This window comes from Ovis aries, chromosome 1 (assembly GCF_016772045.2).
Source record: "Ovis aries strain OAR_USU_Benz2616 breed Rambouillet chromosome 1, ARS-UI_Ramb_v3.0, whole genome shotgun sequence".
Classification (NCBI taxonomy): Eukaryota; Metazoa; Chordata; class Mammalia; order Artiodactyla; family Bovidae; genus Ovis; species Ovis aries.
The window spans coordinates 100,861,926-101,095,778 of record NC_056054.1 but is presented as its reverse complement, the minus strand read 5'-3'; the positions used below and the strand labels follow the sequence as shown (position 1 = coordinate 101,095,778).

General features: G+C 45.6%; 17 protein-coding genes, 1 non-coding gene and 1 pseudogene across 64 annotated transcripts; 9 read left to right on the top strand and 10 right to left on the bottom strand.

Annotated features, from left to right (window-relative positions):
* Positions 1-6,343: 6,343 nt before the first annotated feature.
* Positions 6,344-6,836, top strand: LOC114113195 (ubiquitin-conjugating enzyme E2 D3-like; annotated as a pseudogene).
* Positions 6,837-10,664: 3,828 nt separating this feature from the next.
* Positions 10,665-22,344, top strand: VPS72 (vacuolar protein sorting 72 homolog). The gene is made up of 6 exons (XM_004002483.4): positions 10,665-10,853; positions 14,540-14,692; positions 14,868-14,982; positions 15,372-15,548; positions 21,308-21,452; positions 21,761-22,344. Exons 1-6 carry the CDS (start codon positions 10,737-10,739, stop codon positions 22,146-22,148), a joined length of 1,095 nt encoding a protein of 364 aa, XP_004002532.1. The 5' UTR covers positions 10,665-10,736; the 3' UTR covers positions 22,149-22,344.
* A 719-nt stretch (positions 22,345-23,063) lies between these two features.
* Positions 23,064-27,523, top strand: TMOD4 (tropomodulin 4). Of its 2 annotated transcripts, none has more exons than XM_027974703.2 (10): positions 23,064-23,094; positions 24,086-24,250; positions 24,453-24,609; positions 24,921-25,037; positions 25,493-25,582; positions 25,766-25,896; positions 25,994-26,101; positions 26,486-26,629; positions 26,880-27,024; positions 27,403-27,523. In XM_027974703.2, exons 2-10 carry the CDS (start codon positions 24,128-24,130, stop codon positions 27,423-27,425), a joined length of 1,038 nt encoding a protein of 345 aa, XP_027830504.1. In that variant the 5' UTR covers positions 23,064-23,094; positions 24,086-24,127; the 3' UTR covers positions 27,426-27,523. The 2 variants fall into 2 exon arrangements, with proteins under 2 accessions (XP_027830504.1, XP_027830496.1); XM_027974695.2 differs by having other exon boundaries at positions 23,064-23,122.
* A 531-nt stretch (positions 27,524-28,054) lies between these two features.
* On the bottom strand, positions 28,055-30,669 carry SCNM1 (sodium channel modifier 1). Of its 4 annotated transcripts, none has more exons than XM_012180979.5 (7): positions 30,448-30,669; positions 30,166-30,236; positions 29,838-29,926; positions 29,642-29,739; positions 29,439-29,527; positions 28,843-29,037; positions 28,055-28,209 (listed from the first exon to the last, which is right to left on the bottom strand). In XM_012180979.5, exons 1-7 carry the CDS (start codon positions 30,547-30,549, stop codon positions 28,110-28,112), a joined length of 744 nt encoding a protein of 247 aa, XP_012036369.1. In that variant the 5' UTR covers positions 30,550-30,669; the 3' UTR covers positions 28,055-28,109. The 4 variants fall into 4 exon arrangements, with proteins under 4 accessions (XP_012036369.1, XP_027830538.1, XP_004002529.1 ...); XM_027974737.3 differs by having other exon boundaries at positions 30,166-30,273; positions 30,499-30,669; XM_004002480.6 differs by having other exon boundaries at positions 30,499-30,669.
* A 131-nt stretch (positions 30,670-30,800) lies between these two features.
* On the top strand, positions 30,801-38,819 carry LYSMD1 (LysM domain containing 1). The gene is made up of 3 exons (XM_004002479.5): positions 30,801-31,630; positions 36,839-37,197; positions 37,586-38,819. The coding sequence occupies exons 1-3, from the start codon at positions 31,451-31,453 to the stop codon at positions 37,722-37,724; spliced, it is 678 nt and encodes a 225-aa protein (XP_004002528.1). The 5' UTR covers positions 30,801-31,450; the 3' UTR covers positions 37,725-38,819.
* On the bottom strand, positions 38,820-41,633 carry TNFAIP8L2 (TNF alpha induced protein 8 like 2). 2 transcript variants are annotated; one of them, XM_042253791.1, is made up of 2 exons: positions 41,578-41,633; positions 38,820-39,951 (listed from the first exon to the last, which is right to left on the bottom strand). In XM_042253791.1, the coding sequence occupies exon 2, from the start codon at positions 39,891-39,893 to the stop codon at positions 39,339-39,341; it is 555 nt and encodes a 184-aa protein (XP_042109725.1). In that variant the 5' UTR covers positions 39,894-39,951; positions 41,578-41,633; the 3' UTR covers positions 38,820-39,338. The 2 variants fall into 2 exon arrangements, with proteins under 2 accessions (XP_042109725.1, XP_027830490.1); XM_027974689.2 differs by having other exon boundaries at positions 38,820-39,898.
* A 10,327-nt stretch (positions 41,634-51,960) lies between these two features.
* Positions 51,961-71,943, top strand: SEMA6C (semaphorin 6C). Of its 5 annotated transcripts, none has more exons than XM_004002475.6 (20): positions 51,961-52,172; positions 54,159-54,208; positions 55,925-56,096; positions 57,722-57,836; positions 58,131-58,194; positions 58,345-58,401; positions 58,761-58,862; positions 59,097-59,187; positions 59,386-59,505; positions 59,685-59,773; positions 60,055-60,272; positions 60,543-60,674; positions 60,939-61,091; positions 61,322-61,495; positions 61,768-61,914; positions 62,188-62,265; positions 62,392-62,447; positions 62,614-62,658; positions 63,008-63,103; positions 63,537-71,943. In XM_004002475.6, the coding sequence occupies exons 3-20, from the start codon at positions 55,979-55,981 to the stop codon at positions 64,574-64,576; spliced, it is 2,895 nt and encodes a 964-aa protein (XP_004002524.3). In that variant the 5' UTR covers positions 51,961-52,172; positions 54,159-54,208; positions 55,925-55,978; the 3' UTR covers positions 64,577-71,943. The 5 variants fall into 5 exon arrangements, with proteins under 5 accessions (XP_004002524.3, XP_060270010.1, XP_060270007.1 ...); XM_042253231.2 differs by lacking the exon at positions 51,961-52,172 and adding an exon at positions 53,403-53,504; XM_060414027.1 differs by lacking the exon at positions 61,322-61,495.
* GABPB2 (GA binding protein transcription factor subunit beta 2) lies at positions 71,205-103,735 on the bottom strand. Of its 3 annotated transcripts, none has more exons than XM_027974647.2 (10): positions 103,594-103,735; positions 96,945-99,924; positions 93,155-93,294; positions 91,494-91,661; positions 90,755-90,949; positions 88,642-88,780; positions 82,863-82,979; positions 80,927-81,112; positions 77,260-77,390; positions 71,205-77,168 (listed from the first exon to the last, which is right to left on the bottom strand). In XM_027974647.2, the coding sequence occupies exons 3-10, from the start codon at positions 93,260-93,262 to the stop codon at positions 77,127-77,129; spliced, it is 1,086 nt and encodes a 361-aa protein (XP_027830448.1). In that variant the 5' UTR covers positions 93,263-93,294; positions 96,945-99,924; positions 103,594-103,735; the 3' UTR covers positions 71,205-77,126. The 3 variants fall into 3 exon arrangements, with proteins under 3 accessions (XP_027830448.1, XP_027830437.1, XP_027830447.1); XM_027974636.2 differs by having other exon boundaries at positions 71,205-77,137; XM_027974646.2 differs by lacking the exon at positions 91,494-91,661 and having other exon boundaries at positions 71,205-77,137.
* MLLT11 (MLLT11 transcription factor 7 cofactor) lies at positions 98,653-103,735 on the bottom strand. Its single transcript, XM_060414106.1, has 2 exons — positions 103,594-103,735; positions 98,653-99,924 (listed from the first exon to the last, which is right to left on the bottom strand). The coding sequence occupies exon 2, from the start codon at positions 99,916-99,918 to the stop codon at positions 99,646-99,648; it is 273 nt and encodes a 90-aa protein (XP_060270089.1). The 5' UTR covers positions 99,919-99,924; positions 103,594-103,735; the 3' UTR covers positions 98,653-99,645.
* Positions 98,653-115,015, bottom strand: C1H1orf56 (chromosome 1 C1orf56 homolog). Its single transcript, XM_027974658.3, has 3 exons — positions 104,140-115,015; positions 103,594-103,665; positions 98,653-99,924 (listed from the first exon to the last, which is right to left on the bottom strand). The coding sequence occupies exon 1, from the start codon at positions 114,808-114,810 to the stop codon at positions 113,767-113,769; it is 1,044 nt and encodes a 347-aa protein (XP_027830459.2). The 5' UTR covers positions 114,811-115,015; the 3' UTR covers positions 98,653-99,924; positions 103,594-103,665; positions 104,140-113,766.
* On the top strand, positions 104,215-112,115 carry CDC42SE1 (CDC42 small effector 1). 4 transcript variants are annotated; one of them, XM_027974620.2, is made up of 5 exons: positions 104,524-104,637; positions 107,722-108,028; positions 108,552-108,662; positions 109,509-109,597; positions 109,844-112,115. In XM_027974620.2, exons 2-4 carry the CDS (start codon positions 107,975-107,977, stop codon positions 109,581-109,583), a joined length of 240 nt encoding a protein of 79 aa, XP_027830421.1. In that variant the 5' UTR covers positions 104,524-104,637; positions 107,722-107,974; the 3' UTR covers positions 109,584-109,597; positions 109,844-112,115. The 4 variants fall into 4 exon arrangements, with proteins under 4 accessions (XP_042108958.1, XP_027830421.1, XP_004002520.1 ...); XM_004002471.6 differs by having other exon boundaries at positions 104,539-104,777; XM_012180892.5 differs by having other exon boundaries at positions 104,539-104,816.
* A 111-nt stretch (positions 115,016-115,126) lies between the features above and the next one.
* On the bottom strand, positions 115,127-123,456 carry BNIPL (BCL2 interacting protein like). The gene is made up of 10 exons (XM_004002470.5): positions 123,290-123,456; positions 122,187-122,282; positions 121,920-121,984; positions 121,479-121,703; positions 118,336-118,518; positions 118,047-118,149; positions 117,752-117,883; positions 116,483-116,569; positions 116,198-116,296; positions 115,127-115,739 (listed from the first exon to the last, which is right to left on the bottom strand). The coding sequence occupies exons 1-10, from the start codon at positions 123,331-123,333 to the stop codon at positions 115,703-115,705; spliced, it is 1,071 nt and encodes a 356-aa protein (XP_004002519.1). The 5' UTR covers positions 123,334-123,456; the 3' UTR covers positions 115,127-115,702.
* A 509-nt stretch (positions 123,457-123,965) lies between these two features.
* Positions 123,966-143,931, bottom strand: PRUNE1 (prune exopolyphosphatase 1). 5 transcript variants are annotated; one of them, XM_042252476.1, is made up of 9 exons: positions 143,598-143,931; positions 143,324-143,367; positions 135,197-135,289; positions 134,336-134,538; positions 132,387-132,571; positions 131,504-131,662; positions 129,812-129,906; positions 127,575-127,733; positions 123,966-125,833 (listed from the first exon to the last, which is right to left on the bottom strand). In XM_042252476.1, exons 2-9 carry the CDS (start codon positions 143,330-143,332, stop codon positions 125,405-125,407), a joined length of 1,332 nt encoding a protein of 443 aa, XP_042108410.1. In that variant the 5' UTR covers positions 143,333-143,367; positions 143,598-143,931; the 3' UTR covers positions 123,966-125,404. The 5 variants fall into 5 exon arrangements, with proteins under 5 accessions (XP_042108410.1, XP_027830400.1, XP_027830397.1 ...); XM_027974599.3 differs by lacking the exons at positions 143,324-143,367; positions 143,598-143,931 and adding an exon at positions 142,206-142,386 and having other exon boundaries at positions 123,966-126,220; XM_027974596.2 differs by lacking the exons at positions 143,324-143,367; positions 143,598-143,931 and adding an exon at positions 142,206-142,386.
* On the top strand, positions 142,455-157,336 carry MINDY1 (MINDY lysine 48 deubiquitinase 1). Of its 14 annotated transcripts, none has more exons than XM_042252300.1 (11): positions 142,455-142,574; positions 144,249-144,328; positions 146,258-147,067; positions 147,634-147,691; positions 148,085-148,149; positions 148,934-149,092; positions 149,430-149,532; positions 150,437-150,579; positions 151,578-151,769; positions 152,097-152,249; positions 152,524-153,071. In XM_042252300.1, exons 3-11 carry the CDS (start codon positions 146,615-146,617, stop codon positions 152,602-152,604), a joined length of 1,407 nt encoding a protein of 468 aa, XP_042108234.1. In that variant the 5' UTR covers positions 142,455-142,574; positions 144,249-144,328; positions 146,258-146,614; the 3' UTR covers positions 152,605-153,071. The 14 variants fall into 14 exon arrangements, with proteins under 14 accessions (XP_042108234.1, XP_060270024.1, XP_060270029.1 ...); XM_060414054.1 differs by lacking the exons at positions 142,455-142,574; positions 144,249-144,328; positions 152,524-153,071 and adding exons at positions 143,607-144,197; positions 155,294-155,456; positions 155,609-157,336 and having other exon boundaries at positions 151,620-151,769; XM_060414063.1 differs by lacking the exon at positions 142,455-142,574 and adding an exon at positions 143,607-143,713 and having other exon boundaries at positions 151,620-151,769.
* Positions 153,226-163,395, bottom strand: ANXA9 (annexin A9). Of its 3 annotated transcripts, none has more exons than XM_012180846.5 (14): positions 163,268-163,395; positions 163,023-163,149; positions 162,454-162,544; positions 162,182-162,278; positions 161,558-161,652; positions 161,195-161,308; positions 160,560-160,650; positions 159,334-159,413; positions 159,095-159,154; positions 158,575-158,659; positions 158,339-158,434; positions 158,194-158,252; positions 154,282-154,404; positions 153,226-154,056 (listed from the first exon to the last, which is right to left on the bottom strand). In XM_012180846.5, the coding sequence occupies exons 3-14, from the start codon at positions 162,526-162,528 to the stop codon at positions 153,994-153,996; spliced, it is 1,038 nt and encodes a 345-aa protein (XP_012036236.1). In that variant the 5' UTR covers positions 162,529-162,544; positions 163,023-163,149; positions 163,268-163,395; the 3' UTR covers positions 153,226-153,993. The 3 variants fall into 3 exon arrangements, with proteins under 3 accessions (XP_012036236.1, XP_012036248.1, XP_042108924.1); XM_012180858.5 differs by having other exon boundaries at positions 163,063-163,149; XM_042252990.2 differs by lacking the exon at positions 161,195-161,308.
* A 5,768-nt stretch (positions 163,396-169,163) lies between these two features.
* On the top strand, positions 169,164-178,964 carry CERS2 (ceramide synthase 2). 7 transcript variants are annotated; one of them, XM_060414017.1, is made up of 11 exons: positions 169,164-169,223; positions 175,090-175,263; positions 175,687-175,804; positions 175,985-176,103; positions 176,334-176,391; positions 176,493-176,543; positions 176,782-176,874; positions 177,055-177,183; positions 177,393-177,499; positions 177,627-177,780; positions 177,959-178,964. In XM_060414017.1, exons 2-11 carry the CDS (start codon positions 175,091-175,093, stop codon positions 178,097-178,099), a joined length of 1,143 nt encoding a protein of 380 aa, XP_060270000.1. In that variant the 5' UTR covers positions 169,164-169,223; position 175,090; the 3' UTR covers positions 178,100-178,964. The 7 variants fall into 7 exon arrangements, with proteins under 7 accessions (XP_060270000.1, XP_060270003.1, XP_027830326.1 ...); XM_060414020.1 differs by lacking the exon at positions 169,164-169,223 and adding an exon at positions 169,462-169,537; XM_027974525.3 differs by lacking the exon at positions 169,164-169,223 and adding an exon at positions 170,056-170,152.
* On the bottom strand, positions 178,902-208,505 carry SETDB1 (SET domain bifurcated histone lysine methyltransferase 1). Of its 8 annotated transcripts, none has more exons than XM_027974503.3 (22): positions 208,250-208,505; positions 207,079-207,349; positions 206,046-206,197; positions 196,811-196,845; positions 196,270-196,369; positions 195,182-195,307; positions 194,813-195,014; positions 194,066-194,139; positions 192,956-193,146; positions 192,078-192,207; positions 190,741-190,888; positions 190,499-190,657; positions 189,249-189,872; positions 188,560-188,676; positions 183,721-183,890; positions 182,574-183,202; positions 181,707-181,735; positions 181,459-181,591; positions 180,815-180,980; positions 180,242-180,453; positions 179,897-179,985; positions 178,902-179,721 (listed from the first exon to the last, which is right to left on the bottom strand). In XM_027974503.3, exons 2-22 carry the CDS (start codon positions 207,336-207,338, stop codon positions 179,604-179,606), a joined length of 3,864 nt encoding a protein of 1,287 aa, XP_027830304.1. In that variant the 5' UTR covers positions 207,339-207,349; positions 208,250-208,505; the 3' UTR covers positions 178,902-179,603. The 8 variants fall into 8 exon arrangements, with proteins under 8 accessions (XP_027830304.1, XP_060269971.1, XP_027830307.1 ...); XM_060413988.1 differs by having other exon boundaries at positions 190,499-190,654; XM_027974506.3 differs by having other exon boundaries at positions 208,310-208,505.
* On the top strand, positions 203,011-203,083 carry TRNAG-CCC (transfer RNA glycine (anticodon CCC)). The gene has a single exon. It is a non-coding gene; the product is annotated as a tRNA-Gly (tRNA).
* A 14,069-nt stretch (positions 208,506-222,574) lies between the features above and the next one.
* On the bottom strand, positions 222,575-223,493 carry CTXND2 (cortexin domain containing 2). Its single transcript, XM_042251805.2, has one exon. The coding sequence runs from the start codon at positions 223,454-223,456 to the stop codon at positions 223,289-223,291; it is 168 nt and encodes a 55-aa protein (XP_042107739.1). The 5' UTR covers positions 223,457-223,493; the 3' UTR covers positions 222,575-223,288.
* Between the last annotated feature and the right edge of the window lie 10,360 nt (positions 223,494-233,853).

The following is a 233,853-nucleotide window of genomic DNA, read 5'->3' as shown; positions in this document are numbered from 1 at the left end:
ATGTGTGTGCTTAGTCACTCAGTCATGTCTGACTCTTTGCGACCTCATGGACTGTAGCCTGCCAGACTCCTCTGCCCATGGGATTCTCCAGGCAAGAATACTGGAGTGGGTTGCCATTTCCTTCTCCAGGGATTCTTCCCAATCCAGGGATAGAACCCAGGTCTCCTGCATTGCAGGCAGATTCTTTACCATCTGAGCCACCAGGCATAAAGCCAACAGTGTTTTTCATATTTTCCCCCAAACCTTGTCTTTCCCTCCACTACAGCTTAATCCCTGGGCTGGCTTCTGAGTCACAGAGCCACTCTTCCCCATTAACATTCCTTGCATAGCAGTACTCTAGTGATGTGGCAGTGTGTGGAAACAGGAGCAAAGCAGGACACATTGGCCTGGTGCCCCCGAGAAAATGGAAAAGGGAGTTTACCAATATATACTTTGGAAAGAGGAGGGCAATCTGATGATCTCAAAATAGGGCCCCACATACAAACTTGAAGGACAAAGTGTATACACAGACACACACTAAGACACAAACAGCCTTACTAACATGACATTCATGCCTTAGAACAGTACCTCAGGTCAAAATGGAGTGGTTAGTTCAACACAGAGGCAAAATAAGATGATGATACCTTATTCACTCGATTAGTCATTAATTAATTCATTCATTGAATTAGCTATGTCCTCAACTATGGGAAATTCTGGCATACACAGATGATAAAGTCTCTGCCTGCAAAAAGATCAGACTAATGAGGGACAGACACAGAAATCATTAAAACAATGGGTGGGTTAGTGGGTTAGTCACCTAGTTGTGTCCGACTCTTTGCGACCCCACGAACTGTAGCCCGTCAGGCTCCTCTATCCGTGGGATTCTCCAGGCAAGAATACTGGAGTGGATTGCCAGTCCCTTCTCCAGAGGATCTTCCTGACCCAGGGATCGAACCCAGGTCTCCTGCATTGCAGGCAGATTCTTTACCATCTGAGCTACAGGGAAGATCTCTAAAACAACAGGTGCCATCATAAAGTATGCATAAATGCTGTGTTTTGAAAAACATATTTTCAGAATAAAAATGGGGAAGAGAAGTTGATGCATTCTTTTTTTTAAGTAATTTTTATTGGAGTATAGCTGCTTTACAATGGTGTGTTAGTCCTGCTGTACAGCAAAATGATATACATATATCAACTCTTTTTTAGATTTCTTTCTCATTTAGGCCATCAAAGCACTGAGTAGAGTTCCCTGTGCTACACAGTAAGTTCTCATTAGTTACCTATTTTATGTATGCATGCTAAGTCTCTTCAGTCATGTCCGACTCTTTGCGGCTCCATGGCCTGTAGTTTGCCAGGCTCCTCTGTCCATGGGATTCTTTTTTTTTTTTTTTTGGTGTTTTTTTTTTTTTTTAGTTTTTTTTTTTTTAAATTTTACAATCTTTAATTCTTACATGCATTCCCAAACACATGGGATTCTTTAAGCAACAATACTGCAGTAGGTCACCATGCCCTCCTCCAGGCAATCTTCCCAACCAAAGAATCAAACCCAAGTCTCACATTTCCTGCATCAAGCAGGCAGGCTCTTTACCACTTGCACCACCTGAGAAGCCCCATTTTGTGCGTAATATTATCTATGTCAGTCCCAATCTCCCAATTCATCACACATCCTCCTTATCCTTATGGTAACTGTAAGTTTGTTTTCTATATCTTTGACTCAATTTCTGCTTTGCAAATAAGTTCATCTGTATGATTTTTCTAGATTCCACATATAAACAATATACAATATTTGTCTTTCTCTTTCTGACATAGTTCACTCTGTATGACAATCTCGAGGGCCATCCATGTCAATGCAAATGGGATTATTTTGATACATTCTTGATGGCTCCACAAACTATTTGAGATTGGAACTACTCCCGAGGTTCTAGGAGGCATGATCTCAATGGTTCTAGAAAGTTTGGGAAGAGAGGAAGGGTATGTGAGAAGACGTCACTGTATTATAGAATTGGAATTTTGCCAGATAGACCAGAAAGAGATTTTTAAGGAGAAGAAAAGCATAGAGGTACTACAGAGAATTGGTGTCAGGGAACTGATGCTAGAATAGGATGATGTGGCAGGAGTTGAGGCCATGAAAAGCAGGGAGAGGCTGAATTACGAAGGATATGACTGTGATGCTAAAGCTGAAACTCCAGTACTTTGGCCACCTCATGCGAAGAGTTGACTCATTGGCAAAGACTCTGATGCTGGGAGGGATTGGGGGCAGGAGGAGAAGGGGACGACCCAGGATGAGATGGCTGGATGGCATCACGGACTCGGTGGACGTGAGTTTGAGTGCACTCTGGGAGATGATGATGGACAGGGAGGCCTGGCGTGCTGCAATTCATGGGGTCACAAAGAGTCGGACACGACTGAGAGACTGAACTGAACTGAACTGAAACATCTATGTGCTTACTAAATACTGTGCTAAGCAGTTTATAAGGATTACATTTCTTAATCTTCTCAACCACCTTAAAGGAAAGATTAATACTTAGGTTAATACCTATCGCTCACACTTTACAGAAAAGAAAACTAAAATTCTGTGAGGTAGAGTAACGTGTCCAAAGTCATGAAGTGAAGTGAAGTGAAGTCGCTCAGTCGTGTCTGACTCTTTGCAACCCCATGGACTGTAGCCCACCAGGCTCCTCTGTCCATGGGATTTTCCAGGCAAGAATACTGGAGTGGGTTGCCCTTTCCTTCTCCATAGGGCTAGAATTTAAGCTCAAATGCAAGCTTACATCTGGCTGGCTCTAAAGCTATGTTCCTAATCACACTACTATTCTGCCACAAGGATTTTGGACTTTATCCTGTAGTCAACAGGGAGTCATTAAACAATTTTGAGTAGAAGAGTGACAAAATCTGGGTTTTGAGAAATGTTTCTTAAAAAGGCCTCAAGGACAGTCGTCCTTGGGTGGGCTCAAACCACCAATCTTTTGGTTAACAGCCAAATGTGGTAACCAGTTGCACCAACACTGTACAGGAGGCAGTGACCAAAACCATCCCAAAGAAAAAGAAATGCAAGAAGGCAAAGTGGTTGTCTGAGAGGGCTTTACAAATAGCTGAAAAAAGGAGAGAAGCAAAAAGCAAGGGGAAAGAGTGAAGATAAACCCAACTAAATGCAGAATTCCAGAGAATAGCTAGGACAGATAAGAAAGCTTTCTTAAGTGATCAGTTCAAAGAAATAGAGGAAAACAATAGAATGGCAAAGACTAAAATTGGAGATATCTGGGGAACATTTCATGTAAGGTTGGGCACAATAAAGGATAGAAACGGTAGGACCTAACAAAGGCAGAAGAGATTAGGAAGAGGTGGCAAGAATACACGGAAGAACTATACAGAAACGGTCTTTGGAGAAGGAAATGGCACCCCACTCCAGTATTCTAGCCTGGAAAATCCCCAGCAGAGAAGCTGGCAGGCTTCAGTCTATAGGGTCGCAAAGAGTCAAACACAACTTAGCGACTGAGCACAGAAGGAGGTTTTATTTCTTCTTTGGGTAACCACTCGTTTGCACTCAAAAGAATCACAATTTATAATTATTTTAATGTGTATTTATATTATCTTAAAATATAATGTTTTTTATCAAATGAGTTGATTTAAGTAGTAAATGTCCACATTTTAAAACTAAAGAAAAAAAGAGGTCTTAATGGCCTGGATAACCACAATGGTGTGGTCATTCACCTAGAGTCAGACATCCTGGAGTGTGAAGTCAAGTGGGCCTTAGGAAGCACTGTTTTTTTCTTCAGTCACTAAGTTGTTTCCAACTCTGCAATCCATGGACTACAGCATGCCTGTCCTTTACTATCTCCCAGAGTTTGCTCAGACTCATGTCCATTGAGTGGTGATGCCATCCAACTATCCCATCCTCTGTCACCCCCTTCTCCTCCTGCCCTCAGTCTTTCCCAGCATCAGGGTCCTTTCCAGTGAATCAGCTCTTCAGGTGGTCAAAGTACTGGAGCTTCAGCTTCAGCATCAGTCCTTCCAAAGAATATTCAGGGTTGCTTCCCTTTTGGATTGACTGGTTTGATCTCCTTTCTGCCCAAGGGGGCTCTCAAGAGTCTTCTCCAGCACCACAATTCAAAAGTATTACTTAGGAAGTATTACTGTGAACAAAGCTAGTGGAATTGATGGAATGCCAACTGAGCTGTTTCAAATCCTAAAAGATGATGCTGTGAAAGTGCTGCACTCACCATGTCTGCAAACTTGAAAAACTCAGCAGTGGCCACAGGACTGGAAAAGGTCAGTTTTCATTCCAATCCCAAAGAAGGGCAATGCCAAAGAATTTTCAAAATTCCGTGCAATTGCATTCATTTCACATACTAGTAAAGCATGGTCAAAATCCTTAAAATTAGGCTTCAGCAGTATGAACCAAGAACTTCCAGATGTATAAGCAATAAGCTGGCTTTAGAAAAGGCAGAGGAACCAGAGATCAAATTGCCAATATTCATTGGATCATTGAGAAAGCAAGGGAATTCCAGAAAAACATCTTCTACTGCTTCACTGACTACACTAAAGCCTTTGTGTGGATCACAACAAACTGTGGAAAATTCTTAAAGAGATGAAAATACGAGACCACCTTACCTGTCTCCTGAGAAACCTGTATGCAGGTTAAGAAGCAACAGTTAGAACTGGACAAGGAACAACAGACTGGTTCAAAATTGGGAAAGGAGTATATCAAGGCTGTATATTGTCACCCTGACTATTTAACTTATATGCAGAGTACATCATGCAAAGTGCCAACCTGGATGAATCACAAGCTGGAATCAAGACTGCCAGGAGAAATATCAGCAACCTTAGATATGCAGATGATACTACTCTAAATGACAGAAACTGAAGAGATACTAAAGAGTCTCTTGGTGAGGATGAAAGAGAAGAGTAAAAAGCTGGCTTAAAACTCAACATCAAAAAAAAAAAAAAAATCATGGCATCCAGTCCCATCACTTCATGGCAAGTAGAAGAGGGAAAAGTGGAAGTGTTACCGAAATCGCAAATCCACGCGCCCGATGCACAGTGAGGCCCATAAATACTAAACATAAGAGTTTGGAAGAGAGAAAGGTTTATTACAGATTCATACAAGCAGATGGGTGGCTCATGTCCTAAGAACCCCAAAGTTACTGAAAGCTGTCAGCACGTCCCTTTAAAAGGAAAAGGTGAGGGATGGGCATGGTTAGCTGTTACAGACTTCTGGGTGTCAGATCCTTCGTTCTCGAGGTCAGGTCATGGTCAGGTAATGATGTTCCTGAAAATCTCTACCAGATGAATGTTATTCTCTGTCCTGACGAGAAAGGGCAAAGTCCCGAGGCACAACTTTTACCCACCAAGGTCCCAGTCCTGGCTAAGAGGAGGCAGATCTCAGTTGGCAGCTCCTTCAGGGCCAGGTTCCCATATCCTGCCCAGCTGTCATCCCTGAGGGAGCCAGGCATCCAAGCCAAGTGGCCCTCAGTCTCCTCAGGCCGTCCAAATGGGGAGACCAGGTCTCACAGACTGTGACTCATACAGACGGCCACTGCTGGTGGGTCACAGAGACAGGGAGAGGTTCACTGCTCCTCAAGTCCTGGGCCATGGCTAGTGGAGGGCCTTAGTGAGGGCTCTGGAGCTCTGCAGGACATAGTGCCTGGGCTCACTAGTCTGCTCCCTGGGCCCTCCAGCTCACCTGCTGGCCCAAGGCTAGGTAAGCTGGAGGGCCTCCAGGAGAAGGCCTGCATCTGCCCTTTACCTCACTCTCCATCTGATGACCACCACCCCATGGATTGTTGACTGAATCATTTCCCCAATAGTCCCCTGTTGACAGTTACCAGTGGGCAGGACCCACTGCCGTGCTAACCAAGAGCTGAGCAGGCCCTGTTGCCTAGTAACAGGGTGCAGAGTAATGAGGCACAGCAACGCTACGCGCTAAGGGCTGTGCTCATCCTGCTCTGTTAGAGAAGCAGTAACAGACTTTATTTTCTTGGGCTCCAAAATCACTGTGGCTGATGACTGCAGTCATGAAATTAAAAGATGCTTGCTCTTTGGAAGAAAAGCTATGCTAAACCTAGACAGTATTGAAAAGCAGAGACATCACTTTGCTGACAAAGGTCTGTCTACTCAAAGCTATGTTTTTTTTCAGTAGTCATGTATGGTCGTGAGAGTTGGAGCGTAAAGAAGGCTGAGCGCTGAAGAAACCAGCCTTGGGGTTCTCGCGAGATCTACCTCCTTAATACCAAGTGCCTGTGTCTGGCAGAGCTGATGTGAGATGAATAGACAATCCTTCCCAGTCGCTGGGATAATCATGAGCATTGGCTGGACCTTCCAGCACACACCGAGATAGTGAGGAGCCAGACAAAAAGCACAGACTATGGTGCCAAAACAGACTAATAAGGAACTTAGTGATTTGGCCTGTGACCCTCCAGCACAATGTTCTGCAAGTCCAGTTGGGGGATGATATGTTTCACTGGCAAGTCACAATTATGGGACCTCATGACAGCCCATATCAAGACAGTGTATTTGTTTTGGCAATTCATTTGCCTACAGACTACCCCTTCAAACCACCTAAGGTTGTATTTACAACAAGAATTTATGATCCAAATATTACCAGTAATGGCAGCATTTGTCTCGATATTCTAAGATCACAGTGGTCTCCTGCTTTAACTGTTTCTAAAGTTCTTTTATCCATTTGTTCACTGCTATGTGATCCAAACCCAGGTGACCCCTTAGTGCCAGAGACTGCATGGATCTATGAAACAGACAGAGATAAGTACAGCAGAATATCTCGGGAATGGACTCAGAAGTATGCCATGTGATGCTACCTTAAAGACAGAATAACCTGTATTATAGTTAGAATAAACTTTAAATTAGTGCTTCTTTTCTGATTTTCTTACCGGGCTGCTCTCGTATCAGACCTCATCTTTTTTAATTGTATTTTTTGTTTACCTCCCTCCAGTCACATGCCCATCTGAGAAGACTTAAGTTTTTCCAGCTTTGGACAATAACTGCTTTTAGAAACTGTAAAGTAGTTATAAGAGAATAGTTGCGCAAGATTCAGAATTTTTTAGAAAATGTAGCATGTGTAATATGTAGCCAATGTGTTCACTCTAACTTGGTTACGAGACTAAAACCATTCCTCACTGCTCTAACATGCTGAAGAATCATCTGAGAGGGAGGGAGATGGATGCTGAGTTGTCGCATCAAAGGAAGCAGGATTATTCTAGCAGCATCCATCCTTGTTTAAGCATTCCACTGTTAGAGATTTGAGGTTACATGATATACTTTATGCTCATAACTGATGTGGCTGGATAATTTATTGAATTTATAGCATCAGCAGAACAGAAAATGTGATGTATTTTATGCATCTCAATAAAGGAATGACCTGTTCTTGTTCTACAGAGAATGGAAATAGGAAGTCAAACACACTTTGTATTCGAAAATAGGGTCTCAAACATTTTAAAATTTTCATTTAAATTGTTAGGAGGCTTGGAGCTATTAGTTAATCTGTCTTCCAATACACTGTTTAATATAGCACTGAATAAATGGTGCAAGTTGTCAATGGATGAGTGATCAACTAATAGCTCTGCTAGTAATTAATTTATTCTTTTTCAATAAAGTTTCATAAACCAATGAGTTTAGTTCAGTTCAGCTGCTCAGTCACGTCTGACTCTGCGACCCCGTGAACTGCAGCACGCCAGGCTTCCCTGTCCATCACCAACTGCTAGAGTCTACCCAAACCCATGTCCATGGAGTCAGTGATGCCATCCAACCATCTCATTCTCTGTCGTCCCCTTCTCCTCCTGCCCTCAATCTTTCCCAGCATCAGGGTCTTTTCAAATGAGTCAGTCTTCGCATCAGGTGGCCAAAGTACTGGAGTTTCAGCTTCAACATCAGTCCTTCCAATGAACACCCAGGACTGATCTCCTTTAGGATGGACTGGTTGGATCTCCTTGCAGTCCAAGGGACTCTCGAGAGTCTTCTCCAACACCACATTTCAAAAGCATCAATTCTTTGGCACTCAGCTTTCTTTATAGTCCAACTCTCACAACCATACATGACTACTGGAAAAACCATAGCCTTGACTAGATGGACCTCTGTTGACAAAGTAATGTCTCTGCTTTTTAATATGCTGTCTAGGTTGGTCATAACTTTCCTTCCAAGGAGTAAGCGTCTTTTAATTTCATGGCTGCAGTCAACATCTGCAGTGATTTTGGAGCCCCCCAAAATAAAAAGTCAGCCACTGTTTCCCCATCTATTTTCCATAAAGTGATGGGACCGGATGCCATGATCTTCGTTTTCTGAATGTTGAGCTTTAAGCCAACTTTTTCACTCTCCTCTTTCACGAGGCTCTTTAGTTCCTCTTCACTTTCTGCCTTAAGAGTGGTGTCGTCTGCATATCTGAGATTATTGATATATCTCCTGGCAATCTTGATTCCAGCTTGTGCTTCCTCCAGCCCGGAGTTTCTCATGATGTACTCTGCATATAAGTTAAATAAGCAGGGTGACAATATACAGCCTTGACGTACTCCTTTTCCTATTTGGAACCAGTCTGTTTTTCCATGTCCAGTTCTAACTGTTGCTTCCTGACCTGCATATAGGTTTCTCAAGAGGCAGGTCAGGTGGTCTGTATTCCCATCTCTTTAAGAATTTTCCACAGTTTATTGTGATCCACACAGTCAAAGGCTTTGGCATAGTCAATAAAGCAGAAATAGAGGTTTTTCTGGGAACTCTCCTGCTTTTTTGATGATCCAGCTGATGTTGGCAATTTGATCTCTGGTTCTTCTGCCTTTTCTAAACCAGCTTGAATATCTGGAAGTTCATGGTTCACGTATTGCTGAAGCCTGGCTTGGAGAATTTTGAGCATTTAGCTGTCTGGATTAATCAGTATAGGAAACAATCTTTTGTAAATGCAAAGCTGTTTTTTGTATATATTGTTGGGATTTGGCTCATTGTTTGACACCAAATGATGATGTAAAGTTTAAGAGAGTGAATATTTTGCATGTTCAGTTAAAAGTGCGCAGTCTGTTACACATTGATTGACCTGATTTATGCAGAATTAATAAGTTATTCAGATAGGATAGCTTTACTATGCTGCACATGATACTGGCAGCCTGAGAGTTCATAGACGAACTTGGGACCCAGCAGTTTTGAAACGTGTATGTGGAGTTTAAGGAATTTGTTTTCCAGGTGCAACCCCCATCTAACTACAGTTTTTCTTCACCTTGTACTCTTGACAGCTGAAAAGACCATAACATGGGAGTAATAATGGGTCAAAATTTACCAAAAAAGTACTGTTTTGGTGTGGGAGTTGTCACAAGGCTATGTGGAAGTGACTTGAACTATGAGGGATATTGAGGGTTTTTTTTAATGAATTGAATATCCATTAAAATGGATTTGTTCAGCCATTTACATTAATGAACATTTAAATCCAACAGATGCCATTTCAGGTGACAACATGAATGAATAAAAGTCAATGCTGTTGAAAAAAAAAAAACCTATAGTTTTTCCAGTAGTCATGTGCGGTTATGAGAGTTGGACCATAAAGAAGGCTGAGCGCCGAAGAATTGATGCTTTTGAACTGTGGTGTTGGAGAAGACTCTTGAGAGTCCCTTTGACTGCATGGAGCTCAAACCAGTCAGTCCTAAAGGAAATTAACCCTGAATATTCATTGGAAAGACTGATCCTGAAGCTGAAGCTCCAACACTTTGGCCACCTGATGCAAAGAGGGAACTGATCGGAAAAGACCTTGATACTGGGAAAGACTGAGAGCAGAAAGAGAAGGGAGCGGCAGAGGGAGGATGAGATGGTTAGATAGCATCACCCACTCAGTGGACATGAATCTGAGGAAACTCAGAGAGACTGAAGGACAGGAAATCCTGGAGTGCTGCAGTCCATAGGGTCGAAGAGTCTGACAGGACTTAGCGACTGAACAATAACAGAAAGGTTTCTATTGACAACGGAATGAAAAACGTACGGGAACAGACGGAAACTGACCTCTTCTAAATTAAAATTTGATTCCCAAATTCTGTCCGTGGGGTAAAGGGCTCCTGGTGTCGTATCATTCCACAGCCCGGATAAACTTGCTTACTGGGGCGGGGAGCCTGGGGTGGCGTCAACGCAGAAATGGGCGGGGCTGAAGAGTTGAGAAGGCCGTGAAATTAAAAGACGCTTGCTCCTTGGAAGAAAAGTTATGACCAACCTAGACCGTTTTTCCAGTAGTCATGTATGGATGTGAGAGTTGAACTATAAAGAAAGCTGAGCGCCAAAGGACTGATGCTTTTGAACTGTGGTGTTGCAGAAGACTCTTGAGAGTCCCTTGGACTGCAAGGAGATCCAGTCCTGAATATTCATTGGAAGGACTGATGTTGAAGCTGAAACTCGAATACCTTGGCCATCTGATACGAAGAGCTGACTCTTTTGAAAGAGCCTGATGCTGGGAATGATTAAAGGCGGGAGGAGAAGGGGACGACAGAAGATGAGATGGTTGGATGGCATCAGTAATTCAATGGAACTGAGTTTGAGTAAGCTCCGGGAGTTGGTGATGGGCAGGGAAGCCTGGCGTGCTGCAGTCCATGGGGTCGCAAAGAGTCGGACGCGACTGATCTGAACTGAACGGTACTGGGAACTTCTCGACGCTCTGCTACTTCTGTCTGTAGACGACGGGCTTCCGCCGTCCGCCCGCAGGTAGTGGTATCGAGCGCCGAGCCTAGAGAACGGCGCTGGGTGAGGGGCTTGGTGGTGGCTGCGCTGTCTCCATAGGCGTTATGAGTTTGGCTGGGGGCCGCGCCCCCCGGAAGACCGCGGGGAACCGGCTCTCTGGGCTTCTGGAAGCAGAGGAAGAAGATGAGTTCTACCAGACGACTTATGGGGGTTTCACTGAGGCAAGAGCCGGGCCCAGGAAGAGGGAGGAAATAAAGCTAAATGGAGTACTGACGGAGAGAGAAACCTCGGACAAAGAAGGGGGCGGGGGAGAGGAGTCCTGGTAGCTGGTACTGGAGATGGCGGCGGGCGAGATGGGGGGATAAACTGGAGTCCTAGCAGGGGGAGCCCTGAATGGTGTTGGAGGGGTCAGGGATGGAGAAGTTGTCCGAAGGACCCCAGACTATGGCGGAAAACTACTGTGTATTTCCTTAACTGCAGCTCTCAGCGCTTCTGACGTCTAGCATACGCCAGGCACATCCTAGTCACGCGGTGTATATTCTTTGGCCTACTGCCTGGTTATTCACCTGAACTGTAGAAAAGAATCTCTCAGAAAAAAAGATAGAAGGACTTAGCCAACTCCTTTTTTCAGCTTTCAAATATCGTTATAAATGTTTTCTTAGATAACTGTTTCTTGACTGTCCTGAAAAGTGACCCCATGTATGTCCTTCATAGAACATATTTCAATTTGTAGTTAGATATATTTTGTTTGTTTATGCCTTCCAATAGACTGTAAGTTCTGTAAGGTTAGAGATTATCTGTTTTGTTTAACAGTGTACGTACATCTGAGGGCCTAGTCCGATGACTGGATTGAGTTGACACTTGTTAAATTTGTATTGATTGAATCTGTCCATTCTTTAAATGTGTTAAGTGCCTAAAGCAAGCCAAGCACTGTGATAGGCGCTGTGGAAACAGAGAGTATTAAAAACACCACCTTATCCTTACGTTTTCCAGACTCCAGTGGGGGACCTAGCTGAGGTAACAGTCAGTTAAAATATCGTGTGATAAGGCGAAAAGTGTTAAGCATAGGGTGCTATGGTAGCACTTGGGAGACAAAGTTGTTTGGGATGGGCATCCCTGGGAAAGGTGATGTTTACGCTGAGGACAGTTTGAAAAGTGAGCCTTGGCTGGATGGAGAGCAGTAGGACTGGAAGCAGGGAAAGACGGAAGGTTAGTCCTGGAGGAGGGTGGGGCAGAATATGTAAAGACACTGACATCCTGCTCTGGGACCTGCACAGCTACTCTCATACTCCAAACCAGGAAGGAGAATAGTAGCGGGAGTAGGCCTGGGCCCGTTCTTGTATGGTTTTGTGAGCCATGTTAAGTTTTATCCTTCATTCAGAGGACTGCGATGATTTCACGGTCAGATTTGTACTTTAGAAAGATCATTCTATAATGAGGAAAATGGTAGAAGGAGGCAGTGAGAGTAGAGAAACAAGAACAGGAGGAGTCAAGAGAAACTAAGGAATTAATTAGAATCCACAGGACTTGGTGACTGGTTAGGAATCATTACTTAACACAGCCATAACCAATTAGTTTAAAATAGAACCTTCTCATCTCTCTTCCAAAGGCCATTTTCCTATTCCTGTCATTTTACGAGTCGTTATTTAATATGTACCCTTCATGCTTCCAAAAAGGATTTAAGAAGGCTTATGATATAAACAAAAAGTAGGAACAGTAAAAATAGAGACAGATGAGAAGTAATTGTACCAGGAGCCTCTGCTAAAATGGTACAGTTGATATTAAATTTAGCTGTGAGTTTCCTGGCAGCCGAATCCTGAATTTTTTTTTTTTTTTTGTAAGAAAGAAGCATTTAAGTTCTTTAAGAGAGAGATACTTATTCAGCATTAAGTCCTAAGGAGAATTACATCCTTGTAAATAAAATAACAGGGGTTTGTAGATGATGTAAAAGCATTCTCTTAACTAGTCATGTCTCTTAATGACCCTCGATAAAAGCCAAAGGAATGATAGTAAATCCGTAACTTAGTGAAAGCATTTCAGTTGGGCACTAAGCTAATGTGTAGTTGAACTACTACCCTCTGGTGATATGATTTAATACCAGGTCAGGACTGAGGGGATTAATGTGTTCTCAGGCTGTCTTTCACAAACATTAGTTGGGAGGAAATGATGGTCACCAGTACAAGACTGAGTAATGGCTGCCTTGGGTTGTCAGCTGTGTTATTTGCTTGCTTTGCCACCATGTGTACAAGATTAACCCATCAGTCTTGTCAGTGATTGAAGAGAGAGGCACATGTTTGAGGTGCTGCCTGCTCAGTTAACTCCCCTCCTCCCGGGCATTTTTTCTCTCTCTCTTTTCCTGTGTGGCTGCTGTTTTAGCCCAAACTCAGGCTTAGGCTCTACTATGTGTTTTCTACTCCAGTCCATCCCACCACCTCCAGAACTTTCTGAAACACTCCTTGTATGTAGTTTTCCTCTCCTCCCCGAATATTCAGTGTCTTCCCATTATACATGGTATGCAGTGAAATTGCTCAGTTGTGTCTGACTCTTTGCAACTTCATACGTACGTTATACAGCCTGCCAGGCTGCTCTGTCTGTGGGATTCTGCAGGCCAGAATACTGGAGTGGGTAGCCATTCCCTTCTCCAAGGGATCTTCCCAACCCAGGGATCGAACACAGGTCTCCCGCATTGCAGGCGGATTCTTTACCATCTGAGCAGCTAGGGAAGCTCATACATGGTGGTAGGACCGAACTCTTTTTCTGTCCCAACTCACCTGAGGAATGAGACATATTTCTCAGTAACTTTAGCTTACTTCAGCGGTGATTATCGGTGCTGGACCAAGTAAGGGAGGGAGAGGATTGAGAATCACTGTCCTGCAAGTTAAGATCATAAGTTTAAAAGTTAAATGTCATTAAGTCATGACATTTACATTTCTCTGTAGATCGAATCCCTGGAGAAGGAAATGGCAACCCACTTCAGTATTCTTGCCTGGAAAATTCCATGGGCAGAGGAAACTGGCCAGCTTCAGTCCATGGGGTCACAAAGAGTTGGACACAACTGAGCACATAGATTGAATGCAACCTTCTTTTCAAATCTTGTAGCTCTTTAGGGCATTCAGTTAGTGTTGGAAGGAGGCTGTGATGAAGCCAAAAGCAGTCAGCTAGGAAGACTTCTACCAGAGACAGACCTGCTTTGCTTAGGTCTAAATCCTTATTCCATAAACATGCTGTGCACATTCTTGCTTCTGTACCTTTGTTCCTGTCATTTGCTCTGCCTGGGATTCCCTCTTCCCTCTTGGCTGTCTAAATACTAGCAGTGTTTTAAACCATGGCTCAAATCCTCTTCATTCTTTAAAGTCTGAAGCAGAGTTTAGTAAACTACAACCTGCTGGCTGAATCTAACCCACTATCTATTTTAATCTGGTCCTTTGCAGAAAAAGTTTGCCAACTATTGGTCTAAAGGAATAAAGTCTAACATTTAGACTTTTCCAGGCCATCAGTCCACAGCAGGTGTGCCTTCCTCTGATCACCCATAACATTTTATTGCCATTTGGTAGTTTATATGTTGCCCTGTATTAAAACTTCCATTTATAATGATGTCTTTTCCTATACTTGACTGTGAGACCCTGAAGGGGGAGACCAAACCGTATCCTTTTGTACCCCAGCACTTAACACAGTGTGCTGTGCTGGGAGCCAGCACGGGAGGGTGCTGCAGGTAAAGGGCAGTCAGTTAACGTTGGAAGGGGTGGTGCTGGAGCCAAAGACCATCAGCCCTTCTTGCCTGAGGAAAATGAAAGGCTAGGCTGGGAAGGAGAGTGGGGCAGCCCTTATCAACAGGCAAAGGGATTCTCTTCCTCCTAGAGGGGCGTTAATAACTGGTAGTGAGAACCTCATCTCCCTGTGTCCTCAGGAATCAGGAGATGATGAGTATCAAGGGGACCAGTCCGACACAGAGGATGAGGTGGACTCTGACTTTGATATCGACGAAGGGGATGAACCATCCAGTGATGGAGAAGCGGAAGAGCCAAGAAGGAAGCGCCGAGTAGTCACCAAAGCATATAAGGTGCAGGGGAGGCCTGGTTTTCTTGGACTTCCTTAATTTGTATTCTCCCTTTCATCAGGTCTCATTATGCCCCACACCAATCCCACTTCCTGCTCTGCTGGTTTTCTCTTCCTAACATCTTCATTGTCTCCCAATATCTTCTCTTCCCTGGTATCTGATTTCACTCTGTCCCCAGGAGCCTCTCAAGAGCCTGAGGCCTCGAAAGGTCAGCACCCCAGCTGGTAGCTCTCAGAAGACTCGAGAAGAGAAGGCACTGCTTCCATTAGAACTACAGGATGATGGCACTGACAGTGAGTGGGGATGTTTGAGTCAATAGACAAAGTTGAAGTGTTGTGATAAAGTACTGTATTCATGTTAAGTTTACTGAAGTTGATAACTTTACTATGAGCATGTAGGAATAATTCTAATTAGGAAATATACACCGAGTATTTAGGGAAGAGAGCCATGATGTTGATGTGCATAACTTAACTCTCAGATTATTCAGAAAATACGCACACACAGATTGCAAATAGGGCAAAATGTTAACAGAGGATTTGGCAAAGGATTCATGGATGTTCTTTGTACTATTCTTAACTTTTTTGTAAGTTTGAAATGATTTCCAAATAAAAAGCTTTAAAATTAAATTCAGAGAAGGTAGACATGAGTTCAAAGATTTCTTCCCCTATGATTTCCTTCCCAGGTCGGAAGTCCATGCGTCAGTCTACAGCTGAGCACACACGACAAACATTCCTTCGGGTACAGGAGAGGCAGGGCCAGTCACGGCGACGGAAGGGGCCCCACTGTGAGCGGCCACTGACCCAGGAGGAGCTGCTCAGGGAGGCCAAGATCACAGAGGAGCTCAACTTACGTTCACTGGGTCAGTCTTTGGTTTTGAGAACAGTGGGTAGAGGGGCTGAGAAGCACAAGGAAAAGTTAGATCTAGAGGCCCCAAAGAATTGGACAGATGGAGATTTGGGACAAGAGAAATCAGAAGAAAGATACGGGGAGAGAAAGTGATTAGGAGCAAGGAAGTAGGCAGTAATGAGGGCCCTGAAGAACAAGTTACATTAAAGTGCTTTGGTATTAAAATAGGAATTGTATGGAAAGGAGTTCAGATTCTAGCTCCACTGCTCACTTGCTATAAGACTGCAGGCAAATTACTTACAACCTGCTTGTGTCTTTCTTTCCTTGTTCACAAAATGCAATGAGATGATAATGCTGCTTTAATGATCATGAGAATTAGAAATTCAGTAGAATCAGTCCGTTCATGAGATACATTGCTTTAAGGTTAAAGTTCTATAAGATCTCTTCAGTTTATGGGCTACTGGGCACACAGTCCTGTATGGGAACATTCAGTACAAAAGCATACATTTCTTTAAGGGGCGGTGAGAGTTCTCAGATCATGAGAGATGAATGAGGGAGCAGCAGATTTCACTCCCCGCATCATGTGCTCACTCTGGAGCATATGTGCATTGAGTGAAATAACGGGGGAAATCTACAATATTTGGTTTGCTGTTTCTCTCTCTCTGAATCTTTTTTTCCTCAAGCACATATAATTGAATATGCATAACCCAAATACAGTTTTACTGTGGTGTGGAAGATTGTTTACCCAGAATATCTGGGAGCCAACTCAGTTTAGTTCAATGGTATCCTTGGTATCCTAAGGACTTCCTTGGTGGCTCAGACGGTTAAGCGTCTGCCTACAATGCGGGAGACCTGGGTTCAATCCCTGGGTCAGGAAGATCTCTTGGAGAAGGAAATGGCAACCCACTCCAGTATTCTTGCCTAGAAAATCCCCTGGACGGAGGAGCCTGGTAGGCTCCATGGGGGAAAAGAGTTGGACACGACTGAGTGACTTCACTTTCACTAACTCATTTTAGTTTAATGGTATCAGTAGTTTTGAAATGTAGCTACCTTCACTCCAGAAAGTTCCCTGGTGGTCTAGTGGTTAGGACTTGGTGGTCTCACTACCTCGCCTGGGTTCTATTCCCGGTCATTGAAGCACATCTTTGGGGCTTCCTTGATAGCTCAGTTGGTAACGAATCTGCCTGCAGTGCAGGAAACCTGGGTTCAATTCCTGTGTTGGGAATATCCACTGGAGAAGGGATAGGCTATGCACTCCAGTATTCTTGGGTATCCCTGGTAGCTCAGCTGGTAAAGAATCCACCTGCAATGTGGGAGACCTGGATTCGATCCCTGGGTTGGGAAGATCCCCTGGAGAAGGGAAAGGCTACCCACTCCGGAGAATTCCATGGACTGTATAGTCCATGGGGTCACAAAGAGTTGGACATGACTGAGTGACTTTCACTTTCACTCCAAAAGACCACAAAAGATTTAATTTTCAACATTTTCAGGGTGTATTGTCACGACTTTTAAAAAATATTTATATTTGGCTGTGCTGGGTCTTCGTTCTGCCCTCAGGCTCTCTCTCATTGCCGAGAGCAGAGGTTCTTCTTCATTGTCGTAGGGTGGCTTCTTGCGTGGAACACAGGCTTTGGGGCATGAGGGTTCAGTATCTTTGGTGCATGGGCTTAGCTGCTCCATGGCATGGGGAATCTTCCTGGACCAGGATCAAACTAGTGTCCTCGGCCTCGACAGAGCAGATTCTTTATTCATGTGTTTTTAATTGAAGGATAATTACAGTGTTGTATTGGTTTCTGTCAGACATCAACATGGATCAGCCGTAGGTATACATATGTCCCCTTCCTCTTCAGCCTCCCTCCCACCCCATCCCACCCTTCGAGGTTGTCACAGAGCCCAAGTTTGAGTTCCCTGAATCATAGAGCAAATTCCCACTGGTTATCTATTTTACATATGGTAGTGATAGTGTATATGTTTCCATGCTACTTTCTCCATTCATCCCACCCTCTCCTTCTTACCACCCCCGTGTCCATAAGTCTGTTCTCTATGTCTGCATCTTTATTGCTGCCCTGAAAATAGGTTCATCAGTACTACTTTCTAGATCCCATATGCATGTGTTAATATACGATATTTATTTTTCTCTTTCTGACTGACTTCACTCTGTGTAATAGGCTCTAGATTCATTCATCTCATTAGCACTGACTCAAACTAGTTTCTTTTTACGGCTGAGTAATATCTCATTGTATATATGTACCACAGCTTCTTTATCCATTCATCTGTTGTTGGACATCTAGGTTACTTCCATGTCCTAGTTATTGTAAATAGTGCTGGCAGGCAGATTCTTAACCAGTGGACCAACAGGGAAGTCCAGCTGTCGTGACTTTAAAAAAAAAATTATTATTATATTGGCTTTAAAACGGGAAATATACCCTTTATCGGTATAATGGCAATGACGTACTTTAAAAGTGGTTATCTCTTAAAACATAAATGACTGAGAAATACCACAAATAATGAGGTCATTTAATGTCACTATAATTATAATCTGCATCCTTTTACTACATTGATGGTTTCAGGCCACTGTAAAGAGAGTGATTCCCAGGCTTCCGACATAGGAGATCCTGGTAGGGCATGTTTGGCAGGAGAAAAAAAGTATAAGTTCATTTTTGAACATGCTGGATTTGAGATGTCTGTGAGCAGTTCATGCAGTGCTGAGAAATCAGATAAACACACAAATCTGGTGTTTGGACAAGATATCTGGGCTAGAAATACAAATTTGGAAGTTTCTGAATGTGGATGGCAATTGACACTGGAGTGGCTGAGATCACTCAGGGAGAAAACACAGAGGAAGAAGGGTAGGCAGAGGCTCAAGAAGGTCCTGCAGACACCGAAAAGTAATGGTCTCCTACAAGAGGAGGAGCTTAGAAAAGGGTCTGAGGGAAGGCCAGAGAGTGAGAAATGCCAGGAAAGTTTGTCTTAAGAACCCTAAAGAAAGAGAATGTTTGGGGCAGTAGCTGCCCAGTCTTGCTGAGATGCCAGTGAAGAGAACTGAGGAGTGTCCGTTGGTTTTGGTGACATGGGGTCAGAAATGACCTTAGGGAGCACTTTTGGGGGAGCAAGCCATTGGGAAGTTGTTGGGAAGCCAAACCTTTAAAATTTGGCCATGAAGGGTAGGAGAAAAACAGTGGGGGGCCTGGGGGGTCAAGAAAGGGTTTGTCCTTCTCTTTTATTCAAAGATTGGAGAGTATATATTTTTGATGAGATGCAACAGAAAGAATTTTAAGACAGAAAAGAAAGGATCATTAATAGTGTAGGGTTTTAGAGAAGTGGGAGTCAGGGTGGGAGCTAGGGCACGGGTAGAAGGGTTGGCCTAAGGTAAGAGGAAGGAAGTAAGGGTGGCTCTTAGCTATAGGGTTGTAAATCCAGAGCAGGCCAGTATAATGGTTCTCATCTGATGTTTTTTAGGGACTGTCATTTGTCAGGTGTTGGAGATAGAGTTGGAAGCTTGAGAGTGAAGACTGTTTGAAATTGTTGTGGAGATAGGATCATCTGCTGGTGTTGGCAGGTCTTTTGAAGTTTGGGAATATGAATTTCTGGCGGTTTTATTCTACCTGTTGTGTAACTTTTTTCCAGTACTGCTCATCGATCCAGGTCTGGGCGAAGGAGTTTAGATTGATAAGAGAATGACTGATAAGAGAAAAGGAAGGCTGGAAGGAGTGATAGAATGCAGAGATTTTCAGGTACTCGAAGTACTAGAAGAACAGAGGTATCTAGGGTAATGGAGCAACAAGAGCTGAAGCGTGGGGCTCCACAGGACACAGGCACATCCTGTCCGGGGTGTGGGAGAATAAGCGGCCTCCACCAGAGGGTTACAGGGGGTAGTGGCCTCTACGGATGACAGGTTTCCTGTAAGGCAAGTTTTGGAAGGCATGCTGAATGAGAAACCTGACGAAATAGATGAGCTGGCTGATTATAGAGCAGGGGTTACAGAGGGTACAGGAAAGTGTTGAGAGAAGAGTTGAAAGGTTGGCTCCAGGGAAAGCAGTATTATCATCCAGAATTCAAGTGTAAGAGAGATTAAATCACTGGATGGAGGTGGAGGGGTCAGGGGAGTAGGTGTCCAGCGGACTCTTCTGGTCATACTTTATCCAGAGCAGTGATCCCCAACCTTTTTGGCGTCAAAGACCAATTTTGTGGAAGATAATTTTTCCACAAACCCAGCAGTGGGGGGGATGGTTTCAGGATGATTCGAGCACATTACATTTATTGTGCACCTTATTTCTAATCTAATGTTGCTACTGATTTGACAGAAGGTACCAGTCCTCGGCCCAGAGGTTGGGGACCCCTGCACTAGAGAATTGTGTTCAGAGTACCCACATTTAAGAGGGGCAGAGGGACCAGGTATATTTTGATCTGTGTATACATTAACAAATCTTTATTGAATTCCTGTAATGTGTGGAATGCTGCGTGACCCTCATGATGTATAGGTAATATGAGTCACAGTCACTGCCCTTGAGAGACGTGTGTACCAACAATGAACTGCCACAGAGCAGTGTCACCTGGTCCAGACAGGGTGACTAGTGAGCTAGAGAGGAGGGCCTGAAAGAAGGAACCATTAGCTCAGCTCATTGTTGCCCTGTGAGAATGCAGATACAAAGTTGCCAGATTTTCTTAGTTTTTCAAAGGGGACCAGAAACCTCTGTCTTTGAATGTAATTTCCTGACTTTCAAATGTCAGCAGCTAATTCAGATTTTCCTTTAAAACACTATGCAAATCAAGCAGGACACATAAGGGGGCTGTTATCTTGCAGCCTCTGCCATAGATCATGGTAAGTACAGGAACAGAAGTGTGTTTTTGGCACAGGTGGCAAAGGAGGGAGTGACTCAGAACCATGTTTTATGAGGAATGGTTCAGTAGAAGGGGTACTGTGATCAGCCTGAAGAGAGATGAGCACTAATTTCAACTAGTTAAAGGACTGTCAAGTGGAAGACAGGTTAGATTTGTGTTTCTTTTGGCCTTAAAAGGTGAAACACTATCAACAGGAAGTATATTTCAGCTCACAGTGGGAAAGAAGGGGGCTTCCCTGGTGGCTCAGTGGTAAAGAATCCACCTGGCAATGCAGGAGATATGGGTTCAATCCCTGGTCCGGGAAGATCCTAACTGCTGCAGAGCAACTAAGCCTAAGTTGTGCACCACAACTGCTGAGCCTATGCTCCAGAGCCCAGGAAGCACGACTGCTGAGCCCGCGTGCCTAGAGTCGACGCTCCACAACGCCAGAAGCCACCACAGCGTGATGCCCACACCTGCTGCAGCTAGAGAAAAGCCCATGCATCAGCGGAGATCCAGCACAGCCGAAAAAGCAAATGACTCAGTGAATTATAAATTGCTTTTTAAAAGTAGGAAAGAACTCTAATCACTAGGGAGTCCTCAAGAGGCAGTGTGCTGCCTTGGATAGGTAGGAACAAGTTGACAGAACAGTAACGAGAGGTTAGAGGAAATGAGCAGGCTCCTTGCCAAAGGATCCCTTTCAGCTCTGAAGTCCTACTGTTCTGAGCCAGTGAGGAATCAAGTGACCCTAAGAAATGACGAGCAGGGTGTATATCAGAAGGGGCAAGAAGAAAGCTTATGAAATGGGAGATGCTTGAGGGCTTTAGAGGACTTTGCTAATTGGCTTGGGTGAGCAGTGACTAGACAGCCAAGAGGGTAATTAACAGACTATAGGACAGGACTGGGGTTTGGAAAGTGGGGAATTGACCATCTGTTCGTTCCTTCCTGAAGAGACATACGAGCGTCTCGAGGCTGACAAAAAGAAGCAGGTCCACAAGAAGCGGAAGTGCCCTGGGCCCATAATCACCTACCATTCAGTGACTGTGCCACTGGTTGGGGAGCCAGGCCCTAAGGAAGAGAATGTCGATGTAGAAGGGTGAGTGAGTGAATCTCGGGGAAGAGTGCAATGTCTCCCTTCTGTATTCAGCTTGTGTTTCCTCAGCCCCGTCTCACTTGCTCTCCTCACACAGCTCTCCTAACACTTGGGTATCTTTCAGATCCTTTTCCCATCAGCTCCGATTTTTCTTATAGTCGCTCTCTCCTCCTCTTTTTCCATCCAGCCCTGCTTTGTTTGTCCTGTCTGTCACTTAACAGATTCTCTCGGACTGCTGCCATCCACTGCGGCCACCTCTTTCTTGAGTTCTCTGATCTCTCAGCTCTGTGTGTTTCTGTCTTTTCCCTCAGACTTGATCCTGCTCCCATGGCTTCTGCACTGACTGCCCGTGCTGGGACTGGACCCGTCATCCCTCCTGCTCGCTGCTCACGTACCTTCATCACTTTTAGTGACGATGCCACATTTGAGGAATGGTTTCCTCAAGGGCGGCCCCCAAAGATCCCCGTCCGGGAGGTCTGCCCGGTGACCCATCGGCCAGCCCTATATCGGGACCCTGTTACAGACATACCCTATGCCACTGCTCGAGCCTTCAAGATCATCCGTGAGGCCTACAAGAAGTACATCACTGCCCATGGACTGCCGCCCACTGCCTCAGCCCTAGGCCCTGGCCCACCACCTCCTGAGCCCCTCCCTGGCTCTGGGCCCCGAGCCTTGCGCCAGAAAATTGTCATCAAATGAAGGGATGTCTGGTCCTTAGAAACCTCTTTCCTGTCCTAACTTAAGGTTCTTAAGTTGGGGCTCTTAAGAAGCCCTGCTTCTCCCCTTGGTCATCGCTGATCTTTGCCCAGCTCTTCTCTGTATTTCTTTCCCCATCTTTCCCCCTAGTTCCTACTGGTTTGTGTTTTTTAATCTAATAAAATAGAAGGATCCCTTTTGTCTGGTGTCCAATCTAGGGTTGGGAGCAAAAAGTATTTGTGAATGAGTTTTATATTTGTTTAATAGTTTTTATTATGAGTCATCCTTTTTATTCTTTATTTTTTAGGTTTTTTTTTCTTTCTTTTTCTTTTTTTGGCCACACCATATGGCTTGTAGGATCTTAGTTCCCCAACCGAGGATCAACCCTGGGCCCTCAGCAGTGAAAGCACCTAGTCCTAACCACTGGACCACCAGGGAACTTCCGGAGTTGCCCTTTTTAGATTGTAAAATATTAATTCCTCTAACAGTTTATAAACACCTTAAAATTAGACACCAAAACAAAATCCTTATACTCACCTCTATATCTCCTTACAGTCACTGCTTTGAATATAGCAGGCACTAAATATTGAGTTGGCCAAAAATTTTGTTCAGCTTTTCTGTACGATATCATGGAAAAACCCAAACAGACTTTTAGGCCAATCCAGTAAGCATTAATAGGAACTGTGATTCGTAGAAGTCCAGTTTCTGGGACTCGGGCTTGTGGGAAAGGGAGGAGGTGCCATGGCTGTTAGCGGCCACTAGAGGCTCTCAGGGCTGGGCAGGGTATGGGGGCTGTGTATATGTGATCTCCCACTACCCCCCACCTGGCCAGAGCTAAAATAATAAAATGCTGAGCTCACTGTTCCCCCACCCTCTCCCCCGGCACTGGCTCCTCTTGCTGCCCGGACGGTGTTCAGCAGAACAGACAGACCAACCAACAGCAGGGGAGGTGAGAAGGGAGGTGGCCACCAGGACTGGTAGGTGGGGAAGGCAGGGGGCTTGTGGATCAGAGCCTGGTGGGAGATGGGAGGAGAAGAGGGGCTCCTGCTGGGAATGATGTGGTGTCTGTGTCTCTGTCACTCAGTGTTTCTGTCACTGTCCTTTCCCTTGACTGTAGTTTATGTTGTCAATGTATGTATCTCACATATTTTCTCAATCTTTCATATTCAGCATGGAGTGTATGTGTGGCTTAAAAGATCATGCAAGTTTAGTCCTCTCACTGTTTCTAGAGAAACTTTATCCCATTTAGAAGGCATTTCCCACCCATTAGACTGGCTTCCTGTCCAAAGCCAGGGACAGTTGTGTGAACTCTGTACCTTCTCCTAAGGCTGTGCCACCCTCCCCCACCCTGGATGTCTCCCAGGCCCTCTGAGCTCTCACTTTCCCTCAGGATTTAGAATTTGAGCAAACATAATGAGATCTTGATCCCCCACAATAAAAGGAAATGAGGGTAGAGTAAGAGCACGGTCTTTCCCCCCAATCCTCCTGGGTTTCTTAAGCCAGTTTAGGAAAAACTGGATTAGGGGGAAGAGAGGCAGAATTTCCCTGAAGCTCTCTGCCTGCCCCCCTTCCTTGCAATAGGAATTGGGCTTGGGGCCAGCTGTGATGGCAGGGCTCCTGGCAGCTGTGCTAGGGCAAGAGGCACCGACAGGCGAGGTTAAGGGGAGGGGTACTGCCAGGGTTTCTGGTACAATGGGGAGACGGATTCACCCTGCATACCTGGGATCCCCATCCAGAGTGGCTGGAAGCTGTGGAAGCGAGAAGGAGGCTCCAGTTCTAACTAAACAACCCAACCTTCCCCCATTTTCCCATGCCCAGCTAGATCTCTGTCCTCCAAGGCAACCAGCTTATTTATTGCTCTGCCCCACTGGCTTGTCTGTTTCCCTGCTGTGTCCGTGGACATCTTGCCATTGTCTAACCACTTTCTCCCTATAATCCAGGCTCCGTGAGTGCCACACAGTGGGGAGGGGGTGGGGGCCATCATGTCATCGTATCTAAAGGAACTGGAAAAATACAGAGACATAGACGAAGATGAGATCCTAAAGACGTTGAGCCCTGAGGAGCTAGAACAGCTGGACTGCGAGCTTCAGGAGATGGACCCCGAGGTAGGGGCTCCAGCACAGGGGATCGGGCAATCCCTAGGCGGTAGGGAGGGCGCGGGGCCCGGGACTGAGACCAGGGTCATCTACAGGGCTTAGAGTCCCAAGAAGCTCAGGGGAACAGTGTCTGGAGATGCTCTAAGGAGAACTGGAGGTGCCCCAGGCCAGAGCGGGGGCCCTGACTTGCTCTCCAAAACTCATCCCTAAGAACATGCTCCTGCCAGCTGGACTAAGACAACGTGACCAGACAAAGAAGAGCCCAACGGGGCCGCTGGACCGAGAGGCCCTCTTGCAGTACCTGGAACAGCAGGCACTAGAGGTCAAAGAGCGTGATGACTTGGTGCCCTTCACAGGCGAGAAGAAGGGTATGGGATCTCTAACATCCATGTCTCCTAGAACCCAACGGTGGTCTCTCACATGTCCCCATTCCAGCTTTCTTCTCACTTGCCCGCTCCTAACTGCCAGGAAATCAGCTGCCCACACCTGCATGCCAACTTGCACTCCAGCTCTTAGAAGTGATCAAGGGGACCCAGGAGTCCTGAGCTTGTAGAGGACTCAGGTTTTACAGTGGCTCCTAGCGACCCAGCATTCTACCTCCTGGAGAAGGAAAGGAAGCTGGAGGCCAGGATCTTAGGAGAAATGACCTCAACCTGAACCATCCTCATCTCCCCATCAGGGAAACCCTACATCCAGCCCAAGAGAGAAATTCCAGTGGAGGAGCAGGTCACTCTGGAGCCTGAGCTGGAGGAGGCGCTGGCCCACGCTACAGATGCTGAGATGTGTGACATTGCAGGTGGGCAGCTGTGGGCAGTTGAGTTGGGAGGATCTGGGCCAGGGGTCGTGAACATGGCATGGGACTAGTGGGATGTGGATGTTTTGAGAAAGCCTTAGGTAGTGGTTTTTGTCTATATATGTATTCACTCATTTTTAAATTTAATAAGTTAACATCTCAAGGGCGATTTTACAGGGATTATAAAGCAAAACTATTCTGGCTGCAAACAGGAGGGTTTAACAGACCCCCTCACCCTGTAGTGGCTCCTTAGGGACTTTCCCTTAGCCCTGTCTCAGTGTTTTGAAAACCACTGCCTTACACAGCTTAATGGAAGGGACCCCTGGGACCAAAAGTGGAAACCTCTTTGGAAGAGGTCAGGCTTCAAGAATGCAATAGATTCAGACTGAGGTGGGTGGAGGGCCTGGAACAAGCCCGTTTTTCTCATTCCCTGTGCCCCCTCTGCCTACTCTCTCCAGCAATTCTGGGCATGTACACACTGATGAGCAACAAGCAGTACTATGATGCGATCTGCAGCGGAGAAATCTGCAACACCGAAGGCATCAGCAGTGAGTGTGTTTGGGAGCATGGCGCCCAGGGCTCCGGGCAGGTGTCCCGAAGTCTGAGCAAAGGTAGCGAAGGGTGAAACGAGGCAGGCAGGCAGAGGACATGATGCAGAAGTGATAAGAGAATGAATGGGGAGGAGGCTGCGGGGAGCATGCTGGGGTTTCCTTCCTGCCCTCACCCACCAGGTGTGGTGCAGCCTGACAAATACAAGCCAGTGCCAGACGAGCCCCCCAATCCCACCAACATCGAGGAGATACTGAAGAGTGTTCGAAGCAACGACAAGGAGGTAGAGGAGGTGAACCTCAACAATATCCAGGTGTGATATCTGACCCCATCCTCTAAGCAGTAACACCGGCCTAACCCGGCTGTCTTATGAGTCCCCTGGCCCTCCCTCTCCTATTTCCCTTTGACAGGACATCCCGATAGCCATGCTAACTGAGCTGTGTGAGGCCATGAAGACAAATACCCATGTCCGGAGCTTCAGCCTGGTGGCCACAAGGAGTGGTGACCCCATTGCCAATGTAAGGCTAGCTGGCATCCCTCACCCTCTCCCTGGACATGCATCCCTGGCAGGGCTGTCAGAAAGGGTTGTGCTGGGGGTGCTATTCCCATCAACTCTCTTAGGAGAGACCTGCTGGAGACTCCTCCCCTCAGTCCTTTGACTCACAGCTGTGAAATCCTGATTGTCTTCCTAAAGCACCAAACCCTCTCAACCACCCCCAACTCCACTGCACACATCACCCCACTGCTTTCCCTACTACCTACCCTCCCTCTGCCTCCCTGGAGCCCCACACCCAGCTCAAGGACTCTTCTCAAAGAGCTGTCTCCCTCTCGCTCCTGTTCTTTCTCTCCTCAGTCATCTGTGAAACTGTACCCTAACCCTAATCCAAGTCCCTACTACCCAGGCGGTGGCTGACATGTTGCGTGAGAATCGTAGCCTCCAGAGCCTGAACATCGAATCCAACTTCATTAGCAGCACAGGGCTTATGGCTGTGCTGAAGGCAGTTCGGGAGAACGCCACACTCACTGAGCTCCGAGTAGACAACCAGGTCAGCCTTCCCTCCCCTCGTCTTTGCAGTCAGCTAACATTCACTGATCCTCTTCCCTGGGGCAGCCACCGGCAGGATCTCATCTGATCTTGTTTGGACTCTCCCTCTTCTTATGAGGGGAGCCAAGGCAGCACCTCTCATTACTCATTCCAGAGAACGAGCCTCTTTAACCTCCCAAAGGGTTGGTGGTCTGAGATGGTGAACAATCCAGGCGAGGGGTGCTGACGGCTTCCATCTCGCCCTCCCCCAGCGCCAGTGGCCTGGTGACGCGGTGGAGATGGAGATGGCCACGGTGCTCGAACAGTGTCCCTCCATTGTCCGCTTTGGCTACCACTTTACACAGCAGGGGCCACGCGCTCGGGCCGCCCAGGCCATGACCCGGAACAATGAACTGCGTGAGTACCTGCAGACATGGTGCGTGGGGAGAAGGCAAGTAGCTGCAGAAGCTGGTGGATGCCCCTGAAAGCGCCTAGGGTGCTGCCAAAGTGCCATGCACAGAAGTTGAAATGCCATAGGTGACCAGAAGGTAGACAGGAAAACTCCTCTGCCCAAGTACACCAGTAGAGAGGCAAAACGGAATCAGTCATAGCCGTTGGGGCTGTGTGTTTTTACCTGCCGTTGTTTCTTATTTTAACATGGCGGGGAGGAGCATGCTTGGTGACCTCAGACATTGCCTCTATGAGTCTGGCCAAGGAACTAGAAAGGAGAAGGAACACCTTTGCAGGAGGCGAGAGATGGGATAATGACTTGCGTTTACTCTTCTTCCTTTACAGGTCGCCAGCAAAAGAAGAGATAACACTACCTTTCCCTTTACCAACTAGGGCTTGGAGCCCTGAAAGCTTAAATCCTCACCTGTCCCTCCTTTCCTGTAAATAAAGGCCCTACTGTCCACTCTGCCTGCCTGCTTCCTTGGGCTTTGGAGTGGAAATCTTGGCGCTAACCCCCAAGGGTTACTGCCAATTCATCAGGGGATTATTTATACTCTGGGGATCAGCAGGCAGGGAGGTTCAGGTTACCAGGAGGAGGTGGGGGGAGCTTGCTCCGTTGGTGTTCCCCATAACCCTGCGAATGCCTTTAGTCTCTTCTACTTTCACAGGGCGGCTAGCCCTAGCTCTGTTTCCAGACATGTCCAACCCCTCCCCGCCGACCAGTGCCTACCCACAACCCTCGTGTTACTGGAAGGAGGCAAGGACTTTGAGTGGAGGTGGAGAAGAAAGCTGAAAACATGAAGGGCAAAAACCTCCTTCTGACAGACTTATTAATAGGGCACCAGGCTGCATGCAGCTGACGCTTGGCATGACTGTGGGAGAAGGTGGGGGAGGGGTCAGAAGTGTGGGGAGCTGTGTACCTTGCAGAGAAGAATTGGCTGGGCTGAGAATGAACAGATCTGAAATCCTGAAACAAGGAACCAGACTCAGGAGAAGCTGGGCTCCCAGCGCCGGCTGTAGTTTATTTGTGAAATGAATGGGGAACGAGGATGTCAGTCCAAGGGGAGATCAGGGGGTTCCTCCTCATCAGAGTCAAACTCAACATTTTCATCTTTTACCCATCGACCTCGTCCATCTGGGATCCATCCAGAGCTGGAAACACCAGAAAATAGAACTGGTCAGGAAAGGAAGTTTATTAAATTAAGAAAAGCATGTGTGCGAGTGCTCTGTCATGTCCAACTCTGTGACCCCATGGACTGTAGCCTGCCAGGCTCCTCTGTCCATGGGATTTCCCAGGCAAGAATACTGGAATGGGTTGCCATTTCCTTCTCCAGTTGGGAATCTTCCCAACTCGGGTCGAACCTGCCTCTTGTGCACTATAGGATTCTTTACTGCTGAGCCTCCTGGGAAGCCCCAATAGTTCTTTCTATCTAACTGTAGTTAATTTCCTGAACTATTTGAAAAAAAAGTTACATATGTAAGGAGTCTTTGTGCATGCATGCACGTGTGCTAAGTTGCTTCAAGAGGAACTGACTCTGTGACCCTATGGAATGTAGCCCGCCAGGATTCTCCAGGTAAGAATACTGGAGTGGGTTGCCATGCCCTCCTCCAGGGGATCTTCCTGATCCAGAAATCGAACCTGCATCTCCTGCATTGGCAGATGTCTTCTTTACCACTGTGCCACCTGGGAAGCCCCGGGGGATAAGTAAAAACACTTGAGAAGCTCTGAAACAAGGAGGGTCAGAGATAAAAGGGAAAAACTGAGGAAAAATTCTGCATACTCACCTTCGAAGGGTGAGGTAATGATCCAGGGCCCGTCTTCTTGTGGGGCTCATAGGTGCGGGGGATGAGACAGTGGCTGACTCCTTGGTCTGTGAGCCAGCCTCAGGCTCAGGTTCTCTACTGATCTTCCCACCTTGGGGTTCAGCCTCTGCGGGTGGCAAAGGGGGACGAGAGACAGAGGGACGAGGGGCTTCCGGTCTGGACAGAGAAGAATCGAAGTCTGTAAAAGCAGTAAAGGAAAGGGCCTAATCTCCTGTGACTCCCAACTCCTTATAGGAGTGCTTCCCAATTTTGTGTTCCTCAAGATATTAGTAAGTGTTCTGCATAAAAAGAATTCTGGAATCCAGTAAATTTAGGAAAGTCTAAATCTTTTAAGGTTTTTTTTTTATCTTATGATTTTGTAGAACCCTTAAAATACACTAATTTTTAATCAAATAGGATTACAAAGCACTTTTTTAGTTACAAAAATCTTTTTCCTGAAATACAAGTTAACACCCCCAGAACACTTAGTATGTCTCAGATTACAATTAGGAAAATAATCACTTTAGAGCTATCTATCTCTTGTCCCTCCCTACCTCTGGCTTTCCCATCCCACTAACCTGTACTTCCGGCGGCAGCAACTGTTATAGTGAGGAGCTCTGTGCAGAGCACTCTGAGTGATAAGTCGAGTCTGGGTTAAGAGAGGAGCCTGGCATGGAGACAGCAGAGTCAGAGCCTTCAGAGCCAGAAATAAGCCAAAGTCCTTTAGCCTAAGGTGTGCAGCACAGTCCTGCCTGGAACACAACTTCCCCTCTCTGATTACCTCTGCTGTGGTCTCTTCTCTCCTGAGTTCATTATGCTGTCTTGGATTCTGCTCTGTGCCCTTTCCTGCTGGCTTCTTGCCATAGAAAAGCTGCAGGCCTGAGGAGAAAGGGGAAGAGGATTAAAAGCAGAGCACCAAGGGTGGTCTGAAGAGATTTTAAGGGTTTACTCTATTGTCTGTCTTTTCCCAAACTTACTGGACAGATGTTTTTTGCCTGCACGGTGGGCAGTCAGCATGGCCAGAGTGTCCAGGACGGGTCGGTGGGGACAGATGGCACAAGCAAAGCTGGGGAGTAAGAAAGATAATTGGTCCCTGGGGAGTGGAGTCTTGGTCATAGGTCCCACCCCGTCCAAGCATTCATTTCCAAAGCCCAACTCCCAAGTCTCCCAGTCTCCATCACCCACATCCCTGTTACTCACTCCCAGCCAAAGAATCCTAGATACTCCCGCTCTCCTCCTTAATAACAAAAGTTCTTGAGTCTCTAACTTCAAAACCCTTAAACTTGATCCACTCCTCGCTCTCACCGTCCATCCCGTAGCATCAGCGCCTCATCCTCTGGGATGTAGCTGGCAAGCAGGTCCCCGACCCTTCGTTTCTGCAGGAGACAGGGGAAGAAGTCCGCACGGGATCAGCTGGATATGAGGGAAGGATAAAAGGGAAATGATAGAGACGAGGACTGAAAGGGAATAAAGACCATGGGAGAACACACATCTGCGGTGAAAAAGGGGTCACCACCACCTCTAGTCTTTTGGTTCCCTCCACTCCGCCCCCCAGTTGTTGCCACAGCAACAAAACAGCTCCTTTACAGCTTTCAGAGGGCAGGTGAAGCTGCTTCGGAAGCACTCCTCTCCGCATACTTTGAGCACATTGAGCTGACTCCAATCGTCTCCTTCCCTCTTGAAAGACATCAAGACTGTGAGCCCCAGAAATCAAAAACTCTATCCAGCCGCCTTCGCCACGCCTTTCAGGCCACCGTAGCAGGAGTGGGTCGTCTCCGTTCCTTCCGGTCTCTTTCCTGCTGGCCCCCTGACTTCCGGGGGTGTGCTTCCACGAATGCACTGCGCGATCCCGGAAGCCAGCTTCTAGCCGGCCGAGGGGGACTGTATTTCTTATGGTGCCCTGCGACCTCACCGGCGCGGGGCCTTTTGGGAAATGAAGTCTTTTTTCAAAGAGCTTGCCGCCGGGCTGGATCCAGGCCCTTTCGTCTTGGCAGATTCGAGGCGTTTGGAATGACAAGAACCTAGATGAGGAGCCCGAATTTGAGGGTGTGACTGATTTGGTTTGGAGAATACCTTTGAGGATCTCTGACGGAGAAAGAGTGCTACAGACTCTGGCTATTGTCACGCCCTTCGCCTGCAACCACAGCCCATATAGGGTGGGCCTGATCTGTTCCTGACCCTAGAGGGCTAACCCCGGGACCGGGCGGAGTCGGGGTATTGGGGAGCCTGGAGGTCGGGCTGCCAGACGTAGGGGCAAATTGAGCTGCGTGTTAAGGAGGCTGCTAGAGTTCAAAGGTCAGGGGTCAACGTAGCGAGTTGTTGTGGGGAGTCGAAAGTCGGAGGGGTGCTAAGGAAAGACTCAGGTAGGGACTGAATAGTCGGAGTACAGATTTGTGGGAAGGGGACTTGCAGGGAGGAGAAGCTACGGCTGACAAGTCGCGTATCGCCGGGGGAGGCGGGGAGACTTAAGAGAGAAGACTGAAAGAGAGGAATCCTCTAAGATACCCATTCTCGGACCGCGAGCCCGTCATTATCGGTCACTTGGCCGGGCCTCCCGGGGTTGTAACCTCAGTGTCCGCAGGGTGAGGAGATGGCTTCTCCCTCTAGACAGGCCCCCCTCGGGGGGTCAGGACTGCTTCAAGGGAGCCGGGCTCGTTCTTATGGAAGCCTGGTGCAGTCTGCCTGCTCCCCGGTGAGGGAAAGACGCCTGGAGCATCAGTTGGCGCCCGGAGACACCCTGGCTGGACTAGCACTCAAATACGGGGTGACGGTGAGTCTTCCAGGATTGGGACGTAGACACCCAATTAGAAGAGGTTTATTCCTCATGAGAATGTATGGCCCTCTAGGCAACTTCCCCTGAAATTTTCTTAATTGTGTTTATATTAACTAATTGTGATAAATTGACTGTGATAAAGGTTTGGTCACCTTTATCTTTTTGTTTCCTCATCTCAGTGTTGCACTGTCTGGTGGGAACAAATCCTGTCCCATTATCCCAACGGAGGGGAGCAGCATTTATTTTTTAGGCCAGTCACTGTACTAAAGACTTTACATCCATTAGCTCATTTGATCCTCACATCCCTATCAAGCATATAATTATTGTGCCCTTTTTACAGATGAAGAAACTGAGACTTAGATTGGTTAACCAGTGTGACCAAGGTCAAATAACTAATAAGTGTTGACGTGAAAATTGAAACAGGTCTGTCTGATTCCAAAGCCTGTACTGTTAACTACACAGAAATATTTTAATTGAGAATGACTAAACATTCCAGAGAAGGTAATGGCAACCCACTCCAGTACTCTTGCTTGGAAAATCCCATGGACAGAGGAGCATGGTAGGCTACAGTCCATGGGGTCCCAAAGAGTTGGACAGGACTGAGCAACTTCACTTTCACTTTCAAACATTCACAGCAAACAATGCAGAGCTAGTTTTTAGTCTGAGGTTCCTTAAGTGCTGTCTCCTCTTGTTCTCTTCTCCTCCTCAAGACTCTGCCCTCTTCTTTTCAAGAAGGTGGTCTCTGTGGTACAAAACAGGTACTCTCTATGCCAAGCATTTCAGTTCATGCATAGAGTATATTTAGTAGGAGTAAAAATACATTGCTTTAAAGTTGATAAGGGTCTTTCCCTATATTTTGTTGAATCAAGCAACATTTTTCTGCTTGATGTGTTCAAAGCATTGTGGTAACTATCTTGGGAGATAGAAACATAAATAAATTGTGTGGCTGCTGCTCTCATGTAATTTACAGACTCACTCACTTCACTCACTCACTCACTCAAGATGTGAGCGAAGAGAAACTAAAAAGCCTCTTGATGAAAGTGAAAGAGGAGAGTGAAAAAGTTGGCTTAAAGCTCAACATTCAGAAAACTAAGATCATGGCATCTGGTCCCATCACTTCATGGGAAATAGATGGGGAAACAGTGGAAACAGTGTCAGACTTTATTTTGGGGGGGGCTCCAAAATCACTGCAGATGGTGATTGCAGCCATGAAATTAAAAGATGCTTACTCCTTGGAAGGAAAGGTATGACCAATCTAGATAGCATATTCAAAAGCAGAGACATTACTTTGCCAACAAAGGTCCATCTAGTCAAGGCTATGGTTTTTCCTGTGGTCATGTATGGATGTGAGAGTTGGACTGTGAAGAGAGCTGAGGGCCAAAGAATTGATGCTTTTGAAATGTGGTGTTGGAGAAGACTCTTGAGAGTCCCTTGGACTGCAAGAAGATCCAACCAGTCCATTCTAAAGGAGAAGTCCTGGGTGTTCATTGGAAGGACTGATGCTGAGGCTGAAATTCCAATACTTTGGCCACCTCATGCGAAGAGTTGACTTATTAGAAGAAACCTTGATGCTGGGAGGGATTGGGGGCAGGAGGAGAAGGGGACGACAGAGGATGAGATGGCTGGATGGCATCACTGACTCGATGGACATGAGTTTGGGTGAACTCCGGGAGTTGGTGATGGACAGGGAGGCCTGGCATGCTGCGATTCATGGGGTCGCAAAGAGTCGGGCACAACTGAGCAACTGAACTGAACTGAAGAAGTGAGCAGGGACACAAATAATGATTGTAGGTGACAGAACGTGGTGAGTTTATAGAGGTGTTAACAAAGAGTGGAAAGTCAGGAAAGAAGATTGGTTTTTATTTGGAAGGGGACATTAGTGCAGACTTTAAGGGGACCATCACAATGGGCCTTCAAAGACTTGGGCACCCCTTTCTCTATGCTCCTATCTATAGACCTGTGGAATCCAGTGGTCTACATCCTGTACGTGTTTGTCTTTCCAATAGCCTGCGCTCTAAGGGACAGAACTCTTTCTTTTCAATTTTATATCTCTAGAGCCTGACATAATCCCCAGCACATAGAAGCTTAATAAATGTTTTTTGAATGAATGAAAGTCTGGCTAAAATTTCCACACTGGAGATTGGGAGTATAGTAAAGTGGACATTTAAGTAGAGGGATGGCCTAAATAAAGGAAATGGATTTGAAAGTACTGAGCAGTCCTTTCATCCCAGCAGAGGCTCAGATGCTGTGCAATGAAGGAAACTGCTGTTAGTGATTCAACAATTATTGTTTGAAGTTTTCTTACTGCCCTGTATCTTCCTGAGTACAGAAAATCTCTGTAGTCTAGTAAAGAAAAGTTCTAGGTTCTGGTTTCATTCTGCTCCTTACTAGCTGAGTGACTGGATAGTCAATCACTTCACTCTCTAGGTCCTCAGTTTCCTCACCATTTGTACAATAAGAATAAAAAATAAAAAACTTAGGTAAATAAATTACCTAATTTATTACCTACCTGTCATTTAAGGAACACTTAGTATATGCCAAGCTCTATTATCTCATATTATCTCCATGAAACTATGAGGTAAATGTGACCGTTTCCATTTAAAGATAAGAAATATCACTATGTTATACATCTGAAACTGTAATACTGTAAGTCACTTATACTTCAATAAAAACAAATTTTGAACAATAAGGAGACTGAAGCTTTGAGAGAGAACTTGCTATAAAGTATATACAACTAGTCCAGTTGTTAGAGCTAGGATTCAGATCCAGTTGTCTTGTTCTAACATCCTCATTTCATGGGACTTCCCTGGTGGTCCAGTGGTTAAGACTGTATGCTTCCACTGAGGAGGTGTGGGTTCGATCCCTGGTCCGGAACTAAGAGCCCACATGCTGTGTTGCATGGCCAAAAAAATAAAATCCTCACTTTGAACTGCTCTATTAAACTAACTAGATTCTAATGACCTTGTAGCTCTTGGCTTGAAGACAGAGGAACAATGTCCCCATATGTGGTACTTCTGGGAAATAGTAAAAGCAACAGAAAATTCACAAATTAATTCATATCATCTTGGAACTAGAAGGGACATAGGATATTATCTAGGCAAAATAAAATGAATAGCATCAAAGTGCTTGGCAAAGTAAAAGTATAAAACTGCAAGCCGCTTTTAACTGTTTTTACTATTCAGATCAATCCGATTTTATTTTTAAACTCATTATAGCATAAGATTTTATTAGTCAAGTTTATTTTAGTAGTCTTGGCCTAGAGTGGAAACAGCTTTGATATTGGACAGTTATAAGAATTATGATTTCCCAAACTGGTGCCTTTATGGGATGAATTTTTAGTAAAACTGGCTGCCTGGCCTTGGGTAATAAAATACTGATATACAGTGTCTGTGGTTTCTATATTTTATTATCTAGTTTCTTTACTCATAAAGCATTAATGAGCCTCTGCTGTGTGCCAAGTTTGTGCGATGTTGAGGAGAATCTAAGGGATACAGAGGCAGCAAGTCACCAGTCCTGCCCTTAAATGACTCACAGTTTGCACAGGACAGATATGCCTACAGTATAATAAGATAGGTATTAATATGGCAATATTTACAGTATGCATTGGGAGCCCTGAAGAAGGTAACACAAAGGGAATGATAGTTGATGAGAAGTTTTCCAGGCCAGGAAGCGAGTAGTGGAGAAGCGTTCCAGGCAGATAAAGTCACAAAAGTGTGAAAGATCATGAAATGTTGGAATAAAAATAAAAAGTTCAGGATGGCAAAAGTTGTAAGTGGCAGAAGGGAGGTGTGGCTGGACTTCCTATGAAGGCGAGATTGAGAATGCCCTTGAATGGTAATTTGGATTTTATCTCTGACCCAGTGGGGAGCCATAGAAAGTTCATAAGCAAGGTAGTGGATTGATCAGGTTAAATTTTTTTTTTTAAGGTATATGTCAGCAGGGTAGAAGATAAGTTGAAATGGAGGGAGGAAGACCAGTTAAAAAACTTAACAATACCCAAATGAGACAAATTGAGTCTAAGTCAATGACAATGTGAAGCTGAGACCAGAGATGAGATTTTTGCAGCATTTTTGTTGACCTCTTGGGTATAGATGGTGAAAGAAAAGTATGAGTTAAGGATGACAGTGATATTTCTACCTTGGGAGGCAGGTAGATATAGATGGTGATGCCAGCCACTGTGTTTAATTATGAATAAATAGGCACTAAATACTTGATCAGTGAAATTATTAATATTATAATAAGAAAAGTATTCCTGGGGACTTCCCTGGAGGCCCAGTGGTTAAGGGGGCCTTAACCACTTACAGGGGGCATGGGTTCCAGCCTTGGTCAGGGAACTAAGAGCCCACATGTCTCGCAACATGGCCAAAATAAATAAAAAAGAAAAGCATTCCTAGGAGGAGTAAAAAGGCCCAGAATTCTAGCTCTATCAGTAGCTTGCTAGGCAAGTCACTTAACCTCTCTGAGCCTCAGTTCCTTCATCTCTATGGTAGTTTTCAAAGTATCATATATGAGGACATTGCTCCACTGCCTTTGAGCCAAGAGCTAGAAAGGTCATTAGAATCTAGTTAGTTTCAGAGTGAGTTCCTTCACCTTTACAGTAGTTTCAAAATCTAGGGGTCCCTAAGACTCTTTAGGGGTCCGCAAGGTCAAAACTATTGCCATAGTAATAACAGCAAGACTTTATGTGTCTTTTTTATTTTTGTGAGTGCACACTGTGCTTTTCAGAAGCCATGTGACCTGTGATACTGCAGCAGATGCTTGTAGAGGCAGACATGGGAAGCCTGTTGTCTTCAGTTAAGTCGGACATGAAAGTGATTTACAGAAATGTAAAACAGTGCCTCTGTTCTTGCTGTATGTTCTCTGTTTTTGTTTTAGAAAATATTTTTCATTAAAATATTTATGTTAACATTTAACAGTGTTTTAAATTTTTTAAGTTTTAATTTATAATACCTTAAATATGATAGATGTGATTAACATAAGTAAAAACTTTTTTTCTCAATATTTTTTTAAAATGTAAGGGGGCTGTAAAACCAAAAAGTGTGAAAAACTACTGATCAATAAAATAGGGATATCAGCCCTCTGTAATTTTGGTTGTTATAGGGCCAGATAAGGCTCTGAACATCAGTTTAAAAGGCATGAGATGCTGTACAAATATAAGGTGGATTATTATTACTGTCATTAATTGTGGTGACTTTTTTTTAAAAGATGGAACAGATTAAGCGTGCAAACCGCCTTTATACTAATGACTCCATCTTCCTGAAGAAAACCCTCTACATCCCCATCCTGACAGAGCCCAGAGATCTGTTCAATGGTTTGGATTCTGAGGAGGAGAAGGATGGAGAAGAAGCAGTACAGCCAAGTAAGGATGAAGTTCGACCACACTCAGCCGAGAGGAAGAAACGAGAAAGAGGTTTAGGACATCCCAATGGTGAAGTCCTTCCCACACCTGGCCAGGAGCCCCCGATGCATGACCTTTCTGCCTCCGATTTCCTTAAGAAGCTCGATTCACAGATTAGCCTGTCAAAGAAGGCTGCTGCCCAGAAGCTGAAAAAGGGGGAAAGTGGGTGAGTCTTGAATGGGTCCTTTTAAGTCCCTCTGTAAATTTCTCTGTTCCCTCACCCTTACCTGATCAGACACAAAGTAAGCCCAGTGTCAGCAGAAGCAAGGTGAAGCCTTTCCCTCAGGTGGCCCCAAGACAATTCACAGAGCCCATGGCTGTTGGAAAATGATTCTGTGTTCCCAGTGGAAGGAAATATTTGGCTGTTCTTACTGCTCTGATGATCCATGAAGCAACGTTAGGGTTAGGATTTATCCAGAGGGTGTCGGACTCCATCGTAAAGCAACCAGCTCACGTATATTAGAGGAAGACAGCTTGCCACTTATTTCTTCGCTCAGCCCATCTCAGTCTTTTCCCTTGACCTGTTGCTTTTTCCCCCTTTTCCTCGCCTGCAGGATACCTGGGGAGGATTCAAGTCTTCACCTGAGCTCTCCTCGGATGCAGCAACGAGCAGTCCTAGGTCCCGTGCCACTGACCCAGACCTCTCGGACCCGGACACTTCGGGACCAGGAAGATGAAATCTTCAAACTCTGAGGTCCCCAGAACTGATTGAGACAAGCCAGATGCTGAAGGAGCATCTTGAGGGAGAGAGGAGCCTGAGGTGAGGCTCAAGAACACGGCTTCCCAGCCTCCCTCCCTGTACTCCTGCCGTCTCCCCAGCCTCCTTGTCCATCAAGAGTTCCTTGGCTTGGAGCAGTTCTATTGGCAAGAGTAGGGGATGGGAAATAGACCCCTTCTCTGTTCTTGGGCTGAGTCTAGAGTTGGTCTTTAGACTCAAAAGGTCTTTTTACATCCCTGCTGCCCTTCCCGTCCCTTCCATGATTCCTTGGCCTTAGAGCCAAGGAAGGCAGGGACTCCCCTAGCCCCTAACTTCCTCCCCATCTCCAACTTTGTTACCTAATTTATTTGGTGCTATATTGAAGTAATATTTATTTGCTGTATCTTATTGTTTCCCACTCTTAGCTGAAAACTGGGATTTCTGTAGCCCTGTGATGTGGGGAGCCCAGGAGCAGTGAGCCAGTGATTTCCAGTCCACCTCCCCCACCTTCTTAGCCAGCTATGGTATTGAGAATGGGCCATCAGTGGTCTAGCCCTGCTGCGGGGAGTGGCAGACTGTGCCGGGCCTTGCCCCCAATCTCAAATGAAAGAATTTGGGCTTAGTCTTGGCTAATCAGGTCCCTGTAACTTTTTCACAACTCTTGCTCTGAGAAAAAAAAAAGCAATGTAGGGTCTGAAGCCCTCCATGCCACCAGTTCACCCCTCTGATCTGCTCCTTTCTTCAGCCTGTGTGAGACTAAGGGATGGAAGAAGAATTGAGTTTGAAGAGGAAGACAGTTGTGGGACTCTTTTTGCCATGGGAGCCTCTTTGTTATAGCCTCTCCCTACCAGAGCCTATTGATCTATGCCTTGCTCCTCACTATGTATTGCAACTTGTAGCACTGATGTGTGGTTCAGTTTTTTGAGTTTCTTAAACAGAAGTAGACAATGGAACCCCAGTGATATTGGAAATATGCCTCAGTCTCCTGTATGGAAATGGTGAGAGGTGAGTTGAGTGGTGTTTATATACCTCTTTCCTCTGTGATGGTATAAGATGTAAGAAGCTGGAGAGATTAAACATTGAGCCCTGTGCATGTTTTAATAATTTTATTTCCTCTGTGAGACTCTCCCCTGCCCTAGCCCCTTCTTCCTGCCCTCTGGAGCAGAGCCTCTGGGATCCCTCCAGACTCTGCTGAGATCTGAAGGTCTAGAATATCTCCCAGGGTTCCCTTCCCCCCAGCTGTCTTTAGTGTCCCCAGAAGAGTTAGCTGGTCTATGCCCTCTTACCCTGGTTCTGAGGTGAGGGGGCTTCCCTGTTTGAAAGGCCCTTTGTGGGGGAAAACAGAGGTCCAAGTTTCACTTCGTCTTTTTCAGGCAGCTTTGTTTCCGGTCTTGGGGCTGGAGTGGGAAGAGAGGCCTCAACCCTCAGCATTGCTGCTTCTCCACCAGTAGTTTGGGGGTGGGGTAGTCTCAGAGTCACACTCACTCTTGGGAGAGACTGAGCCTGAGATTGAAAAGCATTAGTGCAGAGGCGCAGGGTTAGAAGCCTGGTGTGTGTAGTTGTCTCAGTCAGCCGTTCTGCCAAGAAGGAGCTCGCTGGGGCTGGGACTCTCAGAGCTTGCCCTCGTCCAGCAGCTTCCTGAGCCCGCCGCAGATCTTGCCCAGGTGCTGGGTGTAATCAGGCCCGTAGAGGGCCGTGAGCAGGCCGGCGTCAGAGAAGTGATCGAACACGTGGCGGATGCGGCCGTGGGACTTGGGCGTGAGGTGGCGCTCCACCAGCTCCAGCAACACGTCCCGGCACTCGGTCAGCAGGCTGGCCAGCACGGCGGCCTCGAAGGTGAAGTCCACCTCCCCGAAGCTGAGTGCTGTCATGGCGCCCTGCCGCAGCTTCTGGCGAAAGCGGGTTGCCAGGGCCAGCTCGCTGGGGTTGAAGCAGCCACTGCGGTGCAGCACAGCCACCTTGACCGCCACCTTGATCAGGTCCTTGATAACCCGCTGGGCCTGGGGCCTGCTGCGTGTGTATTCTTTGGACACACGGTAGAGCTCATCTAGCACCTCGCTGCTCGTCTCATCCGCGAAGAGATGAGCCACAGACCGCCCTGCCATCTTACTCAGTAGCTTCTTCTCTGCCTGTAGCACCAGACTCTTGGAACTGAAGGACTCCATGGTTCCTAGGGAAGGGTCGGGGAGCGGGGGTCGGGGTGGGGGGTCATGTGATCAGTCGCTAGAAGAGAGGCCACAGGCTTCCTTAGCAGGAGAGAAGTAGCTTTTCCCCTTTCTGTCTCTGGTTTCCGTCCCATCATCATCTCTTTCATCTTGTCGTCTCTTTCCCCCTGCGCCCTCAGCCCTCTACACTTGGTTCCCATTTTTCCCTTTAGAACTGCAGGACATCATGATCTCTAAAACAGGCCAGCAGAGCAGTGGGAGCTTTAGCTGGAGGGATGAGGGCACACCCCAGGCTAGGGCACCACAGCTAAGACCTCAAGGGAAGTGGCCCGTTGCTCCTACAGTGGAGAAGATGAAGCTTACCTGGCAGATAGCTCTCACAGCTGCCCTTTTTGGACACTGACTGGGTACTGTACATCTGTACCCAGATATACACCTACACTGTGAAATGTAGGTATTATCATCTTTGTTTTACAGCTGAGCAAACTTAAGCTTACATTAAATAATTTACCCAAGGTCAAACACAACTGTTTTTCTGTCTGCAGAAGCCCACGTCAGCTAGTGTGCTGCACTGCCTTTAGAGACGTGGGAAATATAGGGGTCCCTGGAGTCCTGATTAAAAAAGATTATTATTATTCACATTTATTGAGAACCTACTATATGGCAAGTGCTTCATGTGAATTATCTCCGTCTTCCAACCCTTTGTAAGGTAGGTATCCGCAATTTGCAATGAGGAAAATGAAACTAAGAACAATTAAGCAATTTGGCTAAAGTCACTGGCAAATGATAAAAATGGGCCTTGAACCACACAATCTGAAGAAGCCTCCTCCCGTGGCATGCTCTCAATGAGGTTGGAGCGCACTGAGGAAGCATGAGGAACAAGTGCCTCAAGACAGCCCCAGAGGTCTCAGGTCCTCTGCCGAGGCTGCACTCAGGACCCGCTGGCGGCACATGAGTGCCTGGTCCCGGAACGCTCTCCCCATGGTCTTGCCTATGGTGGTTCTGCTTGTTTTGCTTCTTACTTCCCCCTCCCCTGTTCCTCTGCAGGATGTGGCTCTGACCGCAGTGAGGAGCAGCCTCACCCTGTCCCCCAACCAAAATGGGAGTCTGAAGAAGCAGGGCAGGTATCACTGGGGTAGGGGGTTCTCCTTCAGCCAAATCAGTCCAGTGGAAACCCAAAACCTTGCTCTGCCCCCAGCTTTGCTGGGGCTTTCTGGACCACACTCGACAGCCGGAAGAGGAGATTGCTCCATGTGAGCCTTCCTTCCTCCTTGGCCTTCCTGTTACCCAGCTCTCCACTGCCCCCGTTGCCATCTCGCATTTGGTCCACTGTCCTCTCCCTGCCTCCGTGTTTTGGTCTCCTGTTTTCACCTGACTGAGAGCTGCCCTGAGAGTCTGGCCAGACTCTCTCACCGGCCCTTACCTCTAGATCCATGTCTCCTAAGATCTTGCATCTCTCAGTGGTCTCACATGCCCTTATCCACTGCCATCCCTCAGCCCTGTGCCCACCCATCCAAAACCATGTCTTTCTGAGGCTGCTTTACTCCAGGAAAAACTGCGCTGGACCTCCCCGCTGAGACTCAAGAATTCTATCAAATGAGAGCCACAATATGGAAAGCTCAGGTTGACAGAGCTGGGACTCTTCTGCCACCATCTCCCCCTCTGGCATTGCCCAGTCCCTCACCTGCTGCGCCCTGGGTGCCAGTCTTGCCTTGGATGTTCCGGGAGAGCTGACAGAATGGAGAAGCTCCTAAGTGAGAGGCCCTTTGGCCTGGCCCCGCCCCCAAGCCCCGCCTACCTACTCAGTGCTCAACCTCCGGTTCATCACACTGTCACCAAGAAAGTCCATGGCCCCAACAGCCTCCTGTAAATAAGACAAAGGTCAAAAGGAATAGCATTCTGTAGGAAACAGTCTTGATTCCTTGAGGTGAGGAGGAGGAATTGCACATCCCCTGTTCCCAAATTATCTGCCTCTTTCTACTCTTGCTGCCCAGTTCCTTGAGATCTTGTTCTCCGTATATTTCTCTGGTACTGGGGGAAATGTGATGTATAAATTGCTGACGTGGGGGTCAGTGCAGAAAGTTCTGGAGAGTGTACTGGACTTAGACTGGAGACACCAGAAGCAAGTTGGAGATCAGCAGGTCTGAGTGTGCCCCTAGAGTCAAGGATGGCTGGTGCTGTGGGGCAGCATTACCAGGAGCACAGGCTTCCAGTACCTTGCAGGGTAAGGGAATGCATACATGCTCAATCTCTCAGTCATGTCCGACCATTCGTAGCTCATCAGGCTCCTCTGTCCGTAGGATTTCCCAGGCAAGAATCCTGGAGCGGGTTGCCATTTAATTTTCCAGGGGTAAGTGTGTCCCCACCCCTAATACTTACACTCCCCTGGTGGCTCAGTTGGTAAAGAATCTGCCTACAATGCAGGAGACCTGGTTTCCCATCCCTGGGTCGAGGAGATCCCCTGGAGAAGGGAATGGCAACCCACTCCAGTACTCTTGCCTGGAGAATCCCATGGGCAGAGGAGTCTGGCAGGCTACAGTCCATGGGGTAACAGAGAGTCGGACACGACTGAGCAACTAACACTTCTCTTCACCCCAAATACTTGAGAGGAAGAAGCTGGGTCAGGCTGCAGAACTAGATATAACCAGCAGGTGTCAGCACATCATTGTACCACTAGAGGCAACGAGTTTATCGACTATGCTTCATAGCTAACAGGATGCAAAAAATGAAGGTAAGTCACAGTCCGTAAATGAGGCAAATTTACTTACCATCAAGAACCTTACAGCCTGAAGGAAAAAAAAAAAAAAGGAATCTTAACACCCTAGTCAGGGAGATAAATGTAAGCACATATAACTGTAATACAAGCCAAATGATGTCATTAGCTTTCATAGAAATTTAAGGAATTAAGGAACTGTGAGAGCAAAGACTTTATTTTTGGGGGCTCCAAAATCACTGCAGATGGTGACTGCAGCCATGAAATTAAAAGACGCTTACTCCTTGGAAGAAAAGTTATGACCAACCTAGACAGCATATTCAAAAGCAGAGACATTACTTTGCTGACTAAGGTCCGTCTAGTCAAGGCTATGGTTTTTCCTGTGGTCATGTATGGATGTGAGAGTTGGACTGTGAAGAAGGCTGAGCGCCGAAGAATTGATGCTTTTGAACTGTGGTGTTGGAGAAGACTCTTGGGAGTCCCTTGGACTGCAAGGAGATCCAACCAGTCCATTCTGAAGGAGATCAACCCTGGGATTTCTTTGGAAGGAATGATGCTAAAGCTGAAACTCCAGTACTTTGGCCACCTCATGTGAAGAGTTGACTCATTGGAAAAGACTCTGATACTGGGAGGGATTGGGGGCAGGAGGAGAAGGGGACGACAGAGGATGAGATGGCTGGATGGCATCACGGACTCGATGGACGTGAGTCTGAGTGAACTCCGGGAGTTGGTGATGGACAGGGAGGCCTGGCGTGCTGCGATTCATGGGGTCTCAAAGAGTCAGACACGACTGAGTGACTGAACTGAACTGAGAGCAAAGAAAAAATTTAGATTTTTTTTTTTTTCTCATTGGAGTGCTGAAGAGGTAGACTTGGAAGGATGGATTTCACTACCTAGCAGGCAGAGTGTGGCAGAAGTGCTTCCCAGACGATGGAGTTACGCAGAAGCCACAGAGCAGAGATTCAAGGCATATTCAGGAAATGGTGATTTATTCTGATGACCAGAGCATAGGTTGTTTGAAAAAGAAGTGAAGAAGGAAAAAGACCAGATCACAGAAGGGTTTAAAGGAGCTGCTCAAGACTTCAGACTTTTGCTGTAGACAGTAGGGAGACATTAAAGGTTTTTGATCAGGGGAAGGAAATTTATCAGCCCAGTGGGACTGAGTTAGGGGCTTCAGCAAAGTTTTAGCTGAGGAAAGGAGACACTTAAAAGGATGTTATCACCGGTATAATTTTCTTAAGCACACGATGAGAACCTATGAGAAGAACCTGAGATCAGGATTTAGAAGATGTTGACTGTATTTGCATCTTCTTGTATTTTCACTCCTCTTATTTTCTGATTAGGTTTTATATATATATATATTTTTTAAGGACTTTTTAAGAAAAGTAAAAGTTCTGGCAGAAAAAGAAGAATGGGAAAGATGTCTGGTTGTGAAATGTTGAAGTTTAGAAGTGGAGGTGATCAGCATACCAGTGACTCCAAAACCACTGATTCTCTCCTTGGAGACAATGACTGGGCCGTGGCTCCTTTCTCACTCCTGCCTCTCTCAGCCCAGGTTTCAGAGCTGAGGGTCCTTGACTGAATTTGGATTGGAAATGTTAACAACGCCTTAAATGAATGTGGTGGTAAAGGGATGAAGAGAAATGGAAAGGGAGGTTAAAGGGATGGGAAGCTGGATTGAGAGAAGGACTATTTTTGGCTTGGAGTTTGAGGACGTTTGTAGGTTGAGAGGAAGGAGCAGTGGAGAGGGAGGCTTAGAAAATGCAAAGGAGAGGCAATGCTTATGGAGCAAGGCACAGGGGCAGGTGGGAAAGAATGGACTGGGAGTTCAGGGAAGGGAGAGGAGAGAACAGGAGCTGGCATTAGTTGGGTGCAGTCTGCTAGATGTTATATAAATACCTCACTTCATCCTCTGATACCTCTATGAACTAAATGTCACTATATTCCTTTTACCAATGAAAAAGACTGAGACTTGAAGAGGTTAGATAACCTGTTCCCAAATTAGAGAACTAATAAATGGCAGGCTGAGGGCTTGTGTGATTCCCAAGCCTATGCTTTTCTGACAGCTACCCCACCAGGTTAGGAGGTAATGACTTCAACCTCATAATGAATGTGGCAGCATTCTATTCCTGTGTGCTCTATTAATTCATTAATCACACACTTGGGGGCCAATAGTAGGTAGGTGGCACTGTCAAAATCACAGGAAAAAGTAGAAGTCCTTTTATAAAAGAAATATATAATTGGAAAATAAAAGGAGTGAAAATACAAGAAGATGCAAATGTAGTACCTTCTGAAGCCAGAATTTTACTGATTCCTTACCTGTTTACCTCTCCATATAGTCTGGTCTGTGTTGTAATCCTCCCAGCTCCTGCAAAACACATCACGGCTGGCTTCTCTCTCCTCTCCTTCTCCCTCTTCCTGCGCTCTCCAAATTTTTGTCTCTCTACCTGGAACTTTCCCCATGTATACCTCTTCCCTGCCTGGTTAATTCCTAGCCCTCCTTCAGGTCTCAGCTGGAAAGGCTTCTGAAGCCAAAGGTCTGTGAAGCCACCGTGACTCCCTAAACTACTTGCGACTCCTCTGTTCCTAGTCCTATAAAACTACATACCTTCCTTATCATGACAATCACTCTTCATTGTAGTCTGTGATTTTATTAACGGCCTCCCTAACTAGGTTGTAAACTCCATGAGGCGTAGGGGTTATTGCTTTAGTGTCTGGCACTATTTGCTGAAATAAGAAATTCAAAACACATCCAATAACCAGGAGATAAGGGGGAAATGGTAGCAACATAACAGTCACATGCAATAATGTTAATTTGTTTCATTACTGCAGAAGTCTTTTGTTTTCTCTTGGACTTCTCTTGTGGCTCAGCTGGTAAAGAATCTGCCTGCAATGCAAGAGACCTGGGTTTGATCCCTGGGTTGGGAAGATCCCTGGAGAAGGGAAAGGCTACCCACTCCAGTATTCTGGCCTGGAGAATTCCAGTCCATGGGAACACAAAGAGTGGGTCACAACTGAGTGACTTCCATTCACTTTTTGTTTTCTCTTGATCTATATCCATTTCTACTAATCTTCTCTGAACCCACAGCATATTGTTGTTCTGTCTCTCAGTCGTGTCTGACTCTTTGTGACCCCATGGACTGCAGCATGCCAGGCTTCCCTGTCTTTCACCATCTCCCAGAGCTTGCTCAAACTCAACCGAGTCAGTGATGCCATCCAACCATCTCATCCTGTCATCCTTTCTCCTCCTGCCTTCAATCTTTCCCAGCATCAGGGTCTTTTCTAATGAGTTGGCTCTTTGCATCAGGTGGCCAAAGTATTGGAGCTTCAGCTTCAGCATCAGTCCTTCCAATGAACATTCAGGATTAATTTCCTTTAGGACTGACTGGTTTGATCTCCTTGCAGTCCAAGGGACTGTCAAGAGTCTTCTCCAACACCACAGTTCAAAAGCATCAATTCTTTGGTGCTAAGCTTTCTTTATGGTCCAATTCTCACATTCATACATGACTACTGGAAAACCATAGCTTTGACTATACAGACCTTTGTTGGCAAAGTAATGTCTCTGCTTTTTAATGTGCTATCTAGGTTGGTCATAACTTTTCCTCCAAGGAGCAAGCATCTTTTAATTTCATGGCTGCAGTCACCATCTGCAGTGACTTTGGAGCCCAAGAAAATAAAGTCTGTCACTGTTTCCACTGTTTCCCCATCTATTTGCCACGAAGTGATGGAACCAGATGCCATGATCTTCATCTTTTGAACACTGAGTTTTAAGCCAGCTTTTTCACTCTCCTTTTTCATCTTCATCAAGAGGCTCTTTAGTTCTTCTCTTTCTGCCATAAAGGTAGTGTCATCTGCATATCTGAGATTATTGATATTTCTCCTGGCAATCTTGATTCCAGCTTGTGCTTCAGCCAGCCTGACATTTCGCATGATGTACTCTGGATGTAAGTTGAATAAGCAGGGTGACAATATACAGCCTTGAAGTACTCCTTTCCCAATTTTGAATCAGTCTATTGTTCTACATCTGGTTCTAACTATTGCTTCTTGATCTACATACAGATTTCTCAGGAAGCAGATAAGGTAGTCTGGTATTCCCATTAGGAATTTTCCACAGTTAGTGTGATGCACACACTCTAAGGCTTTAGCAGAGTCAATGAAGCAGAAGTAGATATTTTTTCTGGAATTCTCTTGCATTTTCTATGACCCATAAAACGTTGGCAATTTGATCTCTGGTTCCTCTGCCTTTTCTGAATATAGCTTGAACCCCAAGAAAAAGATCCCCATCCCCACCCCACAGCATATAATTAGTAGAAAATTAAAAGAAAGAGATTCCCTGGTAGCTCAGTGGTGAAGATTTTGCTTGCCAGTGGCAGAGACATGGGTTTGATCCCTGGTCCAAAAAGATCCCACTTGCTGTGTAGCAACTAAGCCCATGTGCTCTAGAGCCTAGAACCTGCAACTACTGGAGCCTACGTGCCCTAGAGCCTGTGCTCCACCGCAGCAGAAGCCACCACAATAGGCCCACGCACTGCAGCAAAGAGTAGCCCCTACTCACCGCAGCTAGAGAAAGCTGCTCGGCAACACAGATCCTGCACAGCCACAAATAAATAGAAGGGAAAAGAGGATCTTTCAGAAGCAAAACCACTGATAACAATGAGCATTGGCACAGATAGCAAGAGAAGAGAAGGAAAACAAAAAAGCTGGCCACTGAAAACTGCAGCATTTGGGGCTAGAAGGAAGAGGAGCCAGCAGTATTAACTACATGCATTCTAGACTTTGGGGTCCTCACTGCTTACCTAGACTGTTAAGTTCACAGAACTTCCTCCGAGTAAGCAAAAATCTGGTTAAATGATACCTTAAATGTGTGGAACATTTTGAGATTTATAAAACATTTCACCTTTACTTTATCTTACTTTATCCTGTGAACTAGGCAGGCAGGTCGTGTCCACTCATGGGTGACAGACTCTGCCTTAGAGATCAAACAGTTTATTTACAAGGTTAGTCTTAATGACCCTTGTGTGTGTGTGTGTGCTGAGTCACTTCAGTTGTGTCTCTTTGTGACGCCATGGACGGTAGCCTGCCAGGCTCCTCTGTCCATGGGCTTCTCCAGGCAAGAATACTGGAGTGGGCTGCCGTGCTCTCCTCCAGGGGTCTTCCCTACCCAGGGACCAAACCCATGTCTCCCGTGGCTCCTGTGCTGCAGGGAGATTCTTTATGCTGAGCCGCTGGGGGAAGCCCTAATGCCTCCTTGTTAAAGTCTTTTCGCTATATCATCCATAGGAAATTAATACTATCTTTTTGAATAATCTCTATTTGAAACAGAATGAAAATGTTTTGCACTTAATTTGGTAACTATCTGGAGAAATACTCAAAGTGGAACATTCCTATTTTTCTCCTCAGCTGAGGTTTTACCATACTTTTGTCATACTGGTTAGGATCAGTACTCACATAACAGTTTAGAAAGAGAAAGTTGAAGCAGGCAAGCAAGACTTCGGCCTGACATAGCTGGAGGTAGCTCACATCTTTGGTGCATTTATTTCTTTGTCTGCTTACTATATACTGTGTGCCAGGTATAATGACTTAAGTGCTGGGGATACAAAGATAAAAGACAAGCTTCCTTCTTTAGATTAAATGGTAAGTACCTTTGAAAAATCCAAATGGAAGTAGCCAGTAAGCAATTATAGAAGTGAGTTTAGAGCTCAGGAGAAAGACTGAGATTGAATAGCAATAGAGTTTATGGTGAGCCACACATAAATAGTTATCAGAATTGTTGGTGTGTATTATCTTGACCAATGATGGTGTGCAGAGCAAGGTGTGTAACTAAGGATATTACCCTTGGGAACACTAATATTTAAGGAGAGGTCAGAAAGGCTGAGAAAAAGAGACCATATCAATAGAAATAAAGCCATTCATTCACTTAAAAAATATATCTATTAAGTCCCTAGTCTTTGTTGAAAGAAAGAACTCAGGAGGCATAAGAGAGCATTTCAAGGAAGGACACATTGATTTGGCCAAATGCCATAAAGAGGCCAAAAAAGACTGAAAACTGTTCATCGAATGTGACAAGGAGGTCATCAGTGACCTGGATGAGAACAATTTCAATGGCATTATGGGGGCCAAAAGGAAAATAATTGACAAACGGGGAAATGGATACAGCAAGAATAGATGACTCTACAAATTTAGCTATGAAGGAAAGAGAGAAATTGAGTGATGGCTAAATACAGGCAAGGATCAAGGGAAAGTTTAGAGTCTGTTTTTTTTTTTTTTCTTTTCATCATGGGAGATATTTGAGCATGTATATATGCAGAGGGGAAGATGTCAGTAGAAAAGGAGAGATTAGAAATAAAGAAGAAAGTCTTTGAACATATGTGGCATAAAACCCCTGAGGAGGACATACAGAATCAGATTCATTCAACCAATGTAATAACAGTTAATAGCTGCAATGTGCAAAGCCTTGTTGGAAATGCAAAGGACACAAAGGTGAGAGAGACATAGGCGGGCCCTGTGTGTGTGGAGCTTACAGTAAAGCAGAATGGTGAACCTTAGGCAGGCAGTATTGATGCTCCACCTGCTGGGATGAGATGGATGTGAGGGGGCAGCTACGTGCGTGTCTAGAGGGCAAAAGGTTGGTGAGACTCCCACTTTACTGTCTCTGTTTTTCTCTGAAGAGGGATATGGATTCTGCTAAGATGAGCAAGAAAGCTCTGAGGAAAGGAACTTGAGGAAAGAAGTAAGCATTTAAGAGAGCTATTTGTAGGGGCTGGGAGAGGGTAATTTTCCAAGCTTGGAGATGCTGAATTTATAAAAGGCTCTAGTCTGTGGGACTGTGATTTTTTCCAGAAGACCCCGGGGAGTAGGAAGAAAGTCATCTGGGTTTGTCCTTTGAAATAGCTCTCAGATTCACCCATTTCTTTACATACCCAAAGCTACCATCCTTGTCTGACTGCCTCTCCCCTCGTCCTTGAACCTTCGTGTTTTCTTGCTAGAAGGTCTCCTTATCTTGCTAAAATAAAGTATTTTGTTGGTAATACCTTTATTCAAGAACTTGAAATAATGTCCTTTTCCTATCAAATTATTTTAACCTACTCACCTTGGAATTCCCGGCCTTCCATAGTTTCTCCCTCTCTTCCCCTCTGCCCTGCTAGTATATTCCTTATGTATCAAGTCACACGGGTCCTTTTGCTATCCAGGCTTCAGGTTCCTTGCTCACCAAGTAAAAGCTTTTGGTGAAGCTACAATCACGGAAACATTTTCTCCTTTCTTTTGCTCCAAGCCAACTCCCACCCAGGTTTTCCCTGGCCTCCATGATAAAATGTATCCAACATCTTTCCCTGCAGTTACCCTGAAGGGCACTTACTGTCTTTTCTTCCATTTAGGAATTATGTCCAATGTAACTTTGTGGTGCGGGGTGGGGGGGGGGACTTTTTTTGGGGGGGGATTTGGTATTGCTTTTTAATCATTCAGTACATACAAGTCTTGTTTTAGTTCAAATAGGTGGTGTTTTCTTAAATCCTCCGACCACATTCCACAGGAGATTATACTTGAAGTAAGTGCTCAATATTTACTGGATTGAATTGAGATTTTAGTTGGGCCCTAAAACTTCAAATGAGTTGTACTTTAATCCTCATTCACTATTCTATTCAATGAGAACATATTTTAATGTTTTGGGATCTTAGTTTTCCAACCTGGGATCAATCCCACGCTCCCTGAAGTGGAAGCACAGAGTCTTAACCACTGGGCCTCTAGGGGAGTTCCGGGGAGCACATTATACTGAAGCCCTGTACTAGGAACTGGGGACATTTCTTTCGACCTCCACGTGACTCTCTATTCTGAGGCGTCTCTCTCCCAAAACAGCCCTGACTGACCACTGAATTCCCTTGAACCCAAGAATCCCCTGGCAGTTAACCTTGTGTAAGGAGAGTCCCATTGTTTCTGATTCTGTTTATCTCATTGGTTCACCTTCCATCTCTGTCTCTGTGATTGTGTGTGTATATGTTTTTGTCTGACATGACTGAGTGATTTTCACTTTACTTCATATCACAAGTCACTGATGCTATCTACCCTGATCTCAGTCCATTAAAGACTGTCCAGGAGTAGCAAACCCCTGCCTCTCCTTTCCTAAAGTCCAGAGACCAGGATGTGTGTGTGTGTGTGTCCACTCAGATAAACTATCCAATAATATCAATGTCTCCCATGCCACCCACTATCCTGGGAATTTTGAGAACGTCTTTTGTCCCAGACCCCACGCAGGGAAGAATCTTAGCAGGCAATACCAAGGTGGGAGCTAAGCAGAGCTGTCTGAAGTAGCCTCATTCTTCCTCCCCACTGACATTCCTGGAATCAAAGGGTCTTTATAGAGGGTGGGAATCGAGAAAAGGCAGTTTTGCTGTGTGGAGGGATGTCCAGGGCCTCCTGAGGAAAAATGGGACATCACTAATCCTTGTCTGTGGGGCAGTAAGGATACGTGGGGTTGGGGCAGCTGATTACTTGTCCTTTCTTTCAGGTCCCATGTTGCTCCTCTTTCTGTGTGAGTCTGAATCAGTTTGTCCCAGTCTCCACATCTCTGTTTTGGCTTCAGCCCTCCTCACCTGTCCTCTTCCATCAACCAGCAGCCTAACTGCTGGCCACCCTGACTTCCTGACTCCTTCGTTTCTGGCCTACTGGCCTAAGTACGTCTTGCTTTGATAGTAGGGATAGGAGGGGAGATGATGAAGATAAGGCAAATTCCTGGCGACATCGTCCTTTCCTTTTCCAGGCCTCAAGCCCTCAAATGCATGCTAGGTCTCCCTCACCCGAGTCGGGATGAACCAGAGGAGGCACATGAGAAGAACAGACGATTTGATGTAAACAGAGTGGAGAGGAGGAACAGAGGTTTGGGGGCAGAGTAAGGGAGAGGTGTACCCAGGAGCAGGGTAGTCAAAGGCATTGGAGAGAGAAAAGAGAGGGAGGGTCACGCCGGCTCTGACAGCCCAGCCCAGCCGAGGTCCTCGGGTTTCCTGTCTGTCTCTCCTCCCAGCTGCTGTTCCTTCCTCTCTTGTGAGATTTCTTCCCAGGGCCTCTCCATGTTAAAGCGTGTGACCCCTCCTCTGACCGGGTCTCAGCGACTGTCCGCGGCTCTCGCGCCTGGCTATGGTCTCCTGCTCAGCCTCCCGGCCAGGCCCTCTCGGTGGGCGGTGCTCCCGACGCCCCTCCTCCTCCGAGAACTATTGGTGGAGAGGTGTCGAGAAGGCGGTGTCTAACCGGCCTCCGAGAGCCCGATTAGTAATGGGGACCCCGAGGCGGGCCGGAGGCGGGTCCGGTCGGGAGGCGGGCGGGGCGGCTGGGGCCCGGCCCAGAGCTCCGGGCGGTCGCATTGTTTTCCTCCGCGGAACCGCGGCGGGAGTGGGGTTTGCGACTGGGACCCAGGACTCGCGCGACCTGACAGCGCCTGGGAGCCCAGATCCAAGCTCCATCCAATTCGGACATTCACCACATCTCACTGGGGCCCCAACCGATTGAGAACTCGGCGCGGTGCGCGGCCGCTGCTCGACCGCTGCGATCTCTCTCCCGCTGACCCGGATCTCGGAGCAAGTATCCCGGAGTAGGGCTGGGGCTGCAGGGAGGCGGGGAGGATCGGGGCGCCGAAGGCTGGGGGTAAGCTTCGAAGTGCCAGAGGGACCCGGCAGGGCGCCAGCGCTCTGTCGTGCTTGGATGACGGAGAGGGTCAGCGGAGTTGGGGTGAACCGAAGGAAGAGGGCAGCCCCGCTACGGCACTGTGGGGCGCAAGGTCTGGGCGCCACTTGTGACCTGGCTTCTCCGAGTCGCATCCCTCGCATTGAGGAGCGCGAAAGGCATTATCTGAGGCGCGCATCATATAGAGGGTGGAAAACCTGATCTCTTGCCTTCCCAGCATAGAGATTAAGGCTTCAAGACCCGTGGGGAACCGGACCCTCGCGTCTCCCCTGCAGGGAAGGGAAGGAGAACGCGTCGCTCCAGACTTTGGTGCTCCGGCTGCACCTCTGTCATTGTGCAAGCGGGAGTCTGAGCACCTCCCAGCGGGGTTGACTTGATCATAGAGTCGGGAATGGGCCCCGAGGAACATTAGTCCTAGAGCCCATAACCTTCCTTCACACCACTTGCCCAGGGGCTTTGTTAGACCTTAGTCTCCCAAGGCGGAAAGCCCGGCTGACGATTGCATCTCCAGCCCGCGGACCCGGCTCTACGCTGGCCGCAGGCCCGACCTCCTCGGTTCCAAGCCTCTGGCCGTTTCCCTGGCCTCGGAGACCCGCCTCCGCTCCCAACCCCCGCTCCCATCCCTGTTCGATCTGCGCCTGCAGGCCCCTCCAGCCCCTCCTCCCGCTAACGTGGCTCTGGGACCCGGTCCCGGCCCAGACTCTGCTACCCGCCCCTCTCCGAGCCCCAGATCCAGTGAGGGGGAGACACGTCGAGGCCCTGGCCTCAGGCCCACCTCTGGCGAGGCTCTAGACACCTGGATTATCCTCGTTCGCGGTTGGGTGGGAGGGAGGGTAGGTAGCAAACCTGGGGCTGATAGCTAAGGGTGAGGGGAACTGTCTTGGAGAAGCAAAGGCGCCTGTTCCCCGAGGCTCCTTGGTGCGCCCCCCACCCCCACCCCATCCTTAGAGGAACGTGGACTGGGGCAGGCGACCAGCCCAAAGGCTTCCTGCTATTGTCCCCAGCCGGGTCTCCCCTTCTCCCTCCCTTCCCTAGCCCCCTGCTAGAATCTGGCTATGACCCTGGCCACTCCCCAGAGGTGGCTGCAGGGCCAGGAGGAGAGAGAAGGGCTGTTTCCTCTTCCCAGCAAGGGGAGAACCTAGGAGGGGGAGAAAGAGCTGGCCAGGCCTCCCCCATTTGCTCCAAATGGGGGGGGGTGTGAAGCAGCTGGGACTGGTCCTGGCAGGGTAAGCCTTTCCCCAAGCCAGGGGTTGCATGGGGGCAACTCAGATGCTGCTCACTAAAATCATCTATGGGAAGCCCTCTTACAGACAGCATAGTTAAGTCTGGGGGGCCAATGCAATGGCCAACCAAGTGTTTTCAGAGGCTGGACTAATCCAGTCTAAAGTAGGGGGTAGGGTGGAGAGAGATTGGGTGGGAGGGAGGCAGGGCCTGCTCTGAGGGAAGGAAGGGGCTTGGTTTTAGAGCATTTTGCTTAGGGATGAAGAACATGCAAATGATATGCAAATTAGCCTCCATTGTCCCTAGCTAGGGTGCTTTTGCTAAGACGGCTGCTGGGTTCTGAAGGTTTTCCTATGGGAGTGGTCAGCATGCCCTTCAAACTCTCCCAATTACCCCTTTTCCCAAGACTGGTGCTGAAGTTCCAGGATTTTCTGGGTAGGGTCTAGCCCCAGCACCTGCCCTTGCCCTCACAGCTCTAGGCATGAATGGCCAGCACTTTTGTAATCAAGCTCAATGTCAATGTGTCCCCCAGTTCCAGGGCAGCATCTCCCCTACCCTAGCCTCATTAGACTTCTCCTGATGTTCACATTTACTTTTAAGGGATGTGGTAAGGAGGTATAACTCCATCTCTTACCTCCTTCTGTCCCTTCTTCCATCAGGTCAGAGGTCTCCTATCCCCCTCAAACCCCCACAGGAGTCACCACCCCAGGTAAGGAAAGGGCAATAGCTCCTGAGGGCAGTGGATGGAAGTAGGCATGGCCTGGGAACAGAAGAGGGTCAGATCATTCTCCCCACTTGCCTGAGACTGAAGTTGTTTCCTGGGTGAAGATACTAGTTGCCCAGGGCAACTTGGTGGGGGGGGGGCAGAGGGGGAGGATAGGAGACAAGCTGTGTCCCTTTCTCTTCCCCTGGGGGGAACCATTGTGGGGGTGGGGAGTGGCAGAGGGAGGCTTGGCCTTTCAGCACCAGAGGGTCCTTAGCTAGCTGACTGCTCTGCCCCTGAGGAGGGGGCCATCATTAGGTGCTCCTACCCCTTCCCCTCCTCCAGCTCTCTTGGGATCCCATCTGACGTCAGCCTCCCCATCAGTGACGCTGGATTGGGGGTGGCGTACACTCGGGTTCTGGCTCCAAAAGTGGAGTTGTGGGGGAGACGGAATGGGGGAGGCCTGGAAGCTCAGGGTCTCTTCTTCGGGGGACACGGCGGGACAGGCAACTGAGGATTAGTGAAGGATAACTGTCTGTTCATGGAAAGGAGGGAGCCTCACCCTTGCTGACCTGATTTCCTGGGCTTACTCAGCCCCTCACTTCAATATCAGGGGAAGGCAGGAAGCTGGTGTCCATCTCCCACTGTGGGTTCCAGCCAGGGTCAGCTTGGCTGGGGAAGGCCGACGGAGGCTGATGGGTGGGAAGGAGGGCTGTCTTACAGTCCCTTCCACCATATCTATCTTTTCCTGGACTTTGGGCTACAATCGCCTGCCTGTCATTGAATTATTTACATTTTCATTCCAAGGCAGCCCAAAGAGGGAAGGAAGGGAGAGAGGGACATATTCAGTCATATCTCCTCACCAGTGTAGCCCCTTCTATGACTGGCTCCTCACAGAGGGTGGGTCCGCTCTTCTCCAGATTGAGCACATGCAAGGTTTCTTAGGAGTCGGGGAGGGAACAGGGGGCTAGGGAGGCTGGGAGGGGGCACAGTGGTCGGGCAGACAGCTGTAGCCAGAGCTAAATTTAGCCTCTGATCTGGCTTTGATGCAGATTCATTTTTGGCTAAGACAGCCCCCCTCCTCCATTCCCCTCCCTACCCAGCTTCTTTCTAGCGATGGAAAGGGCCCTAGAAGCAGGAGCTTAGACCAGGGCAAAGACCCCTGGGCTGCCTCCCCAACTCTGTTCTTCCTCAGCCCTAAACAGCATGATGGCTGCCTCACAGCTGCCTCTACCGAGGCACGGTGCCTAAGTTGCTCCCAGGGTGCCACGGGGGTCTGTGAGGGAAGGGAGGCAGACATGATATCCTCTTCCTTCCCCTGGTGCCAAGGAATCACTATTTATAATTTTAAGGCTTCAGTGTCTAATTATAGCTGAGACGAGGTTAGCAAGAGGGGGCCAGGAGGTGTCATCTACCGAATGTCCCAGGCCCAGTCAGGAGAGAGGAGGAAAGGCTGAGTGAGAAGGCTGGGGGGAGGGAGCGGGCGTATCCTGTCCTTACCTGGGGTCACACTGGTAGGCTTCACACCAGCCAGTTGGGGCCAGTTGGAGAGGGAAGGGACTTGAGTGACAGTGACAGCTGGCTGGCACTGAGGCAGTGCCAGAGATAGGATTTTTCACCCTTCTCCGCTGGGTCTTCTGGGGATAGACCTGGGAAGGAGCCCTCCTGCTTCAAAGGTGGAGGACGTTTGGCCCCTTCCCCCACTTCTGTCTTCTCTTTCAGGGCCAGCATATGGGTGAGGGGGCAGCCCCTGGGGCCTGAGCTGCCCCACACAGAATGCCCCGTGCCCCCCACTTCATGCCCTTGCTGCTGCTACTCTTGCTGCTCTCAATTCCCCACACCCAGGCTGCATTTCCCCAGGACCCTCTCCCTCTGCTGACCTCTGACCTGCACGGTGAGTGCTTGGCACCCTGACCCTCTAGGTGAGCTCAGCACTCAGTCTTGGCAATTAGACACTGAGACCTTTTGTGTGGGTGGCAAGCTGCAGGAGGGCTGTCAGTCTCAAGGAAGCTAAGAGTTGACAGGAAAGGGGAGCAGATAGGTGGAGGGGCACGGAGGCCAGTCACTTCTCATCTGCGGGCCACCTTTCTTCACTTCCAGGTGGCATTGTTCAGTGATAAAGAACACGGATTCTTGGTCAGACCAAACCTTGGCAGGTTCAAATTGCTGTTACAGCTGCTCACTTTATAAGCAGTTATTTAACCTTCTTTGCCTCAGTCTCCTCATCGGCAAAATGAAGATAATGATTGTATTCTACCAGGAATTCCCTGGTGATCTGGTGCTTTCACCACAGTGACCACAGGTTCAGTTCCTGGTTTGGGAACCAAGATCCCATGGGCCATGAGACATGGCCAAAAAATAGTATTTTACCTCATAGAGTTATTTAGGGATTAAATGAGGTAATACAGGTAAAGTGCTAAGAACACTGTCTGGCACAAAGTAAATGATGTATATGTGTTTGCTATTATTATTAGCTACAAAATGAAGGCTTAGGACTAATTCAGAGGTTCCCAACACCTCTTACCTCCCTCTCCACCACTTTATCACCACCATATCTAGGACCATCACGGTGGGACCTACCAAATGTCCCAGGCCCAGTCAGGAAAGAGGAGGAAAGGCTGAGTGAGAAGGCTGTGGGGAGGGAGCGGGCATGTCCAGTCCTTACCTGGGGTCACACTGGCAGGCTTCACACCAGCCATTTCGGCCAGTTGGAGAGGGAAAGGCCACCGTCCCACCGTGACAGACCTTGTAGATAGATCTATTTGCAGCTTCCTGTTATATATGAAGAATTTAGAATAATTTTAAGGTTGAAGGAATGGCAGTTAGGTTATTGAGAGTAACTGTTGGGGGATAGATAAGAGTAGCAAACACTTCCATGTGCCAGACACAGTTCTAATCACGGTACAAATGTTAAATCATCTCTCTCTGAACTCTGGGCTCCCTCTGAACACTGATGACTGTGGTTTCCATGATCAGGCCAGGTGGATGCTGGAGTTGGTCAGAGGAGACAGAAAGCTTGGAGGATTGAGGTGGTCTGTGAAGAGCCTTGAGGGGAGGGTGCAAAAAGAGGGCTGGGAGAGATGGGGTGAGGAAATGGTCTACATGGGACAGCGTACAATGTGGAATGAAAGGGAATCGCTAGCCCTAAGGCAGATCTAAGAATTGGGTTGGGCTCAGTTCTGAACTCAGACAGGCCTGGATCTGAATTGGGATGCCTGCCACTCCCAAGCTAAATGAGCTCTGCAAATTTTTTATTGGCTTTAAGCCTCAGGTTCCTCATCTGTAAGATGGCACCAACCGACTTCATAGGGTTGCTGTCTGAAATGAGAATGCCGCTCAAGTGCTAACACAGTGCTTGGCAGAGGTGAAGTGCTCAGAGTTAGCTGATACTGTATTTATTAGTAGCCTTCTTAATACCTTTATTAACATGCCCAGGGCTGGGTCTCCTCTGGTTGGGGAGGATGCTGAGGGAGTGTTGTGTCCTGAGGGCGTCAGCGCCGGCCTCTCTGCGCCTTCTAGGTATTTCTCCATTATCCTGGTTCCGGGGCCTGGAGGATGATGCTGTGGTTGCAGAACTTGGGCTGGACTTTCAGAGATTCCTGACCCTGAACCGGACCTTGCTAGTGGCTGCCAGGTAAACTGGCTGTGGCACCACTGTGGGGCTGCCAGGCCTGTTCCCAGGCAGGCATGGGACCTGCATGGCCACTGCCCCATCTTGCAGAGGGCACGTGCAGGTGTACAAGCCCTGGGGTTTGGACATGCTAGGACCCAGAACATAGCAGCCGAGGTGTGGAGTCAGGGGGAGAAGACAGGGCAGGAGGTCTACACTGTTTGTCCCCGAGCAGCTGAACACGGACTAGGTGGGGACATGGGAGTTCAAGTGGGGAGCCATGGCTTGGCTCTGATCCCTCCTTGCTTATCCCTTCAGGGATCACGTTTTCTCCTTTGATCTTCAAGCCCAAGAAGAAGGGGAGGGGCTCGTGCCCAACAAGGTGAGGGGCTGTGTGGGAGGAGGTTGAGGCATGGAGATGAAGCTGGAAAGGTCTAACGGGGACCCAGGGGGGTGGGAAGAAGACTCCAAAAGGGAACCGTAATGTGCGTAGGTTGTGCCATGATTTTCCCTCTTCTACTTTTCCCTCCAGTATCTAACATGGAGGAGCCAAGACATGGAGAACTGTGCCGTGCGGGGCAAGCTGACGGTGAGGAGTGGGATGAAAATCATGAGGATAGGAGATGACCCAGCCTGCAGGCTCTGTCCAACTGACCCTCCACCTCCCCAAATCTCCGCTACTTCTCTTATCTCAAGTCACAGAGGAAAATATACAGGAAAGGGAATTGATGATTTTTAGCTTCCTTTACACATCTCACGCAAAAGAAGAGCGAGGCTCTGAGAGGCCAAAGAACTTGCCCAAGACCCCAGGACTAGTAGTAAATAGCTTATTTTTGAAACTTTACCCCCTATTGCTCTAACTGGCTCAAGGAGGATAACCCTACTTCCATGACCCCCGTCCCAGTCCCAGGGAGCCCTGTGGCTGACATAGAATTCTGGATTCTCTAGGACGAGTGCTACAACTACATTCGCGTTCTCGTGCCCTGGGACTCCCAGACGCTCCTTGCCTGTGGAACGAACTCATTCAGCCCCGTGTGCCGCAGCTATGGGGTACAAAGGCGTGGGGTACAGAGGGTGGGGCATCAGGATGGGAGTAGGAGGAGAACTCAAGCTGGGCAATCAGTTTGGTGGGGACGGACAAGCAGGGGGTGGGGACTGGGAGTGCCCTGGGTGGAGGGTCCGGAAGAGGTGGGGCAAGGAGGCAAGGGGACGTGAGGCAGTGGGCTATGGAGCCAGACTTGCAACACCCCAAGGGTTCCAAGAACCTGTTCCTTCTGCTTCCAGGTAACTTCGCTGCAGCAGGAGGGTGAGGAGCTGAGTGGGCAGGCTCGATGCCCCTTTGATGCCACCCAGTCCAACGTGGCCGTGTTTGCAGGTGTGCACCTGGGCATGTGAGAAGCAGGCATGTGGCTGCCATGTTAGCCCCTTTCCCAGTTTGGTCTTTCCTGCATGTTCCTGAATCAGGGGTGAGGTAGGGGCCAGGGTCAGGCCAAGGTAGGGGTGTTGGAGGCTCAAGAAGAGCCAAGATACAGATCCCTGAGCCCCCCTGATGCCACCCTACCCACCCCTCCAGAGGGCAGCTTGTATTCAGCCACAGCTGCAGACTTCCAGGCCAGTGACGCTGTGGTTTACCGAAGCCTTGGGCCTCAGCCCCCGCTCCGCTCCGCCAAGTACGACTCCAAGTGGCTCCGAGGTCAGGGTGGGCCTGGGGGAGGGAGGCTGCTCTTGGGGAGGGGGTGCAGGGGGAGGGCTGTGGCAGGCAGGTGGTGGTAATTGTGTGCAGGTGTGCTAAGGGGAAAGGCAGCATGGGATCAGGAGATTCTAGACAGGTACAGATACTCTTCCATACCGTTCCTGTCACTCCCCACTCAGAGCCACACTTTGTCCACGCTTTGGAGCATGGAGAGCATGTCTACTTCTTCTTCCGAGAAGTCTCTGTGGAGGATGCCCGGCTGGGGAGGGTAAGGAGGTGGGCAGCGGGGGTGGTAGCTAGAGGCTTCTGCTGGACATTTGGGGAAGAGCTCCTGGCTGGGCTGTGAGCCTCACGCGGAGCTGCCCTCAGGCCTCTGTGCCCTCGTCCTGCTGTCCTTCACCTTGACCCGGACTGACCAACCACACCACATCCTTCCTTAGCTGTGCCCCTGACATTGGTCTCTTGGTACTCTAACCCCACCAAACCGCTCTCACCCTGCTGACGTAGGGGCTCGCTCACTGATCTTCCTCCCCGGTTCTCCCCCGGCAGGTGCAGTTCTCCCGTGTGGCCCGTGTGTGTAAGCGCGACATGGGTGGCTCACCTAGAGCCTTGGACCGCCACTGGACATCCTTCCTGAAGCTGCGGCTCAACTGCTCTGTCCCTGGAGACTCGACCTTCTATTTTGACGTCTTACAGGCCTTGACAGGGCCTGTGAACTTGTATGGTCGCTCTGCTCTCTTTGGGGTCTTCACCACCCAGACCAATAGGTTGGTACTAGACTAGTCAATGTAGCCCAGTCTGTCCCCTTCCCTCCATGCCCCTCAGCAACAAAGATCATTCCACAGAGCCTACTGATGAGGGCGGTGAGGGGAAGCTCCATTTTCCTTGTGCTTTCCTTGCATGGCCCCCAGGAGCTGCCCCGCTCTCTCAGGCTCTCCCCTAAGATGGTACATGAAGGAGGGCGGCCAAGTCTTACCTGGGAGGTGCTATGCTGTCCCTTCTGACACCTAGTCGACATTGTTCTCTGGCTCCCTCAGCATTCCTGGCTCTGCGGTCTGCGCCTTCTACCTGGATGATATCGAGCGTGGGTTTGAGGGCAAGTTCAAGGAGCAGAGAAGTCTGGATGGGGCCTGGACCCCTGTGTCTGAGGACAGGGTCCCCTCCCCCAGGTACCCAGGATGGGGGGCTTTGGTGGAGGTAGAAGCAAGCAGTGTCTGCTCCCCAAATAGGTTATGAGGAGAGGGCAAGGTGTCCAAGGCCTGGGGAGGAGGCTGTCATGGATTGGCAGCTGGGAATGGAAGCAGTAGTGTGAATGTCTGTGCACAGACAGAACAAGGGGACTCCCGGCCCTAGGGCAGGCTGCTGGGGCTTAGTTAGGCTCTGTGACCACCAGCTCCCTGTCCTAAGGCCGCCTCTTCCTATGTGTCCTCCAGGCCCGGATCCTGTGCAGGAGTAGGTGTAGCTGCACTGTTCCCCTCTTCTCGAGACCTCCCGGATGATGTCCTGACCTTCATCAAGGCTCACCCACTCCTGGACCCTGCTGTGCCACCTGCCACCCATCAGCCTCTGCTCACCCTCACCAGCAGGTATCAGGCTAAAAAATCCTGACCACTGCCATCCGCCCCTCACCCACTCTCTTTTTCTGACCCCACAAGGTAAATCATATTAGTAGGAGGAAGAACCCATGAAAGTGGGAGGGACAGAACTAAGAAGGAAACCCTGGGCTGGAGGAATGGCAGAGAAGGGGTATCTAGGTCCTTGAAACATTCAAGCTTCCACTGGTCAGGCTGTCCTGACCTGAGGCCTATTCCTCCAGGGCCCTACTGACCCAGGTGGCTGTGGATGGCATGGCTGGTCCCTACAGTAACACCACAGTCCTGTTCCTTGGCTCCAATGATGGGACAGTGCTGAAGGTGCTACCCCCAGGGGGGCAATCTGGGGGCTCTGAGCCCATTCTGTTGGAAGAGATCAATGCCTACAGCCCCTCCCGGTGAGCCCTTTGTCCAGCAGGCCCCCTGCAGAGCAGGGATGGAATGTGAGGTGGGAGATGGGGATATGGGGATGGGGTGGGGACTCCGATATTGGAAGTTGTGGGGAAGAGAGAGGGACTTGGAGAGAAGACGACATTGTGTGGCACTGCAGGGTAGCCCCATGAGTCGTATTCAGTTGCTTGTATGCCTCCCCACCTTCTTTCCTTTACCTCACCCAGGGAAAAAGGAGCCTCACCTGCTCCACCTCTGACTCCCTCTGGCCTCACCTTAGGTGCAGTGGGAAGCGGGCAGCTCAAACAGCACGGCGGGTCATAGGGCTGGAGCTGGACACCGAAGGTCACAGGCTTTTTGTGGCTTTTTCTGGCTGCATCATCTACCTCCCTCTTAGTCGGTGTGCCCGGCATGGGGCCTGTCGGAGGTGAGAGGGACTTGAGGCCAGGCTCCCTGGGCCTGCAGGCACAAAGGCATTGAGGGTGGCAGGGAAATGCGGGGGATGTTTGTGTGTGGTGGGATGTCCACAAGCATCCTGCAAGTGGGCAGTCACCAGGGATGGGACTAAGGATTGGTGTGGATAGGATGGGAATATTAGGCTAGGAGCCTCCTGCAGGCCAGGGTGAGAGTGAAAGAGGCAGGGGAATGGACTGTGATTAGAGTGGAGGGTCCCAGCCTCATATGACTCAGTTTTCCCTAGGAGCTGTCTGGCTTCTCAGGACCCATACTGTGGATGGGACAGCTCCAGAGGCTGCGTGGATATCAGGGCACCTGGTGGGTAAGTGAGGGGCTCCTGGATCTCCTGAGGAGAAAGCTCCCCACTACTAAGAGAGGAGGCTGAGGGCTAGGGTGGGGGAGGGGACGATAGTTGTACCTGCACTGAGCCACCTCCATTTCCTCCTAGGACTGATGTGGATCCAACTGGTAACCAGGAATCAATGGAGCATGATGACTGCCAAGGTAAAAAGGGCAAAGGCAGCTGTATCCATTGTTGAGCATGGCTCTGACGGCCATAGACACCCTCCCAGGTGTGGGCTTTTGTCCTTCTCTCCTGCGGCACGGTCATGCCCATCAGTTCCTCATGAAGCCTCCCCCCACCTTCACCCTTTCCCTCCCTGTTTCATAGATGGAGCTACTGGGAGTCAGTCTGGTACAGGGGATTCCACTTATGGTGAGTTTTGTTGTCCCAACTTCACCATGGTCAGCCCATACTCACCCAAGTCCATGCCCCATGGCAGCAGCAGACCAGCACCCTGCACACTCTGAGAGAATCTCAGAAAGGGTTAACATTCTAAGTATCTAGCATATAGCTCAGTGCTTGGCACATAACAGGATGCCTAATAGTTTTTGAACAAAGAAATGAAAAACTGCCTTGCATGGTAAGCACTTCCCCATTCCCAGAGGAAAATGAAGGCTGCAGTTCTGGGCTTCTGGGTTCCAAAGGGGGTGGCGGACCCGCTGTGGGTATCAGAGGTGGAGAACGGGAGTCTCACTAGCTCTGACCTGGTCTCTGTCATCAGTGCTTCTGAGTCCTGGCCCTTCCCCTGAGACCCCCAGCCCCCCCAGTGATGCCCATCCCCGGCCCCAGTCTTCCACTCTTGGAGCTCACACTCAGGGTAAGGGGGCTGGTTGGGAGGGACAGGAGTGAAGTGTGGAGCTGCCATTCTTGAAGAATTCTAAGCCGCTCACTGATCATTGTTTGGTGTTCACTAATAATGCCTGTTTGGAACCTCCCCACCCTTCTCCTCCCCAGAGCTGGCCCTCCCAGCCCCGCCTCCTTCAGCAGGGTAGTTTGGCAGTTGCTGTTGGCATGGCTACAGGGGCCGGAGCTGGGACGGGACTCCCCAGGCCCAGGCTCTAGCTTGTGTGTGAGCGGTGGTTGGGTGGGCTGTGTGTGTTGAGGGGTCAGGGGAGGAGACTCCTATAGAGGGTCAAGGCTGTGTCAGAGTGAAAGCAGAGCAGCAGTCGGAGAGAGGGACACTTTGGAACTTGTCTTCCCGCTGGGCTACCTTCGCTGAGCCTCCATCTCTCCTCTCTCTCCGTTGGCAGGAGTGCGCCGAGACCTCCCACCAGCCTCAGCCTCACGCTCAGTCCCCATCCCACTCCTCCTGGCCTGTGTGGCCGCGGCCTTCGCTCTGGGCGCCTCTGTCTCTGGCCTCCTGGTCTCCTGCGCCTGTCGCCGAGCGCACCGACGGCGGAGCAAGGATATCGAGTCTGCAGGGATCCCACGTCCTCTCTCCCTCCGCAGCTTGGCCCGGCTGCATGGGGCGGGCCCAGAGCCGCCGCCGCCGTCCAAGGACGGGGAGGGGGCCCAGACGCCGCAGCTCTACACCACCTTCCTGCCTCCTCCCGAGGGCGTACCCCCGCCAGAGCTGGCCTGCCTGCCTACCCCGGAGTCCACGCCAGAGCTGCCGGTCAAGCACCTCCGCCACGCCGGGGGTCCCTGGGAGTGGAACCAGAACGGGAACAACGCCAAGGAGGCCCGGAGCCGCGCCCGAGGCGGGAACGCGGCGGGTGGCCCCGCGCCGCGCGTGCTGGTGAAGCCGCCGCCGCCTGGCTGTCCCGGGCAGGCCGTGGAAGTCACCACCCTGGAGGAACTCCTGCGCTACCTGCACGGCCCGCAGGCGCCCAGGAAGGAGGCCGAGCCCCCGGCCGCCGCCCCTTTCACCTCGCGGCCGCTGCCGCCCGAGCCCGCCCCCACCCTCTTTGCCGGCCCCAGCCTGCTGCCCCGGGACTGTGCCCCGCCTCGGAGGCTGGACGTGCCCCCGGAGGGCAAGTGCCCGGCCCCCGCCGGCCGGCCTGCGCTCTCCGCCCCAGCTCCCCGGCTCGGGGTGGGTGGCAGCCGGAAGCTGCCCTTCTCCTCGCACCGTGCACCCCCTGCGCTGCTCACCCGAGTCCCCTCGGGAGGCCCATCCAGGTACTCGGGGGGTGCCGGGAGACACCTCCTGTACCTGGGTCGGCCTGAGGGGCACCGGGGCCGCGCCCTGAAGAGGGTGGACGTCGAGAAGCCCCAGGGGCCCCTGAAGCCTCCCTTCGTCGGGCCCTCCTCGCAGGCGGCCGTCCCTAACGGCAGCCATTTTAACTTTTGAAGGGAGTTGCTCCAAGGCCTCAAGTGGGACCCTCGAGGCCCATGCCCTCAGAGGCCGTGAGCGTGGACGCGTCTCCAAGGACAGATGACCTCCCTCCCTGTTCCACACCTCCAGCCTTCCTGGACTCTCAGAGTCTCCCGGGGTCCCTGCCCGCCTCGGGTTTATTTATTGACTGCCAACTGTCTTTTCCCCCTGTCCTCGAGAGAGGAGTGGGAGGCGAGAAGCTCGCCCCCTCAGTGAGCCAGCTTTTCAGGGGTAACTGGCACACTCCCACTCCCCCTCTCCCTCAGCCAAGCTGCCTTAACTCGCCCCTCCGGGCCTCCACAGACTGGGCCCCGGGCGGGCCGCACGGCGGACGGCCGGGGCTGAGCCACTCGCGTTGTGTACAGAGTCCTCGGGCCTCCTGGGACGTGCCTCCTCCTACTATGTAGGAGCCTCTCCGCTTCCCAATACAGCCGTGTCCCCGAGCCGCTGCCTGACTTTACTCGCGGAGCGGGCGGGCGGGACGGGAACCGGTCGGCTACTCTGAGCACCTTTGCTCCAGAATTTCTACCTTCAACTTGGCCTTGACTCTCTTCCGAGTAATTGGGATGGCTGCAGTCCCACCGGGGTTAATCAGGAAAGGTTTCCTGAAGGAGGGAAGCGAAGAAATGGTGCGTGATGAACCAGGGCCCAGGAGACCCCGGGTAGAATTTAGGTGGGGTTAGGGAGGGTACTCCAAGCCCGTTTCTGGATCGAGGTAAGATGCACTTTTTCGTAGAATGTTCGACAGGGCAGGAGGAGGGTATTTGGGGAGAAATAAAATGAAGCTGCAGTGTAAGTGATTGAAGTTTCGCATCAGGAAATCTTGTCAAAAGAGAATTTCGCTGGAAGAACGTTGGTCGCAAGAGAAGGCTACAAAAAGAAAAAAAAAAAAAAAAGCAAAGGCTTCAGTCCTGGAGGAGTCAGGGGTTTGCTCCAACAGTTCCCTAAGGAGCAGTTACCCTTCACAAAGCCAGAGGGGCGCCGAGAGGGGTGATTTTTTGCACGCATGCGTAGCCTCCCCTAGCGAATGCCCTTGCAGCACTCCAACCCCGCGCGCGGAAGATCAGCTAGCGTGTGTAGTGCGGTTCCTCCGGCCGGGGCTGGCTGTAGATACCTGTCCGTTACTCCCGGGGGCCAATGAGAGGGACGAACAAGATCTGCCCCTCCCACTACCTCTAGCTAAGGGCACTTAAGGCCCTGAGCTGGCGGTGGCTGCTTTTGCGGATTTACAAGTCTGGCTTTTTACCGGCGCGTGGCTGGAGTATCCCACAGGGCTGGAGCCCTAGGCTTCCCTATCGCCGGCGCCGCCTAGAGGCCAGTCCACGCCTTGCAGCTAAGGAAATCTCGCCGGGCTCTCTCCTGGTTCTTTGCCTAAAAGGCTTGGGCAGGAATCCGCTTGGAACAGTTTGTTGAAGAACAGTGAGATGGTTTCTAGCTCCGCCCTTTACTCCTTGGTATCCTGCAGAGTCAAAGATCCATCCCTTAGCCTTAGCCTGAAAACTGGGGTTGAGAGACTCAAGTACGATAATGTATGAGAAAACTCGAAAGGAGAAAACATTGGTATCTTGTGATGATTCGTGAAAAAGTGAAAGTGAAGTTGCTTAGTTGTGTCCGACTCTTTGCGATCCCATGAACTGTAAGCCTACCAGGCTCCTCCATCCATGGGATTTTCCAGGCAAGAACACTGGAGTGGATTGCCATTTCCTTCTCCAGGGGATCTTCCCGACCTAGGGATTGAACCCGGGTCTCCCGCACTGTAGCCAGACGCTTTACTGTCTGAGCCCTCAAAACTTAGTCCTATCTTTGCTTTGCGATCTGCTTCTACTCAGCAATCTGTTCCCCTTGGTATCCTTACAAACTTCACTTAAAGATTTTCCCCTCAAGGTTTTTAAATGCTCTCTGAATACTTCTCACACCTTGGTTAGCTAGTTCCACCAAATGTCCTCGAGAATTTACCTTCTTTCTCCTTGAAGCTTGTTTACACCAGCTTCAGTTCAGTTCAGTTCAGTTCAGTCGCTCAGTTGTGTCCGACTCTTTGCGACCCCATGAATCGCAGCCAGGCCTCCCTGTTCATCACCAACTCCCAGAGTTCACTCAGACTCGCGTCCATCGAGTCAGTGATGCCATCCAGCCATCTCATCCTGGGTCGTCACCTTCTCCTCCTGCCCCCAATCCCTCCCAGCATCAAAGTCTTTTCCAGTGAGTCAACTCTTCACATGAGGTGGCCAAAGTACTGGAGTTTCAGCTTTAGCATCATTCCTTCCAAAGAAATCCCAGGGCTGATCTTCAGAATGGACTGGTTGGATCTCCTTGCAGTCCAAGGGACTCTCAAGAGTCTTCTCCAACACCACATTTCAAAAGCATCAATTCTTCCACACTCAGCCTTCTTCACAGTCCAACTCTCACATCCATACATGACCACTGGAAAAACCATAGCCTTGACTAGATGGACCTTAGTCGGCAAAGTAATGTCTCCGCTTTTGAATATGCTATCTAGGTTGGTCATAACTTTTCTTCCAAGGAGTAAGCGTCTTTTAATTTCATGGCTGCAATCACCATCTGCAGTGATTTTGGAGCCCCCCAAAATAAAGTCTGACACTGTTTCCACTGTTTCCCCATCTATTTCCCATGGCGTGATGGGACCAGATGCCATGATATTCAGTTTCTGAATGTTGAACTTTAAGCCAGCTTTTTCACTCTCCTCTTTCACGAGGCTTTTTAGTTCCTCTTCACTTTCTGCCATAAGTGTGGTATCATCTGCGTATCTAAGGTTATTGATATTTCTCCTGGCAATCTTGATTCCAGCCTGTGTTTCTTCCAGCCCAGTGTTTCTCATGATGTACTCTTCATAGAAGTTAAATAAGCAGGGTGACAATATACAGCCTTGACACCAGCTTGGAGAGGTCCTTTAGATCTCTGGGTTTTGCTTTTTGTTTTCCTCACTGGATGCCTTACTTAAACCAAGATACTTTGAAATCATTGCTAGTTTCTAGATAGTAGAGGAGAGCAAGGAAGGAGTAAAGAACATTTTCAGTCACCTGACTTCATTATCCCTTTCAAACCAAGCCAGGACAAAGAAAAATTCTAAGACTGCAAACTTTCGTAGCCCTCTGAGGGCAAATTCCCACAAATTCTTCAGTTCAGCCCTGAAGGTGGTCACAAAGGAAGGGGTAAAATACCCTCAGGTTTCAATGTAGACCCCAAAGAAAAGTATAATAGAATTTTAACCTTGTGACTCTGCAGGCAGCTGCAATTTACAGGTTGAAGTCCCAGTTTCAGTTTAATTGTGAAGGGTGTTCATTTATCAGTATTTCTAAAGGATGGCAACTTGTCTAGTCAAGAGTACCCAGCTGGACTCTGAGAACTTTCTCTGGGCTTGGCAAAGCAACTATGTTGCAGTGAAAGCAAACAGTCCTTGGACTCTGCCACTAACAGTCTTGTGGGTGACCTTGGCAATTCAACTAACCTCTCTGTACCTCAACTTCTTTTGTAAAGTATGGAAAGAAATATGCCAACAGGGGCTTATAAAGCATTATATAAATATATAGGTTTAAATTAAGTGCCTTGTGGGAAATACTTATCCCAAATAGACTACTACCAAGAATGTAATTGATTAGCACATATGAAAAACCTCATCCTGACAGAATAGTGAATAATAAATTCAGGGATGAATTGAAAGAAATTATCACTGACAACACAGGGATAAACATGATCTTAAATCAGAAATCTGCTGAGAGTCTTTTTTTTTTTTTTAGGATATTAGCTCAAACTTTGTCTTCAGAAAAAACCAAAATGTGCTAACAGGAGGATAAAGTTATCATCCTGAGGGACTTCTAAGCTGATTTCTCAGAGGCATCCTGGGAGGTTATGGAGAAACCAGGGCCCCAGTAGGCAGAGTCCATCAGCTTGCATAAAGCTTTGGGGACCTGAAACACAGAAGGTTCCACAGTCACAAAGCTTGAAAAGCTGTTCAGCATCTTTTGTAGCTAAGTCACAGGGGCCTGAGCTATTATTATCTCTCAGATTTATGTCTCCTTGATACCACTACCCTACCCTTGGAACAGCACAGGTATGAGTCACTATTACTTAAGCCAGCAGTTGACCCTTTAGAACTGTTGACTCATAAGAATTTAAGGTTACATGTATGAGAGTAAGATTGAAGTATATGGATAAAATATGAAATTTATGAATCCAAAATATCACCTGTTTTTACCAGGTGTATTAAGGTCCCAACAGAAAATAATTGACATGTTCAAAATAATCAAGGGCTACTTTTTTTTTTTTTAAGAACTACTTTTAAAAATTGTTGGCAAGGGATAGGTTAGTAACTAGAGGCTAGTAACAGCCTTACACCTGAAAGGACAAAGGGAGGTAGTGGTTACTGAGCCTTCGCGAGATAGCACTGAGAGGAGCAGTGGCCTTTAATCAAAGGAGTGGGGCCCAGGCGAGCCCAAGGGAGGGAAACTGGGAAATCAATACACTGATTTCAGTCATTTTTCTTCATCCTGTCTTCTGCTCAGAACTTCCTATTGACTGATCCAACTGGAAGCCAAAGTACAGGGGACCCACTGATGAAATTCATGCAGGTTAGCCTCCGAGGGGGCATCCCAGGTGACGCTAGTGGTAAAGAACCTGCCTGCCAATGCAGGATTCATTCCCTGGGCTGGGAAGATCCCCTGGAGGAGGGCATGGCAATCCACTCCAGTATTCTTCACTGAAGAATCCCACGGACAGAACCCGGTAGGCTGCAGTCCATGGGGTTGCAAAGAGTCCAACATGACTGAAACGGCTTCACATCACAAAGTTGTGGTGCACAGGCTTAGTTGCTCTGAGGCAAGTGGGATCTTCCTGAACCAGGGATCAAGCCTGTGTCCCCTGCATTCGCAGGCAGATTCTTAACCACTGGACCATCAAGGTAGTCCCCCTCTATAGTCGTAAGTAACTTACTGTTAGCTATCAGACATCTTGTGTAAACCCTGAGTAGGCGTAATTATCACGAGGCTGCTCACACTTCAGCGTTCTCTTGTATTTTCTACCTACTGATCTTGGAGTAGAGGGCTCACTTTTACAGATTCAACACTACTTTCAGTTCTTTGCTTTTCAAAGCTTTTTAAATTTCTGTTTTTCTTTAGGCACCACAAAGACCATATATCCATTTATGAGGTACCTGCTAGATGTACCTTATAGTTAGTATGTACACAGTATTATTTACCAAAAAGCAATTATCCACATGCAGCCTAATACATGGTAAGTGTTCAGTTTCCTAAACATTGACTTTGAGAGCTTACATGGAGATTCTAATGTTGAATACTGATACTTAAATGCCCTTGATTTTGGTATTACCCTCCTTTATTTAGGGCTTCCCTGGTGGCGCAGAGGTTAAAGCGTCTGCCCCTAAAACGGGAAACCTGGGTTTGATCCCTAGGTCGGGAAGATCCCCTGGAGAAAGAAATGGCACCCCACTCCAGTATTCTTGCCTGGAGAATCCCATGGATGGAGGAGCCTGGTGGGCTACAGTCCATGGGGTTGCAAAGAGTCGGACACGACTGAGCGACTGAACTCCTTTATTTAAGAAAGGCATCTTTACTGCCTATGGAGCAGCTTTTGAGAACACCATACACTGGTAGCTCAGCTCATAAAGAATCCACCTGCAGTGTAGGAGACCCCGGTCCAATTTCTGGGTCGGGAAGATCCCCTGGAGAATGGATAGGTTCACCACTCCAGTACTCTTGGCTTTCCCTGGTGACTCAGCTGGTAAAGAATCTGCCTGCAATGTGAGAGACCTGAGTTCGATCGCTGGGTTGGGAAGACCCCCTGGAGAAGGTAAAGGCTACCCACTCCAGTATTCTGGCCTGGAGAATTCCATGGACTGTATAGTCCATAGGGTCACAAAGAACTGGACACAACTGAGTGACTTTCACATATACTTGATGGGGACATTTTAGTAGCCAGACAGATCCCTTCAAGCCTGGCTATCAATGGGGATTGTACCACAACCAGACTGCTACTCGTATTTACTTAGTAAATGTGTGCTGAATTGGACTGAGATAACACCAAGCACCTTATTAACCAAGAGTAGCTTAGAAGTTAGCAAAGCAAATCAACTGTCCCAGCCTCTCTGGGCCTTATGTCTACCCACCCCCTCCCTGAATATATCGGCATTGACTTTACTCCCACACAAGACACAGAATAATCTCCTTCAGCCACTCTCCTCTCTTGGTTGTTTGCTTTTAGGGGTGGGAGTGATCAAGAAGGGAAGAAGATATAAATTAATAACCCAGTCAAAATCTCTCTTCATTCTCACTTCTGGTCTTGCCTCAACTTGCTCTGCCTGTTAAGACTGTCAACTAGTAGCTAGATAAGGAAAAGGCAGAGAATGTAAACGGGTAGAAGAGACCTCAACAGGGGAAAGAAGACACCGCCCTCCTCCTAAACACACACACACACACACACACACACACACACAAAACACAACACGCTCCCACTGTTCCATTCTCATTAGTTCAGTTGGACAGGGAAAACTTGGTCTTAAGGTTTATCTGGGACCAGGGAATAGATATAATTTTTGCTCAGGAGATGGAAAAAATTTCAGTGACACTTGAAATGGTAAGACTTTGACATTTTATTAAGAAATATCTTTTTATTTTAAATGATAGTACAAAAATTGTATATATAATATAGATTTGTATAGGTGTACATACACATAAATGCTTACACACACACATGAACTTGCTCATCAGATTCAAACCCTATTTTATTAAAATCCTAAATAAAAGAGAAGTAGATTTGTTTTCCTAAAATATACTGTACATAAAGCTGTCAGACAACTTGTAAAACTGAAGCTGTTTTGAGAAGCTCAGCACCCCACCTACCCTTTCTCTGGCCTAACACAAGTGGCCTCGGCAGAAGGACAGTGCACAGGGCAGGGCCAGAGAAGGGAGCTGTTATCATCACTGCTGATAGAACCAGATGCCTGAAACCAGTGAGGAAGCACAGGATATAGAGCATGACCTCGATTAATTCTCAGAATTAAGAATAAACCACTTAATAAACAGAAAATATGTGGTGGGGAAGGCAGGGAATAGAAAGAGGAAAAACAAGGCCCACAGATTAGAAATGACCTACTAATTAAGTTCCAGTGTCTGGGAAAGACTCAATGAGATAAGAACAATGGGGTCACAGAAGCAGAAGTAGTTAGAGGGGAAGGGGAGGAGAGAGAGACAGGGAATCACAATTTCCTGCCATTAACAAGCCAAATTGGTCTGTAGTACAATCTTGGGATATCACCCCACCTCCTAATCTTAGAGAGGCTTAAAAAAAAAAGGCAGTACCAGAGGTTCAAAGCTACTTAAATTGAATTCACATCCTTCTTGCTCCTGTCTCTTGGTAAATATGTTGGCACAGGAAATAGAATACTAACTCAGAAGGGGAAAATATAAAATGGAAATAGATAAGAGCTTAGAGCAGCACATAGGTGTGCTTGGCTTGTATTCCATTCTAAAGCTCCTTTTCTGGCCATACAGAGATGTCTACACAAGGAGCAGAGAACAGGAGGCCATTCTCCAATAAATCTGGACAAAGACTAATTGCCATTCAGGATTAAACTTCTGGGAATAGTTGTCTATATGCCTCAGGTCTTCAGGTTCTGGGGATCCATGATGCTTGTTAGGAGAGAGCCACAGAAATTTCTCAAAATGATCTTTTCTTAAAAGGATGAGGTATCTAAACCAGAAAAGCAAATATATAGAATGTCTGCACCCTCTGCCACGGACGTTTACCTAGAGTTTCTTTCCTATTCAGAAGTATAAGAAATTATGCAAATGTCAGTCAAAACAGCTGCCACAGGGGTGGAAAGGAGGCTTGCTCTGTGGAAAGGCAGCTCCAGTTCTACCCCCGACTCTGCTCTGAAGCTTTCAGGCAGCTCCAGTTCTACCCCCGACTCTGCTCTGAAGCTTTCAGTTTACATGATGTCACCACACTATATGCTAAAGAAATCTCTGCAAAACTAGGTACTGGCTCTCCCTAGGGCCTTACTCCTCAGGTTTCTCATTACTCCCTGTTGAGTGTGCCTCTCAGAAAAGGGCCAAAGTAATGCTTTTTCTTCCTCAGTCCCTTTAATGAATTGAAAGAAACCCTCTCTAAAGTGTTTAATGAGATAAATATTTCCAGCGTTTACCAGGTACTTTTTAGAACTGGACCTCAAAACAAAGAGAAAAGTGGGAAAATTCATATGTATTTATAAATATACACAATAATATACATGCAGCAAAGGGGTGTTAAAAAAATGCACTGGTCACAAAATACCTAACTTCAACTGGAGAGCCTTCTGGTAAATTCATTTCTTTTACAGCAATATAAAGAAAGAAAGGAAAGCCATTTTGTATGCCACAGATTTCTAGTATTACTGAGCAGACACAAAAATCTTACTAAAGCAATGCGAAGGCTGAAAAAGAGGGCGAGGCAAAGCCAAAAATAATGAAACAGATATGACAGAGAAAAAAGAAACTCTTTTAAGGTGCTGAGTTCAAAATACAGAAAACCTAAAGCCAAGTTCTCTCATATTTCAAGTAAGAGACCTCAACTATGGCATTATAATTAAGAGATCCCACAGAGGTAGTGATAGGAAGGGAATGTCCATCTATACATTTGTAAATAATTTCCCTGAAGCTGGGAAGAAGAACAGAAATATTAAGATTTATTTCCTTCTCTTATTTAGGGGGAAGCTTAAAACCATAATGTAAATGTAGGGCCTAAAATTTCTATATTAATACTGATACTATTAAAGCAGCTTTATTTTAAAATAGGCAGTTATCCAGGTTTCAGATTTTCCTGTTCAAGTACCATCTCTGAACCACCTGTTATTTGAGTCTCTGTAATCCAACCCTGCCAACAGGGCAGTTGGATTTCCCAAACCCAGAAGACCTAGCAACATTTTCCCAACTTCCAAGGTTGATCCAGGAAAATATGCAAAATCATATAATGGTACTGCCAATAATGTCATTAATATTAACTACTACAAGGGATCCTGACCTACCATTCTCTCTATGGCAATACAACTAGAGATCAAATCCTATTTTCCTTCTCTGGAATGCTAAATGGTCTATTCCAGGTAAATAAAAACAAATGCCCTTTTAGTACCCACCCCTTTCCAAACATTGCCCTTCTCTCTCTCCCTAACCCAATCCCTCCTTAAACCCCCTATCTCAGAGACCCCATCATCAAAAATGACTTGGGCTATATTAGATATTTTTCTGAGTGGGAATGATAGGCTTTTACAGAAAAAGAATAAGAACCTCTAAACAGTAGGGGCTCTGTATACTCAGAAGGGTGTGCTGGATGGAATCAACCTCCATCAGAAGCTACCTTAGAGAGTAAGCTGGTTGGACCTAGATATTTTCTGTAAGGTTAACCTCCACCTCCTTAACAGGAAAGAAAAAATAAACAAACCAAAAAACAAGGAACTAAAGTCAATATATACACCAAGAACACACACAAAACACATCTAAAATAACATTTGGTCCCTCTATAGTTAAGCTAAAGCTCTGAAATGGAACACAATAGCAGCTTACTGTTAGCACCTGATTCACAAAGGGACTCAGAAAAAGCAAAAACACTGCAAAGAGACACAGGACGATTTGACAGCAGAAACCACCATTTTACACTCACCCTTACCTAGGCGGCTGCACTGCATCTCTCCACCATCCCCGATGGTGCAGACTCATCTCTGATCATCTGGAAAGTGCTCAGTACTTGGTCCATGGAGAAAACCTAGCTGAGGTGGCCCATAGCCAGCATTCATTTCAAAACTGATATTTTTGTCTATAAGCCTCTAATAGCCAATTCTTTCAGGGCTTCCTTGGTGGCTCAGCGGTTAAAGCGTCTGCCTGCAATGCAGGAGGCCCGAATTCAGTCCCTGGACCGGGAAGATCCCCTAGAGAAGGAAATGGCACCCAACCCACTCCAGTATTCTTGCCTGGAGAATCCCATGGATGGAGGAGCCTGGTATGCTACAGTCCAAGGGGTTGCAAAGAGTCGGACACGATGGAGTGACTTCACTTTCACTTTTCTTTTCACTTTTGTTAAATTTGGTTTGGGGAGTTATGTTTACAGTCTATTTTGAGCCCTAAATGATTCTGCTCTGGAAAACTGCAGCAAATTACTTCAGTAGTCAAGGTAAATAGAACCCTGTTAACTGTCACATTTTATTCCAAACTAAGAATACATGTTTTCCCCATGATCGCTAATGAAGAAAACCTTATTCTACACAGTCATTCAGCTGGCACATCTCCCTCTCGTTCTGTCTGCTCAGTTGTGTCCGACTCTTTGCAACCCTGTGGACTGCAGCACACCAGGCTTCCCTGTCCTTCACATCTCCCTCTGGTTGCTTCTAATTTATAACAAAGCAAGTCCAGGATGATGACCTCTTCACAACCTCTCTCCCTCTCCACCCATATTCCCATTCTTTAAAAAAAAAAAAAAAAAACTCCAAGAAATCCCAGCAATGAAACACTTTCTAAAGTGTCTAGGCAAAAGCAGCAGGCATGGTGGGAGAGAAAAGAATAAGGTGACAAAGATCTGGCCAGAATCTCTGGTTCCTTACGTTATGGCACTGGTTGTCCTTATCCCCTCTGCCAACACACTGAGCACCTATAAAGCACAAAAGCTCTACACAAGACCTGACCTTAAGAAAACAAACAGTGTACGCATCCCAAATCAGATGGATAAAAACTCTAGAACGTCCTCAGCCTTCATCTCTCCTCCTGTCTTTTCTTGCATATGAGTGGATACCATGTAAGTTCCACAGAAAGGCACACTTAGCAAACTCAACAAAATTTTATAAAGTTAAAAAGTTGAACATATACACAATAGAATATTACTCAGCCATTAAAAAGAATGCATTTGAATCAGTTCTAATGAGGTGGATGAAACTGGAGCCTATTATACAGACTGAAGCAAGCCAGAAAGAAAAACACCAATACAGCATACTAACGCATATATATGGAATTTAGAAAGATGGTAACGATAACCCTGTATGTGAGACAGCAAAAGAGACATAGATGTATAGAACAGTCTTTTTGATTCTGTGGGAGAGGGCAAGGGTGAGATGATTTGGGGGAATGACACTGAAACATGTACAATGTCATATGTGAAACGAATCGCCAGTCCAGGTTCGATGCATGATACAGGATGCTCGGGGCTGGTGCACTGGGATGACCCAGAGGGATGGTACGGGAGGGAGGAGGGAGGGGGGTTCAGGATGGAGAACACATGTACACCCGTGGTGGATTCATGTCAATGTATGGCAAAACCAATACAATATTGTTAAGTAATTAGCCTCCAATTAAAATAAATTAATATTTTTTTAAAAGTTGATATTAAAGCTTGACATTACATAAATAAATGCTTGGAAGCAAGTTGTTCTGACAACAGACTACCCTCCTCATTGCAATTTCATAAAATCTAGCCAAAGCAAAGTTGGTGTCTTGAGACCAGACTGTTTCCTAACCCCATGAGCCTCTTTTCTGGCCATGTTCCAGCATCGCAGAGGTGCAGCTGGAGGCTGTGGGATCTACATACACGTCTCCCACATCAGCAAGTTTTCTTTTCAGTTTTTAAAAATTCTATTTTAGCTTCTTAAACTGGCATCTGGGGTATGGACACACAGTGGATGCAGATTTACCTAGGTGATTTCTTCTCAGTGAAATTAACTCAGCATAGTGGGGAGTGCCTGCCTGTTCCTTTGGAAGCAGAATATATTTCTTTGTCTTCCCCAAAGCTTACATCTAATCCCTCCTCCCAACTAGGTTTCTTCCCTAATGGATACACATCATAAATCTAAGGCAAAGTTTCAGGTCACTTGATGGTTTGACTATTAAAGGCTCTGGGTATGTCCATATTAGAAATATTATTTCAAAATCTTCTGATAGAAAGTCAGTTATTTAAAAAACAATCGGTCCATAACATCCACCTTTCTTTTACCACTGTGCTTCAAGCAATGATGTGAGATGAGAAATCTGGTCCTTATTATTTTGGACCCTCAGAAGACGTGTTCCCTAAATTGGGCTTCGAATTTTCCAGTTGCATAGAGAGCTTTCCTGAGCCCAAGTTGTAGCCGATAGCATCGTACCCTGCTATAATTTTCTTCTTTAGGACATTCTTAATTTTTACACAGTTTGTCCTCTGTATTTTTTTTAAGAGGAAAAGGATGGACACAGTACAAGTTGTGGCCCTTGCACATTAAGTTGAAACAGCTTCCATGGAAACTCCAGTGTGAGGCTCTGTGGTCCCTGCTGCCCCAGTCTCTTCTGTTTCTCTCTCTCCCATCGCCCCCTCCATGACTACTACAGCATCTACCTCAGCCACCCCTTCAACCACGGCAAAATCAACTCCATTGGGCTGTTGTCGGGCCATGGCCTCCAGTCTGAGGCGGTACTGTTCTGCCTCCTGCTCTTTCTTTAGGAGCTGGTGTCGGTACTCCTGGGCTCTTCGATTAGCCTCCTGGAGGCGCTGCTGAAGTAGCTCTCTTTCAGTGCCTTCCTGTAAAAGTAAGCCACACAGGTGAGGATTCCTAAGAGCAGACAAAAAGAAAAGGGTTCAGGCCTTGAGAAGTCTGGCTTTCGTGTCTTTTGCCTTCTCTCCACCACTGCTAAAAATATTACCTTGCTTTCTTCCACACTGTCTGTCATCTCTTCTATCCTTGGTTTCTTAGTCAGTGGCAATTTCTCTGCTTCTTCTGCCTCTTCCTCAATGACAGTCTCCTCTGCAACCTGACCAGCAGGTACAGTTAGAACTATAAGCCAAAGGACACCAATTGGAGGTGATGAATACACAGTAAAACAAAGAGATTTTGCTTACTTTGAATAGGAAAACAAACTGAAACACATTCTCTAGTATCTTACTGTTCATGTTTCTTTGGATTTTAGAATCAACAGGTAAGGCATGGCTTTGTAGAGAGAAACCGAAAGGATTAGAGGCACTAAGAAGACTTCAGAGGGACATCCCTGGTGATGAAGAATTCTTCTTGCAATGCAGGGGATGCAGGTTTGAGCTCTCTTTAGGACACAAAGATCCCATATGACCTGGAACAACTAAGCCTACATGTGGCAACTACTGAAGCCCGTGTGCTGTGGAGCCGGAATGTCACAATTACTAAGCCTGCATGCCTCACTCAACTAGAGAGTTCGTGCACCACAACTAAATATCTCACAGGATGTAATGAAGACCCTATGTGCCACTAAGACCCAGAGCCAAATACACATTTTTTAAAAACAGAAAGACAAAGACGACTTCAGAAAGGAAGGGCAATGATATGCAGGTTTGGAAGCCATGCAGTTAAGACCCAAGCCTGAAGCTTTTATATAAAAGTGTCTGAAAAAAAATTAATTAATTAAGAAAAAAAAGTGTCTGACTACAGATCAGAAGCTGTGACCACTTAGCTTGTAATTCTGCAGGAATCTAAAGTAGGTATAATGTCTTAAATAAGAATTTTTAAAAACCTTTCCTGAAAGCAGTTTACCATCAGATATATCTAATTTAACTATTTCTCTTCTCAAGGATAAGTGAGAAAAGGGTCAACACATATGCATACAACATACAAGATGTACTGCACACCTATCAGAATGGCTAAAATTTTAAAAATAGTGATAACACCCAATTCTGGCAAGAATGTGGAGAAACTGGATTATTCATAAATTGCTGGTGAAAATATAAAATGGTATAGTCACTGTAGAAAAAAATTTTTTTTTACAAAACTGAACATGTATTTACCATATGACCCAGAAATTATACTTCTGGACATTTACTCCAGATAACTGAAAATTTATGTTCCTATAAAGCCTGTACATGATGAGTCATAACAGCTTTATTCATATATAGCTAAAAGCTGGAGACAACTTAAGTAATTAAGTGATTAAATAAACTATGGTACATCCATACCATGGACTACTACTCAGCAATAACAAGAAATGAACTACTGATACAAACATCAACTTGGATAGACCTTAAGGGAATTATGCTGAGAAAAAAAACCCTATTGCAAAAAGCTATATACTATATGATTCCATTTCTATAACAGTCTTGAAATGACGAAAGTATAATAATAGAGAACAGACGAATTAGTGGTCACCAATGGTTAGGAATGGGGTGGGAAGGGAAGTGCCTGCAGATACAGAGTAGCACAAGGAATCCCTGTGACAGAATTGCTTTCTGTCTCAACTGCGGTGGTGTTCATACAGTAAACTGCACAGAACACAAACTCACAAATGAAGGCAGAGAAAACTGCAAAAAAATTTCAGGAGCCTGGTGGGCTACAGTCCGTGGAGTCGCAAAGAGTTGAATTACGACTGAAGCGACTTAGCACACATGCACAAAACAGTACAAAATATTTGTACTATTATTCAAAATGTTATCACTTGGGGGAACTGAGTGATATATGGGATCCTTCTATATTATTTCTTACAACGGTACATGAATTATCATGCACAATTACATGTACAATTATCTCAAAATAAAAAGTTAAAAAATTATATTTGGGTTTTAGGATGCATTATGATTTTCGTTTAAAGCAAAAATTGATAGCTTCAATTGACAACAGTAGAAAGCAGCTTAGATATCTGCTAAGTGGAAATGGAAGTTTTGTCTGGAATTTAAAATTTCTTACAGTTAATTCACAAAATTTTGGCTTTCATTCTTTGAGCTTGGTTAAATGCATCTGTAAAAAGTAGTGCAGTTTATCCAGGCAAAACCTTGAAAATTTTTTTTCTCCCTAGGACCTTCCCAGTGGTCCAGTGATTAAAACTCTATGCTCCCAATGCAAGGGGCATGGGTTCAATCCCTGGTCAGGGAACTAAGATCCCACAAGCCAGAGGACCTTAAATTTTTATTTTTTTCCCTTAAAACAACTCTGATCTTAAAAAGGCAAAAAAAAAAAAAAAACAAAAAACAAAAAAAAAACAAAAATTCCGTTCTCATTTAATTAATTCCAAGTAGTCTCTCACCTACTCTGTGAGCTCCCCCAAACTTTAAATGCTAATGTCCATAAAAATATCAGTAGTATATTTCCAAATAAAATTCCAAGAATTTATGATACCAAAGCTTGGATTATAAAGGTTTAACTCCTACTGTTTCTTCCTATACTGCAAAGATCCATCAATTCAAATAATTTAAAAATTATAAAATCCTCATAATTATTTAGGCCAACTCAAATTGCTGATGACACAAAAGGCAATGATACCAACCCTTCTTTTTCAACCTCTAGTATTTCTGAGGAATGAAGCTGCAATGTTAGTTTCTCTTTTTTAAAAAAAATTTTTACTTAAGTATCTTTTAATAACTAATACATTCAGATTGTTCAAAGATTGAAAGCTATAAAAGCATATATACTGAAAAGCTTCTCGTCCATCTCTAGCTGCCCAGGTGCCCTGCCAGAAAGGAACCAATGTTAAATGTTATTTCTGAATGTTCTTCCAGAGATAGTCTAAGTCTACAAATATATTAGCAAATATACATATAAACTTATCCCTTTAAAAAATACAGTGTAGCATACTCTACACACTGCCTGTATCTTGCTCTTGTCACTTAAGGTATTTTGGAGATCAGACCATACTGGTATATAAGAATCCTCCCCATTGGTTTTAATAGCTGCATAGTATTCCATTGCATAAGTAGGGTATACCATATTTTATTTACCCAGTTCCATTAATGACTTCTACTTAGGTTCTTTTTAATCTGATAATTACAAATAATGACTTCTACTTAGGTTCTTTTTAATCTGATAATCACAAATAATGCTGTAACAAATAATTTAGTATATAGTTCATTTCTGTGTATGTGAATATAAATTCATAGAAAAATAACTTTTTAACCAGAAGGTATGTGCAGCTTCAATACTGATACGTGTTGACAATTTGCTCTTCAGAAGATGCATTCACACTCTAACCAGTGATTTATAAGAGTGCCTGTTTCCCCATACCCTTGACAGCATCGTGCTTTAATGGTATATTGGTGCAGTATTTATATTTCTCTTGCCATAAATGAAATAAATTTTCCTATTTTTAAGGAACCATCAGTATTTTCTGTGAACTACTAGTTTGCAATACTTGCTCTTTATTCTATCATGTTATTGGTTTTACTCACATATTTTATATATATTAGGAAAATTTGACTGGTTTCGGGTTTTTTTTTTTTCTTTTTCAGAGCTTCTTTGCCCCATCTAGGATATGGCATTCTCCCATTTCCCCCTAACTTGCCCTAATGCTTCATTTTTAGAGGTGTGTTGAGTGTCTAAAATATCTTTTAATAAACAATTGTCCACACGGGACAACTCACCTTGCTGTCCATCTTGCACAGTCACAATAAATGGCTGGCCAATGCCTCCAGTAGGGATTGCAGTTTGGATATTACCCAGAGGGACTCCATCGGTCACTATGGTGATGACCCTCTGGCCTCCACTCCCCACCACTTGCTGGATTGATGTATCAACAGAATTTCCCTCTATGATTTCTTCTGAATTAGCTAGAGAGGACAAAAGTAAATATAAAATTACAGCTTAAAAAAACAGGAGTAGAGTAATTTCAGCCTCCATGAAGTTGACAATATCAGGAAGAGAAAAACTTGAAATAATGCATTAGAACAGTATTTTCTAAAATGTTTTCACTGACATGTTAGCTTTCACCAGACGGGTTCTATGTACAAATACATTTTCAAAATGTTTGTTTAAATATGCTTAAGTTTTTGTTTTTATTTTGTAGTAAGTATCAGAGACCCTAATAGACAAATAAGCATTGTGACTCTCTAACAGAAAATAAGATATGCTGAGTTTCCCCAACATACTTGATCTTGGGACTCCTTTTTCAGGAAGTATCTTGAAAGTCTAAATAAATCTATAGAGCCTAGAACTATAACTATAAATTAGAGTAGACCTATTTCTATAAGAAATAAAGGCATTTAATAGAGAATTAACAAAATAACATGTCAAGAAGTCAAAACACTGAAGAAGTCTGATAGACAAAAACAGGTAGCTTCTCCCATGTGACTGATCAATAACATTAATAGCAATGAACACTATTTACTATGGGCCAGTACTTTTCTATTAATAAGAACTTTACATGTATCATGTTGAATAAAGATTTTCACTTTGGTTAGTCAATATCCCCAGTAACCATTAGGGGAGACAGCTCCTACTACTATGAAACTTCTGTATCTAAAGAGTCATAAGGAGAACTTTGCAACAGGGGTAGGGACTATCCACATGAGATGTGTTCAGGCAGTTCAATGGAAATAGAGCATTCACACCTCTTAGAAGCAAAAAACAGTTAAATGTTAGAGCTGAAAGGACCCTGATAGATAATCTAATCCAACTACCATGTTAGAGATGAGGAGACAGACCTGAAGAAGTCAAATGATTTATCCAACATCAAAGAGCAAATTAAAAGAATTAACAAGCACAAGTTTAATATGTTGCTTTTTCCTCTGCCATGCTGCTCATTCATACACATCTGAGTAGAGATCGTTATGATTGCTACCAGTTGGAAAAACAGAATTGGAGGAATGTTCTCAGCATCTAAATGTCTATGGCAGAAAGAAATCAACAATCTGCTTTTATTTATGATGGAGCAGATTGCCAGAGTGCTCCAGAAAGATTCCTAGATGACTATTTACCCCTATCTATTTGCCTCCTACCTATATGAAGTCTTAAACCTTTTCCCTGGAGGCCACTAGCTCTGGCTAAGGGACCTGAAACCTTTCTGTGTTAAAATCAGAAGGGCACTATACAGGATTTATCTCCACAAATCCACTGGGAATGCCAAAATAACATCTGCAGTGAAATGAAGCACGCCAACCTGGGGTACACAGGATATAACAATGAGCGAGGTAGCAGTCCCATGTATTTTGATGCTCTAATACAAGACATCTAGGCTGCTATTTTGAATCATTCTATGATAGTATCAGTCAAAACACAACACAGAGTATTTCCAAAACTCTGCTATATAAGACCAAACATTTCAATCTGATGTACCTTGAGTCAGTGCAAACAAACTTGAAGCTGCAAGAATACAAAGGAGTAACTTACACATTCTCTGACATTATTCAGCTGACTGATTATACCACTTAGTGATTTTTCATTGTGATGCTCAATGACTCTACATCCCTTTATCCTAGTTGTCTCTAACCATAATTCTTTAACATTTCATGGAAATTAAATCTGCTGGAGAGTTGAAAACAAAAGAAATGGTGATTCACCTAGCAGATATCCTTTACCTACCTGTGGCTCTGTGCGAGTTGGAGAGGGGGGCTGATGCCTCAGCAAGAGCTGCAAGGGTGGCCAGCACTGAGGTGGTAGAATTTGAGAAGTGTACTGTTGAGGAGGCATGGGGGTCACCTATTTTGATAAAAAAGGCAAATGAAGTCCAGTGGAGAGAATAGAGATGAACTAAAATGGCTTATTAAATCAAAATCTCAGCTTTTCCTTAATCTTGCTTTCTAATACAAACTTATATAAACCGATTATCATGGTGTTAAAATTCTTAAGGTTTACAGTTTTCCCTTTAAAGTGGATTAAGATAATATGCTTGGTATAGGGCCATTACATTCTCTTCATCTGATCATTCTCTTGGCACTGTCAAGGCTGAGCATCAGCAGCTAACACACCAAGAGTTCCAACCACTCCCAAGGCTGGCTGTACAGAGCTCTTCTTGGCAGCCGGCAGTAAGCATACAGAGCATGCCTCACCCCAAGCTAGGCAGTGGTGAGGGAACAGGCCCCTCCTGGGCTTTAGTCAGTCATGCCTCTTCTATTCACCAGCTCTTCTATTTACCAGAGAGGTGAGAAGACTAGGACTGACCTCAAGGGCAAGGACAGTTAAAAACATGAAGTTTCACATTTTGAATGTCAAAGGATAGTACAATTAATTGATGTTAAAAAATAACAATTACTTAGTTTAGTTATGTCATGATGTGCTATTTTAAAAAACTTCATTCATAACCTTTTCCTCTATCTATGTGATATACTTACAGCTAAGTTCCAAGAGGGAAGTACATTAGATCTGGCAACAGGCATGCCTAATTTTATGAACCGGAAGTATTACTCAACAGTTTTGCATAAATCCAACTTTTATAACATGAATTGCATTTCCCCAAGTCTTTCACTATAATTTCAGAGATAACTTATTGTACCAATTGCAAATTAATTGCCGCTTGGGGCCAAATCCACCCTTCTTTGCCGTGCCTTGTGATACTGAAGCTGAATCCTATAAATATTTCCTGTCATCTGGCAAGAGATTAAGTTTTATCACATAGAAGTGACTGCTCCCCATACTGGCTATTCCTATATTCTTTAGAGTTCTCCTCACCTCTTAATAGTTATCCATTGTTACTAATAAGTTTTTAGAAGTTAAGTTTATAAATTATATATTTATAATATATATTTATTATATGTAAGTATTTCTGACATATAATAATAAAATTATGTGTAATCAAGCTATACCACACATAATTTTGTCTCCTGAATGAAGTGGACTGGTGCACTCATCTTTTTAAACCTGTAATTAGCTTTATCTATTTTGGCTGTGCTGGGCGTTCACTGCTGCATAGGCTTCTTTCTGGTTTCGGGGAGCAGGGGCTACCCTCTAGCTGTGGGGCACGGGCTTCTCATTGCGGTGGCTTCTCCTGTTGCGGAGCGTGGGCTCCAGGGCACGAGGGCTTCCACAGCTGCAATTCCTGGGCTCGAGAGCACAGGCTCCATTAGTTGTGGGGCTCGGGCTTACTCTGCGCCATGTACGAACACGTATCTCCCACACTGGCAGGCAGACTCTTTACCCCCGAACCACCAGGGAAGCTCTAAATGTACTCTTACTTTTTGTTTTCTCAATTGCACACCTTAAAGAAAGTCAGTTATCTGTAAATACTTTCAAAGCTTTTGGATGACGACTGTGGGAGTGAAGATAAGGGTGGAGAAAATAATGATATCCTTATTTTAATTCTCTCATACTCAAGGAACCAAATAGTCTTAGTGAAACACAGTGCATGACCTCTAGACAGAGCTTGTGTCAATCTAATGACCTTGTAAGCGCAAGATTAGCTACAGCTTGTACTGTAATTTTCCTGCTTAGTTCATGTTTTTCTTATCACTCAGACTATCATACCAAGTGCTGACATAAGAACTCACAAATGAAACAAACGAGGAACAAGCAAGTTTTAGATACACTCCTCATGGAGGTTGTAATATATGTGACAGTAAGTCACTAACAATGAAAAATACACTGCCATTATATTATCACAGTTAGAACACACACAGACAAACACACAAACAAGGCTGTTATACTTAAAGTTCAAGTAAGACAAATCAGGTAGGCCATCAAGCTAAAGGAGACTACTTGTGTAGAACTGCTTCATGAAAAAGGCAGTATATACTTTTTAGCACATGATGATTCCAACCTAAGGGTATTTGTTCTCGCTCTAATTCAAACATAATGACTCACCCAAATTCTCTTCCATAACAAGATGAAGAAAGAACATTTGTGAAAAATTAGGTTTAGTATTCTGACCGAATACTACATTGGAAAGTTGAAACTGAAAAGAGATGATACAAATGATCTCTTTAGACTTATCCCAGAGAGTTCTGGGAAAATAAAGTACTTTATTGTTAAATAATGCTAATTGCTTCATTTTAATACAAGACCCCCAACAAATAAAGTGAAATGTGCATGGCTGCTGTTGTTCTGGAAGGAAAATGGCATTGTTAGTGACAATTTGTTACCTACTCAGAATATGGCTAATATAAATAAACTCTTCAGATCAGGATTTAGGGGCATGTGCTATGGTTGGCTAGGCAGTCTCACCAAGTCAGTGAAAACTGGTGGTCGCTAAGATTCAGAAAAATTAAGTAATTTGCTCAGGGTCATGCAGCTAGTGAATGTCAAGAGCCCAGATCAGAACCTAACTGTCAGATTCCAAAGCCTGCACTCTTTATGAACCAATACAAGGCAATTCGTACTTGACTTTGGAGTGCATCTTACGATTCTACAGAAAAAGGAAATTTATCTTCATAACTCTGTTTTGCCCTGATTAATTTTTTTTTTTTTGCCCTGATTAATATTTAAGTTAAGTCTGCCTTCTCCAGTCACTGCAGTTTGATGGTGGCACTGATAATAACTGATATCTTTAGTCACAAATGGAAAATTGAAAGCAATCTTTACAGTCTGGATTTTGGTATCAAAAATATCCACCAAAATGACAATCCTAAGATACTTACAGTTAATTTAAAAAAAAATTTATGTATTTCTTTTATTTTTGGCTGTGGTGGGTCTTTGTTGTGTTCGGGCTTTTCTCCAGTTGAGGCAAGCAGGGGCTACTCTTTACTGAAGTGCACAGGCTTCTTACTGTGGTGGTTTTTCTTGTTTCAAAGTATAGGTGCTAAAGCGTGTGGGCTTCAGTAGTTGCACTGTTTGGGCTCAGTAGTTGTGACTCCGGGGCTCTAAAGCACTGGCTTATAGCTGTGGTGCACAGGCTCAGTTGCTCCACAGCAAGTAGGATCTTCCTGAACCAGTGTTGCTTGCATTGCAAGGCAGATTCTTAACCACTAGACCACCAGGGAAGCACACTTTCAGTTAATTCCTAAAAATATTGCTGGATGATGGGAAACAAGAGGGCTTCTCCACCATTCAGGAAAAGAAAATCCTTAAACCCAGTTCAACAACACAACCCAAATTTGACTCAGAACTTTTCTCCTTTCTTTTATCTGCACTGATAGGCCAATCCCCTAAAGGGAAACAGCTAGGTAGAACTGCTTCATGAGTAGGATGACACCGGAGAGATCAGCTCTAATTATGTGACGGTTCAGCAGTTTCAATTTGCTGCTGTCAACATACAGAAGAGAAAAAAGGAGTAGGTTTGCCAGAAGCAACATGACAAGCATGATATAGGTCCACAGGAACCAAGGCTAAGAATCTTTATGCTGCATGCCTTCAACTTTGCTTATCATTTCAGATTACAGTCTGGAGAATTTCAGTAGTTAGACTAAAGACTTAATTCTAGCCCATGTTGTAAACATATTACTTTATTGGCTTCTAAAAACTTTTGAATTAAAAAACACTTGCGCTAATCAGTGTGGCCTGAACCACAACAAACCCAAATGGCTGTGAATATTCTGATTACATATATACATATATTTAAGCTAAACTTTTTGAATCATCCAGCTGAAAACTAAAGCATAGCAATTTTAAATGACAGTTGATAGCTTATAAAATGAAGGGCACTACTGCCCCCTTGTGGGCATGAGAGAGTCAACCTTCACTGAGAAGTTACATTTTCATTCAACATTAGCTATTACTGCTGCTGCTGCTGCTGCTGCTACTGCTAAGTCGCTTCAGTCGTGTCCGACTCTGTGCGACCCCATAGACAGCAGCCCACCAGGCTCCCCCGGCCCTGGGATTCTCCAGGCAAGAACACTGGAGTGGGTTGCCATTTCCTTCTCCAATGCATGAAAGTGAAAAGTGAAAGTCAAGTCGCTCAGTCATGTCTGACGCTTAGCGACCTCATGGACTGCAGCCTACCGGGCTCCTCCATCCATGGGATTTTTCAGGCAAGAGTACTGGAGTGGGTTGCCATTGCCTTCTCCGAGCTATTACTGAAGCCCTGCTATAAAATGGGTACTGAAATACAAAATCTCAGTCTCACCACAACCTCATGAAGTAGATTATTACATTCTAATTTAATATATAAGTACAGAAGGCTTAGGGAAGTAAGTAGTATTTCTAAGATCAAGTATCTTGCTGCTGCTAAGTATCTTAGTCAATTAATAAATCAGTATTTGAAAGCAGTTCTGGAATGCAAAAACCTTTGTATAATATGTATCTATTCTTTCTAGTTTATACTGCCTCTCAATAATAATACATTAGTCAAGATCTTCCTCTGATATTTTACAAACAACTATGAATACAGTTGTAATTTTTAAATGAAAATCGGAAACAGAAAATGAAACCCAGGATCAGTAGGAACATTTATTTAAACGAGGACATATTTTCTCTCATTGTAAAACAAATATCTGTAAGGAGATGTTGAAAATAAACTTGATTTGCTCCTTTTTATTTAAAAAATTTATTATAGTTGATTTACAATGTTGTACTAGTTTCTGCTGTACAGCAAAATTAGATTTGCTCCTTTCTAGATAGATATTTTATTTTATTTAAAACATAAATACTGCGTACTGTGTACTGGTGGTACAGTAGATAAGGCTCTGCCTGCCAATGCAGGGGACGAGGTTTGATCCTGGGTCCGGGAGGATCCTACCTGCTGCAAAGCAACCAAGCCTACTAAGCTAGTGCTCTAGAGCCCATGAGCTGCAACTACTGAGCCCACAAGCAGCAAGTACTGAAGCCCACACTCCTAGAGCCTGTGCTCCTCAGTAAGAGAAACCACCACAATGAGAAGCCTGTGCACCCAACTAAGAGTAGCCCCCACTTGCCACAACTAGAGAAAGCCTGAGTAGCAACACAGACCCAGAGAGAGCAGCCAAAAATGAATGAATTAAAACAAATACACACACGTGTCAAAAGAGCAGCACCAAGGGCTTTTCTTTGCTATATTGTTGTTTTATATGTTCTCAAGAACAAATCAGGACTCTTAAACTTTAGTGGAATAACCATACTTACCTCTTTTATATCAGCATCCAACAACCATTTATGTTTATTTTCGTATTTGTTACTGATTTAGACTATAAATATTTAACTATTTTCCTTAGCAGTACCATATTAAAGTACCTTATATTTTCATTTTGGGGTCAGACATAACCCTTCGACAGATTAATCTGTAGAATATTTTACTTTTAACACAGTCAAGCATTTATGTATAATCCTAAAGTATGATCTTTCCTTCCTCCAGAAAGAATAAAGCATTAGCTTTAAAATCTATTATAAATCTTCCATTTGGGGAATATTTTAATAAAGGAGGGGATATCAGACAGAGTATCTATTCATCTTATTTAAAAAACCTGTAATTCAGGTTCGTTTTAAGTCTAAAATAAATGTCATATTATCAGAACATCACCTGAGGTTGTCTTGGTGCTGGCTGAAGAAACAAGGCTTGCGAGGTTGACAACTTCTCCTGACGTGAAGATGAACGGGGTAGCCATAGTCACAGGGTTGGCTCTCTCAGGATTAGGATTCACCTGATTCTGCATTGCTTCCTATAAAACAACACAAGATATTTCAAAGTAAGAACACTTATTAACTAGCCTCAGTTATACAGTTACTGAACAGCCATGCCCCCTCCTCCCCAGTGCTCTGTCAGGCAGAATTAGTTCTGGCACACAATGTCCTGGGGACCTCCGAGTTCTCATTAACACCACTGTTTTTTTCTCAGACCAGGGCAACAGAGAGCTTAGGTTGTTTTTCCTATTATTTCTACCTTAAAAAAAAAAAAGGTGTATATTTGCAAAAACCTTTAGACAATTCACTTAACCTCTCTGGACATTGGTTTTTACTTTGAAAAATAAAAGGGGGAGCCTAAAAAGGAATTTCCAGCACTAACATTCTACGATCAATTATGTACAAGACATGGCGCTAGCTGAAGATCCCTGCAGAGAATCTACAGAGAACAATATTCTCCAGAGTTCTGTCCAACTACTTATTCCATTCTGCCACTGAAGAAATCCCTAAGAGAATATATAACAAACAAACAAACGAGCACCAGATTTTAAAGGCTTATTTCCATACGCTGCATTTTTGCTTTCAGGGATATCTGCACAATTTTGGCATAAAGATGCTTATCTCTATTTTATTTCTTTGGCTACTTTTTTTTTAAACACACAAATATCCCTTTGCTAAGAGTTTCGATTGAAGCAGGTTATCCATTTTATGGTTACCGTAAAATTCCTTCTTGAACCTGCCCCTTCTGCCCTCCAAATCACTTCCTTGATTCTAGCCCTCATTGACTCTTCCCTGGCCTAATGAAAGTCACTAGACGGTAAAGAATCTGCCTGCAATGCAGGAGACATGGATTTGATCCCTGGGTCAGGAGGATCCTCTGGAGAATGGAATGGCAACCCACTCCAGTGTTCTTGCCTGGAGAATCCTGGAGACAGAAGAGCCTGGTGGGCTACAGTCTGTGGGGTCACAAAGAGCTGGACACGACTGAATGACTGACACTACTACTATATGGTTCTTTAGCATTGTCTTCTCTCTCGAGCCTGTGTACCACCCTTCAAACCTTTTTAAAAAACCCTCTCATATCAATCCTATATTTAAAAGCTTCCATTGGAACACCACAAAGTAGTCCACAATCTTGCACACCCCTGTGTTCAGAACTCAGCCTTTCAAGTCTTAGCTCCTGCCACTCCCAAACTCTGCTTCTCTTGACCAATCTCTAGGCACAGAACTATTAATACTTACTCTTTCCTGATCATTCCATGCCCTTTCACACCTCTGTCTCTTTGATTTGCTTTTTCTAGCCTAGAACATCATTTTCTCACATCTCTGCCTAATGCTCCTTCAAAACTCAGTTCAGAGTCTACATATACTTTGATCTTTGCCTTAAGCATGATCAAAACTCCCTCCTGTAACACCTACTAGGTATCTGTTTATCATCATAGTGTTCAATCACTATAGTATTATACTGCTTTATATTTGGTCTTTACCTTCATTATGCTGTAAACACTCCAAGGACAGGGCTATGCCCTACTAATCTTTGTATCTCTCATCCTGTTATTTACAATATATACATACTGGCTTAAGAAATCAATGGATGATACCATCACAGCTGATTTTTAATTCTGAGATGGTTTCCTTATGACTCAATATGCTTTAGAGCTATGTTCTATCTCACATCAGTTGATGTATGTTCATAAAACATAAGGAGGCTTTTCATATTATCCCAAGTCAAGCTTAATTAAAAAGGGAAATTTTCATGGAGAAAAAAAAATTCTAAAGCCAAATAAATCTTATTTTTGTACTGGTCACAACTCTTCAATCACCACAAATAACTCAGGGCTTTATAGAATTTTTTATAGAATTTTTTTAAGATATTAATGACAATCACAAGATTGAGACATAATGAAAGCACTACTTTCATAAGATACAGAAAATTCAGTTTTGATTCAGCTCCTACAAAAAATCCGTAACTTCAGCTAAAGTATACTGTGGTGGTGTAAAAAGAACAGGACCTGAAGGATGACCAGAATCTCAGCATTGTTCTTCTCCAGGGCTATGTCAAAAGCAGACTTATCAAACTTGCTGAAAGCATGGACGTCAGCTCCGTATTTGATAAGCAGCTCTACAACATCCCGATGGTGGTGCTCTGTGGCCCAGTGCAAAGCTGTCATCTTTAGCATGTCCTTGGCATTCACATCTGCACCATTCTGTCATAAAAAAGTAATTTTTTTCAAAGAGATACTGGTTATAGTAGCACAGGTGCAATATCCCATCACCAGATACTGAGGATTTCTATAGCGATTACACATACTCAAATTTAGAAATGTTTAAGAAATATCAAAGGGAAAAGCATGTCTAAAATTCTCCTGCATGCTGACAGACACAATGCCTTAAATGAGAGGGTCTCTTAAGGACATCACTGGGAAATTATAACAGATGGGAGAGAAAGGGGAAAAGAACAGATTTTTGTTGCATTTATTAACAGTAAGCTGAGTGCCTGAGAAAACAGGCATAAGAGCAAAGAACACCTGCAGAAGAAGAATGAAGAAAAATCAATAGTCTGTTTAGCCTTCAAAAGATTAGAAAGTAAAATACTCATAGCTAGGATGACTCTTGAAAGAGCTACAACTCAGTGGTATAAACTGTCCTAAAGTTAATCTTTTCCAACCTAGTTTCCTAATGCCTGTTTAAGAAAATAGGAAGGTTATTCGTCTTTTTTACAATATAGACCCGCCACTATTCTTGCTTTACCCTAACAAGTAGTTCCACGATGTGTGCATGTCCATCAGCTGCAGCCATGTGCAAAGGGGTCCTGTCCACTTTGGTCCGTGCATCCCTGCTAACTCCTGCTCGAAGGAGCACTTCTGCTGTGGAATAATGACCATACTGGGCTGCAAGGTGGAGGGGTGATGTTCCAAGCTGTGGGGAAATAATACTCATTTAATATCAACTGTGTGCAAAGTCCTAAAACGTCACTAAGTCGCTTCAGTCGTGTCCGACTCTGTGTGACCCCATAGACGGCAGCCCGCCAGGCTCCCGTCCCTGGGATTCCCCTGGCAAGAACACTGGAGTGGGTTGCCATTTACTGGAGGGATACAAATGAAGAATAGGAGAAGCCTAGGTTCCTGTCCTTGGAGAGAGAATCTGGCTGGGCAGATAAACTGAAGAAATGATTTAATTAAAATTAATATACTAATGGACAAATACACATGGTATCAATTAAATAAGTGTGAAGTATAATGGCTTGAAGTCAGGTGGACTTAACAGGTAAAACTCCATAAAGGGTAAGAGTTTAAACAGGGCTTAGAAAAATAGAAGAGAGCATGTTGAGTCAGGAACAAAGTGGGGGGATAGGCAGGTTCAAAACAATTCTTGAGAAAAGGGCAAAAACTAGAAAGTGACATGTAAAATTTAGGATGCAAATCTAATTGGTTGAAATAGAAGTTTGTTACCACAGTAAAACAAAGCAGAAAGACTAATGAGATGAAGAGCCAAAAGAAAAAAGATTAGCAATAGTGTGTCAACAGCAACAAACAAGTCTGTATCATCTCAAAGTAAATCTTGTTACTATCAGAGTTATCCATCAGCATCCATTTGGTCAGAGATCTATCCCTTTCTTTGGGTTATGCTCTTGAATTTAAAACCTATTTCATTTATTCTTTGCTTTTCATATATTCAGTCTCTCTGCCTGACTGGATTTAACTCACACTGTGCTTTTCAAGTCTATTTACAGAAATGTTAATCTCCTGGGTTTCCTTTCTTCCTTTTTGTGATGTGTTGGCCTCTAAAGTTATGAATTAATCACCTCAGAATAGAGGACACTGCTTATTGAATTGTTAAAATTAAGCAATGCTAACAAAATCTATGAATACTAAGCAAGCCCATGTTATAACCTAGACCCTGGATCTTCTGACACTCTGCTCTCCAAGCTGATTGTTCGAACTCATGAAATTACACCCTCCTCTTTAGCATTTTTTAACAGTGAAAAAGGAAACAAAATGGCTAGGCTACTCCTTATTAATGAGGACATTTTAGAGAAAAGGAAACCAGGAGTTTATTAGTTTAGAAATGTACTCTTAGTATACTGATTTTGTTTAATTTCTAGCTAATTACAGAAGCCTATAACCCAAGTACACTCCAGAGAGAAGTAAACCTTTTAGAAAATACTCTAAAAAACATTATAGAAAATTACAAGTATATAATACCTTACAATTACCATCTATCTATCCACAGGAGATTCATTCAATCTGGAAAACTAAAAGAAAACCATACATTCAGATGAAACAAAGATAATGAAACTCTTGTAGGAAGACTGAGGCAGAAAGACAATAAAGAAAAATCAATTCAGACTATTTAGTCTTTAAGAAGAAGGCTACTAACAGCACATGCTGGGAATAATTAAGAAAGCTTACCCAGTCTGTGGTGAATGGGGCACCATTTGCCATCAATGTTCTCACTTCATCATCTTGGCCTTTTCTTGCTGCTTCTAGCAACCTCTTCCCTAAGTCCACCAAAGACATCTTTATACATAGGAACACAAATTTTCAGGAAGCTGTAACTCAAACACAAAGAAAGATGCCTGTAAAAATATTTTTAGAAGACCTCCTGTATTAGAATATATGTAAGATACTTCTCAAGTGGACTATCTGATAAGGCACTTCTTTTCTACTTCAATACAAACTGTCAGGTATTTGCAAAGTTTCAGGCCCTAAACCGTAGTTCCCTCACTTTCAATCTCCAGTAAAATACTTTGAAAATACATGAAACACATTGCTGCCTTTCTAGCTTAAGGACTCAATAAAACAGCACTGCATCCCTTTGAAACAACCATGGGCAGAAATAATGTGTTACATACACACACAAAAAATGAATAGGCAAACCAAGGATATTGAGACTCGGGTACGTGGAGGACACTTTTTCAAAAATGAACAGAGATGTCACTGCACCTGTCAGAGGTGTCTCAGCAACACCTAGAGTTTTTTAGTCATCAGTTTGGCCAGATTATATACTTTGTTTAAGAGTACAGTTATGTCTAAAATCAGAACAGTTTTTCACTTAATAATGCTGGCATTATTAAATTTTTGTGAAAGCTCACAGTAAAATAAAAGCATCTGAGTAGGACAGTTTTTTCCTTGTAAAAGGCATACAGTCAACTCTCCGTCATTTAAAGAAAAAAAGAGGACTTCCCTGGTGGTGCAGTGGATAAGAATCTGCCTGCCAATGCAGGGGACGTGGGTTTAATCCCTGCATTTGGGAAGATTTCACGTGCTGGGGAGCAACTAAGCCTGTCCACCTGTGGGCTGGAGCACCCTGGAGCCTGTGCCACCCAGGAGAGGGCATCACAAGAAGCCCGTGCACCACAACAAAGAGTAGCTCCCATGTGCACAACTGAAGAAAGCCCAAGCGTAGCAAAGAAGACCCAGCACAGCCAAAAAAAAAATGCTGCATTAAACACATGAAATCAAAGGCAATAAATGACGGAGATTGTCTTAAAAAGCAACCAAAATGGCCATTAAATTGACAGTTGTAAATTAGAAACGGGCCTGGGTATAAATTCAGAGTTGCAGAGGATAATAAGTTCCTGTATGCGACGGAGAATTGTCTGAATGGTATATAATCACCACACATTACAAATTTTCCAACCAGCGAGGAAATGGCTGTTCTTGATAAATCTAATTTTTATTATCTATTTGCTTTCATCTTGTACTTTTTTGTCTTAGTTGCTCTGTGGCATATGGAATCTTCCTGGACCAGGAATCAAACCCGGGTCTCTGTGTTGACAGGCAAATTCTCAACCACTGGACCACCAAGGAAGTCCCTATAAACTTTTCTGATAAAATGAGTGGTGATACTAATAACTGCAATTTTTAAATATTGTATAAAATACATCAACATTTGGATGATGGGCATTGTTTGGTGAACTAATATTTTTCAAATGACCCATATATGTCACAAAATTATGGTCAGGTAAAAAGGGTCATTCAAAGTGAAAGCAGATCAATGGGCTTTAAGGTAATCAAGTATAAAACATTCATTGACATGGTTTCAGATTCCTCACTGCAACTAACATTTAAGAAATTGCCTGCCACTTCTTGGGTTTTTGTGTAACACAGAAGAAGAATAATCACCATTACCTGAACAAGCTATTAAAACACTCCTCTGGACTTCCCTGGTAGTCCAGTGGTTAAGAATCTGCCTGCCTGAATGTGTTATATCTATATATAAAAAAAGTATCACCAAGCCCTAAACACTTCTATAGGAATTCCCTGGCAGTCCAGTGGTTAGGACTTGATACTATCATTGCTGGGGCTGGGTTCAATCCCTGGTCAGGCAACTAAGATCCTGCCTCAAGTCACACAGCACATTCCTTCACCTCCCCCTCAAAAAATGAAAAAAAAACAAAACCCAAAACACCTCTACGATAACTGATCACAAAGGGAAAGAACGTCCTACACAGGAATGTTGAGAAATGTTGACATGCAGCAGATTAAATTCTCCTAATATTGAAGTTTCAGCTCTATTCTCTACCACAAAAAAATATTCAGGCGTAGGCTGAGGTATCTGCTTAAGGAGATACCTAGCTTGGTTCACATTCCTGGGAAGCTGAAACTTCTGGAAGACAAGATCCTTTAATTAGGTTGATTTTAATCCCACTGCAACTGGTGTCCTCAGCTCCTGAACTCTAACAAAATATTTTTGAGCCATCAATTTTGACCCCTACACTCTGCCTTCATATATATGTCAATTTCATAACTTTTAAATCATATTTATGAGTCTGTGTATCAGTACCTCTAAATGACAAGTGACCCAAATGTTTCATCCCATTGTTTAAACAGGCCACCAAAAACCTTATTTCTTATTATAAATGGTAAGTTAAACTTTGGGGTCAGAATGTGAATAGGCTGTTGCATTAATCATTAGGAAAAAAAAAAGTTTCCTAGATATGTATTCAAGGGTCTTTTCTCTCCTTATTCTCACTCTTTGCTTTTAAAAGTAAAATGTATTTTTAAAATAATGGCATTTTGGGGGGACTATGTGTCATTCTCCCATATACCACCAGATGAGAGATGCAGTAAGGATAAGAGACAGTCTAGGCACTTCTGAGCTCCCTTGGTTACTAAAAACAAAAGGAAAACATTCTCCCTTAGTGAATGTACCTCCACTTTCTCTACTGATCTAACTTGCCTCCCAGGATTTTATAGATGAATAAAATAACAGAGCATCCACTTCCCCTCCCAAATGAACACACAATAATTTTCAATAAGTTTTTTTAAATAACTGATGAAGTGCCTGAGCTCTTCACAACGTACTCTATTACAAGAGAGTAATTTCGCTTGTTGATACAAAAATTTAGGTGGGGCACTTCTTTCACTGTTATCAAAGCATATATGAACAAAGATGCTTAAGAACATCTCTTGTGGACTGGGTGGATCAAATGGTACAATGAAAATACAGTCTCAGATGGCCAAAAATGTTAAGTTGCTGAAGGTAAATCATAGAATATCCTTTTCCATAGATGTTTTAAAAAGAGAGATGAGAGAGAAAGGTCCTTCTGGAAAGGGAGAGAAGAATGGGATGTCTGCGGGCTCAAGAAAATCTGTGAGAAAAGGAGAATGGTTAGGAAGGAGAAACGGAATTGAAGAGTCCATGATATGACGACCTTTTTCTATTGCACACGTCCCCACTGCTGCGCCAGCTGTACAAACAACTGTGTAAAAACTGGAGGCGGAGCCCTCACTGCTCTTGCTCAGATTGCTGAGCTCATTAATAATCTTTAGGCTATTCCTGGGATCAGAGAGTTAGGGAATCCTTTTTCTCCTCTATTAGAGCGATGTTCAGTCTTTCTGCAAGAAGGGTCAACTAGGGACAGGAGCCAGGGTCTCAGCCTGGAGGGCAGCCCCCAGCCCGCGCGCCGCGCTGCCCCCTAGCGGTCACCTCTGTGGCCTTGGCTTCCCTCGGTCCAGCTCCCCAGCCCCAGGTCTTACACCCACCCCCTTCTTCACCTCCCAGTCCCCTCCCCTTCCTCCCAGCAGCATCCCCTTCCTCTCCTTCCCTCAGCCGCCCCCGCTCTGGCGAGGGGGCGCCGCTCCGACTGCACCGAGAAGTTGGGGGCCGAGCTGGAAAGCGGTGCAACTTTTCGCGGCAGTCTCCCTTCCAGCCCTGACGCCCCCTCGAGCGCACGCATCTCTTTTTCCCCCTCACCTCCTCGTCCGGGACGCTGCCGGCTGTGCTTTCACCGAGCCTGCCAGTTTTGTCCTGTTTCCTTTTCTAGTTAAGACTCCCTGTCAATGACGGTTACTTTTTGGCCTTTTCACATATGCATATTTTGGGGGCCTTTAACCCCCCCTCGTGAAGAAATGGAGGCAGCAAAATGGCGGACCCGGAAGTGAAGACTCGGGGAATATAATTTCTGGCGGAGGAATCTATGAACAGAAAATGATAGGAAAACCGTGTTTGTATTCGAACAGAACGATGATGCGCCCCAGAGGTCACTGTCTATCCTCGGAAGGCCTTTTGAGGTAAAATAGTGTGTATTCGAGACGTTTTAGACAGGACTATTTAGCGAGGCGGAGGATTGTCGAATACGTGTCGTATAGGTCCGGCAGGGGACGGACCCGATGGTTTGTTTTGGCGCCAAGAACCTGGTGAAATCGGATTCTGCCCGTCTGTCCCGCTGTCTTTTGGTTGTTTTTAGGAAAGCAATGTTTCGCGGTCCCACCCTCGGGTGAAGATGTCTGGGACGTTGCAGGGTTTGCTCGTGAACTGAGCTCTTGTGCCGGACGGACATGTTTTCCGCTACAGCTTGAATGTAAGGATCCTAGAGCCAACCTGTCAACAGTTATTTCTTGGCGGGGGCTTAGAAGAGGATGGAGCAGGACTTTGCAAGTTCATTTAGGCACCTTACTTACCAGTTGATTCCCATCTCCATCTACCATTCGCCAGGAACTAAAGGACAGCGCGAAGTCGAGAAAGAAGACTTTGGGAAATAAATAGAAAAGGAGACACCACTGCTCCACTCTTTATTCGAGTTTGGCTTTTGTCGTTGATGGTGGAGACCATCAACGCTTTTCAAAGCCTATGGGGAAGATTTACGTGTTTTTTTTTAAAAATTATTGCCTATAGATGATAGTGTGTTAATATCTGCTGTACAGCAAAGTGATTCCGTTGTAACTATATATATATATATACTTATATTCTTTTCTGTTATGGATTACCACAATGTATTGAATATCGTTCCCTGCGCTATACAGTAGGACTTGTTTATTCATTGTGTATGTAGTAATTTGTCATCTGCTAATCCGAAACTTCCAATCCATCCCTATTATCAATTTCCGTAGATTCTGTTCACGTTCTTTAAAGGACTCCTTTGGCTTACTGCCCAAGTTGGTATTTACAGCTTGAGGGTCAAAATCAGTCTTGTTTACAACCTTTTCTGTTGCCTGACTGGGTGTCTCATACAGTAGGTACTCATAATCTACTTATAAATTTGCCCAAATAGCTTTTTTTTTTTTTAATTAAGTGACTTGTAAGTATAAGCATATAACATATTTGGGTTAAGTCGTTTGTTTTCTTAGGGACCGAGGCTGAGATAATGAAGTGCAGATTTAATGTCACAGGTGCCTTCTGCAGCATCTGGGATCACTACCTAATACATTGGTAGTCAGTGGGCAAGCACAAGAGTGGTTGGTTACAGCTTTCTCCAAAATAATTTTTTTAAGTTGTTTTCACCCTTTTTCTTGTAACTTATCTGTTCAACCTGAAGTTCATCACTATCATGTATAAAGGCTACTTAAATCCTTCTTCCACAAAGTTGAATATCAGATAAAATATATAAGCTGAACATGGAAGCAAAGCTAATTTTTTAGATCTATGCTGCTTCCTGTAAAGAGAGAAAACTAGAATCCAGTCCTGGGATTGAATATCTTTATTAAAGAAGTGATTAAATGGCAGCACAAATCAGCAGCAATAATATGGGGAGGGGTGGAGACATGGTGTAGGGTCAGAGTTGATTGTTCGTTTCATAGTGTAGCCGAAGAACTGTGCCCAAGGCCCATTTGATCAGTATCCTACACTGCAAATGCAGGGGGGCAAAACTAAAATACTAAGGCCCATGCCTATGCCTTTTAGAGACTCAATAAAATCTTACAAATTATCATAACAGCAAGATTGCATTTTAAGAATTGAAATCTGATTTTCCTCAGCTAGCATTTCCAGCCCACAGGAGCACAATTGTAAATTGAATAGGTTTAAAGGAGGAACAACTTTTGAGAGAGCGTAACTGTTTCTGAAATGATTCAGGGCTTTTTTCTTATTATCATCTCCCACACTGTGTTATTTCCTCTTATTTCATACCTTCATCGGCCCCTAATTTCTCTAAGAAAAAAGTATCACAAGAAGCAGCAGGATCACCTTAACCTTTTAGAAACCCTACAGTTTTATAGCAGATAATCTCAAAATGTACAGGGTTTTCATCAACCCCTGAAGAAACATGTTTCCTGGCTTGGAACAAGAAATTAAGAAGGTTTGAGCAATCTCTGAAAGCTGATTAAAATGAACTAAAAAAAAAAAAAAATCAGTCCTCCATTTTATACTGCTATACAACTCAGTGGTGGCCTCACCAGTCTTTTTTCAGGATTTAATGTCTGGGAAAGGAAAGGAGGAATCCCTGTGACCAATACTCCATTGCTTGAACCCTTTACTTTGGGACTTGAGGACTTTTGAGGAAAAACTGGTAAGATAAATAAATAAATAAATACATAAAACACAACTCAGGCAGATTCATCAGCACCACCTCAATACAGTAGAGGGGAAACAGCAAGATTGATAGGGGAAAGGGTGGAAGGAAGGGGGTTTGAAAGGTCAGGCAATGAGGGCAAAGTGGTGGAAGAGAGAGATCTTGGGCTTAAAGCAAGTCCAATTCGAAGGAGTGGATGCTGGCAATGGGAGCTCTCCAAAAGTTGAAGGTGCTGTACTCGAGGAGGGCATCGCCTTCTGGGTTTTTCTCCTGCTCTGCTCCAGGTGCCTGCCCCGTCATTTTGCCAACGCTGCTGTCCTGGATCTTGTAGGTAGATGTATCTGACAGACCCAGGCCTTCCAGCTCCGACAGATCCAATTCTGGAATGGGCATCCTCCAGAAAAGAAAGGAGCTGTACTGGCTACTCACAGGGTCCCTCATAACTTCCTGGAAAGAAACCAATTATCAGTGTTCATGCTACAGCCACCTCTTTGTGGCCCATGGCCTTTCCCCATTTGCCTCTGTACATATTATTTACTGCCTACTGCTTGGGTCTGCTTTTCAAGGCCTTCCAGAATCTGGCCCTGTTTTCCCTAGTACATTTTATGCTACAGCTATACTTACTCCTGTCTCTTAACTCTACACTCTCCATCTTAAAATACTATCCAAGTTTCAAGGCTCCATTCAAGTCCCTAGAGGAATCTCCATTGACCTCTTACTATATTTCATATCCTTGATTTCCTCGTTTAATAGGTCATGGTACCTCTGAAAAGGGTTTCCATGTCCATGATTTTTCTATTTTCCTTCCTGCTTTCTAAACCCTACCGTAAACTCACTTCTTCCAGGAGGCCATCCTTAAACTTAACTCCATCTAGCCTATTTCTTGCAATATTTCCCACAATGCCTGTAGAGTTTTACCTGACTACATCAGTTTGGGGTTACAGATCACCATTATGTGTCTTACATAAGGATAATCTTAACTCCTTCAAGGGACTAAGAGTTTCCCAAAGTAAAAACCAGTCTACTTTACACCTTCTTGACAAGTGCTGGGCTTTGCACACACAAAGAAACATCCAAAGTTGCTGACTAATTTTCCCTCAGTATGTAATACAATGAATACTTTCCCACTCCCATTTATAAGCCCACAGATAAATCTTACAGCCTGTTTCTCTCTAGCCTAACTCTCCCTTTCAGAACAAAACCTGGGCTCTTAATTTTCCTATGCTATAACAGGATTTCTTTTCTCTGATCTCAGTGCTAGAATACACTTGATGATATAGCAAATGGATTGGAAATTTCAAGAAAGTTTAGATTGGAAGGAGAAGATCCTTTAATAGATTACTTTTCCATGTTTTAATGAGTACTCCTTTCATCTTTCCTGTGTGTCCCATGCACACCCTCAAGTTAGACTATTATACCTCCTTGCGACCTCCCTGTTGCTTACTAACCAAGGGAAGGAGCAGAAAGAACATTCCACTGCCTCTAAAAATAGAATCCCCATCTCACAAGGCTTTCCTCCAACACACTCCATTAGCTTTCACCAAGCTTTGAGACTCCTAAATAGTGAGCTTAAGTAAGTTCCAAAATGCCCCCATAAATGTGGCAGAAAAAATAGACTTTAGTGTACAGTTATATGCGAATATAGGGGTTTTAGGAATGTTAAGTGTGTAGACTAGGGTATTTTCAATGTTAAAAGTGAATTCTGAGTTGCTCTTTGTCTTCTTAGAGTCAAGCTCCAAAATAAACCCTGAGAACTGAGCATTACTCAGCAGAGAAGCTGCTTAGAAGGAGAGTAATTTGGGGACTGGAAAAGGGTGGGGGAGCATGTTGGAAAGGTGAGGTCATCATCCTATGATATTCAGCTCTGATCATCTTGCAGAGACATGTGCACAGAAAGCTATTAAAAAAAAAAAAATGTTCCTATCAACCAACTAACCCTGGCTTAGTCTGGGACTGTAGAGACTGTAAGAAGTAAACCTTCCCACAAGGATTTTAATTAATAGTACTAGTTTGCCTATCTAGCTGGTCTCTTATATTTCCTCCAGAGTAAGCTTAATATAATGCTGGGCACATCATAGGCTCTTTTTTTTTTTTTTAAGAAATCCTATTTTATTTACTTATTTATTGGCTATAACATGCAGCATATGGGATCTGAGTTCCCCCACCAAGATCAAACCCTCATCCCCTGCACTGGAAGCACGGTGTCTCAACCACTGGATAGACAGGGAGGTCCTCCGCCCCCCCCCCCCCACCTTTTTTTTTAGAAATTCTATTTTAAATAGGCTCTTTAAAGAATAGAATCATGGAGAAGGAGAGGGAAGCATAGGCTTTTAAAACTAGAAAACACCTTAGAAATTATCCAGTCAGTTTGGATAGGGTCTCATAATTTCCAGTCTGACCCTTTTTTGATGTGTTATACATAGTTGCCTGCAGCTTGATATAATTCTATACCAGTATTCTCAGAACTGGCAAGAGTTCTTACTTCCTGAGGAACAGACATTCAGTGGGTTTGGTGTTGATTATTCCCATGATTAGAATCTGAACAGTGAAAATGCAAAAGGCAGAAGAGAGGAAGGTAGGATCTGAGAAAGGGAAAAAGCTCCTTGACACACTGACTCCTTTTGTTCAACCAGTGTATGTATAAAAACTGTCCAACCAATTCTGAGTGTCTGGCAGAGCTTCTCTTGAAATTAAAAAAGCAAAAGGAAATTTTACAAAATAATAACTTAAAAGGCCCAAAATCCCTAGCCATGCCATTCATTGACTAAGAGACATGTATGTGGTACCAAATGCATTTCAGAAAGGCACTCAATCAAGCATATCAGCTTTTAAAATCAAGTCAAGAATATTGACTGTACCAAAAATGAAGCTGACATTTGCATTAGCAATGAAATTTTTAATGTAGCATGGATTTAATTCCCAAGTACCTGAATTTTGCACAAGGTTCCTTTTCAGCTAGCTTTCTCTTCCCCAAATATTCTCTACCCATGCCTCATCTATCTTTATATCTCTTATTTATTTATCTCAAAGGGCTTGGATAGTGCCTTGTACCACAATATATGCTCAATAAATGCTTCCCACTATCCTTCATTTTGAATTCACTTGTTTTAGGCAACAATAATTTCTAAATATCACCGTCAATTCTTAGAGATACACAATTAGCAAATACACAGCATAAAGTGGCTCTCTCTGAGCCACACGGACACGCCCAAATACCCTTTGTCCAGACCCTCTGTGGGAATCCAGGGCCTATCCAACAGGGCCTTGCTGTGTCATGCTGCCACCATACAGGGGACAAGGGATGATGGTGGAGGGGAATGGAACCTCCCTGGCATCTCATTATAGGTGTCTCATTCTGAGCTTGGATTTTCCTACTAGCCATGTCCTTCCCCCACCTACTCTACTGAGCTACAATGAAGCATTCCCTTTCCAAAATCTGCCCCCATACCTAGCTCCTGTGGACTGTACTGACTGCAATACGAAATCAGGCAGTTGTCCAACACAGAGGTCCCTACCTTCCTACCTCAAACTGACTCTTCCGAGCAAAGGTTTGGGAATGGGAGAAGGAGATTTAAAAGAAAAGTCAGGATTAATCTCAGTATTATCACATCTCTCCCCCCAAACTCCTTTCTATGGAGACAAATAAGTTTGGGGTAAGGGTAGACACATCAAGGGAACATGACAGAAAAAAAATGAAAATACAGGGAAATAGAGGCCAGAGTGATACAGGAGGACCAGAGTCATCCAAAACAAAAAAAAAGGGAAAACAAATGGCAGCTTGAAAAAGAAGATACAGATAACTGAAGACAATAATTTTCTTATCTTCAGGGACAAATGTTAGGCAGATTGACAACTGAAATAGGGAGATAAATGCTGAAAAATGGCTACACGTAAATTGTTAGAAATAAATGTCTGTGTAAAGGATTATAAGGCATGGATGGAGATCTTCGGAAGGATGTAAAACGGTGAACAACTACCTACCTATTGTTCCCAGCGCCGCCCTCGCTCCTATAGAACTGTTCCCCTACCCCACCCTCATTAGGGGGTCTTCAACCTAACTAGCAGCACCTCTCATATCTTTTCAACCCATTGCCCCCCTCCCTCAGTCTCGTTTACCTGTTATCAATGAATTACTAGCGTGTTCCAAAGATGGAGGGAGTACCTCAGGGCTCCGGTGTGTGCTCTGGGCTGGAGAAAAAGAAAGCTACTGGGGCTTTGACGGCTTTGTCTTCTCACTCCCTCTCCCTGTTCAGTGACTGAGCCAGTCCGCTCAGTCTCCCCCTGCAATGCAGCCCCTCCTAAGAAGGGCGGAAGGACTCCCCGCCCCCTCCCGGCCTGACTTGGCTAATTCAAATGATAGGTTCCAGAACACTTGAGGGAGGGAGACAGGATTAAAGCATCTCCGCAGGTTTATTGGTCTGCACCACGGTTCCAGCACCCCCGTGCTGACTGAGGGAGTAATGAATGAGCACTTAATTGTCCTCTAATTTTAGGTCTATGGATTAAAAAATCTTGACTCTAGATAACGATGGAAAAAGAGGAGTGTCCCTTTATCCCCCGATTTAAGGATTTTGAGTTACTCGAAGTGTTTTCGAGAATCAGAAAAAGATTCTCCAGCCCTCCCTCCCGATTGCCTCCCCACCCTCACAATGGGTAAATAACCTAGCCCCCACCCCCATTTGGGGAAGGGTACAGGAAGATCGGGACGGGGGTGTGCTTCTGCGAATCTCTGAACTCGGTTGGGGCCGCAGGATGCCGGGGCTCCGCTTCCTTTTTGCCCCGCAACAGCCGGCGCGCAAAGGGAACGCGCGGTTCCGGACGGTCCAGGGTGGTTGCCAGGCCCTCCTCGAGGGCCCACCTTCCCGGGTTCGCCCGGCAGGGCGGCGGCCCGCGGGGGCTTCCGAGGCCCCGCCCACGTCCTTGCAAAGCGCAGCACAGCGCCTCCTCTGTCCCGAGCAGAGCTGTGCGCTGGGCTCTCAGCCGGACGGGTTTCGTAATCGCGTCGCGGCCGTTTCCGCCCTCGGCCAGCCCCACCTCTGCCGGTCCGCCCTCGGCTCCCCCACCGCGCCGAGGAGCGAGCCCGGGAACCCACACTGGCGTGCCCCGAGTGGGAGCCCCCCATCAGCTGCCGCCGGACGCCTCGATGCCGGAGCAGAGCAGGTGAGGCTTTGGGGTCTGTCCCTCCGCCGGTGCGCCCCGCCTACCCAGCCTGGCGGAGACGCACCGGATGCTGGGGGTGGGGGAGCAGGCAGTCCGCGGCTGTCGAGATGCTGGGTCGGTGGCAAACGCGGATGCGCTGGGTGAGTAACCGTCCCCGTCCACGCTCCGGCACTGCGCAGGTGAGGCCAGTGAAAGAGCAGAAGGGAAGACGGTCTGGAGTGCTGGGGGGAGAAGGGCGGTGGAAAGAGGGTCTCTTTTGAGACTCACCAACCTCGGTGCTGGGATGTGCCAACAAAGTGAAGCTGAGCTGGTCCAGGAAGGTCTGAACCTGAGACAAGCAGTCACGGAAGACAGCGACAAAGTCGGAAAGATTCACAGAGAGGCCCCAATCCTAGTTCAACCTTGGGAGAAACAGAATTTCTGCGTAGAGTTGCGGGGGTGGGGGCAGAAATGGAGTCTATGGGACTGATTATATTGGGGAGGGGGAGTTGAGGGCCTAGCTCTGCTCTTAAGCCTCCACAAGACCTTTCCGGGTGAAGGGCCCGGTTGGTGCTGGGGCGAATGCCTGTCACTTGACTGAAATGCGGAGTCCCCCTTACTTCTCTGGAGCCCCTCAGCAGCCCTCCTCCCTGGAGGTCTTCAGAAGGGCCAGCTGCAGCCCCGGGCTCATGGCCAGAACTGCCCGCTCCATTCTCTCCATTCTCTTTCTCTTTCCCCAGCTGCTTCTTGTGAAGGCTTGTCAAGCAGCGGGTTGGAGGCCTTGGGGCTGGAGGCAGCGGGACCGGGAAAACCGGTTTGGGGCTAGAACAGGACTAGGAAACTACCTCTGTACATCCTTTCTCCCTGAACCTTTCTCCCATCCATTCTTCTGCTCACTCCCTGGCAGTTTTAATGTTCTTAAGCTCCGTTGTGACCTTGGTGTCTTCTCCAGCTCTGTATTTCACCCTTCCTATTTGGGACTCAAGCCAGGTCAAGGCACTGCTTGACTCAGGATATGGCCTTATCTGATCAGATCCTGACCTCTCCTGCTGTTTACCAGCCCCTTCCCCTTCATTTGTGGGGTAGAAATAGTGGGTACTGGGTTCAGGTGCCTCTTCCTCCTGGGCTGACCAGTTCAGGACTTCGTTTGTTCGCAGCTCACTCTTTAGAGATTTAGCTGTTTTAAAGGAGAGTGGCAGCCAATCACTCTTACTTCCTTTTCTGACCTTGTTCCCCTCCCCCCTCCCGCCACCGCATTCACCCGGCCCCAGTCTTCTCAGGCTGACCCCACCGCCAGGTTTCAGAGACCCTTATGTCCTGTGTCCTAGGGAATGGAATTTCCTGGTCACTTCTCATCACCATTGGTCATTTCATGCCAAGTCCCACACACACACTTTCTCTCCACCCAGCCCTGGCCAGGTCCCTGGAAAAGGAACAGAAACGCCCTTGTTCCCTCCACTGCCCCTTTCCCTCTCTCCTCCCCCTCCTCTCTCCGTTTCCCTCCCACCATCCACTTCTGTCCACTCAGCTTTGAGCAAGGGGGGGTTTTGGAGGAGAGTCCAGTGTTAGCACAGTGGGTCTGGTAGTGTGGGGGGTTTCCTCTGATTCTTCATTGTTTTCTTCATCTCCTCCCACCCACCAACCCTTACCAACCAACACCACCACCATCACAACAAACCCTGTGACTGACTGTCCCACTGACCACAGCCCCCCTCTCTGGACAGCTGCATTCTGACTTCCTCCCTGTCTCATTACTTGTCCCACCAGTGGTGGAAAGGGAAGTTAGAGGAAGCCTGGACTCCTGGGTCCTTCCATCCCCCAGAAACTGAACCTCAGTGTTTGTGTGATCTCATCGCAAGACTGAGAAAAAAAGTCCCTCTCAGCTCTTAGATCAGCCTAGGGTGCCAGTCCTGGAGGGAGGGGAGATTCCTATCTAGGCTCCAGTATGGTGTCCGTGAAATTGCCCTGCCTGGAATCTTTGAAGTTGCTTGTATTATCTGACTAGGAGAGGCGCTGAAGATAGAGGAAACCCATGTGTGTCCTACCCTGGCAGGCAGTGGTGAAGTAGTGTCCTTGGACACTAATGCTACTGGAAAGTTCCTCATATCTGGTTGGCTGATGAAGATTGGGGGTGGAAGTGCTAAGAAGGGAAGAGAGAAAGAGAACAGGTCACAGCATGAGGGGAGGAGGCAGGCCGGCCCAGGCCCTGTGGGTTGTGAGGCAGACCGGAGTGGCACAACACGACACGTGAAGAGGGTGGGGAGCCTGGAAAGAGATTCCTCACGGAACAGAAGATGCCTGGCATGTGTTCCTACGACCTGAGCACAGGTGATGGCCACAAGACGCACATGGAGAAAGGGCCATGCCACATACGTGCATGCTGAGGCGCGCACACAGGAGCGCGCTGATGCAGAGCTCAGGTGAAACAGTGCAGGCAGTCCTCGGGAAGGCTCTCAAGGTCAAGTAATGAAGGAACTAGTAAATGGCTTTGGGGAGGGGTTGGATCTCACTTGAGGGAAATGAGGAGGAACAAGGGCAGGGAACAGAGAGTGAAGAATTCCTCGCTGAAGAAAATCTTTCTTAGGTTCCAACCTACTGCAGTTAGTCACCCAGGACCTAGGTAGTCAGGGCCTCTCTTGGTAAAGAAAATCTAGGTGTTCAGGGTAAGGTAAAGAAAAAGGGAGGGTCAGGGGTGGAGGCCTTGTTTGTGAGAACAAAAAAACCACCATTTCCTCTTTAAACTCACTTAAATGCCCCTCCCCTTCTGCCCTAAACCCAGGGAGAAGGGAGGTGGAGCTTGAGCACCCCAACTTTGTTCATTTCTACCAGTATCTTTTGGTCCCCTCCCATCCTGTCACCTTAGCTTCTAGCCCTCTTCCTCTCCCAGCAGCTGTAGCTTCTTAACCCCTTGGTGCCCTGTTTGTTCTTTGCCTTTCTCTGATCGTCATACTTTGAGGTTATGTTTACAGAGGTTAACACTGGTTACAGGACTGTGGCCTTAAACAGGAGCAAGAAGATACAGGCTCATCAGAAGGCTTCTCAAGAGAGTGGGGGATGGGGGATTTCTCCTTAACTTTTCTCTCTCTTTACTCTGTGTTCATCCAGGGTTCCAAGTCTGTGGAAGACATAACCTTGCACCTGCCTGCCCACCCCTGACCTTGCTAGTGTCTCGGGATCTGAGACGCTGACCTTCACCACTCAGCTCAGGGCTCCAAGGACTCCACTTTGTCTAGACCTGTCCAGCTGAAACTCAAGGTGTTGTTACACCTGAGGGGAGTGAGGCGAGGGCAGTCAGGCACAAGAACAAGAGCCCTCTGGGGCTTCAGGCAGAGGAGTGAAACTGGAACCGTCAGGGAACATGAGTGAATTTTGGCACAAACTGGGCTGCTGCGTGGTAGAGAAACCCCAGCCGGTGAGTCTTCCCAGCCCCACCCCCACACACACAGAAATCAGTTGCCATAGGCTGTGATGAAGACACATCATCTGGAATCTGCCATCTGAAGAGCCCACTTCTTGCCTACCTCTCTGTCAGAATAGCTTCTAAGGCCAGGCTGGTGTGGGCCTGGAATAAAGGGGCCGAGTGATGGAAGGGGTGAACAGTCCCAGCTGTCACTTCCTTTTCCTGTCCATTTTGAGTCTGACAGGAGGTTGTAGGTGGAGCTTAATACCTGTCAGTTTGCCCCATTGTTCCCTCATCAACCAGAGGTGACTTTGACATGCCCTTTCTCTGTCCACTGTGCAGGCCACTGCTCTTACCACCCTGCCTGTGTCCTCTACATCTGTGTTGTTCTAGCCCCGCCTTTCATACCTTAATGATTTCCCTGTTATAGTGCCATATCCCCTTTGCCCCCAGACCCTTAGCTCTTCCCTGAGTGGTTTTTAAGACTCTTTTCCCTTCCTCCACTGTGATGTAACTCCCTGTCTTCTCCAAGCAGAAGAAGAAGAGGAGACGGATTGATCGAACCATGATTGGGGAACCAATGAATTTTGTCCACCTGACTCACATTGGCTCTGGGGAGATGGGGGCCGGAGATGGACTTGCCATGGTAACGAAGGAATGGGGAGAGGTTGAGATGGGATTGTGGCCTGGAACCGTGCCCCTTTTTGAAAGTTGAAACCTGGAGGCATAACAGAATACTCGAAGGGAAGCAAGAGGCTAGGATTCTAGTCCTGTTTGCAGGCTGCATAAATCTGAGATCTGGCATTTCAGGTCTCTGGTGTAGTCGCCCTCATCTTTACAATTAATAAATTGTTCTCCATTGGGATGGGGGATATATGTCTTAATAGTTACTTAGAGGGCTTTTTTGCAAAATCATAACCCTTCTATTAACTGTCTAAAAAAAAGAAAAAACTGCTGTCTCAGCGCCATAGTAAGACATATTGAGTTGGGAGTGTTGGGTCAGGAAAAGGGCTGAGCACCTCTGTTCTAAATACTGTTTAATATGCATTTCTGCTCTCAGAATAACAGAGGACTTCCCTGGTGGTCCATTGGTTAAGACTCCACACTTTGAATGCAGGGAGCATGGGTTTAATCCCTGGTCAGGGAACTAAGATTCCACCTGCCATGCCCCACCGCCCCCCAAAAACAGAAGGAGTGGGCTTGGAGATATTGAAGGAATCTTTTCATCAGTTGTGAAATTGAGATAAATATGAGAGAGTCCTTTGTGAGAGAATCTTACTTGTAAAAGACCTAGTTTATCACATCCTCGTAAAGGTCAATGTGAAGTGAGGCATTGAAACTTCCCTTGGAGGAATGGACGCTAGTTTTGACCTTTTCATAATTATTTTCTTGTCAAGGAGATGGGGTCAACCTCTTCCCTGGAGGGCACAGGAGAGAACTCCTGCTTTTCTATATTAAGGTTTTGGAGGGTCTCACATGTGCTTTTTCACAGACAGGTGCAGTTCAGGAGCAGATGAGATCCAAGGGAAACCGAGACAGGCCATGGAGCAATTCTAGGGGCTTATAGCTCCGATAGGAATGGTGAGTGATTAGAGCAACTGATCCGGTGCCTCTAGCCCCCTGCCCTGGAACCATGATCCTTTGCAGGAATGGGAAATGAAAGGAAGAAGAAAGAATTAGGATCTAGAAAGGCAGAGAGAAATGGATGTGCAGAGAGAAAGAGAAAAAAAAGAGCACACTGTTGAAACAGTTAAGAGTGTGAGCCAGGTGATGCACTCTCTCAAAGGTTATCTTCGAGGCTAATCTTCCTTTTTTTTCTTTAATCAGGATCTGCCATGTGTCCAGCCTCCAGTCTGTCCAGCCCCAAAGAGATGCTGCCCCTATCAGTTGTCCTCCCAGAATCAGTGGCCGAGGGCCCCTCTTTTCCTGTCTGTCTCATAATGCCTCAGAAGGCTCGGGGGCTGGACTCCCTTTCCTCCCTCTGGTTGCAGCCCCTCCTGGAGATGGGGTCAAGGCAGCAGGACTGACCAAGTGACGACTAACTGGCCAGAGGAGCTCGGCTGAAGTCTCGGACACTCTCAGATCTGAGATAGGAGATTTCTGGGAACTTGGAATGAGTTCCTGTCTCCTGAATGATGGTCTAGGTGCCATATGTTTTTAAACTCCTAACCTGGAATTCCTTACATGTGGTGGGTAGGTGAGATGACCTAAGCTGAAGCCAGCTTTGCTGAGAAGCTCCCTACCTCCCTGTGTTTGTCTTTCCTCCTGGAGGGAACTGAAGTGGATGTCAGGTCGGGTCTTAAGGGGTGACAGCTGGCTGCTCTTTCTTTCTAGAGTGTGGACTTTAAGCTCACAGTCCCTCCTATCTCTTTGCCAGTACTGGGTTCTTTCTCTCAGAAGGCCTCTAGCCCTGTTTCTATAGCATTGCTGGCTCTCTCAGATCTTTTCCTCTTTTTTTTAATTAAAATTTTAATTTAAGATGAGATCTCTTAATTACCCCATCTTGCTACTACCTCTGCCCTTAACGCCAACCTTGTCATGAGCCTTACTATTTCCCATTGGATAAGAGTTAAGCGGTGGGTCTTAACCTGGAGACACTCGTTTTTAGTCTTGGGGATCTGCCTTCTGCCAACCTCCCTGCTGGCCTAGGTGAGAGGAGGAAGAGGGATCTTGGAGAAGAACCCAGAAGGCCACAAAACTAGGAGTTTATGTCTCAGGGTAGACTTATTGATCGCTGAGGATGGGAGGGGTGGTGAGATAAATAGGTTGAAAACAGTCATCCTAAAATGAGCTTAAGATCCTCACAGCATGGGAGTTGGAAGACCTCTAGAGCAAGTTTTCTCAAAACTAGGCACTTTGACATCTTGGGCTGGGTAATTCTTGGTAGGGAGGGACTGCCTTGTGCATTGTAGAACATTTAGCAGCATCCTTGCCCACCCTAGTTGTGACAACCAAAAATGTCCCCAGATGTGGCCAAATGTCTCCTAGAGGGCAACCTCCCTGCTGAGAACCACAGCTTGAGAGTCAAGATATTTTCCTCTTACCTGACTTCCACTTGTTCATCCTAAGCCTGAACCACAGATAAATGAGGGCCCTTTGTAAAATAGGTTCAATAGGGCTGGACCTAATCTCCAAACTCTGCTCATTGTGTTGCTTGTGCTTGTGTGGGTTCATGTCTCTGTATGGACTTGTGCTGCAACGCTCCATCCTTATTCTCTCCAGGGGAGGGGTTCCTACGGTGTGGGGGCCTGAACAGGGTGAAATGGAGTTGCGGAAGGAAGAAAGAGAAACAGCAGAGCTGCAGCCAGCCCAGCTTATCTCCCCCAAATTTAAACTATTTCTGTGCCCTAGTCCTAGAACCAGACACAAGTAAGACTCAGGGAGTTTTGTCTGAAGACCAGCGTCCCACTGCCCACCTGGCTGAAGAGTCTGCCTTAGGTGGGAAAATACTGTCGGAGCAGGGTCTTTAAGGCGCTTTCCGTTTTCTCAGGTGTTTTGTTCTAGCCCCTTCCTTGCAGGGTATTTAGAAGGGCGGAACAGATAAGCTCCTGCCTGCTCAGAGATGAGAAGGCAGCAGTCTTGTTAGCTCAGTAACAGGAACCATCCTGTTTGATGGGAGTGGGAGTCAGGAATGTGAGAACTAAGGTCCACTCTGCTGATTCCACCATCCATCTGGTTCGCCCCCACCTATAGTAACTGAGGTTCTAATTTTTTCAAATTTCAGTGTATTTCCTGCAGTTTTTCAGTGTCTAAGCTTGGTCATAGGGATACATTCCCAATGTACTCAATTCCAGTCTAGCTAATTGCTCAATAGCCTTCGGGTTATACTAGATCTAAAGGGTTAACAGGATAGGGCAGGAAGATGGGGACCTCCTGGACTCTCTGGTCACCCTGATCTTGAGCCTTACTCTACTGCCTGCTCTTTACACACAATCTTTTCTTTGGTGCTCTCTCACCTTTAGCTACCTTCTCTAATGTGTATGCTACCATTGTTTTAACAATATTGAGAGTGATGGGAATGGTTTTGAGAGTCATAATTTATATTAAAAATTGTTGGACTTTTAAATACATTTTCAAATAAAAAAAAGTTGAAGCAAAATAGTTGCAGAGTAATCACTACAGGTATGTGTGGGTTAGAGGGTAGACATTGTTAATGAAGGCAGCTCCAAGAAAGTGGCTGTCGTAGCGTTTTGTTCTGACCTTGCCTCTTCTGAGGAGAGAAGGCTAAGGGTTGTGAAGGCAAGAAGACCACTATCACCTGCCAAGGGCTCAGCTTGTTCTTCCTGTTCCTTTTTTTGGGGCATTTATCTGAGATTTTTCAAGTCTTTAAAGAAGTGCTTGTTTAAAAGCAACTTTAGAAATGAGGAAGATGAGGACTTCCCTGATGGTCTAATGGCTAAGACTCCGAGCTCCCAGCGCGGGGGCCCCAGGTTCCATCTCTAGTCAGGAACCAGAGGCCCCTTGCCACAGGTAAGAGTTCACACGCTGCAACTAAAGATCCTGAGTGCCTCAAGTAAACCCGGCGCAGTCAAATAAATAAAAACTTAAAAAATAGAGGACATGAATAGACATTAAAAAACAGAAGTGAGGAAGATGAGCAATGTCAACATTTTTATCCTGGAGGAGAGGGGAAGAGACCAAGTCAGATGCTGTTAGCTACACAGTTCAGTTTTAAGGTTCAAGAGATTTATGGTCTCCTTCAGGTACCTCTGTACAAAGATACATGACCAAACAGTTTTTTTCTAGTTTTGTTTTTCTGTGCTAAAAATAAATCCAGTGGGTACGGGGTTCAAGGGGGAGGAGAGGTTGAGATGCTGACACCTCTTCTTGTGGTTGAAGTGGCCATTACCTCTGATTTCTCTTTATCTGGGTGAGGAAACAAAATAGAAGGGAAAATATTATAACCACATCCATATTCTTTTCCCTTCCTTGCCTCATTTCCCTCTTTGCACAAACCCTCATCCCCTCAACACTATTGCACACTATGCTTTATTAAATTGAATAATGGTATTGGACATATAAGGAGAAAGACAAGGACAGAAACTGACAAAATAACCAAGTATATATTTTATTGTCTTTCCCCAAAGGACCTATTATCCTGAGACCTTGAGAATATTTTATCAGGTCAGTCAGGAACTTTGGTAGCTCTTTTGGTAAAAGTAAAGGACTATCCTTCCTTGAGAGTTCTTAAGTTTCTGGGAATCCCAGAAGGACAATTCTTTGGGTTAGTAGTGGTTAAGAGCATTGGCACTAGGGTCAAACAAACCTAGTTTAAATCCTGCTGTGATTCTGCTACTTACTAGCTTTGAAAGCCCTGTTTCTTCATCTGTAAGGTGTGAATAATAATATGATACGGTTGTGAGGATTGATCCAGGCAAAGTGCACAGAGGAAGACCTTAGATATTGGTGGCTGTTACTGTTAAGCTGCATTAATAAACTGAAAACCATGAATATCTTCCACATGCATTAATCATCTCCACATCAAGAATTCTTTATATAACTACCATCTTAACAGTTTGGTCAATAATCATCTAGTGACCAACAGTACATGTTGCCTAATAGCCAAACAGCAGTTGCTCAAGAAATGGTATATGGAATCAATGGCTAACAATAAATGTGAATAACCAATGCATATTATGAATCAATAACCGAACAAGGTAACAGTTCATGCAGACATGCTGGCTGGTTTAGCAACAGGTTTCTGTATATCAGGACTTTTCAGATTCATTAACAAAAATCCTGGCTCATCACTAAACACTTACTGGTTCCATCTCTGTGAACATTGTAGAGAGGTTGTTCCAAATATCCTCCAGCCCAATCCTGACCCGTTTCCAAAAAGCATAGGCTGGGTGGGGGCTGGGAATGGGACTGGGGATAAAAGGGGCGGGTCTGAGTCTGCTGGTTAGAGGGGGGAAGGGAGCGGTGGTGGTGGTGGTGATGGCCCTGGTGGTGGTCTGAGTGGTGGTCTGAGTGGTGCAGCGGGTGTCAGCACAGAGACCTGCGTCTAGGGGGCACTCCTCCCGCTCGCGGTTGCAGGGGCATAGGTGGTAGGTGCAAGGCCGGTGCTCGGTGCGGAGCTGACTCAGCGCCCCAACTCGCAGGCGGCCGGAAAGGCCATGCAGTCTGCCGGCCCGGGTCCGGCTCATAGTGCCCGACTTGCAGTGGCAGTGCCACGGGCCCCAGGGCAATAGTATCAGCCGCAGATCCTCTGGAGCTGGCATGGCCGAGGGCGAGGGAGGCGGCCACTGGTTCAGGGTGGACCCTGCTGAGGACCACGGGTTCGCGGTACTGTCAGAGGGCTGTGAGTCCACATTAGCCTTCCAGGTGGAGTGAGGCAGGCTTGAACTCATCTTGCCGAAATCCTGGTCATTCGCTGTAAGGTATGGGCTAGGCATCCCAGGCGTAAAGCGGGTCGTACTGTCAGTCTCCGACTCGGTGTCATTCTTTCTGGCGTAAATCACAACCCCTTCTTCCAAAGACCCATCCTCCTCCTGCGACAATCGTGACCTGCTGCCTGTGGCCACCGTAGAGGCTAAGAGCTCCGCAGCGGCCGGGCCTGCCAGGCTGTCGGCAGCGGCCACGATGTCGTCCTCATCCTCCATTGTCACCCTCATCCTTGGGGATACAACGCCTGGAGTGGTCCGGGCGGTGGTTCTGTAGCTGCGGGTCATAGGGCCCCCGAAGCGGAAACTGTCCCGCGGCATTGCGGTCGAAGTCAGGCCTTCGGCCCCCGCCGCCCGGGGCCCCAGACTCAGCAGCAGGGCCCAGAGCAGCGCGCCGGCGGCGGGGACCATGGGGCTGGACGGTGTGGGGTTGGGAGGGAGCCAGTGAGGAAGGCTGGGGCTCCCACCTTTCTCCCTCCCTTCAGCTCTCGACCCAGACCCACCGGGTCGTTAGAACCGAGGCCCGCGGGGGGAGGGGCGGGGGGCTCGCACGCGCGCGCCGCGCCCCTCCCCCAACTCCTCTCCCCAAGGGGCGCCCTGGCAGGCCCCCGGGACTCGGGTGAAAATCCCCAGGAACATCTGCAGCGAGAACTCCGTGCTGGAACCGACCGACCGACTGTGTGTGATGCAGCGGTTGGGGAAAGAGTAGTTCACTTCCCGGGCGCAGTGCTTAATAAATCTCTCATTTATTGAGATAAAATTTACTACAGATCAGAATTTACTAAAGAGGACGAAGTACAGGTTTTGAAAGTGCCCTTGCTCAGGCTCACAGGCAGCAGACGTGACTACGGACGGGGAGAGGGAACTAGGACGACTCTTCAGACTCTTCAACGTTGAGGCTACTGGTTCCTGGCCCCCTGGAGGAGGCCTGCCCTCCTCATCCGCCCGCCCCTCACCTCTACAGACTGCGGGAATACCCCATGCGAAAAGGATCGCGGACTCAAAAGGGATGAAGTGATTTGCCCAAGGTTCTACAGCTAAAGCAGCACAGCTTTGCACTTTCCTATAAAAAAAACGCCACGACATGCAGCCCTCCAGCTGAAACGAAAGTTACCCAGCACATCAGGACCCTGCTTTGACGTCAGGGTAATGGAAAGAAAGACATGCCACGGAGATGTGAAGATCCAGTGGTACTGGGGTTGAAGATGAGATGATTTACAAAACAGCTCAGATGTGTCTGGGTTTAGAGTGTAGGCAGATCCTATCTTTGATTGGTTCTTAAGCCCATTTTTCCAGTCCTGTGCTAGGTTCTTCCTGAGCCATGGAGATCATGGTCCAGCCTAGGAGGAAAAGAGGGGGGGAAATCAGTTACAAGAGCAGACCTGGTTTTTATTCAGGGGTTTGGGGAGAGAAGTCAGGTGAATTGGAAGATGGTTGGGTCAGCCATCATGTAGAATCCTTTGCTCCCTAACAACCCTCCCCCACTGGATATTCTCTCCTATTCACTGCCAACATTCTTTCTTAATTTCTAGAGCCGGTCTGAATCTCCTTATATTCTTTGCTGTGATTACTCCTTTATTCCTTGATGCACTTTTAGGGGTAATTTTTTCATTTGTTCTTTTTACAGTAGTGTCCTTAATATCTTTTCTGCATTTATGGCATTTTCCCAGATACACAGAAGCAGCTGAAAGTAGAGCCTGTCTTTCAGTTCCTTTGTATCTCCCTCAAGGCATTAAGAAAATGGGAACTGGCTTTTACATATCCCACCCCAAACTTTTATCTTTAAACCAGGACTCACTGTCTGACAACTTCTGGGATGTGGACCTGATCCATGGAGATGAGTTGGGCCAGCTCTCCAAGGCTGTTCAGAAAACGGATCTTTCGTGTGAACTTGGAACTGAAAAGAGAGAATCAACCAAGTGTGTTTTATACTAAGAAGAGGGCTCTTGGAGATCCTTACAAAGTGCAACATAACAAGTAGAGAGTGGTTGAGGCTAGAAAGAGCCACAGTGGGGCAAGAACTTCTTAATGTTGATTGTGAAAGTGGGAAGGGGGCAGGGGTCTTTGTCCCCAGAGCAAGTACCTGATGAAGGGCCGAAGCAATGCCAGGAATGCCTTCATGTACCATGTAGCGTGGACAACCACCAGAGCACGCAGGTTTTTCCGGAGCCTGAAGAAGAGCATGAGACCATCCTACTCTCCTTCCACCTTCATACCTGACGATCAGGTGGAGCGACCTTCTGTACTCTCATTTCCTTCACTTCTCTAATTTCAGGAGTTCCCTGACAGTTGGGTCGAATCCCCATTCCTTTAATTGCCATCTCAGCGCCACCCATCTTGCTTAACCTTCTCTTTTTTTAGGAAACCCTTCTCTCAGAATCCCTTAGCCTGGTCTTCTCAGCCCCACTTCCTTCCTATGCCCTATGCCCTATGCCTCCCATACTTCTTTTTGTAGAGTCCTTCATCCCTCCATGGCCAGGTGAAGACCAGTGAGGAGAGAGAACAAAGGAACCAGAAGAGAAAAGTGGCCAAATGGAAGATGGAAGGAAGAAAGGGAAAAAAAAGAAAAATCGGGGGGCGGGGGGGGAAGGCATATAAGACAGGGGTTGTGGGTTCGATCCCTGGTAGGGGAACTAAAATCCCACATGCCTTGGAGCAACTAAACTCATGCACTGCAACTACTGAACTTGTGTGCCTAGACCACAGAGTTTGTGCACCATAACGAAAGATCCTGTGTGACACAGGAAGATCCTGCATGTCACAACAAAGACCCAACACAGTTAAATTAAAAAAAAAAAAAAAAAGAAAAGGCATAAGGGTCAGGGATGAATGCAGACAAGAAAAGAGAGTGGAGATGTAAAAAATGAAATAATCAGCAACGCTATGAGAAAAGGAAGGGCTGCCAGCCATGTGCCAGGCAAGGCACCATGTTGATTTATTTGATTTTCACAAATGCTTAGTGACAAAGATGTTAATATTACTGGCATTTTACAGAGAAGGAAACTGAACCCCAGAAAGGTTAAATCACTTGTCCAAAGTCATACAGGTAGTAAATGATAAAGGCAAGATTTGAAACTAGATTTCCTTGACTCCAAGAGAGGACAGAAAATAGGAGAACCTTGGAAAGGGTTGTAGGCGGACAAAGGAAAGTGGAAGAGGGAGTTCCCTGGTGGCCCTAGTGGTTAGGATTCCAGGCTTTCACTGACAGTGCCTGGGGTTCAATCCTTGGTCAGAAAATGAGATCCCAGGGCCAAAAAACAAAAAAGTAGAAGAGACCGAATAGAAGAACAAAATAGAGAGATGAAAGAGAAAAGGATAAGAGAGTTACAGCCCTCTTATCCGAGAGGCTCACCGCCGATCCAGAGTGTGATAACACTGGCGTATCCAGCTCAGAGGTGGAACTTGTGCCCTACTTGTGCCTCCACTCAGGTGAACCAGCAGATAATTTTCAGCTACCAGCAGCTCCAGGGTTCCCACTATGTACCTGGACAGATGGAACTGTCAGGGAAGGTATGCGTTTGGGGTTGTGGGGAGTGAGAGGGACATTGCTGTAGACTTGACAGTCAGTTACTGATCAGAGAAGGGGTGCTTTTTAACATTTCCCTCTATCACATCCACTCTGGAGCCCTTTAAGCCTTCCACCTCACCTGAACAAGTGTTCCATGACATAGGTGTAGTTGGGGATGCTGCTTCTGGGTAGGTAACAGGAAGCAAAGAGGATAACAGCATTGAGGCCATCACCATGGTAGCCTGGGGAGGAGAAGGGGAAAACTCAATAAATAAGTGCTGATGGACAGTACATCTGTTTAGGTTGAGCATCTCTGTGGGTCTCTAGAAGTTGAAGGAAGGATTCTGAACCCAATAACTGAATTTCCAGCTTCAGCATTTTATTCAAGAAGTCACAGTTCTTAACCCTTCACTTATTATAGCCATTACCTCCATGAGATAGGACTTTCTTATAGGGCTCAATGACAGTCATGTCCACTCGCTGCTCCCGCTGTCCTATTCGAAACACCCTCCAGCGATGACCATCTTCTCCAGCCACATCCCACATACAACCGTGGCCCAGCCTTTCTGCTGCCTCACTGGCCCCTAGGCCCTCTGCCCGAGGCAGCTCATCTAAAGAGAGGGATGGGGAAGGATCAACAAGGCAGAATACGTAACTTCAGCATCTTGAAACTTCCTTAGATTCTTAGCGTTTATTACCCCAACAACTAATTCCTCATTTTCCCCCGATGACTAGCCCTGGTTTGTCCAATCAACCCAACCTTCTGCTGATTTCTCTTTCCTGTGACTTATCATCCTCACTTTGTCACTGGACAATGGCCTGGAGGCAACCTTGAACTATGGTAGCTTGATGGCCTCTGCCATTTTCCCAGATTCTTTCTTTCTTCTGATGCTTTTCCTTCCTTCCTTGGGTGAGCTCATTTGTTCCTGTGTCTTCAGTTACTGCCAGTATGGTGATGACTCCTCTCTAACCCAGACTTCTTTCCTGATACCAGACCCATATTCTTGAATGTCTGGAGTGGACACCTCTATTTTGTGTTTCTCTGTCATCTCCAAGTCACCAGACCCCAAGTGCAACTCACACTCTTTCTCTTCCTCCTCTTTCCTATATTCTTTCTTGATGAATGACCCCATCCATTTAACTGTCTGGGAGAGAAAATTCTATGCCATCCAAGACTCTTACTTCTTTACCATCCCTCAAGTCAGATCATCCTCCATCTACTTCCATTAGATTATAAATTATTCTTTCTGCTCTTACTGTCCTGGTATAACGTCTTAGCATTTCTTATCTGGCCTTAGTACTAGCCTTCTATCTCCCTATTCTTATCTGTTTTCCTCCATCCCACCCACCACTGCTAGAGCAAACATTTTTCCCTCCCCTCCCATTTTCACTCAAATAGCAATATTCTATATTCACTAAGTTTTTGCATGATTTTTCCATAGCCATAGAAAGAACTGCTTCATTTTTAAAAATAGTTGCATTCTATCCCATTGCATGGGTGTACAGTAATAGAATTAACATCCTCCTCACAGATCTTTAGGTTGCTTTCAATCTTTTAAAAGCCATTAAACCTGATCATGTTATTCCCTTGATTAAAACTCATTGCCTACAGGATAAAATCTAAGCGCCTTAGTATGGCAGCAGGGACCTCCATAATTTGACCCTTGCCTATTTAACACAGTCTTTTCTCACCCTCTTCACTGCCCAGTCCTTCAGATCTGTAATATAATAATATACATTTTGGTTTTGTTCCTGGCTTCTGACAATAAAGGTGAAAGTAGTATCTTTTCCTATTCATAACAGGTCTCTTTCAACCACACAAGTTTATGTTAATGAGGTGACTTTGGAAAGCTCCTATGGATGGGTGACTGGTTGCCAGGCGAAGTGACCATGATCAGGGGGATGAACTTTTGCCATCTGCCCTCTGAGAAGGGGAGAGAGATTGGAGGTCATGCTAAATCACGCATGGTCAGTGATTTAATCAGTCATGCCCACATATGATGCCTCCATAAAAAAACCCTAACTGAGACTTCCCTGGTGATACGACAGAAAAGAATCTGCCTACCAATGCAAGGAACATGAGTTCAATCCCTGGTCTGGGAAGATTCTACATTCCACAGAGCAACTAAGCCCAACAGCCACAACTCCTGAACCTGCACTCTAGAGCCTGCCCTGCTGCCACTGCTGAGCCCGTGTGCTGCAGCTGCTGAAGCCCGGGTGCCCATAGCCTGTGCGCACTGCAGCTGGAGAGCAGCCTCCACTTGTCCCAACTAGAGAAAGCCCACTCACAGCAATGCAGACCCAGCCCAGGCAAAGAACAATGCTATAAACAAACCCTAACTGAAGGGATTCTGAGAGGTTCCTATTTGGTGATACACAGAGGTACTGGGAGGGTGGTGCTCCCCTTTCACATAACTTGTCCTATGTATTGCTTCCTTCTGGCTGTTTCTGAGCTGTATCCTCTTATAATAAACCTGTAATCTAGTAAGTAAACTGTTTTCCCAAGTTCTGTGAGCTGTTCTAGCAAACTATCAAATCTCAGGAGGGTGTAGTGGGCACCTGTGATTTATCCCCTGTCAGTCAGAAGCACAGGTGATACCCTGGACGTGTGATTGAAGTCTGAAGTCTGAGGGCAGTCTTGTGGGTGAGCCCTCAACCTGTAGTATCTGTACGAACTCCAGGTAAGTGTTGTGACTGAATTGTAGGACATCCAATTTGTGTCTGGAGAATTGGTGGGGGGAAACTGATATATTTGGCATCAAAAGTGTTGTGAGTAGAGAAGAAATCAAAGTTTTCCTTAATACCCAAAGAGTCATGCTCAATACCTTGAATTCCCCATCATGCCATGCTATTGCCCAATTTGCTTTTTTCCGTCTAGAATGCCTCTCCAGCTACCCGATAAACTCAGAATTGTTTCCTCTGTGAAGTCTCTCTTAATAGCTCTCAGGCAGAACTGACCTTTGTCTTCTCCCTGCTTAACCTGTATCCTACATACATGTAGATCATAATCTTTACCGCACTTAATCTATACATACGTTTATTTTATACTAAACAGACAATTCCCTGAGGGTATGGATTATCTTATTCATCTTCATAACCTGGCTGTAGCTCATTGATGTCTTCCCTTGTGGCTCGGATGGTAAAGGATCTGCCTGCAATGTGGGAGACCCAGGTTCAACCTCGGGGTCGGGAAGATCCCCTGGAGAAGGGCATGGCAATCCACTCCAGTATTCTTGCCTAGAGAATTCCACAGACAGAGGAGCCTGGTGGGCTAGAGTCTATGGGCTCGCAATGAGTTGGACATGACTGAGCAACTACACTTTCACTGACAGCATATAACAGTTATTCAATAAAATTTCCCTCAATAAATGAAGTGGCCCTCCCCTCCCCCTCATACTGACTACTGTCACATTGGATCTGTAGGCTCCACCTTTCCATTCCAAGGAAATGTTGCACATCTTACCTCTTGATCCCCTTATTAGTTCTAACTTCAGTCCCATTAAATCCATCCCGAGCTGCTTTAACACTGGCCTCTACTTCTACCAGCTCAGTCCTCAGCTTTCTTTCCCACCTTCCCATTCAAATTCATGTCCACTGTCCAGCAGCTCCGAGTCTGAAGGTGTTTCCAACTCGTCTACCTCCAGGTCAGAACTGCCATCAGAAGAAGAAGGTCGAGAGTGGGTGGGAGAAGCTCCATTATCTCCAGGCCCCTTAGTCAGAGTCAGTCGCAACTCCGGGGCAGAAAGACGCTTGCGCATGGGGCGCCGGCCACACAGGGCTAAAGTGCTGGGGGTGCCTGGGGTTGGAGGAGGAGGGAAAAAAAGAAGAGAAAGATGGAGGTGTGTTGGTGTAGGACATTAGAATTCCTGTATATGTGATACTATGGGGTGAATTCTAAAGAAGGACTAATGCAGGACATTTGGGAAAAGGGAGGTGGAACCACAAGGGGACAGGCTGGCATAACCTTGATTCTAGAATCAAGGACTTGAGGCCTAGGTTCTCATTTACCTACCTGCCTGTGGGTCTCTTTCAGGATCATGAGGATCCTCAGAAGGGCCAGTCTCTTCAGGAAGCAATCTAGATGGGGAAAACCAAAAAGGGGGCAGAAACATAGGTTAAGGCATTAAGCCAGGTATCACTTTATCAACTCTGTTTCCCTACCATAATTTTATTTCTTCTTTCTTTTCCCATCTCTCTCTCTTTCAAGTCCAAATTTACCATCCCCACCCTCCATTTGTGACCAGCTCTTCTTTTTCCCAGCCTCACTCGTACATCTCACCTAGGGAATTCTTCATCTTGCCATTCTTCCTTCAGCTCCAGTTCCCCAAGTCTCAAGGATGCTCCTAGTATTGCTGCTTCTGCATTCTCCTCGATGCTAAGACAGTCCCCCAGAAAGAAAATATTATGAGACAAACTAGGTGTATCATATATATATATATAGATAGATAGATAGATAGATAATTTATTTATTATATATTTGGCTGTGCCAGATCTTAGTTGCAGCACCTGGGGTCTAGTTCCCTGACCAGGGATTGAGCCTGGGCCCGCTGCACTGGGAGTACAGTCTTCCACTGGACCATCAGGGAAGTCCCTAGGCAATGTCTTAAGGGAACTGGATAGTAGGTGAGAACACTGGCGTGAAGAATAGTAGTAAGGTACAGAACAGAGGGCAGGCCTTAAAAAGAACTCAGATCTGTTGTCTCCTAGATGTTTCTACCACCTTCAGTTGTTGAAAGGCAGTCATCCCTACTGCTGGGTATAGGAGCAGAGGGAGCATGGAGGGTCCCTCTAAGATCCCTCTAGCTCTAAGGTCAAAAGCTAAATTATTTTGACCTGTGTGGCAGTTGTTCCACTGGGACTGTAGGGGTGAGAGGTATTTCACATTACAATTGGCAGGAACCCGACAGTCCTGCCCAGCTATCACTGGGCAAAGCTGGGAAAGATGGCACCTTGTCAGGCTTGCTTTACCTCCATCACGCTGGGGAGTGGTTAGGGGAACCATGGCATGGGTGGAGGGGTGGGGGAAGAAGGTAAGGAGGAAGATTTGCTGGGAAGGAAGGCCTGGATCTTAGCACAGTTCTGGGGCAGTTTTCTCATGGCCATTCTGGAGGGTGGGAGTTAGAAAATGGAGAACAGGGGCAGATATCAAAGTATAGAAATTTCCTTAAAAGAAAAGCAATAGGGAATTACCCTGGAATCCCCTGTTCCCTAATTCCCGTAGGATACTGGTACTTCCTACCTAAGGCCACCCCCATCCCTTCCCTGCCAATTAGTTCTCTTAGTCTTGTCTCTGCTAGGACTTGGTAAGAGCTGGATGGTGGGAAAATCCCTGGGGACTATTCACTCCTTGTTTCCGATCACGTCAGCCAAGACCTTACTCACCCGAGATCCACCGTCTTTTCTCTGGCTTCTTGTATAGTTCCCATCTTCACAAGTCTTTCTGTCACCTTGAAACACTTGTAGTTGTCCAGGAGCCAGATGCCCCAGCTCCCCAGCACTTCTGTACCCCCTTTTTCCCTGTCTCAGCTGTCGTTGCTCTTGCCTCCAAGGAGGAAGGAGGGGTAGAAGGGAGGTAACCTCACCTTCAAACAGGTTTTGCCACCTCCCTTCCCAAGAAGCAGGTTTGCACAAAAGACAAACCCTGCCTATGTGGGGGCGGGTTGTGAGGAGGAGAGTACATTTTCTAAAGTGGCTAGTCTTGGGTGAGTCTAGGAAGACAATTTTCTAGACTCCTTAAAACCTTCTGGAAGCTGCTTAAAAAAAAAAGGCAATAGTAGAAACCATTTTGGTTTTAAGACTATCATGTGCCTACTTTTTCAAGCATGAGCAAAATCAAGGACACAGAAGTATGTGATAAGAGTTCTCGAAGAAGAAACATTGAAGGAAAGGCTGAGGATGAGGGGAGATAAAAAGACTGCTGCTCTTATTCCCAAAGAGAGTCAACAGAAGGAAGACAGTACATACAGCAGATAGAAGGGAAATGAATCTTGAGGAAGTTAAAGCAATTATCCAAGGGAAAGGGCTGATTACAGTTGTAAAAAGAGACAGTAAAACCTCAAACAGGAAAAAAGTATTTAATACTTTAACAAAATGCAAAATAAAAGTAATCAAGTTACAAAACGTAAATTCCTTTGGTTCAATAATCACAACACTATTTTACCTTCCAATGGCTACAAACATCATCCCTTCAAAGTGAAGTCAGACTATTTCCCTCATATGAAGACATCATGTCAAAACCATCACACACCCCACTGTTCAGCGAAACTGTTGACAACCCACAGGAGACAGAGCTGTTGGGGAGGAAAAGGGGGAACAGGTTGGTCTGAAGAGAAAAGGGGGACTCTACACATGCAAAACAAGTCAGGGGGTGGGGGGGCTCTGTGCTGCATCACTATGGTAGGAATCATACTCCTGTACATGCTACATGAGGCTGAGGACCTTGGTACAATTACATAGAAACAGACAATCGAGTGACCCTGAGCACTCCCAGGGAAACAGAAACAAGAACAAAAAACCAGAGGGGCTGAGGTGAGAAAGGATGGTGGCAATGGGACAGAAACCAGGGAACATCAGTTTTGCAGACAGGGAAATGAACTTAAAGGAGTGAGTGTCTGGACAAAAGACACAGTTTATGGCACTCAGTATGAAACTTCATTTCCTTCTACTCTGTGCAAGAGGAGAATGAGATGGGTAAGAAATCGGTCGAGCCGGGACTCCCATGCTATTTTTGCCATCTTTTGGGAAGAGTACCCCAGAGGTCTTAAGGTCTTCCCAGGTGTCTCCTGAACCAGAGGTCTTCTGGATCCCTGTGGCTCTGACTCAGAGGGATCCAGGGAAACTGAGAGCTAGGCCACCTGATCAGGACAGAAGACAAGGGCCTCTAATCTGCCCCTAAATAATCCTGAAACAGTCACAATAAGCTAATAGAAATTTAGCCATCTGGGATCAGACACCATCACCTAATTGAGGGGCAGAGAAAGGAGTCATGGAGGTGGAAATGAGCTAAAGGCTAAAACTAGAATAAGCTTAAGGTAGGTATTGTATTCAATAAATACTTGAATTAATAAGAGAATAAATGAATACTGGAGACAATGCATGTTTGGTTCCATGAGAAATACTGGTTCTGTTAAAGAGCCTGACTGAGGGCACTCTTGGGGTACACATTATTTCTGTGCCACTCTGCTGCACCTGTATGTTACTACATTATGTAATACATACAAATGTATGTTATTACATCATGACCCTGGCAAATGAAACAAATGATAGTCAGTGCGGATTTCAACAGTTAAATAATAAAATTTTTTTGATTGGTTGAGATTGTGGGGGAAAAAGGTAGAAAGCCAGCTCAGCTTTCCTTCTCTTCTTTCTCCTCCTAGCAATGACAACAGTACACCAGATCCTGGAACAATGAAGAAGACAGACCTGCTGAAACACCTCAAAACATGCATTCAGGACGGTTCAAGCAACCTCTCTCACTTTCCCCTTCCCTTTCAGCAGTCATTTCTTGGACAGGGAGGCAGTGGTAGATTCTGACAGCGAGATCTGACTACATTTCTCGAAGATGACCTCAGCTGAGAACTTCGGCAGCCCCTGATCCAGGGGGCACTCGTCCACCAGGCTGTTCATGGGCGTGGGGGGCAGTGGAGGCTCCTCCTCATCCTGACTCAGTCCAGAAAGCAGGGAGTTGCCTGCCCTGTCCAATTCTTTGTCCACCTGCTCCCTTGACACACCCTCTGTCTCAGGCTGTCCTAAAGGGATGTCCGTGGAGTCAAAATACACTGACAGGGCTTCCTGGAGCAGAGGCAGAACTTTCTTTCGAGAGATCTGGGTGTTGCCTTGAAGATAGGCTTGGAGGTTAGGGTGGCTGCTTGGGACAGGGGTCAGCTTCAGGGACGGAGACTGGGAACGTTCTAGAATTCCACAGATCTAAAGAGGAGACAAGATGGGGAGATGGTATATAAAGTGCTGAAGCAAAAGGCCGAGACTTCTAAGAGACTTCTTTAGCAGAGGAGAAAAAAAAATTTTTTTTAAAATTTAAATTAAGTCATCCAAAGTTGTTTTATTGCTTGCACATCAGCTAATACTGATTAGTAATACACAGTATTTTAGAAACAGAAGAAACATTTGAGACCATATATTTCATCTTATTAATAAGTAAACCAAAGTCCAGAGAGATCTGATGTCTTGAACACAGATGATGGTAGAGTCTGAACCAGAACCTGGGACTCCCCGCTCCTCGGATTTTGTTGTTTCCAAGGGTACTGCGCTGTTTAAAAACTTGAACTCTATTCTTAGCTGAGATGGGCCAAGCATCTGCATTGAAGTCAGGGGAACGACAGAGGCAGAAAGAATGAATATATCAAATGGGGCTGGGAAGTATGCCAGGCACTGTGCCATGTCTGGCCATTTTCAAATACTAATTTTCTCAATCCTCACAACTACCTTACTGGTTGGTATTACTATTACCCTCATTTACAGTTAGGGAAACTGAAGCTTAGATAGATTAGGTAACTTGCCAAAGGTCAACTCTGAATGAAGCAAAGCTGATAGCTGAACTCAGGTTTGTCACTAGAGCAGTGTTCTAAATTATTCTTACCAAAGGAGAAAGAGAGGAAATGGTGGGGCAGACGGTGAAAAGAGGACTACCATTTCCCAGTACAGAGGCAGCCAGGGCGATGGTGAAGTCATCAGAGGGACTGTGTCAGGCAGAAGAGGGGAGATTCAGGAGAGTGGGGTCAAAGCACCCTTTCCTTCATGACATGATTACTAAGAGTACCTTGTACCCAGCAATGAATTTCACATATGATACTATGTTTCACGATCACATCACACTAGGTAGTAATATGCTGTTTATGGACTCAGAAGTCAACTGACTTCCCTTTGGTCAAAGTGCCAGTAAGTGGCAAATCTGGGACAGGAAAGCCTACTTATCTACCTTTAAAAGGCATTTTCCACAATGCCAAACTTACTTTCCATTGAATGAAATTATGTTTGCTTCCTGGAGGAGAAGATAAAGACAGAGAGAGGTGGGAAAAGGCAGACATACCTTTTATGAACAAAAAGATTATCTGGCTGTATCCAGACTAGTCTAGCAGTCCTCACTGCTAAGAAATCCAAAGAATCTCTGGACTGCCTTAAGTCCACTTTTAAATTCTTCCCTGAGTTTAGGAGTAACCAACAGAGGAAAAGAAAGGTGGAGAAGTGAGAAAGGTAGCCAAATGGAAGATCAGAGTTAAAAACCAAACCTGCTCAACTACTCTGCACAGTTAGCACAGAGTAACTAATCCTTGCCCGGTTAAAGAGTAAAAAAGGTTTCTCCTCTGTTTTCAGTTTTCAAAGCAATAAGGTAAAAGAAATTGATTTCCAGGAGTTAGGAATTAGTGATTAAATCAAGTTTTAACTCCAGATTTATAACAGGTTCTTTTAGCACAATTTCAAGTCCTACTAAGTAGGAACTGTGTCTCTAATTTTCTTTGGAATCTCCGTTTCTCACCAATAGCATGATTAAGGATAGTCATGTATAGAGAAAATGGAAAAAAGGAAGGAGGGGAGATTCTGGAAACAGATCAAAGACCTCTGTATAAATACAAGAACCAAGGAGAGGTTTTTATAGAACAGAGCAGTGCACAAGGCTGAACTCCATAGGGCCCCTAGGATAGAGACTCACCGTCATTCGAAGCGCTGCATGGGGACAGAAAACAGCCAACTGCCGCACTGGCTCATTGTAAGTGCTGAAAAAGATAGTCATGGCAACCAGGGCATCGCAGCCGTGAGCTTGGCAGAAGGCATGGAGATCTGCAAGGAGGCCAGACCTCTGCAGAAAAGCCTAAAGCAGAAGAAATGGACAGGGCTGAGGGCTACAGCTGGACCCTCGTTATCATCCCCACAGAAGATGCTTATGAAAGGCTTCTTTGCATGATAACCTGGGACTTGTACTCCATAAAAAAGGTATCTAGTACTTACTGTGAGCTATGTATGTGCTGGAAGGCAACATATAGAATGAGGAGAATATAGGCTTTGGGTTCAGACAGAATTGGTTTGAAAATCAGCTCTATTGCTTCTCAGTTATATGATCAAGGATCCCTGATCGTTAAGTTTCCTCATGTAAAATGAGGACAAATTATTTATCAAACATGATTGTTTTAAGAACTAAGAAATGATAATGTAACTAACATGCTGGGCATGTCCAAGGCTATCTTGCTCTTGCAGTCAAACAAGCAAGGTCTTTGCCTTGTGGATATTTTTATTCTAAATAAAAATAGAATACAAATGGTGCATACAAATAAGTACAGACAACATGACAACTGCATCCTCGGCTCTTCTTTCTCTGTCTGTCTATATTCTCCAAAATCTCATGCAGTATTTCCTCCAATGAATAATACCACCAGCTGCTCCAGATTAGGGCTTTTCTTTATTCTTGGTATTTCTAATGAGTCCATTTATACTGTGATTATGGTACTTGGAAAGCCTTTTGTGTTCTTTTTTCTTCTCTAGTTTTTCTTTTTATTATAAAAAAAGTTTTTTTTAAAGAAAGTTTTTGGCTGTGCCATGTGGGATCTTAGTTCCCAGACCAGGCTCTGAACCCCTGCTCCCTGCAGTCAAAGTGCAGAGTTCTAACCACTGGACTGTCAGGGAATTCCAAGCCTTTTGTGCTCTTATGTTTGGTTCCCAGACTAGGTTTTGAGCAGCAAGAGAAGAGGCCAAACTATTATTTTTTTAGTTACTTAGTGTTTTTTACATGTTATTTAGGAGAAAGCTGCGCAGTCTATGAAAGTATGTGTTCAGATCAGGTTGTTGACTGATTTAACGTAATATAATACGGAACTAGATATTAAAATACCACTATCAGAGTTATATTCATTCACCCATTTGACAGATTCACTGAGCATCCATTATGTGTCAGGCACTGTCACAGTGCTGGAGATACACCCGAAACAAAACAAACAGGGTCCCTGCTTTGGGGGAGTTGATAAACTAGCAGAGGAATAGAGACAAAAAACAAGGAAACCATGAAACGTGATTATTTCAGGGTGCTGAGTGCTATGAAAAGGACAAACAGGAGCCTCTTGGCAGGTTAAGACTCTGTGCTTTCCACTGCAGGGGCCCAGGCTTGATCCCTGGTCAGGGAACTAGATCTTGCAAGCTGCATGGCCAAAAATTAAAAGTAATTCTTGGAGACTTTTGAGCACAAAGGGTATTACTTTAGTTAGGGTAATCAGCAAAGGAGGAAACACCTGAGCTAAGTCCTGAACGAAAATAAGGAGCCAGCTCTGCAAAAGGAGTGCAAAGGCTCTGGGTTGAGAGTGAGTTTAATGGTTCTGAAAAACAGAAAGCTAACTGAGATGGCTGCAGTGCTGTGAGTGCAGGAATGGGGCTGGAATGAGCAGACGTCAGAGAAAAGGATGAAGGCCTGATCAAAGATGGCCCTTTAAACCACAGTAAGGCCTTTAGATTTTATAGAAGTGTGATGAAAAGGCAGTAAAGGGAGGAGGGCCAATAGGATCTGACACGTCTTTTTTTTGTCCATGCTTGGTGGCTTGCAGGATCTCAGTTCCCCAGCCAAGGACTGAACCTGGGCCAGAGCAGCCAAAGCACCGAATCCTAACCACTAGACCACCAGGGCATGCCCCTCGATCTGACTTATGTCTTAGAAGAGATCACTCTGGCTGCTGTGGGGAGAACGGTTTGCAGGGGCTGGAAGTGGAGACAGGGACACCAGCGTGGGGTCACTACAGGTCACTGGGGGTCTCACAGTGCAGTGAGATGATGGACTGTGGAGTTACAGTAGAGATGGAGAAAAGTAGGTACGAGATATATTTTGGAGGCAAGCTAGGAATAAGGGACAAGGTTACCAACAAAACTGAAGGTTTTCTCTCTCCACCCACACCTACATCTTGCTCTTACCTCCATATCCATATATATTGCACTAATGGCCACCTTAGTGCCTTGTCTGGAGATGGTCTTCTGGTCCTTTCTCAGCATCTGCTCTGTGGTCAGTCCTAGAAATTGGATGTGAGACTAAGGGTCAAACAAGAGAACCAAGAGAACCCAGGGTCCTAGGATCAGGAAGGTGAGGACACCAAGACAGGTCAAGGAAGAGGAAAAACACAGTCGCTCTTTGAGGCAAAGAACAGGTGTAATTCTAGAATGGAAATTTACTTTAAATAAAATATTATTTTCAATTACTGGGTCACAACAGTTACCTTTAGCGCAAGGGACTTTGGGGAGCAGGGAAAATGGAAGAAGAGAGGCTTTTACTCCTCATTTTCCCCTTTCTGGGTTGTTTCACTTTTCTAAAAGTACATGTGGGACCTTTTTAAATATCCACAAGCAGTGAAAGAAAGTCGCTCAGTCATGTCCAACTCTTAGACTGTAGCTCGCCAGGCTCCTCTGTCTATGGAATTCTCCAGGCAAGAAAAATGGAGTGGGTTGCCATGCCCTTCTCCCGACCCAGGGATTGAACCCAGCTCTCCTGCACTGCAGCTGGATTCTTTACTGTCTGAGCCTCCAGGGAAGCCCTGGTGGTCCATTTCTTTCTCTTTTTTAAAATATCAACAAGAGCTAGCTGGGTAAAAAAAGTCATGGAAGTTTTTCTTCTTTTATTTTGTCCTTTCTATTACTGTTTTTGTTTAGTCGCTTAGTTGTGTCTGACTCTTTGCAACCCCACAGACTGCAGCACGCCAGGCTTCCCTGTCCTTCACTATCTCCTGAAGTTTGCTCAAATTCATGTCCATTGAGTCAGTGATGCTATCTCACCATCTCATCTTCTGTCTCCCCCCTTCTCCTCCTGCCTTCATTTTTCCCCCAGCATCAGGGTCTTTTCCAGTGAACTGACTCTTTGCATCAGGTGTCCAAAGTATTGGCACTTCAGCAGCAGTCCTTCCAATGAACATTTAGGTTGATTTCCTTTAGGATTGACTGGTTTGATCTCCTTGCAGTCCAAGAGACTCTCAAGAGTCTTCTCCAGGACCACAATTCAAAAGCATCAATGTCCTTTGTATATTCACCCTAAATGTTTCTTCTGCTTCCCTAACCAGTGACCTAGAGCTCCCTCTCATAATTCAGTACGGTTGACCCTCTGTTTGCAGGCTTCACATTCACAGACAAGGAGGGCTGGCTGTATTCATATATTTTGCTATCTTATATAAGGGACTTGAGTTCATCCAAGCATTCTGGGATCTGTGAGGGATCCTGGAACCACTTACCTGCAGATCCGAGGGACAACTATATTCCTTTGGCATACTTATATTTTCTTTCTTAAAAAAAAAAAAATTCATTTTTTTTGGCTGTGCTGGGGGTTGTTAGCTGCAGCGTGTGTGATCTAGTTCGCTGACCAGGGATCGAACCTGGTCTCCCTGTATTGGGAGTGCAGAGTCTTAGCTGCTGGATCACCAGGGGAGTCCTTAAATGTCTATATTTTCTAATTAGACTGAAAACCTCTGAGACTCTTAACATATTCCTTCTTATCCACACAGCATACTAGCCAGCTTCTTTCTGGTGTAAAGCTTAAACCATTCCGCATGCTCTGACATTGTTTCACTGGTTTTCAAGCATATAATGAACAAGGCTTTTGTCCACTAGTTTAATACTTCATACCTGATACATCAAACTTGGCCTTTTGCAGAGAATCAAAGATGTCATTTCTGCTGGGCAGATCTGGGAAGAGGGCCTCTAGTTTCTCTACATAGTGGCTGTCCTTGAGGGTTGCCTTTCCAATCTTAAGGTCCATGTTCACACAGTCCAGGAGGATTGTTCCTGCAGAGAAGGAGCATGGCAGAACTCAAATACTGTGGCACTCCATTCCTGGCAACTAGAGCACACATCACCCTCAAACCCAGTGGACACAATACCTAAGGAGACTGTCTGGCAACTCACGGAAAACAAAACAACTGGGACAATGTCCTGAGTGAGACATCCCAAATCCAAACTGAAATGGAGGCACAGAAATGGGGAAAAGGTAGAAAGGAAGTGTGAGTAGCTCAATTCCTGGAGATTTTGAAACCTAGTCAGAGAGAGATGACCTCTCTTCCATAGGCCAAATTCCAGTTGGAACAGATAGCTGAATCCAGTTTTCTCTCTCTTTTTTTTTAACAAATGGAGAAAATAAGAACAAAAAAGGTTAAGAGATTTGTGCAAGGTCATATAACTACTTCCTGGGCAGAAATGGTATTAGAATTCATTTCCTGCTTCTTTGGCTAGTCCTCCTTCCATTATACAATGCTACTAATAGGCAGCTTCTAGGTCTGTTGTTTTATGCTTCCTTTCTACTCGCTCCAACAAAATATTCCCCAGGCCTTCAAAGCACAAAGTACTCGAAAGCCTTTATAATGCCTAATTGCTCCTTGAAAAAGAACCTCCTTCATTATGGACTAGGTAGCTTTGAGAGAGTATGGTCAGGCTGGAGGACTCTAGACTTCTTCACTTTCCCTTCTCTGGGATGGGATAAAGGGTCAGGTCCCAAACCCCAAGCCACCCTCACCATGAAGAAGGGCTGCAGTTTGCCTGTCCAAGATCTCTGGTGCCCCCTGCAGGATTCTCTCGGCCACCAGGGTAGCGCAGGAGCCCACCAGCTCAACTGAAACAGGGCAGGGAGGGCAGTGTCTCTGATCGATGGGCCGATGGTCTAGCACCTCTGCCACTGCCTCCTCTAGGGCTGCGTCACTTCTGTGTGGGAAAGGGGGGTGTGGGGGAAAAGAGAAAGAAAGGCAGGTAGGGGCACTCCAGCCGCACCTCCTCCTGAGGAAAATACAGACATCCTAGGCGAACACGTAGATCTTTGATCACTTCCACCGCTGCCCCACTCCTCTCAATTCTTTTCTTAAATACTATAACTGAGGCCATCTTTAAATGCTGCATAAGTGAATTTGACAAAGTATCAGCTACCCATAACTCATCCACATGTTTGATGTGCCTTTCCAGTTGACACCTGGACACCCAACATCTAAATCTCTCCTGTTTCCTCAATTCACTTCATATCCAAATTTCATGCAGCTCACAGGATCCTATGGCTTTTGGCTCAATCCCCATCCATTCCCTTCTCTCCAACCCTCTGCTACTGCCTTACTCTAGGCCCTCAATCTCTCTCATCTGAGCTACTCCAATAGCTCCTTAACCAAACATTTGCTTTCAGGGTCCTCCTACACTGTCCTCCACAAGGCATGATCATTTGAAAACTGCAAATTTGGTTCTGCTAAGACCTGGAATAAAGAGAATTGACAATAGCTCCCCGCTGCTCTAAAATAAAGTCTAATCTCCTGGAAGGGCCTACAAGGTCTCCATGATCAGGCCCCTGCCTACCTTTCTAGTTATCTTTTTAATGTCCTGCTTCTCCCTCATGGTTCATGTTCCAGTCATGCAAAACAAATTCCAGTTCTCCCAAGTCACCGTACTATTTCATGCCTACCTGCATTTTGCTTATCTGAATGTTCATTACTCTGCCTGGATACTTTTCCTAATTACCTCACCTCCTCATACACCAAGCAAACACCAAGTCTTTCAAGACTGAGATCAAGGATCCATTCTGTTAGAAAAACTTTCCTGACATCCTCCACTCCTCACTTGTATATTTAACCACTCCATCTTCCACGTGCCTATTGTCCCCTAAATGACAGTTACCACTTACCTCTAACACCCATTACAATGACCCATTTGTCTAGTTCCCTCCTCTGACTGACAACTGCTTGAGAACAGAGACTTCACTTCATCTTCATCCTCTAAACAGAAGTTTATTAATGAGTGAGTGGATAGATGGACTAGCGCCCGAAGGCTGTCCTCTGTCAGTACCCCTGCTATAACCAGTGTGCTCAAGGAAAAAAATATACATATTAGTAGGAGCCAGAGACACTTGGAAAGATCTGTATTCATATTGCTTTGCTGGCCAGTTTTTTCCAATCCTGAATTAGGGATGGAATTATTATAGGTGTGTACATTTGTTAAATAGCACTAATGAGATACCGCTTTATGAAGGAAATGATCTTGCTAATTTTAAAAAAATACAGAAATGGCAACCCACTCCAGTGTTCTTGCCTGGAGAATCCCAGGGACGGGGGAGCCTAGTGGGCTGCCGTCTATGGGGTCGCACAGAGTCGGACACGACTGAAGCGACTTAGCAGCAGCAGCAACCATTATTCAAAGGTTTCTATTACAATAAATCTACCACGAAATCTTAAAACAATGATACCAAAGGTAGATCTAAATTATTTCTGAGTTATCCTTTAGTTTGAACTCATCATGTTTCTATTTCTTTTTATTACTTGTATAATTAAAGAAGTGACAATATTTTTTACTGCCTTTCTATATCTGGTATCACCCGTCAATTATGATGAGCCCATGAGATCCCTGAGAGCAAACATTCCTCTTCTCTTTGAAAATCTTACTCATCACAGCCCATGGCACACGGTAAGTATCAGCTTTATTTCTTCCACTTACTTGGGTAAGACATGATGGTCAACAAGGATGAGGGTAAGCTGGCCGGCCTGGTGCAGTGCATGGAGGTCAATCTCATCCCGGAAAATCAAGAGGGACTCTGGAATGTGAATCTTCTGAAGGAAGAAGACATTGTCACCTCGTAGAGGTAGCTCTGAACGTTTTATATTTAAAACTGGCACAAAGACTTCCTCGGCCTCAGTTGTCTGGAAAGGAAAGTGAAAAGGAGGTATGGCTGTGTTATGTGACAGGACAGGAAAAGTCACAAGACCACTGGGACTAAGGCAGACATGATCTTGGGGAAGTTACTGCCTTCCTCAAAGCCGCAGCTTTCCAGTCTGATCAAAATAAAAGAATGACCCTTACCCTCTTTCTTTCTTAGCAATAACATGAAGGTCAACAAGACAAGTCATGGAAAAGGCCTAGTTCCAGATGCTGCAGAGAAGAGCCTATCGGTCCTCCAGAGCTGACATGGGCATGAGGAACACACACAGACCACTGACACCCACTGCTGTTCAGTCGCTAAGCTGGGTCTGACTCTTTGCGAGCCCATGGACACAGGCTTCCCTTTCTCCACTATCTCCAGAGTTTGCTCAAATTCATGCCGATTGAGTCAGTGATAACTCAGTAAATGACTGTGTGAATATCACTTTATGGTTTACAAATTCTTCAAAATACATCTGCTCATTTGATCCTCACAGCAACACTGCGAAGTATTATCATTTCAGATTGTATAGTTACTGATATGAGACTCAGCAAAGTTAAGAGATCTGAGTTACCTAAGGCTAAATGCTATCAAATAGCAGAGCTGGGTTTTCAATCCAAATCTTTTCATTCTAAGGGACTCTGTTCTTAGGTACTCACCTTTGCCAGGTAAAAAGCCAGGGCAAGGGCTGACACCATGGAGTCCAAGTCACAGGCTTCATTTCCCAGCACAACATGTATGGGTCGGGACTCCTAGAGAGGTGGGATAATGGGATTAACAAAAGCATCCTCTAATCATTTCCATTTATCTAATACACATGTAGGGCTGCACACACATCCTCTCACTGATCTTCATAGAGGAGGTAGGTCAGATATTCTTATGGGTCCTCATTTCACGGATAAGGATATTAGCTAAAAGGGCATATGTGTTCTAGGCAAGCTTTAAGCATTCCACCCATGTCTACTTAGTGGAAACGTAGTCCTTCCTCTCACCACAGTTTCCTTGAATGTTAAACTTTCAGAAGAGCAGCAAATAATTCTCTGATTCTTATGCTCCTTGGGATACTCAAGGAGTAGTCAAAGGTACAGCATCTGGGGTAGCTGATGTATTCAAACCATATCAACTCTGGTTTGTACTTTTTTCCTATTTTCAAATAGGGAAAAGAATCTTTTCACTTCTAAATGAGAATAGGTGAATAGACTTTGAAAATAAAAGTAAAAATAAGATCAAGTCCCTTATCCAAATAGCTAGTCCATAAAATTCCCCGTACTCAGAGGAGTGTCAGTGATAGCCAGATTAACCAACACTCTCACACCCAAGAAACTGATACTTTCTCCAATGGGTTCGGACTAAAACAAAAACAATTGCCGCTGCTGGAACTTTTATTTTTAAAGCTTTGAAAATCCAGCTGCTGATAAGAACTCTGAAGAGGGAGGCACATCTGTTGTTATTATTAACCTTGTTATTTTGCATCTCCCTATCGGACTTTAAATAAAATGCACTAAAACCTACAGGTCCCCAAAATAGCAAAGATGCATTTGGCCAGGTGGAATGAGATCATACAGTCCATGGCTCGGCTTAGGCACAGGGATTCTCTCTTACCAGTTTACTTTTGAATTTCTATCTCAGCCTACTTCTAAAAGATAGGAAGGAATAAGAGAGATTCCTTAAGAGATGCATTAGCTTACTTTCAGCCCTACTGGCCTTTTGAACTGCACAATTCTTGGCTGCAGGGGCTGTCCACTTGTGCATTGTCATATGTCTGGCAGCACCCCCAAACTCCACCTCCAGTCATGACAATCAAAACGTCTCCAGATTTGCCAAATATTCCGCACGGGACAAAATCACCCCCAGTTGAGGACTGCTGGGTTACAGAAAAGTGAAAATCCACTCTGGCTTCTTCAGTCAGGGAAGATTTGCTAGACAGAAGATTTTAGAGAATTGGGGAAGCATTTAGAAGAGTAAAACATAACAAGTAATGGTTTATCAAGTAATATAACTTTAGGAAGAAAGAGAATCTAGAGGGACCTAGCATCAGCTTCCCTGTATTGACTGTTATCCACTCTCTTCACTTGTCCAGAAACCCAAAGCCAGAAAGGGACAATTTTAGAAGACTTCTGGTGGTAAAAACTGTCCTGTCTAGTAACTAGGTAAGCTTTTATTTTAAAACCACCCTCTTCTCCATCTTCTACTCCCAGCCCTAGTTGTTGTTCTTGTTTAGTCGCCAAGTTACGTCCAACTCTTGTGACTCCACGAACCGTAGCCCACCAGGCTCCTCAGGGATTTCTCTGGGAAACATGGGTTCCAATTCCTGGATTGGGAAGATCCCGTGGAGGAGGAAATGGCAACCTACTCCAGTATTCTTGCCTGGGAAAATCCCATGGACAGAGGAGCCTGGAAGGCTATAGTCCATGGGGTCCCAGAGACGGACACGACCGTGCAACTGAACACACACGCACCCTAAAGGTCACATTTTTAAATTTTTTACCTCTGGGGAAAGTCTGCCCTTAGGTTCTCCCTTGTGCCCATTTCTCTAAGCCTATTTCAAGAGTGTGGCAGCCAAGACCCATTCACACAGAACAGCATTCTTTGCCAACACAATATGAGAATTCTGTACCCAAGACCCGAGGCCCATAATGACTCCTCTGACTTGCAATTCGTCCTCCTGATACCAGAGAAGGCCCCTCTGTTTCCTGGATACCACGAACTGACCAGATGGCTGTGGACCAAAGTGACAACAAAGCACTTGAGATAAGTAGCCGCAGAGATAACTTGCTCACAGCAGCAGTAAGGGAGGGCACTATGTTCTCTAGAGAGGGAAATATACACACAGGAGAGGCCGCACGGTCCTGACTCTGGAGAATAAAGGTAAGAGGAACACAGGACAGGCAGGGCAGGAGAGGTCTATTGCTGGGCTTGAAGAGGCCCTCAGAGAAAAATGGAAAAATGGTCCTTCCAGAATTCACACTGGTGCTGCTTCCTTCCAAGTGGCAGCTGAATTAGGCTCAATCAGATCCCCAGCACCAAGAGAAGGCTAAGCAGAGAGTAGGGACCAAATACAATGTCATGGCTCTGAGGGGAGGAGAAATGACCACCAGAGGAAGGTGAATAACTAAGCCCTTGGGCTCAGCCAAGCTCAGACAGCAACCAAAAAGAATTAAAAGAAAAGGAATACTCTGGGACCGTCAGCAAATCTTGGGACAGGAGCAACCAAGGGAGGCGGTGGCGTTCCATCCCCCCCGCCGTCAGCACCCACCACTCCCCTGGCCTGACTGGCCCATTCACCGCCCACGAAACATGACGGGCACATTCCCAGCTCCGGCCTTTGCACTGCTGGCTTTTCTCTGAGAGCGGCCGAACTGTCACTGGAAAAGACCACAGGCTGGGGCTGAATCCCAGCTCTGCTTCTTGCTGTAGGACTTTGGCCTCTCTACGCTTCTTTTCCCTCATATAAAAATGGGGATACTACTGTAATCAATTTCATGAAGTTGCCATGAGGATTAAATGAGACAGCACATAAGAGCCAACTCTGTCATAGTTCAGAGGAGTTTCCTTCCATCTTCTTTCTCCAGCCCTTGCGGTCCTTACCGAAGCCCCCTCTCTCTGCAAATCGTCCCTGCACCCAGGCCACACCGGTCTCTTCTACTTCCAGCTTCCTGTACTTGGGGTATAGAACTTAACCACCACCTTAAGGAGCTCACTATCTTTTCATGGGCGTGTATCACAAATCTTTAACATAGCTTACAAGTTAGGTGACTATATACTTTGCTGTTCAAACCAGTACTCTTTTGAGAATGAAAAGGGCTGCAATTAATTATTATATTTCAATAAACTATCCTGGGCAAGCCAGGTATATGAATGCCTAACTTACAAGGTACCATTCTCCTCTTCATTTAGGAAAAACATGGGTAACTCTTAACCCCCATCCCATCCTCCCCCAGCTGAAAGCACAAGCCAAACAGCCTCAGTTTTCTGACCATCACACTGACTTCACACTGGTGCTGCTTCCTTCCAAGTGGCAGCTGAATTAGGCTCAATCAGATCCCCAGCACCAAGAGAAGGCTAAGCAGAGAGTAGGGACCAAATACAACGTCATGGCTCTAAGGGGAGGAGAAATGACCACCAGAGGAAGGTGAATAACTAAGCCCTTGGGCTCAGCCAAGCTCAGACAGCAACCAAAAAGAATTAAAAGAAAAGGAATACTCTGGGACCGTCAGCAAATCTTGGGACAGGAGCAACCAAGGGAGGTGGTGGCGAAGAGTTCAGGGCAAATATAGCTATACTTAGAGCATGAGGAAACCTGAGCTGCCAATAGAAGAAATACAATCTGAGAGCCACAAGTAGATATAAACTTTTTTTTTCCTCCCTTTAAAATACCCACTAGTTGAAATGACTGTATTCTGATGTTCTTTGTGGCCTCAATGGTGCGCGAGGGGATGGTTTTAGGGCTAGCAGAGCCAACCACTTCCCTTCTGAGGCTGAATACGGTCTGATGCTTACTCTACAAACCAGTTAATGAAGAAGGAAAAAAGGAGACAAGGAGTCAGAGATAGAGAAGCACTTCCGGCAGGGAAGATGGGACTAATTGACAGTGACGCAAGGACTGTAAATTTCTAAGGAGAATCAGCCAATCCTGATTTCTGCCTCATGCCTGAGAAGTGCAGACAACGCACATTATCCAAAGCTTCTGGATGTTTAGCCAGAAGCCAAAGCTTCTAGTTTAGCCACCTAAACTAGAATGTGGCCCCCTGCGAAGCAAAGATTTCCCCCCGCCCAACTAAAAGTGACAGATGACTTAACATGACTAGGACATAAGATTTCTTTTAAATAGAACAATCTACTATCATTGTGGTGGCAGACTGTAGAAAATTTCACTGGTATCAAATGCTGAAAATATGGTATCAATAGGAAAGCTGGCTGAGTTATCAGCTGTTTCTGTCTTATATAAAAGTCCAAGCATTCACGATTTCCTAAAAGTTATACTGTATTTTAATAGTGTCTCTGGGGATTTCCCTGGTGGTTCAGAGGCTAAGACTCCACGCTCCCAATGCAGGGGGGCCAGGTTCCATTCCTGGTCAGGAAACTAAATCCCACAATCTGCAACTAAAGATCTAGCATGCCACAATGAAGAAAGAAGATCCCGCATGCCACAACTAAGACCCGCCACAGCCAAACAAACAAAAAACAAACAAACAAACAAAAAAAACACAACAGTATCTCATGAAAGCAAGCTAAATGTCCATCGACAGAGGAACGGATAAAAAAGATGTGGTACCTTTATACAATGGAATATTACTCGGCCATTAAAAGGAATGAAATAATGCCATTTGCAGCAATATGGGTGGACCTAGAGATTGTCATACTGAGTGAAGTCAGTCAGCAGAGAAGGAGAAATATCGTATGACATCCCTTATTTGTGGAATCTTAAAAGTAATGATACAAATGAACTTACAAAATAAAAAGAGATTCACAGACTAAGAGAACAAACATGGTTGCCAAGGAGAATGGACAGTTAGGAAGTTTGGGATGGTCATGTACACAACACTGTATTTAAAATGGATAATCAGCAAGGACCTACGGTATAGTACGTGGAACTCTGCTCAATGATATGTGGCAGCCTGGATTGGCAGGGAGTTTGGGAAAGAATGGATACCTATATATGTATGGCTGAATCCCTTTGCTTGTTCACCTGAAACCATCATAACATTGTTAATCTGCTATACCCCAATACAAAATAAAAGGTTTAAAAAAATAGTTTCTATCTAAATCATGTCTTTCTTTAGCTAAGAAACAACACTGTGGCCTCTGGGAAACTGGAAATGGAGAAGAAAAAGACCGTTCTCACTTTCTAATTGTATATCTTTTTTGTATTAACTTTTTTTCACTATGTACATTTTCTACTTCCATAATTACAGACAATCTAAATCACTGGGTGTCCACCAGTATCTCCTACTACCAGGCCACCCACTAGCTTTGTTAGTCTAACTTTCTGATTTCTCTTGGCCCAGGCTAGGTTGTGTGATAAGAGCTCTAAGATATGATCTCTCCTTCACAAGTTTGGAAAAAGGAAGATCTAGATCTTGTTCCCTGGGAGAATGAATTCAGGCAGAGAAAAGTCAGGATATCAGCAATACTGAAAAAATCGTGTTTTTCGGCTTCATATTCCTGAGGAAGACATACTCTTAACCCGGGACACTTCTGGAGAGTAGACGCTGTAGAATAGAGGCATGCAACGAAATGCTATATGGTAAAGTTTCAGGTTCAAAAACTCTTTATCAAATGGTGAAAAAGACTGGTTATTTGGGTCATTAGGGAAAAATCCAACTTCTTGGCCCTTGGAATGGTGCCAAAAAGCCTCTATATTAGTCTTTAATGAGTTCCCTGTGGTGGAAATCAGAGGTAACCAAAATGAATTGGTCCCAGATTGTCTTATACATTAAAATGACCTTCCCAAATTTGCATTTCACAAGGAAAAATGTAGTGTAATTGGTTTTACACTAATTGAACTTCACTCCTACTCTTTTGTTTTCGGCCATGCCACACAACTCATGGGATCTTATTTCCCCCACTAGGGATCAAAACTGCACCCCCTGCATTGGAAGGGTAGAGTCTTAACCACCGGACTGCCAGGCAAGTCCAGAACTTCACTCCCATTCTTCAGGTGAGGACATTCCTTTATGACAGCAGCTGATTCTGCAGGAGGAATTAGGTGACTTTTAGGATTTGTTACAGACCAGAATCTTATTTCCCAGGTGAATTTGTCAAGTTTAAGATACTTTAAAAGGAAGCAGAGTCAACCATCTGTCAAGGTTTCTCCAAGAGTAGTATAACTTGAAGCAGGGGGGCCAGGTGACCTCCTGGAGCCTCTCTCTGGCCCGTTGTTTGCTGCTAATTGGAATAGCGACCTAACGTTGCACGACCAGTCAGCAAGGCTGGGAGACTCCAACTGGCTCAGAGAGTACCAAAAATAAGCCACAAAGCATTCAGGAGTCATGCATATAGTTTTGATTCCAAACATACTTTGTGCTTATCCCCATCCAGGTCGCGGATTTTTACGTAATTTGTGTGTGTTAAAGTCAAGGAGGTAAACTGGAGGCAAAGGAATGCAAGACTGTCGGTCAACAGACCTGCCTGATGTACTGTGTGTGTTTTCCTTAAAAACAGATTTAAAGTGTAACACCATGACCACCTTTAACTTAGAAGGAGTTAGGCCCGTCAGACAAAAACCGCCGTTCAGAGGCAACAAAGCCGTGGGCACAGGTTCCCTCGTACCCCCGGGGTTCACCTGGAGGCCAGGGCGCCAGCAAGGCCTCGTGAACGGAGAACTGAAAGAGGGGCAGGGAGGAGGGAACAAATACACCTCGCGGCCGGCACAGCCCGGGTCCCATTGACGGAACTAACCCAGCGACACCGAGCAGGGGCTCAGAGGCAGGACCCGGCCCCACGATTCCGCCTCCCCGCTCTCGAGCAGACCCCAAAGGCTGGAGCCCCTAAGTGAGCATGCATTCCCACTCTCAAAGGCTAGGTTCTCCTTCCTCCCTCCTCAGATTTCCAAGCCCCCAACCCACAATTTCGCACACAAACCCTCGGTGCTCCCCAGAGCCCACATCTTCGTCCTTCCTGGATCCCAGGATCCATTCCTTACGATAACAAACAGGGGTCCCTTACCTGCAGAGCAGCTCGACAACCCTGCAAGTAGTTCTCCATGGTGAAGCCCAACGTGTTGCCGCCGCCCCTCGCCGCTGAGAGGTTAACCGGCGAATGCGCCCCGCCCCGGACTCAGGGGCTTGCGGCGAGTCGGGAGGCGGGACTCGAACCCGCCACAAGGCGATTCACCCCGGGAGGAAGTGCGTAACAGGGCGCCCCGGGAGCCCGACGATGCCCCGCCCCCAGCGGCGGAGGCCAAGTTCTGCGCCCAGAGACTCACGGGAGGCGCGAAGTGGAGCGTGGTGCGGTGGCATCCTGGGAAATGTAGTCCCGCAGCTCCGCTATGGTTTCCCCAAGAATTGCGGGAAGGAGAATTATCTGAGTTTACAAGTATGTATGAGTCATATAATCTATCTTTGTGGCTTCTGAACTTTCCCTCTTGAGTCAGGCTAAGTCTTTCCATAAGTTATATCGACCACCTGGTTGACATCTAAAATTCCACTGGGCAAAAACAACTCTTCATCTTCCTTGAATTCTCTTCTTTACCAAATTGACCAATTATGTGGTCTTCCTTGTTATAAAAAAACTTTAATAATCTCTGACCCCTCTTCTTTACTTAACACCTAACAGTCTCTTGCCAACTCCTGATGCTTCTTTTACAACTCTGTAACCTTTTGGCAAATGTCTCATTCTTCCCCGGTCTGTTGTAACCTGGGATCTATACTCCCTGCCTCCCCAATTGTTCCAACTCCCCTTTCAGCCTGCAGAGTTGCTTGAAGTTTCATCCTGCCGTAGCCCTGTGAGTAGAGCTTAGAAGGCCTTTCAGAACGTAGAGTTGGGTTCCAACCTCCTTTAACTGCCACCTTCCAGCCCCAGAGTAGTGCAGAGTACTGCAAGTATATGTACCCTCATCATCAAAGGTTCCCTCAGTTATGAATCCGTCCCTTTTTTATTTTCTGCCGCCAGCATCACACCAGTTTTTCCTCCTCACCAAGCTAGGAATTGAGAGGAAGTGATGGATGAGAAGCTGAGGCCTGAGGGATAACAAGGACCAGAGCACAGAGATATGGGATCCCCTGCGTGCTCAGCTACTTTTCTGCTTGCTGCACTCTTCCCGGAGCCCGCTGCTTTTTCCGCACCTTCTGCATTACCAGGGTGCAGCCCAACCGGTTTCATTTCTTAACTAAAAAAAAAAAAGAAAGAAAGAAAGAAAAAATAACGCAGTAAGGACTTCGAAAAGATCAGGATTTTTTTCCCTTTAAATGAATAAATATGAAAATATCAGGCTCTTTGGCCCTGTTTTAGTGGAGGCACGGCAGAGGATTGCCGCACCCAGGGAGATCCAACAAGCTTCTGCTGTCCAGCCCTGCTCCTCCCAGCGCAGCCAGGGCCCTTGCTCTTCCCTATTCTCACCAGAGAGGCACAAGTGCTCCATCCCTTCCAGCGGCAGGCGGAGAGAAGAGAAAGGGTCTGTTGTTTTTCTCTCCTTGTTTCTCTCGCTCACTGCTGATCACCAAGCTGCTGACCAGGTCAGAAAGCCCGAATGGAAATCCGCCAGTGCCAGGCAGGCTCCTTCTCCTTCGGGGAGCTTGTCCTTGACTGATTTTTCTTTGTCCCGATGGGGAAAAAAGAGAGAGGGAGAAAGAAAAAAGAAAAACCACAAACTTCCTTTGAAAACCAGCGCTTGTAGACCGGGCCTGGAGCGCGCGCCCTAGACGCGGCGACTCAGAAATCCTGAAGACGCTCTGAGCGGTCTGGGCGCACCTGGGCTGCACCCCTGCCTGCCTGCACCCTTCTCCAGGGCCCCCCGGTCGTGGGCGTGAGCCCGGAAGTAGCCGCGAGCCAGCCGGGACCGCCGCTCGTAAACCTGGGGAAACCAGTGTAGACTCTGGCGTTGACAGCTGGGAGGCGGCCGGGACTGTGGCGGCGCCCCTCTCTGAGCCCACCTCCCTCACCGCAGTCCCGACGTTGAACCCTCCTTCTAAGTCCTGGAACAGCCCCCACTTCTTTAAGGTAAAAGCAGTCTTAACCATTTCCTTCACCTTTTTTCCTTTTCCTCTCTAGCTTTGGGGAGGTGACTCTGCCTATCCTCCCACCCCGGGTCTCTGTAAGTCTGGGTTTCTAGAGGCGCTCGGGCAGAATGAGTAAGTATAAGAAACGCTACCTTTCCCCCGTGTAATTACACCTGCCTCCTCTCCCTTGCTAGCAAGTAGACAGGGCACTGTGGTGGACATATTCTGAGGGGAAAATCTAAACCTTTAGTTGCCTGAACATTTGGGTCAGAGTGAGAACCCTGCGCTCTTGAAGGGAGAGTAAAGTTCCTGCGGGTGGGAGGGGAGGGACGTGTCTTCTTGAAGCTACAGACCTGATTCCTGTGATTCTTCCAGCCAGTTTATTGCCACTGGCTAGGGAGGAGCAGGGGCTGTTTTACCTCCCCTATCCGCCACCAGAGGATGATTCCAGAAAGCCTAGGACTTAGTTAAGAGGGGAAGAATGAATTCCTTGTTTGTTTAAGTACCTGTGAGTCTCAGTAAAGCTCTTGAGTACTCCATGCTCACTCCACCGGTGTGCACCATGTAGCCTGGAACCCTTCCGTTACACTTCCTCCCCTCTTCTGAAGGATTAGCCCACTTAGCTTTTAACCCAGTTTCTCTGAGACCCAGCTTCCTCTGGTAGTCCAGTTCTGGGTTCTTTTGGCTCACTGGACTGCCCAGCCCCCGCTTAATTATAGATCATTTCTGGCATTTGGATAGAAAAGATAAGAAGTAAGCCCTGTTTTTCTCTAAGCTTTTAAAAAATTGTCCCAGGCTCTGCTTTCTGCTTCTGAGGCTCATTCTAAATGTCATTTGGGAAGGAAGGAAAAGAGGAGAGAGATTTTTTTTTAAAAAGGTATAAGGCCTGAGTACCCAAATTTTGCTACTCAGATTCTAAATTAATCACATGGAAATGAGATACAGCTAGCATAGATTATATTTGAATCAGAAGGATGATCAATTTGGGTGACTAGTCTTATTTCCATGACTTTTACATTGCTCAACTTCACCTCCGAGGCTTTACCTTAGCCCTAAATCCTATCTGATTGCGAAAGGAAGCATAGTCTCAGGTTAGGAGGAAGCAAGAGAAAAGATTTCTAACAAGTTTATTTCTCCACCTTTCTCACCCTGACCAAGGTGGAGAGGGGAGCAAGGAGGTTGAAGGGAGATATTTTCCAGGAGGCAGAGTTTGTGGCTTTTTATCATCTATCCATGGTGTTAATTAAATGTCATGCTTAGTGCCGGGAGAGAGCAGGTTAAACAGGTCCAGAGTTGACATTTAAAATAACCTAGATGGGAATAGATTGAAAGAACATTTGCACAGATAGGTGAATGTAGAGGGAGTAATTTTTTTTAATGTAAATCAATAATCAGTATTTTCATATTCTATGTAGTGAGCAAGGGAGTACTGGGTTTGAGCAGTTTTCAGAGCATAGAGGAACTGATAAGTTGCTATCCCAACTCCAGCTGGCAAGAGAATGGGGCTGGGGGTGGGGTGGGACAGGTTGTACCTCTAATCTGAAATTACTTATCAGAACCCATCTCTGTTTCAAGTCACCTTGCTTGTATTTCCCCTCTCCAGCCTACAGGAAGCTCCTCCCAGGACCTTTTGTTGTGGTTTGTAATTGTAAAGCTGGAATTGTAAAGGTGGAGTCCTTCAAGGAGAAAGACTTCTTTCTTACCAGTGTTTCCCCTTTAGGAGTATGATACTGACTCTTTTTCTTCACCCCAAGCGCTGTTTAGCTCTTTGGCCTTGGGATGAAGCAGAGAAAACAGGGCCCTAAAGATATAAGCCCTGTGTACTCAGGATGTTCCCTGCAGAGTCAAGGGCAGAGGTGGGGGATGAGGCAGAGGATTTACCCTCATTCCAGCTATGGTGGGTTTTACTGACATAATGCTTACTTCAAGGTTAGCTAAAGATCACTGTATTAAGATCACTGTCGGTATTGTATGAACATTTCTTTCTCCATCTCTTTTCCTTCTTTCTCCTTTTGCTCTCCCTTTCTATCTTGTCTTCAGTCCTTGTCGTTTCTGTTTCAGGAAAGCTGATGCCACCCAATGTCTTCAATCCCACCAGAATTATCCCTTCCAAACCTTCGAGTCCTGTACCCTCTTTGGTCCCATCTGGTCACCGCAAGTTAGAGGTGACAGCTCGGCCTGGGACCCTTCTGTTTAACCTAAAACTGTACTGCCCGTAGCCTGGAGTGGCTGAACAGACGCTCAGCAAGCCTTCTGCACTACATTCCTTTTCCGAGATTTTTCTGGGTCTGTTTACTTTTCAGCCCAATGATTTCCTTCTTATTGGATCCGTCTCCCTTTTGCTTATCAAGCTTAGAGTAAGGTCAGTCTCTGAGGACAGTAAAGTCCTTTGGTGCCCTCAGTCAGCCCTTCCTGACCATGGAGCACCATCAGCCTGAGCATCCAGCCCCCAGTGAGGCCAGGACTGCAGAAACAGTCAGCCTGGAAAACCACAAGGCCTTGTCAGAACCCAAAGAGCACCCTCAGGACAAGGATGCCAAAGAGGCGGACGGGGCAGCTGGAGAGCAGGAGCCAGTAGACCAAGCTTCACTGCCAGCCCAAGGCCAGGATGATTTCAAGTCCCCTCCACCAGATGCTAGCTCAAGCCAGCCAGGGCCAGCCCAAGAGACTCCACCTGAGTCAGAGACAGCGGAGGCCTGCTTCAGGCTCCAGGAGCTTCCCCAGGCCCCTAGGGCCCGACAGCCTGAGCTAGACTTCTACTGTGTCAAGTGGATCCCCTGGAAAGGAGAACAGACACCTATCATCACCCAGAGCGCCAACGGCCCTTGCCCTCTCATCGCCATTGCGAACATCCTTTTTCTTCAGTGGAAGGTAAGAGGGAGTTTGGATGGAGTCTTAGAAAATGTTGATCATTCTGCTTTTCTCAAACCTGTCAAACTTTCCAGGTTTTTCTTCCTTTATCTCCAGGTTGAACAAATGAGATCAGATATTTGCAAAAAACAAGACAATTATCTGTCCTACTCCTGCATCTTCCACTGTCTAGCAAATGGGAATGGCTTGCAGTTCTTCCCATTCAGTCCCTTGCTCCAGTTGCAAGCCGTTTTTGCCCACCACACCTGACTGCTAGATAAGCCCTGCCCTCATCCCTCCTTTCTCTGGGTTCCTCCTTCAGTGCTCCATGAAGGAAAGCACACACCTGGCTCACTTTTTTTTTTTTTTAATTTAATTTATTAATTTTTGGCTGTGCTGCGTCTTCGTTGCTGCACACAGGCTTTCTCTAGCTGTGGCCGAGTGGGGGCTACTCCTTGTGGTGCACGGGCTTGTGCCACATGGCATGTGGAATATTCCCAGACCAGGGATCGAACTTTGTCCTCTGCATTGGCAAGCAGATTCTTTACCAATGACTGGCCAACTCTTTGATCTCTCCTTGCCTCCAGGTAAAGCTGCCACCTCAGAAGGAAGTGATCACGTCCGACGAGCTCATGGCCCATCTTGGTGAGTGACTGGGCCTTCAAGAGGAATTACCTGAAAGGTTCCAGTGCTATCTACTGAACCAGAAATCCAGAGTATTGAGGGACTCTTCATCTGGGGATCTTATGTGGCAGGGAGGGTAAAGGTCTATAGGGTTTCTCTGCAAGGCTGGGGAATGAAAAGCAAAAGTCAGGGTGTCAGGAGTCCTGGGTCGTCACCCTCGTTCTTCCCTTAGCTTTCACATGTGACCTTGAGTGGATCCTTCACCTTTTTTGGCCTTTCTTCCTCTGAGAAACGAAGGCCCTTTGCAACTCTGAAAATCTGTGGTTCTGTGATATTACCTCTGTTTTCTTGGAGAAGAGGAAGCAGCTTTTGGGACAGTGGTGGGGTAAGCTGATAAGGAATCCTGTCTTGTAGGAGACTGCCTTCTGTCCATCAAACCTCAGGAAAAGTCAGAGGGACTTCAGCTTAATTTTCAGCAGGTGAGGTGAAAGGTCTGTGAACTGGGGGGTTGCAGGTTCGTAAGGGGCACCCAGGCTATTAAGAGAAGCCTTTCTGATGCTTCTCAAGAGGGTTCTTTGAACCATCATTTCTTTCTGCAGGAGGGAGAGAGTGTGTCTGTCTTAGAAAATATGTTCATTTACATAAGATAAAGAAGGATTGAGAAAAGGGAGGACTTTCCACTGTAAGAGGAAACCAGGGGGGAAGAGCAACAAGATTAAATTTTTTTTTTTTCCTGGAGGTAGGAGTGGAACAAGAAGAGGGAAGGCTAGAATATCCATCATTTTCTTTTCCTACCAGTTTTATTGATATATAATTGACATATAATACTGTGTAAGGTTTATTTTTTCATTTCATTTTATTTTTTAAATTGAAGTATAGTTGATTTACAATACTGTGTCAGTTTCAGGTGTGTAGTGTGGTGATTCAGTATTTTTGCAGATTAAATTCTGTAATAAGTTATTATAAGATACTGGGTATCTTATAATTAGATTGGCTGGGTATATGGGACTTCCCTGGTGGTTCAGTGATTGAGACTCTGTGCTTCCAATGCAGGGGGCATGGGTTTGATCCCTGATTGGGGAACTAAGATCCTGCGTGCCTCTCAGCCAATAAACAAATAAATAAATAAATAATTTTTTAAAAAGATACTGGGGATAATTCCATGTGCTATGCAGTATATCCTTGTTGCTTATCTATAACACTAAGTTTAAAATGCGCAGTGTGCTGATTTGACCTAGCCATTGTTCTCTCTCCCATCCCCAGAATGTGGACGACGCGATGACGGTGCTGCCTAAACTGGCCACAGGTCTGGATGTCAACGTGCGCTTCACAGGTGTCTCTGATTTTGAGTATACACCTGAGTGCAGTGTCTTTGACCTCCTTGGCATACCTCTGTACCATGGCTGGCTTGTTGATCCACAGGTGAGGGCGGAAGGGCCCACATGAGACTCAGCCGGCTCAAGCTGAGAGAGAAGCAAAATTTTGTGGGGTTAGGGTTAGGGAGGTAGGGAGTAGATTGGCTAGGGAGGGGATTGGGGTTTCAAGGTTGGATTCAGTGTGGAATTCCTTTAGTTTTTAACTTTTGGGGGTAACATTCAAACACAAGCAAGCAATATGAAAATGGGTCAGTTCTTTAGACATCAAAAGTTTCAGGAAGCTTTTGTCATAGGGTTGCAATCCTTGTGGGCTTGGTTCATTTCCTTCCTAAAAAAAAGCTCTCCATTTTGGGGGGTACCACCCCACCCCACTGCCCATGCAGAGTCCTGAGGCTGTGAGTGCAGTCGGGAAGCTGAGCTACAACCAGCTGGTGGAGAAGATCATCACCTGCAAGCACTCCGGTGACACCAACCTCGTGACGGAAGGTGACATTCCTCCCTTCTCCTCGGCAATCTTTCGTGGAGGGAATGGTGGCTGCTGAGGTTTAGTGTTTATCGTCTGTCTTTCCACCGCCATGTCCCATGAGAATGTAGGCACCATGAGCAGGAGTTTGGGGAGCTGTGTTTCGTTCACTGATGTATCCCCCAGTACCTAGTGCAGTGCCTGGTTGCTCCGTTAGCATCTGTTTATTTATTTGGCTGAGTCTTAGTTGTGACATGTGGGATATTTTTTTAGTGGCAGCATGGGCTTCCCAGGTGGTTCAGTGGGTAAAGAATCTGCCTGCAGTGCAGGACATGCAAGAGACTCAGGTTTGATCCTTGGGTTGGGAAGATCCCCAGGAGGAAGGGCATGGCAATCCACTCCAGTATTTTTGCCTGGAGAATCCCCATGGACAGAGGAGCCTGGCGGGCTACAGTCCATAGGGTTGCGGAGAGTAGGACACGAGTGAAGCGACCTAGCATGCGTGTACTCCTGAGTCTTTCTCTCTCATTTTTAAAAAATAATTATTTATTTATCTGTGGAGGGTCTTAGTTGCGGCATGTGGGATCTAGTTCTCTGACCTGGGCCCCCTGCATTAGGAGCATAGAGTCTTAGCCACTGGCCCACCAGGGAAGTCCCCACCTGCGTCTCTTAGTTGTGGTGTTTGGAATCTAGTTCCCTGACCAAGAATCGAATCCAGGCTCCCTGAATTGGGAGCTCGGAGTCTTAGCCACTGGCCCACCAGGGAAGTTCAGCATCTGTTGAATGGATGAATATAACCAGGCTTCAAGGAAGGGATTGCCCAAGATGGGCCTGATCTCTAGAGCTTTGATAGGGGCTCTCTGGATGATCCTCCTGTGGACTTTGGACTTGAGTCTCCTGTCTCTCTTTTCTTGTCCTTGCCGCCAGGCCTGATTGCAGAGCAGTTCCTGGAGACCACTGCTGCCCAGCTGACCTACCATGGTCTATGTGAGCTAACAGCAGCTGCCAAGGAGGGCGAACTTAGCGTCTTTTTCCGAAACAACCACTTCAGCACTATGACTAAGCATAAGGTGATGCGGGTTTGGAGGTGGGAGGTTGGAGTGCTGTCAATTTCCTCATGCCTGTTTCTTCTGGGTCAGTATTTTGGTCAGGACAAGGCAGATTAAGCTGTGGTAACAAATGATTTCTAAAATCCCTGTGGTTCACCATGACGAAGGTTTGTTTCTCATTCATGTTGCATGTCCACTGTGGGTTGGCCACAGTTCTTTCCCACATCATCTTCAGTCTGGGGCCCTGGCTGACAAAACAGCCTTTCTCTGGAACACGGGAGAGCGAGAGGGACACACCATGCACAGTGTTGGCTCTGCTACCATCTCACTGGCCAGAGCGAGACGTAAGGAGTGAGCTTGCCATCAGTGGGCCAAGAAAGTGCACGTCCTCTCCCAGGAAGGGGCAGTGGGAGTTTGGAACAATACTATAGTTTTCCAAGGCTTCCCTCGTGGCTCAGACTGTAAAGAATCTGCCTGTAGTGCAAGAGACCCGGGCTTGATCCCTGGGTTGGGAAGATCCTCTGGAGAATAGAATGGCAACCCATTCCTGTATTCCTGCTTAGAGAATTCCATGGAAAGAGGAGCCTGGTGGGCTACAGTCTATGGGGTTGCAAAGAGTCGAACACGAGCGAGCGACTAACACACATAGTTTTCCAAAGCTAGAAGTTGTCTAAGCGTTCTAGGAATTGAGTAGAGGAGGGAAAGATCTTTGGCTCTTAAAGGATTTATCCTCATAGGCATCCCGTGAGCCTAGAGAACCTCGGGAAGGAGGGTAGGAAGACTGCCGTCCCGAGGACTCCATGCTTGACTGCAGTGACTGCCGCACTCACACGCCACTGAGCATGCACTCAGACAGCCCTTCTGCCCAGAGCCATGTGTACCTAGCGAAAGATGCACGCACTCACACTGACACGTCTCAACTAGCGTGCCGACCAGTCTCACGGCCTCTGCGCCGCTCAGCTCGCTTCCGCCGTGAGCCGCCGCCCATCCCACCCGCGTATGTGTTCTCTCCCGCACAGGGCCACTTGTACCTGCTGGTCACTGACCAGGGCTTTCTACAGGAGGAGCAAGTGGTGTGGGAGAGCCTGCACAATGTGGACGGAGACAGCTGTTTCTGTGACTCTGACTTTCACCTCAGTCACTCCCCGGGCAAGGGACCCGGGCCAGGAGGTGGGAGTGGCTCCCCAGAAAAGCAGCAGCAGGTGGACCAGGTGTGTGGGGCCTTGGGGGCCGGGGTGGGGTGCAGAGCGCATGTCTGCCTCGGAGAGCTTTGTGCCCAAGGCGGGCCGCCTGTATCTTATCATCTAGAGACTGTAACTTATGACACCCGGGCCCCTCTCTGGTCTCTGTGAACCATCTCTGCGCTTGGTGTGTGTTCTCTGGCATCACAGATAAAATACGCAGCTGTGTGTTTCTCTCTGGAGAAGGGGCATTGGGAGGATAAGGAAAGGCTGAGCTGGTTTGGAAGCCTAAGCCCAGCCTGACCAGTCCCCTGCCCCAGCCTCCCTCACCGCCCTTGTTCTTGCCCCTTTCTCTAGGACTACCTGATCGCCTTGTCCCTGCAGCAGCAGCAGCCCCCGCCCCAGGGCACGTCGGGTCTGAGCGACTTGGAACTGGCCCAGCAGCTTCAGCAAGAGGAGTACCAGCAGCACGGAGTGGCCCAGCCCCCTGCGCGGGCCCCATCACCGCAGGTGGGCCTGCTCCTCCTTGCTCTTAGTGCTGCCCCTCCAGCGTCCCTGCATCCCCAGCGTGCTGCTCCGGCTTCCCCTGATCCAGAATTTTGTTATTCCCACCGCATCTCTTCAAGGTTTCCCTCGGGGCCCTTCTGTCTGTCCCTCTGCCCTGGGTCCCCTGCTGTCTTTCTCTCCCCACAGCCCCTCCCAGTCCTGACCCCGCTTCCATCTAGAGTCCCTGTCCTGTGTTCCGCCATGGTCGATGGGTGACCAGCTGTTAAATCTGACGCAGGGGAGAGGAGCCGCATCTGGACGCCCAGCTGCTGAGCGTCGGCAAAGGCCGAAGCAAGAGTCCGACTGTGTCCTCCTGTAGTCCTGCCCGGGCCCGGCTGCCTTGCCTCCGCTTTCAGAGGCGAGGGCTTATTTGCTTACTCCCCCTCAACTTGAGATATGCAGGGTAACTTATTTATGGGATATTGGGGATCAGAGCAGGCAGTGAATGCTAAGGTCAGACTTGGTGACCTCTTTGCCCTCGTGTGCTGCCTCCTCTTCCTCCCAACCATCCAGGGCAACATTGGAGTTGATGGGGTGAGGATTTCTGATTCCTAACTCTTTTCCCCCAGAATAGTCACATTAATGTACAGACTCAGGCTCCAGGGTGAAGTCCCCGTCTGTCTAGAATCCATCTCCCCTACTTCTCACCCCTGACTGGCTGGGTCATCCTATATGCCCATCCGAATCCATCCATCCATCCGTTTGTTTCAGGTTTTGATTTGGGTTTCTATCTCTATTATTTGTAATGCCTTCCTGGGAATTTGGAAATAAAACTTCTTTCCTGAAGTCTGCTGTTTGCCTTACCCTGTAGCTATGCCGTTAAGTATTTGACCCAGTTGAGGAATGCAAACCGTGGCGGGGGGTGGGGGTGCAGGGATGGTAAAGAGGCTAGAGGGGGTGGCCTGTCATTTCTAACAGAGCCAGCAGGGGGAGGCAAAAGTCCGCTTTGTCCTTTTTTTTTTTTCATGTGGATGTTGCTGTTTACCAACTTCAGTGTTCTTGCTTGGAGAATTCCACGGACAGAGAGCCTGGCAGGCTACAGTCCATAGGGTCACAAAGTGTCAGACACGACTGAAGCGATTCAGCATGCACATGTGTTGTTTAGTTGTTAAGTCACGTTCACCTCTTGCCACACTGTGGACTGTAGCCCACCAGGTTCCTCGTGGTTCCTGGTTCTCACTTATTTTGCCTGAAATTTCCTGGGGAAGAGAGAATAATAGGGGTGAGGGGGATGCACAGAGGAGGCAGGTTGTTGACAACTGCAGTTTAGAGCCTCAAACAGAACTCCTGTTGAATGCCCAAGTGCACATCAAAGGCACCTCCAACTTCAAGGCCTCCTCCCAGCCAGTGTCCTGCTCCACCCAAACTTCAATCAGGGAACACAAATGACAGAGAAGTTTGCCAAAAGAAATCAAGCATCAGCGAGATGTTCTGGCCAGAGTTCAGGAAGAATGAAGAGGACAGAAACTATCCAAGTGACCTCGTTTTGCACACCCAGGACAGAGCTAGGGGACCCAGGTGCAGACATCACTTTGAGATGAGAGAAGTGAAGGAATTTAAAAGAAACTTTGAGTTCTGGCCTCAACAAGAAGCTGGAACATGTGATGCTCAGTGAGGGGTCATCTTATTTGGAGGCCCAGCTGGTCTCCTGCAGGCTCAGCCAAACAAGAGAACCTCAGATCCTTGAGCGTCACGCGGGGATGAGGTCTTAAAGGTCTTCCGCCCTGCACAGGGCTAGTAGGGCTGACCGGCAGTCCCCTTTCACTGCATCCTGCAGACAGAAAGTCAGATGTTAGAAAGGCCTGCCACCATCATGGCTCAGGCACTCTGTTCTCTCCCTCGCGCTGGTCCAGAGCTTGTTTGGTTTCTAGAGTTCTGCACTAAATTAACCAGAGACCCAGGAGTTCTCCAGGCCATGAATATGCTCCACTGTATGCAGGGTGGAGGTAAAGGATAAAGCTCTGGGGCTCCAGGTTAAGAACCAGCCAAGCCTCACCTGGAGGGAAGAGTAGAGGGACTTGCCAAATTTCTTTCTGAACTCGGCTCGGATGCTTAGAAGATCAGTCTCACTTCGAGAAATAAGGATGCGCATCAGTGCTTGGTAATTGGGTTCAGTCTCCTGGTAGAGGAAGAAACAGAATGGGGATGTGGTGGTAAGCAAGTTCTCACAGGGCAGGGTTTGGGCCACACGGTGGATTATTCTAGCGAGTGCTGGTGAGGAGAGAGTCAAGGAAAAGAGAAATAGACACTATCTAGGGCCAAACATTATCTGTGTCCATCCTCAAGGGAGATGACGTGGCAGGAAAAATCAGTTGCTGTGGGGAATATTTACAGCAATATCACTCATTCCTTCCACATCTTTTCTGCCCTTGCCATTAGCTTAGAGTCTCACTCCAAGAGCAAGGACTCAAGAAAGGATAGGGATGTGCTACCTGTGAAGACTTACAGCATGATAGTCAAGAGACCGTTAACAGGGAATGTCTAAGGAGGACATTCACCCTATCCCTAAACTGTCATCGGTTTCTCCTGGTTAGACCCCTGAGGTTCAGCATCATTCTCTTTCTCTTGTACCTGCAATGGGCCTCTTGCCTTTTGGTTAAAGACAGTAATGGAGGGTTCAGTTTAGAAATAATAGAGGTACATGTGTGCACGTGTGCTAAGTCGCTTCAGTAGTGTCCGACTCTGCGCAGCCCTATAGACTGTAGCCTGCCAGGCTCTTCTGTCCATGGTATTCTCCAGGCAAGAATACTGCAGTGGGGCACCATTTCTTTCTTCACAGCAGGGGTCAAACCCACTGTCCCTTATGTCTCCTGCATTGGCAGGTGGGTTCTTTACCACTAGCGCCACTTGTGAAGTGAAAGTCGCTCAAGCGTGTCTGACTCTTTGTGACCCCATGGACTATACAATCCATGGAATTCTCCAGGCCAGAATACTGGAGAGGGGAGCCTTTCCCTTCTCCAGGGGATCTTCCCAACCCAGCGATCGAACCCAGGTCTTTCACATTGCAGGCAAATTCTTTACCAGCTGAGCCACAAGGGAAGCCCAAGAATACTGGAGTGAGTAGCCTATCCCTTCTGCAGGACATCTTCCCGACCCAGGAATCGAACTGGGGTCTCCTACATTGCAGGCGGATTCTTAACCAACTGAGCTGTCAGGGAAGCCCCAATAGAGGTATAGTACATCATCAAATCAGGAGCTATAACTGATTATAATAATGTTATCATGAGAGATTTCTAAATAAAGTACTTTGGTTGCAAAAATCCTGTTTGTGTCACGAGCTGGGTACTGCTGCTGTCACCATTTTCTAATATCCTCTTTTTCAGAGTTTCCTCAGGCATCTGACTTCTGAGGCCCTTCCCAGAATTGCCTGAAACCCACACTTATGGCCACCCTACAGATCATAAACTCCTAGAAGAAACAAATAAAAAATGATGAAGGGAATATAGGATGCTATATTTTATTTGGACTCATTACCTAATTGTCAGTGGGCCTGATGGCTACTTTTTTTTTTCACTTTTAATTTAATCTGATTGGCTTTTTGGCTGCACAGCTTGTGGGATTTTAATTCCCCGACCAGGGATCAGCAGTCAGAGCACAGACTCCTAACCACTGGGCTGCTAGGGAATTCCCTGATGGCTACTCTTTTGAATGGCATGTACACTGGTTTTGTATTGTGATAAAGATTGCTGAATACTTTCCAGTATCCATTCTTCCCTTCTTGCAACTCTTGTACTCCACAGTTGTAGAACTGGTGTAAGAGTTGCTCATTAAGTGAATGTTCCCAGTGTGTAAAGTGGCTCTCTACACTAAACTTATATCAAACATCATTCTTCTTTTGTTACCTGAGAGTATATTTGGCATCTCATACTGCCCTAGGATCTTTATAAAGAACATCATTTCATGGTTCAAATTGGTCTGAATTTGGACTGCAAGGAGATCCAACCAGTCCATCCTAAAGGAAATCAGTCCTGAATATGCTTTGGAAGGACTGATGTTGAAGCCAAAACTCCAATACTTTGGCCACCTGATACAAAGACCTGACTCCTTTGAAAAGACCCTGATGCTGGGAAAGATTGAGGGCAGGAGGAGAAGGGGACGACAGAGGATGTGATGGTTCAGTGGCATCACCGACTCAATGGACATGAGTTTGGGTAAACTCCAGGAGTGGGTGATGGACAGGGAGGCCTGGCATGCTGCGGTCCATGGGGTCGCGAAGAGTCGGACGCGACTGAGTGACTGAACTGAACTGTCCTGAACCAGCCATCACTTAAAGGTCATTTTTCTGAATAAATATTTATCACAATTATGTTTTTACATATCTCTCATAAAAGAATAGTATGGAAGTGTCTTGACTGAGTTTTTCTTTTTTTTTTATTTTTTTTTCCAGAAAAATAAACCTGCATCACTTCTTGACTCCTTCTTCTAAGATTAAACCCACAATTTATATCCAGGAGTCTAAAGTCCTGTAATCTAAATACATTACAATCACTGCTAGAGTACAGGTTTGTCTTTATGACAGGAATTTAGATAATCACAACTTTTCAAGTGAAACCTAGTGTTCACTCATTATAATAGTACAGGATTTATTGGATAAGTACAATAATCTGCTGTCAAAATGGAAATCTCCGGGTGATAAAATAAATGCTTCTAGATGCTTCCTTGATGGCTCAGTGGTAAAGAATCTGCCTGCAAATGCAGGAGACACGGGTTCAATCACTGGTCCAGGAAGATCCCACATGGCATGGAGCAACTAACGCTCGGGTCCCACAGCTTCTGGCCCGAGCTGGAGAGCCCAAGAGCTGCAACTGCTGAAGCCCAACGCCCCAGAGCCTGAGCTACAGGACAAAAGAAGCCACCACAGTGAGAAGCCCGTGAACCACAGCAGAGAGGAGGCCCCGCTCAGAGCAGAGAGGCCCCGCTCAGAGCAGAGAGGAGGCCCTACTCAGAGAGGAGACCCCGCTCAGAGCAAAGCGGAGACCCCACTCAGAGCGACGAAAGAAAGCCCTCACAGCAGTGGAAACCCAGCATAGTCATAAATAAATAAATAAAAAGAAAATATTTTAAGAAAGCTTCTATGTAACATTTTGAATAGTTGTCAATAGGCATCATGGTTTCTCAACCAGTGTACCAAAAACTATTCCATCTTCAAAGTTTGGGTGGGATTTTTATTCATATAGGTCTTGGTGGACAGTTGTACTAGGACACCTAGTTGAATGAGCAGAATGACTGGATTCTGTTTATGAAATTACTCAAACCAAGATTGTCAATTTAACTTTGGATTATATAGAACAAAGTCTGACCAGTATGGAGAAAGGCGATCTTGGGTACCAAGAGTAGGCTATAGCTTATAGTATAGACCAAAATGTCCTATAGGATCATTATGTGTTTTGTAGGGAGACTGCTGTGTGACCTTGGGCAAGGTACTTAACCTCTCTGTGCTTCAGTTTTTTTTGTCTATAAACATGGATGGAGTGTTAATGTGAATACTTACTGAAACGTGCTCAGCAGAGGCCCTGGCACACAAGGAGCCCCTCAGAAACTCAGAAACAGGCGGCTCTTTCATTCTTCTTTCTAGTGTTATCGCCACCCTCATTCTGGCAACAACTGAACCCAGACAAGACAGTGTATTTCAGAGCAAATTCATATCTGTATCTGGCCACCTAGACATTCATTGGGCCAAAAATTTTAGCTTTAGGGCCCTGATGGGTCAATGGACTTGTCTCTAGCCACAGCTCCCTCCTCTACTCTTGACAAGACAATTTGTAAACTTAGGAAAAGAGAGCTCCTCCATGTTTACAAAGTAATACAAGATGGTTACATTAGCAACAGTGTGAAACTTTCTCTTGCCCAGGAGGTGTCTCCCGCCTGTTTTTGTTCCAAAGCAAGGGGAGAGGAGCATCAGTCTTACCTGGAGGGCTTGATGAAGTTTATCAGCAAAGTACATGGGTGTGTTCCGAATCACCAAGGCTGGAAGGAAAGAGGCAAAGATGGAGAGAGACCACCGCCATTCTACAGGAGACCTCTGCCCCGTGGGTTCCAAGCAGACCCCTTACCTAGGTTGAGCAGAGCCACGCAGGCGGCTCCATGGAAACGGGCCCGGACGGTCTTCTCCAACTCATGCCCCGTGTACCACTGGTACTGGTTCAACACTGTGGTGCACACGGGAGGGAGTTAGAAAAATAAGTGGGGAAGGGGGTGGTTATCCCAGAGAAGGATGAGCCCTCCCCACCTTCCTCAGCCAGAACTCATCATTAGAGCAAGCTGGGGAGACCAGAAGACTCCTGTGTACCTCGGATGAGGTGTTCGGGATTGCGCTGGGTGAAGACAAGGACCCACGTCCTCTCTGTGCTGGGTCCTTCAGCCTGTTTTAATGCCTGGGAGCAGGGAGTAAATCAGAATCACTGGTTGGGGGATTAGGGAGCCATGGTTATGGTGTTCCCAGAATCCATAAACATGGAAAAGCTTATTTTAACCTATAAATTAGTTGCATTTGTTTATCTGTGTAGCACAGCAAGCAGGACCTTAGTTCTGCAACCAGGGATCGAACCTATGTCCCCTGCCGTGGAAGGAATTAAATAGTCCCCAAATGCCCATGAGAGGAGAATGTGTGAGTTCAGGAGTCAGAAGCTGAGTGAGTGGAAAAAGCTTCTTGTGTGACATTGCCTGATACCCCATGACCCCCTTACGTCACTGAGGATTCCTTCCCAAGGCAAGGACAGTTTTGCAGGACAGTGGGTACACAGGTCACCGGCTCTAAGATACAGTGTCTTATGTGCACGACAGTGCAAACTCCCCCATCCCTTGCTCACCTGGACGTCCTGTGCAGCCAGGTTATAGTCAATAATTCCAGTGTAGGCCTCGCGGCCCCCCTAGGAGGAAAAACTCTCAGGAGGACTCTTTGGAGGGCAGTTTTTTTATCACCAGACCAACAAACCAAACCCTGGTCTTCCCCCAAAGCCCTCTCCTGTTCATTAGGTACTCCCTAATGAACACAGGTGGGTGCTCCCCAGTGGGGTAACTCTATTCCGCCCAGACCAGTCCCCCTTACCTTGGCCAGGGCCAGGAGCAAGTCCCGCAAAATGCCCCTGGTCTCAGACTTGATGTCCTCCGCAGCGTCCACTTGGAAATCTGGGACAGGAGCAGGAGCTCTCTGAATCCTCCTGATTTTTCCCAATGAGGACACCTCTAGGACCTGCCAGATGTCTGTGCCCTGTCAACCCCGCCGTGCCCTGTCAACCCCACCGTCCCCTGCTTGATGGCCGCTAGTTCCCAGGATGTAAGGCAGAAGCACCACCGTGGCCACCCTGAAAGCATCTCTAAGCTGGGAGTAACCTGTGCGCTGTGGGGTCGTGCCCTGTGGGGCGGCCTCATCTCCCGGTGTCAGACTGCTCGGGGAGGGAGGCAATCAGTTACTCGGGTGGTGGCCAGACAGTGAAAAGAGGATGGCGGCATCCATATCGTGAAGCAAGACGGCTAGGGCCAGTCCCCCTCCTTGGAAGTGAGGCGAGGTGATGAGGGAGGTAGAATGTGAAGAAAGGGAGAAAAGGGAAGGAAAAAAGAGAAGCAGGAAGGAAAAGGGGTAGGAGAGGGGTTAAGAAAATCGGCCAGGGGCCTTCCCGGGAGGTCCAGCAGTTAAGACTCCACACTTTCATTGCAGGGCACACTGGTTCCATCCATGGTTGAAGAACCAAGATCCCACATGCCTGGGATCTTTTGGCATGGCCAAAAATTAAAAAAAAAAAAAAAAAAAAGATAGGCTGAGGTGGGACATCAAAGAAAACTGGGGAAAGCAAGAAAAAGAGTGGGTGTGTTGAGATGAGGGTGAGAAAAAACTAGTTACTAATTAGTGGGTGAGGCATGAGGCAGTCACTGCAGGGCTAAGAATTGACCCCTAGAGAGCAGTCCCCACCTTTCCCCCTGGCTGCATCGAGCTTCCATTCAGCCTGGGATGTGGTGTGATGACAGAATCAGCAAGGGGCTGGGAAGATGACTTGGGTGCCCTTGGGACTGTCACAGGGCTCAACCTTGTCATTACCTTGGGATCCACCCTGGAGCCCCAGACCACGATGGTTAATGAATGCTTCTCTCTCTTTAATGATGACAACAGGCTGTCTCCCTGGGGAGACTGAGCCCGACAGGGGGGGTGGGGGAGGAGGAGAGACCCCAAGGGAACAACAGCAGCAGACAGGCTCCCAGAGGGCTACCTGCAGGGAGCGCAGGGGAGGTGAGGACTGTCCTGTCCAGCTCTTAGAGCCCCCTCCTCCACGCTCTTACTGTGTTTGTAGACTGCCAGGCACTCCTGCAGCTGGGGTGGGGTTCGGGTGGCGAGAATTTCCAAGGCCACATCTTCAGCAGAACCAGGGCCCTACAAGAGATTGGGAAGCCGCTCTGAGACAGAACCATGTTGTTAGAATGGCGGGGAGCAGACGCTGACCACTTGTCCTCCTGAGGGTCAGCAGGGACTACTTTTCCAGGGGGCTTCTGCCAAGTCCACTCCTCTGGAGTGGGCAAAGGCAAGGCAGTTAACGTCGTCTTTCCCTCAATACGGTCATCACTCCTGGCAAAGCTCCTCTCCTGGTATCTTCAACGTGCTTAGTTGCTCAGTCCTGTCCGACTCTTTGCAACCCCATGGACTGCAGCCCACCAGGCTCCTCTGTCTGTGGGGATTCTCCAGGCATGAATACTAGAGTGGGTTGTCATGCCCTCCTCCAGGGAAATCTCCCCAACCCAGGGATTGAACCTTGGTCTCCCGCATTGCAGGCAGTTTTTACTGTCTGAACCACAAGGGAAGCCCAAGAATACTGGAATGGGTAACCTGTCCCTTCTCCAGGGATTTTCCTGACCCAGGAATTGCATCAGAGTCTCCTGCACTGCAGGTAGATTCTTTACCAGCTGAGCTACCAGGGTACCTTCAAGGCTGTCCTCAATTCCCGGGCATCGAGATGGGCTGCAGGCTGCAGCAGGGCAACCACGATCCTCTCCAGGTTGCCAGAGAGTGCTGCCTGCAAGGACTTCAGTAGGTCCTACAAGAAACAGTCCCCATGGCAGAGGAACAGCATGAGGGGGAGAGTCCCAGGTGTGTGAGGAGGTTTGGGAATATTTGGCTGGCTCTCATCTCAGACCTAACCACCAGGCTTCCCTCCCCTCCACAGACTGGGTTTAGCAGGGGGTAAGGGTTGGTCTCAGCTGGTTTCAACTACTCTTGTTGTGCCCAAGTTTCCTGGGGCCTTCTCACCCCAGCCCACAGCTCCTGGGAATCAGCGTGGTCTCACCTGCTGGGTGCGTTCATGGAAGGCTCGAGAGATGAGCTGCCTTTGCTCTCGGCTCCGGTTGGTCAGCACGTCCAGAATGGCAATACGGTCCACACCTGAACCAAGGTGAGGGCTGGCCTGTCAGTCTGGAAGAGCCCTGTCAGGGTCTTTACAGAGTTGAGATGCCCTTATTCCTTGCCTTGAAGCCTCCAGAGGAGGAGATGACAAGGTCTAGGAAAAGCTACATCATCCCTACCACCATTTGATCCTGAAGAAGTTGCCAATGGCATGTAAATCTGACCCAAAGTTAAGCAAAGGTGGCCTGGTACAGTGCAGAAGATGGCCTTTTGGGATCACAGGCTTGCTTTAGAATCCCAGCTCTGCAATATTTTGAGCTGTGTGATCTTGGGCAAGGCTTTTGACCTCCCTGAGCCCCAGTTTCCTCATCTGTGAAATGGAAATAGCATGACTTGCTTCACAGGGCTCTTGTGAAAATGGAGATAAATACCTACTGGGTACCGGACACACAGGAATGAGGCATTCCACAAACATCTATTGAGTATTGTTAGTTCCTCCTTCTAGCTCCTCGGTCTACAGACTGGTTTCTAAAAGATAGATGCCCAGGTGCAGAGGGAAAGGGCTCACCTTGGCCTGCTATCGCCTTCAGCAGCCTCTGTACATCCTTGTCCACATTGAAGCTCAAGAAGGTTCTGAGGGTGCCCAGGGTGCCCCAAGCTGCAGTCTGTAAGATATGGGGTACCAGAGTCTGCCCATGTTCCTCCTCAGTGACCCAGCCAGGCCCTTGGCATAGCCTCAGGCTAGATCTTCCTTTCCTACTCCTCACCCTACCCCACAGCCTCTGCATTGATAAAAAAATAATTTTTAACAATAATTCCTACAATCCCAGCAGCCCTTACCTTATTGGCAAGGCCCAGGTGACTGAGGATCTCCTGAGTTAAGGAGAGTCCCATCTTCCCGTGGGTCACAGACATGGTGCTACTGGCTGCCCTGGGGGGAGGGACATAGGAGCCAATTGAGGGGGACGTCCCCCGAGCCCCTCAGGGCCTCCTTATAACCCCCAAGCCTGGGAGCCTGGGAGCCCTTTGCCCACTCCTTTCCCTTGTTGCAGAAAGAAAGAACAACCCGCTTGGCAGGTTGGGGAGCCCAAGTGGAAGGTAAGAAGGGTACCCCCACCTTCCCCACCACTCACTGTCATTCAGGAAGCAAGGTTTGATCAGGGATGCTGCTAGAACTGGCGCCAAAACAGACCCTCCCAGACTCCAGGGCTGGTCCCCAGGCTCCCCAGCCCCCGTGGTCTGAGATGGATGATCCGCTCCTGAGGTCCACCTCCCCCTCCCTTCCATGGCCTGGCTGGCTGTTTCTGAGGCAGTGTGGAGGAGGTGAGGATTAAGTATGCAGGCTGGGAAATAACAGCACCTCCCCTCACCCCTCACCGTCAGCCCCAGACTACAAGTGAGACTGTCACCTGCCCGTCAGCTTCCACCACTGTGCTGTGTGTCTCTCACCCTTGGAGCTTCCTGCTGGAATCTTTAGGTCAGCAGCCGCAGTCTCTGAGCTGAGGTGAGTGTGTGTTCTTGTGGGTACATGGGTACCTGGAGAAGGACGCAGGCACTCATGTTAGAAAAGTCCTTTCTCCCTCTCTCAAGTGATCAACAAGTTCCTACCACTGTGCCCCCTCCCCCAGCATGAGAGCCCAGGTCCAGTGCTTACCCAGAGGTGCTGGGGGGGGGAGCAGGTGTCGTCAGACCCTGGCGCGGTGCCTTGTGTGGGCACCAGCTCCGGTGTGGCCTGGTACAGGACAGCGGTGTGTGCCGCCCAAGCTGAACAGCCAGTCAGATGACCTCTGCAGCAGACCAGCCCCGCCGTCCTCGGGCTCTGGCCCCTCCCAGCTGTGGGAGAGGACCAGGCTGTACCGTGTCCCACATGCAAACACCTCCCTACAGCATCTCTCCTCCCAGGAACTGGCCTCAGCCCAAACAAGGGAACTCTGCTGGCCTCCCAGCAGCTCGGCCCTGACACAGGAGGCTTTGTGCGCTGCTTTCTCTGCGGGGCTGGGTTGGGACTACAGAAGCCCCAGTCTCTGAGTCCAGTTTCTGACCTGGCTCTGCCTCTGAATCCAGCTCCCTGGGGGGGCAGGTCAGACAGGCTCCAGGCTGATTTGGAGGCTGATAGAGAAAACCTGTTGGGGCACATACCAGTGGAGCACCCCAGCCTGCACCCCAGAGGGGTCCCAACCCAGAAACTCCCTTGATGATTGCCTTATTGGAGCAGTAGTGAGTGGGAGTGATGGAAAGAGCAGGGTGGGGAGACTGTGTAAACCTCCAGGGAAGGAAGAACACAGGTATTTCTGAGTGGGGGAAGATCAGCAGAGTCAAGAGAGAAAAATGCGAAGGGTAATCCCTGTGGACAGAAGCATCGTGCTCCCAAAAGGCAACAGGGAGATGAAGGAGGCTCCCTGGGTCCCTGCGTCTTAGATTCCTTCTGCTGCCTTTTAGCAGCCAGGACTATTTTCGCGGTAGGTGATGCAACTCCAGCAGCTTTCTTGGAGGCTGTCAGTGCACAGAACAGCAGGTAAACAGTCTTAGGGAGCCAAAGGGGCCCCTGAGCAGGCAATTATTCGAATTTCACAGACAACTCCCTCAGGCCTGGGAGCAGTCTCCTTCCTGCAATGCTAGACAGCTCAGGCAGGGGCTGGGCACAGAAGCTATCTGCATTCCTCTGCCATGCTCCTACCCTGGAAGGTCCTCACTGGTTTTCCTACATCCCTGAGGAAGGACCAGCCGCTTATCCTCCGAGCAGACCAGGCCTAAGGAGGTGCTGTAAAGGGCTGTAAACGTGCCAGCCACTACACCTCGCTTTTCTCTCCTGTTAAAGGGGAAAGCATGCACCGATTTTTGCTGAAGAGTGTGGGTTCAGTCGCAGTTCTGCCACTCGCTATGTCCTATAACCTCAGCTAGTCATTTCAGGCCTTCGTGTCTCTGTTTCTTTACCTAGAAAAAAAAAAAAAGGGAATAATGGGAGAGGATGAAGTGTTGCGGGTGGGGTTTGGGAGAGTAGGAGGGTTGGGTGATTGGAGGGGGAATCCTGGCACACCTGGGAATAGGCTTCCTGGGGGATTAAATGAAATAATATGTGTGATGGCATTTGAGACAGAAAAATGCCCTGCAGGGCAGTCGAGTGGTTAAGACTCCATGCTTCCATTGCAGAGGGCACGGTTCAGTCTCTGGTCAGGGAACTAAGATCCAGCATGCTGCAGGGTGGCCAAAACACCGCCCCGCCCCCGCCCCCCCGCCCCAGATCCTGATTTATACCAATAGGTCATTCTACGGGATTACATCTAAAATAATAAACAATATTCTAAGACGTGCCTTATAAATTAAGGTTGCCAGATTTAGTAAATATAACAATAATCTGTTAGTACTGAGCATAACACACGTTTCGTAGAATGCGTGTGTGCGTGCTAAGTTACTTCAATTGTGTCTGACTCTTTGATACCCTATGGACTGTAGTCCTCCATGGGGATTCTCCCAAGCAAGCATGTACGATGCTAATAGGGCTTCCCAGGTGGTGCTAGCGGTAAAGAACCCACCTGCTAATTTAGGAGCCATAAGAGACTGGATTTGATCCCTGGGTTGGGAAGAGCTCCTAGAAGAGGGCATGGCAACCCACTCCAGTATTCTTGCCTGGAGAATTCCATGGGCAGAGGAGCCTGGCACACTATAGTCCATAGGTTCCCAAAGAGTTGGACATGACTAAAGCAACTTAGCATGCATGCACGATGCTAATAAATTATTTAACTGAGTGTCCTATATTTTATCTGGCAGCCTGAAAAATGGGATGCAGTTTCAGCATGGTGATTAAAAGCAAAGGTTCTGAAGCCAGACTCCTTAGACTTAGAATGCTGGTCTGCTGTGTGACTCTGGCAACCACCTTAACATTTCTCTGCTCAGTTTCTTCTTTGTCAAAACAGGGGTTAAAAAAAATGGTGATAGTAACAGTGTTTATATTATAGGCTATTGTGAGGATTAAATAAATACACGTAAAGCACTTTAGGGGAGTGCTGGGCATTGAATGGTAAATACAAGTAAAATATTTACTAATTTGTTATATGTTATAATGTTATAACATATGTTATAATGTTATTTTATAGTGGTAACTGTTATTAGCATCTCCTTCAGAGTTCCAACCTTGGCTCTCTTCTGCCGCTTCTTTCTTCTAATCCCAAATCTGGCCACAAGAGGCCATCAAAAGCCATTGCAAGAGAGCCTTGAGACCCCCTGGTGGCCACTTGTGGTCTAGGAGGCTCTGATTCCCCTTGGAATCTGAGGGACACCAAGGGGCTCTCTTGGCCCGAGGACATGAGGTTACCCAGAGGACTCCATGGGCAGGCAGGGTTGGGGAAGAGCCTCAGGTAGACATTCGCTCCAGGGGCCCCGCTAGACTTCTAGGCTGGGTTATAGCAGAAGAGCAGCTCCATAGCCAGGGTTCCTGGCCTTTGGCTTTCTGTACCCTTGAGAATCTCTTTGGGGCATGTTCCAAGTAGGCTTAGGGGGAAATGAAGGGCAAAAGAGGGGTCCTGTTTCTCTAGTCCAAACCTCTGCAAGGTAATGCTGGCTGACCTGCAAGGCTGAATACTGAATTTGGAGGTGGCAGAAGAGTGGTCCTGGTTGCCTAGCATTATTAGGAGGTATGTGATGCATTTACAGATGTCTCTCTGAAACTCGTGGAAGCTTTACTCCTTTTGTCCCTGGGTTTTGTTTTGTTCAACTCCAGGGTCAGATTGAGGCCCTTTTCAGATTTACTAAAACACCCTCCAGGGCATCTCTGGTGGCTCATCTGTAAAGAATGCTCCTACAATGCAGGAGCTGCAGGAGTTGCAGGTTTGATCCCTGGGTCAGGAAGATCCCCTGGAGAAGGATTTGGCAACCCACTCCAGTATCCTTGCCTGGAGAATTCCATGGACAGAGGAGCCTGGTGGGCTACAGTGCATGGGGTCGCAAATGAGTTGGACAAGACTTAGCGACTGAACGACAGCAACAAATCACCCTCCATACCCATGCTCTAAATCTTAGAATTTCAGAGTTGGAGAAGATCTTAGGGATGACCTGACCTACCACCCTCTTGTTACTGACTCAGGGAGACTGAGTGACTTCCAAGGGCCATGGTGTTGGAACCAGAATTCAGGTCTCCTAATTTCTCAGTGTTTTCATCACTCAGATGAGAAGGTCGACTGGGGAAAAAAAAAAAAAAGCACAACGTAAAAGTAGAGAATTATATTTTATTTGGTGGACAATACTGGGAACTTAAGCCTGGAATGCGGCCTCTCAAATAGCTCTGAGGGACTGCTCTGAAGAAGTAAGGGAGGAGCCAGGATATATGGGAATTTTGTAACAAAAACCAGGTAGTCAGAATATCAAAAGATTACTGTTTATTAAGGAAAACAAGACATGTCAAGTTAATGAATGTAGTGCTTTTTTATGTAAGGAAAGATGCAAAAGTCTGGGCTCACTGAAATCATTCCTTTGATATGTGTCTCAGCTGGGGCCAGAATCCTGTGTTTTCCCATCCTGAGTCTCCAAAGGGTGCACCATTGCGGGAGTGACTGCAATGGCTGATAGCTTAATGGAGGGCATCCTATTTTCGTTTTGAGTTCTCTCAGGACTCATCGTCCTGGCAGCTATAATACGATGGCTTGATGGCTGCAATATCCTTTCTTTTCTGATATGGTAGGCAACATTTTTCCATTCAGAAGGGCATGACTGACTTGGGGTCTCCTCTTAAGAGGACAAGCAGCAAGTAACATACAGGGCCATAGCTGTTGACTCATGAAAACTTGTTCAGCTCTAGGTCCATATTGCTTTTCTGCACTCTGCATGGGTTTCTGAATACACAGAAATTCCTCCTGGCTATTTCTCCTCTTGTTATAAAACTTTTTCTCCCCAGAATTCCTTGCATCTTAATCCCACTGCTCATGTTTTGGCCAAGTTCCACTCTTTTTATCCAGAGTCTTGTGTGTTACACAAGCAAGCCTGACCTGGGAAGACCAAGACCCATTTCCACAACTAGAGTCCACATCTTTGCCTGCTCCAGATACCTAAATCCCAGGCCAAAGGCCTATTTGTGTCCTGTGCCTCCGGACACCTCAGCAGCCCATACAGAGGAAGTGAGTCACTGCAAGGCGGGCAGCTTGGGGCACTGTGGGCGTGGCTATGCCAGGCCTGGGCGGTGGGGGATGGGTCAGAGTGATCAAGATCTCCTGGTCCAAACTAGGCAGAGAGAGAGTTTCTGAGAGAGTTTCTAAATTGGTTGTGCTCAGTTGCTCAGTCATGTCCAAGTCTTTTGGGACCCCATGAACTGTAGCCCGCCAGGCTTCTCTTCCATGGAATTTTCCAGGCAAGAATACTGAAGTGGGTTGCCATTTCCTACTCCAGGAGATCTTCCTGACCCAGGGATTGAACCTGTGTCTCTTGCATTGGCAGGTGGATTCTTTACCACCGAGCCACCAGGGAAGCCCCTTCTAAACAGGCAGCATCATTCAAATGCTGCCTGAGGCCCAGTTTCTCTTTCTCCATCCATCTTCTTTGTCTCCTGGGGGAGGGGTATACCCTCTTATCTTTACTTTTCAGGCCTGTCTATTCAGCTTCAGCCCCAAACTTCCCCTCCCACTGCTATCTTAAAGTTAACTGGTCTTCAGTGCTCTGAGGAATTATTTATAAAGTCTGGTGAGGACCTTGGGGAAGTCTAGGAAAATTTCCTGAGAAAAGGGTTCAGAAACAAAAGGAGAGCCAAGTAAGACAGATCTGGGGAGGGGATAGAGAGGTACCCAAAGTTTAGTTGGGGCCCAAAGAGGAGACACTGGAACCCTAATGGAAAGGGGAAACTGGGGAGGGAACTCAAGAAAGGTGGGGGGAACTTTGGAATTGGAGGGGGTGGTGGTGGGGGTGGGTGGGTTATAGCAAAGGTGTAGAAAGGATATGACTTGCAAATAAAGGAGTTTACCCTTTGGCAAAGGAATTAAAGGCTGGAGGGATTGCTGGGAACTGGAAAATCAGGCAAATCTGGGGCTGAAAAAGCCTAGAGAGTCCCCTGGGTACTGGTTCAGTGGTGAGGGGCCACGGGGTGGGCCAACAAGTCTCATTTCCCCCGTGTTGGCCTGGGCTAGGGGGCCCACTGCAAAAGCAAAGGAAAAGTTGGAAATCAGACAACCTCTGCCTCTCTACCTCTCCAGATAGCGCCTTCAGTGAGGACCAAGCTCTCAAACTGGATGAGTGAGAAATCATATTCCTTCCTAAGAGAATTGTCAAAACACCTGAATTTGCCCAGATAAACCCTGAAACAAGCTGCCCTCAGAGGTTCTAACTGTCTCGGTATAAAAACACCAACATTTCATTAAGGTAAAAAATGGTTACCTCTGCTAGGCGGGCCCTCTCTAAACAAAACCTCAAACACATCTTAGTCACACTCTGTCCTCCTTAGGAATCAAGGCCAGTTTTCTAGGATAAACATGTTACATCTTCCTGAAACATCAAGTTTACCAGTCTAGGGAAAAAACATTTTAAAATATGAATTTGAACACGGATAAGCAAGTGGTCTAGATTGAAAACTCAGATACGTTTTACACAGCAAAAGTTGGGGACTGGGTCCTTCAGAGCCTGCCGGCAGTAGGGTATGTGTGCCACTGGGGGGTAGATTTTACAGCACTGGTGTGGAAACGGTGGGGATTTTAAGGCCGGGCTGGGGTGGGGGACGCCCTAGGGGTCCCAGCCGAATCTCGAGAGCCCGCTGCCCGGGTCGGTCCTGGAGAGGCGCTGGGCCTCGGCGCGCGGCCCTTGGGAAGGACCCGCAGGGGCTGCGCGGGCCGGGAGTCGGGGCGCCCTCCTCCCTCCGCTGCCCGGTGGGGCTGGAGGTGGGAAGTGTGGCCATCGGTCGGGCTGCTCAGAGAACTGGGGGCCGCAGCCGGCCGGAGGGCGAGGGCCGCAGGTGGGGGCTGCCGGGGTAGTGCAGGGGCACGGCCGTTCCGCGCCCCTCGCCCCTCGCGGGTTTGTCCCGGGGTCCTCGGAGCGCGCCCCTAACCGAGAGACCAGAGGCTGGGAGACCCCGCACTGCCTCCCTTACCGGGGGCTTTTCCCCCGCGGTGCAGCGCCTGCAGTGGCGCTCCGCCGCCCGCCGGGTGCAGCGAGGGCTCGGCTCCCAAGCTTCCACCACCCGCCCCCGCCGGGGCGGGGGCGGCGGCAGGCGGCGGGGGCTGGGCGCGGCTACCCCGCGCGGAGGCCCGGGCCCCGCCGCGCGCCCGCCCGCCCTCCTCTCCCCTTCCGTCGCCGGGCCGCGGGCCCACGCCCAGTCTCCCGGCTGCTGTGCTGCTCGCGGCCTTTCTTTCCCGGGCTGGCTGGGCTCGCTCTCGGCTCGGCTGGGCTCGGAGGGCGGCGGGAGGAGGAGGAAGGAGGGAGGGAGCGGGCAGGCGGGCGGGCGGAAGGGGGAGGAGAGGAGCGAGCGGAGCCAGTCCGGAGGGGGCCCGGAGCTCGGACGAGGGGAGAGACGGCGCAGCGGCTCCCGGCCGGGCCAGCTCCGCGACGCCGCCGCCGCCGCCGCCGCCGAGTGAGTCGGAACCCGCGCCCGGGAGTCCGCGGCGCCGCGCGCGGGGGTGGGGCGGCTCGGGGCGCGGAAAAGTTGGGAGGACTGCGGGGGCCGCGAGGACGCGGCTCGGCGGACGGGGCCTGGCGGGGCCGGGAGCGGGCCGCGGAGCGGAGCGGGGCGCGGGCGCGCACCCCCGGGCGGCTGGGCGCTCGGCGCGGCCGCCGGCTCGGGGGCCTCTGCCCCGCGCGCTCATGGCGGCGGCGGGCCTGGTGGAGGGCGGGCCGGAGCGCCTCGCGGGAGCGGCCGGGCCCCCAGCGCCGCCCGAGGGCAGGCTGGCCGGCCGCCCGGGCGTCCTCGAGCGCGCCGCCCGGAGCCCGGACGAGTCCTCCTGGGCAACAGGTAGGAGCTGGGAGTTGGGGACGCGGGGCTGCCCACGGACGGCCGAGCGCCCGGCGCCCTTTTGTTGGGGAGGAGAGAAAGTCTGGTGAGCAGTTGCATGAGAGCCCGCTGCTTGGCAGAGACCCCGCGGCGCGGCCCCTGGCTGGGGGAATCCCGTGGCTGGAGTGAGAGGAGAGTGAAGGGTCTTGCTTTTTCTAATTGGTTCACTGTGCCCACTCCGGGAGGGAGGTCAGAGCGTCCATGTGCTTAACGGGAAACAGGAAGGAGTGGCTCAGAGTGTCTGCCCCTGGCCCCCGCCCCGTGGCTAAGGCTCTTATACCGTTATGGGGTGTGTGGGGCAGGGGTAGGGGGAGCTGCTGGTGAAACTGGTTTTCTGGGCCTCACCTTGCTAATTTCTGGCCCGGAGGCTCTCTGGCAAGTAGGTTAATTGCATATGTGTGGTTTTCATCTTTGGCCTGAGTTTAGAGCTTCACTTCCTAAGGTAGACTCTTGGTGTCAAAATCTGATCCTTCACCTGAGTTGCAGGTACAGGAGATAGGGGCTTCTGAGGATCCTGAGGAATGGAGTGAGCCCCCCTTTCCGGAGAAGTGAATCAGGAAAGGCCTCCAGCAGGCAGTCACTCCCACATGTGTTAGCGGAGGTTGCAGTCCCATAGCAGACTCCAGGTGGCTGGGCCTAAAGTGGGTGGCCGACTGGGCTTGTGATGGGGCTTCTAAGGGTAAGGGCTTGTCTGCACCCTCCTCCCTCAGGGCCTGACGCTAATCATATAGTGACCTGTAGAAACCCTGTTCTGAAGAGAGTTCCTTGTCTTCCTTAGTACCCCACAATCCACTCCCTTCACTGGGGCCTCTGGCCAGCCTTCCCCCTGGGAGGGAGGGCCTTCACTTTCCCCTGTCTCTGGCCACAGGCTGGCCCATCCTTCACTGTGCCTTTAGCATGGCCCCCCTGGCATCCCAGTCTACTTCTTGAACTTGCCAGTCATTCTCTCCCCCTGGGGGCTGTAGTCTCCTGCAGTCTTTGGCTGTGTTGGGCCCGCAGAAAACTAAAATTTTGAGAGCTCTACTTCAACCTGGAGGGATGACACACCTCTCCTTGGCTTCATCCATTGCTCGCAGCTTTCTAGTTTGTGACCTGGTGTAGCTGCCTGAAAAAGTTTTCAGCAAGCTGGACTATTCAGGTCCTCTGCCACTTCTTTCCACTTCTTTTTTGTAGTCCCTCAGGCTCCAGTGAAAGCTGGGAACCTCTGGGATCCTGTCTTTGTCACTCTGTCTTCCCTTACTGATCGTACTGTATCTTCTTCAATTATTTCTCCAAACTTTGAGAGCCGTTGGGACTGTTACCACTTTGAGTCTGTGAGATTTCTTCCTCATAGCCTCAAACTTCTGCCCTCCTAGCAGACTGGGTCTATAAGTCCCCTTGGGGACTCTCTGCCCCTTTTCATCTGTCTGTGAGAGTCTGGGATGGGTCAGTCAGAGTTGGGGCAAAAGGTAGCAGTTGGGTGGAGCTCTGTTCAAGTTCCTGGTAATCCAATGCCCATGAAATCCCTGCTCAGCTGGCCGTTCTCCAGCTGTGCCTCAGAAAGTGGTGTCTGTGTCTCTGAGGCAGGTGTATTTGTGCATGAGAGAGACAGAGATACATACACACGAACACATCCTATTGTCTCTTCATGTGTGTGGGGGAATAAATTGTTTGGAAAAATTCCTATAGGTGTGATTTTCTCCACCAGGAAATTAAGTAATGTGACCCAGAAAAGCAAGGTTGTCTCCCTGGCACGAAGGCACATCCCCTTTTATTGACCCACCTTTTTGTTTGAGATCCATTCCTTGGCTTGGTGTGCCAGGGACTCCACGAGGAGTGGACTGGTAGGTTCTGTGGGGGTGTGTAAGTGCAGCCTGTGGGCTGGGAGCCCCTGCCGTCTTCCCTTCCCCCTCACAGGGAGTCCGAAGTCCTGACCCTGCTGAATCTGGTGCCTCTTCCTGCTGGGCTAGGCCCCAGGGGCGAGGGGCAGGGTCTAGGCCACCGCTCCTCCGCTAATGGAAGTGCTCGGCAGTAGGGGAGGGCTGTGGTCACAGAAAGCCTGAAACCCGGCTGTGAGAGAGCCCCCATTCAGAACTCCCGACACATCACACTCTCTGCTCACACCATCTTCTGCTCTCCCTGCTTGGAGCAGGCAGGGGCCAGGTGCTACCTTGTCCTGCGATTGAGATAGTTGCACTGCCCAGGTGCTTGCCCTTGACCCGTCTCCGACTTTCTGCCTGCTTCTGCAGCTCCTCACCTTCTTTGTAGGCATGAGGCATTCCTGGGCCCCCGGGAGTCATGGAGAGGGACTCTGCTCTTAGCCTCCAGGATCCCAGCCAGCCCTCTGAATCTTTAATCCTCAAAATATCTGTGACAAAAGAAACTTACCTGCCGGTTTCCACTGACCAGGGTAGGAATGGGGCCCAATGTCTAGGCCAGACAGTACCCTTGGCTTTAGTCCTCAATGGAGGACAAATTGGGCTCCAAGGGACTAGCGGTCAGGTGACCGAGTCAGGCCTGTTTCTTCACCTCCAATCAGACTAAGCAAAGAAGGTGGCAAGAAGAGCCGGAGGTGTGCCACCACATGTAGGCTTTCTGCCTTGCCCCTTCTCTACATTTGCTACAACTTCTCTCAAAGAAAAGTGTGTCTGTGTGCACTGTCGTGTGGGGAGAGTTCTACTGTGATAACTGTGTTTAGTTTTGTTCAGTTCCAAAGGCTTCCATCTCTTTAACTAATTAAATATTTATTCTGGCCAAGGTGGAGAGGGAAGGGGCAGTGTCCTCAGGAGCTGAGGCCTGGAATGTGTGTGTGTGTGTGTGTGTACGTTTGTGTGTAGTACGCGTGCTGTTGGGGGCGGGTGGAGCTGAAACTCCTTTACTGTCGGGGCTGCCCTCTGCTTTCATCTGAAAGAGCAGTGACCAGGAGTGGGGACAAGAGGGTAAAGTCCTTGAGCTGAAATGCTGACCCGTGACAGGCTGAGAGGGATTTCGCAAGTGCTTCGGTGGTGGGTGGGGGTGGAGCTGTCGGAGGAGCAGCCCAGCTCAGCTGTGATATGATCAGCCTTCAGCGAGGCACCGGTTGGTCTCCAGTTCACAGCAGAGAACAATCTCCCGACTCTCTTTCCTCGGCAGCTGGGAGGGGACCACCTTCCTTCTGTGTCAGCTTTTAGTCTCAAGGCCAGCCTGGAGACCACCCACCTGGCCTCCCTCCTGGGAGGATGAGGGCTTGGTAGCCTGGAAGCTTTGGCCTTGTCTCATCCTACTGGGTTCACTGCTGAGTCCTAGGACTGCCAGTTGTTGTGTGGACCACCATCGCTGATTCTACACGATCATCTTGCTCCTTCTCTGAGCTCCAAGCAGCTGCTGTCCCCGCGTGAGCCTCAGATCGTACCCTCCTTCATTTGGGTATCCAAGTGGTCACCACCACCCTGTAGATCCTTTCCCTTTCCGTGGACTAAACGGGGGAGGGAGGTGGTACAAAGCAGCAGCTCTTTCCTGAGCACTGAGGGTATTTGTGATGGGTGTTCCCTGAGCAGACTAGCATTTTATTTTCTAGAGGAGCCTTAACACAAAGTAGCTCCTAATTCTACTGGATGTCTTGGTCTGCTGTATTGACTCTCTATCCTCCAGCTCCTGACTCCCTGCAGCCTTGTCTTCATTTTGTTTCTGAAAATAGGCTTCACATAGAGTCCTTCTGCCTAAATGTTTGGGAATGGATGGCTTGGGCATGGGCTATTAATCTTGTGTGCAATATTTGATGTCCTTTGATTGTCCTTGAGCTCAGCACTATTTGGGGGCATAATTTTGGTTTATTCTGGCCTCTTAATTTTCCCTAGGACCTGCTGCCTCAGTGGGTTATAGGGAAGGGGGAGGAAGGTCTTGCCCCAGCCCTGCAATCCTTTCTTGGGCTCCCTGGCAAGGAAGCTTCGTTATGGGTTGATTTGGGAGCTCTGGTGGTTCAGATGGTAAAGAATCTGCCTGCAATGCAGGAGACCTGAGTTTGATCCCTGTATCAGGAAGATCCCATGGAGAAGGGATTGGCTACCCACTCCTGTATTCTTACCTGGGGAGTTACATGGACAGAGAAACCTGGCGGGCTACAGTCCATAAAGTTACAAAGAGTCGGATATGACTGAGTGACTAACACATGGGAGCTCTAGGAAGAGGTTGGAGGGTGGGGGGAAGGAAGGATGACTCTGATTTCACCTAAGATTTTTGGCCCCGGCTTCTAGGGCTAGATCCTGTCTAGTTTCCATGAAAGAATAGCAAAATGATGAGGAGACCCCAAGGTTCTTAATTAAGTCTAGGGAATCAGGACTTCCAGGGGCTGTTAACGTCACCTTTGGTTGATATTAAGAGTAACTGTTAGAACTGGAAAGCTGCTATATTACAGATGGGCACACTGATTTGTCCACATGGCCAAGACCAGAGCCCAGGGCTTGAGGCTTTGCCCCTGCTCTGTTTGTTACACTGTGAAAACTGTCATTTGTCTTTCCGCACTGCTGCCTGCTTTGATGCCCTCTACTTCCTTCCTCACTCAGGATGCTCCAGACCTTACATGACTACTTCTGGTGGGAACGGCTGTGGCTCCCTGTGAACTTAACCTGGGCTGATCTAGAAGACCGAGATGGACGTGTCTATGCCAAAGCCTCTGACCTCTATATCACACTACCCCTGGCCTTGGTCTTCCTCATCATTCGATACTTCTTTGAGCTGTGAGCATACCAACCTGCCCCCATGCCTTCGTTGGCTCCCAGCCGCGGTTTCTTGTACTTCGAGTTTGTCTCTTGCTGTTTAATTGGTCCTGCACACTGGTGTTCTCACCACCCAGGTCCCTGCCTACTGTGTGCCCCCCACTAAAGGCAGCATTGTCTTTCTGAGGGCTCAGCACCCCCAGGCCCATTCCTTCAATGGTTATTTGTTCTTGCCCTCCACCCGCCTCGTGGCTAGTGAACACAGGCAGCTTTGTCAGCTATGGGCAGCCCAGGGCAGCCAGAGAGGGGGTTGCTGGGAAACTGAGGCCCAGGATAAAGTTGCCTGAGCTTGCAATATCCCCCTCCAGGCCCTCTAGTTTAGGGGCTACCAGGCTTGCCTGCTTCAAGAGAGTCAGACACCCCTCACTCCTATCCCTTCCCCAGTTATGTGGCTACACCACTGGCTGCCCTCCTGAATGTCAAAGAGAAAACCCGGCTGCGGGCACCTCCCAACCCCACTTTGGAGCATTTCTACATGACCAGTGGCAAGCAGCCCAAACAGGTATGAGCTGCAGACCCTGTTCTGGGAGTTACTGAGTCCTGGTAGGGAGTGAGGAGATGGGGTGAAGAGATGGGAAGGCATCTCCCCTTCCCTTCAGATGGGGCCGACTTGGGTCATTACTGGCAGAGGGGCGGGGAGGGCGAGTGAAGCTGAACACAGTGGGCTTCTGACTCCACCCAGGCAGATGTAGAGCTTCTGTCGCGGCAGAGCGGGCTCTCCGGCCGCCAGGTAGAGCGCTGGTTCCGCTGCCGTCGCAACCAGGACCGGCCCAGTCTCCTCAAGAAGTTCCGAGAGGCAAGGTAGGGGAAGTTGAGGCAAGAGGAACTGGGTGGCAGAGGAAGGTCTGCTGTGTTTTGCTGGGGGGTGGGGGGGCCCGCAACTGTACATGGAGAGATTACTCCTGGGTGAGGCGGCACATTTGGTTGAATATATCCTTGAGGGTATCTAGGGGGAGGGATTTGGGGGTTGGGTGGAGGGCTGTGCCATTCTTCCATTCCGCTCTCCTAGCCATTTCTGTTTCCTCTTCCAGCTGGAGATTCACATTTTACCTGATTGCTTTCATTGCCGGCACAGCTGTCATTGTAGACGTGAGTGGGGATTACTTGGCGGGGCGGTGGTAGGGGAGTAGGTTCTCTGGCAAGGTGGGGTGAGGCCCAGAATTTCCTAACCTCTTACCATCTCTCTGCAGAAACCCTGGTTCTATGACCTGAGGAAAGTTTGGGAGGGATATCCCATACAGGTACGTGATGGGTCCTGATTCCTTACTATGGGGTAATTAGTCCTTATGTGGGGTGAGAATCAGTGTAGGATAGGATTGGGACATACACATCCTTGTGAAGAGTTGATCTCAGACACGTGGCAGAAGGGACTGCAGTCATGGTGTTAATCTTAAGTGCAAGGAGGGCTGGGTTTGGAGAGGTGAGACCATTGGGTCCAGTGGCTCTGGGGTCCGTTACACTTCCTCTTTTCTCTCTCAGAGCATCATCCCTTCCCAGTATTGGTACTACATGATTGAACTGTCTTTCTACTGGTCCTTGCTCTTCAGCATTGCTTCTGATGTCAAGCGAAAGGTGAGCCATGGGGCTGTGCCATTGAGTAGGGGCCAAAATGAAGCCCGGTATGAACCACCTCCCCTTTGAGTTCCTGGTGCTTTGGATGGAGTTGTGGGATAAGTGGAATTTAAGACAAGGGAGAAGAATGGAAGCTAGGGAACAGGACACAGTCCTCTGGAGGCTGCATCTTTTCTACAGGATTTCAAGGAGCAGATCATCCATCACGTGGCCACCATCATCCTCATTAGTTTCTCCTGGTTTGCCAATTACGTCCGAGCAGGGACTCTCATCATGGCTCTGCACGACTCTTCTGACTACCTGCTAGAGGTCAGGCTTCCTGGGCATTTCCTCAAGCCTAGAGACCCTGGTGCAGGTTCTTCTGTCCCTCTATCTTTTTGGGGTAGTGGTGGGTGGGGGTGGATGTTCCTGGGACCAAAGAGGTTGGGGCACAGAGCTAGTTTGGGTAAGTGGGATGTATGCATGAATGTATATGGGAGTCAGGAGCCCATGATGATAGGTGGGGGCTGTCTACACAGTCAGCCAAGATGTTTAACTATGCGGGATGGAAAAACACCTGCAACAACATCTTCATCGTCTTCGCCATTGTCTTCATCATCACCCGACTGGTCATCCTGCCCTTCTGGTGAGTAGTATACCAGACTACATTCCTGTTAAGAAATCAGGAATCCTCTCCCTGGCCCTATTTGTCTATCCTCAGTCTTGACCCTCTCCTTTCTGTGTTAACCGTTCTTGTCTCTCCCCATCCCAAGGATCCTGCACTGCACGCTGGTGTACCCACTGGAGCTCTATCCCGCCTTCTTTGGCTATTACTTCTTCAATTTCATGATGGGAGTGCTACAGCTGCTGCATATCTTCTGGGCCTACCTCATTTTGCGCATGGCCCACAAGTTCATAACTGGAAAGGTGATGGTTCTGTCCCCGTTCTTTAGGCCCTACTACCCTCCATTCTAGGAACGGCCCAAATTCCCTCCCGTATCAGCAACCCTCTAAAACCTACTGTGGGGCCCTGGGTATATCTGGAAAAAGCCCACCAAGAGAGGCAGTCCTTAGGGGTTTGTAACCCTGCTCATCCCTTTCACAGGTAGTAGAAGATGAACGCAGTGACCGGGAAGAAACAGAGAGCTCAGAGGGGGAGGAGGTTGCAGCTGGGGGAGGAGCAAAGAACCGGCCCCTGGCCAATGGCCACCCCATCCTCAACAACAACCATCGTAAGAATGACTGAACCATTGTCCCTGCTGCCCCTCAGATTAACGTATAAAGCCAAGGAAATACCCCACCCTCCCACAGGGTCACTCTAAGCTCTGGGGAGGAGGAGAGAGAGCAAGAGGAGCCATTCTTCTCTGTGCCCCCACCCCCTGCTTCTGTCACCTAGTTGCCTTTAAACCAAATTCTAATCAGCCTATCTCCAGGAATGGGGAGGTTGGTTATATCCTTTGTTGTGGGAGGGGAGTTGGTCTTATTTTCCAAGTTGTCCTTTCTACTGATTTTGAGACCTTTCCTCAGTTCTAGGGGTGGGGGTTATAAGTCACATTCCTTACTCTTCAGAATCTGGCCCTGTCTGCCTGCCTTTGACTCCCTGACCTCCAGAGCCAGGGTCGTGCCTTACTGTCCCACCTGTGGGCCTCATTCTGCCAAAGTTGGACCAAGGCTCACCTTTCTAATCTCCCTAACTTGGACCAGAAACCAAAGCTGAGCTGACTTTTTAACTTTTTCCCTTCTAAGATCCAAATGAACCGAGTGTAGGTGGGTGCACGTGACCCTTATCCTACCTCTGCCAAAAAGTGGGGGCCACAATGTGGACTGCTCAGAAGTCTTGTTACTTCTCTGCCAGCTGTCCCTGTAGTCACAGGTCCAAGATCTTACTGCCTCCTTTCTCTGGCCTCTTTCCCTAGGCTAGCTGGTTTGGAGTAGAATGGCAACTAGTTCTAATTTTTATTTATTAAACATTTGGGGTTTGGGTTTTAAAGCCTGAATTACAGCTAGCACCTGGCATTTCAGCAGAGGGACCACTTCAGACCAAAATGTACTGTTAAATGGTTTTTTTTTTAATTAAAATATATTAAAGATTAAGTAAAACATGGCAACAAGTGTGAAACTCTTAAGAACTGAGAAGAGTGATCAACTAAATAAACTAAGGTAGTCTTCCTCATGCCTTCCTCATGGTTATGCAACATTAAAAAATATCACATGGCAAATAAGAAAAAGCAAAAGTAGAGAAAGGTCAGGATTAATGACAGCTGCCTGTTGGGAAGGGTCGGGGAAAAACTCATCTCTCATCAAGACCTAGAACTGGGAGCTGAGGGAAAGAAATCAAATCACAATCTTAGTTTTAACATCTTGTTAAAAGACTTTCAAGAAACAATACAAACCAGGGATAGTAAAATACACAGCCCTCATTCTAGGAATAAAGTCTGTTAGAAGAATGAACACTTGAACAAATGTAGGATGGGAGGGGTGAGCCACAGGAGGACTGAAGGGATGTCAGGCCCAGGTTAGAGTGGTAACCTCTCCCACCCCCAGTGCCTCGGGAGGCAGGGGAGGGACCCTGCCTGCTAGCACCGCAATGGAAGGGGTCTCCTGATCCAGAACCCCCATTTCTATCTACTAGAAGCTGAGGAGTAGCTAGACTAGAAACTTGGGGGTCAGAATCCAACAGTCAGGGAGACCCAGTTCCTGAGGAAAGGGCAGTTCAGGAAGGCTCAGAAGGTCAGGAGGAAGGCTGTCCTCTAAAGAAGACGCCCTCGGCATTCGATGGCCCCGCAGCAGCAAAGCAGCTCCTTGCCCTCCACGCTGCCCACCTCATAGTTGTAGTCCCAGGTGAGCTCGGTGCCAGCCCGGATTCTCCTGAAGAGCAAGAGGAGGAAGGGGTGTGGTCAAACAGCAGAAACCCAGGCCTGCGATGACTGAATGTGTAGGGGGAGCTGGATCACAGATGGGAGAGAGGCCCTTTGAAGGTCCTGGCCCCTCCCCAACCTGGGCTTTTCCCACCCACCCATCCCCTTTCCTGATTCCCTCTTACTTGCTGGCAAAGAAGGCCACCCACGGGAAGCGGAGATCATGAGTATCCACGAAGACATTCTGGACAAACAGGTTGGGGCTGCAACTGTGCTGTAGGTTTAAGTACAGATCACTTATGAACCAAGGAAACAGAATCTGGTTTTGTGGGGTGAGCGAGCGCTGGATGAAAACAATGCCATTTGATCCTCCCATGGCAACAGAAATTTTGAAAGCCACCTCTTTTAGATTCTTTGCGATCAAGAATTTTAATGAGAAAAGGTGGGTCTATGTAGTTGTATTTAAAAGAACTAGAAATGTGAGGACTAGGGAATAACCAGCATATACAGGTGAGCGAAAGGGGTCTCACATTGAGGTAGCGGCCCAGGTTGCCTTCAAGCTTGGCATCGATGATGTAGCAAGACTCCTCCCCATCGTAGAACTGGCGTGTGTTCTTACGAACGGGTGCACTCTCCCCCTTTTCCACGGATGCCATGTTGGTTGATTTAATGGCAATCCCATGGGTTGATTTCAAAGCAAAACCCCGGGTGGACTTTACTGCCACTTGGCGCTTCATTGGACCTGGACAAGGAGAAGAATGGGGCTAGGTCCACCCTACCCCAGGACTGGACCTTCTACTTCCTTATTTCTTCCTGCTTCCATTTTTATCCCACCCAGTGCACCTCAGGAATACCAATAAGCTGAGACTCTGGAGCAAAGGCCCAAGGTGGCAAGTTTTTTTCAAGCAGGATTAGATCTGCTGGATACAGGAGCAGAGGGAAAAAAAAAGGCAACTGGAAAGAAGAGGGGGAGGGGATATGTCACACATTATTAACAGTTTAGCTGGGAGTCAGGGAGTCTTCCCAGGGATGCTTCAATTCTAAGATCTGAATTTTCCCCCTACTGGTTCCTTCTTACTACCCCACAAATTCTTCCAGACTACCAGACATGTTCTTCTTGTCCTCAAAGTCATCCCCTTCAGAGCCAGAGGAGATGGTCTGGATATCATCACTGTCCATGGCTGTGGCTGAAGTCTGGCCAGCAGTGGGCTTCCGGCTGGTCCCACTTTCCCCCTCACTTTCTGTGCTGCTGGACAGGGTCAGGATATCCTGAGGAAGCAGAAGGGTGAAAAGAAGGAATAAGAGTAACTGGAGAGGGACTTCCCTGGTGGTTCAGTGGCTGGGATTCCACACTCCCAGCAGAGGGGGCCTGGTGTGGCTCCCTGGTCAGGGAACTGGATCTCACAAGCTGCAAATAAAGATTCTCCATGCTGCAAGGAAGATGGAAGATCCCGCATACAGCAACTGGGACCCAGTGAAGCCAAAAAATATATGTGTATAAAAAAACCGAGTAAATGGAAAGGGCCCCTTGGAATCCCTGCTTTTAGGTACAGTTAGGCAGGAAGGGGTTGAGGCTATAGCGAGATTAGATGCTGGATGAAGGAAAATGAGGCAGGAAGCCAAGACCAGAGAAGCAAGAAAATGTCCAACAGTATATGGTGACAGACTTGACACGAGAAGAACGCTCCTTTACGCACACTCTAAAACAGGAGGCTGGGTAGGGCACAGCTTGAGAGAGGCCACTCACATCAGGGTTTGGCTGAGCAGAGGCCATGAGTCGTCGGCTCTGATGCATACTAGTCTTACTTGGTGGGCGGCGAAGTCCTTCAGGCTTCACAGGAGAAGGATTATAACCATAATTTCGAGAGCTTTCAGTCACTCTGATGGGAGAGGAAGACATGAGAGGGGTCAGGTTTACTGGCCGTGTCTTAGGCTGCTTTTGTAGGCTCGAGAGAAGGAAGATTTGGAAACAGGTAAAAGAAGTGAAGCACTTACAGCGACATCCTGTTTCGGTCATCAGGGTCCTGGAAAAGAGAGTGAGTGAACGGCTGAATGTTTCCACGGTTCTAGATAATACATCCAACAACTGCAGACTTCACCTCAGATGACCTCTAAAGATATTCGCCAGCGAGAGGTACACTATCTCAAGTTGGGTGTGTATGGAGAAATTACACTCCAACTTGAGAATAACGATCATTTTTATCAGGAAGCCCCACTGGGAGGGGTCTTTAACCCTTCCCAATAATAGGATATTACAAAATGTGCATGGAAAACACCATGGGCAGAATATTCCAAGGACAGGGGACTGTTCACCACCTGTAATGTGGTAAGTTTCAACATCATTAAAAATACGTTAAGATCAATTCTTGTTTTTCTACTATAATGAAAGCAACGATGTAGATAAACTGAGGTAGCAGTTTTAAAAAATTATTTTTAAATCCTCCACTTTGGAATGAATCAGGTACTCTCCCCACAGCAGGCTGACTGTAAAATAATTTGGTTCTTTAAACAAACATGGGGTTGCAAGAATCAGACATGACTTAGCAACCACACCACCATAGGAATGTATTAGGGGGAAGATTAATCAGGTTTGCCATAGAAATCCATCAAATAAATTATCTGCATATGAAGACTCATGGTGAGGGAATTCCTTGGTGTATCCTGTGGTTAGAACTCTGTGCTTCCACTGCAGGGGATACAAGTTCGATCCGTGGTCAAGGAACTAAGATCCCCAAGCCATGTGGTATGGTCAAAAACAATAACAAAAGCACTCATGGTCTCATGGTGAGATTGCATTAAGTTTGTCACCACATCAAACTTATATAACCGCCACAATTCTCCGAGTTCCCTGCCACTGCTTACCTCTTTCTTGGCCTGCTTGATGTCTCCCTCATCCTTGAAGCCCAGCCCTGAGGTGGAAGCCTTCTCAGCTTCCCCTCTGCCTCCCCCAGTGCGGCCTTCCCCACCTTCACTAGTCTTGAAGGATGAACGGCTATCAGAGTCAGCAAAGCCACCTTCACTGATACTGTTGCAGCTCAACCACGAGGCCACTTTGTTCTTAGATGTCTCTTCAGAGGAAGGTGGATTGCAGCCACCTACAGGGATTGATGGAGGGACAGGAATATGTGGGGGCCCTAGGTCTGGGGGGCGAGAGTCCTTGGAAGACATCTCAGACAATCCATTCTCCTTCTGGCCCCGGGTCTGCCGTCGGGTAGCATAGCTGCGCCACACCGAGCTGGTGCTGAAGTCCTCGTCCTTACAGAAATTGTCATCTGAGCTGTCGTCATTGGACTCCTCGGGGTCCTCTGTACCGCTGTTGCCATCTTCCTGGTCCTTCAAGTCTACACCACTGCTGTCAGAGGAACAGGGGGCATCACTCTCATACCCCTCCTTGAAGTTCTCCACGCTCTCAATATGGTCCAGATTGGCAAAGTACTCATCACCCATTTCTAGGCCCTCCTTGTCAGCAAAGTCATCTGTCAGGATCTTCCCTGGGAATGAAGAGAAAGCCTTCCAGGGTTATGAGGAGCTTTTAGAAAGAATAAAATTCATTTCATCAATACCCAGCCCCATACTATAGAGTCAAATAACATTCATTATGGTCTCTTGTTTCTCTTTGATGATACCTCCTCCTTAGTGTCTTAACGGTGAGAGTAAGGGGAGCTTTAGATCTTGCCCGTTCTGCCACCCCATTCTTCCTAAGTTATGCTAAATCTCTGTGTGGAGTGATGTAGGAAAAAAATGACACATGTCAGTTTTTCTAAAACCATGTCTCTCTCTGTTGAAACATGTCCACAATTTTATCCCTTTTCATTCTTGTTCTCCTGAAGCACTTTTGACCCTTCCGGATTCACCCAGACAGGGGCATCACTCATGTTCTTTATAGAAGAAAATCCTGTCTTCTTTCTCCTAGTTCACAGGTTAAGCATTTTATTCTTAAATTCAACTTGTCTCTGATTCAACGTTCCACCATGTTCTAACCCCAGAAAGAAACCCTTTCATCACCAACCTGCATAAATACAGACAAAGGAGCCTTTGGCAATATCATCCAAGCAACGGATACCCCAGCCCTTGTTCTGGGTCTTGAAGAGCTGCAGACGAACTTGCAGGCCATGCTGTACCAACCGGTTTGTGCACATGTTAGGGTCACATTTGCAGCGTTTGTTACACTCATAAACTCTGGGAGGAGATCACAATAAAATCAATCATATCATGATCACTAGAGCATCTGTTATATTCACAGAACTGTTACAATTTTTAAGGTGTCATCATTTATCAGGCGATGATCTAAATAAGTAGACTTACTGAACTGTCTATGCTCTTCGATTTGTTTGGAAATATAGCTCAAAGAAATAACTCAGAAGGGGGAAAAGTGATTAATACAGATATAGCACTAAAGACAGCAACAGTGAATAAAAGAATGCCTAACATCTGGAGAAAAGCTAAGTGAACCAGGATGTGAATATAGATTAAGAGCCGTTAAAATAAGTCAGCTTGTAGAAACTGATACAATAAAATATATTTAAGGAAATCAGAAGCCCATATAGTAGACACTGAAAGGGAGCAAAAGATGAGGAACTGGAAGTTCATGGGACTCTTGCTTTTGGTACTGATTTTCATTCTTTTATTCAGCGAACATTTATTAAACACCAAGAGCTGTACTAGACAGTGGGAACACAGCAATGGAAAAGGTCATGATCTCTCCTCTCAGGGAGCTCATTTCTATCTAGTTCAAGGTATTACAACTTAATTATTTAAAAAATAAACTATTGAAGTTAATCAGAGAGAGCCAGTAAATATCAACATTAAAGGAAGATAATACACTGAGAAAACTGTCCTATTTTTAGGGAGTATCCATTTTTATGCTCTACTTCGTGTTATGGTTTAACTTCTTTTTTTTCTGGTATGTAAATTTAAGGAAGACAATCGCTTTTAGAAAGATGACAACAGTACAGTCAGTTGATGACGTCAGCAAAATCTCTCTAGGCAAAGGTAACAGCAGCTTCTATTTACCAAGCACATATATTTTGTGTTTGACAATATATCAATGCTTTATATACATTCTCTTATTCTATCCTTACAGCAGCCCTATAAAGGTATGTTTTTAAATTTACTAAAACATTAAAGCATAATACACATAGAGAGAAGAATATGTAAAAGTCTATAGCTCAACAATTTTTCACAAACTGCACACACCATGTAACCAATACCACATCAAGAAAGAACTTTGTTAGGTCTCAAAAACTCTACTGGGGTTGGGAAGGTATTAATGTTCATATCCTCTGTTAACTAAACAGGATCAGTTTGGAAAGGACAAGTCCAGAATGTGAATTCAGGTGTAATCACCACGAAGGGCTTCCCTGGTGGCTCAGTGGTGAAGAACTCACCTGCCAATGTAGGAGATGTGGGTTCAATCCCTGGGTTGGTAAGAGCCCTGGAGAAAGACATGGCAACCCACCCAAGTATTCTTGCCTAGGAAATCCCAGAGATAGAGGAGCCTCCATGATACAGTCCGTAGGGTCGGAAGAGTCAAGACAGAACTGAGTGACTGAACAACAACTACTAATCATCACCACATGAAACTTTCAGAACAGCTAAACAGAGTACCGTTCATCCACTCAACAGAATTTACGCGGTTAGTATACGCTGTGCACTGGGTAAAAATCTGCTCATGATACAACGGTAAGCAAGAGAAACAAGGTTCCTGCCCTCATGGAGATTATCTCTTAATGGAAAAAGAGACCAAAAACAAGTCAACAAATAAAATGAAAGTTGTCACAGATACTATAAAAGGACAAACTCTGAATGAGATAATTAAAGGAGTGAAAATGACCTAGTTTGAGAGTGACCAGGAAAGGTCTCTCTGAGGAGATGACAGCAAAGCTGAGAGAGAGCTCAAGGTTAAAGAAGATAAGCATGCAAACAACAGTGGAAGGATGCCAGGCAGAGGGCACAGTATGTACAAAGGCTCTCGAGGTAGGCTGGCAAACACTGGGCGAACTGGATCCAGGCACTGAAGAGTGTCAGTGTGGCTGGAACAGTTTTGGAAGGAGAGAGATAGGAAGGGGTCAGACAGTACACTGTCTTGTGATCCAAGATTAAGAGTCAGAATAAAATCCAAAGTGCAGTGGAAAGCTCTTAAAGAGTTTTAAGTAGGGGAGGAACATATTTGTGGTTATGTGAAAATACTTTTATGAAACATTTCAAACCTATAAAAAAGCTATAATGAACACTCACAGCATTATCAAATCTAAACATTGTTACACGATTCAATTTTATTACAAGTAAAACATCAATGACACAATGTAGCTAACGCTAATAGCGGTGTTTTCCTTTGCTCAGTTTTCAATATGCATTCAGCTTAAATTTATGTCCTGATTTCCTCTGATGATACTCAGACACATCAGGCTTTCTATCAAACCCCGTTTCCCAAAAGTTTCTCCTGCAGCCAAGTCTGACCTGCTCTCACACTGGCTGTTCTCTACATCTGGCGCACAACTGTCAGCCTGGAAGCCCCCTTAACTTCACTATCATGTGGGATTCCCCTCACTCTTCTTTAGAGCTCGATCCACTGTTTCCCGGATCAGTATGTGCCTTCCTCTCTCTTGTCTTTCCCCCTCACTTAGAACATTTCCAGTAGTTTTCTGAGGGGAAATAAAGGAAAAATTTGAGGTTATTTCATGTCTAAAAAAATGTTAGCCTACTTTAACCCACAACTGACAGCTTTCCTGGGTTTAGAACTCTAGGTTAGGAATAATTTTCCTGTGCTGCCCTGGTGGCTGAGTGGTAAAGAATCTGCCAGCCAAAGCAAAAGACACAGGTTTGCTCCCTGATCTGGGAAGATCTCGCATGCCACAGAGCAGCTAAGCCCATGCACCACAGCTACTGCACCCGTGCTCCAGAGCCCGGGAACCACTATGAGCCACGCGCACTGGACACTGTGCTATGACAACAGGAGAGGCCACCGTGGCAAGAGGCCTGTGCACTGCAACCCGAGTAGCACCCTCCTCGTCACAACTAGCAAAAAGCCTGTGCAGTGACGAAGACGCAGCACAGCCAAAAATAAAAAAATTATATATATATAAAATAAATAATTTTCCTTAGAATTGGGAATAGATTCCTTAATTGCCATCTAACTATAGACATTATTTTAAGAAGGCTGAAGTTACTCTGAATTCTTTTTGTGGTATCTTTCTCTTATGTAGAAAGTTTCAGTATTTCCTTTTTGTCCTCAGTGTTCTGTGGATGTAATGATCACGTTTTATCATGTGCTTTAGTGGGCATCTATTTTCATCTGTTATGCTAGAACTTGATTTCACTTTGGAAACACAGACCCTTTCATTATGGGGAAACATCTGAATTATTTCACTGATCATTCTTTCCTCTTTGTCCTTTCTGTTAATTATGTATTTCTTACATACTAGGCTAATTAGGTCACATATTCATATATATCCAGCTTACCACACTATATCCCACTTTATTCAGTCCTCTCTCTGCCTTACCTGTCCTTCTCAATCCCACATGCTGATCTCATGTCTCTTCTTAGTCTCACATGTTTTTATCTCCTCTGTCCAATTTCCAGTTGCAGATCCCAGGACTTACTTCTGGGCACCTTCTGGGTCTTTCCAGATGAACTCATCCAAGTTGTAACTACCACTCCTGAGCTGACGATTCCTAATTCTTTATGCCAGTCCTTACAGTTCTCTCTAGAAATCTCAATGCCTTCTTGACATTTCCACCTGGGTTGCCTAACAGACACCTCAAACTTAATGTGGCCAGAACAGCTGAATTTCACTCCGACCTGCAACTCTAGCTCTAGTCTTCCATTTTGGTACAAAAACCAACATACACCTAGTTGTTCAAGTATAAAATTTAGGACTTGTCCTTGATTCTCTTCTCCCTCCCATTCCATAGTCAATCTATCATGTTCTGTAGCTCTATCTCCAAGTGCATCCCCCGAGCACATGTGCCGCCAACTACTGAAGCTTGTGAGCCCCAGAGCTTGTGTCTGCAAACAGGAGAAGTCATGGCGATGAGAAGCCCATACACCGCAACTAGAGAGCAGCTCTTCCCCTGCAACAGCAGGAGAAAAGTCTGCGCAGCAAGGGCGACCCACTACAGCCAAAAATAAACACATAAAATTATTTTTTAAAAATCATTTTCCTTAGAATTTTGAATAGATTCCTCAACTGCCATCTAGTGTCTAACATTATTTTGAGAAGGCTGAAGTCACTGTGAATTCATTTCTCTTTTGTGGTATCTATCCTTTCTCATTTCTACTGCCACTTTCAGTCTAGGACAAGCCCCAGCAACCACCACTTCTCACCTGTGTTCCTGAAATTACCTAATTGAGCTTCCAAAGTCTACTGCTGCTGCCCTAAAGGTTATTTTTCACAGAGAAGTTAGAGTAATCTTTAAAAGGCAGACATCGGTTATCTGCTTAAAATAGTCTTAATAGCTTCCTATCACATCATGAATTTGGTTCTAATTTTTATTCTGATTTACAAAGTCCTATAAATCAGGCCCCTGCCTACTTCTCCTCTTTGAGTATGTCTCACTTGCCAGAGTAAACCACAATCTGTTAGAATAATCATACAGCTATGAAATCAAAGTCATATTTTACTGCAACAGAAAACTACTAGATACTATTCAATCATTATATGCATTCATTTCAAGGAAAGCCCAAGGAAGAAATATGTGCTGGGAATTTGGTAAGTAAGATTTAATTGATTAAATGTCTGTTTAAGGTTTGTTTTTGGCTTCAATTTTATAATGCTGCTATTTCCTACAAACACAGACAAACAAGAATTCAGTCCCTGAGGTGCTAAACTTTCCCCTGACTACTTACCCTGTGGGCAGACATTCTTCTAGTCTCTTGTATTGGTAGCCAGAGTTGGGGTTGATTTGGCCTCCTGGGGTGCAGGCTGTAGCCTGGATAGTTAGCTGATGGCAGGCACACTTGGACCTGTATAAAACAGAAGGGTTCAACTACTAGAGCTGTGAGACTTTCTTCAGAGGCAAGAAGTACTACTGATAAAAGGAGGGTGACAGGGTAGTAAAATTTCTTTTTCTTCTCCCATACGTGTAAATGAGAAAGGAAAAGACAGTAGGAATATGACAAAGTAAGATAAAGAGACACAACTAGCAACTGAATGCATGATGGAGGGAAGCAAAGGAAAAGGAGAATCAGAGAAAAAAACAAAAGTAAGACACATGTGTTGCTGTTCAGTTGCTAAGTTGTATCTGACTCTTTGTGATCCCACGGACTGCAGCATATTGGGCTACCCTGTCCTCCACTATCTCTCGGAGTATGTTCAAGTTTATGTCCAATGAGTCTAATGTTATCTAAACATGTACCCAGGATTATGCTGCGGGGTCCCAGCCTCTCTGGAGGCCTTTCAGAAGGAGCTACAGCTAAGAAAGCAGATCAAGGAAGGTGAGGAAAGGAGAAGTGCAGTATAAGGCAAAGAAAGTGGTGGAAATAAAGGAAACCACAACAAAGTTGGAGGCAGGGCCACAATTCCCTAACCAACTCACTTGTCCCGGCACCCATCTTTGCAGTCACAGCCGACAAGAAACTCAGGGCCTGTGTTAATGAAAACACCCTTGCCCGGGATCCGTTCCTTGCTGTAGGCCACCTGGGGTGGGGGAGTTGTGTCAATCTCGTTAACGCAGGATAGAGGAACGTCTTCCTTCCCATAGGTGATGTCCAAAATATAGTAAAAAGGCTTATAGGGCTGAAACTTTCGGTCCACAAGAACATACGGATCCAAACAGAACATCTCCAGGAAGAGGAAGTCACAGCCAGTCTCAAAAAGGTAACGCTCGATCTCCTGCATTGTCCGAAGGCAGAGGCCACAGGGTGTCTTGTAGATAACATGGAAGCCCATCTTGCGGTTGACCCGGCGCCGGGCTGTCATCCGCCGGAAGTCATAGAGTAGTGGGACTAACAGAGGGTTCTTGCCCCGATACTGCTCACTTCTCATAGGTCTGACTCGAGACAGACAAGTATAGCTGCAGACATGAGGTAAGTAGAAAAGCTTCTCCATGGGGGCACGGTAGGAGGGCTCTGCAGGGGCCCGCTCCAGCATGCCATGGAAGGCTGGGGGTGCTGGGGGAGCTGGGGGAGCTGGGGCAGAGGTTGTGGAGCCTAAAGGTGACCTGAAAATGAGATGCAAGAGATCAGATCAGAAGGCAACAGGACCTCTATGCTGTATAAGTAGCCCATTAGCTGGCTAAACCACTTCTCTAACCTGTCAAACAGCTATACGCTTGAAGCTAAAGATGACACAAGTAAGTCAAACTTCCTCTTGCCTTACTGGACAATGAAACACCCTGGTTACTCTTCATTAACTGATAATAACTGTTTCAACAGTGTCTTTTTTGTGAATTTTATTTTTTCCTGTGAATTGTGGGACTAGCATCCAGTCTTCTATCCATGCTAGTTGTTTCCCCTGCTATGTTTCCTATAAATGCCCGTACTGACCCCCAGGATTCAAGGAAAGAGGCTACCAAATTCCCTTTCTATGGTACCGATGACGACACCACGTTCAAAAAGCAGTCTTAACAAATGACTTTCTGGTGATTGTATTTCTAGGCACCTAATTTCTAATTCAATTATTCTTACTTTTTGTTTCCTGGAAAATTCCAAGGTTAAAGCTTTCAAGTCCAAACTTCTCACCGTCATAATCTTAACGAGGCCCCTTGTGGCCAAGGAACCTCCCCATATAGTGACCACTCAGTCCACACTGCCAACATTCCCAACAGAGAGCCTGAGATTTTCTCACCTATATGTCTGATTGATCCCAGGTTTCCCACCAGGGGCATTTTCACTGAGTGCAGGGGATGTAGGGGAGGAATGACCAGAGCCCACAGATCCTGGCCGGAAAGATGTGCTTTTTTTGGCTACCTGCTTCCGAGATTGGGCAAGCTGGCCTTCCAAGCTTCTAGGAGATTAGAGATCATACAGTAAGGGATACAGAAAATGTAATATAAAAGAAACTGCTGAAAAAGAAGGAATAGCACTCACTCACTGTCACCTGCCTGGGGGGACAGAGCTGGACCAGGTGGGGCAGGTGGGGCTGTCGGCTGTGGGGGTTCCGTAGGCTTGAACTGGGTTCCAGTACTTGTTAGATCCTGAGTGTACTGGACCACAGGACCTTTGCTTCTCACAGCACCTGTAAGAAAAGGAAATTGACCATAGAGAACCTAAGAGCTGTGCCATTTATATTCATCCACAGATTTGATTCTCAATTTATATAATAAAGCAACAATGGAAATATTCTAAGTGCTAAGACTGTTAGATCTCATTATTTATACCAATGAGTGGGAATATTGGCACAGGCTGACTTTCATTTAAATAGTAAGATTTTATCTTCCTGCCTCGGACAATTTACATTAATAATTATTCTATTGCTGTCGTTGTTATTTAACTGCTAAGTCATGTCTGACTCTTTGTGACCTTATGACTGTAGCCCACCAGGCTCCTCTGTCCGAGAGATTTCCCAGGCAAGAATACTGGAGTGGGTTGCCATTTCCTCCTCCAGGGGATCTTCCCAACTGAAGGATTGAACCTGTGTCTCCTGCATTGGCAGATGGATCCTTTACCACTGAGCTGCCAGGGAAGCCAATTATGTTATACTCTGGTAAAAATTTTCAAAAATACATTCTCTGATCAACTGATGTTGTCAAGAAAAATTAACCAAAACGTATGCCAGGAACATATAAAGACAAAACCAAAATTTTAAAACAAGTTAATCACACATGGTGGATAAAAATTAAGACTGGAAGTCAGGGGATATGGGTTCGATCCCTAAACTGAGAAGATTCCATATGCCACAGAGCAACTAAACCCGTGTGCCACAATTACTGAGCCTGTGCTCTAATACCTAGGAGCCAGAACTACTAAGCCCGCATGCTCTAGGGCCTATGCTTTGCAACAAGAGAAGCCACTGTAATGAGAAGCCTGGACACTGAAATGATGAGTAGCCCCTGCTAGCTGCAACTAGAGAAAGTCCTTGAGCAATGAAGAGCACCGCAGCCAAAAAAAAAAAAAAAAAAAGACCACAGATAGCACACACAAAGCAGATAATCCTCATGTAAATAACAGAGGTAGTTACTACCAACAATACCCCTAACCTAAGCTAGTTGTTTCAGATTTTTATGTGTTTTTGAGAACAAATCAGAGCCATAGTATGTTGAGGCAGCAACACAAATTCATCACCACTACTGGAAACTTAGGAACATGTCCTGTTTTCAATGTGGCAGTAGCGTCATCCTGGTAAACAAAGGATATAGCCATCGTACATATACCTCTTTGCTGATTTGTCCATTTTTTCCCTCTCCCAGATAGCTTTCAGGACTTACCCATATTTGGACGTGTTCTAAGCTGTCCCCCTTGCTTCTTCTCTAGTGCAGAGGCGGATGATGTCTTCATGCTGAACATGGGCTCCAGTCGTGTAGAGCCTCGATAGATCCATTCACATCTTTTGTCATCCTAGGGGATCGCAAGTAAGGAAAGGCGGCAGGGGAATGGGTTAAAGGCCAGAATCTACCCTGCCACTTGTGAAGAATACCATGTGCCTCCCTTGGGGGAAATCTCCCTGATGAACGCCCAATTCCCTATCTATTCAATAAATTTATGTGCTAGGCTCCACAACAGGCATCAGGAATTAAACAACAAAAATAAAACCCCCCAAAACAAAAACACATATTTCTTGTTTAAAAAAATGACAAGAGATAGATGTTTATACTGAGTATAAGACATATAACAAGGTTCATTAGGATCAAAGGGCTGAGATAGCTCAGAGAAGAAATATAATTCTAAGAAAGGTGTGAGAGGGGAGAAAAGGACAAGTAGAGAAGATTTAAGAGTTAAGCTGGGCCTTGAAAGATCATCAACACCTCAGAATTCACTGATCCTTCTTTTTTGTCCCATTATATTATCAATAACCCTGGGAAAACAGAACTAGCAGCCTTCTCTGTATCTACATGCATTGTGGATACTCCTGGAGAAAAGCAAAAACAAAAACACTATCGTGCAGATTAGAGTCTTAAATTCAGGGACTTTATTTTTAATAACCATGCATAGAGGAATGAAAAAAAAGTAAAATATGACCCAAAACTGAGAATAGGTAAGAGAGTAACAAAGAAGAAAAACTATGGCATAGCTACATATGCCATAGTTATCCTATGCTCCCCCATCCCACCCAAATCCCCGCCTCTAAGACTCCTAAGAAGAGTACCAGAAAGAGGATCCTGACTAGGCTGCCGTCCACCTCCTCGACTCGGGACTTCCACCACGTGCCTTCCCACTCAGTCTTGATCAGCTGGCCACTCTTGAGCAACACCATGGGGCGGTTGGGGTAAGCGGTGATATACTCTTCTATGAAGTCTCGGCAGGAGATGTCTTCTATGTCCTCCCAAGTCTTTTTCACTGTCCCAAGGAAGAAGGAGGGCTGAGAGAGGGCAGGTAGGGCATGTCTTGATAGGGGGAAAGGGTTGACAAGGAAATGTTTGGCATTTTTCAAGTTGGGAAGGAGAGAAAAAATAAATGAAGAAATCATAACCTCAAGGGAAGCAAAACCATGACCACTTAAAAGTACTGAACCTAAGGTGCAAATGCACACTCAAATTCTGCAAATACTAATTGAATCAGCAGTATGTAAACATAGGTGAGTCACTCATTTCCTAGAAATGGATGTTTCCTCTTAGGAAAAGTCAAGTGGAAATTCTTGCTTACTTGATAAGCCTAAAGGTAAATCAAAAAGAATCAGGAGGCACCATAAACTGATTTTAAAAAATCCTGTCCTTCCTTCTCATGCTCCATCAGGCTTTCAAAGGACCCTGAGTGTATTCACTGCCATGTTATGTGGAAACAGCCATTTCACTTGACCTTCCTGCAACTAAAAACAGTTGCTTCTATAAGAGTCTCTCCTAAGCCAGAATCACAAGTATAGGGGAAACTATGAAGACCCCATCTAATACAGGTTCTGTAGAAAGCACTCTGAAAGCAATGCACAGACTACAGATTTACACAAATGTTAAACATGAGACTAGGAGAGAAGTAACATCTTGTCAAACTTAAATCACTCAGAAATGAAACTAAAACACATCTACAATACGTGCATCCACTCAAAATCAGTCATGATCTTCTAATGTCTGACTCTATGGCTGCCAAGACCTAACACTAGGCACGAGCAAATAAAACTGTATCTCTCAAAAAATATGAATCAAACTTATGCTCTTTGAAACTAAAACACCAAGAACATTAGGGCTTTTCCATTGGTTGTCTTAAGAAATAGAAGGTAGAAGAGGAAACAAAAAGAGCTAAGGAAAAAAGGAGGGACACTCACGTGGCCGGCAAATGGGATATAGTTCAGACTGTGTAACATAGGAAGCATAGCCATCATCAAAGAAGATGAGAAACCTGTAAGGAAAGAGTGATGGTAGAAAGACTGGGGGTTACTATATTTAACATGACCAGAAATTATTATAGCTTCCATTCCTCTGGATCACAAACAAGACACAATCCAGGGAACATGTTCCAGTGTACTGTTTTCTTTCTACTATTCTTTCTTTCCACCCCAAGAGTTAAGAATTCTCCCTTAGGTTAGCAGATGCAAACTATTATATATAGACTGGATAAACAATAAGGTCCCACTGTATAGCACAGGGAACTATATTCAATATCCTGTAATAAATCACAATGGAAAAGAATATTAGAATTCTCTCTTAATCTAACCAACATATCCCCACTTTCCCAAAAGTGATTTATTCTTGTTATACTATTGGACTCTCACATTGTTGAAAAACATTTAGTCTCCATTTCTTCCTTCTGTATGAATTCTCTGTTCCCCTAACCATTAATCAATCTGGATTATTCTCCCCTGACCAAATTTTCTCTTTGAGAAAAGGGAAAAAAAGGGGGGAAGGGAGCAAGAAAGAACCACCCACATGACTCTGTGGCAAAGGAAAGAGGGAGTTTCCAGCCACTGAGGACTAAGAACATCAGAGCCAATTGTGAGATCTGCACTATGGCTTAAACAGGGCAGATGACCTGCTCCTGGCTTCCACTCTCCTTACAATTTCTGTCTAGGTACCTGAGCTTGTTTTTGACGTTTGGTGTCTCAGCTACAATGCCAGCATAGAGCCAGACCTGATTCCCATCTTTGTATTTGGCCACTACTCGACTGCCCACATACAACTTGTCAGCAGGAGGGTGGTAATCGTAGGCAATGTGGTTTCCTGACAGAAGACTCTTTCCTTTGTTGTCAAATTTCACCTTGTACTTCTTTCCTGACCCTGAGTCAAACGGAAAAGAGAAACAAAAATTTTTAGAAACCATCAGTTTCTGTGTGGATCCTGATTGCTATGTGAGAGACAAAAGCCAAAGGCTCTGGGGAAAAGACACGATCAGTGATGGTGGCCTGCAGGCTCTTGCATTAGCCCTCCCTCTAGCCTGAACATACCAACCGTCTGGATGGCAATAAGGGTGCCTTTGTGCCACGTCTTAGTTCTTTTTTTGCCGAGGATGCGCATGCTGACGACCAAGTCACCATCTTTGCTCAGTTCTCCAGGCATCTGGCTCAAGGTTCCTAGGAAGAAAGCAAAGTTGCTCTAAAGAGATATGGCACAGATTGGGGAAAGAATGGAAAATAAAGAGGGTACTGGGTTATTGGGACAAATGGGGTAATCACTGATCCTTAACCAATTTTCCTGCTCCCTTGGCCAAGGGCAGATATATAAGACACAGTGGACTCAGCTCTTTATGCTAACAGGAAAAATATGAATTGAAATTCACATGTAACTCAAGACCATCTCACTGTAACCAAATATTTCTGACTCCTTATTAACAACATTAACTATTACTCATTAAATGCCAAGCAGCATGGTGGCTCAGACCATAAAGAATCCACCTGCAATGCAGGAGACCTGGGTTTAATACCTGGGTTGGGAAGATCCCTGGAGGAGGGCATGGCAACCCACTCCAGTATTCTTGCCTGAAGAATCCCCATGGACAGAGGAACCTGGCGGGCTACAGTCCATGGGATCGCAAAGAGTCTGGCACAACTGAGCAACTAAGCACAGCACAGCTTTTATAAATCATTTTCCTGGGAGGGATCTCTTAATAGCTGCATTCTACAAAGAAAGCTTCCTTCAGACCTCTTTTTTACAGTTTGAGTTACTGTTTTCTTTAACCTTCATCTGAAAGAAGATATCATGAGCACGGAGCTAAAAAGTTATTTGGACAAAGCCATCACATGGTAGAAAGCCATCAGACAAACGACTTAAGCCAAGAGACTTCCCCAGTGGTCCAGTGGTTAGGACTCCGCACTTTCAGTGCTGTGGGCCTGGGTTCGATCCCTGGTCAGGGTACTAAGATCCCACAAGCTGAGTGATACAGCCAAAAAAAAAAAAGACTTAAGCAAACAGCAAGTGGTATTAAAAGAATCCTACAGAGGTAGAGAAAGACACTGAAACATTAAAACACAGTATCCATGAAATCTCTGTAGGACTTCACCCCTGCACCTATACCAAGATGTCTCCTGACTCTAACCTTTGTGAAGATCCTGGGAACTACTCTTCTTGTTGACAGCATCCATGAACTTCTGGACATCTTGAGCCGATTTTCTTAAGGCAGCCATAGCTTCACGGAGCTGTGAGGAAGGGGACAAAAGAAACAAGTTTTAAAATAGTAGCACCGCTTCTTGAGAATAACAACTTGTCTTTTAAAAAATGAAACAGACTGAGTTATGTTTAGAAGCTTACAGTTACTTCTAGAAGCTTATAGTTACTCTATCAGGCAAAACTTGCCCTTTCTTACAAATCTGGTTCAGAAATCAGCTTTAGGAAGCTTTCCTTGATTAATTAATCTAGCTTATCACTGCCAAATTCTATATTCATACAGCATTCAGTGCATGTATCTATAAGGAGCTTTTGTATTCTTATAACATTCATTAGAGAACTGCAACCCATGGGGCTGACTTCAGGGTGACTGGTTATATCTTGATGACTGAACTGACTTAACGGTTAGGCCAAAAGTTTCTTCTATCTTCATATTCTTCTCTCTCATCCTTCTCTTACTCATTTCAAGTTACCTTCTGGTCTTTTGGAGTTCTGTTCCCAGCATCACCTAGATGAGAAAAATTGAGTGAAAGACTTATACATAAGAATTTCCAAGAAATCAAGAACCAAACTATCATGGGAACACTTGATAACAACTATAAACTAGTTACAGATACACCTATCTATGTAAAAGTACGAAAAGCATTCAGAAAGATAAAACAGCAAACAGATAACAATTCTTACCTGGGGATAAAGTACTGGTACAGGTGACAGTCTATGGGATCTGGGATTTTCAAATACTTGAATTTTTATAACAATAATTTTTTTATGGGTCATCTGAATGATTTGAAAAATGAAATGTGCCCAGTGAATTAAGTTAAAATGTTTCTTGAGTAGTGCTGTCCAATAGATAATGGTGATGGTTGTACAACCTTGTGAATACACTAAAAACCACTGAATTATACATTTTAAAAGGGTAAATTTGTTATGTAAATTACCATCTGATTTTTTATATTTTTGAGTCAAATTTAAAGGCTTCCGTAATAGCTCAGTTGGTAAAGAATCTGCCTGTAATGCAGGAGACCATGGTTCGATTCCTGCTATGATAGACATATTCTGTTTCTGCACTGGCCAATCTGTTACAATTCAGCGACTAAGCACACGAAATGAGTTTTAAATTTTACTGAAGCGAAGTAAAGTAAAAGTTGCTCAGTCATGTCCAACTCTTTGTGACCCCATGGACTGAATTCTCTAGGCCAGAATACTGAAGGGGTAGCCTTTCCCTTCTTCAGTGGATCTTGCCAACCCAGGGATTGAACCCAGGTCTCCCGCATTGCAGGTGGACTCTTTACCAGCTAAGCCACAAGGGAAGTCCAAGAATACTGGAATGGGTAGCCTATCCCTTTTCCAGTGGATTTTCCCGATCCAGGAATCAAACCATGGTCTCTTGCATTGCAGGCAGATTCTTTACCAACTGAGCTATCATGGAAGCCTTTGCTGCTGCTGCTGCTGCTGCTAAGTCTCTTCAGTCGTGTCCGACTCTGTGTGACCCCATAGATGGCAACCTACCAGGCTCCCCCGTCCCTGGGATTCTCCAGGCAAGAACACTGGAATGGGTTGCCATTTCCTTCTCCAATGCATGAAAGTGAAAACTGAAAGTGAAGTTGCTCAGTTGTTTGACCCTTAGCGACCCCATGGACCACAGCCCACCAGGCCCCTCCATCCATGGGATTTTCCAGGCAAGAGTACTGGAGTGGGGTGCCACTGCCTTCTCTGATGGAAGCCTTTAAATTTGACTAAAAAATTTAAAAAATCAGATGTAATTTACGTAACAAATTTACCCCTTCAAAATGTTTAATTCAGTGGTTTTTAGTGTATTCACAAGGTTGTACAACCATCACCAGTATCTAATTCTAGAACATTTTCATCACCCTGAAAAGAAATCCCACTAAGTATGGGGTTTCTATTAACAGTCATTCCCCATTCCACCACACCTGCAACCTCCAGCAACTACTAATCTACTATCTGTCTCTATGGTTTGCCTTTTCTGCATACTTCACATAAGTGGAATCATATGTGGTACATCACATGAGATTCATCAATGTTGCAGCATTATTAGCACTTCATTTTTATGATTAATACTCCATTGTATGGCTATACTATATTTTATTTATCCACTCATCAGTTGATGGACATTTGGGTTATTTACACTTTTTGGCTGTTATGAATAACGTTGATAGGCACATTTGTATATGAGTTCCCAAAAATAATTTAAAAACTATTTCTGGCTGTGCTGGGTTTTAATTGTGATGCACATGCTTTCTCCTTGTCTAGCTGCAGTGGGCGGGCACTACTCTCTAGCTGTGGTGGTGTATGGGCTTCTCATAGCGGTGGCTTCTTTTGTTGCGGAACACTGACTCTAGGGTGCTTAGGCTTCAGTAGTTGCAGGCTCAGCAGGGTGCAGCACACAGGCTTGGTTGCCCTAAGGCATGTGGGATCTTAGTTCCTGGACTAGGGATCAAACCCATGTCCCTTTCATTTGCAGGAGGATTCTTAACTGCTAGACCACCAGGAAGTCCCTATATGAGTTTTTATGTGGGCATATGTTGTCATTTCTCTTGGATTATGGCTAGGAGTAGAACTGCCAGGCCATAAAGTAACTCAATGTTTAACCTTTTGGTGAATTCAAAGACTTGTCCAAAGTGGCTGTACCATTTTGCATTCTCACCAGCAATTTTAGAGGGTTCCAATTTCTCCACATCCTTACCAAAACTTATATTACTATCTTTTTTCTTACAGCTATCCTAATAAGTAGTTTTGACTTGCATTTCCTTAATAGCTAATGATGTTAAACATCTTTTCATATACTTATTAGTCATTTACACATCTTTGGAGAAGTATCTATTCAAATATTTCGCCTATTTTTAAATGGCTATTTGTCTTTTTATTCTTAAGTTTTAAGAGTTACTCATACATCCTGGGAAATACTAGACTTCACATTTCACATAATTTAAAAATTTTTGGCCCTGCCATGTGGTTTGCAGGATCTTAGTTCCCTGACCAGGGATTGAACCCAGGTTTTCCACTGTGAAAACTCAGCATCCTAAACACGGGACCACCAGGAATCCTCACATTTCACATAATTTAAATAGCCACATGTGGATGGTGGCTACTGTATTGTATAGTGAAGTTTTAGAGATTTATAACATTTAAAAATGGAAGGCAATGGTGATAATCATTTTGCAATAAACATATATATCAAATCAGTCTTATACCTTAAATACCATATTATCAACTATATCTCAATAAAACTTGGAGGGAAACGTGGCAAAAATAAATAAATGGAAAGCAATGTAAATGACCAAAAATGAAATAAAAATTTAGTGAGATCATCAGATAAAAAAATCTATATGCAAAAGTCAACCACATGTCTAAATACTAGCAAAACTATTTAGAAATGTAGTTTTTAAAAAAAGTTAGTGCAAGCTTTCTGTGGAGAAAATGAATCAACCTCAGTGAAAAATGTTAAGGACTAAATACATGATCTTTGTATGGGAGATTTAAATACTATGAAAATTATTAACTATCTCTATATTGGTAATCTGATAATGTCAACTGATACTGATATGTCTATAGCTCTGGGGTTTTTATCGGTGTGTGTGGGAAATGGGGGAACATGAAAAGCTAACTCTCAAATATAAGGAAAACAGGTGTAAAAGAACCAAGACATCTGTGAAGAATGAGAAAGTGAAGTTACTAGAGTTAACAGAAAAACTTATAAAGTCACAGTGATGGACAGTATAGAGTTGACTTAGTAAGAAATGACACACCAATGAAACAGAAAATCCAGGAACAAACCCATAGATATATGTATATATAAGTAATTTATGATAGAACAGCAGAGACATTACTTTGCCAACAAAAGTCCTTCTAGTCAAAGCTATGGTTTTTCCAGTAAATGGCAATCCACTCCAGTACCCTTGCCTGGAAAGTCTCATGAACAGAGAAGCCTGATAGGCTACAGCCCATGGGGTTGCAAAGAGTCGGACACAACTGAGCAACTTCACTTCACTTTCACATGTATGGATGTTAAGAGTTGGACTATAAAGAAAGCTGAGCACAGAAGAATTGATGCTTTTGAACTGTGGTGTTGGAGAAGACTCTTGACAGACTCTTGGACAGCAAGGAGATCCAACTAGTCCATCCTAAAGGAAATCCGCCCTGAATATTCACTGGAAAGACTGATGCTAAAGCTGAAACTCCAATACTCTGCCCACCTGTCGGGTAGAACTGATTCATTCGAAAAGACCCTGAGGCTGGGAAAGACTGAAGGTGGGAGAAGGGGATGACAGAGGATGAGATGGTTGGATGGCATCACCAACTCAATGGATATGAGTTTGAGTAAGCTCCAAAGGTTGGTGATGGACAGAGAAGCCTGGAGTGCTGCAGTCCATGGGGGTCGCAAAGAGTCAGATACGACTGAGGGCCTGAACTGAACTGACTGAAGCAATGCGAATCAGCAAGAGGTGGCTCATTTCAATAATGGTGCTGGAGAATTATTTAAGAACATTATGAAAAAAAGAAAACACCTCAAATATTACACAAAAAATATATTTCAGTTAGATTAAAAACTTAAATGTGAAACGCAGAACTATGAAACTTTCAAAGGCAATGTAAAAGAAGATCTTTGTAGATTCAGGGCAGTAAGGATATAAAAAGCAGTGACCATAAAAGAAAATGTTAAAAGTTACAACTTCTGTTTATTAGCAAATAACATAAAAAGTAAAGACAAAATATAAGCTTGGAGTAATATGTCCATTTTATAACTGCAAAGGATTAGTAATTATAATTACAGGAAAAACAAGAAGACTCTCTCAACTAAAAAAAAAAACCCCAAACATACAGTTGAGTGAATGAGCAAGAGACATGAACAGACATTTCAAAGAAAAACTATAGATAACTCACACATGAAAAGATTCTCAAGTCCATTAGTAAACAGAGAAATCAAAATTTAAAATGACAATACCATGTGTTGTCAAGGATGTGGAACATGGGCCACTTGCATTCACTGGTGGTATAAATATAAATTGGGACAACCACTTTGGAAAGCTTTTTGGTCATTAATTATCCAGCAAGGTTGAAAATTCCATATCTGAAGAACCAGCAACTCCACTCTTACAGTATCCTACGATATCCTAAAAAGATTCTTGCACGTGTGCATCAAGGATCATGTACAAGAATATTTACAGCATTACTTATAATTGCAAAAAAAACTAAAAACAAATGAAATGTCAGTTGTTAGGCGATAGATAAACTGGCATATTCACATAATGGAGCACCATACTGCAGCAGCAACTAACTGTACCAAGCACTACACATCAGCATGATACTGATGAAGTCACCGAAGAATGCCTGCAGTGTCTAAGACTCCATTTACCTAGTTCAAATATAGGCAAAACTATAGCACTTCTGGTGATAATGATGAGACAAGACTGGACAATCCCCCTATGCAGAAAACAAACATAAAACTGGACAAAAAGGCCAAAAAAAAAAAAAAAAAATTCAGGATGCTGGAAACTGTCCAAAGGCAAACAACAGATTGATAAGTATTTATATCTGAAAAACTGCTAAACCTTATGGTAACAAAAGTGGGAGTCTATGGATCTCTTTCCTGGGGCAGCTCCCACCGCTGTTCCACTGCCAGCATGGTGGGCAAAAACTGTACCTTTACCATCAAGGTGCTAGCACTAACAAGTAGCTTTGCTACTCTGAGGTTGTAGCTCTTGCTTAGAGTGAACAACCAACCAGTCAGGGATTTAACAAGAAATTCTGAAAATGAGAGAGCCACACTCAGGCTTTAGGTAAACTCTCTACACATTCTTGGGTGACTATTAAAATACACACATGCAAAGAGGAGACAAGTATGCCTGATTAACCCAAGGTCAAAGAAAAAAAAAAATCACAAAATTAAAATTTATGAGGTACATGAAAATTAAAACTCAACATAAAAAAACTTATGAGATGCAGCAAAGCAATGCTTAGAGGGAAATTTATAGCTTTAAATGTTCATACCAGGAAGGAAGAAAGGTCTAGAGTCAATAGTCTCAGCTTCAACTTTAAGGAGGGACTTCCCTGGTGGTCTGGTGGCTAAGACTCTGAACTCAATGCAGGGGCCTGGGTTGCTCTCTGGTGAGGGAACTAGATCCCACAGGCCACAACTAAGAGTCTCATGCCACAACAAAGATCAAACATCCTGCGTGCTGCAACTAAAACCTGGAGCAGCCAAAATAAATACATAAATATTAAAAAAAGGAAAGAATCTAAAAAAAGAAAAGCAAACCAAACTCAAGAAAACTGGAAGGAAGAAAATAATAAAGATCAGAGTAGAAATCGATGAAACAGGTAACAGAAAAAGAGTAGCAAAAATAAATCAATGAACTCCCAATACTGGTTCCTTATAAAAGAACAAAAATTGATTAAACCAGTAAGCTAGATTAACCAAGAAACAAAAAGACGAGATCCAAAAAACCATACCAGGAATGAAAGAGACATCACTACAGAACTACAGAAATTAAAAAGGATCATAAGGGAATACTATGAATAACATTATGACAATAATTTAGACAACTTTGATAAAGTGAACAAATTCCTAGAAAGACACAAATGAACAAAACCAACTTGAGAAGGAACAGAAAACTTAAATAAATATATCAGGTAAAGAAAATGGAGGGCTTCCCTGGTGGTCCAGTGGTAAAGACTCTGAGCTCCCAATGTAGGGGGCCCAGGTTCGATCCCTGGTCAGGGAACTAGATCCCACATGCAGCAACTAAAAATCCCATGTGCTGCAACTAAGACCCAGAGCAGCCAAATAAATAGACAAAAATAAGTATATTAAAAAAAAGATAATGTATTAGTAATTAAAAGCCTTCCCACAATAAATTACAATTTGATATGCTAAACTGGATCTTGGAACAGAAAAACCAGAAATGGAATAAAGTCTGGAGTTTAGATGAAAAGAAAGTACCAATGTTTGTTTCTCAGTTTTGACCAATATCTAGCATGGTAACATAATATGAGAAGACACTGGTGAAAGGTATGCAGGAACTGACTATTACCGTTGCAACTTTCCCACAAATCTAAAGTGATTTCAAATTAAAAAGCTTATTTATAAAAAAGCTTTCCACAAAGAAAAGTCCAAGCCAAGATGGTCTCATTGCTGAATTTATCAAACATTTAAGGAAGAAATAATACCATCCCACACAACTCAGAGGAAGGAACACCTCCCAACTCATCTTGTAAGGCTTGTATTATCTTGATGCTATAGCCAAAGACATCACTACAAAACTACCAACAGCCCTCGAACGTATGTGCAAAAGTTGTTAAAACATTTGCAAATCCAATACAACAACATATAAAAAGGATTATACACTAAGACAAAGTGGGGGAGGGGGCAAGGATGAGAGATTTATTCCAGAAACAAAAGACTGGTTTAATATCCAAAAAATAATTATTGTAATACATTCTATTAATAGGATAAATGATAAAAGCCATATGGTCATCTGAGGACATTACAGAAAAAGGAGCTAACAAAATCTAAAATTGAATCCAGTTATGATAAAAGCTCTCAGGAAACCAGGAATAGAAGCAACTTCCATCAATCTGATAAAAGATACCTACAATTTATACCATAATTAATGTTAATAAAATGTTTTCCTGCCAAACTCAGGAATAAGGAAAGGATGTCTGCTCTCAAAACTGTTTTTCAACACCACAATGAAGGTTCTAGCAAGCATAATAAAACAAGGGGGGAAAAAAGACATCTAGGTTAGAAAGGAAGAAGTACAATGACTATTTGCAGACAGCATGATCTAATATATAGAAAGTTCTAAGGGAGCCACAAAAAACTTTCAGGAAATTGATAAGCTGATGCGAAAATTTATTTGGACTATATATGAAATACAAATGAATTTGGAGGATTTTCACAAAATGATCTTAATACTTACTGTCAAGCTATAGTAATTAAGACAGTGTGGTGCTGGTAAAAAATAAACATTTAGATCAAGTGAAGTGAAGTTGCTCAGTCATGTCCGACTCTTTGCGACCCCATAGACTATAGCCTAACAGGCTCCTGCGTCCATGGGATTTTCCAAGCAAGAATACTGGAGGGGGTTGCCATTTTCTTCTCCAGGAGATCTTCCCAATCCAGGGATTGAACCCAGGTCTCCCGCATTGTAGGCAGACGCTTTACCATCGTAGCCACCAGGGAAATGTGACTCTCAAATATATGGCCAGCTGACTTTCAACAAGCATCCTGAAAGGACACTCTTTTCAACAAGTGGTGGTGGAACAACTAGATAGCTGTTAAGCGAAACAAATCAACCAACTTACCCTCAATCCTTACTTTAAGAATTTTTATTCTTCAAAAGACATCATTAAGAAAATGAAGAGGGCACATCTGGGAGAAAATGTTTATAAAACAGAACTAATAAATGAATAGTACCTAAAGTACAATAAGTCAGAAGACTTATATATATTGACTTAGAAAAGTCAACAGTAAAAAGACAACCAATTTTTTCAAAAAGGCAAAATTATCTGAACAGATAGTTGCCTAAAATACATACATAAATGGCAAATAAGTATGTGAAAAAGAAGCCTGATGTCTTTAGACACATACAAACTACAATCACAATGCAAATGAGTCCCCCAGTGGTCTAATGGTTAGGATTCTGGGCTTTCACTGCTGTGGCCCAAGATCCCGCACAGAATGATACTGTCATGCACCCACTAGAATGACTAGATGGCTGACAATACCCATCACTGACAAGGATGTCTCCCATACTTTGCTAGCAGGAATGTAAAACTGGAAAACACAACAGCAGTTTCTTCAAAACTCATACATTTACCTTAAGACCTAGCAATTCTACTCTTGGGTGGAATATCCAAGAGACATGAAACAAAACATGGACATTAAAACTTCTACACAAATGGTCATAGCAACATTATTTGTAATCGCCCCAAGCTGGAAACAACCCAAATGTTTATCAACGGAGGAATGGATAAAAACATGTGGCTATCCATACAATGGAATGTTATTCAACAAAAAAGGAACAAACTACTGATAAATGCAACACGGATGAACCTCAAACACATGTTAAATGACAGAAGGTAGACATAATAGATGACATACTGTGACCCTAGTTAATAGTAAATTTCTAGAATAGGCAAAAACTTCACAGAGAAAGCAAGCAGATCAGTGGTTGCCTGGGGGTGATAATACAGACTAATGACAAACATGCATGAGGGCACTTTCTGGGGTGATGCAAGAGTTCTAAAACTGGATTGGGTTGAAGACTGCCATACTATAAAATTTTTCACTACAACTCAACCTGTACACTTAAAGTGGGTGAATTTTATAGTATGTAAATTATACCTTAAAAATTGTTAAAGAATAGACAAAACCAAATAATCTGCTATGAGAAATATATATATATGCCCACACGTTAAATGCCATCTACTAAAAAAAGCAAGGAAATTTAGAAAATAGATTATACAGAATGGGGAAAGGAGAATAATTCAATCAGGAAGTAGCAGGCAGGGAAGATCCATGACACTAACAATCTTTTTTTTTTTTTCTGTAACAGACAAGTCCAACAGTTAGGAATATGAAGTTAGTGAGAATGGTTTTTCTCCTCTCTTATCTTCTATCTGCTCATCTTCCCATTTCAGTTTCAATCCTGAGACTTTCCAGTCCATAGCCTCATCTCTTACCTGAATCAATACTGAGGACATCATCGTCTTCATCAGGAATCTCAATTATTTCTGTAGGCCGGGAAGCTTCATCTTCAGAGCTGCTGTCCCGGTACTGTAGTCCCAGTTTGGAATAAAAGTCCTTCACCAAAGACTCACAGTTAGTCACTGCCCTAATATTGGAACACATGTAGAAAAGGTCAAAGCCAGCAGAAGCAGGGGGAAAAGCCATTAGAATTTATTTATATATATTTAACTATATAATGACTTCTATTTAAACAGACCATATTCCAAAGTGTCTCTGTTTTGAATTTAAGAGGCTTATCCCATAGAAAAATATTTAAATTGTGGTTTCTTGAAAAATCCAAAGTAAGTTCAAAGCATGGTCCTTTCAACTTCATTATTTACCTTTTGTTATTTGAAAATACATTCTAAGTGACAAGTAGGGCAAAAGAAACCACTCTTTTGGGGGTTTAGAGTAGAAATAAGGTTCGAGGAACTTGTTAAGGCTTCACAGTTACATAAAACAGCAAATCTTCACAATATGCACTCCCTAGATGATTCTAGTAAGAAAACAAAACAACTGTTCTGAAGTAGAGTGTAGGATAAAGAAGCGGAAGGGACTCAAGACTTGGACTCCCCTACTGCTGATCAGTAGCTCAGATGGTAAAGAACCCGCCTGCAATGCAGGAGACCGAGGTTTGATCCCTGGGTCGGGAAGATCCCCTGGAGAAGGAAATGGCAACCCACTCCAGTACTCTTGCCTGGAGAATTCCATGGACGGAGGAACCTGGTGGGCTACAGTCTATGGGATCACAAAGAGTCGGACATGACTGTGTGACTTTCACTTTTTCACTTTCACTGCTGATCATATATTAACCGCTGATAGATGAATATTATATGATGACTGTGCAGTTAGATTTTGGCCCTTAACCTTTGAGGAAGAGCAAGGTTCTACATGTCTGTACCTTCTAAAGTACAATGTCATAACAACTATACTATTTTCAAAATGTCTGCCAATAGGCAGATTTACTATTTCCTATGTGGTTCTTACCTGGATGCATCATCAAAGAGTTGGTCAACATGGGCCACCTCAGATTCCTTCTGTATTACCCAAGTCTCCAACTCTGCTAGTTGCTTCTTGCGCTGCTGTACACAGTCCATCTTTTCCAGTTCTTCATCAATGAACTGTCGAAGCTCCTCCATTGAGATACCCAGCTCCTCAACCACCGACTGTTGCAGCTCTGCAATTTCTTCAGACTCCACTGCTGCTGTTGCTGCTGCCAAACCAATGCACCCAGGGAGGGAGGACATATTGCTGTCCTCTACATGGAGCAGGAAACTAAAATTACTTTTGGAGTTGATCATAACCACAAAAGAGAATTTCAGTCCCCTAATAAAACTCATTCCTACTCAGCAACTTGTTACTCAGATATATGTAGTTAGGTTTGATTCCATGTCCACCCCTCCACCAATCCCCCAGTTCTCCAGTATCTGAAGCTGAAATTTTGTAGAGTTCTCATCTCCTATAAGCTGTAGACTATAGGCCTGAATAAAACGAAAGTTTGACAGGGCATGGAGGACATATATCATGCAACAAGGAGCTACCAAAAATAATGTTTTAGGAAACTGAAAAGAAGCAATTTATTGAGGTAGATATTTCTGTGACCTGTGTTCCTTGACTAATGAGATAAATCTTTGCATGCTATGCTAATTTGAGCAAATATCCCCACCTGGAGGGTAAGGTTTGGTTTACAGCTCCCTAATTCGCTGTTTTCTCTTTAATTACTTTTCTCCTTTCATCACTTTGCTTTCACGTTGAAAGACACTTAAGTACACAAAAGCTTGCAGGAGAAAAGGTCTTCCCAAAGTAAAATGAAATAAAATAATGTGGGAATAAAAGGTAGCTACCTAAATCGACAATTCAAATACTGGCACATACAACACACACTGGTGTTAACTGCTTCTTCGATCAAACGGTTAAAGCAAAACTGAAGCCAGAATGCCCTGCGAACCCAGTGCCAGTTCTCACTGCCTCCATTTCTCTTTAGCCCACACGCCGCCCCACCCCCGCGCTACCCATTTTAGGGGTGCGTCCCACCCACCCGCAAATCCAGTTCAACACCGTCCCCCGCTAGTCTCCGGGAAAGACCTCGCCCGACCACCCTCGCCCGACCTCTTATAACAAACAAAACATTCCATACAAGCCCTTGGTCTCCAAATACCTCAATTAACAGTACTTCCCACACCTCCCCTGTTTCTAGGTAAAGATGGCTCTTTCTCACCAGCCAGACCCCAGACTCACGACGCAGGGGTCGGCCTCGGTAGGAAAGAACGAAACCAAACAGAAAAGGGAGCAGGGGGAGGGGAAGAAGTGTGAGGGAGGGAAGGGGAAGCGAGGGAAAAAAAAAAAAAAAAAAAGACGCCGGAAGCAAGCCAGAGGTGCCGTTCCGGTCGCTGCGACGGTAGCCTGATGGGGTCAAACCCAAAGCCGCAGGGCGCCCCTAGAAGGCTGGGAAACTCTGGGGCGTACGCATGCGTCAAGGAAAATCCTTCCAGGGCACACGTGAGAAACGATTGGCGGGTAAAGTGGGCGTGGCTTAGATACATTACAGAAAGGCTCCGCCTCGTCTACCACCCCACAACTGGTGGTAGTAGTACTAAGTTTGTTGTGCGGAGGCTCAGTCGGCAATCACTAAGGTTTAGAATTCTCCTTTGTACTTGAGTTTGTTGTGTTACACAAATCGTACAAATTGTAATAAGTCGAGTTCCGTTCAGTCGCTCAGTCGTGTCCGACTTTGCGACCCTATGGACTGCAGCACGACAGGCTTCCCCGTCCATCACCAACTCCCGGAGCGTGCTCAAACTCATGTCCATCGAGTGGGTGATGCCGCATCTCAGCCTCTGTCGTACCCTTCTCCTCCTGCCTTCAATCTTTCCCAGTATCGGTCTTTTCCAATGTCAGTTCTTTGCATCAGGTGGAAGGTGTAATATGAAAAACACGAAAATAGCTTCTCCACACCCATCGCTTAACCACCCCTGCTCCTTTGAGGTAAATCAACTTAGTTTTCTAGGCTTGTGTGTATAAGATCAAACATGGATTTTTTGTTTCTGTTTTCACTTAACATGTGGACATTCCATGAAATCAATTAAACGTTTTCTTTTTGATAGTTGTGTAATACTTCATAATATGGTTAAATCATATTTAGAAATTTAGATTATGCTCGGTTTTTAGCCACAACAAAAATTCAACAGTAAATATTAAACATCCTTTGGCAGTAGTACTTTCATTTCTGTGACAGAGATCCCCCAAAATGGAATCTGAGGTGAAAAATATGTACTTTCCCCTATTTTTATCAGAATCCGCTGTCAAGTTCGCTGTCAAGTTACTTTTCAAAAAGGTTGAAACAATTTTTACTTTCACTAGCAAATCTGTAAAAGTGTCTCTTTCCCCATATCCTCATTAGGACTCTTTGTTAACTGTTTAATTTTTAAGAATTTGATAAATGATATCTGTGTCAGGATAGACTAGGCTATGTTGTGGAAACAACACCAAAAGTTTACAAGAAGAAGCATATATTATCCATTCACACTGCATAATCATTTCTAAAAGGGTAACAGTGGAGTTCTGCTCACGATAGCCACTCAGAAACCCAGGCTGATGTGCCACCCTGCCATAAGGAGATATCGCTAGAGAGTCTCACACTGGCAACTAGAATGACTCAACCTACTGGCTTGAATGAGGCCCTACCCAAACAGGAGAGGGCCAGGAAGAACAGTCATGTCTCATCCCCAGAAGGATGGAGAACCTGATGTATTTGATGAATCAGCACTATTGACTACCACAGAATCTCATTACTAGTTTAATTTAATGAGTTCGTTAAATAGTTTAATTTGCTCAGCCATCTTTACATCAAGTGCTCCTAAGTTCATTTAAAAAGTATAAGCCAAACCTCTCTCTTTTTTTTTTGGCCATACTGCACCCATGGTGGATCTTAGTTCTCCAACCAAGGATCAAACCTGTGCCTCCTGCATTGGAAACACACTTAAAAAAATTATTTATTTTAATTGGAGGCTAATTACTTTATTGTAGTGGTTTCTGGCATACATTGACATGAATCAGCCATGGGTATACATGTGTCCCCCATCCTGAAACTGCCCCCCCCCCCCGCCTCCCTACCTATCCCATCCCTCAGGGTTGTCCCAGTGCACAGGCTTTGAGTGCCCTGTTTCATGCATTGAACTTGGACTGGGGATCTATTTCACATATGGTAATATACATGTTTCAATGCTATTCTCTCAAATCATCCCACCCTTGCCTTCTCCTACAGAGTACAAAAGTCTGATCTTTATATTTGTGTCTCTTTTACTGTCTCAAATATAGGTTCATCGTTACCATCTTTCTAAATTTCATATATATGCGTTAATATACTGTATTGGTATTTTTCTTTCTGACTTACTTCACTCTGTATAATAGGCTCCAGTTTCATCCACTTCATTAGAACTGATTCAAATGTATTCTTTTTAATGGCTGAGTAATATTCCATTGTGTGTATGTACCACAACTTTCTTATCCATTCATCTCCTTATGGACATCTAGGTTGCTTCCATGTCCTAGCTATTGTAAATCAGTGCTGCGATGAACACTGGGGTACACATCCCTCTTTCTGTTCTGGTTTCCTCAGTGTGTATGCCCAGCAGTGGGATTGCTGGGTCGTATTGCAGTTCTATTTCCAGTTTTTTAAGGAATCTCCACACTGTTCTCCATAGTGGCTGTATTGGTTTGCATTCCCACCAACACTGTAAGAGGGTTCCCTTTTCCCTGCACCCTCTCCAGCATTTATTATTTGTAGACTTTTTGATAGCAGCCATTCTGACCAGAGTAAGATGGTATCTATCTCATTGTGATTTTGATTTGCGTTTCTCTGATAATGAGTGATGTTGAGCATCTATTCATGTGTTTGTTAGCCATCTGTATGTCTTCTTTGGAGAAATGTCTGTTCAGTTTTTCAGGCCCATTTTTTGGTTGGGTCATTTTTTTCTGGTTTTGAGCTGCATGAGCTACTTGGATAGTTTTGAGATTAATTCTTTGTCAGTTGCTTCGTTTGCTATGATATTCTCCCATCCTGAAGGCTGTCTTTTCACCTTGCTTATAGTTTCCTTCTTTGTGCAAAAGATTTTATGTTTAATTAGGTCCCATTTGTTTATTTTTGCTTTTATTTCCATTACTCTGGGAAGTGGATCATGGAGGATCCTGCTGTGATTTATGTCAGACGGTGTGGAAACACACTTTTAACCACTGGACTGCCAGGGAAGTTCATGGAACCTTCTGTGTTAGACTGAAAATAGGGTCTGAGCAGCCAGGATCATCAAAGTTTTTGAATTCCTCTCCTGGTGACCACCCTTTCACCTATGCTCATTTCACCTGTCCACTAGTTTCCTGGGACGATGCTAAGTACCTATTTCTTATTGTTACGACACCAGGAATTGAGGTACAGTGAAGTAAATGTCTTCTCAAAATATTTGAAATTCAGAATGTTCCAAACTCACCTCATGATTGTATTATTTTCTTACCTGAGCTAGAAATTTTATTTTAATTAATTAATTATTTTGGATGCACCATGCAGCATGTGGGATCTTAGTTTCCTGACCAAGAATCAAACACAGGCCCCTTGCATCCCTGCATTGAAAGTGTGAAGTCTTAACCACTGGACTACCAGGGAAGTCCCTGAGATAGAAATTTTAGATGTATTGTTGCTGTTGTTAAGTCGTGTCCAACTCTTTGAGACCCTATGGACTGCAGCACACCAGGATTCCCTGTCCTTTACTATCTCCTGAAGTTTGCTGAAACTCGTGTACATTGAGTTGGTGATGCCATCCAACCATCTCATCCTCTGTTGTTCCCCTTCTACTCTTGCCCACAGGCTTTCCCAGCATCAGGGTCTTTTCCAGTGAATTGGCTCTTTGCATCAGGGGGCCAAAGTATTGGAGCTTCAGCTTCAGCATCAGTCCTTCCAATGAATATTCAGGGTTGATATCCTTTAGGATTGACTAGTTTGATCTCCTTGCAGTCAAAGGGGACTCTGAAGAGTCTTCTCCAATGCCACAGTTCAAAAGCATCAGTCTTCAGCACTCAGCCTTCTTTATGGTCCAACTCTCACATCCACACATGACTACTGGAAAAACCATAGCTTGACTATACAGACCTTTGTTAGCAAAATGATATCTCTGCTTTTTAGTATGCTGTTTATGTTTGTCATAACTTTTCTTCCAAGGAGCAAGCGTCTTTTAATTTCATGGCTGCAGTCACCGTAGAGCCTGTAGACTCTAGGACTCTTTTAGACATATTACTCCTTGTAAAACACACACACGGTATTTATTGGTTACTTCATAACAGGCAGTGTTTTAAGCACTTTACAGTCGTTAATTTAATTTAATTTAATTCTCACAACAATCGGATGAGGTAGGAACAATAATAATATTGTCTCCTTTTTTTAAAGTAAAATTTTAAAATTGAGATATAATTGACTCATGACATCATATACAAAATAATGGTTTGATATTTGTGTATATTGCAAAGTGAGTACCACAATAACTCTAGTTAACAGGCTGCCATACATAATTTTTTTCTTGTGATGAGAAACGCTAAGATTTTCTTTGTTAACAACTTTCAAATATGCAATATAATGTTATTAATTATAGCTACCATGGTATATATTAGATCCCCATGACTTCTTTGTTTTATAACTAGAAGTTTGTACCTTTCAACTCCCTTCACTCATTTTACCTACCCACCTCTTCCCACATCTCTGGAAACCACCACTTTGTTGTCAGTATGAATTGGGTTTTCGTGGTCTTTTTGTTTGTTTGCTTTTAAGATTCCACATATAAATGAGATTATACAGTATTTGTCTTTCCCTGTCTGAATTGTTTCACTTAGCATTATTCCCTCAGGTCCATTCATATTGCCACAAATGGTAAGATTTCATCCTTTTTATGAGTGAATAATATTCCATTGCATATATTATTTTTTTTATGGATAGAAAACTGAGGCACAGCATTAAATAAATCTCCCAAGACCACAAAGTTAAAAAATGTTAGAGCATGGCAGTTTGGCCCTACATCTTGTTGTCTTAAACCATTATACAATACAGCTTGTTTATCCTAGCTTGTAAATGCTTTTTATATCTTTTTCCCCCTTTCATTTCCTATTCTGCTGCCTTTATTTAGTCCTTCCTTCCTTCCTCTCTCTCTCTCCCTCTCTCTTGCTTCCTTCTTTTCACTCCCTCTTTCTCACTTTTTCTTTTTTTCTGCTACACCATGCAGCATGTAGAATCTTAGTTCCTGACCAGGGATTGAACCTGCCCCCTCTGCTTTGGAAGCCTGTAGTCTTAACCACTGAGGCTTCCTAGGTGGCTCAATGTAAAGAATCTGCTGGCCAATGCAGGAGTCTTTAAGAGATGCAAGTTCGATCCCTGGGTTGGGAGGATCCCCTGAAGGAGGAAATGGCAACTGAGTCCAATATTCTTGCTGGGAAATCCCATGGATGGAGGAGCCTGGCAGGCTACAGTCCATGGGGTTGCAAAGTGTTGGACAGGACTGAGTGACTGAGCACACATGCAGTCTTAACCACTGGACCAGCAGGGAATTCCCCTAGTTCTTATTTCCTGCCAGGACAAAGTAGCCTCCTGGCTGGTAGTCCTTATTTTAAATCGGTTCTATTAGTGGCTTTGATCATGTCACTCCCCTGCTTTAAAACTGTTTTCTTTATATTCAAACTTCAATTATAAAATTTAAAGCTCTTCATAATTTGTCCCCCATTTACCTATCTGACATATTTCCCATTTCTCCTTTTGCATTCCTGATTATATGCTTTTTCCCCAATATGTGTATGTGTTTCAATTTTATATCTTTATTCCTTTGCTTACTGTGATCTATCTCCTGGAATAACCCTTCCCTTTCTGTTGTGTGCTAAGTCACTTCAGTCATGTCCAACTCTTGGCAACCCAATGCACTGTCGACCTCCAGGCTCCTCTGTCCGTGGGACTCTCCATGCAAGAGTACTGGAGTGGGTTGCCATTTCCTTCTCCAGGGGATCTTCCTAACTCAGGGACCAAGCCCGCGCCTCTTATGTCTCCTATATTGGCAGGCGGGTTCCTTACTACTAGTGCCACCTGGGAAGCCCACCTTTCTGTTGATGAAATATTAGTTCTCTAAGGTCAAACTAAATGTCTTCTATGTAAAGTTTTCATAGTCAAACTTTAATATGTATCAGAATCACATGGAGAGCTTGTTAAACCACAGGTTGCTATCTCCATACCACCCTTGGAGTAGGTCTGGGTGGAGTTTGAGAATTTGCATGTCTAAGATTTTCCCAGGTGATGCTCATGCTATTGGAACAGGGACCAGAGTTTAAGAATCTCTTTTCTAGGGACTTCCTTGGTTAAAAATCTGCCTTCCAGTGCAGGGGATCTGGGTTTGATCCCTGGTCTAGGAACTGAGATCCCACATACCTCAGAGCAACTGCTAAGCCTATGTTCTCTGGACCCCACGTGCCACAACTAGAGAGCCCAGATGCCACAGAGAGACTGTGCCCTGCAACAAAAGATCCTGAATGGCATAACTTGGACCCAAACCCAACCCAATGCAATGTACCTGGGACCATCACTTACCCCCCGCTTCCATTGCCTTAATTCTTTTCCTGTCATGAGTTATCTGGGTCTGTGTGTTTCCTCTGCTGGTTTGTGATCAACTCAAGGCTGAGTTCCTATCTTAATATCTTTGTTTCCTCTAGCAACTGACCTATTGCCCCATACATGCAGTACTCTGGAGTTTGTGATGATTAAAGGGAAATCTTTGCTCTGCCCTGATTATGTTCCTGTTAGGATTTGTTCAGTTTTCTGATATGTGTGTGGGTGGGCTGAGGGTGGAAGTAAGGAATGGGGATGTTGAAGAGAAACAAGCAATTTGGAGCATCATATTCCAATCTGATTTCTTCATTGCCCTGAGAAGCTGAAGCAATTAGTCCAGTAGATCAGCGGTGGGACTCAGGGAAGTGTCTTATGAGGACTTGCTGCTAAACATGCAGTCAGGGAGCCTGCTAGAGACCCTAAATCTCTGGCCCCAACTCATGGAGTGCTGAACCAGAATCTGAATTTTAGTAGACCGCCAGGTAATTTGTTCACTTAATTTTTTCTTTTAAAGCTTTAAAAAAATTATTTATTTTATTTTTGGCCACACTGAGTCTTTCTTGCTGTGCTCGGGCTTTCTCAAATTGCAGCGAGCAAGGGGCTGTTCTTCATTGTGATACTCAGGCTTCTCATTGCAGTGGCTTCTCTAGCTTTGGAGCACAGGCTCTAGGTGAGGCCTCGGTAATTGTAGTACTGGGGCTTAGCTGCTCTGCAGCATGTGGACTTTTCCTGGAAGGATTGAACCAGTATCCCCTGCGTTGCAAGGTGGATTCCTATCCACTGTACCACCAGGGAAGTTCCTGCTCACTAAAATTTGAGAAACACTGTAGGAAAGGCAGGTTTGAGCTGTATAATCCTTTCCAGGACAATAGTTAGGGAGCCAAACTCTGGCTTTTTCTGTTTGTTTGTTAAGGATTGAAGAGTAACTCCTGTCAGAGACAATCAGGCCCTGATATAAATTACATTATTTTTAATATTCTTTATTATTTTAGATGTAATCCAATGTAATGACCTATTGGTATAAATCAGTTTTGGGTTTTTATGGCCTTACCGCATGGAATGTGGAATCTTAGTTCCCTCACCAGAGGTTGAACCTGTGCCTCCTGCAATGGAAATGTGGAGACTTAACCACTGGACCACCAAGTAAGTCCAACCTTATTAAAATTTACAAAATATTAAAAATAATAATAATAAGACAGTTTATTGAAGCTGAAACTCCAATACTTTGGCCAGCTGATGTGAAGAACTGACTCATTTGAAAAGACTGTGTTGCTGGGAAAGATTGAAGGTGGGAGGAAAAGGGACGACAGAGGATGAGATGGTTGGATGGCATCACTGACTCAACGGACATGAGTTCGAGTAAACTCTGGGAGTTGGTGATGGACAGGGAGGCCTGGTATGCTGCAGTCCATGGGGTCGCAAAGAGTCAGACATGACTGAGCGACTGAACTGAATTGAATTGCCAGCTTAATAATATGAAATAAATAACTGTAACACCTGTACTCATGTTAGTGTTCATATCGGTGTGCTTAACACATTCACACCTATAATCTATTGTTATACATTGAAAAATCACAAACATATGCTACTTATTACTTGATCATGAGATATCATAGTGTGGGGGCCAAAACCTTGGAATGCCAAATGATCCTTTCCTTGCAGGCAGACTTAGGGGAAATAGAATCATAATCTGAAGGTTACTGCATAATTTCAGAATCAAAACAAAGGAACATAGGGATTAAAAACTCAGAGGGTTTCAGACATCAAGAAAGTAATGTAATGGAGCAAAACCAGGTGAGACAGAACTGTGGTCACTCGGGAAATACATATCTCACCTACAAGGAGCAGATGACATTTAGCTCTAGCTAATTTTTCTTCTGTGTGGCACATATGGTGCTGCCAGATCTCCAGTTTTTCAAGGGAACTTGAAAAACGATTTTTTTTTTGTATGCAAGCTTCTGAGTTTTGATTATTCACGAGTAGTTTAAAAAACTTTGTAAATTCTGACTTCCCTGGTGGCTCAGTGGTAAAGAATCAGCCTGCCAATGCAGAGAAGGTGGGTTTGATCCCTGATTTGGGAAGATTCCATATCCCACGGAGCAACTAAGCCTGTGTGCCACAACTAAGACAGTGCTCTAGAGCCTGGGAGCCACAACTACTGAACCCACGTGCCACAGCTACTGAAGCTTGTACACCCTAGACCACACTCTCAGCAACAAGAGAAGCCATTGCAATAAGAAGTCTGCACACCACAGCTAGAGAGTATCACCCGCTTGTCACAGCTAGAGAAAATCCCAGGCAGCAACCAAGACTCAGCTTGCCAAAAAAATAAAAAATAAAAAACTTGTTTTGTAAATTCTACAATACTCTGTCAGCAATTCAGCTTCTAGGAATTAAGCTACATACCTTTGAAATGACATAAAGTGCTAAATTATCTCCTGCAACATTATCTGAAATAAAATGTTTAGAAACAAAATAAATTGTCATCAGCAAGTGTTCATTAAACTATAGCACACCCAAACAGGGGCATACTCTTCAGCAGTGTTATATATATATATAAAAAAAAAAGGCTAAGGAAGCTCTTTGTGCATTAATAAGAAGTGATCTTCAAGATACATGATTAAATGAAAAAAACAAGTGCAGAACATGGTATATACCATGCTTTGCTGTGCTGTGCTGTGCTTAGTCCCTGACTCTTGTCCGAATCTTTGGGACCCCATGGACTGTAGCCCACCAGGCTCCTCTGTGCATAGGGATTCTCCAGGCAAGGATACTGGAGTGGGTTGCTGTGCTCTTCTCCAGGGCATCTTCCCTACCCAGGGATAAAACCCAGGTCTCCCGCATTGCAGGCAGATTCTTTACCAGTTGAGCTACCAGGGAAGCCCCATATACCATGCTGCTGCTGCTGCTAAGTCACGTCAGTCGTGTCCGACTCTGTGCGACCCCATAGACAGCAGCCCACCAGGCTCCCCTTCCCTGGAATTCTCCAGGCAAGAACACTGGAGTGGGTTGCCATTTCTTTTTCCAATATATACCATGCTCATGGACTGCAGCCTACCAGACTCCTCTGTCCATGGAATTTTCCAGGCAAGAGTACTGGGGTGGGTTGCCATTTTCTTCTCCAATATACCATGCTATTAGTTATTAAATATTTATTTCTTTATTTGGCTGTGCTGGGTCTTAGTTAGACCCCGAGGCATGTGGGATCTTCGATCTCTTTTGTGGCATGAAGAATCTTTAGTTGTGGTGTGTGAACTCTTAGTTTCGGCATGTGGGAACTAGTTCTGTGACCAAGGATGGAACCTGGGTCCTCTGCGTTTGGAGCCTGGTGACTTAGCCACTGGACCACAGATGAAGTCCCTTAGTTGCTAAATAATAGCAAAAATACACATTTTTATACATATATGTAAAATATCACTGGATGGATACCTAAGAAATTAATACTGGTTGTCTCTGAAGAGGGCAAATTGAAGGTGGGGACAAGGGTGGGAGTAAGAGTTTTGTTGCTTAGGCACTCAGTTGTGTCCGACTCTGCAACCCCATGGACTGCAGCACACCAGGCTTTCCTGTCCTTTACCATCTCCCCGAGTTTGCTCAAACTCATGTCCACTGGGTTGGTGATGCCATCCAACCATCTTATCCTCTGTTATCCCCTTCTCCTCCTGCCCTCAATCTTTCTAAGCATCAAGGTCTTTTCAAATGAGTCAGCTCTTTGCATCAGGTAGGCAAAGTATTGGAGCTTCAGCTTCAGCATCAGTTCTTCCAATAAATATTCAGGACTGATTTCCTTTAGGACAGACTGGTTTGATTTCCTTGCTGTCCAAGGGACTCTCAAGAGTCTTCTCCAGCACCACAGTTTGAAGGCATCACTTCTTTGGTGCTCAGCCTTTTTTATTGTCCAGCTCTCACATCCATACGTGAATACCAGAAAAATCATAGCTTTGGCTATACAGACCTTGGTTGGCAAAAAAATGTCTCTGCTTTTCAATATACTGTCTCGGATTTTCATTGCTTTTCTTCCAAGGAGCAAGTGTCTTTTAATTTCATGGCTGCAGTCACCGTCCACAGTGATTTTGGAGCCCAAGAAAATAAAGTCTATCACTGTTTCCATTGTTTCCCCATCTATTTGCCATGAAGTGATGGGACTGGATGCCATGGTCTTCTTTTTTTAAATGTTGAGTTTTAAACCATCTTTTTCACTCTCTTCTTTCACCTTCATCAAGAGGCTCTTTAATTCCTCTTGGCTTTCTGCTATAAGTGTGGTATCATCTGCATGTCTGAGGTTATTGATATTTTTACCCACAGTCTTGACTCCAAGAGTTTTTACAGTATACCATTTAATAGTTTTTGAATTCTGAAGCATAAAAATGGATAGTTTATTCAAAATATTACTTTAAAAATAAAAAAAAAGAATGTCTGGAAAAATACACATATGTGTAAAAACAAATTACCTTAATAGCAGTTACTCTGGAAAGAAGATTTGTGAAACAAGGCAGTGTCTAGGAAATTTCTACATTTTTAATCTTAAGTAACATTTATAAAAAAAATTTTTTTTTACCACTGTGCATTTATTACTTTCACAATAATTTTTAAATGTTAACTCAAAAATCAAATGTAAAATGCAACACACACCTGCACAAGGTTTGTAGATTGTACTGGAGGGGGTCTGCCCAATAAAACTTCTTTGCAAACCCATTGGATTTCTAAGCCACCAGTTTAAGGTAAGTGGAAGAAATATTTAAGGACACCAGATTAACAGAGCTAATGTGGGTGCTAAAACCAGATGGATTCAAGGTGTGTGGGCTTCAACTCCCTGAATCTCCACACTAAGGACCATCTGACTACCAGGACTGGAAATATTCTGTTGTCCAATGGCTAAGTTGCCTTCTTTCCTAAGCAGCATTCACCACATTGTCCCTGTGTGAGTTTGCCTTGGGTTGCTCCTCTTTCTCTGCTTCCGCATTTGATACACTTCTAATTGATGCATTTCCACCCCCCTTGGATAAGTTAAGGGAGAAAGTAAGATAACAGTCAAATCTGTGCCTCTCTTGTGACTGTATATTGATGCTCTGATTAACCATGTGTGTGTCTTGCATTTTATTTTAGATGGCCTGTGCGTGTGTGTGTGTGCACGTGTGCTCAGTCATTTAGTTGTATTCAACTCTTTGCGACCCTATGGACTGTAACCAGCCAGGCTCCTTTGTCCATGGGATTTTTCAGGCAAGAGTACTGGCGTGGGTTGCCATTTCCTCCTCCAGGGCATCTTCCTGACCCACGGACTGAACCTATGTCTCCTGCATTGCAGCCTGATTCTTTACCACTGAACCACCTAGGAAGTTATTCATTTAACTTTGGAAGGTGGGGAAAAGGTTATTTTCTGAGCTTCTGGAGGGAAACACGTGTCACCCTCAAGTACTGCTTCAATCTAAATCTGCTTTTATTTTATCCTGATCTGTACCTTACTGTGAATTTCTTTTTATTCAATAAGGGTACAAATCATCTCTTTCTCCAGTTTAACCAATATAACACCCTCTGTTCTGGTGAAGGCAAAGTCTAGTATCTCCAGTAGAAGCCTTTGGTTTCCTTTCTTCTATTTTCAAATAATCCTGAGGATTTACTCAAGCCAGGCGTGGGGGAAGAAGCCCTGTTTCCAGGAATCAGAAACAGAGATAATCACCAAGTCTCTGCTAACAGTGCACGGCTAGAGTTCTATTTCCATACCATCTAGTATTGCTGCTAAAGCCTGGCCCAGCCTGGTCGCCAAGGATACAAGTCTCCTCGGAAGTGACTGCGTGCTGGTCCAAGTACCTGCACACGCCCACACTTAGATTCCCCACACTTAGATTCCAAGATTATGACTCTCTTAGTTCGCATTCCCATATGAGGTTGCTGTTGCCTAGAACATTTAGCCCAGCCTGGCTGGACCTAAGAGCTTTAGTCTCTATTATTTACCGTGCTAGAACCAATTTTCTTCAGCCAGACCTGTATTGAGCCTTCGTCAGTGGCCTAGGTGCCTCCTTTCCTTCTAGTGAATTCTCTCTCTCTTTTCATTTATTGATTTGGCTGTTCTAGGTCTTAGTTACAGCATGCAGGATCCAGTTCCCTGACCAGGGATTGAACCCAGGCTCCCTGCATTGGGAGTGCAGAGTCTTAGCCATTGGACCACCAGAGAAGTCCCTCTCTCTCTCTCTCCCAGTAAAAATATTTTAGGAACAAATTTGAGTCAGTGGTAGTGAGGTAGATGAGCCCATAGCCTGTTATGCAGTGAAGTTAAGTCAAAAAGAGAGAGACAAATATCATATATTAACACATATATATGGAACCTAGAAAAATGGTACTGATAAACCTATTTGCAGGGAAGGAATCAATCCCTTGCAGGGAAGATGCAGATGTAGAGAATGGACTTGTGGGCACCGGGGTGAGGGGGCAGAGTGCAAAGAGAGAGTGGGATGAGATGGAGAAAGTAGCACTGACATATATACACTACCATGTGTGAAATAGATAGCTGGTGAAAAGTTGCTATATAACATAGGGAACTATATAACATAGGGTGCTCTGTGATGACTTACAGGGGTGGGATGGGGTAGGGGAGGGAGGCTTCAGAGCGAGGGGATATTTTTATAATTATGGCTGATTCACGTTACTGTACAGCAGAAACCAACACCTTGTAAAGCAATTTTCCTCCAATTAGAAAATTAACTTTTTTTAAAAGGAAAGAAAAAGTAACTTTATATTTCTTAAGTGTGACCTGCACATAGTGACTTCTAAAGAGGACAGTATGGAAAAGGGTGACAAAGAATAATAAGAAAAAATTTTAATTGATTTATTTATTGCAACAGATTTTAGTTGCATCATGAGTGATCTTTCTCTGAGGTGGATGGACTGTCTAGTTGTGGCACACAGACTTAGTGCCCTGCAGCATGGGGGATCTTAGTTCCTGGACCAGAGACAGAACCTGTGTCTCCTGCATTGCAGGGCGGATTCCCAACCACGGGACCACCAGGAAAGTCCCTCTAGTGACCTCTCTTATGGACTTTCCTGCCAGTTAGTCATAGCTCGCTCTACCACGTTTCCATAACTTCAGACTTCGGAGAGATGGAGTTATGATTTCCTTCTCTTTTCTCTTAAAAAGCCCCTAGGATGCTGATGGTGACACATCATCGTGTATTATATATCAGCTTCCTGTGACTGCCATAACAAAGATCACAAACTAGGTGACTTAAAACAAGGGACGTTTATTCTCTCAGAGTCCTGAAGGCTAGAAGTCCAAAATCAAGGTGTTGGTAGGGCTGCACTCCCTCCAAAGGCTCTGGAGGGAAAACTTCCTTGCCTCTTCCAGCTTCTGATGGTTCCAGGCAAGGATTCTTTAGCTGTGGTTGCATAACTCCCATCTCTGCTTTCATTTTCACTTGACCTTTTCCCCTCTGTGTGCATGTCTTCTCTTCTGTCTTTCGTAAAGACATTTGTCATGGGATTTAGGGCTTACCCCACTAATCCAGGTTGAATTCATCTTGAAATCCTTAACTTTACATCTGCAAAGACCATCTTTCCAAATAAGGTCATGTTCATAGATTTCAGGGATAAGGACATGGACGTATCATTTTGAGGGCTCCTTTCCAACACACTAGATGTTATTTTGCAAGTGAGGAAATGTAGGCTGAGGGAGGTTAAGGGGTTACCCAAGGCAAATTATTTCCCCTTTACCACAGAACTCTGCCCACTTAAGGAGGGCATCAGCTTTTATTAAGCTTCATACATTAAAAAAGTCCTGTTAGATTCTCATCATAGGATAACTGGTTCCTGCTGGCCTTATATTTGCATAACTAAAGGGACATCCTAAGACCACCTCTAGGAGGGCTTAGATGCACCTTACCAAGCATCATGATATTATATTATGTTACCTCATAAAATTATGGCCAACTGTCTAATTATCTTAAGAAGATTAGATATTGGAGGATTGAAACCCATGGTCTTATTTTAACATTTTTATTTGTTTATTTATTCATTCATTTTTGGCTGTGCTGGGTCTTTATTGCTGTGTGGGTTTTTCTTTAGCTGCAGTTAGAGGGGGCTACTCTCCAGGGACTGTATGTGGGATTTTCATTGTGGTGGCTTCTCTCGCTGAGGAGGACAGGCTCTAAGGTGGCCAGGCTTCAATAGTTGTGGCTCCTGGGTTCTAGAGCACAGGCTCAGTAGTTACGCTGCTTGGGCTTCTTTGCTCTGCAGCATGTGGGATCTCCACAGACCAGGGGTCAAATCCACCTCTTCTGTGTTAGCAGGCTGATTCTTTACCACTGAGCCGCTGGGGAAGCCCCTCCAGGCTTTATTCTAACAGATAAGTTCAACCTGTCTCCCCCGCTTTGGTAGCTTTTTCCCTGAATAGAACAATACACACTAGCTTGTGTTTCATCCCTATTATTATTCTCAACTCACCCTCATGTGCCTATTGTGGAATGCAAGGGGGAGGAAGCTGAGAAATAGGGAGGTGGAGTAATAAACAGTCTGTTTCATAAATGTCTGTGTAAGAGATTTCAGATCTCCTGTGCAGGGAAGTCTATCAGGTGTTTTCACACTTCAGCTCAGAGATGGTTCTGTGGCTGTAGAGCTGGCCTCATAGGGATTCTTCACCAACTTGGCACATCGAAAAATCATCACTACCAGGAAGAGAAGCAGGAGAACAACAAAGGCGATGGCAAAGCCTTTGTCTACGTCAACACTACTGGACGGGCTTGAGTCATCCATGGGAACACACGCCTCTTTACCCTAGTCCAGATTTGTCATATTCCTAGACAAAAGAGGATAAAACAAGTTTATTAGCTTATATTTGTATGTATGTATTTTTTAAAATTGGGGTATGTGTGTGTTAGTTGCTTAATCATGTCCAACTCTTTGTGACCCCCATGGACTGTAACCACCCCCCCCACCCTGCCCCAGGCTCTTCTGTGCATGGGATTTTCCAGGCAAGGATACTGGAGTGGGTTGCCATTTCCTTCTCCAGGGGATCTTCCCGACCCAGGGATTGAACCCAGGTCTCCTGCACTGCAGTTGGATGCTTTACCATCTGAGCTACTAGGGGAGCCCTAGAAGCTTGGGGTAATAGTTGCTTTATAATGTTGTGTTGGTTTCTGCTGTACAACGAAGTGAATCAGTCAACCCACTCCAGCATTTCTTGCCTGAAAAATTCCATGGACAGAGGAGCCTGGTGGGCTACAATCCATGGGGTTTTGAAGAGTAAGGCAGGACTGAGCTCTGCATTGCACTGTGTATCCCCTCCCTCTTGGACCTCCCTTCCATTGCCCCTCAACCCCCATCCCACCCCTCTAGGTCATTACAGAGCACCAAGCTGAGTTCCCTGTGTCATACTGCAGGTTTCCACTAGCTATCTATTTTGCACATGATACTGTATATGTGTCAATACCAATCTCCCAACCCAACGCACCCTTCTATGTATGTATTTTCTTAACACTGTTATGTTGAAACCAAAGAGGGGTTCCAAAATAATTAGCAAGATTTATTTAAGAGATACTCATGAAACTGATAGGGCTTCCTTTCCTGGTGGCTCAGACAGTAAACAATCTGCCTGTGATCTGGGAGAGCCGGGTTTCATCCTTGGAGCAGGGAATCTACCCACTCACGTATTCTTGCCTGGAGAACTCCAAGGATAGAGGAGCCTGGAGAGCTACAGTCCATAGTGTCGCAAAGAGTTGGACATGACTGAGCGACAAACACACACACATTCATACACACATGACACTGATGACATTAGTATAGGTGACCTTCAAGATATCAGCATATGAAAAAGTAGGTGAAATACTCCAAGGCAAGACATGAAAAATATCTGTAACTCAGAAAACAACTGGGGCTTCCTTGCTCTGTTAAATCCCAGTACAATTATCTTGAACACCCCAATTCTGTGTTAAGTGCAAACCGTTTTCTAATATTTTTTCAAATTCTGAGTACTTACTGTAATTAATTTATTGTGTCTTAACTTACTAGGTATGAACAAAAAATTGTTTTATTTTTTCTAATCACTATGTTTGTGCTGTCATTCCTATCTCTTAACAAAAAATCAGGTACATCCCAGAAGCGATCAATTTCAGTTATTAAGTCCACTATCAAAACAATACTGAAAAGAAAGTCAGAGGACTCTCTCTTCTTAATTTAAAAACTCACCATAAAGCTATAGTCATTAAGATAGTGTAGTATTGGCATAAGAATAGACATACACATCAATGGAATAGAATTGAGAGTACAGAAATAAACATGTATGTATTGTCAACTGATTTTTGAGAAGAGGGTCAACACCATTCAATAAGGAAAGAAAACAAATGGTACTTTGGAGACTGGATGTGCCTGTGTGCTCCATCACTTCAGTCGTCTCTGATTCTTTGTGACCCTATGGATTGTAAGCCGCTAGGCTCTTCTTTCCACGGGATTCTCCAGGCAAAATATTGGAGTGGGTTGCCATGCCCTCCTCCAGGGGATCTTCCTGACTCAGGGATTGAACCCACCTCTCCTGTGTCTCCTGCATTGCAGGGGAATTCTTTACCCACTGAGCCCTACCCGGGAAGCCTGGAAAACTAGATAGTCATATGCAAAAGATTGAAGTTAGACCCTTACTTCACACCATATATAAATATTAACTCAAAATAGACCAAAGACCCCAATGTAAGAGCTAAAACTATAAAATTCAGAAAAAAAGGAATAAATTTTCATAACACTGGATTTGGTAAAGGATTTTTAGATATGACAGCAGTAAGAGAAAAAAAGATAAATTGGACTTCTTCAAATTTAAAACTCTTGAGCTTCAAAGGACACAATCGAGAAAGTGAAAAAAAACCCCACACAATGGGAAAAAATGTTTGAAAATCTTATATCTGATAAGAGATTTGTATTTGGAATATCTAAAGTATTTGTACAACTAAATAATAGGAAGACAAATAACTCAATTAAAAATTAGACAAAGGATCTGAATAGATATTTCTCTAAGGAAGATTTACAAATGGCCAATAAGCACATGAAAAGATGCTCAACATCATAGTCATGAGGAATTACTAAAGAACAGGCATAAGGTTTCATTGAAGTAAGAGGAATAAGCTCTAGATATCTTCTGTATGACATTGTATGTATAGTTAATGATAATCTATTGTACACTTAATTCTTTGGCAATGCCAAAGAATGCTCAGACCACCACAAAATTGTACTCATTTCACAGGCTAGCAAATTAATGCTCAAAATTCTCCAAGCTAGGATTCAACAGTACGTGAACCATGAACTTCCAGGTGTTCAAGCTGGATTTAGAAAATGCAGAGGAACCAGAGATCAAACTGCCAACATTGACTAGATCATTGAAAAAGTGAGAGAGTTCTAGAAAAACATCTACTTCTGCTTCATTGACTATGCCAAAGCCCTTGATTGTGTGGATCACAACGAACTGTGGAAAATTCTTAAAGAGATGGGAATACCAGACCACCTGACCTGCCTCCTGAGAAATCTGTATGCAGGTCAAGAAGCAAGAGTTAGAACTGGACATGGAACAACAGACTTGTTCCAGATTGGGAAAGGAGTATGTCAAGGCTGTATATTGTCACCCTGCTTATTTAACTTCTATGCAGAGTACATCATGAGAAATGCTGGACTGGAAGAAGCACAAGCTGGAATCAAGATTGCTGGGAGAAATATCAATAACTTAGATATGCAGATGACACCATCCTTACGGAAGAAAGTGAAGAAGAACTAAAGAGGCTCTTGATGAACGTGAAAGAGGAGGGTGAAAAAGTTGGCTTAAACTCAGCATTCAGAAAACTAAGATCATGGCATCTGGTCCCATCACTTCATGGCAAATAGAAGGGGAAACAATGAAAACAGTGACAGACTTTATTTTGGGGGGCTCCAAAATCAATGGATGGTGACTGCAGCCATGAAATTAAAAGACGCTTACTCCTAGGAAGAAAAGTTATGACCAACCTAAACAGCATATTAAAAAGCAGAGACATTACTTTGCCTACAAAGGTCTGTCTAGTCAGAACTATGGTTTTTCTGGTAATATGTATGGATGTGAGAGTTGGACTATAAAGAAAGCTGAGCACCGAAGAATTGATGCTTTTGAACTGTGGTGCTGGACAAGACTCTTGAGAGTCCCTTGGACAGCAAGGAGATCCAACCAGTCTATCCTAAGGAAATCAGTCCTGAATAGTCATTGGAAGGACTGATGCTGAAGCTAAAGCTCCAATACTTTGGCCACCTGGTGCAAAGAGCTGACTCATTTGAAAAGACCCTGATGCTGGGAAAGATTGAAGGCAGGAGGAGAAGGGGACGACAGAGGATGAGGTGGTTGGATGGCATCACCGACTCAATGGACATGAATTTGAGTAAACTCCGGGAGTTGGTGATGAACAGGGAAGCCTGGCATGCTGAAGTCCATGGGGTTGCAAAAAGCTGGACACAACTGAGCGACTGAACTGAACTGATTTTACACTTAAAAATTTGTTAAGAAGGTAGATCTCACATTAGGTGTTCTAGCTGTAATAAAATAAAATTTGGAAAAAGAAAGAAAAGAAATTGGCTAAAGCAGCCTGTGGCAGTAGAAAAGAAGGCAGAGTTGAGATTGTATTGAATGAGGGGGATTTTACAAATATATTTATTTTTTTATCATTTATTTATTTGGCTGGGTCTTAGTTGTGGCATGTGGGATCTAATTCTCTGCTTGGGGTTCAAACCTGGGCTCCCTGCATTGGGAGCTTGAAGTTCATAGCCACTGGACCACCAGGGAAGTCCCGAGGGGAATTTTTTTCTTTCTCTTGAGGACCAGGTATGGACTACAGATAGAGACCAGCCTTAGGGGGTCACAAAAAGAGGATCTAAGCCGAGAGGGCTTCCTGCTAGGATGAGGTTACCTTAATAGAAAATGGCTGGAGGTGAACTTGGATTCAGCATTATAATGACCAGTCAGAGTAGAAATATTGACCTGAAGGGATCTACAGTTAGATAACCCTAGTGGAGAATTTCTGAGGAGCTCATGAAAAAGGAGAGAAAGAGCCCTAAACAACATCCAAGCCTAGAGAGAAAAAAAAAATGCCAATAGATTTGTTTTGAAAAATGGTTTGGATCTTTAGGAGAGATGTGCCTGCGTGCTTGTTGTTGTTCAGTTGCTTAGTTGTGTCCAACTCTTTGTGACCCCTTGGACTTCAGCATACCAGGCTTCCCTGTCCATCACCATCTCCCGGAGCTTGCTCAAACTCATGTCCATTGAGTCAGTGAGGCCATCCAAACAACTTGCCCTCTGTCGCCCCCTTCTCCTCTTGCCTTCAGTCTTTCCCAGTATCAAGGTCTTTTCCGAGTTGGGTCTTTGCATCAAGTGGCTAAAGTATTGGAGCTTCAGCTTCAGCATCAATCCTTCTTCCAATGAATATTCAGGGCTGATTTCCTTTAGGATGGACTGGTTTGATCTCCTTGCAGTTCAAGGGACTCTCAAGAGTCTTCTCCAACACCACAGCTCAAAAGCGTCAATTCTTTGGCATTTAGCCTTCTTTATGGTTCAACTCTCACATCCATACATGACTACTGAAGAGCCATAACTTGGATTATATGGACCTTTGTTGGCAAAGTAATGTCTCTGTTTTTTAATAGCTGTCTAGGTTTTTCATAGCTTTTCCTCCAAGGAGCAAGCGTGAGTGCTAAGTTGCTTCAGTTCTGTCCAATTCTTTGTGACCCTTTGGGCTGTAGCCCGTCAAGCTCTTCTGTCCATGGGGTTTTTCAGGCAAGAATACCGGAGTGTGTTGCCATGCTCTCTTCTAGGGGATCTTCCTGACCCAGGGATCAAACCGTTGTCTCCTATGTTTCCTGCGTTGGCAGGTGGGTCATTTACCACTAACAACACCTGGGAAGTCATTGGAGAGATGTAGAGAAAGCTAAAATACTGTTTTTGTTTTGCTTTGACTGCACCAGACATCATGTGGCCTTTTAGTTCCCCAACGAGGGATCAAACCTGTGCTCCCTGCAGTGGAAATGTGGAGTCTTACCTACTGGACTACCAGGGAAGTCCTAAAATATTGTTTTGTAAAAGATTAGCTGGGGACTTCCCTGGTGGTGCCATAGACAAGAGTCTGCCTGACAATGCGGGAAATGTGGGTTTATTCCCTGGTGTGGGAAGATTCCACAAGCCCTGGAGCAACTGCATTCATATGCCACAACTGCTGAACCCTGGTTCTAGAGCCCATGAGCTGCAACTACTGAGCCACAACTACTGAAGCACAAGTATCTTACAGCCCGTGCTCTGCAACAAGAGAAGCGACTGTAATGAGAAGCCTGCACGCTACGATGAAGAGCATAGCTCCTTCTCCCCGCAACTAGAGGGCCCATGAAAAGCAATGATGACCCAGCACAGCCAAAAGTAAATAAATTTTAAAAATTAAAAATAAATTAGTTGGCATGGTGAGAAGCTAAATTGCTCCGTGAAATAGTTTCAAGAATTGTGTTCATAATGGGCAGAGCTGTACGTTGGCAGAGAATTGTAAGTTGTTGTTGTTCAGTTGCTCAGTCATGTCTGACTCTTTGCAACCCCATGGGCTGCAGCACGCCAGTCTTCCCTGTCCTTCACCATCTCCTGGAGCTTGCTCAAACTCATGTCCATTGAGTCAGTGATGCCATCCAACTAGCTGGTCCTCTGTCGTCCCCTGACGACGAGAGACAAACTAATCTGGTAGCAGGAAAATGTGGGAAAATTGGTAGATATTTGTACCATTTTAAGATATACATCTCACTTATATATGTATTACATTCTTCATGTGTCATCCTTTCTACGGTGCTCTTTCAGAGCAAGGACATGTGTATTTTTGTGTTCCACATTTCAGTGGCTTATCACTAGGTGGTGCTAGTGGTAAAGAACCTGCCTGCAGGCGACATAGAGTCTTGGGTCTGATCCTTGGGTCAGGAAGATCCCCTGGAGGAGGGCATGGCAATCCACTCCAGTATTCTTGCCTGGACAGAGGAGCCTGGTTGGCTACAGTCCATGGGTTGCAGAGCTGGACACGACTGAAGCGACTTAGCACATATCACTCTACCTCTGTTAATATCCTTTTGGGCCTACTTCCAAAACATGTCTCAAATCCATTCCCTTTTCTTTACCCCTAAGGCCACCATTGTGCTCTAGGCCATCAAATGCCAAACACCCGCAAATACTTTCTGATTTTCTGAAACCATTCTTATTCTCCTCCAAACCGCAAAGCAATCTTTAGTAAGTGTAATTAAATCAGTCTTCTGATTAAAATATTCCAGCTTCTTCCTACTGTCTTCAGTGCATTACCAAGGCTGTCCACGATGTTGTCTGACCTTGTTTCTTGCCACTCTTCCTTGTACATTTTTTACCCAGCAGTGCTGGACTTGTCACAGTTCTATGAGTTTTGCATGATTCTCCTTTGCCTCCAGGCTTTTTCCATGAACACTATCTTTGCATGACTCCTATCCTTCTATATTCAACTTTTAGGCCTTAGCTTAAATGTCAATTTCCTAGGGAGATATTCTAGTAACAGTCACTATAGTTTATTTCGATTACTTTAATTTCTGTCTCTTCTGATAAAATAGTAATTCTACATGAGACTAAGGACCCTATGTAATTTGTTTTTATCCTAAAAGTCTGGGATATATTAGATGTTCAACAAGTATCTGTTCAATGAATAATTTAGTACTATACTTTGCAAAAGTGAGCATGTAAAAATGTTGGTTGAATGAATGAATGACTTTGAGAATGTGGCATTGAAAGGAGAAGACTGTTGCTGATCTTAAAAGAATAGTGGTAGCAGAGTGATAAAGAAGGAGTCCAGACTTTCGTGGATTAAACAACAAAAGGCAGTGAGGAAATGAAGACACCAAGATTTTAAATCATTTATGAGGAGTTAACTAGGAAAGAAAGAAGTAGAATAGCAGCTAAAAGCCTAATGCAGAATCAAACAAGGGATTCCTTTTCAAAGGCAGAATAGAAAGGTATCAGGTAGGATGTGTTTGGTTGCAAGTGACAGAAAAGTCCACTTAAGTGAGATTAAACAATACATGAAATTTATTGACTTATGAGACTAACGTCCAGAGTAAGGATAACTTTATAAGTAGGGCTTGATCCAGAGAGTGGAGGTGTTTTCATGGTTTTGCCTTTATGTATCTACCTTTCTTCTACACTGGGGTTCCCTGATGCCTCAGCTGGTAAGGAATCTACCTGCAATGCAGGAGACCTAGGTTCGATCCCTGGGTTGGGAAGATTCCCTGGAGAAGGGAACAGGTACCCACTCCAGTATTCTGGCCTGGAGAATTCCAGGGCCAGAATATACAGTCCATGGGGTTGCAAAGAGTTGGGATACAACTGAGTGACTTTCACTTTCATTGATTTTATACCCGGATCAGCTTCCCTATGGTAGCAAGAATGGCTACAGAAAATCCGGACTTCACATATTCCCTCTTCATATTATCTCCTCCTCAATTCCAGAGGGAGAAAGAACAATTTTATATCAGTCAGGATTCTTCTTTGCAAGTAATGAAACTTACTTAAGCAAGAGCTTCCCTGGTGGCTGAGATAGTAAAAGAATCTGCCTGGAATGCAGGATACCCGGGTTCAATCCCTGGGTTGAGAAGATCCCCTGGAGAAGGAAATGGCAACCCACTCTAGTATTCTTGCCTGGAGAATCCCATGGACAGAGGAACTTCGTGGGCTGCAGTTCATGGGGTTGTGAAGTGTCAGACAGGACTGACCAACTTTCACTTACTTAAGAACAAAAGGTATTTATTATAAAGAGACCAGGTGACTTCCAGAATCAAGGAGAAGGAGAATTGGTTCCATAAAACAGGGAGAAACCAAGGGAGGCCAGGCACTGGGAATCATAACCAAGGTCAGCACAGGAAAAGTCTAGTTAAGGCACCGTTGGCGCTGGACACTAGCCACTACCACCGGACACTGCTGTTGCTGAGGACTGCTGCTACTGTCATCGGATACTGCTGTCCCTGCCATGCCTGAATTATAAATTGTGTCATCTTTGTGTCACTTGATATTCCAGACTCTGGCTGGAGCATCCGACTGGTCAAGGCTGAGTCACGCACCAGCACCTTAGCCACCGTGGGGATAGGAGAGGGAATATTCATTATTTCTAGGCACTGTAGTAAAAATGAAGTTCTGTCTCTCATACACTCGCAGAAAGGAGCATTTCTCTCAAATAAGAAGGAGTTTTGGATGTTGAGCAGACACAAAATGCCAAACATTTATTTTTTGGTCTTGGTCCCAATCCATCTATATGCTGTTCCTAAGAGATTCACCTAAAATTTAAAGACATGGAAAGACTGGAAGTAAAAGGTGTACGAGGTAAATACTCACCAAAATAAAATTGAGGTGCTGTATTAATATCAGACAAAATAGACCTTAAGACCAGAAGCATTATTAGGGATACAGAGGATTCACAGATTATAATGAAGAGCGAAATTCAGTAGGAAGATGTTAGAGTTCTAAATTGTATGTACCTAATAAAATAGTCTCAGGATAAATAAACAATAGGACTACAGGGAGAAATTGATAAAAATTGCCATTATAGTGGATAATCAAAATATTCTTCTCAATCATTGATAAGTCAGCTAGACAGAAATTGGTGAAATACAGAGTATTTGCTTGATATGGTGAACAAGCTTGATTCATAGAACATGCATCCAACACTTTGCAAATTCGTACTTTTCCATATATTTTAAAATCTCATTTGAGTTGGTTGGGTTTGAGGTTTAATTTTTGGTCATGTGAAACTAAAAATATCCTAATTCCATTTATTAAATGTCTTTCGCTGAAAATAGCTAGAATGGTTTCTGGTCTCTGCAAATAAGCCTTGATGTATATAGATATCATGCTGAGTTTATCCCAGAAGTAGAAACATGCTATGTATGTAAGTCATATGAATACCACAGTTGTTGCAGCAAAAGCATTTGATAAATTTCAATACTAAAAAAACACCTATATTAATATTCTTAGCAAAATAGGGGTAGAAAAGAATACTTTTAACCCAATTAAGGGTATTAACAAAAAACGTAGAGCAAACATCCAGATAATGGTGAAAAGTTGAAATATTTTCCTCTTAAAATCAGGAACAAGACAAAGAGGTTCATTACCTTCAATTTATTCAACGTCATTCTGGAGGTTCTAATCAGTTCAGTAAAATAAGATAAAGAAAGAAAAAAACAAGGATTTAAAAAGAAGAAACAAAAATGTTCATTATTCACTGATATTATTTCCTACAGAATAGTCTACAGAAAATATGAGAAATAAGTAGTTTAGCAAGGTGTATGGATGAGATACACAAGTCAGTTACATATGTAAATGCCAGTAACAAACAATAAGCAAATGTAATTTTTAAAAGACCATTTAATTTTAAAAGGGTCATTGGGAACTCCTTAGTGGTCCAGTAGTTAAGACTCAGATCTTTCCCTGCTGTGGTCCTGGTTCAACTACTGGTCAGGGAAGTAAGATCCTGCAAGCCATGTGGCACCACCAAAAAAAAAAGGGGGGGCATTATTTACAGTAGCATAAAAATATATAACAAACCTAGACAGCATATTAAAAATCTGAGACAACACTTTACTGACAAAGCTTCGTATAGTTAAAGGTATGGTTTTTCCACTAGTCATGTATGGATGTAAGAATTGGGCCATAAAGAAGGCTGAGCACCAAAGAATTGATGATTTTGAACTGTGGTGTTGGAGAAGACTTTTAAGAGTCCCTTGGACTCCAAGGAAATCAAACCAGTCAATCTTAAAGGATATCAACCCTGAATATTCACTGGAAGGACTGATGCTGAAGTTGAAGCTCCAATACTTTGGCCACCTGATGCGAAGAGTCAATTCACTGGGAAAGATCCTGATGTTGGGAAAGGCTGAAGGCAAGAGGAGAAGGAGGCAACAGAGGATAAGATGGTTGGATGGCATCACTGACTCAGTGGACACATGAGTTTGAGACAACTCAGGGAGATAGTGAGGGATGGGTAAGTCTGGCATGCTGCAGTTCTTGGGGCTGCAAAGAGTTGGACACAACATAGTAACTGAACAAAGTGAATAGAGAGATACCCGATATTTATGAATTTCACATGATTAAGTTGTTAATTCTCCTCAAATTTACTTATAGA

Excerpts from the sequence above, each read along its gene's own strand:
- VPS72 (XM_004002483.4), top strand. The coding sequence starts at position 10,737 with ATGAGTTTGGCTGGGGGCCGCGCCCCCCGGAAGACCGCGGGGAACCGG. Across the intron at positions 10,854-14,539 it reads CTTATGGGGGTTTCACTGAG|GAATCAGGAGATGATGAGTA; the intron begins GCAAGAGCCGGG and ends CTGTGTCCTCAG. Across the intron at positions 14,983-15,371 it reads ACAGGATGATGGCACTGACA|GTCGGAAGTCCATGCGTCAG; the intron begins GTGAGTGGGGAT and ends TTTCCTTCCCAG.
- TMOD4 (XM_027974703.2), top strand. The coding sequence starts at position 24,128 with ATGTCATCGTATCTAAAGGAACTGGAAAAATACAGAGACATAGACGAA. Across the intron at positions 24,610-24,920 it reads CTTCACAGGCGAGAAGAAGG|GGAAACCCTACATCCAGCCC; the intron begins GTATGGGATCTC and ends TCTCCCCATCAG. Across the intron at positions 25,897-25,993 it reads TGAACCTCAACAATATCCAG|GACATCCCGATAGCCATGCT; the intron begins GTGTGATATCTG and ends TCCCTTTGACAG.
- SCNM1 (XM_012180979.5), bottom strand. The coding sequence starts at position 30,549 with ATGTCTTTCAAGAGGGAAGGAGACGATTGGAGTCAGCTCAATGTGCTC. Across the intron at positions 30,237-30,447 it reads TCACCTGCCCTCTGAAAGCT|AAACGAAGGGTCGGGGACCT; the intron begins GTAAAGGAGCTG and ends TGTCTCCTGCAG. Across the intron at positions 29,740-29,837 it reads AGGCAAAAAACATCTGTCCA|GCCTGCAGCTTTTCTATGGC; the intron begins GTAAGTTTGGGA and ends CTTTCTCCTCAG.
- LYSMD1 (XM_004002479.5), top strand. The coding sequence starts at position 31,451 with ATGGCTTCTCCCTCTAGACAGGCCCCCCTCGGGGGGTCAGGACTGCTT. Across the intron at positions 31,631-36,838 it reads CACTCAAATACGGGGTGACG|ATGGAACAGATTAAGCGTGC; the intron begins GTGAGTCTTCCA and ends TTTTTTTAAAAG. Across the intron at positions 37,198-37,585 it reads CTGAAAAAGGGGGAAAGTGG|GATACCTGGGGAGGATTCAA; the intron begins GTGAGTCTTGAA and ends CCTCGCCTGCAG.
- TNFAIP8L2 (XM_042253791.1), bottom strand. The coding sequence starts at position 39,893 with ATGGAGTCCTTCAGTTCCAAGAGTCTGGTGCTACAGGCAGAGAAGAAG.
- SEMA6C (XM_004002475.6), top strand. The coding sequence starts at position 55,979 with ATGCCCCGTGCCCCCCACTTCATGCCCTTGCTGCTGCTACTCTTGCTG. Across the intron at positions 59,188-59,385 it reads CAACGTGGCCGTGTTTGCAG|AGGGCAGCTTGTATTCAGCC; the intron begins GTGTGCACCTGG and ends CCACCCCTCCAG. Across the intron at positions 59,774-60,054 it reads AGGATGCCCGGCTGGGGAGG|GTGCAGTTCTCCCGTGTGGC; the intron begins GTAAGGAGGTGG and ends CTCCCCCGGCAG.
- GABPB2 (XM_027974636.2), bottom strand. The coding sequence starts at position 93,262 with ATGTCTTTGGTGGACTTAGGGAAGAGGTTGCTAGAAGCAGCAAGAAAA. Across the intron at positions 88,781-90,754 it reads AGATTCTGGTCATCCTTCAG|GAAGCAATGCAGAATCAGGT; the intron begins GTCCTGTTCTTT and ends GTTGTTTTATAG. Across the intron at positions 77,138-77,259 it reads ACAGTGTGGAAGAAAGCAAG|GAAGGCACTGAAAGAGAGCT; the intron begins GTAATATTTTTA and ends TTACTTTTACAG.
- MLLT11 (XM_060414106.1), bottom strand. The coding sequence starts at position 99,918 with ATGAGGGACCCTGTGAGTAGCCAGTACAGCTCCTTTCTTTTCTGGAGG.
- CDC42SE1 (XM_042253024.2), top strand. The coding sequence starts at position 104,230 with ATGCCGGGGCTCCGCTTCCTTTTTGCCCCGCAACAGCCGGCGCGCAAA. Across the intron at positions 104,638-107,721 it reads TCGATGCCGGAGCAGAGCAG|GGTTCCAAGTCTGTGGAAGA; the intron begins GTGAGGCTTTGG and ends GTGTTCATCCAG.
- C1H1orf56 (XM_027974658.3), bottom strand. The coding sequence starts at position 114,810 with ATGGTCCCCGCCGCCGGCGCGCTGCTCTGGGCCCTGCTGCTGAGTCTG.
- BNIPL (XM_004002470.5), bottom strand. The coding sequence starts at position 123,333 with ATGGGAACTATACAAGAAGCCAGAGAAAAGACGGTGGATCTCGG. Across the intron at positions 121,985-122,186 it reads CAAGATGAAGAATTCCCTAG|ATTGCTTCCTGAAGAGACTG; the intron begins GTGAGATGTACG and ends TTCCCCATCTAG. Across the intron at positions 118,150-118,335 it reads GAAAGTCCTATCTCATGGAG|GCTACCATGGTGATGGCCTC; the intron begins GTAATGGCTATA and ends TCTCCTCCCCAG.
- PRUNE1 (XM_027974596.2), bottom strand. The coding sequence starts at position 142,244 with ATGGAGAACTACTTGCAGGGTTGTCGAGCTGCTCTGCAG. Across the intron at positions 131,663-132,386 it reads AACTGCAGCCCTTCTTCATG|GAACAATCCTCCTGGACTGT; the intron begins GTGAGGGTGGCT and ends CCTTCTCTGCAG. Across the intron at positions 129,907-131,503 it reads GGCCAAGTTTGATGTATCAG|GACTGACCACAGAGCAGATG; the intron begins GTATGAAGTATT and ends TCCAATTTCTAG.
- MINDY1 (XM_060414041.1), top strand. The coding sequence starts at position 146,615 with ATGGAGCACCATCAGCCTGAGCATCCAGCCCCCAGTGAGGCCAGGACT. Across the intron at positions 149,533-150,436 it reads CACCAACCTCGTGACGGAAG|GCCTGATTGCAGAGCAGTTC; the intron begins GTGACATTCCTC and ends CCTTGCCGCCAG. Across the intron at positions 151,770-152,096 it reads AGCAGCAGCAGGTGGACCAG|GACTACCTGATCGCCTTGTC; the intron begins GTGTGTGGGGCC and ends CCCTTTCTCTAG.
- ANXA9 (XM_012180846.5), bottom strand. The coding sequence starts at position 162,528 with ATGTCTGTGACCCACGGGAAGATGGGACTCTCCTTAACTCAGGAGATC. Across the intron at positions 161,653-162,181 it reads GAAGGCGATAGCAGGCCAAG|GTGTGGACCGTATTGCCATT; the intron begins GTGAGCCCTTTC and ends ACCTTGGTTCAG. Across the intron at positions 158,435-158,574 it reads TCCCGAACACCTCATCCGAG|TGTTGAACCAGTACCAGTGG; the intron begins GTACACAGGAGT and ends TGTGCACCACAG.
- CERS2 (XM_060414017.1), top strand. The coding sequence starts at position 175,091 with ATGCTCCAGACCTTACATGACTACTTCTGGTGGGAACGGCTGTGGCTC. Across the intron at positions 176,875-177,054 it reads CTTCTGATGTCAAGCGAAAG|GATTTCAAGGAGCAGATCAT; the intron begins GTGAGCCATGGG and ends TCTTTTCTACAG. Across the intron at positions 177,184-177,392 it reads CTTCTGACTACCTGCTAGAG|TCAGCCAAGATGTTTAACTA; the intron begins GTCAGGCTTCCT and ends CTGTCTACACAG.
- SETDB1 (XM_060413984.1), bottom strand. The coding sequence starts at position 207,338 with ATGTCCTCCCTCCCTGGGTGCATTGGTTTGGCAGCAGCAACAGCAGCA. Across the intron at positions 192,208-192,955 it reads TAGTCAGGATCCTCTTTCTG|GATGACAAAAGATGTGAATG; the intron begins GTACTCTTCTTA and ends GCGATCCCCTAG. Across the intron at positions 181,736-182,573 it reads TCAAGCAGGCCAAGAAAGAG|GACCCTGATGACCGAAACAG; the intron begins GTAAGCAGTGGC and ends TCTCTTTTCCAG.
- CTXND2 (XM_042251805.2), bottom strand. The coding sequence starts at position 223,456 with ATGGATGACTCAAGCCCGTCCAGTAGTGTTGACGTAGACAAAGGCTTT.